The sequence below is a fragment of the Columba livia genome, chromosome 4 (assembly GCF_036013475.1).
Source record: "Columba livia isolate bColLiv1 breed racing homer chromosome 4, bColLiv1.pat.W.v2, whole genome shotgun sequence".
NCBI lineage: Eukaryota > Metazoa > Chordata > Aves > Columbiformes > Columbidae > Columba > Columba livia.
In genome coordinates, this window is record NC_088605.1 from 53,809,128 (window position 1) to 54,052,920 (window position 243,793).

The following is a 243,793-nucleotide window of genomic DNA, read 5'->3' on the forward strand; positions in this document are numbered from 1 at the left end:
TTTAAAGTTGGATGTGGAGTTTTGAAGCCACTGGTGGCAGAGGGAAGGAACTCCCGACCTTTTTTCGGTGCCTCTCCCCTTGGGCCTGATCTCTTTGCTGCCTTGTAGGCACTGCAGTTACTTACCCATGTTCTGGCTGAAGATGAAGTGCTCAATTTTATTTCCTAGTGCAGCTGGAAACAGTGACACAGTGATAGCAGTCGAAAGTTGAGACTGAAAGTTCTGTATTCCAGTAGTGTAAGCCATGTGACAGCCAGGTGAGAGAAACTGAACACAAAGCAAAAGTTGTCTGGTAACAAAACAAAGTTCTTATAATTTAAATGGTGCTATCTGAAAATTGTTTTAAACCAATGCAGTGTAAGCTGCCTTTAAATGGATTTAAGCATGCTGATTTCAAGTGAAGGTCAAAATGCTCTATGTCACACTGTGGTGAAGTTGGAGCAATTTACCTAGGTGCTTGTTTGTTTTGTCAGTGTGGTATTTGCAGCTGTTCTTCCTTTGCTTTATTTTACAAGAGAACTTGTATCCAGGCAATGGCAAGCTGTGATTGCTTCAGGGTGGTTGCTGTCTTTCACCTTGTCTTCTATTAGCCCCAGTCTCATGATTGCTTCAGAAGCCTGGGTTAACTGGGCCTGTTTTGAAGGAAGGTGCTGTGAGTTGCCAAGCCTGCACAGGTAGGAGGAGCCTCTAAGAAGCAGGGGAAAACCAAAAGTTGACTTTTTTGAATTTAAAAAGCTCCTGGGAGGTGAAAGTTTGGGTTGAGCCAGCATGAAGCTCCGATCTGGGTTAGGATCACATCACAAGAGTTGTGGAGACATTCAAAACAACTTATTTCAGAGAGAAAAAGGAAGTTTTGTTAAGTCTTTGTACTAACAAAGTGCAGTGCTTTCGGAGATATACACTGGAGACAGCAGCTACTGTGTATTAAAGATTTAAAACAAAAAAAACCCAAGACAACTTAAAGGTACCTTTAGAATAAAAGCAATGAAACTAAACCAAACTCATTCTCTTTTAAGTGAAGTTTTCTGAGCCCTAGGTATGGTATGGCTTAGTGTCATCCATGGGAATAAATAGGAAGTATACCTGTTTACATCTTCGAGGAAGTAGATACTAAAATCTCTGATTTTTCAGATTTATTACTCATCAAACACTGAGGCAGGAGCCAGGATGAAAATCTAATTTACTGGTTAAAGCAGCAATAAACCTCCCCATAGCTGTAATAACAAAGTTCTTCTCTGATTTAAAAGAACAGCGTGTTGAAACATTAAAGCATATGGAAGGCTTCCAGATGAAGAAAATAAAGGAAACAAACTTAGAAGCTTCTGATTTATAGTACCAGTGGATACAAAGCTTTACAAGATTGTCTCATTCAGAAGCTTATAATTAGAGTATCAGTTTTCTTGTGGGAAACTGTTGCTTTGTATAACTGAAAGGACAAATTCCTTGCTAGTTCTATCATCAATTTTCATTTTTCATGTTATGATTCAGACAAAAGTATTTTTCAAAGGTTAAAAAGTCAACAATTCTTATTTGACAATCTGTAACTCAAATCTATTAAAAGAATCACATTACATAAGTAGCACTCTAGACTGTCTTTATTACATAGAGCTCTTATTTTTTTATGTAGAAGACTTTAACCCTTAAATTAAGTTGTTTGAATATGTCTTAAACTGCTCTAAGTAGTCTAGTGAGGAAGACGAGAGACTGTCAAATAGTTATTTGCCTAATAATATGGTGCTATTTAGTACCTGGATAGGAACCTCTGGCTTCTCCTTTACCTTCTTTGGCATAATGAATGGGAATAATAACCTAATTAAGAATTACAGGCTCTACAACAATGAATATGTCCACACTCCTTGCTTGAACCTTTTTTAGGTACATCAAGAACAAGTGATTCTTTCTTCACAGCTGAGAGATTACATATCTCCTGTAGCCTTCAGTCATCTCCAGTTTTTAAATGTCTGATTTTCTTTTGCTATTTGTTGAAGGTTTCTTCTTCCTGTGGTCAAAGAAGTTTCCAGCGTGGAAGCTTTCCAAAAAGTAACTGATACTATTAAATACTGCCATACCTCCAAAAATCTAGAGAACCGTTCGATAGCCAGAATGAGAAAATGCCAGATAAAGTAGGTAGGTGTTAATAACTTTAACTTAATGAAAAATAGTTTTATAGGGTGGGTGCCCTCCCTCCTTGAACTGCAGGATAATGGAAAAGAGCTTTACATATATAGAGTTGATAGTGTTTTGTTGGTGAGTAGGTCATCATTTCCAATATCAATCCTGTTTTCCCTGTCCCTTTATTCATGTGGGTTTGTTACCATAAAAAAAGAGGGCGTGGAGGTTATTTTTGTAATTGGAAAACTTGATGCTTGGCAATACAAATTGTAAATGTAATTGGTGATATCTGAAGTGTCTTTTAGCAGGACTTCTAACAGGATGTTTGAACATTTGGAGTTGCACTAGGTTACTGTAACTCTATTCAGCATTATTTGTATTGTCACTTAGATTTTAGGTCACTTTGAGCGGTAATCAAGTTGACATACTATATTTAGTAATAGTGGTCTGTATCTAGAATTAAATGTAAAGGTATTTGGTATGCTGGATTCACTGGAATGCAAACTTCTGTCTAATGAAAATATGGTTAAGTATTTTCTTCAGTAAAGGACAACTGCGTAGTTGCATGTGTTTTACAAACAAATCTGTTCAATTCCATTGGCACAGAGATTACACAACTGTGACATAATTGATTTTCCTGTGTTGAACATTGCTGGAGTTCAGAGGTTTAAGTGGGATTTCAGATAGGTTGCGTAACCTTATCAGCATTGTGTTCACACTGGAAAGTGCAATTTTGTTTACTTCGAAATAACATGCAATTGTAAGATCTAAAAATGGTAGTTCAGGTGTGAAATACCACTTTCTGATTTTAAAATGAGTTGCATGTCTGAGCTGTTTTGGTCAGGTCTTATGTACATTTTCTTCAGTTCTATTTGAACACATAAAATTACTGTATTAAAGGTCTAAGGAAAAAAAATGATGTTTTTTTTTGTAAAAGTCAAGTGTCAATTGGAAAAACAGAATATAAATATTCTACCTAGTTTGTGATGATTCAGAATGTACAACTGAAAACAAATATATAGAAGTCAGCATTTTTTGATGACAGTGATGTATACTTGCAAAGTCTGCATACCTATGTGAAATAATGGAGTGTAGAACTCTTCTTGTCCTTTTCAACTTGTTTTAGAAACTGAGAAAGCTCTGGGATCACAGTGTAACTCAGGGTACAAGTTATTATCTAATTAAGTTACAGTTCAGATATTTCCCTGGATTAAGTAGACCGCAAATGTTGTTCCACCTTGGCATACCCAGAGGATGTTCCTGGGAGTTGGGTGCTTCAGTACTTGAGGGTGGATTGGTGAGGAGGTGCAGGAAAAGTTTTTCAGAACTAGAAATGCCAACTTCGTGCCTCTTGCCAGCTTGACTTGTAACCTTTGTCTTCTGCACTCTCCTCTTTCTCTTCTTACACCTGGAGAGTGCTCTGTTGGTGGTTACCTAGATGTCTGTTTTGGTGCAGGTGCTTCATGCCTGAAAGTCAGTTTGGTAGAAGAGTTTAACTGAGAAGGAGGTGAAGGAGAAGCTGCTTGCGTTTGTGCCTGAGTTAGGTCAGCTGTCACACATTTGGGGAGTACAAGCACTAGTGAAGGGCAGCCTGCTCTGCATGTAATCAAATTTTTTGCAGCCTTCCAACTCTGATTTAACTGAAGTAGCTCCACTGATCTTAAGTTAACTCTTGTGTCTTGCTTGTATGCCCCCATGAGTTCAGCTAAATCAAGGCTGCTCTTTCTATCACGGCTCATGATCTAAGCTCCTCATACTGCAGTAAAAACAAAAACAACTGAACAAGTGAATGATGGACCCTGAGATGAGATCATTGTGCAAAATAATGAACAGCTCCGTTCAGAGATGAAATACTACTGTAATTCCAGTGATGTTGTGCTTATCATAATTGAGTTACTGTGGCCATGGAGGTTTCGTAATCAGCCAACTGGAGTGCAGTATCATGTCTGCTAAAACACTCCAGTTAAGTAACCAGACTGATTCAGTTAAACTCATTTATTACATTCTTAGATTGACTGTAGGTGGAGAGATAAGAGTTGGGGCAATCTTCTGTGCAAGGGATAATCACAACAAGACAGGGAAGTTGATACTCATAGAGGAGACCAATAAATAAGGAAGGGCCAAAAAAAACTCTTACCAGAGTCTGGCCGAGCAGCTGTGCCGGAGGTGAGGTGGAGCTTGCTGATGAGGCCTCTGTTTTCTGTGTGCAAAGGCTGTGCCTTCTTATGGTTCTGCACAAACCGAACTCTTTGTATACCAGACTCTCAAAGCATGCTGTGGTTATTTTGTTTTAATTACTTTTTCTTCTGTGATGACTCATACTTATTACCTGCTGTCAAACAGGAGACCACTTTCTGCATTTTGGAAGGAAGAGGAAACAAAGGGCAGAGCTGTTGCAACAGTGAAGTTGAAGAGGGTATCATTTGTACACTTGTGCATGTAGCACAAAGTCTGATTTGTGGGACTGAAGCAACAGCAGCACACCAAGGTGGGTGTAGTTGGCACTGCTCCACGCACCTGTGGGATTATCAGAGCAGCATCTTGAGAAAAGGAAAAGGTCCTCTGAGGGTAGTGGGTGAATGAAACAGATTGCAGGGCTGAAATTGACACTGGGACCCCAGTACCATCCCTGATTGCAAAGCTGAGTGGTCTGGCAGATTTGCTCTCGCATGCAGCAGCCAAGGGAATTGTGTTGGTGGGAGCGTGGATGGTGATGTGTCCCCCTTGGCCTTGCCGGATGGAGTCCCTGCCACAATCCCTCTTACTTGCCTAACAGCTGGTCTTATGATAGTTCACTTGGAGAGGGGCTGTTTCCTAAATACAGCTGTAATTCACACAGATGTCTATGTTTGGATGCTCACTTTGTGACTGTTTTTCAAGAAATACTGGACACCTCTCTATTCTGGTGACATCTGATATCACCTTCATACATGTGCCAGCAGCTCAGCTGATGTACCAGGCATCAGTGGCAGCTCTTAATAGCAGAGCTGTGGAGGTGCTGTGTGATGGTAGTGATGGAGGGAGGCTTTCTTGTTGTAGAAGTAGTGGATCATAATAAAATCACATGTGACAAATAGTATGTAGCTGTCAGCTACTGCAGAGGCCTTGTGCAAGGCTGAGTAATACCAGATAACATCGGTGAAATATTGCTACTGATAAAAGCAAGAGGCCTGGAGGCTGATCTTGTAGGTACTTGTCTGTATATTCTTTCTAATACAAGAAACCATTTATCAACAGGAGTAGCTACAAACATAGCTAGAAGAGCTCTGCAGGAAATTACCCAGAATCTCTGTACTGGTGTGAATGTATATGTGTAGTATAATTCAGTTAGCAAATAGATGATGCATGTCCATGCAGTTATTGCATGTAAAGGAAACCATACCCATTTAAGTTGTTTTTTCACTGGCTGGAAGGTGAGGTCATATCTCAAGGTTTTCTTTGCTAATACCCATGAAAGCTGAGACAAAAAATATCAGAATCAAAAAAAGGCTTTGTGGGAATCTTCTCAATGATCTCTGGTTTTGGAAAAGGGGAAAGGAGGTGTATATTTACTTTTCGCTAATGGACTTTGGCTGGGAGGAAAATCAGCTGTAATTTTCCATCAAAAATGGCTTGAAATGAAAGAGCAAAGAAAATTGAGAGTACTCACATCAAGGAATACTCAGCTCGTGCCATGCGGACAGTAAAGCCAGAGATGCTTGTACTCTGCATCACCTAGCAATGTTTTGTTCTCATGCAGCATTTGTTGATGAACTGAAGATGTATCACTCACTTTCACTAAGCTGCTGTATTTCTAATGATTTCTGACAAGTGTCAGCATACCTGGTCAGTTCATCAGAAAACGTTTTGCTTGACGAAAGCATCTGAGGAGGAAAAGAAACTTTAGGTATTAATTCTCTTCAGAAGTTTGGAGAGTTATTATAATTACATAAAAATATGTTCTAGGTAAACTCCATGCATCAGCTGTTGGAACAGGCTAATGCTGTTCCCACTGATAGGGTGATTTCCACTTGTAGGCATCCCTATTAATTAAAGCTGAAAGGAGCTCTAACATACTTTGGAGGGGAGCTTAAATGGGATAGATTAGAGATCACTTACAAGAACTCCAAGTAAGATGATACTGATGGATCTGGAAACATGCTGATGAAGAACAAGTGGAAACAAATTTGCAGGGAGTTATTTAATGGATGTCTGAAACCTTAGGTTGTAGTTGTACAAAAAATGTACATGTTCAAGAAACCTTTTATGCATCTAACAAAAATTTGTTTGTCAGCGTGTACAGAATGTGTAGTGTTAGCTTTTCATCCTAGCTGTAAGTTAGATGAAAGGCTCTATGTTGCTGTCACAGCTATCAGAACTGTGAATTTTTGGCCCATCAGTAGAAGAGTGTATTGAGTGTTCCTGCTGACTAGCACAGAAACACTACGGTGCATGGCAGAGTTCACGTTTTGCCCCAGTTGCACGTAGCCCTGAGCTCTGGAGAAGCACTAAGATCCAGTTCACATTTTCTTGAAGCAGCATTGCCTGTTCACAGTGAACAAGAGTGATGAACACTTTGTCGTTGAGTAAATGGACAACAAAATTATGTCCAAAAATAATCACATTGTTATAAAATATGCTTTTATTTGACAAGTGGTGTTTTACATGTGCTTTTCTTGCCATGATACAAACAGTAGAGAACCTTATCTGAGAAGTCCAGAAAGTCTGCCTGATGCACTGAATTGTTCAATCCATTTTAGAGTAAGGGCAGAGTTGTTGTGTAGAGTGGTATTTTAGTGTGTTGCACAGAGTTATATGTATTGTCTTCACAATTTCTGTTGTAAGCATTTTGCTTGTTTGTACATTGTTGTGGGGTGCCATGTGGATAAGAGGGCAATATGTGTGTCTAGGCAATAACTGTTTCCTATTTCCATAAATCCAAAAAGCAGAAAACTGAAGTAGGCTCTACTGAAAAATCATGGTCACATTTGTATTGGGTTTTAAAGCTGACTTTTTTCCATGTCTCCAGCAAAAAATACATTGCCTGTGTTGATGCAGGTGGCTATAGCATTCAGGAGGAATGCTGAGCCACTGTCTTGGGTAAGTGAGTAATGTCTTGTAACAGTTGGCCTTGACAGTCTTACACTTTCTTAAGCAGATTTATAATCATCTTAGTATTTGCACACCTCCTCTCTACACTTGAAGCGTCAGCTTCTGTTTTGTTGCAAATTAGCCTATGGCTGCTCTTTTAGGAAACATTCTGTATCCAGTATGAGGACAATTTTCGCCCAAATAGTGTCAGTCACCTTGTGAATTCGAAGTGAGATGGTTGTAACTTTAATGAGAGGGACAATCTTTAGTTCATTGCTGACTCTGTCATATAAGATCACATTTGCACTCTTGTTGGCCAACAAGAGGCTCATTATAACAATTTCCAAATAGAAAAGAGCTGAATTTTGCAGCTGAGCTTTAATTAAGAGTGTTATATCTAGCTTAGCTTCTTAAAAAGATTTAAATGATTGAAATATCAAATAATTAAAGGGATAAGGTAGACTAATGACTAGGAGCTCTAACAAAGAATCAAGTTGGGTTTCTTTTAATCATGAAGTATTTTTTGTGGCCTTGAACATCTCAGTGGTTCTGGCTCAGTTCACCCAGCTGAAGAAATAAATGGTTTTAACGCTTCTGAGCAAGTTGTTACTGAAAAATAGTAGGCAGGCACTTTTAATTTTTTTAGATACTGCCACAGAGGAAAACATGGCAGTCTGATGGGTGTGGATAAACTTGCTGGAGAATTAACACTTTGGTTGCTGCAAAAACAATTACAGATGCTATGGGTTTGGTCAGACATAGTAGCTTTGCTTGGTGAGGATGTACTAGTGCTTTTTAAAACAAGCAAAAAACCCCACTAGTACAATACCTCCGACAGGTTAGCTGAGTAACCACTGAAGCTTATCTCTTAGGTTGCTACATTGAGGTTATTACTGTGAGCAAAGCATTGCCAGATTTAGAAAATGAGCCTTGATGTTCTGGATGTGTTGTGATGTTATATAAATTTCCTTAGTGATATTTTTGCTCAATTGTGACAAGATTTGAAGGGTATTTTGCCAATATTGCCAATATATTTTGGAACAGTTACGTTAAGAAGAGTATTCATGATAATTTAAATCCGGAAATTTGTGAAGGTTCTGAGAAAACGCAGAGTTTGGTAATTTGCTATCAGAAGGTGCAGTTAAAATTTAGACATTATAATCTAGAGAGAACTTCTGGAAATGTTTTTCATACTGCAGAGTTGGCTCCAATTGAAAGAAACCATCCTATTTGTTATGCTTCATCCAGTACCGCATTAGTTGCAGTCACTTTTGTCCTTGTTCGTTAACACATATTTGCTCTTCTCTGTATAGTCAGGTCCTTAGGTACAGAGTGTAATCACTGTTCTCACTTCCCATATTTTTCTCATTTCCAATATACATCTTCCAAACCTAATCAGCTGACAAAAAATATAGCTGTGCATCTTTGAGCAAAAGTTTGAATTTTAAGCAGACCAAGGAGGTGCAAGGGGTAAAAACATTATGATGTGTGTTTTATAATACTAAAATGTGCTCTTTGTGCACACAGATAGCGTTCTATTTGCAGAAAAAGTCAACATGTAAAGTAATAAGATTTTAGAGATGTAGCAGATATAATCAGTGGCTTAGGATTACTTTGAGGAGTTATCAGATCAAATTATCAGGTAGGTGGGTAGGGTTGGAAGAACAGATATTTAATGAAAGGAAGATATTTTAAATAATTTATCTTGTATGATCTCACTGCCATTTCAACATCAGTACGAATGTGACTTAACAGTACTGAATGGTAATGTTCTTATTCTGTCCGATGATGTTCATTGCAGAATAACTCAGTGATTAAGGGTCATTGTTTTACAGAAAAGTCTTGAGTTAAACATTAGGGGTGATGAGCTTCAAATTGATAGTATTTGGAAGCAAGAATTAGGAAATAATTTGATTGGAATCCAACTTGATGTTCGTGTTGTCAAAGGTCATAGCATAGTAGTTTCCCTTTGTGAGACAATTTCTCCTTTTTTTTTTTTTTTTGATTGTGTGGAAGTTTTTCTTCTAACTGGTTGCTAGAAAAACCTCTGAAGGGTGGAAAGAAAGACACCTTGCTGATTCTAGAACAGTTTCACAGATGGGTGTTCCTCATCTCCCACAACCACAGCAGATATAATATTCTCCACAAAGATCTTTATGCCTATATTGACTGTGTTTTTTCACCAACGAAGAAGCTAAAGTCTGTGTTAAGGAAAATGCTGAATGGAAGGTATGGACAGTCCACAGTGGGAAATCTTTCCAGTGTCAGAGCAGGGATGGCTTTTTGGTAGCCTTTTCCTTTTGTGTCTGAATAGTGAAGTTCCAGGAGGCTTTCAGAAGGCAGGGCAGCACCTAAATTTCTATAAAGGGGGACTTGAGCTTTTTGAAGCCAGCCAAAGCATGCTCAAGACTTGTTGAAGAGAGCAAGCCTGGAAAATAAAGCCAAATTTTATTTTGAATGTATATAAAATATGCAGTAAAAATTGTTGTAGCTTGGATGTAACAAGTCCCATAGCTGTAGCATGGAAGATGCTCTAGTACTTTTTTCTGTCAAATTCAGTTCTTAAAGGGAACACATCTTCATATTAGTGCTCAGATTGTTACTGTATTCTTAGAAAAAGGTTCCCAAAGGCAAACCACACTTTGAAGAAGCCAGGTGAGGGAAGTGAAATACAGATGCTGTCATTCGACAGGAGTTCATTGGAAAAAGGTGCATGAGCATCAGTAGACGTTCGGTAGTCTGGATTCATCCTTTCTTGCAGTTTTCTGTTCTGGTAGTGAGATAATTGTAGCTATTTAAATCTGTATTTCCCTTGTGCTGAGGAAACTAGAGAGAGGTAGTCCAGAGGAAAATGAACAACAGGATAGGACAGGAGGAAGTCACTGTCTCCTTTATTTCACCCTGCTACAAACTGTTGAAGGCTTTATATTTTGACAGTAATGCCAGAGTTGTCATGAGTCCCCACTGTCAAACTTCAGACTTGTGCTTTAATTATTTCACCTCCGGCAACATGAAGTGAAGGTCGTGCTTGGGTAATGTGTTAAGTCTTGTGGTGAAGCTGAAGTACGCCGATCAGCACTGAAAGAGTGTATGTCTTTCAGAAGAGAGAACAATTCATAATATGTTACAGGCAGAGAATGCTTTGCAAATGTACAAAAAAACCCCTTAAAATATAAAGAAAAGGAACCCAGGTGAAAATGAGGCTGTATGTTTTTATTTGCTTAGAAGCTAATGGCAATCTTGAGTTTTGCATGTGGCTCAATTTAAGTGCCCTTAAACATCAATAATTTTCTCACTTTATGGATCTGGGAAGTTTACCTGTGTGTGGAGTTTGTCACAACCTATTCAGGTTAGGAATAGAAAGGGAAACTCCTGTCTGAGATTCTTCAGTACCTCAGGCTGTGGCTGTCACCAGTATGTATTCTCAGTTAATGAGGCCTTCAGTACTTTATCACAGAAATGGAAAGCTCATGGTTTGCGCAATTTAAATAATTGCCTAACATGTTTGTGCTTGACAGCTGAATGTTAACTAGTGGTGAGCTGTCCTGATGAAGTAAACAGCTGGCTTTGCTTGCTGGAATAGAATTTGCCTTTTAACAGATTCAGAAATAAGCGTTAGAAATGTGCTTGAAGCAATGAAATGGTCAGTTTGATTCAGGATTGTTCGGTGTCTGGGCTTGTTCAAATCTTGGAGTTTGGTTTGGCCACTTGTGGGGATACCTCAAGTAGAAAGTAACTGTATTTTAGACAATAATTACTTTTTTCTGCAGTGTATCTGATCATCGAAACATAAGGTTTTGCGTAGGTCCATTTTAATGCTTGTCCTTTTTGCTTGGTCACTGAATTTCTTTCTGAAGGCAGAAATGGTAAAATACTTCTGGAAAGTGATGTTACAAGAAGTTTTGGCAGAAGTGGAAGCATGATTTGCGTGGTAAAAATGCAGGTCTGGTTACCGTGAATATTCCAGGTTGGCCTGCGAATGTTTGGCTTGGCAGAGGGAGGGTGATAAGAGTTGGGTAGTCTCAAACCTTGGAAGAAACAGTGTGTGTGTCATTAAGATTTCTGCAGATGGGGGCAAAACTGCATTTTTTTTTCCCTTGTATTTGAAGAATAACATAACCCTACTCTTTGGCTTTTCTTTCTGACTGAAAATACAGGCACAGGCATAGATTGGTAGTGATGCCCCAGCAGGCACTCTTGTCATCCATTACCACAGGCAGAAATGTTAGTCATGCTTTAATATGTTTATTTTTCAGGGTAGGAACAACACTGTTTCTTTGTTTCTCTAAAAGCACCTATAGCATATGCTGTTCATTCACATGTGGAGTGTGAGTGCGTTCAGTGCCAAAGGAGTTGGCCCCTTTACATCTAAAGTTAAGGTTTGCTTAAGTTTGCTTAAGGTTTGCTGAAGTTAAGTTTGCGCCTGAAGGACTTTCATGCAATTAGAGAGATGGTAGGTACAGGAGTTCTATCAATAAATTGAATGGTTTTCTGGAATTGCCCCTTCTTTGATGTGGCAAACTTGTAATTTCAGGAGACAATAATGGTATCTAGAGAGAATGATGAACAGGATCGCAGAGAGCTGTGAAGGAAAACAAACAACCAAAACCACCACAACAAAACTAAATAATAAAAAAAAAAAACAACAAACCCAAAACTAAAATGGTTCTGCTGACACTGTAAACCCCAAGAATATGGCATAAGTGCTTTATCATGTCACTAAAGACTCCTGCTTTCTGGGTTACTGTTTATATGCTTAATGGAAACAGTGAATTTGTCTTTGAAATATTTTTGGAAATCTCTCAAATATTTGTCAAATACGTAAGTAATGTTATTTTTCCTGGGCTTGACAAACACCTCCAAAAAACCCCCAAGACACCAACCCCCAAACCACTGGAGTCTTTCCATCTTGTTCTTGTCTGTGAAATAAAATCCATTTATTTGATGGAAAAGCTGCTAAGTAAAAGCACCCAAGACATATCAATTATTCCTAAAAATTCTTGAAAAAAAATGGGATTGGATATAAAGGCATTGCTTATTATTGAATTGTGGCCATCCTACATGTATTAGAAAATCAAGTACAGCTTTTCAGAAACCATTCTATTTAAAAGTGAGTTAAATTGTATACTTTTCTATCCAGGGGATCTCTTTCCTGTCCATTGCATTCCATTGAAGTTATGACTAGTTGTACCTCATTCACGCTGTGCTCATCCCAAAATGTGTTCCATACTTCATCTCATACACAAAATGTTGTTTGGATTTTTGGGTAAAACTGAATAGCCTCTGTGAACTACAGTAAACACTTGCCTTCAGTCTGTAAAGGATATAAACACTTAACTATTTAACAATAATTTTCACAAAAGCAGCCAGGCAAAATTACTGACTTGTCAGCCTGCATCATCAAGGGGCACCTGCAAAATACCTATGAAATGAGACTGTGAACAAAAATTCTGTAAAGGTAAAGAGCCTGTAAGCTTATTTTATGGTCTGTTACAGTTTTCCTGTTGAGTGGTCTTGGTAACATGAATGCTAATGGCTATTTTTTCACAAAAAAACTTCTTCCCTTCATTATGCTAATGTGACTTTTCTACTCTGTGATGATACTGTGTGGGTGCGTGTTTTGCATGCTTTGTTTTGTGTTGGTGTTTTGTGGTTGGTGTGTGTTCCCCTCCCTCTGCCCCCTTTTTTTCCCCTCCCCAGGAAATGTCCAATTGATCAATGTAATTACATTTTACTATAACTGACCGTGATGCACTTGTATTAGATTTTGTTTTACTACTTCATCATATGAAGCCAATGCTTGTCATTCGCCTCCCGAGTTATTCTCTTCGCCAGTCCTGTATTTCTTAGTCCTGGTGATGACACATGTTAACGGTGCAATTCATAGGAACATTTCCTGGTACAGAGGAAGTTCTTCATCTGGTGTACAAGAGCATTTAAACTTTGGACTTCATTGAAATTGCATTGATAGATAAAATGATTTAAAATACTTGTAAAACCAGTATTAAAGCAGCAACAGTGAAGTGCAGTTTGGCAGGAGATGCACAACTCCTATGGATTTGTTTATAGTACTGTTCCGCGGTAATGGAGTACAGAAATAACGGGCATAATGAGAATAAAGCCCAAGGTGATTAGTGTGTGTACTACAGATGGATGAGACTTGAGTGAAATGCCGGAAGAAATCCTCCCCAGTTTCTCATTGACACTCATAGGGAATGTGTAAAAACCCTCCAAGATCTGTCGTAGAGCAGATGTGGTCATCAAGTGTAGCAATGGAGAGGTGAACAGGTAGAAAAGGCGGTATGTGAGGAGGGTGTGTCTGAGCTTTGGGAACAGAAAAGGCACTTCAGTCTGTGTTCTCATTCTCTGTCTTGAAAAATTACCTAAACACCTCAAAGGTACAGATACCAGACAGCAGTCTGTATAATTAGGCCCATGATCTTCAAAGCTGAGATCCTCTGCTGTGTAAAATAGTGGTGTGCATTTCTGCTGTTTTACATGCTAATGTACTTTCATCTCTTCCTTAGGTTATCTTAAAGCTGCTTTTGCCCAACAGATTTATCTTGGGCCCATCCATTTGTGCGTGATGAACAACTTGGTACACAGTTAACTTGCATCCTTAACTGCCCCATGTTCTTACTAATTTTATTTATTCTCTTCTTGAGGATGCTTTGGCCACATACAGTGAGTCAGTAGCTGTATGGAAGTCAGCTTACTGAAATGGAAGGTATTCTAGAATTTGTTATGTAGCTAACAATTTCTGGATGTTGCTTGGATTGAGTGACACATGTGTTATACATGTGTTTTTCCTCTTTGTCTCTCCCAGTGGGGTGTAGTGGGTGGTCAGCTGACCAGAAGAGGTGATGGTTTCGTCAGTGCAGTTTGTAAGTACAACACAGATGGCTTAGGGGAAGAATTGAGCAGAAGTATTGGAACTTCATCAAATCATCTGTGAAATTGCATGTTCCTGCCTCTAGCTAAAAGTCTGAAAGGCAGTTAATGCATGTGACTGAGCAGTGGTAAAAAAAGGTCCTGTTATCTCCTCTAAACTGTGATCTGTGTTGTCCATACCTGTTTCTCCTTTTGGAGCCCCCTTCTATGTCAGTGGTCAGTATCATTGTAATAATCAGGATATTGCTGCAAGTAGGTGCCCAGAACAGGTCAGTGAGACAGTGGTGTGTCTGCTTTGCATTTCCTGCCCTGCTTCAGTCTATAGCTGGCCCTGTGTGTGTGAGCTTTGGAGGTGCTGTTACTGAGTCCTATTATTCATATTATTGCGTTACCTCAAAATGAGAGACGTGTTGGAAGGTGGTTTATTTTACTGAAGCAATTTCTAGTCCAGGTTTCATAAGACCAAAATGATGTCCATTTCTTAGTTGCTCTTGTGAGGCTCTACTCCACATAGTGGGACCAATATTGGGCTACTTTTTCCTCCCCTCTTCCAGGACATCTACATACTACCTAATATGGAAAAAATGATGAGGGCCTGCCCAGAATTTTCTGATGCTGCAAAAAGTCCTCAAATCAGTGCGTTTTCTCTGGTTTTTACGGTCTGTGTAAAAATCGGCAAGGCATTATTTACTTACGATTTATACAGTTTCTTGAAGTGATATTAGATGTGTTTCCTGATCTGTGGAGATGGAATTCACAGCCCAAATTCCTCTATACTTTGCTTCCAGTACTGTTAGTGGGTGACTTCATCCTGTTCCTCTGCAGCAGAAAATACAGAAAAGAAAATCCTGTGCCAGAATCTTTGAGAACTGAGCCTGGTTTTCCAGCAGTTGCCTTAGACATACAAGGTTTTTGTTGCTTCCTAATGGAAGCACAACATGTTGGGCATTGTAGCAACAGAGAGTCATTGTTCTGGAGAGCTTAAGTTGAAACAGATGTGTTAGAGGTTGGAAGGGAAGAAGAAAGACACAGTATAGCAGCCCAGATTCGCTTGGCTGGCAGAAACTTGGACTACAACTCAGTTCTCATGGCTTCTAGCTCATGGCTTTTTTTGGGCTGGATCCTGTTCTCTGTTTATATCACTCGTGACATCTGTCTTATTTCTGAGACTTGCCAGGTAGGTGCAAGAGAAGAAGTTAATGGGACAACAGCCCTGCAGTATGGATATCCAGTAGTTCCCAATACCATAATTACATTTTTTGGAAGGGGGAAGAAACAGTGATTTTATGGGTTTTTTTTGTTTGTTTTGGTTTGTTTTATTAACATCCAGTTTTGCCGAAATATTCCAGTCACAGGAATGACTTGTAGATGACTTCTATGCAAGGATCAGTAGGAATGGCTTTACAGTCTGGGATGCGTTTCCCTACTCTGAATTTGTCAGCTTCATTGTCATGTTGGCAGTATAGCAACTTGCTGCTCTCTGAGGAAGCGCGATGGCTGTGCCAAGCCTTCATGCCGTTGTACTTCTGTAGATGGGCCAGGAATGATTGTGGCTTTTTTATTGGGGTTGGGGGGTGAGGGGGAAGGGGGGGCAGTGGTGGGGAAGCTAATCACAAGAGAATTGCATTTTCTTTTGCATCTGATCCCCAAGGTCTGGCAAGCAGGAAGGCTCGAGTTGCTATAAGGCCCAGGTCTGTGTCTGACAGCTAGGTTCTGGCTGAGAACTCTTGAGGTTTCTGACAGCCTCCCTGAAAGGGATTTGAGTCCCACTATTGCCTTAATAGTAGATGCAGTGAAGTACGGTTCTACAGAAAGTTTATTTTCCTCATGTAGCTGCTTAAGTTATCTTCCTGCTACTGGTCACTTTTGAATGGGTGAGGGTGTCTGGGATGGAGAAGGGGGGCTTGAGTGAAATAGACTTCAGTAAGTATTATCATGAGACAGATCCTCTGGTGGTTACAGGAAGAAGGTTGTGTTTTTGTCTGATAGTAAACGCTTTACCTCAAAGGTGTTGATAAAATAAATGAATTGGACCATCAAGTTGAGACTCTCTGTATTGCAGTATCAGTTCAAAACCTCTATTTTTCCAGTGTGCTGATGGTGTAAGACTTTCCTTAATTGATGCCTTAGATACCTGTTCAATAGTACATGGATTTGAATAATCTCTTTAATAAGCATATGTTTGGGCACTCTTTTCCAGATAACCTGCTTGGTATTTTAGCTATCCTGGACTAATGAGCTTGGAGGACACACAGGCAAGGGGGAAGGTCCTCTCTAACCTGCGGTTGGACCAGGAGAGTCGCTTACCAAGAAAAGGAGTTAGAAACACGAGAAGCTTTTAACCTGTTAGGGCTCGGATCTTGCTGTGAGAGGCTTGATAGAGATGAGGCAGATGACACTGTTCCTCTGTAGGCTGTTCGCATGGCGAAGCTCCTTGCTGGTTGTCTTATAAGTGAAGAATTTCTGGTTATTTGGTGTTCCCTTGAAGTCTTTCAGGACTACTTCTCCTTAAATGGAGATAAGCGGTTCTCTAGCAGCAAAGATAGAAGATCAGAAAGGACATGTCAGATTGTGGAGATGGTCAAGTGCAGAAGAGACCGTGAGGGAAACCTGGTATTAAATTCTGGGAAGCCTGTTGAAACTTTGAAGAGTTCCGATAATGGTGAGTCAAGCACAACTGTTGGAAAGTTATTCTATTGATAGTTACCTGTAAAGGTAAACATGGTTCCTAATTTCAAGTTTGTAGTTTAGTCTCACTTGCTAGCTGTTGAGATTTAGCATATATTTTTATTCACTAGTTTGTTTCCTGGTAGCTGACAGAGGAATGCAGAGTTTGAGGCAGATGTGAATCACTGGTAGCTTTTGTCAGATCACTCCCTTGTTTTTCAGCATTTGTTGTAGAATCTGAATGCTGGAATTGTGTGGTGACTTAGAAATGCTCCTGCCTACAGAGAATGAGAGGTGACCTCTTCCCTCATGATGAGGAAAACTGCATGACTGAGGCTTTCCTGGGAGTATCTAGTGAGGTACTTCATTCCGGGAATAGCAGGTCCAGTCTGAGTTTTTCCTTTTTTGCGTCTGGATGTCTGTCACAGGAGGCTTCTTCCACGGCCCTGAAGAGGCTGGGGAGCAGAGACTGTTGATTCCTGTGCCTCGCTTGCCTATGAGGAGGAGCAGATAATCTCTCTAAAAATGAGATTAAATTAAAAACCAAGCAAACACCACCACAACCAGTATGCCAAGTCCTTTATACATGCACTTAATACAAATGTCACTAGCTCTAGTTAAACTGCTTGGTTAAATACTGGAGTCAAAGAGTGACAGGTCTCTGTCATCTAGCCTGGACTACGCTGCATGAAGTAGGTAATCCTCACTGTTTTGCCTTGGTGATTTGAAAGCATTGCTCTGAGTACTTGAGGAAGGGAAGATATTTTTTTCTTGAAATAATAGCCTTAATTATCTCATTGTTGCACGAGTGACCCTTTTCATTTCTGTGGCTGCCTATCTGGAGGAGGAGGTCATTTGCCATGACACGTTGAAAAAAATAGACGGAATTAAAACTTTCTGAGTACACAGGTCACTAGTCATAAATTAGGTTCTGAAATGTAAAACTAAATGAGGCATGTGGAAATGAGTGCAGCAGCCTTTATTTCCATTATTAGATATCCAATTATGTTGCTTCATTTGAATATCTGATCCCATGCAGCCTCTGCTCACAGCATCTCCTCCCCTCACTGCATCTGTTTTGTGTAATGCTGGGGAAACTGCCACAGGGACTTAAGGTAGACCTCTGTGCCAAGCATAATACAGATGCTTTAAAAAATTCAGATGTAAAAATTCTCTTCTTACGGCAAGGGTTCTTCTTGGGTAAAGGGTCTTGATGGAGTGGTATCCATAGAGACCTCTAGAGGGAGGAAGAACAGATGACAGTGGTGTTTCAAGAGAGAAAACTGAGAGCTAGTTGATGTTTTTTCTGTTGAAAGACTTCTATTAAGCACCTGGAAGGCATAAAATACACAGTGGAAGGACTCTGATTTAACTGAATGGCCTTGCAAACAGCCTGTATGTGGGAGAAGAATGGACAGATGCTGGAGTGGCATTCATTTGTGGGATAGCAGGAAGAGGTCCTTATTTATGTTTGATCCAAGGGAAGTAGGCAGATTGGCAAGTGGGGCATTTGGACTATGAAGATAAAAGCCTGATTTTGCCATATGGTTAAAATTAAATGGTTCAAGAGCTCTCTGTAGTATTTTGGACTAAGTGTCACTGTTTGAGATGGAGGATTGTCAGTCATGCCTCAGGATGCACCCAAAAGAATGGAAGAGAAAGAACCTTGGACTGCTGTGTTTTCTTTTAATATTGAATCTGCTGTTAGAGCTATCTGTCACTTGAATCCCCTATTGGAATTTGAAGAGCTTAATTGGGAGATCCTGAAAGCTTCCAAAGCAAACAGTGGAGCAGAGTAAATGTTAAGCAGCTGTCAGTTAGTGCTTAAAAACTCAACTGGCTCTCCAGCCAAAGCAGGGAGCTGTAGCTGTATTTGTTGTAGCTCTCAGCTCTGTGCTATTGTACAGGAAATAGTTCGTGCTCATTTCCAAAATCTCTGGTGATGCTTTGAGAGCTCATAGCTGACTTGCTGCAGAGTGACAGTGAGGGCTGTGTGCTGTCATCTTTACATCCACGTGATTTCACTAGTTGTTCTTGATGCCTTTCTGAATGCTCTTTTCAGAGAAAACGGCGACAAACATAGGGAACATAACTGTAGAAAGTCTTGTGGAAAAATGCCATACTAATGAGTTTGGGAAGTGATGGATAAACATATTAACTGGCTGCTTTTTAGTGTCCAAAGGCAAGAATGTTTTCTCTCAGAGTTAGGCATAGCTTTACAGTGAGACATCAACAGCTGGACTGTGCCACTGTTGGGCTGAAATACAACTCAGGTTTTCCTTATCTTCAGTTGATAAGAAATGTGTAATGGAGAATGGCAAACACTGCTGCAGCTTTGAGTGCTCAGCTTCTTGGTGCTAAAGGTGTAACCAAGAAATATGTGATCAAAGTGGCTGGGACAAGCAATCTGTAAATTTGTGTGGTATTATTTCATCTTTCTTGATTTATTTTTTAGGTTCACTTTGCTAGTTTAAATCTGCATCATATAATGATGGCAGTAAGACTTGATTTACAGTAATGAGAAATAACATGTCATGCGGTAAAGCTGAAGTGCAGCAAGAACTGTTAGTGAGACCTGACAGAAAGCGAACGGTCCACTAGCAAAAGCTGTCTGAGCTTTAAGGGTTTGAACTTTTTATTTCAATTTCATCTAGCCAGGACCAGAGGTGAAGCGAAGCAGGAGATAACCAAGTCCAAGTGAGCCGTAATGTTGGTGAGGCACTGAATGTTGCTTAATGATTTTGACTTGGGTGTCTAAGTAGACTAACTGTGCAGATATATGCCTAAATAAGTTTTTTAAAGAAGCTGAGGCATTTGGTGATACCACCACTAAAATAAAAAGCAAGTGAAATGAAAGAAAGCAACAGCAGCCTTAATAAAAGCATTTTCAGTGCTAGGGTAATAGGAATGCATTCATGACATAAATAAAAATTAGATGAGTCTCCTAGAAGGATTTTGAGGAAATAAACAAATACCGTCTTCTGTGATATAAATCAGTAGTATTAATACACCTTGATATATTGGTCAATGGCACACCGACAGGGTAAGCTTTTCAGAGCAGTAGAAAATTGAAATGTAGCTGGAAAGATGTTTAAGTAGTAATATGGTGGATGTTATCAGCCCCTGATAATAGCCTGTGGGCATCTCTCCTTGAAAGCAGTAGTGATGAATGTTTTAGGAACACAAATTATTGCGGTATAAATTTAACTGGCAACAGCCTGCAAGCAGATCTTCTGTGGCTTTACTACAGCTCTTTGAAAATGACCAAGGTTCCACCGGCATGCAATGTGTTGGTGATGGTAGGTCCAGATACCTATTTCATGCAAGCGTTACATACTCACAGAACCTAATGTGTGACAATTACTATAATGAAGATGTAATGAGAAGGACTAGAAAGGATACTTGCACCTGGAAGAATGTCTGTGAAAAGATGAAATATGCACAACCTGGGAAATAATATGCTCAGTTTGTAAGGCGCTGTGCAAGTCTTGATAGTAGTGGTCTTGGCACAGTAACTTGATGGCGTGAATTGAAGGCATTTTAGCCGTCCTCTTTGGTGGTGCATTCTTTAAAATAGTCCTGCAGTAGCATGGAACGGAGTTGTTTGTTTCCATAACCCTTGCTTAATTTGATTACTAATCACACTTGTTCACTAATGACAGCTGACCAAGAAACACTATATGTGGAGTTTTTTACTGCCTTACACAAGTCTTCAAAACTGAAATGTCAGAATTCTTTCCTGTTGACTGAGCCTGTTGCTTTGTGCAGGAGACAATTTTGGTAATTTAATTGCTGAGGGTTTTCTCTGTTTTATCTGTGTTAAATACATAATGTCTGATGTATTTATTCCTGTGTTCAGGTTCACTGTGGGGTGCTGGTTTTTTCCCCTTGTAAGTGTACTACTGCTTTACAGGGTGGATGTTTCTGGTTTTCCATGCACCCTGTTGAAAGGCAGTGTAAACTGGAGCTCCTGTTTACTTTTGAATGAATAACATTCGCTTCCAAGTGACTTGAGAGGATGCAAGATTGGCTATTGGTGAGATACTCTGAGCTCTTGTGACTTGTTTTTTTTCTGCTGCTTAAGCTGGTACGTTGCTTGTGGAAGTGGATTTGTTGAGAGTCCGCATCTATAACAAGAAGGTGAGACTATGCATTTAAACACCAGTTAGCAGAAACATAACTATACTATTAAGTTTTGCTTGCATTCTTGTGTATGTATGTTTCGGGTATATCACAAAAGTAAATCCTGACCTAATATTTTGGGGTTTTACTAGGGGTTATTTTCTGTCTTGCATTCCTGTAGTGCATTTTTTTTCATATCAGAGTATAGTAACATAATATTTTTGGTGCAACAGACGTAGTCTGTATTTATGTCTTCCCGCAGCAGTTTTGTACAGCAATCTTAATATTTGCAGTGATTCTGCGGGAAGGTTGTTATCCTTTTTTGTAGAGACTCTTCAAAGTTAGAGGCAACATTAAGTCCTCATCTAAAAGGAAAAAATTAACCCTGAGCTTGGACTAAACAGAAATGGTAATTAAAATGTTAAAACAATTTTAATTAATCTTCTGATTTGGTGACGTATAATTTAAATTTCTATTTTTTTTTTTCAGATTCTAGGTACTCTGTGTGTGTGTATTTTACTGAAGGGCATAACTCATGGTACATGTATCTCAGGACTCCAAATGACCAGTTATTTTTAGATCTGTAATGGAATTGTTGATATTGACAATACGGCTTTTCTGATAAACAAGCTAAATTAACTAAGGAAACTAGATGCAGTGTTGTTAAAACTTTTTTCACAATTTCTTGATAAGAACCAACACTAGGTCTAAATTTTAAGCTGTTTGACTAATTTTAACTGTTTCTATTCAAGGCATATAGTGTCTGGACTTTTATAAGGCTGAGAGAAAAGATAATACGGGCTGGAGACTTCTGTAATAAACTTGAGCAAAGTGAAAAGTTCAAAGTCAAGTTTATTCGCTGCGCAAACCACCACATTCTTTTAGAACTGGTATCTGGAAGTAATTCTTGCTAATTTGGCCATTTGCAGAAAAAGTGACTGTCTTTGTTAACGAACCCTTTTCAAGGGTTCACAAAAAAGGCAAAACATGGTAACAGCACTGAGGAAGTAAGCTGAGCTTGGAAAGGCTGAAGCTTTGCTGGTTGAGTTTGAAGTGGAGTGTGGTTTATGGCTTGAAACGTGGATCAGTCACAGGGCAGCTGCTCCTGCCTCCTGACATCTTGGGCCTGCTTGACATGGGGTTTATTTAAACCAAAGCACTTCTTTGGTTTAACTTGCGTGATACCAGTCCCTATAAAAAGAACTGTACAGAGATGATGTACCAAGCGTTTATTGTAGCAGAGGCCATTTTAATACTAATTTCAGCTAGGCTGCTGCAGCTGCTAAATGGACAAATAAGAGCTTTTTGTAATATATGGCAGAACGTAAGTGCTATGGTGTCAGTGTTCGTTTTTAAGGGGAAGAAATTTTTTTTTCTTTTTCTTTTTTAATTTTTTTTTTGCGACATCACGGTTCCCAAGAGGAACAGGCTAGAAAAATACAGGCTTTTTACCAGGTGAATTTCAGCTGCTAGGAAGATTCGTTTCTTTGTTGTGTGGTGGTGTTCTTATTGTTTCTTAATGTATTTAAAAAACTCCACGTTATTTTTGCATGGCACCGAGGACTCTGCTGAATGTCTGTTGTCAAATTGGGAAGAAAACCCACGCTATCCTTAAATTTGAAGGTTTTACTGTCTATAGGAAGGAACAGAAGTAACCGTTTGTAAGTGTCCTGTGGAAACAGGATCCAGATTTTGCTGGTATGAGCTTTGACTTGGCTACATTATAAAGGGGATTTCTGTTTTTATTCCTTCCTGCCTGCTGCTGTCCCTTGTAGGGATGCAAACGCTTGTATTCTGTGTTTTTGGCCAAAGACACAAGGTCAGTTACCTTCTGCCTGTCCTGCGTGTCCAAATGAAATTTGCTTTATTGCCTGGAAAGAATATTGTGTTTATGCTACTAAGGACTAATTCCAAAGTGATCTTGGAGAAATATTGGAAGATGTTTAGGAAATCAGAGCCAAATGGTGTAAAATCAGATCTAATCCAAGATCCTGGCAACAGCCTTGTGAGAGAGTCAAATGTTGTTACCGAGTGCTTAAACAAAAACATTAGTTTTAAAACTTTCTGTTGGTGTACCTGATCTTGGTCATCTTGTTTCTACGTTTCTGTATTGATTTGTCACCGTAAATCATCACCATACATATTGAAGCTCTCTTCTGTGTCTTCTAACACATTTTTAGTTCTAAGGAATGCAGTAGTATAATTAGAAATACATATTACATGGGTGACCATCTTTTTCTCAGTCAGAACTTAGTTGAGTCAGCTTCCAGGATAACCCATTTTGTTATTCATAATGTTTTTAGTACAAGTCTAGACTCAACAATTAGACTTGAAGGAACTAGACCAGATAAGATTGTTTGGGCTTTTATAAGAGGAGAAATTCTCTGCTGAATACCGACATCCACCCTAAACACTCAGTTATTCTGAGCACTTGCACAGAAACGAAGAGGGAAGTGAGATAATTCACAGAATCACAGAATGTTGGGGATTGAAAGCAACCTCAGAAGATCATCTAGTCCAATCCCACTGCCGGAGCAGGAACACGTAGATGAGGCTACATAGGAATGTGTCCAGGTGGGTTTTGAATGTCTTCAGAGAAGGAGATTCCACAGCCACCCTGGGCAGCCTGTTCCAGTGCTCTGTCACCCTCACTGAGAAGTTGTTTCTTCTCAAATTTAAGTGGAACCTCCTGTGTTCCAGTTTGTATCCATTGCCCCTTGTCTTATCATTGTTTGTCACTGAGAAGAGCCTGGCTCCATCCTCATGACACTCACCATTTACATATTTATAAACCTTATGAGGTCCCCCCTCAGTGTCCTCTTCTCCAAGCTAAAGAGACCCAGCTCCCTCAGCCTTTCCTCATAAGGGAGATGCTCCACTCTCTTAATCATCTTTGTTGCCCTGCGCTGGACTCTCTCCAGCAGTTCCCTGTCCTTCTGGAACTGAGGGGTCCAGAACTGGACACAATATTCCAGATGTGGTCTCACCAGAGCAGAGTACAGGGGGAGGAATTGAAGGTCAAAATTCTCCCATGTGACTTGATGCACATCTTCTGAGTCCTACATTAGACCTAGTTATCTGCACTGGAAAACAGAATGTGTAGTTAGGAATTAGTGTGCTGCATAGTGCAACTAAAAATTGCATGTGAGGTTCAGTTGCCAACTGCAGGGCTGGAAGAAGTTGTAAGGCAGAGAAAGCAGAAGATCTACAAACTGGTGAGAGATATCTTATTGCTGTTGAGGGAGGCAGATGCGAAAGTGGCTGTGTGCCTGTGGGTTCTTGGGATAAAATAATTCCCAGGTATGCAGCTAGAATTTTGATAGATTTGAAGATACACAAGTTACCCAAACATTCCTCATGACTATAAGTTCCCTGCATGTGTAAGGAAGGTCTTAGCAATTTCCAGTCTGTTTTCAGATATTTTGAGTTTCGGCCCTGTCTCTTGTGCACTTGCATGTCTGTGCTGTAGGTCTGTTAGTATAAGTAGCTTTACTCATTTGTGAAACATCTTGCAGAATCTGCCCCTGTGGAAACAGTAAACATATAAGCCTCTCTTCAGTGTGGTGTTGATTAATACTGAGTGTGACTTGTCCTTTTATTGTTGGGGACTAATGATTTCTACAGAAGAATATTTATTCAGTGATGTGTCTTTTTTTTTTTTTTTACCCTGGTAGCTTTACATTTCTTTTTTTCCATAATGTGTTGTATTAAATTCCAGTTCTTACTGGCGGCTGTGATATTGGATAAATAAAATAGTGATGATCCAGCACTCAAAAGGATCCAACAAAAGTTAAAACAGTGGTGTTTAAAAATTCTACATCTTCCAAAATATTCTGGGCACTGGGAAGATAAGACAGAGTGCATCTGTGAGTTAAGGATAAGATGAACTGATTTCTCTGAAACTGAAAATGGGAAATGACTGCCCAGGCTTTACTATTGTGCAACATAACCAGTGAGAATAGGATGATAAAGTATTTCCTGAAATGTGTAGTGAATTTAGTACCACCTTCTATGTTGGTAGTAGCCAACAGAAACTGTGGGGGCAGCAGGTGCCTTCTAGGTTTAGTTACACAGGATAAAAGTGGTGGGTTTTCCTCCTTGCTTATACACTTCCCCACTTTGTTCCCCAGGCTGCAGTGGTACCTGCAGAGAGCCCTGTTGGAATGACCATGTGTGTGTATATATGAACACAGAGAAAGAGCGAGTCTCCTATGTGTAATCCATGAAGTTAACAAGCTGTGCAAACCCACTTTTGATAGATCAGCAAGCGCCTGCAAAGTTTAACTTAATGAATTAAATTATTTTTTTTTTGCTCTTTGCTTTCCTGTGGGTGAGAGCTCTTAAGTGTTTATCTCTGGGTGTCACCAGTTGTGAAGTGACTTTTAGCAGTAGGTTTAAAACAAATAACTTGTTATGCCTTCTGCAGTGATCAAGTGAGGTGAGGCTCTGCACAGAGCAACAACGTGAATTTGTTGCTTCCAGTGGTATAAAAGGCTTTAAGGGCAAGAAGCTTAGTAGTGCATTGTAAGCAGTTTGGTGGTGGTAGTAATTACAGATCCATTTTTACATAAGATGAGCATGTAAAAGGGGAGTGGAGTAAGGTATGCTGCCCCCCAACTAAGTGACCTCACTTGCTAAAGGAGCCCATTTGTTTAGAGGGGCAGAATTACCTTTTGAGCTGCCTGTGCTTGGCTATCAGTGTGCCATGGGCTGACCAAACCCCAGCTGTCCTGTGCAAATGTAGATTTCATCCTTCCCATTTGTTTGATGGCTTTGTAAAGTGCTTCTGGTTTGTCCCATTAGACATTTTGGAAAAAAAAAAAAAATCAAAGCATTTTTCTTCCTTAGAGAAAGACTCAAAATCTTAGTTCCCTGCCATGCAAAGGTCAAGTCTTTGAAGCATCTCAGTCTGCTCAGGCTTGGTATCCAGGGAGTTGGTTGGATAGGAGCAGTCTTGGCATGGAAAACTGCCTGGGTTCCTCCCGGCAGCGAAACAGGCTTCTCTTACCCTTCGTTGTATACTGCTTGGAGTGGGATAACATGCTTCCAGTGACAGACCTGTTCCTGCTGGCCTCCTATAGTTAATGACTGGTTATTGATGATGTACACAGAAAAGATACATCTTAGGCTGAAGGATTTCAGTACATATTAAAAATGAGCCCATAAGGCTGAAAATTTGAATTGTTTTATGGTCTGAAACTCAACTTCAGAAGAGTATCAGCTAGCAAACCATAATTGCTGCAGAAAGAACAGTAGAAAAAGCCACCAGTAAGTGGAGCAAGGAATGAAATCTGACTACAAAAGGCCTTCTCATTGTTTTTGTTGTAATAATGTATTAATAGCCAGACTTCAAGCATGCAGTTCTTCAAGGATGAGCAGCTTTGCACTTCAGAATTTGGCAGCACATGTGTCGTGGGCACAGGGCTGTGTGTGAGCTTTCTGCTGTGTGCGAGCTGGTCTGGCACGGGAGCAGGGTCTCTGCGGGTCCTCGCTGCCACAGCCTGTGGTTCCAGTCTGCCCCGCAGCTTCTTTCCTCTCTGTCTCTGGAAGCACGTTGTGCCTCTCTCCTTTCTCTCTGGTAGCTGGAAATTCCCCTGGGGTTACTTCTCTTTTAAGAGAACAGTACAGTAAGAGAACAGTAATTTCCTATAATTTAAACAAGAGGTCTTGTATGTTAATATAGCTGTTGTTCAAATACAGGAGAGGCACAGAGTGGCAGAGAAGAATCTTACAGAAGTGCCTGAGTTAAGTTTCTATATAATGTCAATTACTGTGATGCATAAAGTGAGGCTCCCATGTGGACAGGCACCTCATCAGAGCAGGCATGGTCCTTGGTAGTGGAAGGCTTCCCAGCCCGTTAAAAAATGTTTTTTCTAGTATGTCATTCTGGCTCTTCTCGCTGTGAGCCTGCATTTGGCAGCAAACCAAACCAAAGGCCAGCACAGGTATCCTGCTGTGTGTGTGTTGAACTCTGTCCTCCTCCTTGCCATCTAAAGTTTGGCATGTTTACTTTCTCTTCCTGAGCAGCCCTGTATCTGTACACCCTGTTTGCTCTTTGAAAAAAAATTATACCGGCTTAATGTCAGCAAGATTCAGTGGTTTCTTCCAACCGGTGTGGTTGTTGGGACAAGCTGTATTTTGGGGTGCAGCATGCAGTCTCTGATGCTGAGCACTTCTGCTGGCTTCATCTCTGCATTTGGCAGAGAGTTGGTGGGAGTGGCTTTGCTCTGTCTCCTTGTTGATTTATCTGTGTGGGCTTCTTTCCCAGGGACAGGAGCAGGGGCCAACCCTTTGTGCTGAGCAGCTTATGTAATTACCTCTTCTGGCTGGCTACCTCATGGCAAGGTGGGAAGGTGAGGAAAGCGTTTTGATTATTCCCTTTCATTCACACACTGGTGTCTGTGCTGGCTGCTGTGAGGTGTGGTCTCAGCCTTTCCTGCTGCGGTAGTGAGACACAGAATTAAGAGATTTGATTCAGTATGGATAACCAGGCATCCTATTGATTTTATTTGTTGACAAGTAGAAGCTGCTCCAGTGCAGCAATATCCTATTACCACTGCTGTAAGCTATAGTATATTAAATGTTAAAAAAAATGCAAATGCTCTTCAGACCTCATTTATTGAAAACTTCATAATGTGAGGAATTGGCTGGAAAACTGGTTGCCTTCAAAAGGCTGTAACTGATTCTTGCAGTACACAGGATTTTTTTAGTGCTGTCACATTGTGTGGAGCCAGAATCAGCAAATATAGAATTGTGAGAAATGGGCTATGGGAGGGAGATCAGGGGGAGTGTGTCTCTGCAGGCTGCACACTCATCAAATGCTGAGCTTCTGGGTCATGCAAAATACTTTTTCAGTTTCTCGTACAGATACTCCAGCTCCATGATAGGACAAGGGGTAATGGGTTTAAACTGGAATGCAAAAGGTTCCACTTAAATTTGAGAAGAAACTTCTAACAGAGCACTGGAACAGGCTGCCAGGCAAGGTTGTGGAGTCTCCTACTCTGGAGACATTCAAAACCTGCCTGGACACCTTCCTGTGTAACCTCATCTGGGTGTTCCTGCTCTGGCAGGGGGATTGGACTAGATGATCTTTGGAGGTCCCTTCCAGTCCCTAACATTCTGTGATTCTGTGATTCCCATCAGCAGAGGAACGCCACATGCCCCGTATGTGTAGCTGAAAATGGGCAGGGTTTTGTCTTTAGTGTGTACAGTACAAAGAACCCTGCTTGGAGTTGCAGGTATAATGTTGTGCTCTTTTCAGGTGGTAGTAATTTTTTCTCAGTTTCTTATTGTGGTATAATATTAGAAACTGCTTTTTGTCTTCTGATGGGGATCTGAAAGGAGGGTCTTGTTTAACTTAGGCCAGTAACAGAGAGAAATCAGGATTTTCCAAGAGAGGTTGTGTTTCCACCTAAAACTAGTACTGTGGGGACTGGTGTGCTGTTGTGAGATGATGTGAGGGAGGACAGAGGTTAATTGCCCTCTCTGATGATGGGGAAGAGTGTGGCTTCACGGTGACTGAGTCACTGGGGAGCCGAGGGCAGAGTCGTGCCGTTCCGAGGGGGAACAGCAGCTCCTGGAACCCGGTTACAGTTGCTGTTTCCATCATAATTCCCATTATGACTTCTGCTGTGTGACTGAGTCAGCGCCTGGCCTGTGGGCAAGGCACGCAGCCCGCCTGGCACAGACCCCATGGAGACCTCCCTCAGGTACACAGTGGGTAAAGTCCTTTGTCCTTCTTAAAGAGACAGTTGTACTAAATTGCCGACATGCAGGCAAGTGAAAGCAAGTCAAGGTGTGTTTCATTGACTAAAGAGATATCACAGCCAAAATCAGAGGCGGAGGAGGGAAGGATTTTGCCTAGGGACACAGGGTGTCTCTGTGTCAGCTGGTGGCCGTCTACAAGTGCAACAGGAGAGGAGCCCCTCGTCCTGAGGGCACGATGCTGTTGCTGCTGTGTGTGTGTGGGGCAAGGTGTCGGGCAGAGGCACAAGGCAGGGCTGTGAGAAATCCCAGTGTGTACAGCCCGTTATGTCGTACCCCTGAGAGAGTGCAGAGTCCGCTCCCCAGCACCGACAGTGGCAAGCGTGGTGAAGTGGTTGACAGAGGGTCTCCCGGTGGGTGCCGTGTTGCTGGGATTTCCAGAGATGTCTGAGAAGGGAGCGGATTCCTCCCCGTCGCAGCAGCAGCGCCGCTGGCGTGCTCCAGAGCTGCCAATGAAATCTGAAACCCAAGGCTGGCCCTGGGAGGCCGTTCCAGCCTCTCGTACTGTATATTTACACATTCATACACACAGAGCCACTCTTTCTAACTTCTTGGGCTGCTCCTCGTGTGGCAGCTGGGATTTCTCGAGGACGTATGGTGGGAGCGTGGGGCTCCTGCGTGGTGGTGGTCACCCTGTTTGTGCACAGATCATCTGAGCAGTTGAGAGAGGGGGAAGGAAGGAAAAGAAACTTCCAAGTGCAGTCAAGCTGAAACAAGCTGTCACTGTTTCTGAATTTGTCTTGAGAAGCCACTGCGTTTATGGGTGAGAGTATCGACCCTGCTTGTGAAAGGTAGGAGTCTTGATCCGGAGCAGTTTTGGAGCTCTCGCTGGACTGAGACAGCACTGCAGCTAACACCAGGGTATGTTGTGTTGATGTGATTTTTATCTTGGTGACAAAACCGTGTGGTGTTTGCAGGACAAGTAATCGCTGCAGACCAGGAAGCAGTGGCAGCAGCTGTCTGTTGTTACGGCTGTTCTTGTTTGCTGGGGGGGGGGGGAGGGCGGAGGCATCTTCAAGTGTTGTTGTATGCTATTATTTCTTAACAATGTTCAATACTTCATAACAGGATTCCTTTTTGTTGGTTTCAGGGGTACAAACAATGTGTGTCTTCTGGCTACTTGTTGGCTGAAATAAAAGTAAAAGCCCTTTGTGCTTTCTGCAGTCCCCATGTTAGTATTCTTTGGATTTGTGATGGTTCTATTAGTATTTCCTCATTTTGCACGAATGTCTGTAGCAGGCTTTTAGAGATAACACCCTCACTGGGAAAGATTTTGCAATAAGCACTTTGATTGTAGTCACAGAAGAGTTGGGGAGTCTTCAGTGGATTTTAGAGCTACTGAGTGCATTTCTTTTTAAGATAAAGAATTAATTGTCTTCTCTTTTTATTTGGTTGACTTGTACAGAATACTTATCTTTCATCTTTCTTAGCAGTAACATGCGTCTGTGTTGTCAGTTTGGGGATTTTCTTCTTTCAGCAGATTGGAGAGTAGTAAATAATTCATGTTTGATGATGATAGAAACATTTGTACAACAGATGTCTGGAAATAAACAGCAGGGGTTTATTTTAGATAAGTCCTGTCTAGGTAGAAACCAATTCAATTCTCTGTGTGGTGTAGTGACTTCATTACACTACATTTGTCTAATATTAATCTGAACTCTGTTAAGTAGCATGGTTGCTGGAAGAGGGCAATAACTCTTGGTAGATTAGCAGGTATTAAGATGCTGTTAGGTTAAGTTTTTCTGTTGTGGAGTAGTAAGATGACAGTATCTTCTGTGCACTCACGGGAAGAGGATTCCCTGTGAGGTGAGAATTAAGGGAGGAGGATTTATCAATACAAGGGGCAAAGCATAATATCCTAGCTAAAAGTTATTTAGGTGCCATCTCATAGTCACAGAAGACATGCAGAGGTAGACAGAAATGAAATTCTTGTGGGCAGTTTTGTTGTTGCAAAAGGCTTCTTCTAGTACATGATACAGTGATTTGTGTTAAATGTGCTTTGGACTCACATTTCTTTGTGCACGGTGTCTAAGTTATTTGCCACTTCGATTGCTGTGTTGTCTCTTGGCTGCTTTTTTCTTCTCTTTTTCTTTACTTGGCATTCATTCTTCAATAAAATTGGATAGGGTTAGTCTGGAGTAAATAGTGTGCCCACTCAAAAAAAAAAAAAAAAGCCCTGCAGTAAGTAACAAATGTTAAGTCATGTAGAAAGTTCAGCTAACAATATAATTCTGTATGGAAGGCACAACTTCGCTGCCCTGTATGGCAACGTGCTTCTGGGCGCAAGTGTGCGGGAGGCTGTCAGTTATTCCTTTGACATTATTCTCCTGTTGTTTGCAGGCTGGGGTATGAAGATTGCTTTTATTAGTGATCCTAAAGCTAGCTTCAGTTTTCTGAAGATGGAATTTAGAAGCGAGAGATGAAGGTCCCTTAGAGGAAACTGACTCACAAGTATTAGGTTGAACTCTTGATCAAGTTGTGTCTTCAGAAGTAACTAGACCAGAAAACCCCCGTGAGCTCCATGTGCTGCTATAGCACACAGGCATCTCTCAGGACACTTTAATCTTTTGCTGCTTGATTCAATATCTTATTTTCCCCCCCTTTTTTAGAACACACCAGGTGGAGTTGTAATTCACTGTAGGTAGCTTGAAGTGATTTGCATCCTGTTACTCTAAGCTGTCTTCTCTGCAGGCTGTTTGGTGCTTATTGTGACCTGATGGCTTTTGGAAATATGATTTATTTCTGGAGCTGTTACTTACTGGCTTTATATATATTGGGCAGAGGGAATGCTTGACATGATTAAAAAAAACCCCAACAACCTCCTGGAGCTAACTGTGGCACTTGAACTATAGTATTGGGGTGGCATTTGTGCTGTGAAGTCTCTTGTTGGTGAATGGCCAGTATGTTAGCTTTCAGCAAGGAAGAAAGATTGTCTTCTCTTGATATTCTAAAACAAGAAAAATACTGAAAGGGGAGACTCTCTGGTATAGTTTTCTTGGTTCCTTGTCTGGAGTTTGGCTTTCTATAATCTTAAGGACTCAAGGTAAGGCAAGTGGCTGTTGTTGGACAATAATGAAATGCATCTTTTTATGAAACTTGCTACTCCATTGCCAGTCTTGAGAGGAATAGAAACTCCAAAAGGAGATGATAGAGGCTAAATTTCTAGCTTAGATTCTCTTCCTACGTGTAAGACTGTACAAAGTTCTAGTGGTAAGATTTGGTCTATGTTAGTTTAAATTATGCTGAAAACAAGGATTTCACGTTGCCTTTTTTTTTTTTTTATAGTTGTTGTCTGCTTTCATTTAGAAAACCTTGATTATGTTGCCCCCCCTTTTTTTTTTTTTAATTGGGAAAAAAGGTGACTCAGTTCTTTAGCACTCAAAAGGGTATGAAAACACTAGGCATCTCAAAGATTGATATATTTAGCGTCAGTGGCATAGCAGACATCAACAAACCCCGTGCTGAGACAGATTAAGACTCTTAATCTGCAGAAATGTAATCAAAGGATGCTGAAATGCCAGCCTCAGGGCAATGGGGCAGGCACACAGCCCTTGGTGGCAGCGGTGCTGTGGGGGCCAGGAGAGGACCTTGTCTGGACACTGGGCCTGAGCTCCCAGGAGCAGCCTGATGGTGTGAGGCAGCAGCTCGCTTTGGTCCCTGTGCTGTCCTGACCCTCAGCAGGACAGCCAGCAGCTGCTGCCTCCCCAAACCTCATGGTTTTGTCATTTTCGCCTTCAGTAGTTACCCCCCAGGACGTGCCCTCAAGCCACCTGGGGCACCCAGGCTGTAGGTGAGGAGCTGCAAACTGAAAAACTTGTTCCTGTTCTGAAGCTTCTTGTACCTCTTCTGACTACTTTGCCATTTTGTCAGTTATATTTGGGTGATCCAAGTGTGGCTGGTAAGGATGGGAGTGAAGCTGTAAATTTATTTTGTATTGAATTGATTATGAATCCAAGCTGAACCATAAGGGTCCTTAATTAACTCCCATTATGAGCTAAATAATTTATTTTTGAAAAATACCCTGTGTTGCTAACACAAAGTCACGTGGCAGACTCTCAATGCTCTGCAATATATTCATTTGGTGTAATTTTCATTAGTCTAAAATTATGTGCTATACTACTCAATTTCATAGAATCATAATAAGGTTTGGTTTGGAAGGGACCTCAAAGACCATCTAGTTCCAGCCCCCATGCCATGGGGGGCAAGACACCTTCCACCGGACCAGGTTGCTCAAAGCCCTGTCCAACCTGTCCTTGAACACTCCCAGGGACGGGGCATCCACAGCTGCTCTGGGCAGCCTGTTCACCACCCTCATGGAGAAGAATTTCTTCCTTATGTCTAATCTTAATCAACCCTCTTTCAGATTAAAGCCACTCCTCCTTGTCCTATCACTACATGCGCTTGTAAAAAGCCCATGTTTTTGACTATTCCCTGTCCTTTGACTGTCTTTAACTATCAGCTTTGATAGCTCTGGTTCTTAGTAGCTCTTTATGTGTTTAGTAGTCATCTCTATCTAAATTTCTGCTTGCTCTAGAGTTACTGTCTTCCTTTTTATCATCTATTTCTAAAAGGGGAAATAAGAGTTCCTTCATTATGTTTTCTGGTTCTTTAATTGTGCTAACCTTTCTTTAAATGGTTTCCTGTTTCCCAAAATGCTGCTAGATGTTTGAATATAAGTGCTGGAGGTAACGCTTCAAGTACAGTCCTGTGAAATCCAGATACACAGTGATCTTTATACTGTAATTTTCTTTTTTCTTGTTAAATAATCTTGTGATGCCACTAGAGATGGGACTGTTGTGTTGAACAGGGACTTTGTTTTTTCCTTGAGGAGGATGCTCTCTTGGTTCTTCAACTTACATGTGTGCTGAGCAAGAACACAGAGGCTGCTGCACGGATGTCTGTCATTCACCTTCCCTTTTTGTAATTAACAGCTTCCTTGCTACTCATCACCTGCACAGTTCTTCAGTCATTATCTTTTGGTGTTTTTCTTCCAGCTCATTGGCTAAACTACAAAATAAGATGTTCCCCTGGGACTAGAAACCACCTGCAGTATGATGCTTTTTTGTTTATAGTCATGGTTTGTGACTTATTTATTAACTGTTTAATTTACTTTTGTCTGCCTGGCTCAGGTCTTGTTTCATTGGGCTTTCCCAAGGAAAATATCATGCTCTACCAAGCCAGAGGGCTTGAAAGAGCATGTGAGCTCAGTGCTTTTAACTTGAACAAACTTGACTTGTTTACTGTAGCACTGGTTAGTTTGGAAGAGTTTTCATGCTCTGTGGCTCAATGAGACAAACTACAGCAACATGTGTTGAATTCCTTTGCAATGTTTATATAGTGTCTGTCATGAAATACTTTTCATTTTCCTACAATTATTTCTGTGCAATTTTGTATAATAGTAATTATGATTAGTAGCTCTGTAGCAAAGAAATGTTTTATGTCTGTTACTTTCAAGAACCAACTGGCCTGTTCCTGTCATCCTTTTCCCACAAATGCCTTGGCTTTTAGAGCCGCTTAAACTTTAACTGGACTGGAGTTCTTGGCCTGCCAAATTGAACAATCATGAAGTGTTATAAAAGGTAAAATGCAAAACCCCATCAGTTTTCCTGTATCCAGGAGGCAGTAACATCCCTCTAAATGTCACTGTTTGGGAGAACCAAAGATGCTTTTTTCCTGAGGTAGTGTGGTCTGAGCCAGAATGCTGTGGGCTATTTCCATATTTTGGGCTATTTCTCTGTTTTGCAAGGAGGTGAAGTGCTCCTTCAGTAGGCATTGAAAGCAGCTTTTCAGTTAATCCTTACCCAAATGACCCAGTCTCAGCTCCAGTGGCAGCATCCTGGGTTTTCTGTAAGCTGCCTTTCAAGCTGTTTCCTTAACCTCCCCCAGCTACCACATCCTCTGCTGGGAGAAGACTAATGTGAAGAAGGGTGGTAGTGACACCAGGGGTGTCCTTTGCTGCCTGGAAGTGCTAGCAGCTTGTAGCTTAATCAAACTGTACAAGGTTCTAAAAACGGTGACAAGGATGGTCAAGGACACAGCACAGCTTCTGTCCAAGAAACAGCAAAACAGGAAAGGGCTATTCAGCCTGGAGATGAGATGGCTGAGAAATCTGCATTAATGAGTGCCAGGGCAAGAGTGAGCAGAGGCCAGTTCTCCCCTCATTTTCCAGTACAGGAATCTTGGGGTGTATCCAAGAGTGATGGTGGCAGGCTCAGAACAAATGAAAGGAGATAGTGTGCAAAAGATGCAAATGAAGTGTGATTAAGATGCACAAGTATTTGCCAGAAAATATTGTGGTTGATAAAGGGAAAATGCAGTTTAAGGTGTAGCTAGTGGAAAGTATCGTTGCATACTTGTCTTAGTTATCCTGCCTGTCTCTGCGTTGGAGATGGATGCTGGGCTGGATGGATTCTTTCAGTCTCATTGTAGTCATCCATTTGTTCAGTTTTGACCCCATTCTGTTTGGATGTTACTTATGTAGGGGAAAAAACACCACCTGATACCTTGTGGCTAGATGGAAAGGAGCTGAAGGATCCCAGCAGACTGTTGCTCTACACGTGAAGGTTTGCATTTCTTCGGCTGGAAATATGTGGGCATAAGGAAGAATATGAGCTTGTGGTGTAAAGCAAGTTGCGATGAATTTTTGTGCTTCTGATTTTTAAAGATCAAAACCTTGTTTCCAGGTATTGCTGTGGGGATGTGTGGGCACAGCCTTACAGGGTGAGTATTTAGGCAGTGAATCAAATGAGCGGGTCACATGAATTCAAGTGGAGCAGACTCCCTCAAGCATGTTGGAGCTGCCTCGAGTAGGGAGTCTTGCTCTACACACCCTGCTTGACAGCTGGCACTGCAGAGATGGAAAAAGATGAAGCTGAAATGCTGCTGTGCTCTGACAATCCCAGCATGCTGAACGACTGCTTAAAAAATGGGAGAGCACTACAGTCAAGGGTGACTTAAAGTGTGCTTAGGAGCCCTCTTGAGTTGCTTGAGAAAGAAAAATGATTCAGAGGCTACAGACAATTAGCTTTGTTCCTCATTCTTCACATCCTACTCTGTGGATCAGCTGGATGTGGTGACTGCTCCCCATGGCCAAAATGGTTGATAATTCTTCAGTGTTTTGGAGGAGTGGAAAAAAAAAAAAGTTTAAATCCCTGAACCTCAAGGAACTTCGCATTCTACAATAACTCTAAGATCTTGTTGCTATCATGGCTATATGTGTTTATAAGTAGTTACTTTAATTTACTTGATTATTACTGTATTGGAGTGTTAATCATATTCAACTTAACTACTTGGGCTTGGACTGGGAAATAAGAATTGCATCTATGAATATATAATATAGAGCATGATAGAACTAATTCTTAATGTGTCCTGTTGCAGCATAACAGATTGCTGCAACTGGAAAACAAGTATGTGAACGCAGATGTAAATCAAAGAGATAAAGACAGGCTTGTGGAAGTCTTATTTTTTTTAATGGTATAATTGCCTTATTATCCAAGTGTATTGTCTTAGAAAGTGTGCTGAGTAGTTTGGGGTGTTAGTATTGTTAAGTGTGAGATAATGGTGACGGAAAAAGCTGTGCTGTACATCTGTTCATAATTGTAAACTACTCTGGTATTTTGGTTGTCTACAAGAAATCAGAGCAAGCAGTGTATTTGCTGTATAAGCTTTTTATGGTGCAACCTATGGATACTTCTTGAAGGGTCTGGGTTTCTGGTTGTTTTTTTTTTTGTGTGTGTGTGTGTGTGTGATTGTGTGTGTTTCTATGGTGGGCTTGTGTTTAGCTTTTACCTCTTATCTGTGATGGAGATCCAAATTGCGTGTCAGATGCTTGGATAGTCACTGTGGTTATCCACTACTAAGTGGTTTTGCAAAATACAAAACAAGAAATCCTGGATGCTCGAAAGAAATCGTCTCTGTGGCAGTCACAATATTTGTGCAGCTGTTCCCACAGATGTTTCTTTTTTCCCTTTTTTTTTTTTTCTCATTTTAAAAAAATTTTTCCTAAGAAGCAAGCAAACTGAGGGAGAAATGTTAAAGGGCCTGCCTGGAGAAAAAGAAAACTTGCAATGCCTTTTAGTTCAGAGATAGTGATGCACCTTGTTTTAAAAGGATGGTGAATTCCTATGTTTGCAAGTACAAAGGCTGCTTAGGCTCTGTTTTCAGTAGAGGTAAGTGGAAGTGTCCTAAAATGTGAGCTTTGCAAATGGGCTTAGCACACCTTCAGCCCCACCCCCGGTGAATAACTGGTGTCAAAATGGGGGACTAGTTTTGTTAATATGTATTGCAAAATATCATTAGGCATCCACTGTAAGACAGGTTTATTTGTAGTGGTATTCACCATTTTAACAAAGCAAATAACAAGTCCCTTGTATGGCAGTTGGAAGTCTTGAAGGTTCCGTTTAAAAACAGTTCAAGTAAAAATTCTTAAAAGTCAATAAATTAATTGGAATGTAAAGCATTATTAACATTGGATGCATGATGCCAAAACTACTCCTCTCAGGAGAGAATAACACTCAAACTGGAGTTGGTTAACTTCATCCTCCAGAAATGCATAAGAAATTACATTTAGAAAAATATACACATGTATAAATACAGATCTATGTCTCGATGTCAGCAGGCTTTCTTAGGTTGGGTTTTTATCTCATGGGACATAGGTAAGTGTCAAGAAGCTGTAAGAAGGCATGTTGTAAGTAGTGTTTTTGAGTAATGAAAGCTTCTGAAAACCAATATATATCTGTAAGCAAAAGAGACCTGGTTCTTTTTGGTTGTTTAGTTTTCCATGTAACTTGGTACCTGTGGGATGTCTGCTGCCTAGACTTAAGCACATGTGCTTCAGACCACTTTCTTGAGAGATCAGACGTGGCTTTGTATATTCTAGTCAAAATGAGGGAGCAGCCTTCATTTGTGTACATAAATGTATCAGGTGGGTAAACACCAGGGAGGGAGCAGAAAAGAACTATACTAGGTGATGATGCAGGAGTAAATTGGTATAGCATGTCTACAAGTGTGCTGGGATGAAAAAAAGCTTTTAACAGAGCAATGGCTTCCTGGGTAACCTTGGGACTACTGGGCTGGGGGTGAGGGGAAATATTAAAATAGTTGTTTTGATGGTGCTTTTTCACTCTTCAAAAGTAACTGCATGCTGGCTCCTGTGGGGCTTCAGAAGCTGGTCTTAATGAATCGGAGGTCCTTTTCTGTCCTGCCTATCACCTATAGACAGATGTAGGAGAGGAGCCTAGTACCAAAGTGTAGGAATACTTTGCACGTATAATATGATGTGCCAGGGCAAAAATAACAATAGACAGCAAATCAGTGTGCTCACGGTAGGACCCTTATTATTTTCACTGTGATGATTCTGTTCTGGGCAAACTCTTAACATGTTTCTGGTAACTTTACTGATATTGAAGAATTTACCAGGTTTGAGTGTTGATGTTAGAAACAATTTTGGTCGCTTGCCGTAACGATTTTTCTCCTGATTTAGTCAGCTGTTACTGGTAGGCTTTACCACATTGAGGGACAGTTATTGAGTCTGCTCTTTGTGGTGGTCTGTGGGTCTTTGAATGGGAGTAGCCACAGAAGTGCCTTCAAACACTGCCTTGTGCTGGGTGTGAGGGGAGTGGGAGGCTTCAGGGAAGGAGCAGGGGAGCAGCTGTGCTGATGACTGTAAATAGGGAAGCTTGACACAGCTTCCAATGCGGTTGCCTGTCTAGTCCTCCCATTTAATACATGCTGAGTTTCTATGTGTACCTCTAGTACTGCTGTCAGCCTGGGCTTGCAAAGGGCTCTCGGCTGACACCAGGAGAGGACTAAAGCAGCCGGCTGAGTGTGCGCCACATGGCACGTTCAGTGTCAAGACTGTTTATCATGTAACAAGATTAAGCCATTGTGCAGCACTGCTATACAGTGCAGGCTCACGCAGCTCCTGGTACTTTCCCCTGGCAACTGGAAAAGTGCAGAACAGAGTTTGGCATGGAGGTGATTGTCTGCTAGCATTAGAAATAAAATCCTAAATGCCGAGACTCCCAATGGATATTTGCGTGTTATTTGATGGTATCACTCCTGGGACACTGCTTCGGAGATCTTCCTCTCCCAGCATGAACAGGAAGGCTATGAAACGTGAGTTGTACCATTTCTTACTTCTGTAGGGACTATTAGGAAATCGTATCTTAGCGAGAAGGACGTATTAGTTATTGTTACTCTCTCTATATGACTCTGCAGTAAGTATTTTGTACCTTGCTTAGGTGACCAATAAGTAAGGATAAATTGCTGTACAATACCTAGTGAAAATACCCAGTAAAGGAAATCATTTATAGTCTGTGCTGTTATTTGGAATGCTGGATGAACCCAGGATGATGAAACAATAAAGAAAACGTCATGCTACCACACTGGTGGCGGAACACCTGGAATAATGGGATACAAGCACTGCTACTGACAGATTTCGGAGGACACGCCTTTGTGGTATTTCAGTTCCTTTTCTGGATGTGAAAAACAGGCAGTTATCACTGAGGTATTGCTGTGGACAGGTGTTTATGGCAGGGAATAGATGTGATTTCACCCGCAGACTGTTTGTTTGATAGCACTGCTGGACTGCTAAATTGTAAACAGCGCAATTGGGATGTGTTGATTGATGTGGAAAGGTGGCATGAGGAGCTAATTATTCCTCAAATTACTAGTCAGAAAATATTGGTGGTTTTTGCCTCAGAGTTCATAAAAGCTTTCCCCTGCTGTCTAGCTCTTCCTTGGAAGTATGATTACCTTAAGACAAGGATAACAGAATCACAGAATGTTAGTGATTGGAAGGGACCTCAAAAGATCATCTAGTCCAATCCCACTGCTGGAGCAGGAACACCTAGATGAGGTTACACAGGAAGGTGTCCAGGCAGGTTTTGAATGTCTCCAGAGGAGGAGACTCCACAACTTCCCTGGGCAGCCTGTTCCAGTGCTCTGTTACCCTCACTGTGAAGAAGTTTCTTCTCAAATTTAAGTGGAACCTCTTATGTTCCAGTTTGAACCCATTACCCCTTGTCCCATCATTGGTTGTCACTGAGAAGAGCCTGGCTTCATCCTCCTGACACTCACCCTTTATAAACATAAATGAGGTCACCCCTCAGTGTCCTCCAAACTAAAGAGACCCAGCTCCCTCAGCCTTTCCTCATAAGGCAAATGTTCCACTCCCTTAATCATCTTTGTTGCCCTGCGCTGGACTCTCTCCAGCAGTTCCTTGTCCTTCTTGAACTGAGGGGCCCAGAACTGGATGCAGTATTCCAGACATGGTCTCAGCAGGGCAGAGTAGAGGGAAAGGAGAACCTCTCTTGACCTACTAACCACCTCCCTTTTAATACACCCCAGGATTCCATTGGCCTTCTTGGCCACAAGGGAACAGTGCTGGCTCATGGTCATCCTGTTGTCCACCAGGACCCCCAGGTCCCTTTCCCCTGTGCTGCTCTCTAATAAGTCATTCCCCAACCTATACTGGAACCTGTGGTTTCTCCTGTCCAGATGCAAGAGTCTACACTTGCCCTTGCTATATTTCATTACATTTTTCCCTGCCCAACTCTCCAGCCTGTCTGGGTCTCTGGATGGCACCACAGCCTTCTAGCGTGTCTGCCACTCCTCCCAGCTTGGTGTCATCAGCAAACTTGCTGACAGTGCACTCTGTTCCCTCATCCAAGTCATTGATGGATATATTGAATATATATGAATATATATGAATATATTGTACTGACCCTTGAGGCACTCTACTAGATATAGGCCTCCAACTAGACACTGTCCCATTGACCATGACTCTCTGGCTTCTTTCCTTGAGCCAGTTTGCAGTCCACCTCCCTACCTGATCATCCAGACCACACTTCCTCAGTTTCTGTGAGGATGGGAGACTGTGTCAAATGCTTTACTGAAGTCAAGGTAGACCACATCAAACTGCTCTGCCATCATCTATCCACCTGGTTATGTCCTCATAAAAGGTGATGAGGTTGGTCAAGGACGACTTCCCCTTGGTGAAGCCATGTTGACTGCCCCTAACGACCCTTTTATACTTGAGATGGCACTAAGAATAAGTTGTTCCATCACTTTCCCAGGGATGGAGGTGAGGCTGACCACTCTATAGTTACCCGGGTCCTCTTTCTTGCCCTTTTTGAAGACTGGAGCAACATTTGCTTTCCTCCAGTCCTCAGGCACCTCTCTCGTTTCCCAAGACTTGACAAAGATGATGGAGAACAGTCCAGCAATCACCTCAGCCAACTCCCTCAACACCCACAGCTGTATCCCATCCAGACCCATGGATTTATGGATGTCCAGATTGCTTAACTAGTCCCTAATCCAGTCCCCATCAACCAAGGCAGACTCTTCCATTGTCCTGACTTTCTCTGGGGTCTCAGCGGTACAGGGCTCCTCAGGACAGCCTCCAGCGGTATAGACAGAGACAAAGAAGGCATTCAGTGACTCTGCCTTCTCTATATCTTCTGTCACCAGGGCACCTACCTCATTCATCAGTGGGCCTATGTTGCCTCTGGTGTTAGTTTTATCTGCCATGTATTTGAAGAAGCTCTTTCTGTTGTCCTTGACCCCTCTCGCCAGGTTTAATTCTAAGGAAGCCTTAGCTTTCCTAGTTGCCTGCCTACACCCTCTGACAACTGCCTTATATTCTCCCCAAGTGGCCAGCCCCGCCTTCCATGATCTGTAAACACTCCTCTTCCACTTGAGTTTGCCCAGCAGTTCCCGGTTTAACCAAGCAGGTCTCCTGGCTCCCTTCCTTGACTTCCTACGTGTCGGGATGCTCTGATCTTGAGCCTGATATAAGCAGTCCCTGAACACTAACCAACTGTCTTGGGACCCTTTTACCTTCAAGTACCCTTGCCCATGGGATTTCCCCCAGCAATTGTTTGAAAAGGCCAAAGTTTGCCCTGCTGATGTGCAGGGTTGCAATTCTGCGTGCTAATTCTGTTCCTGAGGGATCCTTCCTTGGGTTTCTGCTTGGAAAATACATAGCTGGTTATGCCTCCTGTGGCCAGGGCAGGTCTGTGTTGTGGGGCTGTGCACAGAGGGGAAAGGATGTTTTGTAGGAGGTGATTCTGCTCAAAATGCACAGCTGGGCTGCAAGCCTGTCACGCCCCATGTGCTTAGACTTCTGAGGAAAAGTTACCTCTGGTAAAACTTTGCTCACTATTGTCATACTGTGAGATCCATCGTCAAGGAGCTGAATACCCTCTTTGGCTTTCTAGCTCCAGTGTCTTAGGCTGGTGGGATTGTCTGGCTTTAGACAAAACCAAAATGGAGTGTCTGGGGCCTCTGATACCACTCAGTTATGAAGATCTGTTAAGTTAGGTCATGCTTACTTTCTCATAATTCCATACAGCATGGCTCTTAGGGAAACAGTGTCGTAGCTGTAACAATTTTTTTTCACTCAAGATTTTTGATCTGCAGGAACATTCCTCTCGTTGTACCTCTTTCTTCAATAAAAGGTTTAGCACTTTCTTGTGAGCCTTGGGGGTGACACATGATGGACTACTCTATGAGACAAGTCGGTGGGCTATTCTGTTTCCGCTGTCATGTTCCCTTAAATAGAGAGCCTTAATGTGAGCACAGTGTCACGTACCTTACTGATCCATAGCCTCATTGCTCCTTTCATCTCTAGCTGGGGATCAGAGGTCTGTTTTGTGAGAAGTGGTTTGTACACATCTTACTCAAAGTAGTCTTGAAGTAATAAAAAGCACTTGATAGTTCCTGTTAATTCGGCACCTTTTTCTCATGGAAGACTTCCCTTTGCATTGCTACTGAGCTTTTTGAAGTCCTGTGCTTTAATATGTGTGGTGTACGACTCCTCTACATCTTTATGTATTGAAAGACAATGTTTTCCAGTTTCAGTTATCTAATGTAAGTCTGGGGTGGAAAAGCAGATGAGAGAAAAATGAAACCCATTTTACTTGAAGAATGGGCAGTCTGCCCATTTTAATTGTTACATTATGCTCACATAAAGGTGGACCATTAGTCAAGTCTTCCACTGAAGGAATATTTAGGCTAGTCAGATGATCAGAAAGGTAAGGCAGTCTGAGATTTCCAGGAAGAACTGCTCTTCTGCCCTTCTCTTCTACCTGTGTAGAATTTCTGCCATTTAAAAATTGTGACTTGCAGCGGCTACAGCTGAAAGTCTTGCATTTACCTAGCCCCATGCTTTTGAGTATAGATAAATAAGTAAGACAGAGTAGATTTTCATATATATCCCCATTTAATGTTCTTGCCTTTGATCCACCCTTTCATGATTGCAAGTAGTAGAGAGGTAATGTTGCCCTCGAGAATAACCAAAGGTATTAGTGAATTGCCTGGAAGGATGGAAACCAAATAGCAAGCACGTCTAAAACCTTTCTGTCTAGATTACTCAGAGTTTCAGCCAGTATCTACTGAATGTTGGCTGTGGTATGACAGTACAGCTGAAAGGATGTATGCAGACTTACGGATGCAAACTTGGGAAATATTAAGTTGGAAGTTCTTGGAAGCAAGGTCCTTTTTAGATTAGCATGAAGTTAAAGTCTCTACTTAAAAAACAGCATGAAAGTTTGAGCTCAGAAATGAGCTGAGTGTGCTGCTGGAGGTCTGGAAAAAGTAGATTTTTATTTTTTTTTTTTTTTTTAAATGTGTGTTTTTAGAAGCGTGCAGAAGCACAGCTTTTTGGCATCTGCTGTAGATCATTACTGCTGAAAGGGTTGAAGTCTTATTGCAAAAACAAAAAGATGATTTATTGCAAACGTCAAGAAATAAATCATGAAGCTTAATAGACCTGTTAAACAAGCTTTTTGGTTTGGGTATGTTTAAGAGCAAGGAAACTTGAATGATTCTTCTGGTTTATGAACTTGGATGCCTAGACACATTGCTTAGAAACTGATATGAGCAAATAGTTTGTTCAGAGACTCATTGAAAGTGGAACAAAAGGAAACTCTTTTTTTTGGCTAGTTTGTCGTTTGCAGAATTTTTGAGGCTAAGAAGGTAGGAAAAGTAAAGTAGTGTGGAAATCGTGACATGATCCTGCAATTTCTCTGACTTTAACAGGCCTATTAAAATTTTACAGAGCTCTTTAGAGCGTGTCTTTAAGCTGTAACTTGTGATGGTTTTGGTTCTGCTGAAACGCCTCTGCAGAAGGAGTGGGTGTTTTAGCTCAAAGTTTATGTGGAAATATATTAGTTTTGACCAAGTTGTCATCAGAAGGTCACTGAATTCCAAGACAGTGTTGGTGACACAGAAGATACTGATTTGCCGTCCTGGCACAAAAAGTGCACAGGGTAAAACTGCTGTTTGGTTGGAGTGACCTGATTTTTTTTATTACGGTATTTTTACCGACCCTGTTTAATGTATCTATGCTACATCATACAGTATAATAAAATGATCAGTTCCATTTTTAAAAGTTATGTTTGAAAGACAAATAATGCTTTACTGTTAAGTAGCATCTCTCATTAAGGCCTTGGTGCTCCATTGTAACGTGAGAATGGCTGATTGTTTTGGTCATGAATTCTGTGAAGCAGCAAAGGAAGGTGCAGATGTTCAAAAGATTTCACATGGCAGGTGTTTCAGAGATGGGCACAAAATATTCAAGTCTCTGAAGCTGGGACATAGGGAAGAAAGCCTTAGCCTTAACACTTGTGCACTTAGGACAAGATTAAATTGACTTGATAAACTGGTGGTGTTCAGACAAGGAGGCAGTGATTTTCTTGCATGTTTTGCTTTTTTGTGGATATATCAGAGCTACTTTGCCTGGAAAACACAGTCCTAGATCCATTGCTGCCGGTTTCTGCTAGTGGCATCTAGGCTTAACTTTGGCCTTGTGAGTGAATTCTAACTTTTTTTTTGACTTGGCAACATTTCAGCAGCTAACAAATGAAGCTCAGATGTATGTGATTGAGTCAGGATGCCGCATCACTGTACTTTTTAGCATTAGGTATTATAGACTGTCTGAAAGTGGATAATCTTCTGGTTTTAATGTTTTTCTGTCAGTTTTTATTTTTGTCACTCATTGTTCTGTCATATGTTATACTAGTTTACTTTGAGAAAATCTTGTAGAATTACCCAGATTTGCAGGGAGAAAAGTGAAGGCAGTTCTATGCAAAATGATGTATAAAGTGGGGTTCTACAAAATTCTCTGCTGAAAATGGGCTGTGGAATCTGGAAAGCATATCACAGGAAAAATAAGGCACTTCAGCCTACCCCCTTGAGAAGTGCTGTTGAATTACTTTAAATGTTAAGTTATTCTCATTGTCCATACAGATGAGATATTTAAATGCCATTATGTAATTTGCAGAGCTGGGGAAAAAATAGCTGTGGTAGATAGAAAATCAGTAAGTACCATGGCTCTCCTGCTTCTGCACCCCTTCACTTTACCAAAGCTGACACACGCTCAGTGTATCTGCTTCCTCTTAATAATCATGCTTTGTGTCATTTAGTAGCACAAATGTGCCTTTGCACAGCTCTTAAACTTTCTAAGGCAGTTGTGAAGAGAAAGAGTTAAATGTGAACAGTTTGCAACAAAACATTTGCAAGAAAATAAATTCTTCCTATCAGTCCAAAACCAGATACTATGTTGTGTTATTGATCACAAGCATCAAGCACAACCAAGCAAATTTCTGCATTTTATCTGGCTGTACATTTCAAGGAAACTTTGAATGAAAAGGGCAGAAAAGGTGTTGTCGAGTAAAATGTTACATATACCAATAAAAGAAGAACCAGGTCAACATAGTATGAGAAACAAATATAAAGCCAGTAGTGAGTTGTAAAATGTGGAACATAGTTTTATGGTTATTCCAGTTGTTTATGTTAATCTAGAAAGGGAAAGAGGAAAGCTTCCTGCAAACTAAGCCATGTAATTCATGGAACAAAAGGTACCTTAATGTGAAGTAAAAATGTTTCATCATTGGTTTTGACATATATAGGGTAGATGCAGTCTTAGTACGAAACACTAAAAATTATTTTGACTCTGGGATGATTTCTTCACATACAGTGGAAATAATTAGCAGTGAGGTGTGTTTTCTTGAACGTCTATATTTTCATAAATTCAGAACCACATTTAAAATTTTGAGCTTGATGTGAAATCATGCCAAGCTCAAAACCTGGGAACTGGCTGCAGCAAAACTGTGAAATCTTTGGGCTGGACAGTAAAATAAACATCTTTTCAGGATATACATTTTGTGTTTAGGTAAGTGCTCCTCGTGAACAGCTTTGGGTTTCTGGAATTGTAGACATCAGGATGATGATGATGTATGAATACTCTTCAGGGCATCTTTTAAATAGATATTTGGATGAAGGTGTAGAGCATGGAAAAATTGAACTTGTGCCAAATGCCTTCCATGCATTTCTTGCTCCAAAGAAACAGTTTGATACAGGAATAGTCCTCACTGAACACTTCAGGGCTTCTGCCAAGCAGTGGAAAAGGTGGTGCTCACTTCTGTTTTCTAAACAAGGGATTATTTAGTCACTGAAGCATGCTATGGGAAAGTACTCTAACTGTGGTTTATATCCAACCAGTGGATATTGCTGACGTCTTTCCTGAGACGCTGATTTGCTTGCCTTAGTGAACAGATGTTTATCCTCTTCCGCTTTAAGTTGTTTTCTCCTTGGTGTTTGCACCCTTCAAACGTTTATGGAATGTTTTGTGTTCTTTTCTTGGCTGTCACAGTGTCAGTCCGACAAAATGCTCATCCTCATTCCTCTGCCCTGAATGCCTTCCAAGTTGTCTTTGTTGTTTCCACTTGAGAAAAATCAAGCTCTGTGAACAAGCTGATATGTTGACATGATGTATTTTCACATTGAATTGGAAAACAAGTTGGCAAATAATGTTTTATATATTACCACTGTTAAGGAACCGTAATGAAGAAAGAGATCTATGTTTACTCTGTATTCCTTTCAGGCTATTTTTATCAGAGAAGGCAAGTTCTACTTTTCAAACGTAATTTTTGCAAGAAATAGGCCAGAGTTACAGTGTCTTCTCTGTTTGTTCTTTGTCCATCAAATGTAATTCTTACAGTTCTCATGAGTATCATATAACCTTATCTTAAAGGCAAGTTTCTATCCAAGAGAACCACTTCACCACTTTAGGATAGAAAGGAAAAATCCAGAATAGCTTTAACAAGGCCCGAGTTTTGTAAATTGTTACTTCACTTCCAGATGACCACTGTCCAAGCTTTTTTGGGGGGGGATGTTAGGAAAGCTTGCTGAGGTTTTGCTTTGCAGATTAAAGTTTTTAATACTTCCTTGGGAAAAAGTTTGTTGCAGGGCTGCTAGAATAATTGGTTCCTCTGAAAATCTGGACCATGAGGTGAGTTATACCAGGATGCTCTCCAGGTTCCAGAAGTGAGGTATCTTTTGGGTTACCCCAGATTCCTCAGCAGTGTCTCAGGAGCTGTCATGCTGCTGCCAGAACTGCTTATGTCTTTACTTCCTTAGAGCAAACACGAAGTAAAATTCACCAGCGAACCATGATAAAGCAGCTTTGTTCTGGAACAATGTATTGGAATCTGTTCCTCTTAGAACTGGTTTTGATTTTTTCATTGCATTGCGTGCTATGCTGCTTATCAGAGGCATTTTGGTTTTGCCAGCAGACATCTGCCTGTTCTGTATTTTTTTGTATTTCTAAACTGCAATAGAAATAACCTGGGCTTAGAGTTTAGCACATCTAATGCATATTTGCCAGAGAGAAGAAACTGAAGTCATACTTAAAATATTTTGTTTTCAAAATGTCCATTTCAAAATGTTTTCAAATGTGCCTAGACTTCATTTTGTCTGTCAACTGTGGTGACGACATTTCAGTTTTCTTCTTTACTTCCACTTTGTGTTCTTCACAATTGAGTAATTCAAAGGATAAACTGTGGCTTATTCCTGCATGTAGGGTGTGACACCAGGACATGACCAGGTTCCCTTCAACATCTGTTCCTAATTGAAGTCATGTTCTATCCGCACAGAAGAGCCATTGGTAAATGTGTGTGTGTGTGTGTGTGTGTGTGTGTGTGTGTCACCTTTTCACGATGTTGGATTCCCATTTCTAGGAATTGTGCAACACTCCAGTTGGGTAGTACATTGAAGAGGGCTGGGCAACACCTTGCCAAAATGCTTTCCAACCAGAAAGCACTCATGTAATTGTAACCATTGGTGGGAGCATATCACTTGCATATTTTTTTTTAAATTGAAATACTGCATTGCTTAACTTGAAGAGAGTATTGTAAACTAGTGTCTAATATAGGAAATAATACTGTGTGTTGAATTTAAGGTATTTGGATGTTTCTGAGATTATGAGTTTAAATGAAAAGTAGGACTGGAATTAAAGTTTGAGATGAAAAAATATTTGGAAGGGTGTTGGGGGGTTCTTGAGAACGTGAAGTCTAAGCTTCAGTACTGTCTGGTAGGAATGTGGTAATAATTGCACGTTTAACAATCTTAAAATGATGCTATTCATAATCTCAGGAGGTGCTATGTGTACTTGTGTGTGCATAGATCTGGCAGTAAATTACATACAAAGATTGATTAGTAAGTATCAAAGTGATCATCATGAGAAGTGTATTTTCCTTTGCTTATATTGTAGCTCATTTAAAATTGTATATATATCTTGCCTCTGTAATACCTGTGGAAGAGCCGTCAGCTGACAACTGTTTCCCCTACCAGTATCTCTTTACCTTCTAGATGCAAAGAGCTGCTTCCAGTGTTTTCTTCAGACTTTAACTTGTCTCTTGTAATTTGTGTGTATTGCTACAATAGCTGTGGACCCTGGAAATAGAAGGTCAGTGATATATTGGTTGCTAGGTTAATTTGTCCCCCTGACAAAAATAGATTTATCCTTGGTTTATTATGGCTTTGGAATAGAAAAGATCATAATCAGGCCCTAAAGTTACCACTCGTGTTGTGGTTCCCAGTTCTTCCCTCTGTCTTCATACTTTGGTTCTGTATTGCAGAATTATTAATCCAGTGCAAATATTGCTAGGAGGTTTAAGTGCTTCTCTTGAATGCCTTATTCAGACTCCCACAAAATAGGTGGTAAATATTTCAGGGTCAGAAAACCGAATAACATGGAGAGACTGTGGCTGTAGTATTTTGTGTGATCTCTTCTCCTCCTTCTGTGCATTGTTTTTCAGTGAAAAGAGTAGTTTTCTCTTCTCAGCTTCCATTTGGGAGGCAAGTGGAGTTGTCCCAGCCTTCTTTTTCTCAACTGTTGAACCAGGTGTAGAGCTGTTAAATGCTCCATGCTGCTGCACGGCTGTGCTGGTGTTGTGCTTGAATCACCTGTATGGGTGTTTGTGCAGGAAAAGCTCTGACTGGGCTGGATCAAAGGAGTAGTAACTAAATAATTTCCTAGTAAATTCCTTGGAAAGTATTTTGCTTGTCCCAAAAATTTACAAAGGGAATGTTCTCTTGCCAATTTTGAGCAGAAGAAAATAAACGGAGGTAAATTTACGAAAGTCATGTTGGGTGAAGGGGTGGGGAGGGCAGCGTAGGACAGGGGGAAAGGAGGTGCTTGTAAAATGCACACTCCTCTTCCATCTGCAGTTCTTTGGATCCAGAAGATGAATCCAGGTCTCTTTCATGTTCATACTCGTTATTCAAAATGAGAAGCTTTATAGGTTGTTCCACAGGTTTTAAAGAACAATGTGAATTGTTACAAGTGATATTTTTCAGGGATATGCTCAGTGGGGAACAATAAAAGACATGTCAGATTTTTTTTGTTCTTTTAAAATAAAACTGCTTACTTGATCTTGTCCCATTCTGCCAAAAGAAAACATGGGTTGGTGTCACCCTTATGGAGAACTTTGGTGCAATCTACAGTGATCCGATAGTAGTGGTGAACATTAAGTAGTAGTTCACTTGGAGACGTAGTTTGACATGTCTTGCACTTAGCTTTAAAACTGGCTGTATTCTCCATCCAGTCACAGTAATTAATAATTTTGAAAAATATGGGCTCAACAGAATTTTGGATACTCAGATGCTGAAAAGAATCTTATCTGCTCAGTTCTGGTGAAATATTACCAAGATGCTTCTTAACTTATTACTGGGAAGGGGGGGATTTCAAAATCAAAGAGGTGGTATGTCTCAAGAACTGGCTTGTCTTGAAGATTTTGCCAGGAATGGGTCTCAGTATTTCCCTGTCTTGCCTATTGGTAAAGCAGATTGTACAGTTGGGAGCTAGGTTAACTACAAATACCTCTCTGTAATTCATCGTCTGACCTATGAATTTGGGAGGGTGGTAAACCTGAGAAAGTGAAATGATTGACCTTGTTTTGCTTAATACTAATTCCTGTAGGTTAACTGAGATGTATTTCCTGCATAAACAGTAACATTAACATTATACTGGACCAGTAAAGGAACAGACTGACTTGCTGAATACATCCTGATGTGCTTAACTTGAAGATGGTACTTGAAAAAAATGCCATATTTAAGGACAGTTTCTGATACCATCTGACACTACCATCATCCCTGATGAGAGTCTTATTGTTCCTTTTTTATTTTATTTATTGCAAAGTACGTAGGGTTGAGCATTTCTTTATAATGCACCTGTGAGTTGTAGTTTGCACCTTCTTTGTAGGCCAAGGAGTGTTATAAAGTTGTGTCTTTTTAAAACCAGGGTATCCCAGAAACATAGCTGGAAAGCATTAACTTTCTGCCCATAAGGGAAAATTTCACCTGTAGTACAACTCATGCTAGTATGGAGCACACTTGTGAAACCCTTCTGTAAAAAAACTCAGAGCAACTTTCTCTCTCAAGCCCAAAAGGCTGAAGCTTACCTGGGTTTAAATTGAATTTAACTTTTCGTAGTACCTTGCATCTTCTGAGAGTTTGTATTTTTGCTGGTACATGCACAAGCTTGAGCACGTGTGAGTTTTCATCGCAGCACTTGTACTGTCATTTGGAGCAGTGACTACTGACATACATACAACCCAAACAGATTCATACTGACTTTTTCTGAAGCCAGCCAATGCTGGTTATACTTGCCTTCAGAGCAAATTTATTTCACAACATGTTCTTAATATAAAAGAGCCTGTATTACCTGCATAGGCAAAATCTCAAAAAAAAATCCAGTGGAAATGCTGAGTTCTCATGAAGGTTCCAGCTGAATTTATTCATATCTGTCTTGCAATTGGAATTGCATGAAAAGGAGGAAGAGCTGAGAATGCGTAGGTAAGTTTTCAACAGTATTAGAATTGAAGGATTTTGGAAATAATGCAACTTCTTTAGTAGCTGTACAGAATTTCTGTCAATATGAAGAGGATATTTGTACGGCTAGATCAGTAACACAAGCCATATGATGTGTTCTACTCATGTGAAGAATCCTAGTGAATCACATAGATCTCAGATAAGAAATATTGGACAGTACTTGAACACCAAAGTGTGTGTGTGCACTTGGAAATGCAGTGGTAATGGTTGAACTTGCAGGCTATTAACAAAACTTGTGTGGCAATTAAGCCAGAAATAGCTGCTCTTTCAAAGAAGTTTCGAACATATTCTATGTAAGGACTAAAGCATCAACTTGCAGCATAGATAGACAATTTTCTGAATAATTTGCAAGTGCTAGGGAAAGATATCACATGAAAAATCCTTCTCCCAAGTATCAGAACTACTTGCTGCTGAGCTTACAGGTCAAACTAATTCCTATCAAACTGGACCAAAGAATGGAGCTTTGGGAGGTGAATTTTTCACCATTCAGTAACTTCTAGTGTAAAGGAGTATTGTCAGAATGGAAAAAAACAACTTGGGAAGCTGGGATTTAAGTGTATGCTTTTAATGTTTTGGATTCATTCAATGTCATGTTAATATCTGAGAACAAACTAAACATTCAGGGAACTAAACATGTACCCTGGTTAAACCTGGGTTTGCTGTCTGCAACACCAATTAAAGGAACCAAGCCACCTACACATGGTGGAGGGAATGGCTTCTTTTCACAGTGATAAGCAGAAGGTCTCTTAGCAATGGGTGTGCAGAAATGGTCTTTCTACACTGTGACTATTCAAATAATGAGCAAGGTTTGTATACTGGTGGTTGAGAACGAGGACTGCAAGTGCTTGTGCTTTCAGTTTCTGTCTTGGTTAAATATGTTGTAGGCTTTGGTCTGTCTTGAGGGTGTTGGGAAAGTGATGGATTTAGTCCTTTGGCCTTGGGTTTCCTGGGGCTGCCAGTACTCAGAGGTGTACATTCCTTCCCCTTTGGTCTAATTTCCTCTCTTTGAAGTGGAGATCAGGCTTCCATTGAAAGCAGAGGTTGTTCAGACACACGAACATCTGACTTTATTTGAGCATACATGAAAGGCTTTTATTACTTTCTTTTAACATTTCTGTCTAATAATACCATCCTAAATCACACTATGGAATGGTATCACAGTAGTTGCTGCCTGGAGTCCTTGTGTGTTGTAGAAAGCTTAATGCTGCATGTACAGGATCTTTCAAGGCCTAGCTGAGATTTCACTTGCGTTGTCTTCCATATGTTTGGAAAAAAACCCTTCATCATCTGCATCTAATTTAGCAGAGAGCTGGAATGCCGGAAACATATTTTCATTCCCGATGAAGCATAATTGCAAGTACATTGTGAGTGAAAGTATCAAATGGGAGTTGCTCCTCTCTTTGTTTAAAATTGAGAGGATTTCCAAGTTCTGGCTGCATTTATCTTTTTATAGGTTGCGGCCCATCTCTCTTTGGTCTGACCTGGGCCTGCAGGGGTGTGTAATGAGGCAACACCAAAGTCATTAGGTCACATGTGCTTCACCTGAGCTCTTGGGGGTAGGGTAGAGAAGCCCTGCTGCTGCTAAGCTCTTGCTGCATGTATTTTGTTTGTATGATGATCTAAAGCCTTTAATGAGCTGTCTGACGCATAAATATTTTCCACGTCCTAACAAAAGACACTTAGGGATGTTCAGTATCTTGATTTCTTGTGCTTTAGACTCTTTGGCTGGCCTTGGTGCAAAACATCAGTAGACGATACTGCTCTATTACAATACCTAGTCACAAATAGCGACTGAGTTAACAGTTTTTTGTTTCATGAAGCACGTGGCAAATTTTGTCGTGCTAAGAGGCAGACTTCTCGAAGTACTTTTTAAGATTAAGAAGTGAGTTGGCACCTGTAAGCATTGGTGTTTTGTGTGTGTTTGGTCCAGATTCCTTTACCATCTTATTGCCAGGGAATCTGAATGCCTTCTACAAACAAATTTGACATATGTTAGCTGTGCTTGTTTTCTCTGTCAATTCTAAAAATTTTATGTATAAAACTATTTTATATTTCTTTGGAACTTCCAGGGAATTTGACTGTTTTGTTAGGAAATGCAAGGTCAAAGGATAATTTTTGATGAGTCTTGCTGTTCACTTTTAATAGTTTTGAAGCAGTACTAGCAGTCTTATGAAAGATAAAGGCCATAGGAATAATTGAAAACATGTAAGTGAAGAATTAGAAAAGCTTTTCCAGAGCTAATGTGGAAAGAGAACTCAAGTCACAAGACAATAATCAGGGCATCTGTTCTGCAAACTCCCTAAGTATGAACTTCTTTGTGTTTTCTTGAAAACCCAATTGTTGCTGCAATGTCATCCATTACTTACACTGGCTAATCCCGTTTTTTAAAAGGTTAATTATATATTTCCATTCCTAAAGGTCGAGATAATTGTCTTGAGAACCATTGTGTCTATTGGAAGATAAGTTGAAAAATCTTAGTCTACATCTGTTCTAATTAAACTTGGTTCTGACATTTAATTAAATGATGAACCAAGCTCAAATAAAAGAGGTAACTTTGAGTAAAAATTACTTTCCTATGAGGTTGATATTTAGAAATTTTACCTTCCAACTTGAAAGAATAGCTGTATGAAAAACTAATATTCAAATATTCACAGGAACTAAATGATATCTAACAATCTGATATCAGTGTGACTTCTGATCTGTAAAATAGATTTTTTTAATAGGTTTTTTGTTTGGGTGTGTGTGTTTTTTTTTTTTTTTTTTTTTTTTTTTTTTTGTTAATGCAGGTTTCTTAATGCAGCACAGAAACATGCAGACCTGGCATTGATTATTTAAATAAAACCACTGCTAGTCTGGAGAGGTTAGAGGACATCCATCCCCCTCAGTGACTTCAATCCTGTTTTTTTATGTGTCCACATGTGTGTAATCAAAACGTGTCTTAGTAACTTCCTTCTCTGGAGTTAACTCTCAGATCATTATCAAGAGTACATGAAAGAGTGTAAGAGGTAGGGTTGTAAATGCAGAGAAAAGTGAAGTCAAGTATGAAGATACTAGAAGAGTAGATTAATTTAATTGCGTTACACTGGCTTGTCTACACTATCTGTTCTAGAGGTTGGCTGTAAGTATAACTTCTTGGGAAAAATAGTCTATAAGTGATAGTTTTAAAATAATAACAGTTGCGGTTTTAGCTTTTACCCAGCTGTACTGCACCGGCTTGCATACAGAATAAACTGTGGTGCTGATTACTGTATTTCTCTTAGCAGTCATCTCACATAATTCATACTTTGCAGAATAACCTTATTCTCCTAAAAATAAATCCTCAAACAATCTGTGCTTAGGCAAGTAAGGGAGCTGATTGAATTTGTGAGACACTGGCTTGGTTTCTTGCACTGATAAGGCGCGTTGCTTTTGAAATGCAGGGTGATGCTGGTACAGGTTAATAGATGACCTGAAGGTTATAAGTGGGGGAAGAAAAATTTGTCTTTCTTTCTGAAAATAAATATTTTTGAAATGGCTATTTTGACACTTGCTGTAGATGACAGAGGCAAAGAAAGTAATTATTCTATGAAAGGAATTTGATTTTGTCCTGTTTTTCTTAACCTGTAGCTGCAAAAAGAAGGGAAAGATAGGAAGACTACATATGGATTACTCAGGGCTACTGAAAATCCTAGAAGAACAGAACTGCAGGAGCATGGGGATGAACTGGTTCTCGCAGAAAGCTGGAAACGGGATAAGGTGGCTACTGTGTGCAAGTTGCATGAAATGCAAGAAAAGAAATAAGCAGTTCAACTAATAATAAGAGAGTAATAATATGGGTAGGAATTCTTGTAAAAATAGCACTTGAGAATCCTGACATCTCTCTTCAAGAGGACAGTAGTGTATGGAAGATATGCTTGATATTTATCAAGTGCAAGAAGCTAAAGTGCATTGTATTTTTGTTACTGTTCTCCCTCCCTTTGTCTATTCAAGTCCTGCATTAGAGTATGAATTAAGTCACTGCAGTTCTACTTTCTGGTCTTTTAGAATGTGAACCTTGGTTCATACTGTTTGAATTGAGACCAAGCTTTCTTGATTTTTATTGTGTTACGGGCATTGCATTGCAAGTATGTGCCTCCCAGCTTTACAGCGAGTTTATTAGGCAGGGAAAACCTCATTCATTCTGATGTGGAAGTGATGTTCTACATGGAGCAAGGCCTTGCTGTTTTATTTCCTCCTCTATTACTCAGTGCTGTTTACTGACTGAACATTGGCTGGCTGTACGTATCACAGAGCTGTTGTGGTTTCTCATTTAATTATGACAATTTTTCAAGGACTAGTGTCAGCCAAGGGCAGGGGTGTGAATCTTAGCCAGAAGAAGAGTCATTGGGAGAGGAATGCCTGTTTGTTGTGTTACATGAAACTGCTTTTCCACTCGAGATGCAAACAGAAGAGCCATCTGCAGCGAGACCAAGGGTGTATTTTCCTGCAAGTCGAGAAGAAGCGTGGCTTGTGCTACCACAGAGGCAAAGACTTGAGCCAGCAGCATTACTGGAGCCTTTAGCACAGAAAAATGAGCATATCAGCCTGGGGAGTCTAGTCCTCAGACCATGCTTGCTCACAGGTCAATGACTGGTGTCTGCCTTTAACTTGTATCTGTAATACCCCTTTGAGTGTGGTTACTGTCTCCTACCCTGGAATTTATTACTTCTGATAGTATGCTGCAAATGGGAATGAATTTTAAGCATTAATGATAGAGGATATAATTTAGAGGGAGTCAGGGAGTGGGGACAGGGGTGACATTAGGTAGCTGAGCAAACTGGTAGGTAATTTACAGAGACTGTCTTGACATTAGTGGCACAATATTGTGGAACTCTGTCTCCACACATCTTGATGTGTTAGCATGGAAACTAGTGCCTTGGCAACTCCTGAAGAAAACTAATATCCTTCAGGAGTGTGTACATAATCCTAAGGTGTTTGTTTCCCTGTTGATTTATTACTGTGAGCAAATGTTTGAAACATGAAAAAAAGAGCTGAAATGTGATGAGTAACTTACATTATCACAAAAATGCAAGTGTATCTTGGAGGTAAGTTGGCTTTATTTTCAGAGCTAGTGCTAAAAATGTTTCAGAATTCAGCACCAAGTGTTACGAGTATAGGCATGAAGAAAAGGAGGCCTTTTCTTCATGTGAGGAAGAAATAGTCTCTGTGTAATTTAGTGCTTTATTTTCCTGGTAGTGCTACAGCCATGACCCAGATCCAGGTCCATGCACACTCCTTGTGACTTTATGCTGTAGGGGATGAGCTTAGTAATATGAGTAACACTAAAATAAATTCTGCATGTTCAGGTTTGTGCAAAGAGAAGCCCCAACAACGGCCTTTTTTCCCCTTTCACACACAAACTTAGATCTGTTCATGGGGTTTGTGTTGCAAGGTGTATTTGTCCTAGGCAGTAGTTGCAGGCTTGTGAAGTCACAGCCATTTAAATGTAGAAAGAAAATCCAAGAAAAGCAACAGTGCAGAGCAATGGTGTCCAGATAGAGATATGAGCTGTTTCTGGGGGGAGGGCAGGGAGGCTTCCTTGTTGCTTTGACTATAGTAATGTGAAATATAGTAAGTCCCTCTGAATGTAGGTGATAACCTCCTTTACCTTGGGCACACTGCTTTTCTGCTCTGCAGATAGTGCTTTAAAAAAACACAGACTCTTCTTACTGCAAAGGGAGTTGATAAGAAAAGGTAGGTCTTTCTGGTTTATTGTTACCATTACTTTATGCTATTTGTGAGCTCTTTTATTTGTAGCAGGAGGAATTTATATTCTCAGGATACCTTGCCTCTCTTGGCTTCTTGGATGCTGAATAATATGAACTACATGAACTTGAACATGCTTAGCCCACTTTCAAAGTGGCTGCAGATTCAGGACCTGCCATCTTCAAATGGTTTCTCTTCTGCTTTTGTGGCAGTTTCTATGAAGTGTTCGTCCTAGTTACTGCAGCGGTCTCTCTTTTTGTAGCCTACTTAAAACTTGGAGAGTGCCTGATGTTATTTTGCTGCTAACTGGTGTTTTTAAGTGAACAAACCAAAAAGTGTTTACTTTAAGTTTTATGTAGGTAAGTAACATGCGCCTGTCTCCTCTTTCTGAATCTTTTACTAGGTGAATAACTTAAATAGATTTTACTTCTCTTTCTGTTGGTTGGTTTTTGTTTTTTTGGGTTTTTTGGGTTTTTTTTTGGTGGAGCAATGCCAGAAAAAGATATTTACATGGTTTTAACTAGCTTTCAACTGAAGATTACCAGTTACTTGCTGAAGTGCTCTTGACTTTAATTCCGCTTCTCTCTAAATCTGCACACAGGACGTGTGTGAGGGGGAAGCTGCCCTGTACGGCAGCATGCTGCTATGCTCTTAGGCTGTGCAGTTTTCAAGCGCATTTCATGTAATGACCAGAACAGTGGTGAACACAGAACACTTTTAAAGAAGGTGTGATCATCTTTTAACTGTGGGTTATAGTAACAGAACCTGAAGACTGTGGTTTCAATAGAGTAGGGAGTGCATCTTTGGCTTTAATGGTTCCTTCAGTATGAGCTGGAAATGTAGGTGTGAACATCCATGCATAGGTTGACCACATTAATTTATACAGTTCCTAGGTATTAATTTCAGAGTTAAGTGTCTTCATGCTGGCTTAGGAGTTTGGGGAAACTATTAACATACAGCTTTACTGGAAAAAGCAGTGTTACAATGGCTTTATAGTGTAGTACAGTGTAATTTTTCATTTACTTAAACAATTTGGATGGCATAACATTCTACCTACTGCTTTCTAAAATATATAGGAAAGGATTGCAGACTCTTTATGATGCGAACTTGTTTTTAAAAATGTGAAATGTTCATTCCTTAAGTATGAATTAATGCTTTTCCTAGGCAGAAGATGGAAATGTCAACTACGAAGTAACAGTGCTTATTTTGAGTTGGCTCTCTCTGTGGAAAGACACACATCTGCTTTCAAAAATGTTGACTATATTGTCTCCAATATTCCAACATAGAAATTTATGTCAGTATGGTTAATGTTTTTAAGTGACAGAGCAGTTAACACTTACATTAAACATTTCTGAACAGCATTGAAACTGCACTGATTTCTGTTCAAAGTAGGTCTGTTTTAAGTTTAAGTCCTGCTGTGGCTGGCAGGCAGAGAGGACTCAAACCTTGGCTCTGGTGCTTAGTTTACTAGGAATGGAAATGGATACACGCTTGATTGTGCCACATTTGAGCCTTCGGTTCTGACTTGTCCGTGTTTATTTGAAATGGTGTCAAGATACTCCCTGCAGCTGGGTGTGTGCTCTCTACCTGTGTAGAGTGGTCACTATCCATAATCTGGCTTGGATGTGTACAGTATGTGTGTAACATTTACACACGTGCTGTTGCAGTTGCCCCCAGGTGCTGCACTGTCTGTGCACCTCCAGAGCGAGTGACAAATGGTGATTCTGAATTTCAGTGCAGGCAGGTGCAGGTGATTCCATCAGTCCCTCTGAGACGCTGGAGCAGGATGCTCCCAAGCGTACATTTCAGAAATGCTGTGGCGCTTCTGGGGAAGCACATTTTGAAGCGTGAGGTGTCCGCTTCAGAGGAACTCTCAGCAGAATACCAAATACTGCTGTTACTTGAACTTCTTTGAACTGAAAAGGAAACACATTACATTTTATTTAACAAAGCAGAATAAAGTAATTTTGCATTAAATGTTAGTGGTAAATATGTCAAAAATAAGTCCAAAATGTTCTGTTTACCAAATGTGACTTAATGTAAGATTTCAAAGGTCATTTTGGGGTGGATTGAGGTGGGCTGAAGCTCCACTGTGGTGACTCTGGAGGTCCCCAGAAATACGGTTCTGCCTGCTTTCAACCTCTGTGTATCAGGAGTGATGTTGCTGTGCTGGTGGCCAGAGTTGGGACTTCGCTGGGGCTGTTTGCTCTGAGCAAGAGATGAATTTTGAAGTTCAGTGCAGGCAGCAGATGTTCCTCTTCCTTCCTCCCAGTCTCCAGCAACCACAAACCCTTTCTGCAGAACTTATGTGCTCCTTCAATTTAGAAGAATTGTTTCCTCTGCCCCATCTTCCCTCGTGGGTTGTTACTCCCACTTTGCATTCCATATTTATTTAATCTCTGGCTGTTTGTGGAGGAGCCCTTGGAGTTAACGGCGTTGAGGGAGCGCTGAATTGCATCAGGTGTGGGAGGAGGCTTTTGCTGCTGTTGACAAACTAGAAGGTATTTTCCCCCCTGTCAGCATACTTTGTGAATGTAACTTGTAACATCTTAGTTCCCTTGGTCAATTTTACAAGGAATGTGGAAGGCCTAAACTGCTGTGAGTACAACATGGAAAGTCTAGTTGCGCTGGATTTCCTAAAAGAACAGGCAGCTGAGCTCCATTCTTAGTGATTCACTGTCAGAGGGCTGCTGACAGCTGTACTCAGATGCCTTTTGCCATCAGTCTTTGAGAACAAAGAGCTGTGCCAGAGATTATTTTTATACTTTGAAAGATCATCTGTTGAGATCATGCTTGGACACAAATCTTAATCAATTCTTTTGTAAGTGGAGTCAGTAAGTGCTGAAGAATTCACCACTCACATGTGAATTAAGTTGTTTTTAAGCTGTCCTTACCATCACTTTCTCTATGTGAAGTATGAAACTGTAAACAGTGTTTGAGGTTTTTCAGTGTCAGATATTCAGAGGCAGTGTAATCCATTGGTTGGAGAGAGACATCTGGGAATTGGACTTTTTTTTTGCTGTTCCAGATGCTGCTTTTTGACTTGCTCCTTGACCTTTTAACTGCTCAGTATTTCAGCTTGTGGGACTTGCCAAGTGTTCTGCATTTCTTTGTCCATCTCACATCACTTGACCCTTCAGCTACCAGAGGCTGTTTTCTGTCTTGTCTGTAGTTTTGTATGCTTCTCCAGGTAGTTATAGCTGATTTTCTGCTGTGTGCGGTTTCTCTCTAACATTGCCAGTTTTATGGAATAAGACACCTGAAGTAGCAGCCTGGGCAGAAACCTGGGAGATGAGAGACCGCTCTAGTTTAATCACAGCTTCAATTTTCCAGTTACATTGGCAGCAGCAACCATGTCTTGCAAGTGTGTGCTACCATGTGAGGAAAAAGCTGAGGACATACATGAGTCACAAGTAACATGCAAAAGCATAACAGAGATGGTGTTATTTATCATTGTAGGGTGCTCCTTAAGCCTTCAAAACCTTTCTTTGTTAGTGGTGTGACATTTCATAATCACTGCTAAATCAGACACCGTATATCTGCACTTCAGAAAAGACAGCCGGACAGATGGTATGTAAATGTGTGTCAGTTAAACAAGTATTCTAAAGGTAGAGTCTGTCTCGACTCAGAAATGGCAGCGAGATCAGGAAGCGATGGAGAGAACAGAAAGTGTCATTTCGAGGTGTCAGAAGAGTCTGTAATGGGCAAAGTGCTTTTAACTGTGCCATTTCATGATGCCTCTTGCTGCTACAACGGTAGTGGAAGGACAGGAAGGGGTTTGTCTGAATGTTGCTGCTTGGATATATATGGCAGCAAAAGTTAACCTGTGACAATCGCCCAAAATACTGACTTGACAGCATGATGCTGTAGTCACAGAACTGCAGCACTTGCTTTGCTTTACCTAGCAGCAGCTGACAGAGTTGGAGGATTCTTTGAATACTGTTACCCAGTGATCTCTACCGAGGAAGCCATTATGATATTGTTGCTTTATGGGAAAGAAATAAGTTCTAGCCCGTAGAGAAATAATGTGTTTAGCACTAACCCTGAGCTCTGTTTATTCCTGAGTGCAGAAAGGACAAAGGAGAGGCAAGAGGTTCTGACTCTGTTCCCCCCATCTGACAGTGTTTTTTATACCAAAGGCCATGCTAAATACAAAGGTGCTGCTATTGATCATTGCTACTGCAAGAGCAGTTACAGAGCATCTGGCACACTTCGGCTTCCTATCTACAGCCTTGAGCTGACTGCAGCAGGGCAGAAAGTGACGGGAAGTGAACGGGTGTCCAGACCTCTTCTATAAGTTTCAGACTGTGCATGTGTGCTAATACTTGTCACAACTGCAGAAGTCAAATATTCACACACTCTGTGACATTTTTCAATGGTACCTAACAGAATTTAACTTGCTTTCATTGTAATTCGCAAGAAGTTGAATACCTTGTAATGTTCTTCATAAATTCCCTAGTGCCGTTTCATTTGGGCTATTTATAGGTGTGCTTGAATTCCTGTAAGCAAACAGTAGGCTTTTAGAAGTCTGACTAGCGTAGGAATATCTATAGGATGGTTCTGGCATGGAAATGCAAATCATGTACTGAAGCGTTGTCTTTGACCAACACCTCAATGTCTTGGCAAAATTGTTCGGTCTTGGATTTGGGAACTGGTCCCAAAATGAATTTAAAATTAAGAGAAGCCTTTCCGTTAGCTTCACTGGGCTGCGGATCAGACCTTCTAACATCTGACTGCTGATAACACTTTTCACTTTTTTTTTTTTTTTTCTTGCCTACGTAGTAATTATTTAGGTCTTAAAATTGTAATTCTGTCAAGCAAAATCATTTCAGGCTGTTCCTGATAGGACGAAAAAGGGCATGGGGAATGCAGAACCGCCAGATGTATTTGTGATTAGGAACATTAGTGCCAGTGGTACAAAAGGCTTTCAGATGTCTCAGAAAACCTTCTGGATAAAAGTATAATAGCATCTGTTCTAGAGGCTGGTGGAGGAAGGCTCCTGGCAAGTGCACTGCTGCAGCCTTTGAGAAAGAACAAGACAGGAATCCTTTGAAATAGCTCCTTCCAGTGACATAACTTGAGAGAAACTCCTTGCAATGTACGTCTTGAAAAAATGGTTGCTAAGCACTAGTGGAAAGTTAACTTTCTTCTTAAGTATTTTTTCACCTCTTTGACATGGTCTTTCCTTCCACGTGCAATACACTGGCACAACAGTTGAGGAGCAACAGATTTGAAGCACTCTGGTGAAAAATAGTCCAGTCTTGACTTCCTGCAATAGTTGCTCACAAATGCATTTCTGCATTGTAGCAGAGATTCAGGTGTTGTGAAACATATTATGAGTAAGATGAAGGCAGACAATGTTTTCAGGTACTAAATGCTTTTATGCAGTTGTTACTTAGCCAGACTAAAGAAAGAAAAAAAAAAAAGGAAGCTCACTAGTCAGAGGCAGCACTCCCTACCTGAAAGGTAGTGATAACCTTAAACTTATGCACATAAGTCTATAGTTCATGGGAAATAAGTAGAAAGGAACCCAAAAGTAGACATTACTTGAAAAATGAGTTATATCTCTTCATGTAAGCATTGCAGTATTGAAGTAATCTAATTTTATATAGAACTGTTGAGTCACAGATGTTTATGCATTTTGCACTCAAGCACTTACACACATACTTGTGTGTGTATATATAATATACATGACAGACAGGTTCATCAATGTGCAAATCATTTGTTGCTGCAAAATTGCAGCCTTTTACTGGATCTGTTAATGTGTCTGTTGTGGAAAAGTCATCTCAATACAGTGCTGCCTTGTCTGCTTTTTTTGGGATGCTGCGTTGTTTGTTCTTTTGTGAGAACAAGGGGATTAGACGTTGGGACAGGCTGGAGGAGTGCGGGTCTGGGTAGGTGCTTTTGGGGAATTCTCATCTTTATCCTTTCTGTGCCAGGCTGATGTTGGGCTGTAGAAGACCTGATACAGCGTCTGAGTGACAGCAAGGATGAGGAAGGGTTGCTGGAAATAAAAGCTGGTGATGGTTTGCATGCTTGAAATGTGCTATCTTGGCCATGGGAAATTCAGTGAGGATAAAAACATACTGCATACCCTCAGGCTGTCTTGCCAAATGGGTCATCTTGGTGCAGTCCTGTGACTATTCATTGTATCTAGAATTGCTGTGCTGTAATGATTTTTTCTGACTGTTTCCTGGCAAAGCCCTGGGATCTGAGGGAGCTGCCCAGTTGAAGAGAAACACTTCCCTGCTTTCTGTGCACAGCACCGGTGCGGCCCTTCCCTGTTGGCGGGGATAATGTTAAATGTAGTTATTTGCCTTTTAGAGAGACCAGTGAGAGAGGCAGATTCCCTTATGGGAGCAGAAGGAGTTTGGATCTGGGCCAGCGGTGGTAGGTGGTGGTGGGCTCTGTGGACCAGGAGATGTTGGTGCAGAGCTAGTGTGTCAGGGAACGTTTCTCATTCTGTTTACTTTGCACTTCTGATGACCAAACAAGCCCAGGAGAGTTTGCCCACTGCCAGCCCCAAACACACAGTCCATGTGTTCAGTTCTGCTCATTACCTAAACTGGAGGTTGGCCAAGTCAGTAGAGTTGACTCTGGCAGCAAGTACAAGTTGCATTTCCCGTTCAGAAGATGGGTTTGAGTAATATGCTCATTTAGTGCTTGCAAATGTGTGGCTTTCTGCCTTGACTCATGAGGGTGAGAGGACTTGGAGTATGTTGATATAATTCCACACTTTGTTGTGTGTTATTTACATACTGTTTACACCTCGCTGTTTTCTGCATAAGTGCCAGCACCCTGATATTTCTGCAATTTATTTTTATGACCTTGGTCTTGAAACAGCTGTAAAAATAACTAGTGAAAGTGAACCAGCTGCTGGAATTTGTGATTCCAAGTCTGGTTTGTAATACGCAGATTCTGAAAGGGAAGGAGAGATGGAAAACAACAAATAAACAGTCTCGTGGCTAAATACAATTCTTCTTAACAAAAACAAGTCAGGTTGCTAAAATTTTAACTGCTGAAAATAATGAAATCACTGATGAATAAGACAACCTTTTTGTATAGAAAGTGTCCAAGGGTATAATACTGTTTTAATTCAAAGGTCTTCTACTTGCCTGCGGGAACTTGTGAGCAGTATAATGTCATATCTCCTATACATCCTTTATTTAATATTGCAGAAGTAGTTTAAGATAGAAATTTTATCGAAGAGATGTAGATCAATTAACATTTTGCATGACTAGCTAAAATCAGAATACTTAGGCTTTACACTGGTGTCAGCACTAGTGAAATGCAACTTTGTGGAACAAAATTTGATATAGCCTTTCACCCAAGTAGTTAATTGCTTTTGACTTGGGTATTTAGATTCTTGTTTGTGGTCTGAGTGTAACAGGAGTAATACACATAATTACTGTATTTAAACTCCTCCTTTGTTCCTAGCTTGAGGCTGACCCAAGCAGCAGAGATAAGCTGGACAGGTTAGCTGGGGAGTTGTTGTGCAGCAAGGAGCCGGGAGTATCCAATGGGCAGTAACTTGGTTCTTTTTTTTCTCAGCTGTAATAACTTACCTGTTGTTTACAATGCTTTCCTTAAAATACTTGCTAAGTCACTTTTTAAGGTTGTGAGTTGGGAGCTGCTTCTTGGCATCTACTTGGCCCAGCCTAAAACCAGCAGCATCCAAGGGATTTCTGCTCGGATTCAAAAAATGCCAGTTATGAGTTGGTTGTATTTCCTTTTGGCGAGAATAATCTCATATAGCACAGATAAGTCTGTCCTTATTCTTGTCATGTTTTACCAGACAGGGTGTTAAGCAGAGGTAGGGTACAAGTTTAATAAAGCCTGCTGTGTATGGCTGAAGTTGGTTCTTGGGAGATGATCCTATCGTTTCTTATTGCAAATAATTTCACTTAACGTGTTTTCATCCTCCTAAAGAGCTAAACTAATAAGTAAGAGAGGTTGGGCATCCAGGGATAAAGCTATAGGTGTTTCAGAGGCTGCTTGGCTACTGCTTTTTTTTTTTTTTTGCATTTGTAGTTAGTTATTACAGTGCATAGTGAATGAAAAATTTATTACAAGAGCCCAGACGACCTTGAAGTGTGAGCAGAGATTTATGAACAAGAAACTGAGAAAGCAAACTATTAATTTTTCTAGTGGTACCTGAATCCCCCTTTGCAGCACCAGATTGGAAGGAGGCAAGGGCCAGTTCAGGAAGTTGCTGCAAATTCTAATAACCCTCTGCAGCCCCAGAGCTGCTGTTTTCATAGCGTGCACTCTGATGGTGCATGACCCTCACAGAAACTCACTGTCGTGTGGTCTGAGGCTTTGTCGTCTGGTTGGTTCTTGCTCAGATGTGATTGTAACTCCAGGCCCAAGTTTGCGGTGCTGAGAGCCGGACAGAATCGACTGGGTTGGAAAAGACCTCAGAGATCTTCGAGTCCAACCCTTGGTCCAACTCCAGTCCATTTACTAGATCATGGCACTAAGTGCCATGTCCAATCTCAGTTTAAAAACCCCCAGGGATGGCGAGTCCACCACCTCCCTGGGCAGGCCATTCCAATGCCTGACCACTCTCTCTGTAAAGAATTTCTTTCTAATATCGAGCCTAAATTTCCCCTGGCAGAGTTTAAGCCCATGCCCCCTTGTCCTATTGCTAACTGCCTGGGAGAAGAGACCGATCCCCACCTGGCTATAACTTCCCTTCAGGTAGTTATAGAGAGTGATGAGGTCACCTCTAAGCCTCCTCTTCTCTAGACTAAACAACCCCAGCTCCCTCAGCCTCTCCTCATAGGTCTTGTGTTCAAGTCCCTTCACCAGTCATGTTGCTCTTCTCTGGACCCGCTCTGGACATCTTTGTGTATTTTGCAGGGACACGTTGCTCAAGTAAATGTAACAGTACAAGTGTTCTGGATGAATCTAGGTGAACCCTAAAGGGGCAGGATAAATATTTTCTTTTCCTTTTTCTGAAAAGAATATCAAGTGATTTAAGTTCTGATCTTGCAATTGGCACTTTGCAATAAAACCTCTGTGCTGGTGTTGAGGCCCATTAACCTCAGTGGCACAGGGCAGCTAGGAGTTTTAGTCACGGAGATCGGATTCCAGGCTACGGCCCAAAGCAGCAATGTGACAACAGGCTGTATGTACGTGTTAAGAGCAGAAGGTGTAAGCGCACAGCAGAGGTGGCAGCTGGAGAAGTTGTTCCAAAGAAGGGTAAGTGTGAATGGTAAGAAGAAAGGAGCTGAAGGAAAAACGGGCTGAAAAACATTCCTACCTGGAATCTATCGATCTGTTTATTTATTCTTGCTTGATTCTGTTGCAACTTACTTTACAAAAATGTAACGTTATCCAGATAAAGTACTTGGGTTAATTGTCAGAGGGATTGCCTTGTCTATGAAATGAATGTGTATCCATCTTTCTAATCTGCTTTAAAAGCCGAGGATATACCTTTGAAATGCCAATGTCTGTTACTCTGTTCAGGGGCAGCGTTGTTGCTGTGTAGGAGGCTGGAGCAGGAGTGCCAGACTGGACTCACCAGTCCACTTTGCCAAAGTCAGAACAGGAAGCTTTGGTCTAGATATTCTCAGTCACAGATGTCTCCTGCCTGCAGTGTCTAGAATATTTTATTCTTTTCCCACCTTGATGTTTCGAAACAATAAATACCCACGAAACAGGGTTTCCCAGGCCCTGACAGCTGGGCAAGTTCCTGACTGGGCAGGAAAGGCTGCCAGTGGTAGTTCAGAAAGAAAAGGAGCATGTCCTTCAAGCGCTTACAGACAGTGAAATTTCATTCACCATTAATTTTGCACAAAGCTGTGTTTGTGGATGTAGTCACATTTTATTCTGCTTAGGTATAAAGGATTTGGCACACATAGGTCTTGATTTGTTTTGTGTTGTAACTGAAAATATCAGAACTTCCAACTCAGAAAATCCTACATTTGAGCTGTAGACTTGACAGGGGATCAGGAAGAGGTTTTTGACCATGAAGATTAAGCATGTGCCTGCAGGACTGTATATACAAAATCCATCGGGAAGATTCATGACTGTCCAGAGATGGTGAGAAAGTACAGCGTTAACAAAGCTGGAAAAGCCATATGAAGCTGTGACAGTTTAATTGCACACTTCAGCTCTACCTTTGACACACTTCTTGTGCGTTGAGCTGATGTACCAGAGTTATGCATGATTTGCAAAATGTCTGTAATAAGTGTAGGACACACACCCACTTCAGTCAAGGGATTGCTTGTATGAGGGGATATGCAGCTATTCTTGTATTTAATGTCAGCATTCCATTAAATTGACTTTATTGAAAAAAAAAAAAAAAAAAAAAAAAACAGAACAAATAAGAGGCCTGCTTGTCTGGTGGGGTGTATTAAGCCCCAGGGATTCAAGGGCTTCTTTAATATTGTGTGACAGCACCAAGCCTGTCAGGAAATATGAAATGCAGAGATCTGTTAGTGAGAAGCATCCCGCCTCCCTTAGTCCGAAGACGTATTATCAGTATATTCCTCATTACTGTCTGTAATCCGGCAGAACTCACCTCAAGAAACAGCCGGTGTCTTCCTCAGTGCTGGACAGAATATCCCACACTGTACTTGAACAAATCGTTTGCCTCTTGTTTATATTTTAGCAACTCAGCTCATGATTATTATTATTGTCTTTTATAGGTGAGTAATAGTCCCTCAGCGAATGGGAGTGCTACTATGAGAATAAGCAGTCAGATGAAAAATGCTTTTATAGCACACTTTCGTAGTTGGAGCATGTTTTTTTTTTTCCAGCTGTACTGAAAGGAGCAGTTTACTGCCTGGATAATAATCTGATTATTTTACCTTTTCCTCTTGTTTTCTCAACAGGAGAGTTGCCTGGTCCCAGTATGGAAGAACACAATGGCTCTGCAGAGGCTCCCCTGCCGAGCCACGGGCGGCACAGTGCTGTCAAGTGTGGGTGGCTGCGAAAACAAGGAGGCTTCGTCAAGACCTGGCACACACGCTGGTTTGTTCTCAAGGGTGATCAGCTTTACTATTTCAAAGATGAAGATGAAACCAAGCCTTTGGTAAGTGAAAGGAGGAAATAGGATGGGAGGTGAGGGGGAGAAAGTAAGTAAATACAAGTAGAGTTGTCTGGTGTTGAAAGAACTAAACCTCTCCATCTCTGTCACTGACTTGGTACAGCTTGGGGTCAGGCCTTGGTAAATAATGTGGTTCCCCGTCAGGCTTGTTTCTAAAACTTCTTTTTCCAGGTCAGGTTTTCTCATTTTCGCATTTTAAAGGGTGTGAAGTGTACATGAAGTTCAAGTAGCAAAAGTCAGTCAGATGGACATGATTGATGCAGATGAATAAGCTGTACTTGAAAAATTACTGCATATTTTTCTGCTCTTCAAAATGCTGAGTGTCCTCACTTTGTGTTTTCCCAAATAGGAAATCCCTTAAGCCTGTAGCTTGAATGCATTGCCATCTGTAGTGTGGAACAAACTCCTGTCTGCTGCCTACTTCTCTTGTGGTGATTTACTGCTCCTTAATGCTCATCTGTTTTTCGATCTATTTAGCTTTTTCACCAGCATGTTTTAGGGCTGTCAATCTCCAGAGTGCTGTAAGAGTAGAGTAAATAATGCTGACTCTCAGGTGAGGGCAGGCCTGAATCTCTGTGATAATGAGTTAAGAAGAGAGATCTGGTGCTAACACCTACAGGAGTATGGTAGTCCTATGTGTTAATAATTTCCTAGATGCTTGTGACTTCAGAAGTAGTTCTGACATCTATGAATTAGCCTTTGCAGATATTAAAATATGACTGCACTCGTACTTTTTATGCCTACTAAATTTTTGATGGTGTACCTTTATGTGGAATTTGACAGGGCATTCTCAGAAATATGAAGCCCATCTAGTCCAGCTTCCTGGGTGCAACGGCTCATGACACTTTGCCAGTCTTTACAGCTTACATTATGGTGCGTGAATTAAGAAAACTGTTCAGTCTTGAGGTAAACGTTCACAAAGAAGGTTCATGTGTGAGTTAACTTCTAAGTACCAATTTCACAGCCTTGGTAGCTGTTTGCCCATAAAATTTTCCCATATAGTTACAGGTTAAATAAATAACACACTGCATATTTACAAATTACATGTTAGTGCGAGTACTTTGAATACGAAATAGCTAATAATTTCTGGGAAATCAAAGGTCTTTCACTATATCTATTCTGATATTCAAGAGCAGCCGTAAGAATAAAAATGTGTATGAGCCAGAGCCTGGGTTTTGAGAAGTACAACTCTGCTTCCTAGCACTTGACATTTGCTACTATGTTTGCATGGAAGGACTTAATTGGTTTTTGAGAGGTGACACGAAGTTTTATTGCTTGGAGGTTTGTGCAGCACTATAGAGCTCAAATTGTCGTCTTGTCTGTCTTCCACTGACCTGTGGGATGACTTCAGAAGAGACTATTTGCTGTTTCCCTTTTGTGGAGGTAGCGATTCTGATCTTCTGATACCTTTGGTAAGTTAGGTAACAGTTGACGAAATAACTAAAAGTTTGAGTTTTCCACTTGAGCCTCAAGTAACTTCATAAAGACACCTGGAGATATGAGGTGAGGGAGGCAAGTGCCAACAGAAATGTATTTGCCAATGGGTTTGGAAAATGAATGGGCCTGTCCAAATTAGGATCAGTCAATATCTCATCTTGGTGTAGCTTTGGAATGTTTCCGAAGTAAACTGCACAAGTGTCCGTTCCTGAAATGTGTCCCAGGTTCAAAGCCACATGCAGAAATGGGTGTTCCCCATTCAACTACACTGAAGGGTTTGCTGCATTAACTTTGACAAGAAAATCACTGTGACCTTCTGGGAACCCTGGTATTCTTGCTTTGGAGAGCTAAAGCAAAGAATTACATTGATACCATGGATTTTCAGTGCATGGGGATGTCATTAGGAGATGGAGAGCTGTGTTTTGCTACATTAGCGATGTAGTATTGGATCTGTATGTGGGAATAAAAACTTGTTTATTCACGACTGGATTGTACAGTCTGTACGACATACAGTTGTACAGTGATTTGTCTAGACAACAACATAATAGAGTTAATGATACTTTTTATAGATTGGATTGCAGTTTTATTTTTCTAGTTGGTTGTGTTTGGAAGGAAGCAGAGACCTGTGATTACTCATCCTGAGGAATGCTCTAGTTACATACCTTGTGTATATATATTTGTAGGAGGTAGAAGTATTACAACAGGAGAGGACAAGACAAACCAGTGAGTTGATGTTCATAGCCTTAACGTGAATTAGAGAAAAGCAGAGTCCAGTTTCTGGTGTAAATTCAGCAGGTCTCCTGAGCAGCTATTTTCTTCACATTTTAGGCTTGGGTTCTGTCCAGGCTATACTAGATAGTACACACCGAAGTTTGCGTTTTTGAAAGTGATGGAGATGTGACTGGAACTGAACTTCAAAAGCATATTATCTGTTGGACTTTATTCTACAAATGACTGTGTATAATGGGATTAAAGAAAAAAAAAAAATGACATATTGTGTCTAGACCATCAGTAAATGCTTAGGAGTTTCTGAAGCATGCTCATTTCCTGCTAGTTGTATAGGTAGATACCACAAAATGCTTTAGCCAATGTGCGTACATCTCCTTGGTGTCAGGCTATTAAATTTTAAAGTCATTAACTATCAGTGTGAGAGTGGGGAAATGTCCCTGCCAACCTGTGTCAGCTGCCTACTGGTACAGTGAGCAAGTGAAGAACAGCAGAGGGAAAAGCAGTGCACATCTGTTTGTCTTAAGCCAAGGTCAGTGAATTGCCATTGATTCTTTATCATCATCAAACACAAGTATATTTCCCTTGTAGTGTTTTATTGGTAAGAATAGCAGCTAGATTTTGTTCTGATATCCTTGAAATGTCTCTGGGGATCTGGCAAAGATGGTGTTGCTGTTTACTGAAGATGCAGGTACAGAAAGCAGTAATATCTGGAAGGTGACCTAGCAAGTAAGTGAGCAAGCCCATATCATGTGAAGAAATAAAATAAGATTTCTGATAATTCTGTGTAATTTTTACCTTGGAAGTGATAGAGCATTCTGCCTTGTTAATTCTTTTTACCTTCTTGGTCAATCACCTTATTCCTGCCAGCCTGTTGTTCTTTAGAAAGCCGCTATTACGCTGTATCTGAAGGTCAGTTATCCAAGCTTGAAACGTGGGCAGCTGAAAAATATCAGCATTAACATTCCTTGTTTCACTGTACAGCTCTTGTTTAGACGCAGCCAGTGAAAATCTGTGTCTTGCTTGTTTCTCTGCCAATGGCTAACTTTTCCAGCTCTGTCTGGGTTGGTATGGCATTAATTGAAGGTAGGAGAAGGAAGTCAGTGCACTCTTGGTGATGAGACAGCTTGCTGCTTCGGTGCTTTTGAGAGCAGCAGGAGGGACCTTCCAAGCGTCATCTCCTTGTTGCGGCTTTACTGTCGCATTCTCCTGGTGTTAGTGAGGAAGTGAGTTCTTGGGAGCAAAGCTAGGGAGCCTGTCCTGATGAATCATCATTGGTATGAGACTCGAACAAGAATGGCAGAAGAGTCTTTTAGTATTTATTTGCCACTCAGCTTGGTTTGTGGACTTGAATTCAAGGTATGGATAGTAGAGAGATCTTAAAGAACTGTGAACTAGCCTTCAATAAATACATGTTGGTGTATACCTGAAATCAGACAATGATATGCTGTTTCAGTTAGTATCCCATTTTGAACCTTTTGGTGTGTTCAGTTTCTGTCCTCTACATCTTGTTAAGCTCATGCATGTTTGATGTAAATAATGCTACACAGTATTTGATGGCTCACAGGATCTTAGAAAAGACTTGGGAAGAGACAGCAGATTTCAGTGCTAAGGTGTGAATCTTAAACGTTAAATTTGAATGGGTCTTTGACTGAAGCTGAGTAAGTGGCACCTGGAATGTTAAGTGCAGATTACCATTTTTCTGTAAGGGAAAGACTGTCTCTGTACAAACAGAATATTTTATCTACTGCTTTCCAGCAAAATATGTGCTTCCCATCTAATTCAATTTGTGTAAAAATTTCATTGGTAGAAAAATCCACTTAATAGCATTAATAGGAAACAGATGACAAATTTCACTTGCATTTTTAAATGAAAATAAAGCTTCTAATGAATGTGTTAAATAGAAATTAATATGATAATTACATGATTTGAAACTTAGCCTTTCAGTATTAGTATTGAATATGATTAAAGACTGAGCATTGAGCCTTTTTACAAGTTAAAAGGGAATGGAGGTCAAGGGAGAAAACCCAAATTGTACATGACATGCACTTCAGAACTGTCTCACAAGAAATGGGACTTGATGTGAAAACAGCAAGCAATGTCCAGACTGCTGACAGAGTGTGCGTTGGGTTGTGTGGGTTTGTGGTTTGTGTTTGGTTTTTGGTGGGATTTTTTGTTTGTTTGTTTGGTGGTTTGTAGTTTTGTTTTTTATTTTTGTGTTTGTTGTTTTGTATGTGTGTGTGGTGTGGTTTGTTTGTTTGTTTGTTTTTTTCCATTTTTAGGCAAAACACTTACTATTAATCTAGGAAGCAGAAGCAGTCTTGGGATGGACATGTGATGCTGGGTAAAACCCTTACCTGTGTAGGAGCAGTACTCTGAAATACCGAGTTACCTGAGTTACCTACTGCAAACTGTAGGGGAGCAATTAATCAAATACCATTGTGTAGATGTCACAAGAAATGTAGGGGGTTGATAGAGAAAGTGTGCTTCTTGGGAATTTCCCTGAAAACTCAGTATGCTGGATGAAATTATGTAGGATTTTCTCCATTAGTAGTGATGTTTGCCAGTAATGAAAGGACTTGTTAGGAAGGATTTCTATTATTGGCTATTGAATACATTTTTTGAGGGTGTGGAATACAGAACTTAGGCACCAAACAAAACAAACTCTCCTACCCTTGAAAATTCCCCCAGAAAACACAGCTTAAACAGTTCACGTGAATGCAGTGGAATGGAAGGATGTCCAAAATGTCCTAAATGAAGATTTTAAAGCAGTCACATGACACGGTGTTCTGCGAAGGCATTCAGCCAGCTGAAACACCAACGTGCTCTGGAGCAGTCCTGAGAAAAGGCTTCCAGTTGGTCTTGCTGAACTTCACCTAAAAAAGTACCAAACTGAGAAGAAATAGCAGCTCTGTATTTTGGGTGTCTGAATAGAGCTTGACGCAGTCGTGGCCTGGGTCTTCTTGCTGTCCTGTCAATCCTTTGGCAGTCCCGAGTGTGATGTCGCTCCTGTGTCCTTCCCCTTCATGGCTTTTGACTTTGCACAAGCTCACTGAAGTGAAGTACTGCTTGTTGCAGTTTTGCATACGTTGTGTAAACTAGAAACAGATTTTGGGTTACACGTGTGCTCCTGGAATAACAACATCTCGTGTTTCTTGAAACGCTTAGTTGAAGGAAGAGAAGCCTCTGTGTGACATACCTTTCTATTTATGACAAGTGCATTTTTTTCCTTTCTGCTCATTCTTGATCTCCTTCACTGAGCATAAAGTCAAGTTTTAAAATGAAAATGAACTTCTTAACTCTTACAGTTGAGTTTCAGATGAGATGGGAAGAGTTGTATGCTCTGTGACATAACTAGCAGAATCTCACGCTTGTTTTCTATGTGAGAAAGAAACAGATATGACCTGGCATTGCAACAGGCAAAGCCATCCAAAGCCTGATCCCTCTCACAGTGAACTACCCCAATGGTATTACATCTGTTTAGTGCAGAAAGTGAGGTGAAATCCCCAAAACTACTTCAGGTGTTTCTTATGGGTTTTCAGGGAATGACCCCTCAAATACAGGACTATAAGCAGGCTTTTGCAACTCAAGTGGTGAAATTTCTGGAATACAGAGATGGTTATTGAAGGATAGGTCTTAGCTTCTACAGTTTAGTTCTGCAATTTTTAATACCTGCCTGTCTTTGGTTTTAAGTTGCTTGTTGCTGCAAGTTTTAGCAACTTATTCATAGCAATATTTTTTTTTAACTGCAATTACTTAAGTGAGTGCTATTAAAGGTATAATATACTTAGGTCAGTAGATACCCATGGGAATTTTGTGCAAAAGAGGTGAGTGTGATAAGGGTAAGTTTACTTGAAACCAGGGTGTTTCTGATGCCATTATTCTGTTGCTTTGAAAGGATTTCTCAAATTTGCAGGATTGAATTTGCCCTCAGTTTGAGACAAATAGCCATAAGGTCAGTCATTGAGGCGCTCAACTTGGGAGTGGATCAAATTCCAACTTTAATCTCCTTTTCTGCTTATTTCAGACCAAACAATGTACTCATTTTTTTTTCAGTAATTGTTGTTTTATTTTATTCCTTTGAAAAACTTTGGAGGCCTTGGACTTGGCCCAGTAGGAGTCTTAAAAATTTCCCCAGGAAGCAAAAAAGTTTCTCCTTCAGCATTACCTGCCACATTAGTTACAGGAGTGTCACTAAGCACTGTGCAAGATTACAGATTCTGCACCAAAACTAGGCAGTTTTGTTCAGTGCATTGCACCAGCTGATGCTGTTGGAAATTCAGTTCCCCCATGAAGATAGTTTTTAGGTTTCGGTGCAGTGCAGGGAGTGTTCAGTGTCTCTTTTTGTTGGCTTTGTATGTAGCAGTTGTGTCATTGTCTGTGACTCGACTGGTAACTGTGGGACAGGATTTGGGCGGCAGGTAACATCTACAAATCGCTATCCTGCTGTTGTACAATTTCCTTTAAATCTGTGCGTATTTCATTCCTGAGGGCTCGTAGCTTTTCAGTCACCCTGAACTTGAGTGAATTTTCAAAACAGCTCTCAGGTGCAGTCTTTGTCTTTCTTGCATTGCTGCTGTTTTCTGTCTTCAGATCCCGCTCTGAGCCCAACCACTCCCAGGTTTTCCTTTGCCTCTGAATACTTTGGCTGGTGAATTAACTGTCCCCTCCTCTCCCAGTATCTATAGCATTCATAAAGGGCCAGTTGTACAGTTGTTGCTCTCTGACATGGTTCAGTGTCTCCATCCTATTTGATGACTTCAAAAATAGCAGATTAAATGGTTACCTTCCTACCCCTCTGTGCCTCCAGCAGTTCCCCTATCTGCCTTTCAGTTTAAGCTAAAGGTTTGTAAATATTTTCAACAATCAGCTTTTTTGATGCATGTTGACATTCACCTGCCCCCAAACAAAAAAGCGAACAGTGGTCCTGGATGCTGTGCAGATCTGAGAGCGTGTCTGTATCCTTTTAGGCTTCATCAAATGAGTCCAGTGACTGAAGTTCAAAATTCCCTGGGTTGAGATGGTTTTGTAGGTAGAAATGTGAACCTTTCATGGTGTTTGGACTTGTGTATTCCTGGGTGACTTACTGCTGTTATAACTGAATTGGGAAAGTCAGGATGGTAAAGAAGAGATGCCCTGTGAGTCTCTCTGTGTAATGTGGCAGGCAATACAGACCCACCTCCACTTCCAAAGCCATTTGGGAAAAATAGATGCATGCTTCCAGACTTCCATATATTTAATCAATCCAAACACGGAAGTTAGCTTTAGTAAATATTTTTGTAATAGAAGAAAGCAAAAGCTCTTATGGCATTGATAGAAAATGCTAACACCGTTGACCCATGTGTTCATTCAGAGCTAAAGCTCTCAAGCGTGCTACCATGTGTTGTGTAAACTGTGTGTATAATTGGACTCAGCCAACAGCTGCTGTTAGGTTGGAGAAGATAGGAGATCTAATAAGATGTAAAGCAGCCAACAGCTTAATTTTGGTTCTTGGTGGCCACCGCATCTGCTTAGTCCAAATGTTCAGAGAACTGCCCCCACCTTTTGATATGTGGGACCAGGGAAGTAGCTTGTTGGAGCAGCCTGCTAACTCTGAAGTTAAACCCTTAGTGTGCTTCAAAGCATTTTGTGAGAGTGATACTTCCACATGTAGAAAGCCACCACATGGTACAAAACTGCTTTTCCATGGGGAATGGCGGCGGGGGGGCTGTCTTCAGTCTTGCATTTGTTCTTATGCTTTTACCATCTTTCCCTCCTGCCTTCCCTCTCCATTTCTGCCAACTGACGGGAGATTTTAATTTTCTGCCTTGCTTTGTTGCCTGCCAGGTGAAAACTGTGTTTTTGGTGGATGCTGGTGAATGAATATTTTAATAGGTTACTGAGTTTGTGTGGAGAGGACAAAGGAGGTCATCGGTCTGCTGCTGGTTAAAAAAATATACCTAATATTGTGTTGTGATGGTTATCATTGATTATCTTCTTATACCACCTTCTTGCCTGAAAGACTGTTGAACTAAATTATTAATTGTGCCAATGGTTTTGTATTGTCCGCTCCTCTGTGCTGCCTTTTGTCATACTCACTAGAACAGCAATGGTCTGCTCGAGATGTTTCTCTCCAGTTTCCCTTGCTGAATTGCTGTTAATACCAGCAGAGTAAAGCAGTTAACATGGATACTGCTACACATTACATGTGAGGGTAAAAGGTGCAATTCTGTGGAAATGCATCTTCAAATTCGTCTTTAAGCAAATCTAATGGTTTTTCCTTTCAAGCATATGTGGAGCCTTAACCATTACAAAATTTGTTTATGTTTTTTGCACTCCATTAATTTGGACAGGAGAGGGTATGTGCTAGTTTTGTCTTGCCTGAGGTCAAACACTGGAGGTAATGAATAGAGAAGGGTGTTGTGTTTTGGAGTCTGACTGATAAAATTCAGTGACATTTGATAACTGGAAGCCGCTGCAGGTAGCTTTTAGCTTAGTGTGTGCTATTCAGGAAATGTTTGACATGTGCGAAAGATCAATTAGAGCTGCATTACCTTGCATAGGCCATAGGTGAGTGCCTTGGGTATTGCTAAGGGAGTTCTTTAATGTTGCTGTAGTAACTGAGGACAGATTCTAACAATTTTTAACAGTGTTTATACAAGTCCACTAGTTTTAACTTCATTCAGCTGGGCTGCCTAAACACTCTTCTGTGTGACCTTAGGCTCAGCACATGATAAATGACATGGATTCTATGCAAGTTCAGATACAGCAAAATGGTGAAAATGTGCTACATAACATAAACACTGCGGGGGGGGCGGGAAGGGGTGCGGGAAAACCCGAAACTTGCTCGGTGTCTGGGTTATTAGAGCCTTTGGGTTGCCACGTGTTCCTTAACAAGCTGAGCCAGACGTTGCAAATCCCTTCGTACAGAACAAGTTTATGAGAACGGCCATCACAGATGGTATTTGTGTTGGCAGCTTCAGAACAGGGGCCAAGGGTTGAATGGTAACAGAAGCAGCTAAATTAACTTCTAATGCTGGAAGGACATCCTTTTCAGTAGACTTGCAGCACAAAAGTTGAGCTAACAAAAGCTTTCTCTGTTACTGCCTGGTCTGTGAAATAAAACCCATTAAAAGTCTCCATTGCCTGTGCAGCTGCCCACAAAGAACTCCTGCTCTGAGTGAGTTATTGCAATATCTCCAAGAAAAAGCAGACGCTTTTAACTCTTGAATAATGACCACAAGCAATTAAAGAGTACTAAGGACTTTCATAGACACAGGCATAGGTTTTGGAAGCCTGTTGACATGAACCAAGCATTAATGCAGGTGGCTGTGATTTAAGTAATGGCCTGATGCTTTAGTAAGCTACTGTACGTGCATTTCCTTGAATATGGTGTGGAGCTCACAATAATCTTCTTGTATGATGGCTCAGCAGCATAGACTTTTTTCACCTAATCCCCAGGTTTCAGCTGTATTTTAGGACAACTTGCCTGTGTTTTTTCACTCCCTGTTCCCATAATGTCTGTTGCTTCAGACTTAATATTTCGTTTCTTCCCATAAGAACAGGTGAAGTGGCAGGTCTCCTTTGCTTTGGATAGATGGCTGCTTTAGCCTTGAAATAGTGCTAGACACATGAAGGATGGGGAGTGATGAAAAGCCTTCATGCCTTGGGGCCACCCTCAGGCTGCCCACTTGGTTGTTGGTGAGAACCAACTCCTTTTTTGCCTGTTTAATCAGAGCTTTAGTATCTTAAAAATGTCTTTTATAACATACAAACACTCTAGCAAGGTGCAAGAAAAGTAAACATATTGAAAAAAACCTGGGAGTATTTATATGTATTGAAGCCCAGTGAGAATGAGACACACATGCAGCTTTTTTCTTTTATATTTTTTTCCCTTTTCCTCATTTGAAGAGCCATAGATAATAAGAAATAGATGATATCTAATAATATATATAATGCATAATAATAAATACTGCACCACATTTGAAGAAAAGGTTTAGTATTTGTGGAGAGAAAGGATATTATTAAAAATGTTGGTCTGTCATTCTTAGAGTTACTATTTGCCACGTACTGCTTAGTGTTAAGGTGCTGGATTTCTGCCCTTGGATAAAAATGGATACCTTTCCTATTGTGTACCACCAATTACTGACACTGTTTAGCTTTTGTGAGCTGAAAATATATTTAGAAAATTATTTATATGTTGTGTTTCTCCTGGTATTTTTTCCACAAGTGAGTTGTGCTTAGTGCACTTTATAATAAAACCCTTCGTTTCTAATACGGAATCAGTAACTGTGGAGAATTTGGGTGTGAACTTCATGGCTTCGCATGGTATCTTTTCTTAGATGCAGTATTATAGTACCTCTTCACCTACATGCTCTTAAATCCAGTGTGACAATCTAGTTTCATGAAAGTGAGACAGATGCTGTGATATAAACCAACTTTTATGTGTTACAAAAATAATGCCTTTCAAGAGGGGAAAGATTGCATGGAGGAACTTTTTGGAAAAAAACGTTATTAGTTACAACTCCTGTGAGCACTTGGCTGAAAAGGATAAAGAAAAAAGGCAGAGATGGATCTGTTTTCACAATTCCTTACAGAAATATTTAAGAGCAGAGAGATTGCCTGTGGGCAGAGCTTGGATGAGACATCCAGTGGAAAGCAGAGATGTAGCAATGTGAAGTTTACTGTGCTGTAGCCTTCTGTGTGCCTCTCTTATGAATGCCAGATCCGTCTCAAGAGCATCAAACCTGCTTCGTTTCCTTTAAATGAAGGTGTGTTACATTTCATGCAGTACCAAAACTCTTCTGTCCCCAAGTATCTTGCCAAGAGTGAAGAGCTCATGGGGGTTAGGCTTTGCAAGTTAAGTGTAATAGTGGACTCCTGAAGGTATGTTCCTTGGTATGAGAATTCGCAGATTAGTCTGGAAGAAGTCCAGTGTTAGATTTCATTCACAGTCTAGCTGGCAAAACACTTATGTTGCATTTAACTAGCTTCTGATCAACCACAGATCTTTTTCCTTTGGCTTCCTGGGTTCGATTGTTATTCCAGGTGTTTCTTAATTTTCTTTCTGTGTTTATATAATGTCATTTATATAAGCAATACTATCTGGGAAAAAAAGTATGAGTCACAGCTGAAGAACAGAGTACGAAGTCTCTGTGTCAGCCTTTTCGATGTACTGAAGTGTTTTGGCTTTCAGTCTTCTGGTGTTTGCCTCATTTCTCAATAGGTTAACCTGAGCCGAGGTGGAGGGTACAGAGAAAAAGAAATCTTCAGAATTTTATAATGTTACAGTAAGAACAAATGCATAAAATAAGTTTCTACCCTCTGGCTTGTACCAAGGTAAAGGTAAAAATCTACCATTTTATGCGTAATGAAGCTGTTCTCAGCCAGTTGCAGTCGAGGATTCACATATCTTGTGTCAAAGAGATGCTAGAGAGGAAATAGTGAGGTGTTTTCCTTAAAATAGTCCCCAACTTCTAATAAAGCCCTTTTTTTCAGTAGAAGGAGTAAATTTAGTAGACATCCATGCTATCACTGGCTCTCACTGGTTGTAGAGCAGTATTCACAGGAAAGAAAAGGCTGGTCCTTTTCCCTTCTCTTCTGCAAGCAGGAGCTTTGCCTTTACCAAGGCACTTGTGACTCCAGAGTGTGAAAACCCAGCCTTTGTTCAAGTGTAAAAGGAGGATTTTAGGGCCAGTGCATGATGACCTTTGGGTTTAAGTGATGTTTCTCACAAGGCATGTGGATGAGTATCTGATTGCAAGAAACAGATTACATCCATTTTCAAAAACAAGCAAGTGTGTGTGATGGCATTTGTTTTAACCTCTTTAGTGTAACAGCTAGTCCAGTAAATAAAGTGATTATTTTGGGCTCCCTTTGCTACACTGGAAAGAATTAACTGTGTGAAGAAAGCATACCTAGTGCTCTGAATGCACAAAAGGCTTATTTAATGCATTAGGAAGAGTGTGACCAGCAGTTTGAGTGAGGTTGTCTTTCTCCTCTGCGTCCAGTTCAGGGCTCCCCAATTTAAGAAGGAAAAGGAATTGCTGGAGGGAGTCCAGTGGAAAGCTACAAAGATGATGAAGGGCCTGGAGCATCTTTCTGATGAGGAGAGACTTGGAAAGCTGGGTCTGTTCAGCCTGGAGAAGGCTGAGAGGAGATCTTATCAATGCTTATAAATATCTCAAGGATGGTTGTCAAGAGGATGGACCAGACTCCTTCGGTGGTGCCCAGCAAGAGGATGAGGGGCAGTGGGCACAGATTGAAGCATTGGAGGATCCATCTAAACATAAGGAGAAAGTTTTTTCCTTTGAGGGTGCCAGAGCACTGGAACAGGCTGCCCAGAGAGGTTGTGGAGTCTCCTTCTCTGGAGACATTTTAAACTCACCTGGACACATTCCTGTGCCATCTGCTCTGGGTGACCCTGCTTTAGCGGGTGGGTTGGACTAGATGATCTCCAGAGGTCCCTTGCAACCTCAGCCACACTCTGATTCTGTGATTAATGTCTAAATGTGAAAACATTTAATGTTGCAAGTAAAACTAATTAAGCTATTAAGCTGAAATGAAGAAAACACAGAGTAAAACCAAGATAGCCACTCTTGGCTTGCATTTGCAACACAGCTGTATTCTTGCACTTCTTTGATATCATGAGTCATACTAAGTAGAGTAGTCTAGTATTTCTAAGGAAATGTTTAAACAAAAGGAAGGTCTGCAAGATTAAATTGTTGCTGCTTTTCTTGGTATCCCAGAAGATGACAGCATTGGGACTTCCCATGTTGTGTCCTGCTGAAAATACCAATAGACTGTTCAGAATAGCTGTAGATGTGAGCTGCTGTTCTTTGAATCCAATTGGAATGATTTTGTCCCAACTGGAGTGGTGTTGCGTGTGGAGTCTGTACTACATACATGTTTCTGAATGTGATTTCCATTGCTGGGAGCCCTGCTCCATTTGCTGCGTCTCCTTTTTTCTGGGTAACATGGGGTCTCTGTCACAAAACCAGCAGTACTAGTACTGCTATGAAGACACCAGGTTTCAGAAGTTAGAAGGGTTTCATTAGTGGAATAATGCATATTCACTCTATTTAAAAAAGAATAATCCCAAATATTTCTCAAACACTTTCCTTCGTTTAAGTATTAGATGTTTAGTACAGCTTTTAAAAGCAGTGCATGGTAATTCAGTACTGTGATGTTCTTCATAATAGCAGCCATATGACTTTCATGTAGTGCAGTGATCAACAGTTGTATGTCTCCAGATTGCTGCAGGACCCCAGAAATGAAGGATGCTTTCCAGATCCTCTTTTCTTTGAAAGGCTTGAGTTTAATTGTGTACCTAAGCAGGCATTCCTTCACAAGCTTTCGGGTTACCTTATTTGCCAAAAGAAAATATTACCATTAAAGAACAAGCTTGTGTACTTGACTCGGATGGAGTCTGCCAGAAAGTGTCCATTGTTTGCTTTTAAATTATATTGCTTTCTTCACAGTAAATGTCCAGAGTGTGCTCCTGCACCTCTCCCTCCCTGTCCCATTGCACTGTGCTTTGGGAGAGGAGTAGAGCTGGGGAAGGACAAGATGACATGCAGGGGTGAATGGCCCTCAAGCACCCTTCACAAGTACCCTTCTGGCAACATCTGTGTGCAAGGGCTGAGACCGTCTGCAGGGCACGGATGGTAGATTTCCATCACCCCTGTCCTGCCATCCCTTCCCTGCTGGCATGGGAGTACTGGCAGAAAGAGGGGATGGATGCCGTCCAGTACTGGGATCCCAGTGAGAAACTACTTTGTGGATTTAGTAGCTCAAACATGAACTAGTCCCATCGATGTTGGCAGCTTTCAGAGTGTGATTTGAGCTGGCAGCATTGAGAGGGTGCAAGGAGGGTGCATTTTGGGGAGAGGTGAAATGTGTGCATGCAGAACTGTGCAGTCTTTTCCTCTGTGGGAGTTTGAAGGCGTATTTAAGTATTTGACCTTGGGAGGGAGGGTAAAGTGGTCAGAGAGGTCTGGATGAGAAATTTTAGCTGTGTTGTGTAGGCTCAAGGAATGTAACCTGAGATGGAAGGAAGAGCGTGTTAAATGAGTCAGTAGAGAACAGGATCAGCTTTTCAGAGCAGGTGTGGGAAGGAAGAGCTGGACGTCCAGGACGTAAGAGCTGGTAAGACTTAAATTAATCTGTTAACCACCGTTCTTCACATTCTCTGTTTTCTTCAGAGGATAATTACTTGCTTGTGTTATTCTGCCTGGCTCAGCTTGTGAGACGCAGTGTGCATCTGCAAATCGCATTAGCTCCAGTATTTGGCTTGTAGTGCATTGTCATAAAACACTTGACCCACTATTGTTTTTCAAACCTTGGGCAGCTCACAGTAGTGTTCTGGAAGTTATGCTCTGTAGATGATACAGGGACAAGGGTTTTTTTTTTTACAGAATGCTCTCGGAGTATTTGTGTAGACACTTTCCAATTAATGTCTGACAATAGAATAACAATGTTAAATAAAGAAGAACATAAAAGGCCAGGGCATTTCTGAGATGTTAGAACAATAAATATGCTTCTCTGAAATTGGTGGTAATGCCAGGAATGGGACAAATGGCTGCTGAAGAAAGAAACCAGCTAAAGGAGAAAAAAAAATGCCTTTTATCCTGTGAATTGTGTCCAGCAGGTCCCCAGTGTGTTGGAAACATTGAGAAAGAGCATAAAGTATTTTTATATAGGGTGGCTGTGATTAATAGTATTTAGAAAAGAATTGCTGAACATGGTGGATTTCATTAATGTGTGTGTAATCAGTGAGAATGTTGAAGGACAGATTTTTCTATTAACTGCTTACGTGGGTGAGAATTTGGCCGCTGAGTGCCCAGCAGGAGTGAGGCAGTAGAGTCCCTCCCAAGAGGAAGGCTGTCATCATCTCCTTCGAGAGATGGGATGGACGTCAGGTTTGGGTTTTTGGTTTAAGGATGTTTAATTTTGAACAGTGAAGGTAGTGTTATTGAGAAACGCCTTAAGTCCTTTTATAAAAGTGGATCCTGGCTGTCTACTTTTTCTTTTTTTAATAAGAAACCCACTAAGGCTGGTAATAGGCTGGTACACTAAAATGATTACTCTGGATTCCTGACTAGCAGAGTATCAATTATAATTATGGCTGCTGTTCTTTGGATTTCTGCAAATGCCTTTCTGAAAAACACAGTCAAAGAAGGGGCATGAGTTCGGTATAAGCGATGTGGAGATGCAAATCAGGATGTTGGGAATGTCAAAATAGATCACTGCAGCTTCTTTTGTATAGCAGCAGAGGGGCAGGGAGACAATTTGCTGACAACCAGCAGAAGCAGCTTTGGGTGCAGGTGCCAACAATTGTTTGTGGATCAGGAATGTCAGGTGTAAGTTGTTATTTGCCTTGCCAGGGATAATTATTTAGACAGCTAATTTTCTTCAGCTTTATGCTGGCAATCTCCTTGCCCCGATGTGGGTGAGTGGTGCAATGCAGCTGCTGTACTATTAAATATTGGGTTTTCTGGTGGCATATGTGTCACCTAGGACAGCTGAAATGCATGCTGTGGGTTACACTTCACCCAGCTGCTGGTGGGGCAGGTTTTGCCACAACCTTGATGTGCTCCTGAAGTCTCCAGTGACCAGCGTTCAGGCCTGGACATTTCTTCTTCCTCTCTTCAGAGCAGTTAGGTGTTGCACAAGTGTATGGACATCCTTCTGAACTAGCTGGCTGATCAAGATGGAATAACCACTGGAAAAAGGCTGCTTAGAGTCATTTAGATTGGAAAAGACCTTGAAGATCAAGTCCAAGAGGTGAGTGTGAGGAGAACTGCGCTCTGGGGCTGCCTGAGCGGCAGCAACTTGAACACTGTTGTCAGTCAGCCGTGGTGGCCAGTCACCTTCTGCATCTTCCACCCTGATGTGAAGTGTGCTCGGGATAGTGTTACTACAGGTAACACTGTCCTTTCACATTCTCCTCAACCTTGTGGTGGTTAAGTGGACTGGAGGGACAAAGTGCTAAAAAAATACTTGGGGAGGGGTGTTAGGAACATTTGGAAAGAACAAAAGCAGGACTGCCGCCTAGGCAGCAGGCCTAAGGGCATAGATCTAGCCATATGTTGATTCCCTTAAATGATTTTCTGCCCTACCTAGTATGGCAGGTGTCTGAATGAACAGAGAGAATTTCTGAACTGTATTTTCAGAAAGTGTTACATGTTATGTGGCTTGTTAAATAAATGAAGGTGTGTGCGATTTTCGGTGGGAAGAACTTCAGTATCCCAAAAGGAAAAGCCTAGGTTTGTTGTGTTTTTTTTTTTTTTTTTTTTTTTTTTTTTTTTTTTTACAATTACTCTTAGTTAGTGTATGGGTAATTTAATAAACACTTTTTAACTTCAAAATGTTGCAAAATTTGGGTGAAAGCAGGTAAAGATAACAGTTCTAATAGGATTTGAAAACAAGATTCAATTGTAGTTAATATTCTGAAAATACACAGACCTCATTTTATAGGAGGCTTGTAGTACATTGAAAAAGAATTGGATGGAATTGATCCATTGTTTTGGTTTCGTCTGTGGATTAAGTCCACAATAGGATTCACATTTTTGTGCACTGACCGTAACATGGATTTTTCTCTAAGACAAAGCCATGGTCTTTTTCAGGGCCGTGAAGTGGTGTACTAGCACTATTTTGCTTAAGGTAGGACCTCTTCAAAACCTCTAACTGCATACATAGAAAAAAATTAGATAAATTAACAGTCACCAGTGTTACAATAGTTGGGACACTGATTTTTAACCTATGTTGAGATTCTCAGTACAGAAGTAATTGCAAATACTACACACTGCCATCAGCAAGATGGACAAATACGTATCCTGCTTTTTTCTGCAACATTTTATAAAGAGTTTCAGAAATTAAATTTTTTGTTGTTGTTTGCCCAAGGCATGCTTGTTAGTGGAACATGGAGAAAACATTCCTTCAGAAGGAGAAATGAAAATTTTGTATTCAGGTCTTGCATGCCCAAGCAACCCAACTGATCTTGTGAAAATCAGCAGAGAAATAAGATTTTTCTGCTCACTTGAAAGAACCTGGTGAAACTACGGAGTTGGGTTCCTAGACGGAAAATACCATTTTAAACCGCTGGAGCGTATCTTGTGAGGGACAAAGAGAGCTGAGCTCCCTGTGGCTGCAGAGAAGGGGAGCAGTGTGTCGTGTAAAGACTCCATGAGAACGGCAACTGTTCATTGCAGCCTAGCTCTTATTATGTGGGATCACAGTAGTGGAAAGGGCCTTTTAAAAAACTTGCTTAGGAACACACAGCTCTGAATGTGTTTAGATCTTGGATCCACTTTGCTGAATTGCACGGAAGTCCCGATGTTGCCTTCAGCGTGTTCGAAATGGGTTGGTGGGAGCTGCCTGAGTTGGGGAACAGGGATGGGCTGGGGTGGTGCTTTGGGATGGTGCTCTTCTCCAGCATGGCCTCTGAAGGCTGTGTTGTGGCTGCTGGTGGTGACATTTGTGTGCCTGTCACCTTTGAGAACAGTTGTAACCATTTTAAGGACAAGTAAAATGCCCTTTGTAGTTCTTCAGTAGGAAAATTTTATTATTGTCGTTTCTTTGGCCCATGTTCCTTATTTCACTTTCCTGTGGGTGGGAACCATGAGCTTTGTGTGGGATAAACTGACAAGACTCTTAACTGCACTGTTGTTATTTCTAATTTCTTACAAAAGGCAGTAACTACCAGGTCATGAGTAAAGTCTCTCTGCCTTCAGCTGCAGGGAAGTAAACTTTTTCTAATTTCCTGTGGGACTGGAAGTGCATTATTGCTACAGGGTGTAATGATAAAATACACTGAACCTTACACACCCTTTGTGTGTACAGAGTTGGTGACACAATGCAATAGTATGTGTATCAAGCATTTGCATATGGGCAGTTATGTTAAGTGTTTTCCTAAGAGATCACATCTGTGGGAACTGCATAATAAAACTGGGATTAATGCAGTCACTGAGCATCAGGTGAGGCCTGGGCATCTCTTCTCCATCTGCTCTGGTTTTGCCTGCTCAGTTTATTGGTGGGTGAGGGACTGACTTGTCTGTATCCATCCTCTTCCAGTGTCTCATAAGCTGAATGGGCAGGGAAAAATCACATATATGTGGTGGAGTGTTGCCAAATCCCTTCCTTTGCCAAATATATCCAGTCATCTCTGGAAATATGCATTCTTCTAGTTTAGGTCATAAATTAAAAATGGGCCTCTTGTCACGTACGTGCTTTTATAGATATTAGCACTGTGATATTAGAGGCTGGTGGGAATTTAGTTTGTGTAGATATTCACATCTAGGCAAGTACAGAGAAAAATTAGCCCCGTGCAAAGATTTCTTTAGTGTGATCCAAAAGTAAAAGAGCTGTGGCTTTGGGATGTTGAGATGTTTACTGCAGGAGTCCGCTCACTTCTTGTTTTCTTGAGTCTTGTACTGAAATACAAATCCTGTGAAAATACCTCGTATCTTAACTGTGTCATTTTGCTGCTTTCTGCTGATGAGTCTTATTACTTGTTAATTACTTAGTGTAAACACCAGATGTAAAGAAGGACCACTATGCTTTCTTGCTTGATTTGACACCATTTAAAAACAGATCACATGGAAATGCTGGTTTGTACTCTCTTACAGGATGCTAATATCTACCACTTTTTCAAGGAACAGTATTAGTTAGACACTGTCAAGAGGTTAATTTTATTCTCTGACTGCTGGATTTTGATAGGTTTGTAAGATAACTACAAGGAAGTTTTTAAGCAATACTGTGTTGCACTTAATACTTATAGTCACAGGACTGTTCACTCCTTCTTTGTAGGCAAATATTGCTACTGTGCTGTTCTATCAGATTATGAAACTGATGGCTGGTTTCTGCTTAGAGGAGTGAACAAAAGGTTAATATTCAAATTTATTAATTGTTTATTCCAACCTTAAAATTCTTCATAACTTCTATGGAAACGTTGTGTATCACTTAAAATGAAAAGGGTGGAACAGGTTGTTTTGTTTTGTACAGGAGGGTTCTGTGAAATACTGGAATGTTTCATGTCCTCCAACCATTTCTGTAAGGAATTCAACCCCGTTGAATTCTACAGAATCCTTTTGTTAAACTATAGACCATAATTTTCTAGCTAACTCCTGCATGAGTTTTCCAGAAGTGTCTTTCCTGTCCCATATAATTAAAACACAGGATGTAAGTGAGCAGGGGGGAAGCTCCCAACAGTTTTGGGTTGGGAGAATAACAACCCTAATAAATCAGAGACAACTGTCACCATTCATCATCTGAAGTATCAAGTAGAGCTTGCTGGAGCAGAAGGGATGTCCTTCCATGGGAGTGACGAGGCTGGTGGCAGGACGCCTAAGATCACATAGCAGCGATGGGAAGAAGGTCTGTTAAAATCGAGGGGAGGGTTCTTCTGCACAGATCCAGGGTGGACAGTTCTGCAAGGAGGTCGGACAACTCCTTCGGTGAGGTGGCCTGAGACCCGACTGTAGTTTTCAGCTATTGGTCACAGTCTGCAGACCGAGGGGTGACAGCCAGTGTTGTCTTCAGTTGTACGTTTCAGTAGGTAACTGCCACGTTTTGTAAGGCAATCTTGATTTTTGTTTCTATTTCTATTGCACACCAGAAGCTGATGTTCTTTGACCAGCTGTTCTTCATTTCTTACTAGGTTTACAATGACTTGTGAAATCCTTTCTCTCCATAGCTTATGTATTTATAGTGGGAGCTAGATTATCTTTTGCTTACTTAAAATTATGTACCAGAATGTGCAAATCAAACTTGAGATAAAACCAAGGTGTGGAGGGGTGATTGATAGGTTTTCAGTGCTCAGTTGGTTACACTGACTATATGAAAAATGAGGCTCCTTTTGGGGACAAGTTAAATGCTTAAAACTACAGTTCACTGTTTTATTATCTTAGCCCTGGCACTGCAGTGGATAATTAAACTACATAAATGGAGCATTAATGATGAAAAAAAATGAAGAATGCATTCTTCATTTGAAGAGAGCACTTGACCATATGGAAATTACTCTGTATTTTAGCAAAGTTCTGAGAAACTGAACTAGCAAATTTTCAGTGTCTGTTGAGCTGCCTGCCATGTTGGCTAGCAGATAGCAAAGCTTGAAGTTTCCACGATGGCTTGCATTTGGAGGAGAGCCTTGAATTTGCTGTGTTCCTTTTTCCCAATAAAATACATGTTTCTGAAAATGGTGAAGGTGTTTTAATAGCTTTCAAGTTTGAGGCCTAAGGGCAGGCAATGAATAGAACTTGGCCTCCTTTTCACTCTTCAGTTGCTGTATGGGCAATGGCCTCTTGCAGCATTTCCTGGGGATTTCACTTGTCTTTACTTCCGGCTGTCAACTCCTTCAGCTGGTTGTTAATACGGCATGAGCCTTATGTATTTAAATACAGGGTTCATTTTGTGGTTAGCTTTTTGTGCTTAAGGTGTTGCTCTTGGATGCTGTGTTTCTTAGTGAAGCTTCTTTGAGGGTGGTTATTGTGAGTTACACTTGGTTCATAAGGAGTTCACATTTTCTGTTGGATACCTAGCTAAAATATTATAATAGAGTCCTTTATTTTGAATATGTGTTGCTCTACATATACAATACCTATTTAATGAGTTGTGGGTATGTAGTGAGAAGCTTGAGTGTGGATATGACTAAAGAGAAGGAATGACACAAAGTCTGTCCCATGTCTGATGTTTGTCGTTTATTAGCATGTTGCAGATTTTAAATAGCAAAGGGGAAATTAATGGAAAATAGTAGCCATTTCAAACAAAAACGTTGTGTTACAGGTAGCACTAGGAAGTGAACTTTGGATGTTCTCATCTTGGAAAAATTAAACAGCTTTTGAGAAAGATTTTATTAACGTTTGCTTTGCTGGAAAATTAATGGGAGTGGGAATCAAATGAAGCAAAACGGGTGGAATAAGGTCTTCAGGAACCTGTAAAGGACTTGAGGTGACATGGAATGGTGGTACATTGCGACCTCTGGCCATCACCTCTTTCCTCATGTCTGTGCAGATGTCCTTATTGGGTATATATGTTGGATGTCAACAGCCATAGGGGAAAACAAAATAGCTGAAGGATTTCAGGTGTTGTGACAGAGATAGCAGGAGACTAAATGAGGAGTAGATAGCCATTTTGCCATGGCAGCAAAGAGGAGGGGGGACCTAAAGAGACACTTTGTGTGGTGTGCTTGGGTAGTGCTGCATGTGAAACAGCCACACGGAACTAGAAGGGCCTAAATCAAATACCAGAGATTGGGGAGATTGTATTTTTGAGGGCAACAGCATGAAGTGAGGCTCTCAATAACAGTGTTTTAGTTTTCTTTTAAATTTTTTACTGTATTTTTGTTTCATGCTTTCAGTAAAGTATTAAGAAACTTTAGCAGGAGCAGAGGCCATATCATCACTACCTAACCTAGCCGAGAAGCATGATATATATTGTTAGGTAGAAGAAATAATAAAAATATAGAAGGTGCACAGATGTTGACAAAATAATACGTTTCTTTTCCCCACACAGTATACAGGCTGTCTTCCACCTTGCTTTCAAACACTCAAAGTAACTTCTTGTCCTTCAGGGGTTAGCAGCCCCCTTACGTGTTTTAAGCATTCATAGGTGTGATGAGAGGCTTGTGGCAGTCAGTCTGGGGTGGCCACAGAGGAAGATAGAGTGGATAGTCCACAAGGACTCCTTCCTCTAAGTGACAAGCAGATAACAGTGGTCTGGTTCCTTGTAATCTCAGCTAATCTCTTGATCTTGTCAGGAGGGAGCTCTTGTGCATTAGACTAATCATGATATCAGGTCATCGCTTAGAGATGATAAGCAGTTATGTGATAATTGTTTCAGTCTACAGTTTGACCCTTGCATGCTGCTCTGTGTACTGTGGTGGGCTTTTGAATGATCTTTCTCTTTTCCTGTTAAAGGGAATTTCAGCACTGTAGGAGGTCCTTGTCCATTAAAAGGGCCCATCATTATGACTTTTTTTTCTGCTCTTCCTTTTATTTACTTGAATCTGGTACAAGTTCAGCATGGCTCCTGAACTAACAAAATGAATAGCTCACAAGAGAGCCTCGTTAGTCTTTAAATGAAAATAATTGAGTTCTTTTAGCCTATTAGTGCTTAAGAATAGCCTTCTCTAAGTCCATTACCTCTGGGATAAAAGCCGTATTTGCAGCTGAATAAGCAGCATGTACAACATGACTTGTTGCTAGGGAAAGAGGCTTTCCTAGTCCTTGCCAAGCCAAGTGTCTTGTGTAGTAGATAAAATCTGAGTGACCTCAAACTGTGTTCTTGAAATCCTCTTTACTCTTCAGTTGGCAGCCTGAGAATATTTCCATAAGTGACTTTGGCTTTCTGGAGCTGCTCTCATTCCCTTTCCAACTCGGACAGTCACTGATGTGGGGAAAGAAACTTCTACCTATCGACACTGAATCTGCGAGGGCAACGCTTGCTACTGGCGCTCGTCTCATCCAAGTGAAATGCCCGGGCCCTGGCAGAATGGTCTGTTAAACTGTCAGCCTTGTCCTTTTCCATCACTGCAGCAAAGGGCCAACTTCTTTACTGTCCAAGTGTGTGGTTAGTCATCAAGAAGTGGCTCTGTGACCAACTGCAGGAGTTGGCAGTGGTGGAGGTGACTGCCAAAAATGCAATGTATGTCTTAGGAAGGCAGAATTTAGGTAGCAAGACAAATAATAACAGGCTACAGGGAGTGAAGTAATGTGGAGCACCTTCCTGGGTATTCTAACGTGGGCTTATGTCAGACCTGCAGATGTGGCCCAGTGCTTTCCAGTAAACTGGTGTTTTTTGGAATCCTGAGCTACAACTGGGAAGTGTGACCATAATTCTGCTCCTGGATTTGTCACCAGTGTGGTGGACTAACCCAGGGTCTTGGGTTGTGGTGACATGCTTTTCTTGATTTTAATGGCTGAACCCCAGTTTTGTTGAAGCCATTGTTACTGGTTTCCATCAAGAATCATTCCAGGGTTGTTAAAATAGACTGTGGGGTGTAAAAATGTGCTAAGAGAGTAGTTTTGTCAGAGTACATTTAAACAAGGTATGTAACTCTTCATCAGGAATGAGGCATGTCAGAATGCTTTTTTTCTCTTTAACAACTGAAGTTTGTAATAACTGCACGGAACACAGGGCAGTGGAGGAGGATATGAGAGGATGCTGTACTGATTAGCATAAGAAACTTGAATGCTGCAGATCCGTGGCAGTGCCTTTATTCAGCTCAGGTTAATCAGACAGGTCCTTCTACCCTGCAGAAATGAGGACTGTTTGATTTTAGAACTCCTTCCTTTTCCTTTAGTGACAGCAAGTTCAAGAGTTGATATTGAGTGGGTGAAAAAGAGTAGTTCTTGGTTTTAAAAAGTTTAAATGCCAAAAAGACTTTGTGGTTATTGCTCTGACATCTGCTGTCATATTTGTCACCATCTGTTGGAAAGACATTGCAGAGGACAGCATGGACCAGGACAAACTGCAGCTTGCTTGGTGCTGGCATAATGTTAATAGTAACAAGTGACCAAAGCCCAAAAATCCTGATGGTGTCTATAATGTGAGGCTGAGTCCTTCTCACCCTTTGGACAGACAGATGCTGTAGTCATCTTAGTTTAATAACAGAGACAAGAATCTGACAAGGCTGCTGATGGTTGTCACTTGTTTGACTGGAACTCGTATTTGAAAGGCCTCTTGGCCAGAGATATCTTAAGTTTGGAATATATATTACGAAACAGCTGTGTATCAGTTAAAATGCTTTTGAAACTCAGTGATGATGACTGTGTACGGAATATCAAACAGAAGTGTTTGCAGGCTTTGGCACTTGCATTAGTTTTTGTATGTGATAAAGCCATTTGTGTTAGAAAATAATTTTCTTTATCTGAAATTCCTCTCAGCACGCAAAGCTTTTTTAAATCTTTACGTAAATGGGAACACGAGCCTTTATCTTATTCTTGGGAGGGAGGTCATTAAATTGTAGTACAAATTTGGATTTCAAAATGAAAATCTATCCAGTCCCCTAGAGTGGAGTAATATCTCATTAGCTAATCTTCTCTCTTTCAAGGCGGGGGGAGGGAAGAGCAGGTTTCCTTGGAGGGATCTATACAATGAGAGGGAAAGGGGGTGCTTTAGAGGTGGGGTTTCTAACCCAGAGCTGTGGAAAATAGCTTTTTGTTCCCTAACACAAACCCTGCTAAAAATAGATACTGTTGCTTCAAATGAACTCATTGCTGTTTGTGACGATACTGTTTATTATCTTGCAATTCAAGGGAGATCTTGGGCTGGAGAGCTTTTTTGTTCTGTTTGTGCTGAGTGTATTCCAGGGGATCCCACTTCTTGACTGGGACTCCCAACAATGGACCATAGCAGTAGAAAAGATGGTAACTGGTTTCGTCCTGTGTAGCTCCAAGCCGCTCTTCAGATATCTTTATGATGCAGGCAGAAAAGGAATTTGAACCAGAGTCTTCTGATTTAGTGGCTCTCAGTTGGGCTAGTTTTTCATGATATACATACTTAAATGTTTGTCAGGCTAAAGAGCAAGCATGTGTGAATGGCTTTAGCCAAATGGATGGGACCTGGGTTGTGAGACCCTGGTGTTCTTCCTCTGCAGTGTGAATGTTTAACCCTTTTGTTCCTAGGGATGTGGTGCACCCAGCCTGCCCTGTCCCACAGGAGGGAACTTTCCTTTGGGTGCTCATTGGGAAAGGTGGGAATTGCTGCTGGCTTTTTTGTATCCAGGCATGTACACAAGTAACCGAGTTCCTGAATAAAAATGGGAAATCATAGCAGTATAATCCCTTTTCCTTTGGGTAGATGTTTCCCAGGACGGCTGTTCAGTGAAAAGCCTTGGAATGGCTGAAGTCTTTCTTTGCTTTAAAAGCAGCATTTGGTATCAACTCCTCCATCCAACTCCAAAATACGCCCGTGAGTACAGGTGTCTCGTCTTGAATTGTCACGAGGCGCGTTCAGAAGTGGCTCACTTGCAAGTGTCTGCTTCGCAAAGGTTACCCGTCTAGCTACATTGAATGAGCTAGCTGGCTTGTTTTCAATATTTCCTTGACAATTGTTGATGAAAATGTAAAAATTATTAGAGTTGGAGTAGGAATCTAATGAAGAGAGCTCCAAACCTATAAATTTTGTATGATGATTGTCAAAACTATATGCTAATGTTTTTACAACATCATTTGATTGATGTAACAGTTAAAACAGCAGCCTTGAACAGGATCCTTTTGTGAACAAGATAAATTATCTCAGCTAATGCGTTCACATAAATGTTTGAAAATGAAAGGCATGATAAATCTGTCTGGAGCCTACACACAGTAGAACTGCCAAACCTTCCACCTGTTAAAGATTTTAATGAACAGTTCTTTATTTAACAGAAGAAATAAAATTAATGCTGCCACTTGGCTTTGCTGAGACTTCCCTTATCTCAGGCACTCTGAGATACCATTTAGCAAATGCTTCAAAGTGGAGCAACTCTGGTGTTTTAATTAGAATTGCAGCAAACTGGCAAAGAAGGCTATTCAATTTTAAATGTGGCTTTTTTGCAGCTCAGCCATAAAGATAGGATTTTTGTTCAAGCCCACAAGGACAGGGTGTTTTGTCAGGAGCCAAAGGATGCCCAAGCTTATGTTGTGCTATGAGTTTAATGGAAAATTATTTCCTCAGATTTTCTAAATGGAAGATAACGTTTCTCAGAATAAAAATAAAAATACTAGGATGTTTTACTTCTGTATGCGAGAGAAAGTCGCTGAGTACATTAAGCCTCGTATGACAGGGCTTAGTGGAGTTTTTTGCAGCAGCGCAGGAAGGGTTTACTGAAGTCTCCTTTCTGCAGCCTGTTTTCAGAGGGGAATTAGTAGACGTGGAATATGGCAGGCTTGAAACATGTGCGTAAGGACAAATGCCATCCTCTGAGAGTCTACAGAAGACTTACCTGCTGGGTTTTACTGCTTGCTTAAGGACCTGAGATTGGCAAGGGTTTGGAAGGTTACAGCTTGCTAAAACATGTTTTCCTGTGCTCTGGAGTGAGTCATTGCTCTTCTTTTCCATCCAGGAGCGTGGTGGATGCTCGTTACCTGGTCTCTTGATTCACTTACTGTGGACTGGAAAACATTTCTGACTGAGTGAATGAATACTCAACTTGTGGTTAAGCTATGCCGTGACCAGACGGAAGCTCTCTGATGTTGTAGAAGGGATGTAGATGGCAGAAAGGTGCTGGAAAAAGTAGAAGCAGTAGGTAAGGAGGCAGAGCAGCAAGGGAGAAAGCTATTAAGAGATTTCTGAGATATGTAGGCAAAATATTTTTGGAATATACTTAAAGCTTTTTTAAAAATGAAGAGGTGAGCATTAGTTGAGAAGAGGTACTCTTGGAAAGAGGTGGAGCTGTGGGTAGCTGGTGACAATACACATATTTAAAGTTGTAAAGGTTTTTGACTGACAGAAGAGAATTGTTCTCTGCTCAGATCAGTGATAGTAGCTAATATAATGGCACTTCAGTGTTGGAACCTGCTTACTTTTCACCTCTCTAACTTAACTTTTCTGTGTGTTTATTTCGTAGGACTCGCTTTGCTCAGTGTATGACAATCAGAAGTAGAGCTAACACAGTGAACTTGCTGTTTGTGTGCAATGCCACCAATATGCTACTGCCATTTGTGCTGGTAATGGGCATGATCAATAATAGCCCTTGGTGGCATCACAGGGGTTGTAAAATCAAACCCTTAAAAAAAAAAAAAAAAAAAAAGAAACCTCATTAATTATCTTCATTGTCTATTCTGACTTGAACAGGCTTTGAAGCAGCACTTTCCAATGGCTTAGGTGTAAGATGGGAATTCAGGAGTGTTCCTGTTTTTCTTTGGCTGAGCTACATTTTGTCTCATCAGACAAAATAATGTGACAGTTTTCATGAGCAGCTCTAAATGTGAGACACCCCCTTCCCTTTTCTTGTTGTGTCCTAAGCAATACCTCAGTTACCCATGACCATCCCAGCCTCCAGCTGGAGTCAGGATGCTCAGTAGCTGGTGAGCATGCTGAAAATGGGGTCAGTTAGGCTCCAAAGTAAACATTTTTACTTCCAGATTTGGTGCACTAAAATATCTGACATCTGTGCCCTGTGATATCACTCTGAAGAAAATAAATGTGCAAGAGAAATAAATGCGCATCTAAGAATGCCTTGAACTTCAGGAGCTGTCTCACTTTCAGAAGAGCAGATCTCAGAGTGCTGGCAGCAGATGACTGCTATGAATTATTTTCTTTTCTTGTTAGTTGGAGGTAAGGCCCCTTTTCAGCAAGAACTCCAGGGAACAGTCCGGTGGCCAGAGCACCAGTGTGTTTGCCGGAAAACCTGGAGTTCTGTTTTTGCTTACCTACTGTGTGAACTTTGTCTTGGTTTCTTCTCTCACATAAATTGCAGTTCATCTTCTGTTATTGTAAGGGACACTGTGGTCTTTCCAGCAGACCGTGAAGCCCTTCATGGGCATTTATATTTTGGTAACTTATTAGAATAGCAACATGGAATCTAAACTATTTATATTAATACATAATATGGTGTGGTACAGAGCAGCTGCTACAGTGCAGTTAATAATGTTGGCCTCCAGTCACCCTGAATCCTTTTTTACCCCATACTGTCTGGCACTCTGCAGGATGTGCCCCCTGGGGAGGTCGGCACAAAACTTGTCACAATGTCTCCTGGAAAAGCATGTGAATGATGGTTTGGTGCCTAAGTGTGAAAACCCATTACTAGCTGTAACTAGCCCAGGTATATTCAGTTATTCTGGCTTTACCTTTACAGATGATTGCAAGATACCATCAGTGTTATTAGGAGAAATGAGTGAAAGTCCAAATTACGATTGTCTTATTTATTTCTCACAGAAGTAAATGCCATCTTTAAAAACGGCGCTTATTTTTAAAAGACATATTTAATTCAAAAGGTCATCCCCCCTGCAGTCCCTGGGAAGGCCCAGGAGTGAGTCCTTCTGGGGCCTTTTGGACATGGGAGGAAGGAGCTGTGTAGTTCAGCTTCATCAAGGCTTTGGATATGGCCTCCTATAGTGGCCTTATAACCTTACTACTGAGATAAGGGCTGGAAAAATGGACTTTTTTCCATGGTTACTTTTTGAATGTAGCCCCTTCCAGCCTGTGTTAGTTTATGGCTACCTGATTTTCATCGTATGCCTTGTGAAGTCCTTCTGGAGTAGCCCTCCTGTCCTGGCTGTCCAAGGAGTTAAATAGAAAAGGGATATCCAAGGGGGAAACAGTAGGTCAATTAAACTAGTGTGTGACGGTCCTTGAATGGTTTTTGCATTATCCTAGGTTAATTTTGTGATCCAGATCAGTTGAAGGACTTGCTGCAACTTGAAAGAACTCTGAATGCAGGATGCAAGTTGAGGATTGTTAAGAAACTGTGTGTACATAAAAACCCCTTGGCCAAACCTGTGCAAACCAAAGCTGCAGAACTGTGTGTGTGTGTATGTTCTGCAGAACTGAACTGCTCTGAGGTTTGAGGCTGTTGCGATCCATTAGTACTTAACTTGATATAAACCAGCTCCCATTTAACCCTGCCTTGATTTTGAAATTGAATAAATTCGGGGTTTTCTGGCCTTTTTTCTTTCACAGCTAGTAATTTAAGCATTGTCCTTGAAAAACACATCAAATGATTGTATTCTGAACAGACTAACATATTTGTAATGGAAAACTTTTTTTTGTTTGTGCAGTGAAACCTGCAAGACCTACATATTCTGCAAAGCTCTTCCTTTCTTCCCTGCAAATAGGAATGAGCTAAGGCAAATTCAGCTATAGCACTGTGCAGCAACTTCTGGGTGAAAATGAATTTGATTTATGTTGTCTCTTCAAAATTCCACCTGAAGTTGTAAAAGTGTGTTTTAATTCATAGATATATCTATGTAGGTATCTCTTTGGCCCAGGAGTCTAGTTTTTAGAACAATTTGTTGTCTTGCCAAAAGCATCACTTTCCACGGCAAACTCAGTGTCTTTATAAACCCTGTCAGTGTTTTGTATATTTGCATCCATCAAATATCAAACAGTTCAGCTCCTAAGGCAGATTTTAATCTGCCAAAGTTCTCTGCTCAATATTTAGGCTCCCTAATAAAAATATTTAAGGAAACTTTTCAACACTTTACTAATACTTTCAAAAAGAAAGTGTGATTGAGGTGAGTTATAAAGACGAGAAACTAGAGAAGTCCGGCTTTAAATTTGAAGCAGAATAATATGCTGAACTGAAAGTAAAACCTGGAAAAAATACACTGTACGTAAGTTGTACTGCTGAGGAGTAATTCATAATCGCTGAATCAGAGTTTGCCAGTTGTGTTAATTGTTCAGATAGTGCAGAAGACACGACCCTAGTCTCCCTGAGGTAGGATCACTGCAAATTAATGTCATCCCTTAGACAAGGACCAACAATTTGTCTTGCACTGGATGCCAGAAAGCTAAATGAGATATATAATTTGTGTCAATGTGGTATTTGTAGTCCAGTAGCACTTATAAGCCATGCTCATAAAACATTTACTACACAGACAAAATATAAACAATGTGTAGATGTTAAAACAACAAGCAGTATATGCATTAAAAAAAAACTTGGCAAAGATAACTTTTCCCATGAAACTCTAATATTCTTCCATGTGAAATTACATTTGTTTTTCTTTAATGAAAAACTGCAGGATGATAACTTACATAGGACAGGCAAACTCCACTGGAATATCCTTGCTAGCCAAAAGCCAACAAGCAAATTCGTGCAGGAAAAGAAGAAACAAGTGGAATCTTATTCGTTTTTTGTGTCTTTGCCACCTTTCTTATGGTGTAAAAGTTGCATTTTATGTGTAATTTCTAGGGAATCTGCTGCAACTTCAACCTTTACTACATACTGACCTGTAAATGAAATGTTTGCAGGTGGGATGCTTGGCCATATATAGCTTTCCTGGAAAAAAGCTGTGTGTGTTTGGGTTGGAAAGGATTTTACTTCTTAAATTCAACATGAAAGTCATAAAACAAACAAAAAACCACATTGGTGAACAAACTGATTTGAATAATCTGTTTTCTCAAGGCAAGAGCAGTTTTATGTTAATAATTCCTGATAAATACTTGTCTTTATCTGTATTTGAAGCACTTTAGGAGCTGAAGATTTCAGCCTCTCAAGCTCTGCAGCTCTTTACTATTTCTTCTCCTGTTCACATTGGACCTAGAGAACCAAGGTAGTTTTTGTATATTTAAAAATAATTTCTCTCATTTGAGAGTAGTATAAGTTGTCACAAGCTAAGCCAAAAAGAAACACTGAAGAAAAGAGTGGGATGGGAGGGAGGGATAGTGATCCTAGATGAGAAACTTTGACAGTGGTAAATTCTATCTCGTGGGCAGAAGCCGTCTGACCTCACTTGGGATTTACCTGGTGGAGGTTTTGGTTACTACTGTGTTAGTGTAACTGTATTTCAGGAATAGTAAAAGGAGGTTTCTGGCAGTGGCGTGGCTGCTGGGCTTCTGATGGCAGGTGGAGCAGGGTCCCCTGTCAACCTGCTTGGGACACCCAAGTAAGCTCCCTCCCCTGCAGAGGTGCCTCTGGCAGGATTTCCTTGGATGCAGAAATGGTGAAATCTTAATTATTGATTTCATTTGCTTATTATTTGTATGGCATGATTTTTTTTTTCTTTTAATCCTTGTTTATGATCTTCAGAAAATTAAGCTACTGCACTGAAGCACATAGTTATTTTGGAGCATATTGCTTCAGCTCCCATTGGCCTGTCAACCAGCTTTGAGAGAAAGGTTGTGGGTTTTACTGCTCTGATTGCTTCTGCGCGTTATCTCCACCTTCTATACCCTGGGACTGCACCTACCTTCTAATGCAGGGCCACAGACTGGGCCCAGTGTTCAGGCTGAGGCTGTTCCAGTTTGGAGGCGAACAGTCAAGTTATTTGTTGCTCTATCATCTGTGCTCCATGGTTACATTTGTTCCTTTAAGTGTTGTGATATCAGTCACTTATATTCATCTGTTAACTGTTGCAGTGGGTCAGGTCTTGATGACGAGCTCTGAAAGCAATCACTAATTATCCAACTGTATTTTTTCCAATATGGCTGTAATGTTGTTAGTGTTTCTAGAGCCTGTTAAACTGTTTTTCTCCTCAATTAGTCCTCCCGCAATGTGAAAGCAGAATTCAGAATGAGACCCAGCAAAGCACTCGATTATCATTAGCATTTCTGGTAACTGAGTGTTTTCTTTCCACCATGGACTAGACCCTGGTCTTTCCTGTCAACTGTGGAAGTTAAGCCAAATAGTGTAAATCTGTCCACTTGCCCCTTGGAGGCAGGGTAACTATCTGCAGTGACACTGGTTGCCCACCTCTTCAAAATTTGAAAAGAAGCTGGGATGGAATAGCAAATTCAATTTTAAGGCCTTCCCCCCCACCCTGAATCTTTTATTGAAAGATGTTTAGTTCAGTATTTCATGATTGACTTGATTTAACGTGCTCGATCATGTATGTTACATTCTCTCACAGTGCTGTTTCTGTCAAGACTGTCTCTGGAGAGCTCTGTATGTAAATGAGAGACTATACTTGAAATTTTCTCCTGTCAAATATTGTCCTTTTGAGGAATAATTGTGTTGGTTTGGCCTAGATATTCTCAGGACTAGAAGTAAGTAAATTCCTTTGCAAAAGAGATCTGTAAAGCAAGACCTTCTGTGTTTTGATGCTTTGTGCTTTATTGGCCTTTTTCCTTTGGAAAATAGTTTTATCTAATAATAAGCTGAATCTCTGACCAAAGCTACTGGAAGTAAGATTTGCCATAGCTGCCTTTTTCTTCCGACGTAATTCAGTAATGCCTGACTATTGATCAAAATATAATTATCATTATGAAGCAGAATTTTATCAAAACCTACACGTGTGCATCTACTAATGAGCTTAGCTTGTACTCATGAATCCTTAATGCAGTATCTGAATTTATTTGTACATCGCCTTTTTCTTTGCCTTCAGGAAATCTCAGGGAGTCCTTTCTGTAGGTGACACAGCGATTGCAGAGCAGGTTCCCCAGGAATGCACCTTGTATTTTAGAGCTCCCACAACACTCCTGACTGCTGGACCCTGTTACCTGTCCTGTTGACTGGGCTCAGTCCCTTCACACCTCTCTCCCAACTCGCAGTCCTGATTACTCGTGGTAGTGCCTGTGTGGTGCACACCGTGTCTTGGGTACCTCCCTCAAGAGTTACTGATGACTTGGCTCGCCCCTGGACTCCCTCTGTGACAATCTTGGGAAGGAGAAGCAAACTTGTGGCAGGAGGAGCAGTGTTTCTCACAGAAGCTGGTGAGCTGGTGACACATAATTGAATAAGCTCATTCATTAGCGAGACACCAGGGGAGGGTGGGTAAACCAGAGGTGTTAAAGCTTTTCTAGATACCACAGAAAATCTGCTTTAGGAAAGCTGTTTTGTACTAATCCAAGATCTGTCTGAAACTCTTGAAAATAGCAGGCAGAATTTAGAGGTGGGAAGAAAGCATGTAAAGTTTCACTTTCATCAGGAAGGTAGAGGCTGGTGCTGGGCAAGAGATTTAGAAAAAGCTTTTGAACATTTCAGGCGTTGTCTCGGATGTGGTCAGGAAATGGTCACTCTTCTGTCTTGCCCTTACTAAAGAAATGAAAACTGTAGGCATGCAGTATGCTTGTATCTAGCCTTTGGTTTTAGGCAAACTTAATTTTCTGTGGTGGTGCAGCTGAGCTTGGTATGAGCTTGCTTTCTTTGGTAGAACAAAAAAGGAGTTTTTTCTTGTGGCTGCTCAAGCCAAGATTGCTTCATTCTTGAGGAAGGAAGTTTCTCTCAAGCAGAAAGAGGCACTCAACCACTTAGTAAAATGTGTGGCAGGAGAGGAAGATGGAAAAATCTTTAAAGCTACTGTAATCACATCCTAGTAAAATTGCAAGCTCCATGTCAGAGTAAGTATTTTGATGCTCATTGCCCAGTAAACAGTCTATGTGATATTCATCACCATGAGATGAATTTACTTTTTGTTTAGAAAACTAAGCTAATGAGATAAGTTTGAACCTTTCCTTAGGTAAAGGAAAAGACTCCTTTACACTTCTGTTAGCAGAATTTCTGGGAACTAAACGATAATCCTCCTCCTTCAACAGAAACAGACTGGAGTAGTGTGTTAACACAGTGGGAGGACTAAATGTCAAATGCAATGCATTTCTGCCAGAAAAATGTATGCTGTGTATTGACTGAATTTTACCCAGCCCAACCCTGTTTCTTTTGCAATTTCTTTGTCCTCCTCTGTCTTAATTCCTGGGATGTTGCATACCCTCCAGAACCTGAATAGCCCTCTGGATGCATCAAGTATGACAGTGCTGCTTGTTCTCTCCCTGTGAATACTGCAGAACTGTAAATGGCTGCAATAACTGCAAGACAAATAATTCATCGTCTCCTGGGGTTATGGTACTATTTCCAGAGCTTTGATGCTTAAGTTCTATAAAAATCCGGCCTCAGAAGTAAAATCTTACTCTCTTATAAAGAGCATCATATGTTTTCTTCATTCTCTTACAGTAATTGTACCTTGTATTAACTTTTAAAATTGTTGTCCCACTATTGTCATGTGTGCTAGAAAACCCAACGTTACTTGCATATAACAGTGGCAAGTCAGTAAGATTTGTATTTAGTAAAACTGGTTTTCATTATGTAGTGTTTACCAATGAGATTTAAAACCCTTAATGTCTACATGGGGGATAAGGGCTGTCTGGACAAAAATACTAGCTGCTTGTGGCTTTTGTTGTGGTGGGCTTTTTTTGTTTGTTTGTGGGTGGGGTTTTGTTTGTTTTCCAGACTAGGGCTTTAAGCTTGGTTTATAATGCTAGGGGCAGCCGGGCAGTTCTCTGCCTCTGCCACAGCACTGATTGGGGTTTGCAGCCAGCTGGTGAAGTCTCCCAGGTCCCTGTTTGACATACAGACATCTCTGCATGGGTAATTAAATGAAAGGGCTGGCTTTCAGAGCTGCTGTGCCCTTTTGCAGCAAGGAATTTCCGGTTCTTGGAAATACATTGTAATGGTGGAAATCAAGTCAGACTTCTAAGAGGTTACTGTAGTCAAAACCAGGCTTTTAGTGGGGATGGTACAGGTTTTATTACTGAGCTCAGTATAAGTGGAGTTCTGCCTTTGCTATGAATTTTCCCACTCACCTCATGTGTTGGTTCCTGATAGCGGAAAGGGTTCTCTTAGACTTGAGGTAATCCATTTTTGTGATGGTTTGAAGGCAAAAAAACCAGTAGCTATGTGAGGAATGAGGGTTTATAGTTAACTGGTATCAGCTTATGCATTTACTTTAACCTTCTTTGCCATGCATTACCTGTTTATAAATGCACAATACATATGTGCATGTGTGTCTTTACATGTATAAATATACATATGTATATGTATATGTATATATACATGTGCATACATACCAGGTATATTAAGTCTGGGTTTATGAACAGGCATTACTGTGAAATACAGTGGATGGCTTTCAGGCTGCTGCCTTGTGAACACTAGTGATGTTGAGATTGTTGTCCAATAAATGCAGTATTTTTCAGTGTCAGGTGCTATCCAAGTTGAAGTGCACAGTTGTTCTTATGTGTGACACTCAGGATTTTCTGGAAGCAGCAATGCTGACAAACAACACAACAGTGCTGCATTGTACACAGCTTTGAGTCGTGTGACAGACACACGTAGCCAAAGATCCTTTCTGCCTCTTAATCCTGCCTGTCACCTGCCTGCTTCCCAGCTGATAACCCTTCCTGCCTCCATGAAAGCTGATGTTGTTTTCTTTACCTCTTGTTTGCTCTCTGAGAAAACCTTGTCCAACCAACCTGTGGAGATGTTTAGTCTGGCACCACCTAGGGAGAGAGCGAGCTTGGCACCTGATTGTGGGCTGCAGACCTTCTTAGCTGGTCTGACGGACACAGTCCAGCTGGAGTAGCAGCCTTCTTGCAGAGAGGCATGAGGAGCTGGGCTGCGTTCGTTCAGGAGCTGCACTCTGGCAGTCATAAAACCCTGGAAACCGTTGCCAAACCAAGGCAGCCGCTTCTGTGCCATTGTGGTTAACCAACCTCAGGCAACAGACAAAAAGTGAGAAACTACGCGAAGATTGTCTGAGTTAACCGAAACTACGTAAAGGTGCCAGAAAAAAATTCCTGGGAAGAGTTTCCTGTGAAATAGCAAAAAGAGATACATAAACGTAACACTTACACTGAAAGCAGAAGTAGGATTCGATGATTTTTGATCTGTTACGAAAGTTGGAAGGGCAGGAGGAGCATTTGATAGGAATGCTGATGGAGTCAGCTTCACAAGTAGCATTTTTAAGGGGTGTCAGGACAAATTAGAGCAAGCAAATAGACCAGTTAAGCTTTGTGAAACTGCATTAGAATGAATACTGAAGACATTATTTTGGCAAGAAAGCAGTTAATTTCCACATGTCTACATGCTTTTGAGCATTTTTTAAATGCATCCAGAGGTACCAAAAAAAGTTGCATTTGTTCATAGTTGCCGGTCTGCATCCTAAAGGCATCAGAATTCCTTGTACCATAAGCTTTCCTGGGGAGAATGTGGTATCTCTTGAACACTGGTGATAACTCTGCTTCAGGAAATAAAGCTCAGACAGGGCTGGGGAATCCATGCCTAGGGAAGGAGTAGTGGAGAAAAAAAAAAGAAGGCGGCAGAGGGTTGCTTTGCTGTTACAAAGTGTTACACAGAGTGTGCAAAACAGAGGCATGGTTGTCTTGAAGCCCTTGTGTGGTGAATGTCCTGTTTCCTCTTCCACGCTTCCTTATGTCTTCTATCTGCTCAGTGGTGCTCAAAGTGTTGCAGAGATCCAGGGTGGGATAAAACATCTCTTGACTATGGCTATAATACTATGACTCTAATCCAAAGCTGATTTACGACATTCTTGCTGCACTGCAGTGTTTCATCAGGTACTTTAACTGAGTAGTAATTTTTGTTTAGTTAAAAGCTTTGTATATTCAGATTTTTAACAAAAATGTTGTGCTGCTATTAAGGTGATCTTTGTTTTGAAGCAACAGTGTGGTGTAGGAATATACCATGTGAGTGAGAAGCTCCTTTGAAAGTGTGCTAGGTACTTGGGGAAAAGGCCAGTTGGGCAACCCAAACTTCTCCTGCATCCTGTGAGTCACCCTCGGTGCTCAGCTAGAGAAGCACAACTGTCCTGGTAAGGACAGACGTGCTGGATATTGAAAAAAAGGCCCAGTTTTACTGCAACAGGAGCTCGGCAAAATGCTGCTGACCTGATGGAGGCACAGCCCATGCAGAGAACAGCAGTGTGAGTGAGAGATTTAGGTTGGGGCCATATTTTTCTCCCACTCCCTTTTTTTTTTTTTTGTTTTACTTACTAGAAACTGTATGTCTTGTTCCCCTGTTGGCACCATGTTTCCTTCTTTATTTTTGGGAGCAGAACATAAACCTGATGAAATCTGTAGTCTTAGGTTGAGATTTCTTTTTTTTTTTTTTAACAGTTTAGAATGATTTGTAGAGTTTGATACAAAGCGATGTGAAGTGTTCTAATTATGGAACATTTACATGCACTGATACCCAAGTCAAAAACATGTATTTCCTCTGGAAATCACCTTTATCTTTTATGTGCAAATTACTGTCTTGTTAGGTGTCTAAGACTATATAGTTCCTTCTCTCTTCTTTCCCCTTGGAATTAGAGGCTCAGTGGGAAAAACAGAGCTTTTTGAAATGTTGCAACTCTGATAGCCTCTGAATTCACCCAGCTGGAAGGATGGGCCAGATCTCACACCTTAAGGGCTCAGAAGGACAACCGAGCAAGGGGACAGTGGCACGGGGACTGCAGCTGTGCCACGTGAGGGGACACAGGGGTTTCCTTAGGGTGGAGAGGTGTTCCCTGGTTGTCCCTGTGTTCTTGTGAAAGACCCTGCCAGCTGCCGTGAAACGGAGCACAGGGACACCCCGGGTTGCCTGGGTGCAATTCTCTAGGTGGCTGTAGCACTTACTGAAGGGGAAGTGCTGCTGAATGGTGAATGCCCAGCTGGGTGTGAAACCAGACAGAATGGGAAGTGAAAGAGCTGCAATCAGTCTCTTAGGCTTTTCCTGCTAGTCTGGGCCATCCAGGTGCATGTTGCACAAACAAGGCTATTTTCTCATTAAAAAAAGAATCACACATATATATTTTTAAGTATTTTATGTGTACTCATGTTTCCAATAATACTTCTGAAAGTAGACAGTAAAATAAAATTAGCATTTGTGGACATGTTTTCTTTTTAAACCACAGCAATATTCTGTATGGTTTTCATATCTGGGTTCCCTTCATATTAACTTGGCTGGCTTGTGTGGCTTTAGGCTTCATATTTGAGTGGATGAAATAGGTTTCATCTATGAAATGAAGGTGCTAATGTTATAAATACCGTGACAATATTTTTCTTATGTTCTCAGAAACATATCATTAAGACAACTATCTCTAAGGTAAATAATAAAAGGATTTTACGTCAAAGAATCAGTAAGCATCACATTGTAATGAGACTGCAGTGTATGCACTGCTAATGAGTTGACAGCAAAGTTGAATGCAGTTTTCATTTACTGTCTCTTAAATTGATTTTACTTTACAGTGCTGTAGGCTAGGTTTCCTTAATGTTATATTTTTGTCTAATTGAATAGCAAGACACATAATTAGCTTCAATACACTGCACACATTCACTGATACAAGCTCCTGAGCCAGTTAAATTTATTCCAAAGTGAAAAACTCTAAGACTTTGCTCTGTTTATCCTGTGTGCTGGGTGAAGCTTTTTTTAGGTATTCCTTATATTTGCTGTTTTTTCCCTCCAGCTGTTATATGAGGAGTTGAGCTATTTTGTGAACTATCTTTTCCCCCTTTTTTTTTTTTTTTTTTTTTTTTGTAATTGCTGCTTATATCAGGAACAAAGCAAAATAGCTTCTGGTAAGGCTGTTGGACCAGGGCACTTGATGCATGTGCAGTGAGCAGGAAAGCTGCCCCCAACTGCTAATGCCCCCTAGCAGAATCTGTTTCATCTGTTTTCAGTAGAAGGTATCATAGTGTTTCATGGAGGTGATTTTGTCTGATCTGATAAAACACCTGTGCACATTTTCTTTGGCTTCCTGGGGCACGCTGCACCCGCAGGCAGACAACAATACACAAACGTGTCAGTGTAGAGCTCAGTCTTCACCTCAGCTGGTACAAATACTGGTTTTGTGAAACATCTGTTACTTGTTTCTTCAGATGACTTTTTCCTGTTGGTTTCTAAGGTCATCTTTGTGAAAATACTACAGCATTCTGCATGTCTTGCCATCCCAATGATTGTAAATACTTCTTCTTGTAGTGAAGGTTAAAGGCCGTAGAGATAAATGCTGGATTATCAGAATTGACATTTTTCCTGCAAAGGGATATCTTTATTACTGTTTAGATTAGGGGTCTGGCAAATATTTAGAAGCAGAGTTTGGTGAAACTGATGTGGAAAATGGTGCTTATGTGGCTTAAACAGCCAGATAAGTTCTATAGGTTGTTTACTGTGGCGAGAGGGGCACTGTTATGCATTAATTAGGAAATATTGGTAAGTAGGCATTAACTCCCATTAACAGTGACAGAGACCTTGTACCTAACACAATTCCTAGGATGCTTCTCTGAAAACTTGCCCCTGGATAGCCATTCCAAAATAATTAAGGGCTGTCTGCTAACGAAGGAGGAAACAGGAGGAGCTGTAATACTTGAAAATGGAAAAGAGCTCCTGGAGGAAAGGGGTGGTTTAGCCATCCCATGTGGCAGCAGGGCAAAGAGGGAGAAAAAATAAGTAGCTATGTCTTCACTCCACTGCAGCCTCAGAAATGTATTGAGTGTTGCAGTGCCACATCAGGCATTGTTTTCGGTAACCAGTGTTAACAAATACGCACAGCTACAATTCCCCATCTGCCTTCTTCAGGTAGTGAAGTTGCAGTAAAGGTGTTCAGTGCCTGTCACAGAGGTTACCTGACATCTGGCTGCCTGGGGCAAGTGCAGCTTTGACCAGGGCTTGCTGTGCCCGCTGTGGCTTTGCAGCGTGCCGGGGAGTGCTGTGGGATGTTTCCTCTGTCCTGCTGCTCGGGAAAGGGCACAGAGCAGGAATGGGGTGTGTGCCCTGCAGATTGAGGCTACTCTGCTGTCCATGTATCCTTCGGCTTTAGCTAAGTAGTCTAGGTGGTAAGTTCATCTGCTTCACGCATGCGACTTCATAGCTTTTTACTGACAGGTTCAAACTGACCGTTTTAGTCTTCAATTTCTCCTGCAGCACAGCAGAATTAGTACATGTACATTAGTACAAAAATCTGCATGGTATCAAAAACCTGACAGATGAAAAAAAGCTAAAGCCATTACTGAATACCTTGGTTAAAGAAGGGGATCTATGATGTTGGCTTTTGGGATAATTCTTCCTCAGTCTCGCTTTGGAAGTCAGCTGCCCAGGCACAACACTACAAATTGATTTATGCCTCAGTCCAAAAAGGAGAAGGGTTAATCTTTCGAAAGCACGTTAGCAGTTTTGATTCTATGTTTGTTTGTTTTTTTTTTTTTTTTCTTTAGGGTACCATCTTTCTGCCTGGCAACAGAGTAATTGAGCATCCCTGCAATGAAGAAAGTCCAGGAAAGTTCCTTTTTGAAGTTGTTCCAGGTAGGATATCTTACTCCACAAAATAAGTCTTTGCAGCTTTGTTCTCAGTGGCAAATGGCCACGTCTGTTCTACCAGAGCAGAAGCTGACGGTGATTAATGATTCAATTTAAGAAAAAAAAAAAAAATTGGTTAATTTGTTAATACTTTGATTCATAATTGTTTGTTTGCATTCAGGCAGTGTGGGAAAAGGACATTTTTTATTTGTCAATGTAAAGTATCATTGTTCCACAGCAAGGGGCTGCACCACTGAGTGGCATAGTGACAGTGCAAGTGTATTTGATAATTATTTTGGGTTATATTGGATGTTATTGCGTAGTGTGACTGGTGGTAATAAAGTAATCTATAATTCAGCAGCAACAGCTTATCAGTATAGCACATGGACTTGTTGGTATCACGACCATAAGAATTCTCCCTGTTTGCTGTGGGTGGTTAAACCGCTTGTAACAACAGCAATTGTCAGCTGAGTGGTACTCGTGACTGTGTTGCCTCAGTCATTTGCTAGACCTGCCAGCATCCAGTTAGCCACTAGGTTTATTGAGTATATTCTGTTAATCCCCATATTACTTTTCAATTTACTTTTGCATTATGGCCATTTAAAAGGGTAAATATAAGATAATGTTTATTGAAACTCATCTCCATGTTCTTGCTCTTAAACCATAATCAGTCTCAAGGCAAAAATGTAGGAGTCTTGAGTGATGCACAGAGATTTTGATATGTTGTAGAAGTATAAGAAATATGAAGGAGACTACAGAGCGAAGGAGGCCAATCACTCAGCAGGTAAGGATGAACACAGCGAAGTGGAATTTGCAGACACAGCTCAGCACAGGGAGGCTTTATTTTTCCTTTTATACGTAGCATGGAATTTGATTATGAAAGCTATGTACAATCAGAGGTTAGTATGCAAAGAAAGCAAGCATGTTATCTGTTTGGGAGGTTCACTTAACATTCACCTCAGGTTGAATCAGCCACAGTTTAAAAAGTTTCTTACTGAGGTCTGTATCTTTCATGTGTTCAAAATTGGAAGAAACCGATTATTAACATTGCAAGCCTGGGGTTTACTAAAATCTTGTTTCAACTGAAAATTAATGGAGTTTTAAGTTATAAAAAATGCTTGCTTTTTTAAAATTTTCTTTTTCCATACCAGAGCACACAGAATACTTTCTGACCTGAAATTTCTAGGCAAAGCTGGTATTTATTCTGGATGTTGTAGATGGGAAAGAGAGAAGCCAGCTCCTGCACTTGTAGCTGTTATTGCAGCAGGGTCTGTGTGCTGTGGAGGGGATGTGCTGTGCTGAGCAGACAGGAGTAGACTGGCACTGATTTTGGTGATGATGCTTCCTCTCCTGATAAACATGACCCTGGAAGAAGCATCTTTAGTTCCTGCCACAGGTTAAACTGTGGTCTGTGTGAATTTGGAGTGGAGAATAATTATCTATGGCCTGAGATGTGTGTGGTACGGGCAGGAAAACCTCCCTGTGTAGCCGTGCAGGCAGCTCTGTGGCACCATGGATCCCTGCCTGGGGGGAATCTGCCACCACTGAGGTGCAGAAAGGTTCCTCAGATACAGCTTGTGATTCTCCGTAACAGGAAGGAATCTGGCTGATAACAGGGTGGTAGGAAATGGTAATGGAATAAGGCTCAAACAGTGAAATGTTTGTTTTGAAGACAGGTCCTTTTGTCCATGTTGAAGCACCTTCCTCAGAGATCACTCATTTTCTATGTATGATGCTGTCCCAAAGGCCACTGGTACCTGTGGGAGCTGTACAGCACATCTGGATGTCAGACTGTACTTGATGTGCTGCCAAGTTTCAATGTTTATACCACAGTACCTGTCTGTTGCCTAAACTGTAGAGAAACTCCAGCAAATGCCATGTTTCACCCAGTTTTTAAGTAACCTGTATGCTGTTAAGTCATAACCACAATCTGTTTTGTTTCTGCTCCCATAATACAATCTACTCTAGGTGACCCTGCTTTAGTAGGTGGGTTGAACTAGATGATCTCCAGAGGTCCCTTCCAACCCCAACCTCTCTGTGATTCTGTGATAATTTGGCTGTTTATTGCTGGTTTTCAAGGTGTCAGCTCCCCTCACTTGATTTCCTTCCAGCCTGAGCACTTCTGTGCCCAACCTCACCATCCTTCTTGCCCACGTTAAACCTGGGGCCGCATAGCTGACGATGGGAGTACTGGCTGCTGCACTGATGGGCAGCGCTCTCACGATTTTCTCAAAATATTTCTTACTATATTTCTATGCAGTCAAGTCAAAAAGTAATTTGCAGGGACTTCCTACTAGAGCAATTTTCCTGATGAGATACTATGCCAAGAATTTATGACAAAAGTTTTTGGGAGATCAGATGGGTCATTTCATGCTGTGGCACTGGTCTCTGGGGGATCAAACTAAAATGGAGACTCAGAATGATTGTGGAGGCATCACAGTGCCTGTAGAAGTATGGTCAGCTGTATTTTAAGCAAAGATGAAGTGAGCTTTGCCATCATTGTGTTACTGCTGCTTTTCAAGGCGAGTATTGTCAGCCTTCTGTAATGGAGCTGATGGTCGTCTGTTTCCCCTTAGTGACCCAATATAAAACTCAGCTTTATAGGCTGACAGCTACAAAACTGAGCTCATTGCTTGTAATAGAGAATAACATCTTGTAGCCAAAGTTCTGTGTCGCCTTTGTTAGCTTTCACGTGAGAAAAGAGCTACAGAGGAACAGAATCTATTTGCAGGGAGTTTTGTTTTTCTTTTTAAAATTTTGTCAGCCTAAGTGAACATTATGTTAAATGTATGGTGCTGAAGCTCACGCTGCTTTTGGCATTTTGCTTTCTCCATAGTAAAAATGGAAGTAATTTCAGCTATGGTCCCAAAGGCAATGGTGACAAGTTCTCTTTTTGTCTGTCATGTCTGTGGGCGGCCTGGAAACTTGTGTGTGTGTTTGTTTGTTGGTAATACATGCAAATTATTTTGGGAATGTATGTGGGAGTTGGTTTTTACTGTGAAACTAATTCTCTGTGCACACTCATCTCTGAAGATGAATGAAAGAAATGTGTGTGGAGACAAGCATCTTGGAGTTTTCAAACTGTAATTAAAATACAGATGCATTTAATTTGCATTTTCAAAACATTCTGTTCATTCCTTAAGTCATTACATTGTTTAGTAATTTTTTTTCTCCTTCTATACTGATGAAGTTACTTTACAGGAGTAAAACTGTCTCCTGTATAGCATGAGGCCCACACTGCACTTCTTTGCTGGAGTTTCCTATACCAGAGTCAGGGTGACCACGAGGCGATTTCTGGTTATTAACAGCCTCTCTTGCACCTGGAGGAATGTTTCATATCACTTTTGGTGATGGTTCTTGAATAGCAATTAAATAGCAAATGACTGGATGGGACTAAAATGATAAGTGCCTCTTTTTTTAAATTTGACAGGGGGGAAAGATGTATTTTGTAAGAACCTAAGTCCATCCTGACTCTCAAGTCATAAGAAACCAGAAGAGAGTTTAAATAAATAACTTCTTAAGGGGGAGTTTGCATACATAAGGAAGCTGTGTGATTTGGTTTATCCAAATGATTCTGCTTTATTTGCTGGTTGTTATTAGTTGTGTTTAGAACTTAAAGCCTCATTCTGTGTATTTGCTTCCTTCAAAAGGAGCCTTGAGGGTTTTAACTCTGTTACGCAGCTGTAGTGGGGGAAGGCATTTGTGTTTGTACAGAAGTGAACCAAGTGACCGGGTGAACTAGATGCTGCCTGTTGGTAGGTGGGTGCAGAGTGTCACTGTGACTTCCATAAAGACACGTGAAGGCACGCGTGTTTGCATGTGCAGTGGTTTGCAGGTGAGGGACTCGATTACTTAGTGGGTCGGGGTTGCTGCACCCTGTTTGTTCCAGGAGGAGTTGAATGCAGAGAAGTTGGAACCTGAGTCTCATCCATTGTTTTTCACGCAAGGCTTGAGCCTGAGCGTCTCTTTTAGAGTTCCCTGGACTTTCCAAGGATTGATGCCTGAAGGCATTTTGAGCAAGGGCAGTATGGAAAGCCTTGCTATAAGAGCCTGCGGCTTTCCTGAGGATGTGGCATCCTGGTCTCCTTGTGCACTTCAGAAGAGTACCACCTTCTCAAAATAATCTGGGACTGGGTAACCACCAAGTAGAGATGATGGATATTTAATAGGTAGAGGAATGTGCTTTATGATGGGACTGTGGTCCTGGAAGCGAAACTGCTCATTCTGCTACATCCCAGTTGCTGTTATCTAAGATCCTTATGCTGTGGCTAATGTCCTGCTCTGTGAGTGTGATAGATCATTTTGTAGCTTGGCCTCAAGTTTAAGAAGCCAGATCACCATTTCATTGGTATTTCACCATTTGAATGTTATCATATCATGTCTTTTTTTGTCCCTGACCTGTATTGTGTTCACATTTCACAAAGAAACAGCACTGAAGATGAGCTTACTTGTAGGGCCATGTTTGCTAGTGTGTGATCTGTTTGCCTGCCGTGTTCTAAGGCATGAATTTCCCTACGGATACAAATATCCCAGTGATATCTCTGAGTTGTTCAGTGCAGGAGTATTAATATTTTCTTAGAACTGTTTAAACTGAAACATAAAATTCCAAATGTTGGTTTTGTATATTCCTTGTGGAATGTGTTGCTTTTAAACTTGACATACTTGAGCTGTATCATTCACCATTGCCGAGGTATCATAATCCAGCATTTGTGTCTATGCGAATGAATTGGTACTTCGGCATTACTGAGTTACCGAAGTCTGTTCACCCTTCAGAACTATTCTCAGTACAGCCCCAGTTAGGTGTCTCCAGTTCAAAGCATGGTATCATTCTAAGGGGTTATTCAGGCTGTTAGGAAATAGCTGTAATACTTAAGAGAAGTTATTTGTAGTCTTTGCTGTGGCTTTTTTGTGCACTTGTGTGTCTGCTGGTTTCTGGGGTGCCTGGTTCCTGGTCCATCTCCCTTCTCATCAGGGAACACGGGGCCTTTCTTGACGTGCAGATGGTGAAGACTGCCGAAAGCAGGAGTTACCTTCAGCCCTGCACGCTTTCGTTTGCTTAGGGTCAGTTTGTCAGGCCTGAGAGCTGTAGTCAAGAGAACAAGCCCAAACACAGTGCTGAGGAAAATCACACCACTTTGATTCTGGTTTAGATGAGCTCTCTCTGTGCACAGTTTTTCTGTACATACTTCTTTCAGAGAGCAGTTAGTTTCTCGGTGATGTTATGCAGCAGAAGTGTTGGTTCCCTTTTACGGTATGAATTGAAAACAGGCCAAGGGGATTGCTGCAATGAGACAACTCACTATTGTTTTTCACGTAGAAAGTAGTACTGGATATAAATCAAAATATGGCGTACTTAAAATACTGAAGCTACCTACCCAAATGCCTCAGCTGGACAGTGTGTGAAAGAAAATCAGTTTCCCTGGACTGCTGTGTACTTGTTTCTGACACTCAGGCCGTCTGTTCCTCCGTGATACTGTTAAAACATTTGGCTGCTTTTGCATCACAGCTTCTCTCCTAAGAATTATTTTCAGGTAACTTAGGAGCCTGCAGTAAGTTTTACAAATCGATGTAAGGGAAGTGCTACCAAATGCTGTTGTGGGGAGTGCCCTACAGAGTATTCCTGTATTATTTTGGAGAACTTGAGTTCACAGCATGTTTCAATTTCTTTTTTTTCTGGCATGAAATTCTTATGCTGTGCTTTTCAGAACAGTGGGCAGCATTTCATTGGGTTGCTAGACTGACTTTATGGACTTGTGAAGCCTTTGAATACAGAGCAATTCCCAAAAGCCTGTGGCTTTATTAGAGAATCTCTGTGAGGGAGTGAAATATTAATTCCCAGAACTCTGAAAATATTAACATGATTTTTTCATCAGTCATGTAAAAAAAGGTGTCCATGGGCCTTTTCCTTTATTCCTTTATGTCTGTAATTGCATACCGTATGGCAAATTAAATTTCCTGCAGACTATCTCTTTTGGTAGGGAGCATGAAGTAGGTTTGAGTTTTGGTCTTTTTTTTCTTTTTTTCTTTCCTTCCTCCTTCCATCTTCCTCCTTCCTTCTTCCCCACTTCTTCTGCTTCTTCTTCCCCACTTCTTCTGCTTCTTCTTCCCCACTTCTTCTGCTTCTTCTTCCCCACTTCTTCTGCTTCTTCTTCCCCACTTCTTCTGCTTCTTCTTCCCCACTTCTTCTGCTTCTTCTTCCCCACTTCTTCTGCTTCTTCTTCCCCACTTCTTCTGCTTCTTCTTCCCCACTTCTTCTGCTTCTTCTTCCCCACTTCTTCTGCTTCTTTCCCCTTCCATCTTCCTTTCTTGCTTCTTTCCCCTTCCATCTTCCTTTCTTGCTTCTTTCCCCTTCCATCTTCCTTTCTTGCTTCTTTCCCCTTCCATCTTCCTTTCTTGCTTCTTTCCCCTTCCATCTTCCTTTCTTGCTTATTGCTTCTTCTTTCTTGCTTCCTTCCTTCCTTTCTGTCTTTCTCCTTTCTGTCTTTCTCCTTTCTGTCTTTCTCCTTTCTGTCTTTCTCCTTTCTGTCTTTCTCCTTTCTGTCTTTCTCCTTTCTGTCTTTCTCCTTTCTGTCTTTCTCCTTTCTGTCTTTCTCCTTTCTGTCTTTCTCCTTTCTGTCTTTCTCCTTTCTGTCTTTCTCCTTTCTGTCTTTCTCCTTTCTGTCTTTCTCCTTTCTGTCTTTCTCCTTTCTGTCTTTCTCCTTTCTGTCTTTCTCCTTTCTGTCTTTCTCCTTTCTGTCTTTCTCCTTTCTGTCTTTCTCCTTTCTGTCTTTCTCCCCTCCTTCGTCTTTCTCCTTTCTGTCTTTCTCCCCTCCTTCGTCTTTCTCCCCTCCTTCGTCTTTCTCCCCTCCTTCGTCTTTCTCCCATCTTCTTTTTTCATTTTTTTCCCTCTTTTTCCCTCTTTTTTCTTTTTTTTCTGTTTTTTTTTTTTTTTTTTTTTTCTTTCTCTTTTTTTTTTTAGTTTTTGAGGGAAAATGGCCTCAAGTTGTGCCAGGGGAATTTCACTTTGGATATTAGGAAAAACTTCACGGAAAGGGTTGTGAAGCGCTGGAACAGGCTGCCCAGGGAAATGCTTGAGTCACCATTGCCGGAGGTGTTTAAAAGACGTGTACTTGTGGCACTTATGGACATGGTTTAGTGGTGGACTTGGCTGTGTTAGATTAACAGTTAAACTTAATGGTCTTAGAGGTCTTTTCCAACCTAAATGATTGTATTATTCAGATCACCCTATATTGCTTAGGTCTGTGTACTCATGACTGAGTCAGGAGTAATCTGTGTTTTTTGTGTGTGTGTGTCACCCTGGTTTTACTGTCAGTAAACAGGCCCTTTAGCCTCCACAAGTGTGTTGTGAGGTTTAAGATAAATAGCTGCCAGTGTGTTGTAATGTTATTGAAAACTCTCCAGTTCCCTGTTGATATACAGTGCTTAGCAGATGAAGCCGTTCGAGACTTTAGCTGTGAGTTGTTAAACATCTGCAATGGAAAGGCCACAGTAGGTGATAATTCATGCCAGATACTGATGGGCAGAATTTTTAATTAAGGATCCATGAAAGCCTTGAAAATGTGGATTTGATAGGTTGAGCTGCATTTTTTCCTTAAGGGACACAAGTAACACAAAACAGGAATTACAGATAAATGGGGTTTTTTGCCTAAACGAGCAGTTTTATTTGTAGTACTCCCATGTACTTTAACAGGTTGGATACCAGATAATTACTGTAGCCTCTATTTCAATATTATTGTCTTCTGTTATCAATACTTTGCAGTCCAAGGAGGCATATGACGGCAGGACTTATGTGGGATGGGGAAGGTTTGACTCTACAGCAAGGCACCAAACAGAGCAGATGATTAGCTGACATGTTTGAGCATGACTGGTATAATTCAATGTGATGTCTCAGGATGGAGATGTTTTAGAAGGTTTTGAACCCTGTTGTTTTGAAGTAGAAGTATTTGTTTTCCATAAGGATGTAGCCTTTTGAGAAATAAAGAGCAAGAGTTCCCTGCTTAATCTTCTCAATGGAAATGGACACATCAGAGGTGAGGATATTCCCACATGTATTGCAAGTAGCTTTCCTGAATGCTTAGCAGAGTGCTTGGAACACAGTGCACTAAGCAAATTTCTTTCTCTTGACTTTAGGAGAGAGTTGTTTGTGGTTTCAGAGATTTCCCATCCTGCTGCAAGAAAAGCCTTTCCGCAGTGTGCAGACTCCAGCACTGATGTACTCTCTCTGCCTTTGCTGTTGTGCAGATGCTCTGTATTCCGTTCACCATCAGCATGGCTAGAACAGAATTGATTCCCTTTTCTGCATGATATAAAACCCAAAGACAAACCATTAAACCAGTCGGCTGCTTTGACTTGTTCCCTGCGCTGAATTCTGATCTCCTCCTGGTGTGACCTCGGTGGATTTAATTGGTGCTGCCACAAAGATGAATGTGTGCCCCTGCCCACGCTGACAGCCAGCAGTGCCTCTTCATTAGCTGTCAGGAGCATGGGACCTCAAGGGCATTGCTGATACTGCTGGCTTGAACTAATTATGCCTCCAATATCTTCTGGAGGGAGCAGGCAGGCTGTTTAATCAAACAGGCACCAGCCTTTCTGCATGTAGATATCTCTGTGTAATGGCATCTCGTGCTAAAGCAGCTTTGAGCGCTGCCCATTTCCTAGTGAAGATCCCCTGAACACATTGCTGCGCTTATTAACAGGGTGATTTCTCAAATATGTATTTGTTAGGGAACCACTTATTTGCATGTGGACGCATTGGCACGTTCTGTCTTGTTCTTGTCCTTCAAATAAAGTTGTAACAACTCTGTTTTTTTTTTAAGCAACCCCTGGAACTGCAGGAGTCAGTGAGCCAGAGAAATGAAGCCAGCTGAAGCTTTGCTTGTTTCTCACAAGGTTAATGGTGAGGGCTCAGTGGGAATGAACTCTTTCCATCCCGAGCAGCAGTTCTCGTGATGTGCAAATATTTGATGTGCCCATAATAGGGTTGCCTACTTCATTGTGTTTAGGAAAGTGAGACCCAAACCATCCCCAGTCTTATATCCCTGGGAAATGAGATGGTGGGTCATGCCTCCAAGCTGTTTTGCTGGCACGATAAAATCTGCTAATTTCAAATTCTGATCCCTTCAGATCAATTCATATAACATCCCTCTTAGCCATGCTTTTTGTGCCCTTGTTGTCACAGCTGCGTGGAACACAGAGTTCCACGTACCTGGAACTTTGTGTTCCAGTTCCAGCAGTGACTCCTTCCATAACATTGGACCAAGTACTATCTCTGTGTGTCCGTGTGTCTGTGCACATTTAATGGAGATGATTCCTGCATCCTTGTGAAAATACAAGCCTTGCACATTGATGATGTTAAGGAAATGTGAATCTGAACTAGTGATAGCCAGCAATAAGTTTTTATAACCTTTATACCGGGGGTCTGGGGAAGACCAGGATTGTGACACATAGTTGTGGAGTGATATGAGTAGTTATGCCTCTGCTTCTTCATGCAAAAGATCCCCTTGTGATATCACATCTGTTTAAAGACCAAGACTGGTGGAACTCGGTGTTTGGGCTACTGAAGGACTACCAGAAAAGGTCCTGTTTGTCCTACAAGGGGAGATGGGGCCCCTTTTCCCCATAAGAAGATGTGGTCCATTTTCTGGTAGAAATCCGGCACTTGTATCTAGCATAGAACAGCCTGCAATAGCTGATTTAAAACAGCATTTATTTAAATATAGTAATATTAATTAATATTTTTTAGTCAGACAAAACCTAATCTGATAGAAACTATAGCAGTTTAGGCCATCTGCTTTTAAAGCCAAAGGAGTTAAATGTGTTTGCAAGAACAGTTTAAAGAAAAAAATTAGAGAGTCCTTTCATCTGCTGCATACGAGAGTCTGGAATATAATGGGGATGGTGTCTTTAAAAACTTACGTGGCATAAGTGCGACCTTAGAGGTCAAGTTTGTGGTGAATGTTTACCATGTGTCTGTGTACACCAGATTTGCTTCTAAAGAGGATGTAACTCATGTTGTCATGAAAATTACTTTTTGGGGACATGGTTTATTCCCAGCCTATTTAAATGCCACCGGTTGTAATCACAGCTGTGACGAGTTTTGCCAGTTTTTTCTTCACCTCAGCACTGCAGCTGGCATTTAAGCTTGATTGGCAATACTGAAGTTGACAGATGGCTCAGGTGGTACCAGATAGGCAGAGGTGGTTTCCATGAAACCTGGTGGCCCATGGAAAGTGAGAAAGGTAACTGGAATGAGAGCTTGTTGCTCTGACAATTTCCGAGAGTGACTTGTTGACCAAATAGGGAAAAAAAAAAGCGATATTGTAGTTTTCCATTGTTCTGTTTAGGTGTGTGGAATTTCTTGAACTTCTACCAGTAGTGCAGACTCTGTCGGGCTGAAGATAAATGATGACCCAGCTCTATGTCTTGAATGAGTTTGAAGCTTCAGCAGGTCTTCAGCAGTGTCTGTGTTATGTCCATTAACTACATGCTACAGAACATTTTGTTTGCCAATACGGAATCATGTATGTTGATACTTCTGGGATATTCTGGTGTGTAAATATTATACAAGCCTGTGTCTCAAGCCCCAAATGCCTTTTATCTTTCTGGCTATGGTGGCAGTCTGAATGACATATTTGGCAGCTACTAGCTTCATTCTTTTTTGTAGCTTCACTTATGTCCCTCTAGTGGTGACATCAAAAAAAGTCTAGTGAAGTAATAGATGTACTGCTGTGTTGGATAACCTGTTCAGGGCTTCAGTTTCTAACTCATTTCATGACAGCAGTATCCTTGACATATCATGAAGCACAGCTCAAAACTTAGATCACCAAACAAATTCTGTGAAGTGGGAAGACAGTACTGGGAAAAACAAAAAAGGGGTGGTAAATTGGGCATTTTGAGAAAATATTTTTGTAAAGATCTATATTTTTGTTACTTTGAGGAACTGCTGTGATGGTGATTACTTCGCTGTCTATATCTGACCGTAGAATTGAGGATCCATCAGCTTAAGTGAACAGGCAGAGTTTTAAACCTGTTACAATGGTAATGTTTTCATTGCATTTTCCCTGTGTGCACTTGCTGTATTTCAGCTGTTGAAAGAGGATCTGTACTTGATTACCCTAAGTAATGAAAATAGTGGTGTAGGAAGTAGTGAGTAGTGCTTTGGAGGGATGCTCCAAAGTATAGACGTTCAAGATGTGGTTGTCTTGTGGGGTGTACTGCTAGTCTTTTGCAATAATAATAATAATAATAGTGACTTTTCTGTGCTTGATGCTGTGTTTAGCAAGAAATTGTGCAGATGCAAAAAGTAAACCAAGAAAATGCGTATACCTCCTCTGGTGGTGTCCCACTTAAAACAGCAGGAAGGGAAGAGCATAGGTGGCTTGCCTGAAGCTGTCCATGAAGCTGGTGATTGGGTCTGAAGGCAGATCTCAGCTCCTTGGGGCACCAAGAGCTGGTGTCCCTGATGTAGGAGGCAAAAGTACTCAGGCAGCGAGCTTGGGAAACCCCTCATCTCTGAAAGTAGTGGGAAATGCAGACTCCTTTTGAATTAAAGGATGGTTTAGTCAAACATCCTCAAAATCCAGTACTTCCTAGTGCCTAGGTCACCCCAATAGGAATTAATTATTTTCCTAAAGTTTACAGATCTTAAGGCAAATGTGCTTTGCGTTTTCTTCTGTGCTCGGGTGTTCCTGCCTGATCTAATCGTCTGTTCCATGGCTGTGGCAGTGAGAAGCTCACAAATCCTTTTGTCTTCATCTAGTCCTTCTGCAGGCTCTTCTATCTTCCCCCTTTCCCATTACTGGTGCTAGGGGAACACTGATCCACATTGAAAATAACGCATCATCTTTCAGCCTTGTATTAGAGGACTGGTATAAATCTTTTTAAGCCCATGGTGAGTGTGAGGCCCTTGCTTGTCCTTTTTTTTTCAGCACAGGTGTCAAATTTAAGGCTGAAAAGCAGAATTTCTACATTGTATGTGCCAGTTTCACAGTTACATACTAGTATGTCGCATTGATTTGTTATTCAGTGTGGTGAAAGCCAGGTTAGCCTGACCCCTCTGACAGCAAAGGAAAAGCTTTCTGTGGGATGTGAATGTCTTTCTACAGGATGACTTGTATCATCTCTACTCGTGGAGTCGTAGCTTGTACTGCTACAGCTGGACATAGAAGTCTCTGCTAATTAAATTGTATGTCTTTTATAAAGCTAATGGGTGTAGCTGCTTGTGAAATCTTTATCCTCTGTGCTGTATTTCAGATTCCTGCTATATTCATAGCTTCAGTGAATGGTTAGCTTTTATTTTCTGGAAGAAGTAACAAGGAGGAACATGATGTACTTTTGTGAAGATAGCTTAAAACTACAAGCATGAGGTTGACTCGGATCTTAATGAAGCTAGTCTACAACGTAGGTGATGATTAATGAAGGGATAATGTCAAGGAGCAGAATTTGATGGTGTTATGGTCACTTCTGCTGCAGACCAAAGTCTCTCCTGTGGGAGGGGGAGAGGGGCTGCTGCTTCGGGTTGAAACAAGCTGTACCTGGCAGGCGACGTCGGGGCTGCGTGGTGTGTCTGGGGGCAGCCTGCCCTTTCCTCTGTGTGCCACCAAGGCCGGCAGGAGGATCTGCTCTGCAAAGGGCTTCTTTCAGGGGTGACATGGAAAATGTGACAGCCTTGTCAGCTGGTCTGCTGCATGTCTGTGTGGAGGAGGGAGAAGGAAAACACCCAGGGAAGGGTGATCTTTGCAGCTTGCCAAGTGCAGCGATGGCGTCTGGGGGGGAAGACGCCATCTGCTACCATTTGGCACTGCTCGGCAGCCAGAGCACAGAGCGAGTTATTGTCCTTGACCTTGGCTGGAGGAGCTGGCAGTGTGCCCGCCTGGCTGCTGTCTCCAAAAAGAGATAGGATGGGGAGGGTTGTGGTGGTATAACATCAACTGCGTTGATGCCTTGGGTGCTGCAGTGGTGAGAGGGACAGGGGTGCCTCGGACACTGCAAAAGCAAGTGGGTGTTGCTTGCCTGTGGGGCCAGAAAGGGGCTCCCAAACCATGGTGGAATAATGTGTCTGTCAAGAACAGTAACACTGCTAAAGCTCTTACTAATGTTAGAGGGTAATAACAGGAGGTTTACACAGGCTGATGAGAGAATGAGCTGGCTCAGAGGAGACCTTGCTGAACTTGGATAAACATCCCCAAACAAGATTAGTTACACTAGGGTCTAGTTTCCTTCAGAAGAGCAGGGCGCCTGCCGCCTTGTGCCTCCCAGTTTGTGTTGTGGATTGCTGTCACCTTTAAGGGTGGACCGCGTTTTTTGGGGATGGAGAAGAACAGAGTGTGGGCTTAAGGAAAAACCTCTGATAAACTGCCTAAACCAGGTGTGTCAAACTAATTTTCGCCGGGGGCCACATCAGCCTCGTGGTTGCCTTCAGAGGGCTGATTGTAATTTTATAAATACATTTATACAGTCCTAAAATTATACTTGTGAAAATGAGTTTGACACCCCTTGCCTAAACTGTCACGTATATCTTTGCTCAAAGAACAAAATATTAGCACCCCAGCTATGGGAATAAAATGGCACAGAGATAGGAGAGCAGACTTTTAGCAGCAGGCAATCCAAACAGTAAAGCAAGGTATGAGAAGAAACAATGATGGTTGGAGATAAGGAGAATGAATCATAGAATTAAACAGTGGAGTACCAAAAAGGTATATAAAGGGAGTGTTCATATTGGGGCAACATAAGGTAATTTGGGCCTTGTTATTTTACCAATGGAAGGTCAATTTAAGCTAAAGCACAAAAATTATTAAAATATAAAACTTGTTCATGCAAGGCATGTGTGCCTGTGTGTGTTGTCTTCATGTTTGCAGTCTTGCAGAGGAGCAGTTTGGTAATGGTGAAGGAAAATCCAGGCAGGGAGAGCAGCCTGCAGGCTGTTACAGGCCCGTGATGGATAAAAGCACGTTTACCTTCCATCTGTTCCATTTCGGACAATGCCGATAGAAGAGTCATAGCTTTGACAGTGAGGGATATTTGAAACCATTGCCATTTTTAGCTGTTCCAAATTTTTCCTGATTTGTGTATTGGATGTCTATTTCTCTGTTTGGGATATATTGACAGATACGCTGCAGGTGGTGGTTAGCTGCAAGTGTTGGATAAAGTGATGGTCTCCTTGCTGTCTCTCTCTCTTCCACTGATTCACTTTGTACAGAAATGATGGGGAATATACATAATTAGGGGATATTTCTTTGGGGTATTCCAGATAACTCCAATTTTGTTTTTCTGGAACTACAGGGCATAATTTTCTTAGAGTTGATATTTATTAAGCACGTGAGTGTAGCTTGAAAAGAATAACCTAGAAGTTCAAGAGTAGTGCAATATGAGAAATATTGCCAATACTCACCAAATACAGTATTTTCCATGATTATAAAAATGTAACTATCTCATTTTTTTTGTACATCTGTGCTGCCTTGTGATTAAAAAAAGACATTGAAGTATGTCATACGTAATTCTACTTTAAATTAAAAAAAAATATATTGCAAATGTGTAAAATGGTGTACGACATAAGAATATAGTACTCAGTAGCTCTTCCTGGAAAGTGGCAAGAGATCAGCAGCACAGGCATGTAGGAGGACCTGAGATGCTACTTCAGAAAATTGTAATTGCTGGTGCTTAGTGGCGTGCGTGACGTGTGTGACACCCCCTCAAACTGTTTTAGCCCTTGCTTGAGTCACTTGACTCCACCAAGTCCTTGCATCTGACAGAGAGGCAGTAGTGCCACATGTTTTTCCTAAGGTGTTTTGTGTTCTTAGTCTGTAAGTGAAATCGAGTCTGTAAGTGAAATCCTTAATGGTTTTTGATTATTGTCTGTTTTCGTGTCAATGTCATGTTTATTTTCTGAAGCAGGTAATCCACAGTCCAGAGCTGATTAAAATCTCTCCCAAAAGCTTTTGGACTATTTCAGCCTTGATATAGACAGAGTTCATCCTTGGAGGTCTGCTGGATTTAACCTGTTTCTGAAGAGAACAAGCAAAGATTAAATACTGCACTTAGCTCTTCATCTTGCCCTTTCCTCTTTCAGTGACATAACTTGCTACAAAGAAAAATAGCAAGGTTTTGCACAGCCCTACTGCTCAGTAGAGTTCATGTTCCCTTTATCACTAATTTGAAAATCGCTTTTGTGAATTGATGGCAAGATCTGTGCTATGTGGTGTCTGGCAGTTCTTCTAGCAGTCTCTTTGTTGATTTATATACTGAAGTGACTAATCTTGGCCAGCTCTTCAACAAAATTAAGTTTAAATCTAAGATGGATTTTTGAGCGTGTGAGACACCAATGCCTGACCTCTGTCAGGCAATATTTTGATCTCTAGCATGACAGAGAACCCATCTCGATTTTTGCTGCTAAACTAGCCTATCTAGTAGTTATGTCTATGCTTAAATTTAATCTAGACACTCAGAGACCAGCTTCTCCAAATGCATTTTATTCTTCTGCTGAGGTGGGTGACAAAGTAGTGTATAAAGACAGATGTAAAGAGCTTGTAAACAGGCTGAACTCTGCCCTGATACAGTGCCAGGCAATTAGCTGAGAGCACCCACTTGTTTGTTGCTGCTTCCAGTTCACTTCAGATTTTGTACCCTGTGGCAGCAAGCACTGGTATAATAGCCAGGCCTTTGGCTGTTCCTGTACTCAGTGTCTTTTTCCAGCTTTCTCTTTGTCCTGCTCAAGGAAAGAATTGCAATCCCCTTTTCATCCCTGACGAGCCTCTGCTTCCCCTCTGCTGCTCTTCCTCCCTCAGAGCTGGCTGTGTTTCTGTCCCCGAGAGCTGGCAGCACCAGCCCTGCCCTCGCCACTTCACATCCCAGTTACCCTTTGCAAACCATCCTGCTCTTATTGACCAAACCTTTCACACAGCCTCACAAAAATCTTGCTCCTGAAAGTCTTGTGCTGGCACCACATGGTCAGGACTGAAAAGGACGTTGTTGTCCTAGCTTTCATTGTCAAGGGTCAGATAGGGTGATGGCATGTAAAAAGTTTGATATCGTGTAAGAGTCCACTGGTTTTCTGGGAGACCTTGAAATCAAGGGAATTTTATGATCCGTGCAACCAGGAGGTTAATAAAGTTAATGTTTCATTTTAATTGCTGTGATGTCCTTTGCTGGGTAACATAAGCAGAGTGCTTGGCAGTGCTGCCCTCTGCAGCCTTCCGTTATGGTGGCCACCATGGTCACTGGGAGTTGGTTTTTAGGGCTGCCCCAGCCACATAAGGCTGGAAAGCTGCTCACCCTCAGCAAAGCCCTCTTAATGCTTGCTCCTCCTGTCATCTCCCTGCTCATGTGCTTTCCGATGGCAGATGCTCTGAGCCCATGTTAATGATGCTCCCAATGTCAGTGTAGACACGTGGCAGAGCTAGTGGGGTGACGTGCCACGCAGTCAGAATGGTGAGGAGGTAGGTACCTCATACACAGTCACAGACATGTTTTCCTCCATATTCATCTCTGTAACTTTGCGCTTTTGTGCACCTTGTACCAGTTCTGGCATCCCATGGCAAGGCAGACTTACAGATGGTGTTTTTCGTGGAGCACAGTTCTTTGCTCGGGGTGGGGGGGGGAAGTTTTGGGAAAATGGGTATGATGTCCTTAGTGCATTTGGTTTGTTTATCTGGAATATTCATCAGGGTGATGTTTTGAAGTAGAAGGTTGGATTAGTATGTATTTTTCATGGCAGTAGTTTTGAATGGACTGGATAATTAAAGTGGTTTGATCTGTTGAAATAACTTTGAGGAGGAAAAAAAGGGAGAAGAACATAAAGCAAACAAACAAAATCCTGCTCTATTTCTGTTTCTGTACTGCATAGTCAAATTTGTTTAATTCATTCAATGTCTCATGTGAGCAAAGAATATGATGTTCTGTTGCCTCACCTTTGCCTCACCTGTATTTACTGGTGTATATGGTTACAGTGCAGATTTGTCATATTTAATCTGCCTTGTTCAATTACAGAGGGTTGTCTTCAAAGTTGGAAGTTTTGTGTTTAGACTTATTTATGGTGTCTAAGCAAACTGAAGTAATCCTGGATTTTCTTCATTGTGAGGAGAGAGTTTGGCCTCAGTCTAATTCAGTTTAAACCCCAGCAATGTAGTTACCTTCCTAACAAATTACATCAAGTCCTGTAGTTTTGTGTATGATAACTTGGAAGAATTGAGCCAGACCTTGACTTTCAATCTGGGAAATTCAGTTTAAATCTATCCAGCAGTTCCTCACTGCATGTTTCTCAGCAGAGACCGATTTTTGACTTTATTTTAGTCATTTTTTTCCTGTGTGACTATTTTATATTCAGAAGTTAAACATGAGCGATTATAATCTTTACAGGAAGCCGGCAGGTAAACTCCAGAGAGATGTTAAATTTAGCAAGTTGAAATGATCCACTTCTGAAGCTTGCAGAACCAGCACAGGATGCTGACTACGATTTTGATATTGACTTTGTTGTTCTGCAGTCTGAGTTCACAGGATCACAGAATGTTAGGGATTGGAAGGGACCTCGAAATATCATCTAGTCCAATCCCCCTGCTGGAGCAGGAACACCTAGATGAGGCTACACAGGAATGTGTCCAGGCAGGTTTTGAATGTCTCCAGAGAAGGAGACTCCCCAACCTCCCTGGGCAGCCTGTTCCAGTTTCTGTCACCCTCACTGAGAAGAAGTTACTTCTCAAATTTAAGTGGAATCTCTTGTGTTCCAGTTTGAACCCATTACCCCTTGTCCTGTCATTGGTTGTCACCGAGAAGAGCCTGGCTCCATCCTCGTGACACTCACCTTTCATATATTTGTAAACATTAATGAGGTCACCCCTCAGTCTCCTCTTCTCCAAGCTAAAGAGACCCAGATCCCTCAGTCTTTCCTCATAAGGCAGATGCCCTTGATCATCTTTGTTGCCCTGTGCTGGACTCTCTCCAGCAGTTCCCTGTCCTTCTTGAACTGAGGGGCCCAGAACTGGACACAATATTCCAGATGTGGTCTCACCAGGACAGAGTAGAGGGGAAGGAGAACCTCTCTTGACCTACTAACCACCCCTCATCTGATACACCCCAGGATGCCATTGGCCTTCCTGGCCACAAGGGCACAGTGCTGGCTCATGGTCATCCTGTTGTCCACCAGGACCCCCAGGTCCCTTTCCCCTACACTGCTCTCTAATATGTAGTTTCCCTACCTATACTGGAACCTGGGGTTGTTCCTATCCAGATGCAAGACTCTACACTTGCCCTTGTTATATTTCATTAAAGTTTTCCCTGCCCAGCTCTCCAGCCTGTCCAGGTCTTTGGATGGCAGCACAGCCTTCTGGCGTGTCAGCCACTCCTCCCAGCTTGGTGTCATCAGCAAACTTGCTGATAGTGCACTCTGTTCCCTCAGCCAAGTCATTGATGACTATATTATGATTATGATATTATGATTATATGCAGATTATGATCTGGTGGCAATTACAGAAACGTGGTGGGACAGTTCACATGACTGGAATGTGGTCATGGATGGCTATGCCCTTTTCAGGAAAGACAGGCCAGCCAGGCGTGGTGGTGGAGTTGCTCTCTATGTGAAAGAGCAACTACAATGTACTAAATTCTGCCCAGGAGTGGATGATGAGCAAGTTGAGAGTGTATGGGTCAGGATCATGGGGCAGGCTGGCAGGGGTGACACTGTTGTGGGCGTCTGTTACAGGCCACCGGATCAGGCTGAGGAAGCTGATGAGGCCTTCTATGGGCAGCTGAGAGTGGCCTCACAGTCACAGGCCCTGGTTGTTGTGGGTGATTTTAACTTCCCTGATGTTTGCTGGAAGGACCATTCAGCCAGCCACAGTCCAGGAGATTCCTCTGGTGCATTGATGATAACTTCCTCGTGCAGATGGTGGAGGAGCCGACTAGGAGAAGTGCACTGCTGGATCTCATCCTCACTAACAAGGAGGGTCTGGTCGAAGCAGTAAAGGTTGAGGGCTGCCTGGGTTGCAGTGACCACGAGATGGTGGAGTTCAGCATCTTGTGTGGCAGGAACAGAATAGCAAGCAGAATTGCAACCCTGGACTTTAGCAAGGCTAACTTTGGCCTTTTCAAGCAATTGCTGGGGGAAATCCCATGGGCAAGACTGCTTGAAGGAAAAGGGGCCCAAGATAGCTGGATTGCATTCAGAGATTGTTTCTTCCACGCTCAGGATCAGAGCATCCCCACACGTAGGAAGTCAAGGAAGGGAGCCAGGAGGCCTGCGTGGTTGAATGGGGATCTGTTGGGTATGCTCAAGCAGAAGAGGAGAGTTTACAGGTCATGGAAGCAGGGGCTGGCCACTTGGAAGGAATATAAGGCTGCTGTTAGAGGATGTAGGAAGGCAGCTAGGATAGCCAAGGCCTCCTTAGAATTACAGCTGGTGAGAGGGGTCAAGGACAGCAAAAAGAACTTTTTCAAATACATAGCAGATAAAACTAACACCAGAGGCAATGTAGGCCCACTGATGAATGGGGTGGGTGCCCTGGTGGCAGAAGATACAGAGAAGGCAGAATTACTGAATGCCTTCTTTGTCTATGTCTACTCTGCTGGAGGCTGTCCTGAGGAGCCCTGTACCCCTGAGACCCTGGATGAAGCCAGGTCAGCGGAGGAGTTCGCTTTAGTCTATGAGGACTGGGTTAGGGAGCAATTAAATAGTCTGGACATCCATAAATCCATGGGTCCAGATGGGATGCATCCGCAGGTGCTGAGGGAGCTGGCTGAAGTCATTGCTGGACCGCTCTCCATCATCTTTGCCAAGTCTTGGGAAGCGGGAGAGGCACCCGAGGATTGGAGGAAAGCAAATGTCACTCCAGTCTTCAAAAAGGGCAAGAAGGAGGACCCGGGTAATTATAGACCGGTCAGCCTCACCTCTGTCCCTGGGAAGGTAATGGAACGGCTTGTCCTTGGTGCCATCTCAAGACATATCAAGGATAAGATGGTTATTAGGGGCAGTCAGCATGGCTTTACCAAGGGTAAGTCATGCTTGACCAACCTCATAGCCTTTTATGAGAATGTAACGAGGTGGATGGACGATGGCAGAGCGGTGGATGTGGTCTACCTTGACTTCAGTAAAGCCTTTGACACAGTCTCCCTCAGCATCCTCACAGCTAAGTTGAGGAGGTGTGGTCTAGACAATAGAGTAGTGAGGTGGGTTGCAAACTGGCTTAAGGAGAAAAGCCAGAGAGTGGTAGTCAATGGTGCGGAGTCTAGTTGGAGGCCAGTATCTATCTAGTGGAGTGCCTCAGGGGTCAGTACTGGGGCCAATATTATTCGATATATTCATTAACGATTTAGACGAGGGAATAGAGTGTACTATCAGCAAGTTTGCTGATGGCACTAAGCTGGGAGGAGTGGCTGACACACCAGAAGGCTGTGCTGCCATCCAGCGGGACCTGGAAACGCTGGAGAGTTGGGCGGGGAATAACCTGATGAAATTTAACAAGGGAAAGTGTAGAGTCCTGCATCTGGGCAGGAACAACCCCAGGTTCCAGTATAGGTTGGGAAACTACATATTAGAGAGCAGTGTAGGAGAAAGGGACCTGGGGGTCCTGGTGGACAACAGGATGACCATGAGCCAGCACTGTGCCCTTGTGGCCAGGAAGGCCAATGGCATCCTGCAGTGTATTAGAAGGGGGGTGGTTAGTAGATCGAGAGAGGTCCTCCTTCCCCTCTACTCTGTCCTGGTGAGACCACATCTGGAATAGTGTCCAGTTCTGGGCCCCTCAGTTCAAGAAGGACAGGGAACTGCTAGAGAGGGTCCAGCATAGGGCAACAAAGATGATTAAGGGAGTGGAGCACCTCCCTTATGAAGAAAGGCTGAGGGAGCTGGGTCTCTTTAGTTTGGAGAAGAGGAGACTAAGGGGTGACCTTATTAATGTTTATAAATATATAAAGGGTGAGTGCCATGAGGATGGAGCCAGGCTCTTCTCGGTGGCAAACAATGACAGGACAAGGGGTAATGGGATCAACCTGGAACACAAGAGGTTCCGCTTAAACTTGAGAAAAAACTTCTTCCCAGTAAGGGTGACAGAGCACTGGAACAGGCTGCCCAGGGAGGTTGTGGAGTCTCCTTCTCTGGAGACATTCAAAACCCACCTGGACAAGTTCCTGTGCAACCTCACTTAGGTGTTCCTGCTCCAGCAGGGGGATTGGACTAGATGATCTTTTGAGGTCCCAAACATACTGTGTGATACTGTGATATTGAATAATACCAGCCCCAGTACTGACCCTTGAGGCGCTCGACTAGATACAGGCCTCCAAGTAGGTTCCGTCCCATTGACCACGACTCTCTGGCTTCTTCCATCAGCCAGGTCGCAGTCCACCTCACTGCCCGATCATCCAGACCACGCTCCCTCGGTTTAGCTGTGAGGATGCTGTGGGAGACTGTGTCAGATGCTTTACTGAAGTGAAGGCAGACCACATCCACCGCTCTGCCATCATCCGTCCACCTCATTATGTCCTCATAAAAGTCAATGAGGTTGGTCAAGCACGACTTCCCCTTGGCGAAGCCATGTTGACTGCCCCTAATGACCCTCTTATCCCTGATACGTGCCTTGAGATGGCACCAAGGATAAGTCGTTCCATGAGTTTCCCAGGGATGGAGGTGAGGCTGACTGGTCTGTAGTTACCCAGCTACTCCTTCTTGCCCTTTTTGAAGACTGGAGTGACATTTGCTTTCCTCCAGTCCTCAGGCACTTCTCCCATTTCCCAAGACTTGGCAAAGATGATGGAGAGTGGTGCAGCAATGACTTCAGCCAGCTCTCTCAGCACCTGTGGGTGCATCCCATCTGGACCCATGGATTTATGGAGTTTTCAGTAATGCCCAGCTGACAGAGGCAGAAAAAAAATCTCTTGGTAGCCAAAATAAAACCATTATACTGTGTGCCTGAAAGAAATAAGGGATTTGATTCTTTGTGTTACCAGCTTTTTAATACTTTGTGTCTCAGCTCTTCCAGCAGTTTACATACAAATAATGGCATTACAAAGTCTCCATTGAGTATGAAGTAGCCTGAAGAGATGGAGGGTTTTTCAGGGGCTTCCTTAGATATTGCGTCAGGTCCTTGAGGGAAAACTGGCAAGAAAGTAAATAAAGGCAATGAATGCTTGACAGAATTTCCCACTGGTATAATCTCAAAGCTGACAAGTTACGACACGCAGCAGGTGAATGTATAATTGAGGCCAGATCATTTTGCCTTTCGTGACAGTCATCTAAATAATTCTTATATATATATATATATATATATATATATATATAAATATTTATATGATTATAAATGATTTTGAAATTAAAAAAAAACCTCACTGATTTGTGCAAGCAAAAAGTTTTCACATATTAATGTGATATTAAAGTTGTTGCAGGGGACTTCTTACTCTCTGCTCACTTGACTTATATGAAATGCTTTCCAGTTGCTTTCTTGGTAGGCAGTTGTACTCCAGAATGCTCTCTCTGCTATCTTTTAACTAAAAAAACTAGCTTAGTGATACCATGCTAATGGCATTGTAGGCCTCTTGTCATCCAGGGCTGCGTTAGAACTGGAGAGCATCTGAGGTGGCGTAGGAGCTGCTGTTACCATTTTGTGTGATGAACAGCTAGGATTTTAAAAATAGCTCAGTTCTGGCTACTAGACAGACTTTTCAAGATGTGTTGGCAGACAACAGATATAAAGACCAATTAATCCCTATGTATAATAAAAAAATCAAGGTATTCAGAAAAAGCCTACCTCTGGAAGGTGCCAGTAGTTCAGTCATATAGCAGATTGAAGTAGTTAACGGAATATAAATATAAGAGTTTAAAAAGTACTAAGAAAATGTTATAGAATCATGTGGTATTAAAGTGGATTCTTAAAAAAACATACATATAAATGTATTAAAGCCTCTAAATTAATTCCTATTATTTTTCTGTATTTGTATACTTGTATTTATATGCTGAACTAGCCTGTTGAGAGTGTGAACAGTAATCAACTGGATAATTACACATGGTCTTCAAGTTGTGTCTTCAGAAATTGCTGTCATCCCTTGTATCCCCTTGGAAAGTAACTGTTGTTTCTAAAATTGAATAGGCTATTATCTCCTCTCTAGGGAACAGTCTTCTCCTGTCCTTGAAGGCTTCCAGAGATTAGAAAATGAGCTTTAAAGCTGTCGTATTAGAAGCACTCACCTGAGGTACGCTTCAGGTATTGCTTCTGTCTGCCATGTGTCCTGGCAAGTGGTCCTTTCTGAAGGGGCTTGTCTTCTGAAATTGCTCTCGGTCTCAACGGGCAGCTCTCCCAGCTTTTCCTCTGCTTTGAGGATGAGTATAGAAAAGTGTGGAGCCTTCCAAACTTTTAACTTAAGTACTACTTTGTAATTGCTATAGAGTTGAGGCTAATGACTAGCAGTGGGAATGAAACCAATGCTGGCTTATGGCACGCAAGCTGGTGTGCCAAAAGAGAATGCCAAAACTGACTTTTTCCATTACTTTCTACATCTGTGTCTTGTACTTTCTACATCTAGGTCTCTCTAGGAGATCTTGGAGATGCCATTTCTTAGCTCCCAGCCACGTTAGAGCAGCAAGTCTGCTAAGTATCTCTAGAAGCGGTGTCTCTGACAAATGCCAGATGCTGGAGGCTCCTGAGCCCCTGCTCAGCACCAACACATCTTTGTTCTGGAGGTGGCCGTGGCCAGTTGCTCCAGCGAGTCCTGGTGTGCTGCAGGCCAGGAAGCCAAGCTGCAGCCCTGTCTGCAAGCATCACAGTAATCATTCCCAGGCTTTTAAAAAGGTGAAGGGTGAATATGAAATGGTATTTTTGACTGGACTAGCAATACCCATTCTCAGGCCTGAAACACTGCTTATAACCCATTGCCATACTTTCTGTTGGCGCTGGGGGAAAAGCTGGGCTTAATGTTTTGTGCAAGTACAAAGAGATGCTGCAAACTGTGGTGACGGGATTTCTGTGACAGATTGCTCTATGTGAATACACGTTTTTTTTTTATCTAGGACATGTTTTGACACAGGTGGCTATTCCAGAAAAGCTTTTTTTGCATACTTGGGTGTCGCGTTTTTAATTCTGAATAAGAATGAAATGTACCACCTTTGTTAATACATTTCAAAACTAGCTTATGTTGAAGAGGGATGATTCACTCTTGTTAAAGGGAAGTGCACCCACACGGTTACTGAAGATTGTTGAATGTTACATGTTTGTCATGACATTCGACCTTAATCTCTGTGTAACTCTGGGAATACTTGGAAATCTGGCCCCAAATGGCCTTTGCTCTCCTAGGAAGTTGTTTTGAATTCTTTTCCCATTCCACTATTAAATGTTTAAATATTCAGTAGTTAGGGTAAAATGTTCCAGATAGCATGCCAACTAGTATTTTACCTGTGTGATTTAAGGAAAAGAACCATAATTCTTAAAAAGAGGTTAAAATAATAATCTTTAGCAGATGTTTTACAGCGGACTACTTGTAGTTTTTGGTTTTGTTTTTTTCGTGGTTTAACATTCTGGATAATAAAGGTATATCAGGAAAATTGGTGAATGCTGTATTCAGGCCTGTTTCTCACTGACCATGGTGCATAGGCAAGCTCAATTTGTAAAAGCTCTGATGAGCAGTCTTGGATCTTGTGTTCAGCAGGGCAGATGGGACTGAGATCTACTGTGAACATATTGCTGAAGGAAAATTAAAAATAAGCAGAGTGAATGGTGTTGCTGGAGGAGGAATGCCAGTTGTCTGGGGCTACCAGACACTGGGGTCAGATTGCAGCCTGTGGTGCCAGGTCCTGCCCCAGCGTCAGCTGGAGCTCTTATCATTCTCTGATGGATTGGATTTGCAACGTAAATAACAGTAACTGTTGTTGTCTGTTTGTTTGTTTGTTTGTTTTTGTGTGTGTGTGGTGGTTTTTTTTTTTTTTTTTAAAAAAAAAGTGTGCCCTGTACAGCCTGTGGTAAAGAAATGTACATGCTCAGGATATAAGGTGAGCTTGACTTGAAATTTCCCAGTTGTCTTCAACTTCAGGCTGTAGAGGAATAGGAAGATGATGTGACTGAAGGAGAGGGGTGCACTGTGACACCTTCCTGGTCTTCAAACCACTTCTCTTGCCTGGAGTTCCATAATATATGGGCAGATTTATAGGGGCTTGTTTTGGAAAGTCAGTATTTCTGATCTGAGAAGCTGCAGCCATGTTGGTCTGTGCTGCTACTCCTTATACTTCAAATATATCAAAATGTTTGGCAAAAATGGCTTTTCAGTGGAGATGAATCTACAGTTTTATCAGCATTGCAAAGCTGCTGCATATTATTACTGAAATACATTTGCCCCAGAAAGAAACAGAAATTTGTAGCGAATCAGAATCCTGTCACAAAGTAGTTTAGTGCTTTAGCACCCTGTGAGCGTATGGCCTGCTTGTTCTTATTTTTAGCTGACGCTATTGTCATACTTATGTAAGAGGCAACATTATAACTAAAGCATACATTTCAGTAGTGCAGAAAGGAAAAGACTTGGTTGTTGATCCTGCTTGTGACTGGCTTATTGATTGCAGTGACCATTTGCAAGAAATGGGCTTCCAAATACTTGAAAAATCTTAGGTATTTTCTCTTGTTTTGGATCTGTCAGAAGCATTTAATGACCTCTGCCTTACAAACTATCACTTACTCAGAATTTTGCAGCATTACATCTGACTCCTGATCCCAGTGGCAAAATTCCCAGCAACTTCAGTGTAAACAAGAATGAAGCACTATTGTGACAGGATATTATGGAAAATACCGTAATACATTGAAATTGCAAAAAGGATTTTATGTTGAAAACTGGTAAGTTTGGGATCTGAATTTAGCCGCAATAGCTATGTTTAAACATCCTATCTCCCCCGTTCCCTCATGTGGAAGTTCTGGAGGGGGTAAAGTCATCACAAGGACCTAAATAACAGCACGTGGTTAGGAAGTCTGTTCCAAATTGCATCTTTATATATCCACATTGCATCCTTATATGTAATAAGATATACTGCAGCTTTGAGAGGATGTTCTCAAATGGGAAATCAAGCAACAACATTAGAAGTTAGTAGTTTGTGGATATTATTGCATTATAGAACTACATTAAAAGATAAGAAGAAACCCACACAGTCATGCCCTGTCTAAGCTGTTTCTTGCCCATAATTTATTCTAGTAAAAAAAAAAAAGAACTGAGGTTGACTTACCTCTGAAATGCATTGATCTTTAACTAAGAACAGTATCTAAAATTTCACTTTTGCTGGCTAGAAACTGATTGTCTTAAATTGACTTAGAACAATGTTTGCAAAGATCAGGTCCTATTTCAGTGATAAGGAATGCAATTTAATAATTAAAATGTCTACAGGGTATGTTTACCCTCAGCAGAGGAATGTGTGTGTATAAATATAAGTATGTATGTATGCTTGGTATTGTTTATTTATATATGTGAGGATATATTTAAAAAACAACTTTATCCTCTGTGAGGTCAGAATTCATGCCTAGTGTTGATAAAATCCTCCTGCATGTTGACAGTTTTCAGAAACTGGGAAGCTCCTTTTCCTGTAAGGTATCCATACTGACAATGCACAGTTCTGTGCATAGAATAAGATTTTTATCTATACAAGGGAATTTATTTCCCTAAAAGATGAATTTTTACATACTTAGAAGAGCATGATATTTTACAATGAGGAAGCAAGTGTAGTTTCATCTTTATAAACCATTTGTCAGTTACAGAAATGCCACTGAAAAGATAACAGAAATATATTCCTTGCCTTGCTCATTTGTACCCAGAAATTTGACAACATTCTGACTTTGGGTGTATTTGGATTTTTGGGGGTGCTGGGGAGTGGGGAGATTGCGGGTTTTCCCTTCATGTCTGAGCTGATGAGATTTTTCAAAGAGGGGTTAATACAGAAATGCCGAGATTCTCATCCTCTGTCTAACCAGCTGGTGTGTTTGACAGCGTTCTGCGCATTGCGAAATCGTATCATTAAGTCCCATGAGGCTCAGCCAAAGATGAGCTTAATGGTCCTTTAATGACAGGAAGCAGAAGAAAAAGGAGAACATCCGTGTACAAACACTTCCACTCTGAGCTGACTACTTATTTTTTTCTTTTTAAATGTGATTATTTTATTAATTTCATTTTATTTTTTTCCAGATGGTTTAGTGATGTAGCTACTTAATGACTTCAAATAGCACTAAAATAAACAGCTGCTCCCAGTATTTCCTAGCTAATATATGCCATCAGCTCAACAACTCAGGGTAGAGTAATTAGATTCACTTCATTACTGATGGAGTAACTAGGAGACAATAGGCCAAGATGTTTCCAAGAATAGCAGACAGATAACATCCGCCTGATGTCTCTGAAATCCTTGACACTTTAAAGCTGATTTGTTTCTGGAGTCGGAGGGAAGAAAACTTAGGAATATTTGTAGGTTCTGAGAAGCACTTGCAATAAATGGTGCGATGCTGCTCTGAGTTTTTACAGTAGTCTTTAAATCTTGGTCTTCAGAAGCTTCTTTTCTGGAGGGACCAAGTGAAGAGAATGCTGTTCCAACTGGGGAGGTGCCCTGGTGAATAAGGGATATCAGCTAAAGGAAAGGAATCAAAATATTTCCTCTCCTGATCTGCGCTGCCTGGGGAAACAAGATTGCCCAAGGTTTGGGAGAAAAATTGTCAAGGAATCTTTAGTAGAGGCATGTGCTGCTGTCCTCAGCACTTGCGAATGATGGAGCTGATGCTTAGCTGGTGAAGTATGGATCCTGGAAGCACACATTTTGGCCTTCAAATAATTGCTATCACATACTAAATGAATGAAACATGCAGGTCAATAAACTGTTTGCTCCCTGCAGATGCAAAAGCAGGGAGGCCTTGTTCTGGCTGAGCTTTGGCAGGAGCTGGGGATGCTGATCCTCATGGTGCTGCCTTTTGCCTCTTTGTGTCCCCTGCTGCTTGGGATGGTGGCCATGGCCCAGCTGCTCTTGGACTGTCCTTCCCTTGCTCTTAGTTCTTTGCTGGGAAACACCGATGTGGCTGAACCATCACCACTGGTGGTGGTGAGGAGTTCAGCTCTTCTGTGGTGTGTGCCATTGCCATGAATCTCATTTCACCTTCGTGCAGTTGCTGAATCTACTGTCAAGCGTCTACTGACTTGGCAGCCCTTGTGGATCTATTAATACCTGCATTTTTCAGGCTTTCTGTGCTAAAGCACCTTTTAGGTGCCAAGTAGGGAAAGGGGCAGGTGCCCACAGAGGATGGTTCACCCTGCTGGTGGAGCACTGCTGGAGGCAGCATTAACAACTTCTTACCTTGTGGTGAGGTAACCCTTGCTGATAGCATTAACCAGTTAAAGCCATGGTTTCAGCCACTCAGTGTTTCACTGCTGTGGCGTTAAACAGGAGTAAAAACTGGAGTTACTGTAGGTGCCTAAGTGCTGATTGCTGTTGACATGGCTTGCAACGCCAGTGCTCCAGCAGCATCAGGCAAGGAGGCTTGGGGGCTGCCCAGCTCCTCAGAGCCAACTTGTGTTGGCCAAACCCTGCTGTCTTCTGATGCAGAGTGGTCTTCCTGCAGCTCTGCTAGGAGCGCATGTCCTGTATCTGGTGACACATGCTCATAGGAAACCATTTTTGTCCTTCAGGAGCTGATGTTTGCTGGAGTGAAGTAGTGCTGTCTAGATAAATGTGTGAAAATTCTGTTTCTGCTTCCAGTTTCTGCTTCCAGGTTGCTACTGCTAAATGCACTCTCCTATCATCCCCCCCCCCCCCTTTTTTTTTTTTACACTCCTCCATGTTGGAATAGTCTTCCAAGTGCTTGGACAATGTCATTGCTTTCTTGATGCTGGTGTTAAGTGTGTGATGGTTGTGGTGAATTTATGGCTTATAAGGGTTATGGTTTGAGTGACACCATTATCTTGGGGTTAGAAAATGCTTGAGGGCTTCAGGAACTTTGTGTTTTAATGTTAAGACTGTAAAATGAAGGAAGAAAATGGTGGATTGAAAGGGAATTCTAAACCAGCAAGTAAATGTTATTCTAACTCCAGTTATGGTTGTTAGGAAGCCCTTAGCTTTTCTAAACAGAGGGAAAGTGCTGCTTCTGCTTCATATCTATTTTCTGGTATGTTTTGTCACCTGAAATTGGATGTAATTCTGCTCAACTTTGGCACTGTAAAGCAGAACGTGTAACCAAACCATGCTGGAGTCCCTGTGCACTGTGAATGCTTTAAGCATTCCCAGTGTAGCTCGGAGCTATGGGACTCCCAGAAATGTTGCTTCAAACCATCTGCTGGTCGTTTCACTTTGTGGAACTGTTGTGGTCTTAAAATCTGGTGGAAGAGGGTAGGCAGAAAGAAACACTATGTGTGCTTTGTTGACTTGTGACATCTAGGTAGCGCTGCTTGTTTCAGAAATGACACGCAAGCAAAGCTCTGTCTCCTGTTTTCCTTATGGCCACCAAGAACCAATTTGAATGTGGAGCCCCCACTGACAAGCCATGTGAAAGGGGGGTCTCCAGTCTGCATCTGACCTGGGTGGTTATTCTCTTACTGCAGTGTTGGAAATGGCTTGACCTTCGAAGTAATTGTCAGTCCAGTTATTCAGACCTGCAAAAAAATGTATGACAGCAGCTGAAAAACCTCCACCTCCAATAAATTCTTCATATCATATTTGTTCTGGTCCTTATCTGATGTTTAGATCAGTTCAACTGTGTCTGCTTGTTATTTCTGTCGAGGAGACAGATATGAAAGGGTAATTTGTTTCTAGGGGTAAGAATGTAGCCTAAAGATCTAGCAGAGGAGAATTTATTTGTTTTCAGTGCCACGTGAAGGGTCTTGATCCCTCCTAAGACAAGTGTTTTTTTGACAAATGAAAGTAGCTATGCTCTAATAGAGGAGATTTTCCTAAGGAAGTTTAGATTTATGAAAAGATACTTCAGTGTCTAGGAGACAAAGTCCGTATCTGCAAACGGTGGTGCTAGACGGACACTTGTATTTCCCCAAAGCTGAAATTTTTGGCAGTCTTTTGAAGGTTTTACATTAACCCAGTAAGTAAATAAAAGAGGAATTCAACTAGCATTGCTAGCTGGAAAGTTAATTACTTTGAAGTTTTATTGTCTGATGACTGAGTCCAGCTGCATTCATGGCATATTTGCACTCATAACTGTGATACCTGTTTGATATACCTACAGATAGTAGCTTCATGATACAGTCAGGAACTCGGAGATTTGAATGACTCTTAACTGCAGGCACACGAGCAAAACAAGTGTCCTGTGTCTTTGTCCTCCAATTTTTCATGGGTAAAGTAAAAGCACAGTAGTGGAAAGCTTTTATACAGCATAGGTAATCCCAGGTTACGCTGCCTTGTTAAGACAAATGAGAACGGGTTTTTATCAGTTAATTTATTAATACTTTTAAGAACTAAAAATTCTGAGGGATTTTGGCGTACCATGTTTATTAATTCTATTCAACAAAAGATTCACATTTGTATTACAAGGAAAACAAGGCATACGGCTCACAGCTGCCTTTCTGTAATGCTTTGGAATTGTTCCTTTGAGGTCACTGAGGTTTGTCTGTGAAGATGCATCCAGTTTTAGAGATTATTTCATAGAGTATTATGCATAGTGTGAGTTTTCTTATCAAAAACACTGAAATACCTGTTAGAGTCATGTGGTATTCATCACACATGAAAAAATAGGTGGACGCAGTGTCTGTGTAATCATGTGTTCCTGATGTAGCCTTGGCAGGGAGGTTGCTACATGCCCACCTCTGCAGAAATGAGCTGTGCCTTCTCCAGTAGCGCTTAAAAACTCGGGTATATTAATCACAAAGGTCGTCAGGCCTCGCCAGGCTGAGGCAGGGCTAAAGTGGTAAATAAAAGCACTTTTTTCTGGCTGAGAGTCATACCTGTAGCTATCTCACAGCAGCAATATATGCAGTGGCCAGCCACTGGTAGCAGGTATGCAACAAGCCCTGCCTTTCTGGCACAATGCTTTTCCTTCAGCATAGCTGCAAGCCTGAACTACGCTGTGAGGCACTAGTACATGAGCAGTATATGGAAGTCCTTAAGATTTGTGTGTGCCGGTGAGGGCATTAGGTACCCGAACAATAAAGGATTTGCCATAAGGTGTGGAAGAGAGGAAATCACCATATAAGCTGGGATTTTCCAGTCTGCTGAGCCTTGTACTTCCAGACTTACTCATTAAGAGATTTATTATGAAAGAGCTAAAAAGATTTATTGAAGGTTTATTAAATGAGAGAGAAATACCCTTCAGAGACACATACTTTCGTGGCCTCTTTTCCCTTCCCTGCGCTGACTTCAGGGCACTGCTGTAAATAGCCAAGTGCATGATTGAGCAGTGGTTTGGAGAAACCCTGTACTGGGCCCAAAACTGTCTAGGTGGGCAACTTTAAGGCTTGGATTATGAAACGTAGGAGGTTTCTGCAAGGAACAAGAAGGTTTGGACTCTGAGTGTGACATTTCCACCCCAGATGGGCCTTGCCCAGCAAAGTATGTGATTGAACCTAATGTGCATGGCTGGTGGTTGGGCAGGGTTATTTACTTCCTATGCCTTGGGAGAGAGGCATTCTGAATCAGTCATACTCCTCCTGGAAAATAACTTGGATATGCTCACTTTTTTCTTTGGATTGGTGCCAGCATGCAGAGAGAGATTGTTTGTTGAGAAAAATGAATGGTTTTATGTATAAAATACGGGAACCCTCCAAAACATGTTTGCACTGGGAAACTATATAGTTGTGAATCCTAATGTGGTGTTCTAAAGGCAGTTCTTCATGGTATAAACTGTTATGCTTCTCCTTCTTAAATCGCAAGTCTGTGTTGCAGACACTATATACATACTCTTTTTTTTTTTTTTTTTTTTTTTTCCATTTGGATAAATTGTAGATGTGGTCTATCTGGACTTCAGCAAAGCCTTTGACACTGTCTCCCATAATATACTCCTGCAAAAGCTGGTAGCCCATGGCTTGGACAAGTGCACTCTCTGCTGGGTCAAGAACTGGCTGGAGGGCCGGGCCCAGAGAGTGCTGGTGAATGGGGCTGCATCCAGCTGGTGGCCAGTCACTAGTGGTGTTCCCCAGGGGTCAGTGTTGGGTCCAGTCCTGTTTAACATCTTTATTGATGATTTAGATGAGGGGATTGAGACCATCATCAGCAAATTTGCTGATGACACCAAGTTGGGAGGGAGTGTCGACCTGCTGGAAGGCAGGAGGGCTCTGCAGAGGGATCTGGATAGACTGGAAAAATGGGTTGATTCCAATGGGATGAAGTTCAATAAGGCCAAATGCCGGGTGCTGCACTTTGGTCACAACAACCCCTGCAGCGCTACAGGCTGGGCACAGAGTGGCTGGAGAACAGTCAGACAGAAAGGGACCTGGGGGTACTAATTGACAGGAAGCTCAACATGAGCCAACAGTGTGCCCAGGTGGCCAAGAAGGCCAATGGTATCCTGTCCTGTATCAAAAATAGAGTGGTCAGCAGGACAAGGGAAGTGATCCTTCCCCTGTACTCTGCATTGGTGAGGCCACACCTGGAGTATTGTGTTCAGTTCTGGGCCCCTCAGTTCAGGAAAGACATTGAAGTGCTGGAGCGGGTCCAGAAAAGAGCAACACGACTGGTGAAGGGACTTGAACACAAGACCTATGGGGAGAGGCTGAGGGAGCTGGGGTTGTTTAGTCTAGAGAAGAGGAGGCTTAGAGGTGACCTCATCACTCTCTATAACTACCTGAAGGGAAGTTATAGCCAGGTGGGGATTGGTCTCTTCTCCCAGGCAGTTAGCAATAGGACAAGGGGGCATGGGCTTAAACTCTGCCAGGGGAAATTTAGGCTGGATATTACAAAGAAATTCTTTACAGAGAGAGTGGACAGGCATTGGAATGGCCTGCCCAGGGAGGTGGTGGACTCACCATCCCTGGAGGTTTTTAAACTGAGACTGGACATGGCACTTAGTGCCATGATCTAGTAAATGGACTAGAGTTGGACCAAGGGTTGGACTCGATGATCTCTGAGGTCTTTTCCAACCCAGTCGATTCTGTGATTCTGTGACTATTTACAGCACAGGAGGCTGAAATTGTTATCCTGACAGCGTGTCACAGGGCTGTGTTACAGGATACGTGGATGTCGCGGTTGTGCACCTACGTCTTTGATGCATTAGAAGCATGCATGCTCTGAAACCAAGTTGCATGCTGGTTACTCCTGCAGAAACCCTGAAATACATGTGCCTGAGTAGAGACACAGTCCAGGCACCAGAAGGAGACTGAAAGACAACTAAAATAGAGTTAATAAATCTGATGGAAAAATCTGTATGAGGAGGGTCAGCACAAAACAGGCACTTGTTCCCAGAAGAAGCTAGGAAATTGTGAAAGCCAGAAGAAAGCCCACTGGAGTAACTGGAGTCCTGGGACCAAAAACCTGGGAGGTAATGTAATTTTTAGCTTGCTGGAGAACTCAAGAGTCAACACAGAGCAAGCCAAGGTGGGAGACTGGATTATCTATAAAGCTGCCTCTGCAAAATTATTTGCTTTCTCCTTCCAAAAATGTCATAAACACATGTTAAAAAATACAATTCTTCTCTTATTCTTGAAGCATCAGTGACTGAAACAAATCACTTAAAAATCCTCAGTAATGAGGAAGACAGTGTTGCCGTGGGTCTGCTATTTCAATTGGTTGAACATGTTCTAGTAAAGAAAACAGTGAAGCCAGCAAGCTTGGGAAAGAAATGCTAAGCCAGAATCCTTTCAGTTCCTGTTTAGAGAAGTGATTGCTCTTTTATGCTATTAAAAAGGGTCCAGAGCATCAAATGTGTATTTATTGTCTGAGGAGATTGGCAGTTAATAACTTGGGAGATGGAACTTAGAAGAGGTGAAGAGATAAAATTGTCCATCTGTGTTGATAGTGCTATTTCTTCTGATTTCTGTTCACAGTTTATATTTCCAGTAGTGTATGAGGACAGAAGTAGTTCACATGCATTTCTGAAGACATCAAAATAGCGTGCAATGGAATGCAAAAGATTATTAAAATATTACAGTTTACTACTTACTAAAATTGATCAGTCCTGTCCACTGCATCCTCACTGATATTTATGGATTCCTTCTAAATAAAGATTTTAGTGAAAATGCTGAAGTTGAGAGTAAACATTAAATATTTCAGTAATGCACTTGTTTTAAGCAGAAAAAGAATTAAATACTGCATTTCTTTGAAAGATTGGCAGAGCTTTTTGTTTTTTTAAATACTTCTGTAGTGCCTGATACCCTTGTTCTACTAGTGCTCTCTGTGGAGCAGGACAAGCAGTTAAAGCTGTTCTTTATATATCTGTCCTCTGTTACTTTGCCCACTGAAACCCAAGAAGTGCTGTTGGTCTGCATTTCCTGGGTGAATAATTAAGAAAAATACCATCCATCTGTTGTTTATGAAAAATCCTTGTCGTAGTCATCAGAAGCTGGGTACTCTTTCTGTCTTACATAGTTTTAATTTTCTATCTCCTACTTAAAACATTGGTTTTGCCTCCTTGCATTTCTGGAGTGGTGGTAGCAAGCTTGTCTGTACTGATGGTGTGTTTTCTTCCCTTCCATTCAATAAAGCGCAGTTATTATTTCTGTTATTTTTAATACTTCCTGTGCTCAGTCCAAGAGTGTGCTACCAAGGACTTTCAAACTCTTACCGTGAAGCTGGAGCTTCATGCCATGACTTGGACAGCAAAAGGTGATTCCCAGTGCCTGTGCTGAGATATTATGAAGTTATAGGGGAAAGTACTTTGTGTTTTTTAAATTAGAGCCCGCTTTTAGTTGTCATTTGTCATTAACTTCTGGAATTTTCTTCCAGTTTTCTGACCACTCTCTCCTTTGCTATTCAGGATGGCCAAATACTAGAAAACTGGGTCTTCCCAGCAGCTGGAAGATGCCAGTGTTCTGAGACTTTATAGTCTCCTCTGTATTTGGAATGTTTGTGAAGGCTATGGAGAAGGCTTGGAAGCAGCGCTGATAGTCCAGTTCATGGGCACTAATTTTGAAAACTTAAAATTATTCTGCGCACACAGGCTATTTGTTACGCCTGGCTTGTGCCTGGTGGCATGAGGATGTGGAATTCAATGAGCCCGTTCTGCGAAAAGGTCACAAAATCGGTATGTACCTCCACTGCACACCGAAGAACCAGGAAAACCTGAAGTGCTGCCGAGCTGTTGCCTGCCTGCACCCTCAGTATGTGGTGCTGTTCGTGTTTCCCGTGTTCATTAGATATGGTTCCTGCTGGCATTTCTCCAGGTGCTTTATCTTAATACATCTGCCCAGGGTTACAGTTGCTCCAGGGCTTCAAGCAAATTTTCTCTGAGCAACTAGAGAACTGAGGTAGCATGGACTTGGCAATCCTTTTGCTCAAGCTGTTTACTTTGAAGGCTCTACCAGTTGTCTCCTTATTTTGTGAGGATTGCATTTATGCTTAAAGAAAAAAGGATTTGGATCTATTTGTAGCTTGTTTTGAAGTATTTCAAATGAAATACAGTATCCCCTGTTTTTACATGTATTTGAAGGTGAAAAGCTGAAGTACTCTTCTCAAGAGACAATAGTAATAAATTACAAAAATATATAGCATTTTTAGGTATCAGGAAATAACAGGGCATTATACAGCAAGAAGCAGTGTGATCTGGTTTGTTTTCTGGTTATGTGTGCTATCTGGTTTGTCATAACATTGCCCACCTCAGACAAACACTTTGAAATCTTTTACCTTAACTCCTCAATGAGCAGTGCAAATGAGTGTTTTCCCATTGCTTTCTGAAAGTGGATTGGTATCACTTCAGGCAGTGCTGTTGTCTACTCAACTGAATTTACAGCAAATTTTAGATGGAAATTCTTGCCTTTCCTCTGATGCCAGGGGATTTCAACTGGTCATTTTAGCTTTTAAAATTGTTATTCAATATTACACAACACAAAATCTCCGAAAGACTGGTGCTTCTTTGTGCAACTGTGCAGCCAGCACCTCTTGCTCTGCTGGGCTGCAGCCGGGCTGCTGGGCGAGAGACCCTCTGGAAACCATTTCTGGCTCAGACTTGCTGTGGAGCTTTGCATTTCTGATCTGAATTGGTGACTGTTGACTGCATAGACAAATCTATGTCTTTTCCCAGACCCCATCCCCCTGGCATCCTGACAACTGAAAGTGAACAAAGCAAAATATTATACAGACTACCTGCTTTTCTCCCTGCTCCGAGACTTAGGGATGTGTTGCTCTTTATTTTACACAAACTCCCACGCTTATTTCCTGAATTATTATTATTATTGCAGTAGAGAAACTTCGGGCTAGGTTTATGTTGGGGAATCCTCACCCCCTGGAAGGTGACCTGGGGGACAGGGTGCGCAAGGAGCTGAGGAGGTGTCAGCCAGAAACTGGGGCTGAGGGAGGCCAACTGCAGCCCGGCTGCATTAGCAGCAGGGTGAGAGAAGGGTGCCTGCTCCAGTTTGGAATTCGCAGTGCAAGGGAGACCTTGAGGTACTAAGTTGTCAGGGAAAAAAAGGCTGGAGTAGTGACAGAAGAGGAGAAGCTGAGGGAGGTGGCTCTTTTCAGCCTAGCAAAGGTGAAGGGGAGTAAGTGTTGCTGTTGTCCACATCTACATGAGGGAGGAGGGTCAAGAGAAGGGAAGAGATACAGCATTTTTTTTTTTTTTTTTTTTTTCCCCCCTAAGTGACCATTAGTGTATTGCTGACTGGTTTCACAGGGATAAGACTAAGGAGATGCACACACTCTTTTTTGCACCAGTATAATTGCTAGAGGTTTCTTTTGTTGTCTTCAAAGCAAGGTAGCCTAAATCCTGCAGGATCACAGCAGCTCAGGACCTTCCTTCTTCTAGTCTGACTCCCCTTGTTGTGTAAAAGAGAAAATTCCCATTTGCATTTGGGGGGACAGCCCCCTTGGCTTCAGTGCTTCCAGGGATCCTTCTGCATATGTGTTGTGTCTGGGCTGGCTAGCAACAGGCATCCATATGGGAGGAATTTATATTGCCTGAACACTGAAGTACTGTAAATGGTGTTTTCACGCACTGCAGCTAATTCCCACAGTTTCCATTGCTTTAGGCTGTTGCTTCTGATGAAAAACAAACGGAACGGTCTGGGAGCTGTGGAATGTCGTCTGAAGCGTAGTCAGTATCCAGCCGCTACTGGAGTGTATGGTGGGGTCAGAAAGGGAGATGTGTCCTGCCTGTCCGAAAGAGGGGTGTCCAGGCACAATGCTCAGTGCTCCTCTGTGCCAAGGCTGCACTTTTCAGAAGCTTTTGGAGCTTTAAGGACCCGGTGGGGAAATCCACTTGAGTGGCTGGATGGTTTATCCTGTCACCAAATTGAAGTGATTCCTTAAAGACACACTCTGAGCAAGTTCTAGGACAATCTGTAGATTCAGTAAAGCAGTTTTTCAGTCATGAGTGTGTAAATAGGAATATTCACTACTGGGGAGTGTTTCCCAAACTTGTTTCTGAAGAAGAAGAAAACAGTGGCTTTTTGGAAGTATTTTGAGCAAGTGCAATGAGTGTATCATGTGGCCATGTGTTCTATTAGTATGAGCATGTACACAAAAATGCTCCAGCTTCTTTATATGGCTGCCTGCCTTTTGCTCAGGCCATTGTGATCCTCTCTACCCCAAGTCTTTTCCTCTAGTCTGTTGCTTGACTCCCCCTTGTGATTTGCATGCTGTATTTTCTCGTGAAGTGAAATGTATGCAAAAAACCAAGATTCTGGTTTGGACACTACTTAGTAATTCTTCTAGTGTGCATGATGTGTTTTCCAAATGCTGATATTGATGATTAGCACATGTTTATCACACCCAGTTGTAATTCTCTGATTTTCCCACTGGGCAAACTCAGCCCTTCTTGAGGCCGCTCTTGCACAGCAAAATAACTTGCCATGTGTATAGGAATTTTTCCTTGGCTAATTGTGCCAAACCTGCACAACAAGTGCCTTAGGAATTCTGTATTCTGTCAACCTGACTTAGCATGGTTTAGCACAAAAACTGGTTGAATGTTGTTTCCATGAGTTGCTGGAGAACAATGACCAAGTCACTCTTTGTGGTATCTGGTCACCTATTGTGAACAAGTAAGTGGAGTTCTTTGTGGTAATCCTTTCATATTTCAAATTAGATGCAAAAATATTGTAGTATACCAATAGCTTATTCACAGTGCTAGAAGGACGTTTCCATTCTTCCCTGCTTAAAAATGAAAACAATCAAATGGAACTTTAAAAGAGCAAATTCTAGTGTTGGTGGAAGTTTAAACCATGCACATCTGCCTTTGGTTGCATGCTGGGAAATACAGGTGAACCTGCCTTGTTACTTAAAATACCACACAAGGACCAGATTTTGTTGGGAACCTTGTCATCAAATTTCAGCAGTGTTTCCATGATCAAGGTTGAGCAGTACCTGATCATCAGTGGCAACAGCTTTTTGAGTCCCACAGGTGCCCAAAGACCTGCAGAACCTTTACAGTACGCATTATTGATGTCCCTACAGAGTCTTGCAGAAGGTTGCTTGTAGGCGAATCTTACAGACTTGTGTGGCTCATGCAGCTCGAGTGGAGGTGCACGAGTCAGTGCTGGCCCTGAGAAGAAAACCAGATTCTGGGTAATAATGCGATGTGTGTTTCTGAGCTCTGGGAATGGCACAGCTGGCGCTCTCCCTTTGCTCCGTCTGGGAAATGCTGTAGCTGTGTGCATTTTTGTCTGCCATAAAACCATTTTGAATTATTTTCCGTCCTCTTGACTGCATTTTGGGAAAATTGAATGATATTTTGGCCTTATTATGCAGATGAGACGTCAACAGCTTAGTGTTACCACCAGTGCATAGGCTCTGGACTTTGTGAATGCGACATGAGCTCCCAGCAGTACTCCAGGTGTTTATATGACAATGAATCCTTAGGGGCAGAGTATTCTGTGCTCAATATGTTTAGGAGCATTTCCCTTATGACTTGTAGCACTTCTCATTTTGGTCATGGTATTTGGAAACTTCATTTGAGGTCTCAGAGGTTCCCAAATGTTTTCTGCTTGGGATGGTTGGATTGTTCTGGACCACAGCTGCTACAGCAGTCTCTGTCCTTCTGTAGTGAAAAACAGCAGAACCGAAAACACTCTTAGATGAGGAGAGTTTTGCTTCCTGTTACACTGTGTCTGTATATGCATCTGTTAAATCCTATTTTAATTGGGATGCGAGTGTAAAAGAGAATTCTGAAGAGGAAGAATGCTTTGATAATAATTATACTAACAAAATTAATTATTTTTTCAGTTGGTAAGTTCCTGAGCTTCCAAGTGTTTGGTCAGTGCTTTCCTTGGCCCTGGCAGCGGCAGCTGCTGAGCACCCTGCACATACCTGGCTGCAAGCTTGGGGTTGATACAGGGAAATTGGGGGGGGCGTCCACTTTGGAACTCTCTGCTTAGAAGGTAATTGGCTGCCCCAATGCAGCTGCAAACCGCATAAACCTGTGTTTGTGATGGCATCACAAAGTATGAGACTGAAAGTCAGTCACCAAAAACCTGAGTATGTCTTCTTGTACGTGCAAAAAATAAACTCTGTAGGTTTCCAAAATTAATGAAGACATCGAACAGATCGGGGATGCTGGCATGGCTGGTCCCAGAACTGCTTCAGCTCAGGAATTGTTGCGATGCTGCCATGGCAGGACATGCTAAACTGGGCCAAAAAAACCCCCCCAAAAACAGGGAAGCTACCCACTCGGAGACACATTTTTCCCATAAGTCCTAGACCTTTAATCCTAATGACTGTAAACAAACCCTGACCTGGAAAAAATCTTTTTCTTTTTTTTTTTTCCCCTCAAGTGTGGGAATAGAAGTCCTACTCCTTAACCTTTGTGCAACCACACATTAATTTCCTACTCATTGTGACCTAGTGATTTAGAAATTGCAACTGCGCTTAATTTGATTTTTCCTCCTATGTTTTTATATTGGTTTTTGTTGTTTCCCCGATTAGTTTTGGTTCAGTGATGGTTCATTAAACTTCAGTCACAAACACCAGCTGGAGGGCACACAGCTTGTTGTCATTTCAGCTAATCAGGCATTTGTAGATCACAAGGGCTTATTGCATTTGCACATGAAATCTAGGATGCTCTGCTGTTGATTCCCTTTCTGGAGAAACTTTGGTCCATCACTGTTTTCTTATTATGCTGCCCCACCAGAATACGTACTCCTGAGAGAGCTTAGTGTAATGATATTCTCTTTCCTAGCTGATTCAAAATGCCGTACCGTCCTTTGTTCCCCACTGCTGCTATTGTCCTTGCATGGTATTTTGGAAGTTAGCACAGGCATATGAGGATGTTAGAGGCACCTTATGTTTTGTTGTGATTTCAGACAGCAGGTAAAATCCAACCACTGCATCCAAGATGTGGGAGAGCTGGTAGAGCTGTGCTTAGTCATATATTTGGATTTGTCTTTCCTCACTTAATTGGAAAAAAATAAGATGGAGTTAAAGTGGCGTGAGAAGAAAATAGTGTTTTCTCTTTCTGTAAGAAATGCCATAAGTTGCAGTTAAGCTGTCAGGCGAAATGGCGGTAGTTGGAGCGATCAGCAGCTGCTGCTAGCTTTGCTTTAAACCATTGAGAGGAAGCGTTCAGATCTCAAGACATGTTTTAACCTTCCCTTAGCAGAAATGTTCTGGGAAAATCAGAAACTCATGTTACTTTCAAATTAAAAAATAATAATGAAGAAATTGAGTTATGGGTTATGATGAGCAGTTGACACAAATGTTTTTTTAGAAACAAAACCCCCGTTGGTGCACACCTCTCCAAAGTGGGGAGGAAGAGGTGACTTTTTTCCTCATGTGTCTTTCAGTTGCTAGAGGCTCGATAAAAAAAAAAAAGGTCATTTTAAGCATAATCCTTGCAAGACTTTGATTAGCACAATAGCTTGAACTCCCTGTCACCACATAGCATAACATCTTTTCCCATGCCTGTGTTTAATTGCTGCAAATCCAGCAGTTCCCACGGCTTGTTACAAATTCTTTCCACTAAAATTGCTGAATCTGGGAATTCAAGCTATCAAAAATTGCATCTGTGAAAGTAATGAATGTCACATCATAATAAATCCTGAGTGATTTGAGATTACCTCCTTAACTCTTTTTCATTTTCTACCTTCCCTTGCAAGTTTTCTGGTTTTATATTTTTTACACACACCACACACCCCGCCACCCCCCCTTTTTTTTTAAAGTAGTAATGTGCTGTCCCATCTGCAAGCAATATTCTTTTTCTGAAGACTTTATCACTTAGTTTGGAAGGACAGTGTCATCACAGACACAGTTGTTGGTTTTTTACTTGGTTTTCAATAGAAGGGTTACACCTTCTTCCAAACTTTGTGTAAGTATTTCTGTAGACCTTTCAAAAGCCACAGTGGAGAAATTCACAGTTAGGAAATTCTCATGACCAGCATTTGCAAGCTGAGTGTGCTGACCCCGGCTGTAAGGGGGCAGAGCTGCCTGCACTAAGCTGCCGTGCTTAAGTTTGAAGAAAAGCAAGTGTAAGTGACAATAGAAATTGCGAACAGCTAAATGGATATTTCAGTGTTTTTTGATCATAGTAGACATTATTTTTAATAAAAAAGGTACCTCTGACAGGAGGCTATTTCAATAATGTGATAGAAGGTGATTTGGATTCTTTCTTCATGTTGACATTGTTGCATATAGATGCATATACTGAAAATTCAGTAGCCTAGTGGCTGCCAAAGGATTTGACTGCATAATTGGATCACTCCACAGCTGAGCAGTCTTTAAAACCCCAAGTTCAATAGATGTATTGCTCTTCCAGAGCACCTGTACGAAAAAGGGAAAAATTTAGGAAAATTGGCCTGCCATCTTTCAGAGAAACGCCATGGTGTGGGGATATGCCTGTTCTTTCTGTGAAGTAAAACAAAACATCCCTGAGAGATTACTGAGTCTTCTATAGTTTTTTTTTTTTTTTCCTTCTGCCTTAAAGTAAACAAGATCAACTTGAGCCTTTCTAAAACTGTTATTGGAAATCTTTTTCCCAGAGGTGAAGAAACTGTTTGGATGAGTTTCCAATTAACAAAAAAACCTCTCACTAATATCAATTAGCTACCCATTAAGTAATGAAAAAAACAAATGAGTATCAAGCCTGTGAAGGTATTATATGTCATTCCCTTGCCCAGCATGAAGCAGCTGGTGATTTAGATGTCTGGATAACCCCAGTGCTGGGTGGGATCTCCAGCAGTGGGTCAGTAACTGTGTCACAGAGGAGAACTGGCTCCGTGGGTCACCCCACGAGTCACAAGGCGCACGAGGTGACAGTGGAGAAGCAGCGTGTGTATTTTGGCTGAGCAGGGACAACACAATGATGATCCAAGTTCACTTCACTTGCAGCTACATGTGAGGAGTATGCACTGTGATATGCTTCCCTATGCTCACATCCTCCTTTATTACTTTCTGTTGTGTGCTCTATACATTATCCAAATAAATTACTGCTCAGCTATTGCCCAGCAAGCATAGTTCCACTGTTAAGGGATTAATTCTGCTGGTTATCCGTACATCAAAGCTAGGACAACTGGACACACATCTATTGAGAAGAATTATCTTTAACCCCATTATTAAATTAGCAAGCAAATAATAGCTTTAGAATGCTTTTGAAAGGACAGACTATACAGGGAACAAAACTGGGTACCATGCCACTTACTGTAGATGCCTAATGTTTCAAGTTATCCATCTGCCCTTAGTGCAAATAGAAATCACATTAAAATGGAGGAAGATTACATTTGTAATTGTTCGACATTTATCTATTTCTTGGAACATTTATGGTTCATGAGACATTTATACCCATTTATGCTAAGAAGCAAGTAGAAAATAAGTAATTGCATAGGGTTATAATTTTCTGAGACAGAAGTATACAGTTGTGTTCAGTAAAGCTGAAAATGGAAGAGTAATTTGTCAGCAGTCTTAGATGTGGGTATCTCAGCATTACTTCTATTTTTCTGCAAAAAGGTACTCTGCCTAAGAACTAAGTACAGTTGGATTTTGTCATAAAGTAGCTAAGTATTTAATAAGAAAAGAATTACTGCTGGTGGAATTATGCACAGACAGTAACGCGTCCATAATTCATCAGAGGACTTCGTTCATGTTAATTTCCTGCATACTGGCCTGTAATACATTAGATTTGAGCAGAAAAAAAACACTGTGCATTTAGGGCACCATGAGGGGATCTACGATGGCAGAGTCACTGGTGGGCTGTGAGTCCCCAGGCCTACGTCTGGAGCTGTGACTTGCTCCCTCACAGCGATGCAGCAGGGTTAGGCTGGCCTGTTAGTCCTGCCCTTTTCCATTTTAATCCACCTGCCTGCAAACTGCTCATCTCCAGGTTCACTCAAGATTAAACCCTTACCTGGGCTGAAAATAAACCTTTCCCAGCTCCTAAAGGCATCCGTTATGTGTTTCCTTGTATGAACTGATAGTTCCTTCCCTCTTCTGTTGTGTTGTGGGCATGGCAAACCGTACCTGCTGAAGTTGAAGGGAGGCTGGGGCCAAGCCGAGGCAGCTCTGATGATAAATAATATCTTAAAACCCAAGTGTGAGAGGACCTTCAGGTGGAAGCTGTTTATTTGGCAGTTCTAAGTGCATGCTTAATGTCCAGTGACTTGGTATTTGCTGGTCTCCAGCTAAGCCTGAGCAATGGGATGCTCCACAGTGGGCATAAAGGAAAAAAAAGGGAAGTTGTACAGTGATTTTACAAATGGGTTTTGCACAATCACTGATGTTAAGTGGTGCTGATGATCCTTGATGTCTTTTAAGGTGTCGTTCCTCTTCCTTGTGCACCTTCTGTAGTGCTGTAAAGCATAACTTTACATCTACGGCTTGTGAATCACTTTAGCATGGACCCAGGTTGTTTTTCAGCCTCTTCTTATAATCTAATGTTCACGTGAAATCAAGTGAGCCACTTACTGCCTAATTGCTTTAATTTACATACTGATAAACTGAAGTGGTGGTAACTGAGTTTGAAAAGCTTTCTGAGCAGTTCATATAGGAGACAGGTAGTATCTCCATTAACACTGATTCCACAAAATGGATTTGTTCTCATTGTCTTGGAGCATCTCTGATTCAAACAGCTTTTGCACAGAATCACAAAAATGAGAAAACTTGCCTACTCAGACTGGAATGGTCTTTGTTCAAAGAGGCAAGTCCCCTAGTAAGGGAGGATTGCGCTTCTATCTGGTGCCTCCTTTGCAATGCGGCACCTCCAACTGTTCCTTTTGAAAGCCTCTTGGCCTTCTTCATCGTGCGACTGAACCTACAGCGTTCCTCACGCCTCTGGCTCTTAGAACAGTATTTTGAGATAAAACCATTCACTGTGATGCCTTGCATATTTTAGTCTTTGGAAGTGTAACTTCCCTAGCTAGAAAAGAAAATGTTACCCCATCAAAATGTGTAATAGTATTTTCTTACACCAATTCAGATGGCCTGGTCCATAAACAGAGTGTAGGGTCACATTTGCTTTGAACAGGTGTGTCTTCCCTTTGACATTGCTGGCAATTATTTTGCCCTCATTGGTCACTTTTTGAAATGCAGTTGTTTCAAAAGCATTTCATTCATGTGGTTTAGTCCACGGGGCAGAAACTTAGTGTCAACCTCTGCCTTCCTTTGCCTAATCTGCTCTGCAAAGAAGAGGCTGATTGTATATGGGGTTCCTCTCTGGTTTGGATGCCAAGGTGCATGGTGAGACTCCTCTGTGTTTCTGCAAATTTCACTTTGCCATGAGCACTTTTGTTGCCACTAAATTACAATTAATGAATTATGATACAGACCTTCCCTTGTCTTAGCCAAGTCAATCTCCAACTTTTTTCCTCTTGTAACTTATGACTGCCATTTTTTACAGGAATCCTGAACAGACAGGATGAAAGAAAATGTCGAGAAAGGCCTGTTTAAATTAAGACATGCTTTTCATCATTAAATGTTTTTCTCCTGAACTCTTAAGGCCGCCTATAATCATATGGTGTTTTTTCAAAGCAAACAACTTCTAGCAAGAAACTTGGCTTATTCTCTCCTGTAGAGCGGCCAAAGGAGAGGTAATATTTACCAGGTCTGACATGAGAGATCAGTAGGAATGTAAATAGAGCAGTCCTTCAAAAGACACTGTAGTCAGAGCAATCATCTTGCAGCTTTGACGAATTTACTAACATCTGTTCTGGTCCCATTTTTGCTGCACAGATCTGCCATTAATTAACTGTGCAGATTGACATGTGGAACTTTGATAAGATTGTGCCATCTGGGTGGGTTATATTTGCAAGTCTCTGCACAGCTTCTTAGATTTAGACTATACTTAGCGGTGCCCCGGTTAATCTCGGGAAGATACACGGACACTACAGCACTGAGGTTACTAAACCGAAGTGTCAGGCTCTAAGTATTTGTAACAAGATGTTTGTTGTATCATCCCATTTCTGAACTTCATGATTTTTCTTCTGTGATTCTGGTTTTGCTATTAGGTCTGGGTTTACTAATGCATCGCTACCTAGTGCTAGTCACAACTGCTGTTGGAGCTTGCAGGTAGTACAAGGTATATGAAAATTATTTATTTACCGTAAGCAAACTCTAGTCGATAGACAGTCGGTACGGGCCTCAGATTAAGGAATGTTTAAGATGTGCCTTAACCAAGGCTGCGTTGCTGATGTTCCTCAGGGCAGAAGAGTGACTGCTGCATTTTAACTGGTGGTGTCACGGGGGGCTGTGCAGGAGCTGCCTCTGCTGCTGTTGGGGCGCGGGCGGGAGACCACTGTCTGCTCATTCAGCCACTATTGGTGAGGGTTTCAGATAGGCAAGAATAATGATGAAATGGTGATAATAAAAACCCACAAATGTCATCTATTTATTCCTTGCTACAATGTGCCACTGGGTTTGTACTAAATGAGCTGCTCAGGAGAAGATTACTCTTAATTCAGATGGAAATTGAGAAGTAAAATTTTGCAGTGCTATAAATGCATAGTGTGCTGAGTGTATTCAGCTTATGCTTTAGTATTTGTCATCTCTTCAATTTGTAATAGATAAGAGCAGGGTGTTTAATATGGTGAGATGTGCCTATAAATAAAAGACTTTTATAGGTTCAGAGAAAATCTTTATGCAGTTTAATTGTGTAGACAGCTTCAATTTTCAGGAAGGCCAAGAGGGAAATCAATTGATAATTTTAATCCAGAATCAATTTGATTTAAGTTTTCAAAACGTGCTGATCCACCTTTTCATGCAACAATCTGTTTTTTTGCTGAAGTAGCAAGAGCATCATGGCTGGTGTGAATTGGGCTCCCTCTTACACAGAGCTGAAGTAGCTGCCGAAGAGATGAAACCTTTGGGGAGCTAGTACTGCTATAGTGGTATTGACCTCTTTAAGCTCAGGTAATCAGTCTGCCAACACTTTCATCTCTGACATCTTCTTTCTGCTGCAACATATGAGCAAATACCAAAAAGTGCTGTTGAAAAATGCTGTCTGCAGAATGGCATCTCAAATGTGTCAGGATCATGAAAGAAAGTCTTGAGGAGATTTCGGTGTCTGAATGGCTGCGTGGGAGGCTGTGGACAAAATACAGTAGTCTGAATAGAGTGCAGGCAACTGTGTTCGGGCTCTCTCTCTCTTCCCTGATAAAGGCACTTGGTAAAAAAAGGTAACTTTTGTTTTTACGTGTCTGGTTTCTTCAAAATAGAAACACTAGGAACTAGGTTGTCTTTAACCAGCTGGGTAGCAAGTCCCTTGTCACAGGCTCTCTTGGCAAATGCCCATGACTCGCACTATTTTTTCTCTCTGTTTTTGTGTAATCACTGCAGTGGCAGAGTTTGTTGAGCTGTTTGGGTTTGTTTAAAGAAGGATGTCAACTAAGGTATGTTTGTAAATCCTGATGATGCTGGACGTAGCTCACCTAGTGTATGGAAGGACACTGTGGTTTCCTAAGTGTTGTTGGTCTGGCTGTAACACCATGCCCATATGCACATTTTTTCTAGATAGGCTTTAAAGAGAAAGCAATATGAGAATCAAATGAAGAAGTCACGTGCTATGTGGTGGTGTAGGTATAAAGCGAAGGAAGGGGGTAGAGAAAGATACACAAACCAACAGAAGTATATGCTTCTGATAGTGAATGGACACTTCCACTATGGAGCATGCTGCATTTGTAATATTAATGAGAAATGAATGTCTGCTTTTGAAGTACTCTTATTCCCTTGGAAGTTACTGAAGTATTTTTACAGGACACAACATAGCCTGTACATCGTACTGTGTCTGAAGGTTGTCTCTCACTGTACAATGGCACCAGTTGGTTATGTTTTCATTATTTACCCTTCAGTAAATAGTAATGGCTGTTGCCAAATGTTACTAAACAACTACATCTCCTGGGTGATAGTGTGTAGGGTATAGATACGTATAGAGTACCTGAGCCAAGGCTTTGCGGGTACTTGCACTTGTGGATACTGTGCATGTGTTTATGTGTGTCAGGTGGGGAGAATGAGCCTCCTTAACACAGAGTTGGGTTTGGTTTTGATTATTTTTCAAAGTTGCCAACATGCTTGTAATAAACGCAGATGCACATGGGATATAGCAGACTTCAGGGTGTGCGTCAGGTTTTGGTCGCTTCAGACCAGGGCTGTGTTTGAACAGATGACCCAAAATGGAACAGCTTGAAGAGTTGTAGCTGTGGTACTGCAGATTAACTGTGCCATCCCAGGGACACATGTCAATGACCCGATGGAAGAATTGCTGGGAAACAAGTGCTGTGACTTGCAGGATATGCTCTCTGTGTTTCCCAAAGGCAGGGAGTTGGAGAAGTTTTGCTTCCATGTAAGAGAGCAAGTAATTTACTTTACTGACTCACCTAAATGGTTATTTTTTCATGGTCAGACCTCATAACCATGTTTGTCTTCAGAACGTCTGCTTATTTTCTGCTCTCCTCTCTGGATTTGAAACAAAGACTGTCCTGTTGCCAGCATTTCACTGTGATGCAGAGGTAGACACAGGCTGAACAAGCGTATGGCTGCTTCTCAGCATATATGTGACTTGATTTTGCTTAATCATATGAAATACCAAAGTCCATACTTGGTTATATCAAACAATAAGTTAATGGAGCATGTAAAGTGCCAAGCTACTTGGAGTATCCACGTATACTGAAGTATCTGTCTTATTTCATGTGCTCTCTTTGACTCCAAGTTGCTGTGATTGTGTAATTTTAAAATCCACATCTAAGCTTTCTAAATTCCCCATTTCATTAATGAATTTTTGTTTACTTAATTATTTTAAACCAAACAAATAACAGCTGGTGTTTGCTTATGTCAAGAAGGCAGATGCATCACACAAACACCATACTTTCCCAGCATCAAAACTGAAATTGAGTTAGTATTCAAAGAGCCATTTGCGTATGAATTTGTGTTTATGAGCCTCTGTGTTTCAAATGTGACAAACAGATACAAGAGGAAGAATGAAAAGATGTTGTCCTTGTGGATTACAACAGCACTATAATATTTTTTCTGATGTTTTCTTCCAGACCTGCTATAATATTTCTCATGTCTTCTGTTCCCCTTAGGAGTAAGTTCTTTGAAAAGCAGGATAATTTGGCAATTTTTTCTTGTGACCTAGCTCCTGGAGAGTTTTTTTTTTCCTAAGCTGTGAGGCAGAACGGCAGCCAAAAACGTAATTGAGCAAGTTAAATCGTTGTGCAGCTGAGAGCCCTTCACATGGTGCAGCTGAAGGAAGCTTCCATGAGAAGATACTAGTATGTCAAATTCAGAAGTATTTGGGCATCCCTGTGGGCTGCATGAATATAACCCACTCAAAAACCCAAATGCACAAACATGTGGAGAAAGACTCATTTCTTACACATGGGCTGAATTGGATTTGGACTGCAGCGAAGTTGGAAGGAAATGGAGGAAAGCACTCGGGAAGATTTATTCTTGTGTTAGAATATGCAAAACCAGATGCTGCATCTGTATCTCACAGGAAATAATTTTTGTGCCCGGTTCCCATTTTCTATGATTGCAATCTCGTCTTGTTCTTGGGATGGCCTTTAGTTTGCAGTCACAGCTGTGCGTGTGACTGACTTTTCACCTGCCTGTGGAACCCTGTAGCACAGTTGTGTCCAGTAGAAGATCAGGTCAGCTTCTCATAGGAACATCTAGTGATGCCTGTCATCGTAATGCTGCTTGTAGTAATTTGAGTGCCAAGCTGACAGCTTTGCTTTTAATAGAGATTATTTCATTGACAATGCTGATAATGTAGCAGGTGGACACAATTCTGGACATCTCTGTGTTTTCTAGGAGCTTTTAACAAAGAACCCAAGGTGTTCTTGCCACACTAAATTCCATAAGCATTTGAGGACTGATGGGTATTTACAGATTCTCCTCAGTATTCTTCTAGGAGTACCTAGACTGCTTAGCTGTGTTCATACCTCATTCTTTAATATATATGTGATCATATTATTAAACATATGTCATAAAACACAAGGGATATGTTGGACAGCTAAATTTACGTTAGTGTATGATCCTTCCAGTTCGCATTTTTGGGTGTTGCTGTCTTTTCGCATGGGTGTAGCCCAGCTGGCACCTCTGAAAACATTCCTGCCTTAAACTACTTAAACTGAAGGGAAGAAAAGGCTTGAGTAACTTTTAAGCACACAGTATGAAAAAAAATGCTTTCTGAAGTCATATGAAGTATTAAAAATAATCCCAATGTGCTCAGTTATAGTCTCACCAGTAATGACAAAGGATCTTTTCATTGGGATGTTGGAAATGAGAAGCTAATACTTTAAGTAGCAGACTCTGGACCTTAGAGGCAGAGCAGAAATTACTAAGCAGTTTGTTTCATCAGGTGAGAAATGTAATTTATTGCTGGTGATGGTACTGGGGAAGAAAACAGAATGTCTGGCAAAACAGTCCCCCCCATCTCGGCCAGCTGGTGGACAGGAAAACCCGTTGGCCAGTCTGGACGCAGGGAGCTGCAGTTGGGATTGTGACATTTGCAGGCAGCAAAGTTGTGAAGTTTCTCATCTCCCTGTCCCTCCCCTTGTTCCCTGCCCACCTACACAAACAGCTGCTCCCTGCCTGGGCGGCCCTGGTGGCAACCAGCGTCCAAAAACGTCAGGAACGCAGCCCTGTGGTGCTGGGGCAGACACAGAAACATGCTATTTACAAGAGATTGCTCTAAATATTCTCTGGTGCAACAAAGAGCAGAGGTGTGGAACGACAAAGGGAACAGAGAGAGATCTCTTGCCTTTTCCATTAACTGCAGGAGAGGTGGACGGCTATTTACAGCGTCATCTTTATTGAGGAGATTCAGAAGTTGAGAGCCTAATCTTCAGTGTGTGCATCTTGTGAGGCTTTTGACTCACTTAGGTGAAATCAATAATTCACCTTTCATACACAGGTATGGTGTTTATCTTCTTGAATTGCTGTGCTTGATCAGGAGCTTTATTTCCTGTGCTTTAGAAACTATGTTTAAAAAAAAAAAAAAAAAAAACAAACAAAAAAAGCCCTACCCTCTAAAAAAGCTAAAGTAGCCTACGTGTAGCTCACTCTTTTCTTTTTACACAGTGTGAAGACTGAAGGTTGTGATTTGGACGCTGAATAGGTTTTCAGCATTAATTGTACACTTTTTGTTTTGTTTTGTTTTGTTTTCTGAGTTACCAGGCCAGTCCTTCACAATACAGAATTATGTTCTGTATCACACTTCACACTTTTCACCAGTGATTAATCTTCAATTTTTGGTGGTGTTATCATCTGTAAGTCATGCTCCCACAATAACTACCCTGTTCTCTAAGGTATAAAGACACACACCCAATTAGAAAACTGTTGTGGGACAAAACCTGCATTGCTGAGCTAGCCCCAGCAAATTTCAGACTCCACTTACCTAAGGATTTGAGTAAGATTTTTGCAATGTTAATGACCCATTCTGTTGCTTTTCATGGTTTTACAGGTGGGCAAATCAAGGCGTCATAGCAAACAGAAGTAATAGCTTCTAATTTTGTCCTGGGAGCAGTGTTTTATCAAAGGGGTGATCAGTTGGATTCAGAGTCTTCACCTTTGAGCCCTGGGCAGAGCCAGTGCCTGGGGAGCTCTGCGGGCTCATGCACAGCTTTCCTCTGGGATTCTTCCATGTTCTCCCAGACCCAGCTAATTTGCTTTGGTGGGGTAACAGAGAGGATTTCAGGCTAACCCTGACTTGTAATGAGAAATCCTACAGCACGATGCTTTAGAGGTTTTATCTTAAAAGGTATCATCTCATTTGAAAAATGACTCCTGTTTTCCACGGTATTCTTGGGTCCAGGAGATGACAGTCATTCTTGCCTGTATGCTGTTCACCAAACTACGTAGTAGACTTATGGGATGGGTCCCAACCAGATTTATCTCATAGTCTGTCCCATCGCACTGTGAGACCACTGGACACTGAGGGATTTAGGTGGATGTCCAGAAGGAATTGTCTCAGGGAGACAAGGAGATGCAGCCTTAGCATTTTCAATGACAGATCCCACATAGGTTCTGTGATGTGGTTCAGCTGGCTGCAGGGCAGTGACAGTAGTGATCTCATTGTGAGGTGGGTAGTGAACTTTTCTGAATCTTGGCACACGGGGTCCTGTATTTCCACCCTTTCTTCCCTGTGTGGCGTCAGGCGAGGTCAGACCCCTCGGGCAGTGGCTGCCTGTTGAACACTCGCATCACTCCACAGGTGAACGTACTGCAGGAGAAGCAGCTGCAGAAACCTGAGAGACAGATAGTGTTTGTAGCTCTCTCATTGCCCTTCTGACTGGGCAGAGAGCTGTGAATTATTAAGAAAAACTACATAGAATGGGATACTTGCTGAAAAGGAGTGCAAGAGGCTGTGACCCAGAGCTGTGTTGGTATTAATGGCAGCGTTCCCTTTGATTTTGGTAGGGGAAGGAGCTGGTGTTGAGCATCAGGGTATGACGTATAGTGAGGGGAATATTTATCTCCTCTGGTGACTGCACTGGGTGCAGCTGGTCCTGAAATGTGTTTTGAAGTAGTTTCTCATTAGGATCAACTGATGGGAAGTAACAGATGGTCAAGTGAGGCTAAACTGGTGAGAACTTTGTGCTCTGTCAATGTTCTTTCTCTCTATAAATAATAGCTGGGGAGTGCAGCAGAAATGAAGATGCTGTTGTGTTTGTGGCTACCTCTGCTGCTATGTAGATGTTACACACTGCCTTGCAGCATGTTTTGTCAGCAGCATAAAGGAGTAGGAGGAATTTGCCAACCCCTTCACAAGACCAAAAACACTGCAGTTCTGCTGGAAAACAAAACAATGCTCAAAGATGTGTGAGGTGAAACAAACATACAGGAGACAATTTTTACATGAGCAACATAGCCACCTTTGTCTTTCTGCTTCAACTTCATATGACAATCAGTGAAACAAAATACAGCGTTTCCTCTTATATTCTCAGTAACTCTTCAACTTTTTAGTCTTTATTTCCATCCTAAAATTTACCTTTAAAATCTGTGTATCTATAGATTTCTCTTTCTGTGTCACATGGATCTACATACCTACGTAAATACACATGTACAGTACTCCTCTAACCTTGAGAGCTACTTCTGGAAAGCTTCTCTGGCAGTGGCACTTTATTTGTTGAGGTGAAGAAATAATTTTCTTGCAAATTGATCCAGACTTACGAAGTCACTAAGCATAGTCATAGGAACTCGGTGTAGCACAGACTGAAGTTGCCACCTTCTCACTGGTGTATATTAGGTGATAGGGTCTAGATTCCCAGATGCTTTTATGGAGTAATATCCACCAGGTAGTAGTAGAACCTAACTCGGCGTGGTTCAGTTGTCCTGGCTTGCTGTCAGATGCACTGCAGTGCCCACTTTGCACCTGAAGCATCTACCAGAAGAATGATTGTGGCTTTACCAGCCTTTTACAATCGCACAAGCAGTTGTTGCCAGCCATCACCTGCACCTTCTTGTTTCTTGTCCTATATGCTACATGTATGTGCTATGGTGTGAACGCTTATGAGTCTGGTGTGCGCTGACTGAAATTTCTGCATCTGAATAGGCATTTGGGATCCCAGCTTGGATATTGGCAGCTGTGTTTTGAATGGCATTTTTTGCAATCCTTGTCGCCAGTGATTGTTGTCAGGCAACAGTAATGAAAAGCTTTGTAAAAATAATTCCCTCTGAGATTTTTTTTTGGTTTGTTTTTCCCTTCCCCTGCACTTGTCAACCTGTGCTGTAAACCATCACATGCAGCATCCTTGTGGGCTACTTTGTTCTCTTTTCCACAGAATTCACTACCAGCCCTGGGGGACAGATACTTGTGTTAATTGTTCTGTTGAGGTGTTAGCCAGTGTGCAGTCCTGCTGTGTTTCCCATGCCAGCACGAACTCTGCAGTGGAAGCAGGCTTTCAAACTGTTGAAAACAAACAACACAAAACTGAAGGATCCAACAGTGTGAAAGTTTGTTTTTCAGAGAGGCACACAGATCTCTGGGCAGCTCGGAGACTACTAAGGAGATACACTTCCTCGAGGGATCTTTTATCATAAAAGCAGCTTAAGTGACTCACTCTTTCCCTGGGGATATTAGTAAAACAACTCCACTCATTTTGTCTTTCAGTGGTCAGAAATAGGATTTGTTTTGTGCTGTCTTTAAAAAAATGAAAAAAATTGTCCTTTTTAAAAAAGTACCTTATTTCCAGGAGGTTCTGGGCTATATTTAACATCAAAGGTCTGTACAGCTCACTAAAACGCATGGGCTGACTGGCACTATGTTCACTCAAGCAAGTGCTTCAGTGAAAAATTGAGCACTATTTTTAGTTCTCTTACAACAAACGACTTGATTGTAAGGCCTGGGGAGCTGTGACATTGTGATTGCAAGGGTTCCGCTGGAAAAGGCAGGAGGACGAGTCGCGGCAGCCTGCTGGCTATGGCAAGGATTCCCAGCTGATGCGGAGGAGCACCCCTGGACAGCAGGTATTTCACAGAAATTATGTTGTAACCCTTCGACTGCTGACGAAATGAATCAGCTGGTCAGAGACAGGGCATGAAAGTGTTAGCTTGCTGGCTCTATCTGCTCCTGCCGTTAAAGATTTCATTCCATGAATTCCTGTCCTGACCGTCAGCTTTTAAATTGTCTCTTCTCATTTCCTAGCCTTTTCTGGGATTTTACAGGATCTCGGTCAAGTTAGCAAATGACATAGCACAACAGAAATAAGTTTCCCAAAGTGAAGGCAATCTGCTTTTAAAGACATACAGCCTTCGCAGTGCCTGGGTGAGTAGCCTGTAACAAGTACTATGATCCATTCCTCTCTGCTAACTTGTAAAAGAAAACAGCCTGCCTTAGATGGGCCAGCTGGCTGAGGAGAATTTGATCGGGGCAGACTGGGGGGTGGAGGGTTTGCTGGCAGCTCTGCATGTATGTAATTGTGTATGTACATACACGCAGTGCCTGGTGCAGTCAGCTCTGCCCCGGTGCTGTGGTCTCCCCACCGGCAGCTCTCCTGACCCCCCTTGTGTCCCCACCAGGCTTCCTGCAGCTTGGACCCAGGCAAAGGACGCTGCTCCCCAGGAGGTTTTGGATCAGCTCCTGGCGTGTCCCCACGTTCCTGGGCCCCCCCAGCAGCACCCGTGCCCTGAGGGGCGAGGTGGTGGTTCCATTCCTGGGCGATGGAGTCACGGGTGATACTGCAGCCAGCCAGCAGATAGTGGAGCGTGGGCAGGGCTGCTGTGGCTCCTGGCAGTCCCGGCGGCACGGGCTGTTGTGACGGAGGTGCCTGCACTGACATTGCTGCCAGCCTGTCCTCGTGCCAGGTGAGAGCTCGAAGCTCCAGGTTTATTTCTGAGCTGGTCACTAGTACGTGTCGTGTCACAGCCTGTCGTGATACTGCCAGGGAGATGAGTTGTCAGCTTTCGGCAGCATTCTGCCCACCTCCTTGTCGATTCACAGGAGTTGATGCTGTGTAACAGGTTCTTAAAGTGTGCTTTGTTTTGAGAGAGAGGATTTCAGGCTGCTGGTCATGCAGGAGCTCCTGGCTTTCACAGGGCACTGGAGCAGCAGCTGGACCTTAGGGAAGGAAATTTTTGTACATGCAGTATGCCCGGGGCAGCTGGGCAGTGCTTTATTGTCTTGTGTTTTCACCCTTTTTATTTTAACTTGGTTGTACAATGTTTGTAAATTCCTTGCTTTAGAGTCAGACCTAGACTTCAGGGTGAGCTTTGATGGAGTTTAGCTGTGTTGCTGTGTTTTAAAATAGCTACTTGCATTTTACCCTTAATGATAGCATTATCTTAAAATAGCATGATGTGCTGCCTCTCTTGAGTTGTTTGGTAGAGCACTCAGGAAGGGGAACTGTTGAGTTCCCATGAACTCTGTGTTTCGAGATCCTGCTTGGCTCTCAGCACACTGAGCCACTGCAGCCTCTCTGTGTACTAGAAACGTGTGTTACCGAAATGCACTGTTCTTGTACCACTCTGCGCTGCTGTGGTCATGTCCTCTGCCTCAGCTGCACTTTAGGTGCATTTGAAAATACAGGTGAAATGGCAGTTTCATAATTTTCAGTGTGTTCTTGCTAGATGTGTCTATTTGTACATAAACAGTGCAGATGGCACAAGCAGAGTACAACTGCCTTACGCCTGTATGAACTGAGTTTAGATAATTAGCTAATAATCAGTAAGGTTCATGTCAGATTAGATAATTAATGTTTTTGTGCTTGTTTAAAAAAAAATACTCAGATACTAAAATTTATATACCCTGTTTTGTTCTCGTTCATTCTGGCTAGTCCAGATTTTTATCCTCCAGAAATAGTCATCAATACTGATTTCTGAGTTGCCAGTCTCAACACTGATTACCAAAATGAAGGCAAGCGGAATGCAGTGTTGGTTACTCCATAACCTGTATGCAGTAAACTGAGTCCATGTGGTCTGGAGCTCCTTATACTTCCTGAATAATTGAGATAAATTAGTTGTGTTTTCTTCTGGAAAAAGTAGAAGTGGAAGAGATTTTATTAAAACTTCAATGACATATGTTTTAGTGCTATGGCAAATAGCATTCCTCTGGGAGATGCTGTACATGTCTGTGTAGATGAAAACTTTGTCTTCTTACGATGATCAAAGACACAAACTTTACCAAACTGCTAGAAAGGCTGACTGAACGTTTCCTAAACAGCGCTGTATTTTCCCCTTTACCTGTTCTTGTTGTCCTGAGTGTTTTGTGAGCAGGTACCAAACAAACCACTTCTGGAAGTACTCACCAGTTTATCTTTGTACCGTATTTGTGTTTGCACAAGGGATACTTGTGCACAGTACTGTCCTGATGCTTTTTAGGTAAGTGATACGGGTCATGATGTGTGTGTGCTGGAATCAGCCTGGCACAGGAGACAGGCTTTGTGACTAACTGCGTCATCTAATCTTGATATTCTTGTGCCTTCCATAGTGCAAAGACATGTGGCCCTCAAAGCAAAAGACAAACTCCATTGCCTCAGAGAAACTAGAGTTATTCTCTGATACCTACACAGTTACTCTTAACTACCCTGCTTGAAGACAGTACAGCAGCAGTTGAGTTGGTGTTTGGTTGTGCAATATGAGAGGTAAGAGGAAGGGAGTCATAACGCTCCTGAGAGTTGTTGCAGAGTGAGCATGTGTTTACACAGTCCTTGGATATAAAATCCTTTTTCTCTTACCCTAGACCCTAAAGCCTTTTCATTAGATTGGTGTGTGAGACACTGTGCCTGCTGGTCACTGGTCGTGCCCTGAGCATACCTGAAGAAGATGCTACAAGATGTGTGTTGGAGCATCTGTGTTCTGGACCTGCTTATGGGTATCACAGAGCTCCCCTCCCCTGCTCTGCAGCTAGTCTGTCTCCTGCCCTCTCTTTCCAAAATGGGGTTATGCCTGTATTTCAACATCTGTGCAGGTTCAGAGATGGGGCCAGAAATTGTAGTTCCAAGGAGATGCAGTTTCTTTCTGGCTTTATTGTTCTGGTTGGGATGGAAAAGTGATGGATTGCACCTAAGCTCTGCACCTAGTATCCAAGTGATGCAACTCAAAAGCAAACTGTGAAGTCCAGACTGAGTTTGTCGTTTAAATGTCAGTTCAAAGAAATAATGGTTTCTTAGCTACGGGTGATGAGCAGTTGTCAAATATATTACCTTTTCATGTCCCATAAATGCAGAGCTCTAAATCACAGTTGTAGTCTGGTTTAAAAACTGTTGGGTTTGTTTTTTTTCCTCTGAATTTCATTATCTAATTTTAACTAGAAGTAGCTTATTAATTAAACTTAATTTTTGAATTAATCCAGCTCATCCTTCTTAAGCCAAGTCTGATACAAACCCAAACTCATTCTAATCCTTAAATCATTAAATGAAGTCATTGACTTTTCTGTCTGTGAGTGTCAGATGGTAGCAAATTATTGAAGTACTTCACCTGATCATTATCCACAGACCACGTCTCCTTCTTATTTGAAGACGTAGTTGCGAAGTGCTCTAGTGTAGTGCATGTATGTACAAAGTTGTGGGTTCCCAGTGTTCGTTCTTGTTGGCAGAGAGGCAGTTATAACCTGGTCTTGGGAACAGATCTTGTGAAAAATAAATTTTTGATTTAAGGGTGGAAGTAAGGGGCAGACTTTCAAAACGACCATGTACATATGGGGTCACTCACGCTGTGACAAGAGCCGCTCTTGTCTCTGATGCTTCTAAGAACCTTCTCCAGGTATGCAGATGGATGCTTAACTCCTGGGGAAAGTGTGAGGGTATGGGGGTGTCTGACTGGGAGAGATTGCTTGGGGAGTTTGTGTGGCAGTTCTGAGAATGTAGGTTGGAGAAGACTGCAGGTTGAGGTTATTGGTAGCTTGTAAAGGGAACAGGCCACACTTGAAGATGTTCATGTTGTCATTTTCTGTTTCCTGCTGCTGCTCTTGGATGACACCATCTTTGCATGGAGCTCATTTCACTAGTGCATTTGTCAGCCCATTTGGCAGCAGGGTAAAGAGGTGGCTTCACTTGTACACAAAAATAAAAAGCACAGCTTTTGTGAATGGGAAAGATGTCAGTGAATACCTGAATTTATGTTTTATACTTAACAATGAAGCAAAGTGAGGCAGCTAGAAGCAGCAAAGAATTATTGTTAAAAGCAAGTATACATATGTTTGGGGATAGGATAGAATAGAATATTTCATTTTAATTGGAAGGGACATACAATGATTATCTTCCTCCAACCACCCGCCCACTTCAGGGCTGACCAAAAGTTAAAGCCTGTTATTAAGGGCATTGTCCAAATGCCTCTTAGACACTGACAGACTTGGGGCATTGACCACCTCTCCAGGAAGCCTGTTCCAGTGTTTGACCACCCTCTTGGGAAAGAAATGGTTCCTGATGCCCAGTCTAAACCTCTCCTGACACAGCTTCGAGCCATTCCTACGTGGGACAATAAAGATAATAGTTATCTATCTATCCATCTACTTTAGAGTGTCTCCTGAAAATGTGTGGAAGAACTAACAACAGTTGTTTCAGCTTCCTTCTGTACATTCTGCTTCAGGCGTCACTTGGTTGGCTTTGTTCTCCCTGTGGGATATCTCCATTGCAAGTGAGCTGGATCTGTAATGATCAAGTATTAAGTTCCCAGTATAAGTGGACAAACCCCCCAAGTGTTCCCTCTAACAGTAAAAACCCACTGTGCTTGTGTGTGGATTTTGAACATCTGCCGCTTGGGGAGTTGTTTGGTGCTGTGTTACCAGAGGAGAGAGGGAGTCTGTTTTGACACTGTTCATGTCCTCCCGTTGTCTGCCATTGAGTTTTTTGTTTCAGTATGGAAGAAAAGGAGGGTTAGTGGCTTTGGAGATCTGTGACTTCACACTCCTAACAGGAAAACTTATGAAATGATAGGGCGAAGGTGTAAAACATAGGTCCAGGGTCACTTAAGATGTGGAAGAGATGGCCATGTAGTCAGAGCCTGCAAAAAATAGTTGAAGATAAAATGGAAAAAGTCAATCCGTATTAAAAGTGGTGTGTGTGGTAGATTTATTTAGGCATTCAAAATCAGAAGAGCTGTATGGGAAATGTCTCTCCAGAAAATAATTTTTTCATTTAAACTTAATTTGAGGAGGTTTGAAAATAGAATTCATTCTTGTGGAACTGGATTATGCCTTGATATTTATATTTTCCTTCTGTACATCATCTTTTCTTTCTCAGATCCACAAATAGCTTTTTCATCCTGGTTGCTACTGGCAAAAGCTTGTAAATCGGATTTTTTGACACATACAAGTGAATCAGAAATGCCACAGTTTAGAGTTTTGCAGTCATTAGAAGGAGGCACTGAGCAATGCAAGGTCAATCGGCTAGATTTAAGCAAACTAATTTTTTTTCAGAAACAGCATGGTGGTAAGTTAGTGCCAGGAGCCTCGCTGCTGAATCACAGTCTTTGGGACAGAGATGGTGACAGATTACATAAACCTTAGGTAGGTTTAAGGACACCCAAATGAAATGTCAAGAAGGTTTGCTGGGCCAGCTTTCCAGCAGGAGCAGGTGCTCGCTGGGGTGGCTGTTCACCAAAGGCAGCAGAACGTTCCCTGGCTCTCCTGAGCAAAAGGGTCCTGAGGCAGCAGCGAGTTCTCGTGGAATGGTGCAGTCACTGCTATGTAATTATTACATCAACGACTGTGAAGTATTTGCCCTGATCCGTGACTTGACTCGCTGGTCAGGCTGGCAGCTGGCAAGTTTTTATGCGGGTGTGTGGTATCTGGCTTTATTTATAAAGGTATGTATGAAATGCCCTGGGGGCAAAAGCTACCTTGCAGGTTGTTGATGCAGTAGAAGCAGCAGCCTGTCCCCTGCACTTGCACACACCTCCTCCTGTCCCTGTCTGCATGTTCTTCGCTCCCCTTACAGCTCAGGAGATCCCATCCTTCAGCCCTGGAAGAGCCCGGTCACTGGTGGCATTCAGATTCTGAAGTGTTGAAAGGAGTTGATTTCCTCTTTTAACACCAAAACTTAGAGGCTTCTACTTAAAGCTAGTGATAAGTAGTAGTGAGACAGTTTTGCCTGTGTTTGTGTGGGCCCTTTCTCTGCCTTTTCCTAGCTGACAGAAGAGAATACACCAGCAGTTGTAGTTCATCATTTCTGCTGGATATTTCTCATTGCAAATCACCTTTAAATACATTCTTTCCAGTTCAACAAGGAGCATTTAAAATTATTATCTCTCTGATTACTGTGTTGTAAAACCTCAGTTAAGGTACAGTGGCAAAACACATAGTAATTTAAATTACAACTTTTTTCTTTAAATCTAAACAGGGTATTTATTTAGCACACATCACTTCAGATCTGACCTTTGTGTCTTTGCTGGGTCATTTTCTTGGTTTATTATATACTTCACATTCCTATAAAGCCCTTCATTGGGTGATCTGAAAGTCATACAAGTGTTAATTAACTGAAGAACTGTGTCTGTCCTGTGAGGTCATTAAATATTCTTAATTGCTTTTTGTGGAATGAGGAAGATGTGACAGATGAATTTTAAAGGAATTCACTAATGCAGGGTGAAAAGCTACTGAGGAGGCAGGAGCAGAGGCAGCAGTTCCTGCACCCCTTTGATGTGCACCGTTTCTCTTTATTACATCAGCGTGCACAGGGAAGATGTAACTTCACATAGCGAGGCAAGATGTGGGTCAGGCCTTCTTTGTCCGTATGTCTGCTTTCTGACCTGTAATTGCTGAAAGCAACAAAAGCCTATGGATGAGGGAATCTTTTCAAAACTGTCTAAAAAAGAAACAAACAAACCCTGAAAGCCTCATTGCCCTGGAAAGGGCTATTTTTAGGAAGCTAAAGCAAAGAAGAAAACCCTGGGGGGTATCTGTATGCAAAGTTTCTGTCTGGCTGCCTTTGGATAGCTGGAGTTTTAGTGCACTGGTCAGGCTGTCGCTGTCTGTGCGTGGTGAAAAGCTGGGACCAGAGAGCGCGGACCCTGCTGATGGCACAAAGTACCTGCTGTGTGGCAGGTGTGGGACAGTTCCTTCTTCAGGGCTTCTGGTGCAAAGCCCGTTAGAATAATAGGAGGTTTTGTGAAGAGATGGCACACAGTGTTAAGACAGCTCTCATTCCTGTTTTGATCACAGGATATTGTTGACTCTGTCCTGAGCAAAGGGGGGAAAATATTTCAGCTGTGTTGTTGCTAACTACTTTATTGGAAAAACAGCAGCATGTAGAGCATGAGCAGAAGGTACCGTATTTATCAATAACAATACGTGATACCCAGTCTTAAGGACCACCAAGGAAGGAGGCCTAACAGGGCATCATTGTTGTCTGTCCACAGCTGTGAAAATTGGTTGTGTCTGTCATTTCAACCATGCTCCATGCCATGTGGAAATCCTTTTTTACCCATAGCTACCTGGTTGTTTACTTTTGCTGAAGGTGGAACGATTCTCATGACAATGTTGTAGGGACTTCAAGGATTTATTCTGTGTATGAATGCCCTAAAAGCAGGATGTGGTCCCCTGATTCCAGGAACAAGAGACAACACAAGCTGCTCTGTTGTTTGGGAAAAAAGGGAAAGAAGTGCTCACGCCGGTGCAGGAGCCGGAGCACAGCAGAAGTGCTGTGGGAAGGCAGTTCCTCGCTGCTGCTGCTCTGAAACACTGCGCCGGGAGCTGAGCACCAGCTTTGTACAAACCACGCTCTTGACTGCGAAAACTGCAAAGAAGCAGAGAGCAGCCTGAGCAAAGAATGCAAAACCTTAATTTACTGAAGTCCTTGGTGGTGGTTGTACTATTTTATTTTACCAAGCACATGACAGGTGGATACAATAGTAAGTGTGGTTGTGCAACAACAAAATTGGATGACCCGGTGTAGGAGAAAAGAGGATCGATGAGTTAAGATTATTATTTCTTTGATGTCTGCAGCTCACATCTTTCCTTCCTTTCTTGTTCTTCAAAAATAAACCCCTTTTCTTTCCTAGAGGGAGACTAGAATGAAAGCTTGGGCACAACTGATTTTTATTTCAGCTCCGACAGATCAGTAGTAAAAGCACGTCCCTCTCATGAGAGTGAAGCTGCTCAACTCCAGTGAGCTGTGTGTTACCGTTCCCCCAAGAAAGCTTTGTTAAAGTGGGGAAGGCTGGAGACATTACAGCAACAGATTCCTGTAGCTTTGAACTCTGCTGCCACAGGATGGTTGTTCAGATTTGAAACAGCGATTATAATTTTAAAATTGCTTTGAATTTTTGCCCTGAGGCTTTAATCAAGGAGTTGTTAGAGAATTGGGTGACAGAGAGCAACCGTGATAGATCATAGGGTGAGTTAAGACAATATAAACTAAACCCAAGGGCAGGTGATGGGCAATACTCATTTAAAACCAGACAAAGATCGTATCAAAATGAAGAGGGGCAGACCTACAATCTGGTGTGTAAACACTGGGAACTGCTTTATTAGCAAACAGACCGGCCCAGTCAGTCATCCAAAGTGTAGGGAAGCTTGAATGGGGGAGTGTATTACCTAAGTTTGGAAAGATCTTGCCTGATGAAGCTTCCTTTCCGCCTCCCAACTTGCAGACACCATCACAGGCCATAGGTTTGGCAGGTAATTGTTCTGTATAGCAAACTGGAGGTGTGATTTTGCATTATGGACTATTTGCCTTATCTACTGTGGTTATTACTGTTAAATTTGGAATAGGAGAGTGATTTACTTGCTTAAATGAAACTTAATCCAACACAGCTGAAGTGACTCTCTGTCTGCTGTAAGACTGTGTGTCCTCATTTAACTGATCATAATGTCCATCTAAAAGATGGATTCACAACATGTTTTAGGGACACATTCACATGTGTGTTGGATACTCAGTACTTCTAGCTAAAGTCACAGCTGTGGTTGGGTGATCAAACTTCTTAGCAGATTCCGAGTGGGTAGAGCACCTATACAGGGAGGAGAAGTCTTCCACTCGTACATTTTGCTCTGAGAGGACTAAAGTCACATAGCAGCCACAGTCTGGACCAGAAGTGCTTCTTTGACATAAGCAGACAAAATGCAGTACTGCATAGCTGATTAATTACTGCATCTGGAAAAGGAGACGTGAGATGTCGCTGCTGAGAATTTTCTTCAGTACCCTGTTAGCCTCCAGTTTGGGGAGAACTGACGGGCTTGCGGATAAAAATGTAGCTTTAATCTAGAATATGTAATGCACCAAACACCATCCTGTTGGTGGTAGGTACCTGAGCATTTTCAGTACTGAGATCCAAACACTGCAAAAACAGATGACAGGCATGTGCTTTTTCTGTAATCTGTGGGATCAATGTCACTTGTCATCATTGCAAAATCACTGCTGTGCTGTCCATCCCTCTTGTTACTTGCTCCTTTGGGTTTCATAGCTATTTTATCTGCTTCAGCACCTCCCAGCTCATTGACATATTGGATCAGTATTTTGGCTATTTCTGAGTAAAATGTATACATTCAGAGCATCCAACATATTCTCCTAGTGCAGCTGAAATTGTGCTTTGATCTGACTTGCATGACTAAACTGAAAGAATCCCTTTAGATTCATTTTGTACACTATCCAATGAGCAAGGTTGTTGTGTTGTACTCATATAGTAGAAAATAAATTAATATATCTGAACCTGTGTAACACTGCGTGTTTACGTAGCCCACTCTCTTCCCCTTCACTACCTCCTCTCCCCTGCGCCCCCCCCCCACCCCCCCGCAGGCCATTTCTACATGGGGCAAATCATAACTGTGTTTTCTGAAGTGAGTTTTTAAAAAGCCTTGAACAGCAGCTTGTTCCCTGGTGCTTGGCAGCAGCTGAGGTTAAGGCAGCCCCATCTCGCTCCCCCTGCTGACTTCAGGTCAGGGGGTTGTGCGGAGCAGCTTCTCACCGCTCCAGGCATGACAAGCATTAACCAGAAATGGCTCTTCCATGTAGAAACCGCTGTGGCAGCGTAATCTTTGTCTGGGGCTGCTTAGGCTGAGCTGCCCTGATGGGAACAGCACATTGGAGCAGTGGCGGAGAGCTGCAGCCCGTGAACAGCTGAAGGTAGGACTCTGCTGGGACGAGCTGGAGTGTCTCACCGTCCTGAAAAACTGGGAAAGAGGTTGGGAGTTGAAAGGAACAGCAGCAGTATGATCAGAGGTACTCTGTGTGCTCTTTGGGTTTGCACTGCATGAGTAAAAGGAGGTTAGAGGGACACGGTGTGTGTGTGTTAGAGTGGAAAAGTCCCTTTTTCAGAACACTGTACTGGAAGCTGAAGGTTGGTCGTGGGTAAATATCATCAGATGAAGTCTGTGGCATTTCTGGTTGAATGTGTTTGCACTGCTGTCTGTAGTCTTGTAGTGACTTCTACATCAATTCAGGATATGCTGGAACCTGTTTGCAAAAGCCTGCATCGGATGAAACTTTCCATAATGTAGAAATTTCACCTTCTTTCAGTTCCTCAGAGTGAGGGTGTAGGAGCTGTGGCTGTAATGCACCTCCAGCCGGAGGGCAGAGCAGTGCTTCCTCATGAGCATTTCCATTGTGTCCGTACTGGAAAAGCCTGGGTAGATGTACGTGTGCAAAGACTAGTTCCCAGTGCTCCTTACAGAAGAGAAGTCTCACTTAGGAGTTTCACAATTTTTAGGTAGTAGAAATACAAATTTTTCTTTCTTGGAGAGAATAATTTCAGTAAGTTGTACAACAAGGCAGGATTATTTGTGAGTGTATTTTTTTTCCATCAAAAATGAATCATGAGACTGAGGGGAGAAAAACCCTGTTCTTCTCAAAATAAGATCAGAATTAGAACAAATCCAGGATGTGTCAAATCTGTGCTGCAGCCATGCCAGCTGTATACTCACAGCTGTTACATGCTGCAGCGGCACAGAATTCTGGTAGTGTGGAAAGTTGTCAGCAAACAGCGACATTAATGTAAGTCTCTCACTGCATTCCCCTGTCACTTCAGCAGCGATTTCCAGTATGAGCAAAGAAATAAGTTCGTCCTGTTGCCTGTGACACAGGTCAGCTTTGCAGTATTAATACAGGTCTAGGTGGCACTTGCTTTTCCCTTCAGCAGCTCAGACTTATTCTTGGAGGCTTTTGGTTTGACTTAGGAAGGAAGATGGGTTTATTGGTAGGAGGTAGTACGTAATTGGCCCTGGGGGACGGAGAGGATGAAGTCTGTTTCATTGAGAATGAAGTCCAACAGCAAACTCCAATTTCTGATGCTACCATCCAAACTGAGATTAGGGTTGAAGTGAAGGCAGAAGAAATATTGCAGAAATACTGAGCTTCTTGTGTCAGAGACTTCATAAAAATCACTACTTCTTTTAATGTAAGCCTGTTATAAGAGATAATGCAGCAGAAATAGAGATGCTCAGATTTAAAATTAATGAAGTGAAAAATAATTATAGGGTAAAGTGTTGTTATTGTAAACATACAGGGGAAATTATGTACTACAATACATAAGTGCTCAAGGGTATTCTGAAATACAGCTCTGAGGAAAATGCTAGCCATATAATTAAAGAATGAAATTTGGATATATCGTGCTTGTCTCTCAGAGCTTGACCTGTGAAGTATTGGAAGGTTTATTTGTGGCACCTCTTCCTTACCGTGGTGTACCTTAGCTGTGAGCCCTTTTATCTGAGTAGAGCAGTTGACGAGCTGGGAGCTCTTAGAGAGGAAGCATGGGAGAAGAACCTGGAAGGAATGGCTGCATCTTTGTCACCTCTTTGCACGGGCTGGACCGTTGGCCAGGAGAGCTCGGTTGCGTTGGATGGAGGAGCTGCCCCAAAGCAGAGCTCTTGAGGGGAGCCTGGGCTGAGCTGCATCAGGTGACTTTGCAGGGATTACAGATGTGGTATTTTGTATCATTTTAGCAAAATTTGCAAGCTGTGGGCAGGATGATATTAAAGGTAATATGCATTCAGTGATTGGTGGTAACCATTTAGATCTGGATAGAAAAAGCCTCTCTACTCTGTATTTAAGTTCCTTCTTCCCCTCCTGATTTTTAGTCTTCCTTCTGCTGGCTTTGGTATTGAACTGCATGTAAGCTTTTTTTTCTGTCCTCTTTGCTACTACCAAGCTGGAAGGAACCAGCTTCCCTTGTCTGTTCAGCCATCTGGGCTCATAAAGGACTTTGCTTCTAACCCAGATGCTGAGGAAAGCAGTTTTGCTCATGGGTCAGCCCCCTCAACACGCTGGGCTCCTGGGGCTTGCTGGGGTAACTCCTTTGCTATCTTATGCTTGAGCTGTCTTGTTTTCAGGGGCTGGGCTCGTACCAGTGCATTCGAAGGCAGCAGCATCTTGCACCTGCCCTCTCATCAGTGCTGTTGCTGTATCTGCATCGAGGTCACACCAAGTATGAGCTCTGCAAGGGGACCTGGATGGGCTGAGGCCAGTCCCTCTGAAGAAAGCAGGATTGAACAGCTGTAAAACAAAACCAGAAAAACCCACAAAAACACCAACTGTGCGAGCACAGCTGACCCAAATGTCTGCCTTGCTGCCAGCGCAGCTTTCTGCTATGTGTTGTTAGTGTAGCGTAATGCAGTTGCAAGGTTTAGCTCACCGGTTCTGTTGGGATCTCCCCAAGGTAATTCTGTCTTAGGCTACCTAAAGATGTGGCCTAATTAATTTTGTAACTATTGTGAGGTTCAGCTTAAATGTGTGTGGTATGAGGGGCAATGAATGTACTGCTTTGCGCAAGCGTTGCTCACTAAATGTGCTTTCTTTTGCCTTTATTAGGCCTTTAAAGCCTTACCATTATACAAACATGTCCACCAAATCCATTTGTTAATGGCTTAGAAATGTTAATGGCTCATTTTTGTCATAGCTTGATAGCACAATACAGCGGAAACAGAGTCAGGATCAGAGGATCAGAGTCAGGTTGGAAAAGACCCTTAGGGGATGCCTGGGACTAGGAAGGTCCTTCATAGCACCTGCATATTGTATTTTTCTGCTCCTTCTCCAACACCTGGAGATTTATATTCCTTAGTTCATGTTTGTTTCACTTTGAGCAGAGGTTTGTACTGATGAACTTGCTGTTCATTGTGGCTCTCCAGGAGAAACGTGAACTTGATGAGCATCCCTGACCTTTCTGTCCTTAGCCATAAAAGTCCTTGCATTGTATGCAGCTGCATGCACGGCAGCTTGGTGTTTGCCTCTTTGAAACATGTCAGGGATTAACCTTTTGCAAAAGCAAACTGCAGAAAGTGAAGCCTGCCTGCTGGTGCGGGCTGCCTGCAGCCACCTCTCCTTACGGGGGTGGATGTTTGCGTCAGGCCTGGGACTCCATTTGGTTTTCTGCAAATGAAAACATCTGCTTTGCCCCAGTGAAAGAGGCATTTTAACGAGGTTCTTGGAGACCTTCTGCACTTTCCTTTGAAATCTAAATTTACTTGGGGACAGAGATTATTTTGGAAGAGCAGGAGCAAGAAAATGGTGCCTTTGTTCTGAAGATTGAGAAAACAGCCTGATGGTTGTGTTACAATGCCTGTGCCTTTAATTAATATTGACTGAGAGTGCTCAGAAGAGAATGGTTATATTATGTGCTGTGGCTTGAGGGGATGTTGAAATATAGGCAGGAGGTACCAGGTAGGTCTCAGTCAGGGCTGTCATCGCTGTTGTGTTTCTCGTTGGCTTTTAAATCCTTTCCCTGTTTGTTAGAAGGGCAATTCACAGCACAGCTTTCCTTGTGGAAGCTTGTTTTATTGTCCTAGGATCTGGCTTTCCACTTCTAGCTGTAGAACTTAGGGGAAATACGAGAGATGGAAGACTGCAAGAATAACAAAGTGTAAACGAGCTGGAAATAAACATTTTGCAGTATGTTAAATACTGTTTGTGGGCTAGGACACAGGTTCCCTGTGGTGGAGAGTGACAGACCCACTCTTCAGAAAATTAGGGAGCGGATGAGCAAGAGAGAGGAGAAACAAGGCGAGGAGAAGCTGTTACTGCCCAAAGGTGCCTTGGGCAGGCAAGGGTGGATGATGAGGAAGAGAACCAAAAAAGGTCTTTGCGCTGGGATATTGCTCAGTGGCAGAAGCCAGGTGAAGGACTGGCCCTGCTGACTGGCAATGTGCACGGGAGCAAATGCGGTACAGTATGGGTAACGTTTCAGACCATATGTTGCTTGTTTTCTGAATGTTTTTCCTGAATGCAGTGATGGAATGTCATGGTTGAAAGGTACATGCAATGGGAGAAGCAGTACCTCAGAAGTATCCTAGTAGAAGATTTCCAAGTAAAAGTCATCAGTTTGGAATATTAAGCAGTAGTTTGCACTTACTCATTTTCTACCTCTGTAATTCTGCATTTCTCTTCAGTTTGGCTGTTGAGTATACACTGAGATCAAAGTTGTGAGGGCAGAAATGTTTGTTTGCATTACGAACGAAAGATTTCAAATAATTGTGTGAGAACATTGAGAATTCAGATCAACTTTCATGCTGACAGTTGGCTCCTTGCCCCAAGTCAAGAAACTGGGCTGTACTTTAGGGGTCTCAGCCCAGGCAGGAGCTACTGGCCCAGGGAACCAGCTGCCATCCCCCTTCTTGCTGCTGGGATTTTGTTAAATCCAACAACACCAACACATCTGCCTGGATCTGTGCAGTGACAGACCAAAGAAATTGGTCTTTCTCTATATACCTTATATTTAATTCCACGTATTGTATATTTAATTGTCTATCTTAATGGCTTGTTACTCAGAATTACAAAATGCCAGCTTGCTTGCAAAATAAGCAAAATACCGCAGCTGGCAGCCAGATCCCAGGTGACATGTTGCTATGGTGTCAAACCGAACTGATGATGATCAGTGTTGCCCACGGACAAGTTATTGGTGCGATAATGAATGTTTGGTGTTGACGCTCAGTTACTCCGGTTGGTGAGACGGGTGTATGTGGAGGGGGGCAGTGAGGAGCCGAGCAGATGGCGGCTGGAGATGTTGTTTGGTGCTGTAGGCCATTGCTTGCAACCCCACAAAAGCTGCACGCGGGGTTTTGTTTTTCCAGATTAAATTTCTGAGACTAGAAAGGGAGAAAAGCAGTTACCTGTTAACAAGTGCTTGAGTGCTGTGGTAAAAGAGGGATGGAAAACTTACTTGATATTTTTGGTTGACAGAAGCTACGCGTGAAGTTGACTTGAATCCACCAAACGGGTCAGGTAAAAAATACAAAAAGATTTTGTTTGATGTTTCCAACAAATAATAGGTTTAGACGTTTTGAGGTCCCTTCCAATCGCTAACATTCTGTGATGCTGTGATTCTGTGTTTTTCTTTTTGAAAGAACCTTATTTTTTGCTTTTAAATTTAGCCAAATGGTGATTAAAATAGGGCATTAAATGAACAAAATACTTTCATACCGGATTACCGTATTTTTATATTGATCTGAAATGAACTTTTTCAGTTTTATTTTACCAAGGAAGCCAAAAAGCTTGTCATTTTTAGTCAGTGAAATGACTTTTTGGTTTTCTTTGGCCAGCACTCCACAAACTCACTTATTCACATAGCTATAAATAAGGATATCTTAATATTTACATATCTACACATTTTGATTTATAGCAGCAGCAGCTAAAGAAAATAAATGCTTTCCCGGGCTATGGCAGACTATGAAAAATGTGCTCACATATGTGTCTTTTCCTTTCTTAATTGAGTTAAACCCATGACATAAAAATCCTAATCATATGAATATGTGTATTGCCTTTGGGCCACAGCCTGAGACAGATATTTAAAAAAAAAAACAAAACAAAACAAAACAACAAAAAAACCCAAAAAGATGTGGGGGTCAAAGGTGTTTGTTGAGAAAGATTTTCATAAGTAACAATAACAAAAGCAGAGGTCTCTCAGACTCCCTGGTGAGACAGAGCAAACTGACTCCCGAGTCATGGGGTGAGTTAAGGAAATATTGACTTGCCAGTCCTCAGTCTCTTCCTCACGTTCAATTAGAAGCAGACTTGCTTGCTACAGCTGTAGATTTTCCCTGTCTGAACCACTGTTTTCTCGGCCATTCCCTCCTTGCCAGGCAAGTGTGTGTGTGAGACACAGCCTGAGGGACCAGAGACCGCGTCTTCTCCTGAAGGCTTCCTTTTCTGGGAGCTTTCTCCTGTTGCTTTTCTGGGCAGGGTGTTGCAGCAGTCTCTGGCTGTGTTTACCCTTCTGCCTCACAGCCTTGTTGAAGGAACCTGTTGCTTTTTGCTGGCTGGCTGGACTGGAGGGTCATTTTATAAAAATGAAATTGTAATATTCTTGTGCTTCACAGGTCACATCTTTCCTGTGGAGAATTAATTCACAGAGCTTGGGGCAGGAGAGAGGTTGGGGGGGAGCCACGCTTGTGCTGCTAAATGTCAGCAATAGAGCAGGGGGCTTTGCTTGGGATGAAGCCATTTGTTTTCTCTCTGATTCTTTTAGGGAAGCAGAGGTTTGTTTTTGACGGTCTTTCTGAAGCAGCAGCTGATATGATTTGATGAAAATGAAGTGGCAGTGTTTTGAGTACGGCACAGATATTATGTGTTCTTTTAATCTTCGCAGCCCTAGGGGGAACGAAGAGCAACACGGGTGGGTATAAGTCTGCCTGGGCAGCATCAGGGCCAGGCAAAGGTTTCTGTCGTTCAGAAATGGCTGTAGCTGCTGCTTCCATCCCCTCCTGTTGCTCCAAGAGAGCCAGTGCTGATGGCATCTGCTCTGGTTTCGTCTTTGTGGGGCCATTAGCCACTTGGCATCTGTCAGCAGCTGCAGTCCTCACCTTCTCATAACCGGCTTTTACTGTCCTCCTATAGTTATAATGGCCTTTTGTGAAGGGGAGCACCACGTGGACATTACAAAAAGTTGTAGCTGTGAGCCAGAGCTGTGCTGAGGTACAAGTTATCACCTTGAGTGCTGAGAGTTGAGTCTCGTGTTCCCTTCTCCTCCACGGTACTTGCAACACCAGCCTCACAGCAAGCATTACATGAAAAATAGCCTGGGCTCAAGGCACAAAGTCCCGATTCAGATCTTGGTGCCACCAAAGCATTTCTAGGGGAAAACGGGCTCAGCTGCCATGTTCTGGTCCAAAGCAATCACTAATGAAAACGCTTCACTTAGGTAGTTACTGCATTTCTGTTGCTGTGGTTTTTGTCTGCCTTGATGCTCGCTTGTTGTCAGGGTTGCTACAGCTGTGCCGGTGTGAGGCCAGCTCCCCGGCAGCAATCATGAAAAGAAGCGGCTGCTTGTCCGCTCTCTTGTTAAAATATGCTGGGGGTGCTCAGCAACCTGGAAGGCTGGTGTTTTGTAAAAAATCCATAGCTGTAGTAGCCAGTTATTTGGCACCTCTCCATGCCTTTTCACTATAGTAATTGCGGTTGTCAATGTCTTGCAGGTGGCAAGAATAGAGCTGCTGTTGTTTAGCAGCTTGTCAGAAGTAATCCCTGCATAAGGCATCCTTGGCTATTGAACCTGCTTTAGGGGTCCTTCTTCAGGAGGGTGGTCTCCAGGGAAGGCCCATCAGGCTGCAGGAAAAGGGCACTGCTGGTGGCAGCAGCACTTTGCCTGCTCCCCTTGTGACTGGAGGTGTTGCCTTGGGGTGCCATCAAGAATACAAGGTGCCATTACAGCTGCTGGTTTTATGGAGAGATGGGAACAGCTGGTTCCTACAAAAGCTGTTGCCATAGCCGCTCTGTGTTTTAAGAACGGATTCTTAACAAAATCTAGGTATTTAATGTGTGCCATAAGGGTTAAATGCAGTATAAAACAATCGATTTAAGAGCCAGCATAGCTTGGCCTGACACTAAACCACCAGCATAACTAGAATCAAGCCTTTGGGGCCAACTCTTCTTATCCACGCATCTCCACACACATCAGCAATATGTAGGTGTGTTGTGTTCAGAATTGCTTGTTGTAAGCTGACTTATCTACTTGTGCTAAAACAATGCCACAGGTTACTTTTCCCGCAGCCTAAGAGAGTGTGCGAGTCTGCACAGGTTTTCCATGACGAGGCAGATTTTAGCCATAACAAGAATGACGCAACTAGACCAAGTTTGAGAATGGGCTGCCCGAGTCTGTGGAAATGATGGTACCAGAACTAGGGCTGAGAAAACCAAGGCAGAGGCTGGTTTGCAAGTTTTTGCTTTGCAGATGTATGAAAGCACATACACACAAAGGAAGGAGGCTCAAGCTGCAAATGTCAGGCTGCAGCATGGTTAACTTCTTGACTATTTTTTCTAATGATATGTCAAGTCTAATATCTAATATCTGCCTAGAGGGAGAAGGAATTTCAGTGTAAACTGTGTTTTCATTCTCTTCTTGCCGTATTATCGTAGAAAACAGTAAAATGTCATTTGCTTGTATAAATATTTTACATTCTCATTCTCCATGCATACTGTCTAAACAAATAAAATTCCTTAGGATTGTAATAGCCTAATTTTGCAGAGGTCCTTCTGTGAATGTGTAATGAGAGGTTAAATAAGCAGAGAAGAGGGGAAACAAGTTTTGTGACACGCTCACAGCTCTTGACATGAAGCACGAAATACACTCTCAGGACTATAAATCGTGCTGGGACCTGCGTTGCATTTGGAGTCCAGGGGCTGGCTACAGTGCAGGGTTACATTTTAACAGTCCTAAATTACGTTCAGCTCTTTGAAGGCAACTGTGAGGCTGATGTGGCCCCCGGTGATAATGAGTTTGACACCCCTGTCTTTTGAACTGTGTTCTTTCTACCAGAACCTAGTATGGCAGTCATATAAATTACAACTAAGGTAAAATGTCTATTAATATAAAGCCTGGAAGACAACTGCACCCAATTTGTGTTGCCATCTCGGTGTGTTTTAACATGTGCTTTAAGTGGACTGAAGAACTGGGACTGGGTCCAAAGGAGTGAGCTCTGAATGAGTGTAAGAGGCAAGCTCCTTTTTAATAAATGATAGCCTGAATTCCGCTTTCTTCCCGTCAGAGCTGTGGATGTTAGTGCTGTCTTCATAGCTGGTTCCCTGCTGCCCTCTAGGAATTTTTATAATGAAATATTGTCAACAATACCTCTATACCTATACCCCAAGCTGTGGATTTCTTTATTAATGTTCAGTCATAACATTATTGAAAATACTTTGGATTTCTACAGGGACTGCTGAATTATCGTATCCTATTTTTGTAAGACCTCCAGGAGCTCTGCAAAGCCTGTCTGCTACTGCTGAGTTCTTTAAGGTACTGGCAAAGAAAGCAGAAAGTTACTTGTAATTTAAATAAAGATAATTAAATCAGCCTTTCATTTGGGCTTACACTTACCTGTCAGCAAAAGAGAGGTTGTAGCATTGAACAACACTCAGTTTCAGATTTCCAGTAGAGAAATGGTATGCAGTGAATCTACTAGAAATGTAATTTCTATCATTAGAAAGGTTTTCCACACTAAATAGCCCTTAGCAGGATATTTAGCATACCTGCGCCACATGTTACAATGGGAGGTAGGTTCAAAGCAAATCCCAAACTGTGAAGAAAGTTTTACTGCAAACTGGCAATTTGTAACCCTGACAATTGGGATCAATAGTGATGCCTCATTATCATTTCTTTTACATCTCTCCTCATAGCAAAGGATAATACAACATAGTGTGGGATCTGGCCCCTGTTATGAAAATAGTGGATTAAGTGATTGTCTGTGGTTAATGAATGCAGCTTGGTTAGCTAGGCTTAGTTCATAGATAAAGGCAATGAAAATGTCCTACCCTGGACAGTGGACTATCCTGAAAGGTCCTTTTGAAAGGCTTAAAAATTTTTGTTTAAATGAATAAATGTTTGAGTGTGTGTCAGGATAGATATTCAATTGGTTATTTAAAAGAAAAAAAATTCATTAACATTTAGCAACTGGGAGAAATGCCCCCATACGCACTTCTGTTGGGTTGACGTGTCATTTAAAAGTGCAGAGCATCCCAGGTAAGAACGACTGCCCTGGAGGATTGAGACTTTGCAGTGCAGAGCTGAGAGATGGGTCAGTTGCCTGGTTTCCAGTGCACGTTTTCTGGGCTCTTGCACTGGAATAAGCTCAGTGATGGGCAGGTGCTTCATGGGGGTGAGGGTTTTCAGGAGCACCTCCTGGGGCGCTGGGTGCCTGCAGGGTCACTGCGTGCACTGGCTGCCGGCTCGCTGTGGCTGCCGGATTTGTCAGTTCTGCAGAGAAATTAAAACAGGATTCTCTGATGGCTGTGGTGAAATGGTGTAACGGAAGAATAGTATCTGTCCTTCTGCACCATCCTTAGCTGTGTCACAGTGTTCAGTGGGCTGTTTTGTTTTTGTTTTTTTTTTTCTGAATAGTTTCTCTGATAAAGTTTATTTGAAGGCCTAAGTGATTATATAGTAAAATTCATTTTTACAGTTGTGATTTAAAAAATCAGTTAATCTTTTATGAAGGCCATATCAGAAAGACTGCAGCGTTTTCTGTAAAACTGAAAGGTTTCTGGAGTAATGTTTCTGCCTCAAATATATTCAGTTGTGCATTCTTTCATGATGTCATTACCACTGGAATCAACAGATGTCTGAGAAAAAAAAGCAGGAGGGAGATTTACATTTTTATTGTTAGTTAAAAGATTAGCTTCCAGAAGCCTGCTGCTAATCTGTTTGGACTAGTTTAACCCTATTGTTCTCAGTGGAAATATTCCCAACTTGCACCTTGTGTTGGGGTTAGAATTGGCTGTTTGCTTTTTGTGTAGTACCATAATACAGCTGTCACAGTATGTGATGCAGAAAAATTGTTGATATAGACTCATGTTCTTCGATTTATATGTTATAATCAATGAAACAGTGACGTCTAGGGTGAAAAAGGCAGCTTAAAATCAAGGTTGGTGGAAGCTACTAGAAATCCCTGTGGTGAAATTAGGGATTCAATTTGCTATAGACTGATTTAAATGATGGAAAATATTATCACCTACCCAGAGCTGGTAAAACACATGATGGATATATATTTATTGCTGTTAACGGATGTCCCTGGAAGCTGTTGTCTTGTATTGGAGTTCTGTCAGCTGCTGCAGTCTGGCACAGAGGTTGTTAGGAGGTTTGTTTGTTTGTTTGTTGAGGAGCAGATCAATCCCCAGCACCTTTCTGAGCAGCTGGGCCAAGTTCTGTGCAGGTCTGGGACAGAAGGAGGAGCAGCCTGGGCAGAGCACAGCATGGGGAACTGCTCGGGGCGGGGGGTCTCTACAGCCACCGACCCCACTGTGTTGCTAAGGTTGGTGCCCCACTGGTTATGGGGATCCTTTCTATAGAATACTTCGGGATTTTCTTCCCAGACTCCCCCCTACTGCAGTCTCTGGTTCCTGCGGCAGTGCTGTAACTGCAGTTCTGTTTGTCTCTTTATTTCTTGAAATAACACCAGCACACAGCATTTCACACAGCTCAGCGGTTCTCAACACAGAGAGGTTCTCTGGGCCCAGCTTTCTGTTCCACAGGCTCCCTGTGCTAACATAGATTGGCACCCACCCTTTGTGTTTGAGGTGTGTGGATGGTCCTACATGTCTCATGCGTGATCGAGGATTTTGCAAACCTCAGGTGCCTGCCCTCTGTGCCCTACCACTGCCGTGTTTGTCATGTTTGTGCTTTCAGGGGGAAGCAAGGACTGTTTTCTAGGTCTGGTTAAGAGCAAAGCAGCAAATCTCTGCTCATTGCTGCTAGGCAGGACAGCTTGCCAGAGTCCTCAGGTGTGTCCTTCAGAAGGCACTGGGGTCTAAATGCCATTTATTGCTGGTGCAGAGGGAGGCAAATGCTTATCTTTTTGTGGCTGATACCTGAGGCTTTTGTTCTCACAGAAGCTAATTCTGCTTCCAGTTGTTCTCCTCTTGTGGTGTAGCTGGTGCCAGGGAGGAGATGAGGCAGGAGGCACAAAGGGCTTGGGCCCTGGTGATGTGAGAGCATCAGCCCTCCCGGTGAGGCTTGATCCTGAAGCTGAAAGTTAGACAGAAGATCTCAGTGGGTCACTGAGCTTGAAATGCCTCCACTGGAAACAGTGAGTGAGTGTTCAGCAGGCTCAGGGAAACACAGAGAACTGCTAAGTCAGTTCTTGGGGTGATTTGCTGTGATTTTTTTTATGACTCTATCATTGCATTTCTTTCTATGGTAGAGAAGTTATGCTTTGAGTTTACTTGGGGTTTCTGTTGTTGGTTGGGATTTTTTTCCAATTTTTATGAATCAAATGCTTGATTTTAATTTCAAGTACTGACTGTGTACTATGTATTTCCAGTATTTCAAGCAGAGGATTTAGGTTGAGAACGGCTCCATGACTGCATGCAATACACGTCCATTCAGTGAGCAGATTTTCCAGATCAATAACCATCATATGTGCCTTGCAAACCAGCGTGTCAGTAAATCTCTGTTGTGGTAGGCCAGTGGGAAGTCTGTGCTTACTCAATAGAGCTGAATTCTGCTTGTCTCTGTAACCTCACAGGCAACTGATGGAGCTTACCTTGATCCAGCACTGAGGTAGCCTTTTACTTTCTAAGTCATCGCAAGTGCCAAAAAAGTCACAGAAGCCTTTTAATTAAATAGTTCTGATTATCTTTGACCATTTGCAGACCCCATGATAGAAAAAGCTATTGACATTGGGTGCAACAATAGATAAAGGTCTCGCCATCAGCCTGTATTGCAGATCTCCATGGCAGACTCATTGTTTTTCTAAAACAGTGAATTTTTAGTGATGCCAGTGGGGGGAAAGTTGCAGGGTATGCAGCAGTGTGTTTAGCATGCAGGGTGCAGAAAGGAGAGCATGTTTCTTGGGTAAATGTACCCAGATGTCATAACCTGGTGTACAGGATGGTGGTATACTTGCTATTCGTTAATTATGGTTTCCAAATAATCTGAAATTTTATTAATATAATTTTCCGTGTTTTGATGAGTCTCATAAATTTCTTATGAAGTGTAGCTTCCAGGTCCTGGCCTTCACTGATGAACAAATACATTACTGGTTCCCAGAACCTGGCCATGAGACTGAGCAATTTCTCCTGTACCTCTGCCAAAACCAGATTTCTGAATGTTATTTGCTTTGTGGAATCCATGGTTGGGATCAGCAACTCCTTTACCCTTAAATTAACAGCTCAAGGAGTGGATATCAGAGGAAGTGGGCTGGGGTATAGGGAACATGTTTGGCTCATTCGGTTGTTTGTTTATTAAAGAAAGCCTCTCTACATTTGCCCAGGCTAGGAAATGCAAGGTTTTCTTTCAGAACTTGAGCTAGTACACGCATTCTTCCTTTCTTCCTTAAATGCAGCCTGGGAACGGTTTCAGTGTGGTTTGTTCTCAAAGATTTGCTTTTTTAAAATGTTTGGCTACTGCAAATCCCATGGTCTCCCTCAATATGCTCCTTTTTACAATCGGGTTTTCGGCTTCAGAGGAAGTTTGTTACATACCTGATACTGCACACGTTGGGATAACTTACATGGGTAGCATTTCATTCCTTTAAAAAAAGCAAATGTACACACAAACAGAATACCCAGCAAAGGTATTTTAGATGACAGCTGTGTTTCAATTCCCAGACCTGCATCTTAACCCTAAAATGAAGTACCCCATTTCACTCAGCAGAACTACTTCACCTCACCCTCTTAGCACAAAGGAACTGGATTTGACCTGAACAGTTTGTTATGCAAAATGACCCTGTATATTAGATAGGATTAGCAGTTTAACACAAGCATAATCTAGCAGTGTATCTCTTTTCTAATGGAGTTACATATTGGTAGCCCAGCACTGGAATTGGTCTCCCCATTTTACCTTCCATTGTGGATCCTGCACCTCCATGCACACAGGAGAAACCTCATTTCACCCTTGAGAATACTTTCAACCACTCCATCCTTCCTCAGCCTTGTCCAAGTAATAATTAGGTTTTCAGGGTTAATTATAACTTTAGAAATAATCTACACACAAGGACACTGAATTTTAAGGCTGGAATGGCAGGTGACCTAGACCCTAGTGACAGGACGGTGTCCAGGCAGCTGACTCTGAGGACCCAGCCACCTCCTTTCATAAAGACTGTTCTGAATTTAATCTTGTGAATTTACTCCTGGGTTGCTTATTTGTATGCAGGCAGGATTTTCCTCTGCTTAGTGAGGGTACTTCTTTCTCGCCATGTTAAGTGTCCTTTCGGCTAATCAGATACCCGTGCTGGGAATGAGATAAGACGTAATTTTGCTTTGACTGCTTCCAAGGTCAGAGCTGTTGTTTGCACAGCTTTGAGCAGATTTGGTAGGCTGCTGATATCCTTGGCTGTCTTCTTTTGATGGTGAGCCTCCTTCACCCCTTGCAGGGAGGAGAGGTGGACTATGGAGAAGTACATATTTTGCAAGAAACTCCAGGTGAATTCTGTGGATATCAGAGCAAAAAGCTATAGAGCTGACTGGAAGGTTGCTGGTGGCCTGAGCTACAGGCAGCACAGAGTATTAATGCATTTTGAGTGGCATTTCACTGTTGCCACTGCTGAAACAGTCTTGGTCTCTGTGAGGACAACACAAGTGGATTTGACAAGAGCAAGAGGCAAGGTGTGTACAAAGCTTCTTAAATACTGATAGAGAGCTGTTGCCATCTCTGGGAGAGAATGGACATGCTGTCTGGGAGGCTCAGTTTTGTTTGTTAGTGTCCCAGAGAAATTTAGTTTGTTTTGCAAGCAAACTCTTGTTCTGTAGGTCTTAGTGAGGCAGCTTGAAGCCTTATTTCAAAGCTTAGCAGAAGAAAATAAATGGATGTGCTCGTCAAACACATCAGTGTCGCAGCTGTCTCACACTAGCAGACACTGAAATGGAAGTTTTCGTGCACTATGCGTACGAGTCCAGCCTTTGGATAACTGTTTAGGTACTTGGGGCCCATGCAAGATGGGTAAGGAGTAATGAAACACTGGGACGCTCCGGTTAAAAGGGACTGGAGTTGATGCTGTTTGTCCAAAATACAGAGAAAAGAGCAGCTGGAGCAGGGTGTCTTAGATGATGATTATACCCACTGTTTGCTTTCCATCTGTGCCTCATTAGAGTATAACCATTTTCTGCTGCCCTATTTACCAAATTCATCCAACATCTCATTACTTCAGAAAGGGATTACTGTAAAGAGCTCTGCATGGTGCTCCATCTTAGGACCACTCATAAATGGCATTTTACCTTTTACAGTTGGGGCAGCAGTTACCTGGTGAGTGGATCTCCTCCTGTGCCGGTGTGTTTTATGGAGCTGTACAGGAGGTCTCTGTGCTGCTGCTGAGGAGTGGATTGCCTGGAGGAGACGCTCCTCTCCAGATGCAGCACAGCTGGGCTGTGTGGATCTGTTGTGCAAGGTGTGTGTTTTTTATCATGTGGTGGGAGGGTGAGTGAAGCTATTCCACGTGTGCTGCAGTTGCTTGTTAGGTTTCAACATGCCTATTGCAAAAGGTTGGGTTTACAGGGTACATGAATTACAGCAAGTGTTGGGGCAAAGCCAGTTGTTCAGTGTTGGCTGGCTGTTCACGTGAGCACATACATGTAAGCAGAGTGCCGATCAGAGTCATCCTGTGGGCCAGGTTTGCGAAATGGGGAATCCCAGGTGCTTTAGATGTCTGGAGCCTGAGAAAGAGCCCAGGCACCACTGTCACCCTCCCCTCCCTTGGCTTTTTTGGCATGTGTGTGTCCTTGTCCAGTGGCGACTCCTCAGAGCTGAAACTTCCACCCATTATCCCATCTCCAGAGGTCATTCGTGAGATCCTATCTGAGCACAAACACAGCCCTTTGTGGGCTCTGTCCACAGGTGATAGCCTTGTTGTTTATGGGTTCCTTCTTCAGACTTGTGAGGTCAGGAGCAGTAAACACATTAAAACCAAAAAAGAAGAGTGGCTAGACATTGTGTGAAGTTACTAAGCACACAGTTGTGTTTACTTAGGGATAAAGCACAAGAGATTAGAAATCCCCTGAAATCAGTAGCATTCCTAAATGTATTGGTTTTGTGTTTGGTCTGTCCTTCCCCTACAAATTCTCTGCACATCAGAGCCTGGGATGACAAGTGGGCAGAAGCTCCGGGGGCACCTCTGGCAGAGGTGAGAGCTGCTCGTTGCTGTCTGAGGCCACGTGCCTGCAGGCACAGCTTTCCCTCTGGCCTGAAAGTTTGTTCCTACATCTCTGTCTGACCACTCCTGAAACCTTCCTTTGTCGCTTCTTTTTGTCATAAGGATGTAGCTTTTCATTCCTCTTTATTTTTGCACGTTCCCTCTTCACAAGGGCGCAAAATACTTTCTTGCTCGAGCAAACATGTAGTCCAAGGAAGTTCCCAAAGAAGCAGCATCTGCTGAATGTAATGACTCATATAATGAATGTAATGGTTCATGATCATTTCTGGTCTGATATGGATGGGTTCCAGTCCTGGCAGTCTCAGGTAGATACACAAATAGAGGCATTTGATGAGAAAACAGCTTTCAAACTAGCTATTTCAGAAAGTCCACCAACAGATTTCACAGGTCATCACTGTGAGTATATATGGTGTGGGACCTACTCCTGAGTGGTATAACAAGGCAGGATGATGGATAAAAGAACAGGAGTGAAGGATCAGGGCAATATGGCTTCAGACACTGAAGCACACAGAAAAAGTAGGGATTAAATAAAGAGTTAAAAGGGAGGTGAAATGAGAGCTTGATTACATTTGTCTGGCACTAGATTAACAGTGTTTGATCAGTCGTAGCTGTTTTCTTGGTTCTTTATTGAAGAGTTAATTGGTCAGCCTTTTTTTAAACTTCAATTTGCAAACGGAACTGTAGCAAGTTAGTTGGTATTTCATGAATATTTTGTCATCTTCTCTCTCACTGTGTATGTAAATGCTGAATTAAAACAAATTTGAACACCTGTGCTTTATTTTCTCATGATCCAGCATTCCTTGGCAGTGGCTTAGGACTGATTTTGTGCTGTAAACTGAGTCAGCCCTTTGCTTGCAGCAGAGAATTGCAAACAAAGACAGAGCCATGTGCCAGCCAGTATTAAAACTGAGACTACTGAACTGTGCTGGGGTAGAGGCTTGACAGTTCCAGGGGAGAGCCCCATACTTACTGGTTTTTTGAGCTCTGCATCAGCCTGGCTTGTGTAGCCAGATCACCAAAGGAACCTTCTAATGACTGGTCACTTGATGTCTATGGAAGAAAAAAGTGCCCTTGGTAATATGTATTTTCCAACAGGTTGTTCAGATTCAGAAATAACTATTTTGTGTTTTAGCTGAAAAGCTCTTCTAAACATGGCAATATTGTCCTGCATTTTAGCTAAGAGTTCAGTTTTTCATGCAGACTTGGGCTTCAAGACCACCATGCAGTAGGAGACGTTTGCTTATCATCTTTGCTTTGGAAGCCTCAAGTTTTGGTGCAGTAGCAGCCTAGATGGGTCTGTTGGAACATCACCCCACAAACAGGGCTCCATTCCTGTCCACCCATTCCTGTGTAAATAATACACCTGTTTTATCACTGCCCGGTGGAGCAGAGATCTTGGACCTCATGCCTGAGTCTCCATGAGAAGTGGTTAATAAAAGAATTAACCTTTTTCAGTGGCCCCACCTCTGTGGCAACAAACCTGTCTCCCAGCTCTAGGGGTTTGATGTATATCTTATTATAGTACAGTCATGGGAGTTGCCCTAGAAGGCTGAGAGCAGAGATCTGTAAGCTTCATTACATGGCTAAGGAAAACGTATTTTTAGGGAGAAAAGCTAAATCTTTTTAGCAGTTCTGAATGGTAGACTTTGCTGTTAGCTTTTTAAATTGCAATCTTGGTGTGTTTGTGTCCACAAGAGTTATTTAAGGGAATCTTGTGAGAATTGTGCTTACATGGTAAGAATGCATAGTGACATTTAGCTTAATAAGTGATTCATTACCTCTAGATTTGTTTACTATTCTAATTGTATCATTATATTTCCACCATTGTTTTGAATTAACCTGTACTCTCCCCTCAGATCCTGCTGCCTTTTTCATTTTCTCTTCCACGGCATGTTTTCTAATTTATAATTATTTTATCAGCATTTAAACAATGTTTCATATCACAGTAATGAGCAGAGTAAGGCATAAGGCATTTGAGTAACTGAAGCTCAGGAAAATGGCACGACTTCTCTGGGATTCCAGGGTAAGTCAGTGGCAAAGAACAGCTCCCGGCTGGCACATGAGCTACGTGGCTTTGGAAAACAAGAGGTCATTCTCCCTCTTCTCCTGTGCCCGACTGTCGGAAAACTTATGTGGAGATTCTGGGACATGCAGTATAATTACTGCAGTAACTGGTTAGTAAAGGTTCAGCCTAGTGGATGTGTGGGCCTTCAGGACTGTGATTATCCGTTTATTGATCTGTTAGCATACTCTCAGCTGGAACAGAAGTTATTTCTGTAGTAGTCCAGTCCCTTAAGAAGGAAGGCTTGCACGTTACTGCTTCCAGTTGCCTTTCAAAGCACTAATAGTTAATCCTTCATTAGAGGAAAAATAATCAAGTTCTTTTGTGTAAATGAAGTTCATTGCTGGCTTTGGGTTGGGGAGTACTCTTACAGTTTAGTACTGTGTGAGCACATCAAACACTGCCAAAGTGAATGTTTCTTTTCGGAGAGAAAACTGCAAGGGCAGAAATTATTTCAAACTGGGGGCTCTTTGGGTTGCATCTCATAGACTGACCACAGTATACACTGAAGTCTGAGGCACGTGAGAAGCGACTCAGCTTTCATCATGGAGCTTTTCCTTGTCTGGCAGCTGCTGGCTATACCATGGAAGACTGGGAGAAATAATTTTAAAGTGCATTGTTAGCCTTACCTGGTATATCTGCTTAGGTCGCCTTGGGGGTGCAGCTGTGCTCCTAAATTGTTTGTGTCACTTAAAACCAGCCTGCTCTTGAAGGCAGCTTCCCCGTCCCCATGGTGAGTGCTTTGGCACACCGCAGAAGGGCTCAGCACTTCCGTTGGGTGAACATCAGATGCTTGGTGTCCCTGTGAGAAAACTTAATTTCTAGAAATTATGTGGGAAATCTTACAAGAGCCTGCTCACTCACAGGCTTTCTGATAGTGACAATTCAAGCTGTGCCAATGATGCTGAGAGTCTTTCTGAGATAACCAGAGTCACCTTTCCAAAAGTATTCCTCAGGTTTTGGCAACTGTAGTGCACAGCACGGTATGAGATCTTGCAGTTTCCACTATATTTGGATTAAGAGGTTTTGGCGATGAATTCAGTCATCTTACTGGCAAATATTTTTTTTTTTACTGACTTTTACCTTATCATAGAATGTTTATTCCTGTTCTTACAGAAATACCTTCTTCCCTATATGCTGCATGGTTTAGGGACAGTTGCTTGCTGTGTCTGTCTAGAGCACACATCACAAATATTCCATTTCCTCCATATGGAAATAAAATAGTTTGTGAATAGTAACCCTTTTATTGAATTTACAAACTTGGTCTGAGCATATGACAGAATTTTTAAGACTCCATCAAAATAACTCATTATTCAATAATTTTGTAGCTTTCAACTTAACTGGAAAATCTTGTAAAACTTCATGGAAATCGTTTTGGCTAACTTCCAACTAACATCAGCGCACCCTTCTGTTAGTCTTTGAGGGCATCAGAAAGTTGTACCAACTCCTACAGAGAGGATCACAGTGCACGTGATGTTTATGAAGAGTAAATTTTTCAAAGGAATTAATGGCAGTTAAATTCCTGTCACCTGTTTTATCAGCAGCAGATATTTGCATGTCATCTTTAGGTCCTTATCTCATGCTTATGACTTTTTTGTGGTTCAGGCTTTGTTATTCTTGAGCGGGTCAGTGACTATCTGAAGAACAGATGCTGTCTCTTTAGTATTAGCCAGTGTCTGCTGAGGGGGGTGGCTTTGTTGGTCAATACATTGCTGGTTTGCAGGTTGTCACTGATAGATTTTTGTCACTTTTCCCACTACCAGAGCTTGAATCCTTCCACCAATGTAGAGAAATTTGCCCCAAATCATGTGCTAGAATCAGAAATGCCTACTGGTTGCCTCAAATGGAAGGACCGTTCAGCCAGCCAGCCACAGTCCAGGAGGTTCCTCCAGTGCACTGACGGTAACATTCTCATGCAGATGGTGGAGGAGCCGACCAGGAGAGGAGCGCTGCTGGATCTCATCCTCACTAACAACGAGGGTCTGGTCGAAGCAGTAAAGGTTGAGGGCTGCCTGGGTTGCAGTGACCACGAGATGGTGGAGTTCAGCATCTTGTGTGGTAGGACAAGGCCAATAAGTAGAATTGCAACCCTGGACTTCAGCAGGGCTAACTTTGGCCTTTTCAAGCAATTGCTGGGGGAAATCCCATGGGCAAGACTGCTTGAAGGTAAAGGGGCCCAAGATGTCTGGGTGGCATTCATGGATTGCTTCTTCCAAGCTCAGGATCAGAGCATCCCCACATGCAGAGAGTCAAGGAAGGGAGTCAGGAGACCTGTGTGGTTGAGTAGGGATCTGTTGGGTATGCACAAGTTTACAGGTCATGGAAGCAGGGGCTGGCCACTTGGGAGGAACATAAGGCTGCTGTTAGAGGATGCAGGAAGGCAGCTAGGATAGCCAAGGCCTCCTTAGAATTAAACCTGGTGAAAGGGGTCAAGGACAGCAAAAAGAGCTTTTTCAAATACATAGTAGATAAAACTGACACCAGAGGCAGTGTAGGCCTACTGATGAATGAGGTGGGTGCCCTGGTGGCAGAATATACAGAGAAGGCAGAATTACTGAATGCCTTCTTTGTCTCTGTCTACTCTGCTGAAGGCTGTCCTGAGGAGCCCTGTACCCCTGAGACCCCAGATGAAGCCAGGTCAGTGGAGGAGTTTGCTTTAGTTGATGAGGACTGGGTTAGGGAGCAATTAAGTAGTCTGGACATCCATAAATCCGTGGGTCCAGATGGGATGCACCAACGGGTGCTGAGGGAGCTGGCTGAAGTCATTGCTGGACCGCTCTCCATCATCTTCGCCAAGTCTTGGGAAACGGGAGAGGTGCCTGAGGATTGGAGGAAAACAAATGTCACTCCAGTCTTCAAAAACAGCAAGAAGGAGGACCCGGGTAATTATAGACCGGTCAGCCTCACCTCCGTCCCTGGGAAGGTAATGGAATGGCTTGTCCTTGGTGCCATATCAAGGATAAGAGGATTATTAATAATAGGGGCAGTCAGCATGGCTTTACCAAGGGTAAGTCATGCTCGACCAACCTCATAGCCTTTTATGAGAATGTAACAAGGTGGATGGATGATGGCAGAGCAGTTTGATGTGGTCTACCTTGACTTCAGTAAAGCCTTTGACACAGTCTCTCACAGCATCCTAGTGGCTAAGTTGAGGAGGTGTGGTCTGGACAATAGAGTGGTGAGGTGGATTGCAAACTGGCTGAAGGAGAGAAGTGGTAGTCAATGGTGTGGAGTCTAGTTGGAGGCCAATATCTAGTGAAGTGCCTCAGGGGTCAGTACTGAGACCAATGTTATTCAATATATTAATTAACAATTTAGACAAGGGAACTGAGTGTACTGTCAGCAAGTCTGCTGCTGGGAGGAGTGGCTGACACGCCAGAAGGCTGTGCTGCCATCCAGCGGGACCTGGACAGGCTGGAGAGTTGGGCGGGGAATAGCCTAATGAAATTTAACAAGGGAAAGTGTAGAGTCCTGCATCTGGGCAGGAACAACCCCAGGTTCCAGTATAGGTTGGGAAATTACGTATTAGAGAACAGTGTAGGGGAAAGGGACCTGGGGGTCCTGGTGGACAACAGGATGACCATGAGCCAGCACTGTGCCCTTGTGGCCAGGAAGGCCAATGGCATCCTGGGGTGTATTAGAAGGGGGGTGGTTAGTAGATCGAGAGAGGTTCTCCTTCCCCTCTACTCCGCCCTGGTGAGACCTCATCTGGAATATTGTGTCCAGTTCTGGGCCCCTCAGTTCCAGAAGGACAGGGAACTGCTGGAGAGAGTCCAGCGTAGGGCAACAAAGATGATTAAGGGAGTGGAGCATCTCCCTTATGAAGAAAGGCTGATGGAGCTGGGTCTCTTTAGTTTGGAGAAGAGGAGGCTAAGGGGGGAACCTTATTAATGTCTGTAAGTATATAAAAGGTGAGTGCCATGAGGATGGAGCCAGGCTCTTCTTGGTCGCAAACAATGATAGGACAAGGGGTAATGGGATCAAGCTGGAACACAAGAGGTTCCACTTAAATTTGAGAAGAAACTTCTTCTCAGTAAGGGTATCAGAACACTGGAACAGGCTGCCCAGGGGGGTTGTGGAGACTCCTTCCCTGGAGACATTCAAAACCCACCTGGACATCTTCCTGTGTGACCTCATCTAGGGGTTCCTGCTCCTGCAGGGGGATTGGTCTAGATGATCTTCTGAGGTCCCTTCCAATCCCAAACATACTGTGATACTGTGAATGTTTGTCATGCAGTGTCATGACTTCATATTATAAAGTCTTTCTTTCTTTCCTAGTAGGAAAAGCAAGTGTCCTAAATAGCCTTTTCTGCTTAATTACAGGTTATTTCCTTTGTACAGTTACTGGTATTTCTTAATAAGTAAATGGCTTGTAGATACTTCAAGGATATGTTTTCAACCACCATCCATTTAAGAAATGCTGATACTTCTGAGTCCTCACAGTCGTATACCTGTGCACATCTAGAAGTTGGTATGCAGTTCAGAACAGCCTAGGGACAGAGGTGCTGACATTGGTGTGTATAAATGGACCCTTAAAGCATGTGAGCACACACACCAGCATGTCTGTGAACTTGCAAAGAAAGCAATGCAAGCATGTGTGCATGAGCAGCTCAGAAGTGGTACAGACTGATTTGTCTCCCCCTAGAAAAGGCTCCAAAGATAGCTCATATGAATCACTCCCTGGCAGTTCTTCCTTGCCTTAAAAAGCGCGTACGGTGACTAGTTCAGATTTAATGATCTGGCTGCTTTCTTCAAGTGTATCAGAGGAGCACATCTGTGAGTTTTTCTCAGATGGAAGGAGGATTGGGGGACAAAACCACTGGTACTAGGAGCTGAAGCTCCATTGTCTTTTTATGGCCCTGAAAGTACTTAAACCTGTGAGTAGCCAAGCCTAAAATCTTTAAGCTTTCTCTGACTGGCCCAGTGAGGTACTCGTGAGAAGATCTAAGAAACAATAAATTAATCTCTTTTAAGTTAACATTATGTGTAACTGCAAAAATACCTGTTTACAATCCCCTGCCTTCTTGCCATGTCTGCCTGATAGAGGGCATTGATGTCTGCTCTTCCTTCATTCATAACAGCTGGCATCAGTCCTCAAGTGTTGTTTAATTTCTTGGGACAGAAGAATTCCTGGTACTTCTCCTAAGAAGGAGTAGACCTGTGAATAGCATTTCCCGTGTTGTGCATGTTGCTGCCAGTGTTTGAGTTTGTTATATGTGTCAGGGTTTCTGTGGATTTCCTCTTGTGTGGGAAGTTGAGCAAGTGTTAAGTGTAAAGGGGAGGATGTATATTAACCATCTCACATTTTTTCTGTAGTAGGAACCAAGTTAGCATTTAGTGCCACATAAATATCCTTTTAAAAGCAGTACTTCAGAACATACTGGGCTTCTCTGTACTTTGTTAGCCTACACTGCTAGAAAGGCCAAGTGATCTTAATCTGAAAAAGATGTCGTGTGGTATATAGGCTCCAGCTGTCACAGCAACAGTACAGAGCTACTCAAATTAGAAGTAAATTCACTCTAGGATTGTTCAGTGCTTACAAGTAAGAGGTGGAAATGTGGACCATATTATCAACATGTGGCTGTCTGTGGCATGTGCATAACAGGACAAAGCTGAAATGAGGTTTCTGCTTATTCTTAGCCTAGTGTGCTCTATTGCAAGGTGTGGAGGTTTCCAGAACAGTGAGCACTGTTTGTGCTCTGCAGATAACTGGTGTTTGGTGGCTCTTTTTTTCAAGGAAGCTGCACTTGAATGAGAAATTTCAGAGACATTTAAAGGAGTGGAGAGTTGAGCTGATAATTCATTAAGTGACATGCTTCTGTCTGACTTAATATTGAACTGATATCCCAAAATGGTGCTAAGAGGCACAATGTTCCTGGAGGTGGTTGATTCCAGAAGAGTTTTGTGTAACAAATTCCCAGCACTGATGACTAAAATCCCCTGCTGCTTTACATAAGCAAAATAATCTTATGCTGAGACATAACCATATGAGGTAATTGCCTTCTGCATATGTCAGTTAGCCCACATGTTTTATTGAATAACTTTTTTCATTTATTTTAGAAACTTTTTAAACAAGCGATCTAATCGTGTGTATGCATAATATATACTGGCACAGTTAGGTTATTCGCATGCTTTCAGTTTTATATCCATGCCACAAGGAGCTATTATCTGCGATCAAATCTGAAATCGGATATGAGTGGAAATAACTGGTTGCTCTGGAGAAATGAAGTATTTCTATGTTTGGGTGTAATTCAGTGCAGAGTGGAAAGCACCATGCTCTGAAGTTGTGAGAGGGTGATCAGTTCCTGCTAGAAAAGAGAAACTGCTTTTCTTGGAAGCTCTTGGAAACACAGTATCTTTTCTGCCTGTTATTTACAAAATATTTGTCTTTAAAATTAGAAGAAATACAACATATTCTGTGTTCTTTTGTTACCTGAGAATTAATAACAACAACATTGTCTGCTTGTCTGTGTCCAGCAGTGGCTGTTCATCATTGTATGAGACAGGATTTCAAAAACTGGCTCAAGTTATGGCTTAGCAACAGTTTCACTGTCACGGGATACTGGCTGGTTATCTCTTGATCAAAACTCTTCGTTTTGGCTGACCTCTTTATAAAAAATTGCACAACAATTTAGCTGTTTGACTTCAGCTTTGTACTGAGTTAAACAAGGTTAGACTGATAAAAGAGTGTCTGGATTTGTACCTGCTGAAGGCTCAGGATATTCCATATTCATGAGGAACAGAAAGCTTAATAAGTAGAAGCTGAGAGCTGAAGTGAGAATGTGCTTTGAATGTTGTTAGATTCTGAGGATGACACAGGTCTTGCATCTTGGTGTTCTGGTTTTATAGCTTAAAGTTCCCATGCCAACATATATAGGTAAGTCCTCCCAGTCCCTGGGTGAATTTACACTTGAGAACTTCCATTTGGGTATTGATCCTTCCATCCTTAAAATCATCAGAAGTTTTAATTTCCTTCTAGGTCAAGTGTCAGACAAATATGTGCTGAGTACCTTTCAAAATAATCCATTTCAAGTTGGGTCTTTGCAGTTCTGTGCGTTTCGTGATGTGAGGCTGAAAAGCAAAGAAGGCATTTGCTGGCACAGGGCAGCCATCTCTCCAGGAGCAACAGCTCCAGGATCTTGCTTTTTTGCTAAAACAGAGTCCTTGCAGTCAACTTAGAAAGCATCTTTCTACATTGCTGACTATGTCTAGACCAGCAAATGCAGGGATTTTTTTCCTCTCTCTCTTAGAAGAGATAAATATGTGTGTGCAGAGGCTTTCTCTGAAATAAAATTAGACATCAGCCAAATTTCCAGTAACATGGTGGTCATTTTGTGTGTCTAACTTGAGACACTTCAAAGAAGGTTCTTATTGTCAAATGACAGGAGTGCAGTAATTTATATGTAAGGTGTGTCATGTAGGACAGAAAAAATAAGTTTGGTATAATTATTTGTATTTCTTTTCTCTTAGAATAAATCCATTATGACAGGTAACTGTGAAATCATCCACTAAGTCTTGCACCACCGCTGATATTTGACATTGTGATCCTTACACCCCTTCCCAAATACACAAATATATTGATGCCCTCTTGGCAAGTCATATGAAAAGCCATATTTTGCCACAAATTGTCACTGTAAAGTAAAATAGTAAACAGGTTTTTAATAGTAAAACTGCAAGTAAACTAGTAATTTAATGGTGTGAGAACTATTAAATTTGAGAAGTAATCCGTAGACACTGCAGCAATATTCCAACAAATGGCAACCAGTGGGCAGATGAAGCAGTTAAATGTGGAGCCCCTTCTGTAATTCTGCCCTTCCCCATTTCTAACAAATACACATAAGTGTTTGAAAAAGGTTTCATTTTCATAGTGAAGCCTTTGTATTAAATACAACAGGTCTTCTTGGGGAACCGTGCAGTGCTGAGGATATTTGATATCTGATTGATGAATGCCTGTTTGCCTGGAGGTGGTCTGCATTCCTCCTTAAAATCACGTACCCTGTGGGTATGGCAGCCAGTGGCTGGGTAAAATGCTGTGCCTCAGAGCTGAGAACTGGCTGCAGCAATCTGCTTCTCTTCGTTATTGCAATTCAGATTTAGAAATGGCATAGCCTGCTATGAAAGTAGTAGAAATAAAGCAGTGAAATATTTGAGCATCAAAGGTCATTGAAAAAAATCACTTTCTTCTCTCTATGTTGTTTATTTCTGGGGGTCACAAGTGAGTTCTGCTGTCTCTAAGCATCCAAGCTATAGTTCAGAAAGTAAATCTCTCTTGTTTCTATCCTGAGGAAGCTATCAACCGATGTCAGAAAAATGGGAAGAAAACTCAGAAAGATGGACTCAGTCTACTTTCTTTGTCCAAAAAAAATAAGGCCTTGACAGCTGGATGTCCAAGTTTTAACTACAAAAGCCACAGTATGTTTTTAACAGTTTATGTAAGACTGTCTGCTTTATTTTTACTTTATTGAACTTATAATTTCAGAGGAAAGCTCTTTGTGCTTGAAGTTTTGGAAGCAGGGTATTGTGATGGCACTGTACCTCTAATGCAGACAAGTATGAGCTGCAATGATTTTTCTGTAACTGGAGCAGTATTGTGTATGTCTCCAATTCTAGTAGTAACGAAGGACATGGAGGGAGTAGATTTGTTAAAACCAATCTCTATTTTTTTGTTTATATTTTCTACATTTTGCTACCAAAAAGAAAGACCGTGGGCGATTCCTTGCAAGAGGCAAAGAGTGAGAAGCCTTTTTGAGAAGTGATGCTGAGTGTGTCTTTTGTGGATCCACTAAATTGTCTGCTAAGTGTAATAGTTTGTCAAGACCACGTAACATTATAATACGTGCTTTCTCAAAGTGTTTGCTAAGTTTCATGTTAGTGCCAAAGTGTGCGTTTGGGATATTTGCAATCAACTGCACTGACGCAATTTCTTTTCCATAAAGGTAAGAATTGCGTAGTGTAAATCTGACCTTTTTTTCCCCTGATCCATCTGCTTCTGTGAGGTCCTCACCAGCCTTCACTACACAGGCAGAAGTGATTTCATCCCAGTTAGCATGGCTGACAAAATCAAGTTAGAAAAATACTTTTTTACTATTGTGTGGTTTCACAGAACTTCAACATAAATGAGAAAGTAGAATCCTTAATAGATGCAGAAAATGTTACCAACTCTGAAAACAAATGAAAGTCACAACAATAGAACAGCCTACGTGACAGTTCAGACCGCAAGGATGCTGACAACATAGAGAAATTCTGGAAAGCTGAAAACTATCAAAAGCAGTGCAAAACAAGCCTCTCCCTTGCACATGGCTCTGATAAACTGGGAAGGCAGCAAGGTATGCTGCTGCTCAGGAGCTAGTGAAATGTAGAGCTGGCATGGGGTCCACTGGGCGTGATGGCCTTTTAATGCAACCTGGAGACAAAGTGTTCTGGGCAGCATCCCTCGAGCAGGGAGAGAGATGAGATATTTTGAGTGGGAATGGCTCTGGGGAAGGGGAAGATACAAAAATTAACTGTGCTGACACCAGCATCTTAGTGACTGGAAAGGGTTGGAGGAGGAACAAACTGTATGAATTAGGTACCACTTGGGATCTGTGTCTGAGCATGAGGAGGGTAACTGTGAAATCTGTTGGAAGTGTAGTGGAAGTTCAAGCTAAGAATAAAGGGCAGCAGAAGTAGGGAAGAGAGGAAGAGTGAGACATGCCTGAAAAGATTAAGTGCTCTGAAAAGATCTGGGCTTTTACATTGTACAGCAGAGGAACTGAATTCACTTCTCTCTCTTCCTCTTTAATGACATCATTGTAACATAATTATAACTGCTGATGAGCAAGCATCAGAGTCTTTTGCTCAGGCATTTAAGCAATAATCACTATGTTAGGAGAAAGACTTGTTAGCTGTGCAATACACAAAATGCTTAAATACAGCATGGATTTTACGCTTTCATTGTGCAAGACACTAAACTCTTCCAGGCAAATACGCTGCAGTTGTAGCCCTGCAGCACAGCAGTATGCTACCTGTACAGAGTATTCAGAGTGTTACACATGATGAATAAATTTCCTGAGCCTGATTTCAGGTATCCAACAGCATCTGGTTCTGAGCTTCATGCAAACATCTCTTGCTATTGAAAAAGCCCTGCTGTCTTCCAGGCTTACTGGCAGGTGGGAAAATTGTGATTGAGCACAGTTTACACAGGGAATGTACTTGTGCTAGCAATCTTTTGCCATTTAACACGTAAATTATGCTGCAGCCCTTTAGTTGAAAAACTAATATGCCTAAAAAGCAATTCACCTTTAGTGTAAAAATCTGCTGTTCAATGCAAAAGATCAGTTTGGATACTAGCAGCAGAAAATGGTATTTGTACTAAGTATTTTAAAAGCTGTATCTTCATTATTGACTTGTTTGCAGTTACTTTATTCTCCTTTTCAGGAAAACGTGTTAGTTGTTTGTGGAGAGAGAAATTAAAATGTGCACCTGCTGTGATTTGGTAGTAGAACAATGATGAGTTTGCTAACTCTGTATTTCAAAGCCAATGTTCTTGGTGATGGTGTTAGTCACTTAAAACGCATACGGGATGTATCTTCCAGCTGCCTCCGTCCTCTTCTCAGAAGACAGAGCAGCATTGAGCCAACAAGAATAGAGGAAATAAAAGGACAGCCTTGGGTAAAAGAATTGAAATTGTAATTTGTGTATCTTCTTCAACCCAGTGTTTACCTGTTATCCAAGGCTTTAGAGGTAATGCAACTGTATACTGGAACTCCAAATAACAAACTGGATCTCCTGCTTGCTCTGGTTTTAACAGAACAGCAGAGGGTATTTGCCAAGTTTTATGTAACACCTTTTGAAAATGTGTAGGAGTTAAATTCTGGTGGTAGCCACTTGTGTTGTAACATCCAGCCATAGAGATGGATTTATCTTTCTAAAGATCGGCAGAAAACCAGCCAACGTATTATTTCACCTAATATTGTTAAAACTTGTAAAATACATAAGAGTTTTCTCCTAATAGCTTTTTGATCTTTGAAATGTGGTTTGCCATATATTGCATAATAGGGCCAGTGAGAAGTTCCTTGTTTCAATTTTTGGTATGTCTCAATTGGATTTTATTTTCATGTGGAAGTGGAATGTTTCTGCTTTTTTTTCACCATCTCTTCTGGTGGGATACCAAGAAATGCTATAGTAATGACAATATGTTGATTTATTGCCTTAAGCTTTTTGTCTAGTAACAAGTTCCTGTGCTCAGTTTTATCACAGTCTTAAAAATATGAATCTTAAAATATCTGGAATCTTCAAATAACACGCTAGGATATATGATTGCCCACACCTCCTTGGTTTTAAGTGGTGGGTGTTTTTTTGTGGATCTGAATGAAATGCTAAGAGTCAATAGGTAGTATGTTCAATTGACTATTTGGGGAGCTCAGTGCAAGATGAAACAGTTGGGGCATTTTAGGATTTGATTGTTGGGTAGTCAGGGAGCCTGTAACTTCCCCAGTGTGGCCTTGCTTAGTGCTGGTTTTCTGTTTCCTTTGGTTCTTGTGATTTCCAATACTGATGACTCTGATAATGTCTCTTAAATAGAGACCTTTTCAGGGTGCTCTCTTTTTGTACTTCAAGTTCTTCTCCCCGTCTCCACCTTGATCTTAGCTTCCCTGGTTGGTTTTCAGCTTCACCAAGTCCAACAATCACATCTTCACTCCAAAGACATCTTTCCTCCTTCATGATATAGATAAGTTTTAGACAAACCGTGCCACGAAAGATAGACATTTTGTCAGAAAATACAACACTCTTGTGTATTTTCCATGGAGCAGGTCTCTGTTGATGAAAGCATACAGCATATATTCTGTAATGCCACTTAAGAAGTAATGCTAAAGCTTCTTTAAATAGAGTATTTGTCTCTGATAATTGTACAGTGTAGGTTGTTCTTTTTTACGTGAGCATTTGCGTGATCATGAAGAACTTTGTCCTCCAGACTACTTCAGTTTTGTGGTGAAGGAAAAAGGTGGCAGTGACTTGAACTTCAGCTGTATATTCCTATTTTCATCCTTGTACTAACAGCATGCTCTAAATTCTTGGTAGAGCTTTACATAGTCAGGAGAAGCAAGAGCCATACCTGGCATATGCAGAATAAAGCTTTTAAGAATTATTAAAAAAAAAAAACCAACCAAAAAAAGAAGACAACAACAACCACACTACATTTCCATGGCTCTTGTCTGTTGTTTGTTAATTCTGTGTTACGCCTGCATCATCAGAACTAGGTCCCCAGCTGATATGCAGAAATTCGTTGCCTCTTCTCTCCACCAGCACATCTGTAAGAACATACGCTTGGCTGCTTAGCAAGCAGAACACACAGTTCAAAAATGTTGCAAGTTTCAGGTAGCCTCGTCTCTTTCTGTTTTTTAAATCCATCACCTGAGATGCAGCAGTTGCTAAGCCTTCAACACAGATCCTTACCTGCTGTGAGGAAATGTTTCTCAGCAAATCCCAGAGCCAATAAGACAATAAAATCATGTTAAAATACAATGGCATCCTAGAGCTTTGCTCCTTCACTTTGCTTGTAAAATTTCAGCCTGTGTCCTGACCATGCTTTTTTCAGTTAGGTGTTTCCACTAGCCCAGGTGGCATGAAGATAAAATGTTTTAGCGCTCAAACCAGTCTAACAGTTTCAGGGCAGTTTGAAGTGCAAATTGTCCCGTATCAGCTCAATGCAGGAACCTGAATCCTTCTTAAAAGACAACTACGTGTGATTTCCATCAGCCTTGGGATGCACAGAGTTCATGAGCACAGGCACTGGCCAGTAGAAAAGTTCCTACGTTACATTAAAGTCTGTTGTGACTATAAAATTTAAGAGAAGTTAGATTTTTTTACTCACTTCAGGATAGGTAGATCCTGTATTTGCCAGTGTCAGTATATGGAAGGCAAAAATGCATAGATTTGATCTTTCAGTAGTTCATCAGTCAGACTTCTTGGCGGCAGCAATTAGTGTCGAGTTAATATCAAGGCTGGGTAATCATAATTTCTGTTTTGTCCTTAGGAAAACAAGGAGAATAAGATTGTTCATCTTGGTCTCTGATACTCTACTATCCTCTACAACTTGCAGACATAATTAGGATTAAAATTCTCAATACAAATACTGTAAAATGAAAGTTGTTAAAGGAAATGCAGATGGGTTTTTCCAGAGAAATAAGATTTCACTTAAAGTGCAGCCATTTGCAACATATGGGGAGATGTAAGAACACAAAGTGTGGTGGAAGAGAGTCACAAATTCTATTGTAATTATTGGTGTTTTGCTTGTGAGGAAATACTTACTGGAGTCCTGATAAGGAACTACAAATCACGTAGTCTTACCATGCATCTGAAGGGAGAAAAGCATCCTGTTTCATTGCACGCAGCTATGACACTTACTTCTACGTGGGGCTACGTTTGGAAGTTTTATACAAAACACAGATACGCACGTTTCTGAGTTGCAGCCTGGTCATCTGGAATATCAGTTGGATGAGATCAGCTCTTCTGCTGTAGAGGCTGGTACAGCCATGAGGCTTCGGCTGCTCCAGGGCTGTGTGGGAGGGTGGCCTTGGTCAGGGCATACGTGCACAAGTGGTGATGGACAGGAGTGGCTGGAAGAGGATTCCAGCCCATAGCTGTGCCAGTGAGAACTATTTAAAAAAACAAGCTACAAAAATGAAGAAAATGAAAGTGAAAGCAGAGTGAAATGGGAAAAAAACCAAAGGACTCCTCAGGCAAGTTTTTCAGAAATTGTCTGAATATTGGCTCTTAAATATTTTTGTAAGTTACGTGGCTTGATTTTATTTTTTTTTTTTTCCTGAGATGATGAGTAGCCAAAAATTCCTATTTGAATAGGATATGGAGGTGCATTCAGTGTATTCATCCAAAACACCAGAAGGCTAAAATTCTACAATTTAGCATTTTCCCAAGAAACTAGAAATTTAGAAGACAAGTATGTTGCATTCAACCAGGATGGTGTTTCTGAAGAAAACACGGGTTCTGTTACAATGCCTATCTGCCTTTGACCATCTTTTAGTTCCCAAGCTGAGAGCGAAGGGTTCAGAAATTGTGGCAAAGAGAAATGCACAAGGAAGCAGGGAACTATTTCACTTCAAAATTGGCCCCTACATTTCTTTTTTGTTAGAACGTGAATATCATTCTGAGGTTGGCCATGACATTCTCAGCTCAGAAAAATCAGATTAATCCCTACTTTTTGATGTTCCTCCTGGGAGAAAATTCTCTTTTAAGCAGATGGTATGAATTTAATCCCTTTGCATTCTCAAGAATGCTGGAACTACTGTTTGCAAGAAATTCAAGATGCTTTTAAAAGGACAAGCGAATCTTTCATTCAGAGTTCAGCCTGGGTACGTTCAGGTCAGAGAAAGGTTTTGGGTTAGACAGGATGAGACTACAAAGGAAAAAAAACCAACTTGCCCAACATGCCTCCCACTTTTGCCCACCCCCCCCACGCCTGCCCCCCATTTAATGCAAAATGTCTGTGTGTTCACATTTAATTGACAGATGATTAAAAGGAGAAGAGCTATAGAGTCTGGTGTTTCAGGAAACAGTCACCCTGAAGAATTCAGTCACTGCCTCTTTATGCTTTTCTGAGCGTGTGGTGCTGCAAGAGCAAGTGCAGGCTGTTCCCTTCTTTTCCCCTGCAGAGCAGATTCCTGCAGGAATTGGCCTTTCCATATTTTAATTGATTTTTTTTTTTTTTCTAGTTGCTGGCAGGAGTTCTTAAAATACCTTGCTTGTACCCAAGCGGCACTGGCGGGGTGCTCAGAACTGCACCCAGCATGGGGCTGAGCGCTCACCGGCTGTGCCCATCAGCCAGCCCAGCAGAATCTGTACGTACTGGTTACTGAGCGCCTGATGGAGGCGGGACGGGGCCTTGGGGAGCCTGTGCGTCATTCTGGGGGGACAGGAGGAGAAATCTGACCTGTTCACAGTGGAAGATCCATTGTGGCATTGTGCTGTTTCACTGCTTCTGCTCCAAATGGATATTATGAATAGATTTCTTTAATAAATAATGATTCATTTCTGATGCTGCCACAAAACAGATTAGAATCATATAATCATAGAATGTCTTGAGTTGAAAAGAACCCATATGGATTACTGAGTCCAGTTAGAGATCGGTTAAGGATGCAGGAAGAAAAATCTGTGATATTACATTGTAGTTTTGAGAATCAGAATACATGCAATTTCTTTTGGCGCAGTTATCAGAGGAAGGAAGAAATAGGATTACACATTAGTTGTGTCAGCAGCAACTTTTCATCTAGAATATAAAATAGTAGAAGAGTTTAGGTTGGAAGGGACCTTCAAAGCTCATCTAGTCCAACTCCCTGCTATCAGCAGGGACATCTTCAACCAGATCAGGTCTCTCAGAGCCCTGTCCAGCTTGGCCTGGGATGTCCCCAGGGATGGGGCATCCACCACCAATCTGGGCAACCTGGGCCAGTGTCCCACCACCCTCATTGTAAAAAATTTCTTCCTCGTGTCTAGCCTGAGTCTCCTATCCTTTGGTTTAAAACTATTGCCCCTTGTCCTATGTGCCAGAGTCAGCTTCTTTTTTCAGCTAGACTGGGTTCTGTTCCTTCCAGATCCTGTGACACCTGCAAAATAAGGAGAGGAAAAAATGGGGAAAAAAAGTTGAGTTTATATTCTAGCCCTTCAAGTTGGCCAGTCACGAGCCTCAGTCCACATGATGAGGCGTTATTCATACTTGGACTGCAAATGCAGGAAAGGCATAGTCTGCAGCTACACAACAGTACAGGTAAATCCATTGATTTGCACACCCACAGGAAAGGAATAAGGATGCATTCACATCTGTAATGGACTTCATGCTGAGCACCATTTTCATGTTGAGGTACTTAATGCCAGTATCTGTGGTATGAATAGATGTCTGATTTTTGGAGACTGCGATCTACTCATGGCTCATGATTATCATAACAAGAATATTATAAGTGGGGGTATGGAAGTAGACTGGAGATTGTAAACAGTGTCTTTTAGATGTGTCCTATGGACTTCCTGGAGATTCAGAAAAGTCCTTCTAAATCTGTTTTTGTTTATCTGATGCTGCTTATCTGAGATGGCTCCTTCCTGAATCCTGGTAATTTCTTCTTATCTGTTTCCCGGTCTTGTTAATTTTCTATTCCAAATATAGTCCAATTAAAAATTAACATTTGCGGTAAAACACAAATCCAACATGAGCTATTGTATCCTCAAAAATCTTTTAGTGAGGCTTCAGTCCTTGAATAGTAACTACATCAATACACAAGTAAAAGAACCCTGCAAAATCTGGTATTGTGGTGTGAAAGCAAGGAGTTGCATTACAAAGTAGACAGATATAGAATTGCTATAAAATTGTGAAGCTCCTTCTGTTAAGAAAGCTTTGTTTTCTTATCCCAAAAGAAAATGCAACCAATCTTTGTTTTCCTTCTCTGCAAAGTTAAACAGATTGTGTATTAGCTGAGTGGGTGTTTACCTAAATTAGTTGTTTAGAGTACTGTTCTGGAACCCCCTCTGTAAATTAACTAATTAGACATAAGGGATGAATCCAGTTTATCTGAAGAACACACTTCCATTTGGTACAACATGATGACTGAGTAAATTTAAATATGCAGGCTATGAAAAGAATATGGAGTGATCTGACAAAGACCTGAGAGGAGGGCCATCACTTGGCTATGGTTGCCATCTTTTTTGTTGTCTCTTTATTAAGAAAATCAGGTAAACTCTTGTTTTATTCCTGGATCTGATGTGTATTTTGTGTGAATGCATCTTTTTGTTCTTTGTGTACAGCACCTTGCAGGATTGTGGTCCATTAAAACAAAAAGCTACAGTACAATATGGTAGGGTTTTTTCAACTGCAAAAAGGGCACAACTATGTTGCGTGCTTTTTCTCTATACTTACAACTATTATATTTAGTAGCTGTGACAGTATATTGAGGCTTTCTGTTTATATCTTTATTTTTGAGTGTTTTCAGGGTGAGAACTCTAGATGATATGTAAAATATGGCATTTTCTATAGACTGTAGACATTGTCATGTCTCTTTGTGCCTGAGATCTGTCCTCATCTTGATCAAGATGGCTATGGAAAAGGTAGCAACAGGGAGCAAATTTGCAGCACCTGACTGTGTGCTTTCTGCTGGGCAGGGTTGATGTGAAGGGGTATTTGGGATGCCAGTGCTTCCCCCTCCCCATACCCTTATTCTCCATTTCTTGAAAGGTAAAAATGGCAGAACATAGCATAGAAGCAGGACTTACATTTTGTACCAGTTCTTAGGCTAGTCACTGAACATACTAAAAAAAAAAAAGTTATTTAGCTCCTGCTGATGCTTCTCTAGTGTTGGTGCTTAAAATATGTTCACCCTGCCTTGAACTGTGTCTTAGAAAAAGAAGTGGTATTCTTCATGCTTTTGAACTGTGTTATAGTCTGAAATGTGTTCTTCAGGTTGTTGGATTACTTCTTTGGAAGCCTTTTTGGGGAACACATGATACATGGATGGCTGTATTTTGACTGTAGAAAATGAGAGTCTCTCTACCTCAAAGTTCAAACTTTAGTTTGGAATAATGATGTAAAACTTGTTCTGAAATCTTCAGTAGAATCTGCCTATGTATGGAAAAATATGGCTTTTGTGTTCACCAAGTTTTAATTAAGTCTCTTTTACAGTTGTGTGTCCTAATTCGTGAAGTGTGGACTATACAAGTAGGTTCGTTCATAACGGTTGTGCCAGGAAGTCATGGTTGGATATTCTAGCCCTGGTGAGATTTCTGTTTAGAAATGTAGCTGTTCCAGTGCCCAGCACTAAGCATGGCACGCTTCAGAAGACCTCCCAGGGGCAGAGTTCTTGCTGTAATGAACAGAGAGATTTACTTCAAATACGACTAGAATCAAAAAAAGTGATGGAGGAAGCTGGAAAGAGATGAACACAGAACTCGGGGGATTTCTAGGTGCATGGGATTTGTGCGTGAAGCGTTCTTGTGTGCCCTTGGCTCAGGGAATGGGCTTCACAGCATCTGGTGCTGTTGTTCTGGAGGGTTTGCTCTTTCTGCGGTGGTGGAAGGGTGGTTTGAATCCCCCCACCTGCTCTTGCATTAACATCATACCTGTTAGGATGAAGGTGAAGCAGTACAAGAAGTGTGAAAACTGTGGAGCTGTGGCAAGCCGAGTTCTGATTTTGACAGTCCTGATATCAGCCCATTCTTAATAAATGGTAATAAGACAGTGTGTTCCTTCTTAATCTAATGCTCATCAGACCTATCCAAGGCAGCGAGTTGTACAGTGTCAGCTGCCTTCTCCTTAGAGATTCACAGCAACACTTGAGTGTATCAAATGTCATTGCTGCAAATCTGACACATTGTGTTCCGGAAAATAAAAAGAGAGTCGTCCCCGCTTGTTCAAAGCACACTTATCTCTCTGTGTTCATCCTCTCTGTTGTGGTACAGTAACTGCTGCACAACTTCCAGTGCGTATATCAAGTTACAGATTAGTGAGGGCCCTGTGGTTCTTGGAACAGCATAGGGCTGTTTTTGTTTACCGATGACATTTATCCTCTCATTTCCTTTTGGAAGCATGACAGCTCCTGGCTGTCTGATGAGGACTGTACTTACAGGACCTTCTTTTCATGCCACGTCTGACGGTAAACACTTCAGTGCATGGTATCTGTTTCTGCTTGTTATAGGGCTGCTATTTCTGCTTTCAGCAGTCGGTCTGGCAGGAAAGCAAAAGAGTTTCTAAGTGTGATTATGTTCTCTTGCAGGAGGAGACCGAGAGCGGATGACAGCTAATCATGAGACGTACCTTCTCATGGCGAGCACGCAGAATGACATGGAGGATTGGGTGAAATCCATTCGCAGGGTTATATGGGCACCATTTGGAGGAGGTGAGTCAGTGAGGGAACATGCAAGGCTCCCGGATATAGCAAGGCACATAAGGGTTCTTCTGCCATCTCCGTCACGGCCAGAGTTTTGGAGTGAAGAGAAAGAGAGAAGAATGGTCTAGATCTTTCCAAAAAAGTGGAGTAAGCCCTTTGTTTTCACTTGCAGCACGGGTATCAGGCATGTTCCCATGCAGGGGTCACAATTAAAAGGCTTTAAACTCTCTGGAGCCACTTCCCTTGATGAAGGTAGCATATGATAGCACATTACCAAGGTTAGGGGAGCTTTCGCAGAAAGTTGGCCTATGAAATAATCTTTCCTGCAGGGAGAAGTGTGGCAGTTCCTTTAGTCACCAGCTAAAGGACTGTCCATGTGTTTCATAAATGCCTGTTACAATAAGCTGTCAGTGATTTTTCTGCAAGTGATGGCTAAGACCAGCAATAGTATTACGTAAAGCTGTGCACTCCAATGTGAGCCTCAGAATAATAGCACTAGCATTACAGCATAGATTCTTTTCCTTTTGATTGGCATATCCAATAATTTCAGTAGTACTGGACCAAAATGTATTGTTGAATGTCTAGTCTTTTTAAAAAGCTCTCTTATGTTGAGTAGGTTGCAATTACTATCATTATTTTCATCATTGTTATTCTGGTGATAATTATCTATATTATTGTAATACAAATATGATTCAGATACTTGCATAAAATATTGGAACATTAATCAGGCTGCTCTTTGGACCTCTTAGATCTCTCAAGTTCAGTGACAGAAATATTTTTCCACTATGAAAGAACACCTGTAATACGTGAGCTGCGTTTTGGTCTAGTCTGCAAGTAGGCTGGAAAAGTAAGCCAGTTGGGATTGTGTGTGCTGTTTCGTGACTGAGGAGAGCAGTTGTCACTGGAAACCATGATTACCGACTGCAAATATCTTTTTTTCAACTGTCAGGTAGACCACAGGAGAGAGGATGGGAGGGACTGAAGGAAGCTGCTGTTTTGAACACACTTTTCTTGTCAGCCACAGGTTATGCTGTTCTTAGGAGCGTGTTTTGGCCTCGCTGCTGGGCTGCTCTGACGGGCTTGGGTCAGCTGGGGCTTGCCTGGCACCTCTGCAAACAACTGTCTTCTCTGTGGCTGCTCCTGGGGACATGTGCCCTGGAAAGATGGTGCTAAGCAGGCATCTCGCTGGGATCCACCCTATATGTTAAGGAGCTGGCAAAGTCCTGGATCTGGGCATGCAGGTCTTATAGGAGGATGCTTAAAAAAAGAAAAAAAAAAAAACACAACCAAACAAAACCACAACAAGAACAACAAAAAAACCCCAACACCACAAAGTGAAAGATTTCTCCTAAAAGATGCAATCTTCTGCAGGCATATTGAGTGTGTCTGGGAGAAGGGGAGGTAGGAGGAGCACAATCTTCTGCAGTTAGGCTAGGTAAGAAATCTGCTTGTTTATATAGCACAAAGATTGCCCATCCCCAGCTTTCTCTTTGTAAAGTAGGCCTCGTGTTGAGCTCCTTAGTGTTCTGTTCCTCCAGTCCCAGCATAAACTTCTGTGGAAATAATCAACTTGGGAGCATAACAGAAGTGGATTTTTCAAAGAGTATCTTTGTGGTTTTTTGCACTTGGCTTCCACCACCTCCATATCCTTCTGTGGCAAATAATGAAGAAAGGTAACTCTACAGTTCTGCAAGCGAAGTGTCTCTGTTTTACAGGCAGGGAGCTGAGATGAGGTGAAACTGCATTTCTATCCGAAGTCCATGCACAGAGCTATGAATAGAAATCAAATCTCCCAGGTACTGACCCTGTGCTTTCTTCACCAGCCCCTCATTTGCTTTTATAGGGCAAGAACTATTTCTGGTTTACAGCTGGGAATCCTTCCAGCCACCATGAAAATTCTCAGGACACCGTCATTGTTGTAGGAGTGTTTAATGCCCATTATTGAGGGAAGCACCTCGTTGAGGACTTTGCATGCTGATTTGAATAGAACAAGAGATGGGTGCAATCCTTGAATTACTATTTAAATTCATTTGTAGTTAAAACATTTATAAATATTTTTTCCCTATTGTATTTCTTCAGAAAATACACTGACTTCAGGGTTATTTGTATTGGGAAGCAAACAGTTAACTTCCTGGAAAATATGAGAATAGATGGAACATGATTTTGGGTTTAATGTTCACAGAGAAGATCTGACTGTGATAACCAGGCAAAAACAGTATCATGGGATGTGCCACCATTAAGAACTGTGTCTCTAGCATATCCCCTATTTTCTTAGCTACTTGTTACTTAAGTTGATATTCTGAGCTATCTTAACCAGTCTTAATGAGCCCTATTAACTGTTCTGTAATTATGTATGGCTGGACACACTCATATTTTTATTATCCTTTACTACAATGGATGTTGCTACAGCTGTTGCAACAGTCTGACCCTTCTAAAGAAGGGCACTTCTGGCTTAAGCTGTGTCAGAGCCTGCCTTTATGAGCTGTAGCCACTGGAGTTAAAAATCCTTTTCTCTATTACATCAGCTATAAACAAGACACAGAAAAGTTGCGGTCAGATGATGATACCTAACCAGTAACAAGTAATTACTTGAAACACAAAATTATTTCAGACAGGAAATTAATCAAAACACCAGTTTTATATTGGCTTCCTAAATTTCAGCAATAGATGGTAAACCACAATAGTCTGGTGTCATAGAAATCAAGGGCCACTTTGCGTAACTTATTTGAATTTTCTGGTTCCTTTAAGCATTGTAAGCAAGCTCTGTGTGTGTGTAAGCACACGTGTGCAATGGATGTACCTGACCCTTGGTGAGCCACTAATATTTAAAGTTTGTCTGGCAGTGGGAAAGGACTCCTGGTACCAGAGCAAGCAGCCCTGTAAATTATTAACCACATCATTAAACTGTTATTTGTTAACCTGTGCTAGAAAGAGAAGGCAGGAGGGGGGCAGATGAGAATCTGCTAAGGCGATCAGAAACAGCTTGTTTTTTGCACCAGAAGGTGACTGTGGAAAAAATTCTGAAAGGGAAAAGAAATGTAAATTAGCCAGGGCATGTAATGCCTGTTTGCACATGAAATTCCTTTCCTGATTAGATTAAAAAGGCACTGTTTTTACAGAGGGGAAAGGCCTGAGTTTTAATTGCAGAACTTGCAACTAGAGGGGATGGAGGAGGCGAGAAGAAGGAGGGTGAGCATTTTAGCAGGGGCAGGAGTGTAAGGTTTGGCACCTCTGGCGGAGCCACGCACAGCCTGTCTGCTGTTGGAGCTGCCACACACGACAGCCGCCTGAAGTCACCTCAAAGTCACCCGCAGGAGCAGACAAATCTGCGTCTCGGCGGCTCCCTCCTCTGCATTGCTTCTCTGCACCTGCTGCACGCAAGGGGCCAGCAGAGGCGGCAGCAGCAGCCGTGGTTGCCATTGCCAGGCGTGGGACTGGGAGGCAGCGAGCAAGCAGAGCATCCCCGCGTGGAGGCACGTACGTATTCCTCAGCAGCTCCCCGGGATCCTGCCGGCACGGACACGACGCTGCCGCATCTGACGCGCCTCTCCCACGAGAGCTGCTGGTAGTTTGAAGGCAATAAAGCAAGCGAGAAACCCAGGAGAACATCAGACAGGCGGCTGGGCTTATAAAAGGCCTTTTGAAAGGAATCCGTTATGGACAGAGAACCTTTTGGGTGAAGGGGCTGGTGTTTGTGCTCCTTGATCGCAGACACAAGGGGAGCCAGCAAGGAGTATCGATCGTATCCCGGAGGATTCTTTGGTGTCCTTTTCGGTATTGTTCTCCTCTTTCCCCTTGCACACCGCAAAGTGCTGACCTTTTCCTGTGGAACTGGAGTCTCTGCCGCTCCACCCCCATTCCAGCTGGAAGAGGTCTTTCTCCCCCTCTGTCTGTGCAAGCACTACTGTTTGAATGGAAGATATATCTCTTTGCTGAAACTCCTTTGTTGTGACATTGCATAATAGACAGTTGTCTTGCCGCAGGAAATAAAAGGAACGAAAGGAAATAGAGAGACGGAAGGAAATTGTTCCCCAAAGCAAAATTGAAGCAGGGAAGAGAACATTAAAATCACTTCAAGCCCTACCCAAGATCTAGAAGATCACAAATCTCCTACCTCCAGAGGATAATACACTGTTATAAGAACTCCTCAGCAGTCAGTAATGATGAGCAGTCGTGGTGTTTCATCTGGATGCAGCTGGTAAAGGAAAGCTTTGGAGGGACGTGGGGGCTCTGGCCTGTATGATGCCTGAAGACAGAAATGCTGGAGTCCGCAGCCCAGGTGCCTTAGCAGCAGCTCCTTTCATTCCTAAAACTACTTACAGGAGAATTAAGCGGTGTTTTAGTTTCCGTAAAGGTAGGTCTGTTCTGTTGCTGTGTTCTGCTTTGCTAGTGAAGCCATAGTTTCTGAGAAGTCCAGGGGGCTGTGTGTGCAGGGGCAGAGGAGAGTATAAAAAAAAAAAAAAAAAAAAAGCATGAAACAATGCAGATGCCAACATTCCACAAATTATTTATTTACCTCTTTGTTCATTTGTTTATAGTTGGCCAGCTGATACTGTCTCTTCTACATAATAGCCCGTGAATGGGTTGCCTGAATGAGGTGGCTTGAGACAAGATTACTGCAGAGCCTCCGAGAAAAAAATCAGTGAGGGGAGTTGGGGAATAGAAGCTGTGATGCTCTGAGTCGCCTATTTGGCTGGCACAACATTAGGGAAGAGTTTGGACTTGCATTTTTTTCTGTGTCAGAGGAGGGAGGAGAAGAGAGGGAGCAAAGCAACATGATAAATGTGCATCTGTGCAGAAGACTAAGTCCTTGGATTCAGAGATTCCTGTAGATTGAAGTGCAACCTTGACAACGCACTGTCCTGCTGTAAGCACTGCATTGCCACTTCATCCTGCTGCCCTGCAGCCTGTGTTTGCCTTTCCACCTGCTGCAGAGATGTGTTAAAAGCCAATTTTCTTCTGCGTTGCACATACTCCTGTGGAAGCAGAGCATGGCAGCGCTGAGGGGAGGGGGGCATAGCAGGCTGGCTTTCAAAATATGTCAGCTGGAAGGAAAACACATGTCTGAGAAAGACATGAGACAAATGATAATAAGGTGCCACAGTGCTTGGGGTGGGGGGGAAGAACCTACCCCTGTGATAAGGATGAAAACTTTGTGTGGCGCAAGAGGATGGTGCTGCCTTTAAAGCTATGCTGGACAGGGAAACCCAAGTGAAAGGGCTAAATTTGTCACATTGTTCTGGAATGTGAGAAATGATCTTACATGGGGTTTATGTGAATAGAATCATCTTCATCTCCTGCTCCTCCCTAAACTGTTCCTCCATGCTGGTATTTGTCCTTTTGCAAGACCATGCAGCTCTCTGCTCACAAGACTCAGGGATATGGTGTCGTCATTGCTTTTGAGGGCTGTGTGTGCAGGCAGAGGCAGTGCCCTGGTACGAGGGATGGCAGCGGTGAGATGCTCCCTGCTGAACCACAGCAGAGATCAGCTCTTGCCTGTGGACGAGATGGCACTGAAAATTGTGTGCACCTGCAGCCCCTCATCCCCAAGGCTAGTGTTTCCCTGGGTTGTGGAGTTCAGTCCTTCTGGAGCCTGGCCAGGAAGATGGGGCTGTGTCTGTATGAAGTGTGTAAAGTGCAATTCAAGGTGTCAATGTGAATTAGAAATGTCTGTGCCCCGTTTATATGCTTAACTATTTGAGAAATGTTGGGAAGTTGAATGAAGGATTAACTGATAATTTTGCTGACAGCTGCCTCTGTGCCTTGAGTGCAGCCTTAGTCTCTCCAAGAAGAGTTTCAGCTGTTGATTCTTGTCCTGTATGGTCTCAGACAGAAAGGCTTCATGTCTAAAACCCCAAGTGAAGCTGCAGAACTTGTGGCAAAGACTGAATAATCAAGGCCATGCTACTAATTTGCTTTCCTCTGCATATCATTTGTTTTAGTTACTTTCTTATACACGTCAAGAACGTGGTCACGAGGCCCCTAGATCAGAGCTACAAAATGCTGCATGTGCATGTTTGACTAGGTCCCTGTCCCACTGAAGTCAACAGAAAGATGGATATTAACCAGATGTTTAGTCAAGCCTTTACTATGGTTGCACAGACAGATTAGGCTGACTACTTACTAATTGGCGTACTTCTCTGTATGTAAAAACTCTGGCGTAAAACTTCGTTTCCAGAATGTATGACTAAGTATGAAAAAAGACAAAACTAGCCTTCTGCAAGCCTAGCTTAGACTTGTGTAAAGCAGAGCAATTAGTTCTAAGCTGTGCAGCACAATACAGAAAGGAAAATTAGCAGGTTAAACCATTGTTTGGTCATTGGATGAACTGCACAACATTGTATTTTTAGGCAGAGATACATCATCATCTTCACCAGTTACACAAGGTGCAGGACCCTTCCTGGAAATGCAGATCAAAGCTGCATTGTGATAAGCACTGAAAAATGAAATGTCAGACCTGGTTTGAAGTCATGTCATAGGGGAAGTCAGGGCTCAGAGGACAGTATTTGAACAGAGACAGAGCCAAGAGTTTTGAAAATCCAATTTAGAGGAGGTGTGCTCTGTTTAAGTGCCACCACGGGAAACTCCTCAGAGTATGTGCAAGTTAAGTGGAGAAGGCAATAACTGAGAGTAACTTTGCTGGGGTGAGAACATGCAATAGCATGGTGTGGGTGAGCAGAGTTTCGGAGCAAGAGGTGGTATGGGCATTGGCCAGGGGAATGGTGCAGGCTCTGATGTGATTGACTGTGCTGAGTTCTCAGTGATGATTTTAAAATTGCCTCCATTCCTTTTCAGCCTGTAGCTAGGTCTGCTCTTGTTTCCTAGGGTTTTATTTTCTAAGCAGTAACCTCTGGTCTGCAGCTGTGCTAAACTCCAGGGCAGGCATTAATCTTACTGTATCTACTGCTGGCATGGCACTGACTCTGGGGTAGGAGAAGGCTTGACAGAAGGAAAATGAGTCAGGCACGAACATAATTATGCCACTGCTATTTTTGGTGAGTTTTTTTCCTCTCCTGTACACTATAAAATTCTGTAGAGAAGAAGAAAATACTCCCTGCCTTTGATCCACTCAAAATAGCAGGGAGTGCTGGGGAACACCGGAGCAGAAAGCTGATAGGAAATAATAATTTAGAACTCCATATTAAGTGCTATGTGGCCGTGACAGCCACTTCTTTGTGTTATTCTAGGACCTTTGTTCCCAGCCCTGCTATTGAAAGCTGTTCACCTGATCTGTTATTTTCACTGTCAATGAATTACTCATTTAGAATCGAGAGCTGCTTAAAATTGTGATCCTAAGCCGAGATCAATTCTTTTGACCTTAACTCACCCTTTATGACTAGTATAGCCCATAAATTCAGAATTTGTTATAGAAGGACAGAGATCCTCTCTGCTGCACGTTGAGAGAACACATGTACAGGTGTGGGTCTTTTTAAAAGCATCAGCCCTCTGTGCTTTCTGCTGTCTGAAAATAACATCATTTGAATTGCTGAGGGGTGGCTTGGGAAAGGCAGAAATGCTCTGCATGTGCTGTGGCAGAGCTGGAGCGGCAGGTGGGCTTTTTCAAGCTGTTCCTCATGGAGCAAGGATTCAGAACTGCCACCTGCATCTTTCTCTTCTTTCTTACTGAATCAGAAGCTTGGACTCAGTAGACTTCAGATGTGGCGCCTGCCTGCGTTCAGTAGCTAAGGAAATAATTGACTAATAGCATTGTTAGATTTTAAAAACATTAGCATTGAATATGTACCACAGTGAAAATACCACAGTGCTTTCACAACTCCTGAGTAGACATACACAGGATTTGGATATAGCACTGTAGTGTCTTTCATAAGCTTTATGGGTACCTGTTAAGCTTGGAAAGACAGTTTCTCAAAATGTTTACAAAACTTCTGCCACGGGAATGTTCTAGTTAATGAATAACAGCTCAGCATGCCCTTTACTATCATGTGATTTTCCTTTTTGATGTTACGCATGATCTTGGCTTAATTGGATATAACTTTAAAGACCTACAAAAGTCTCTCGGAAAAAGCAGTTTTACTGATTAAATCTAATGACTGGTCAGAACTGGAATCCTGTACATTTCCCTGCCTTTCTCTTGCTGTGGGGAAGCCAAGCTGCTGTCGTTCTGAATCTCAAGGTTTCTTGTTGGTTTTGTTTGTCTGCCTTCCCTCTGGCACCCTACCCCAAGGATAAACCAAAGTGCAGGTCAGCATCTGTGCATGTCTGGGTTTTGGAGACATTGAGGTTTAGGAGGGGAACGTGGGTTTGGATTACATGAGTCATGAGGGCTCGCTTTGATTCCCTTCTCCACAGAGGTGTTCTTGTTTAGTTACTGCAGTGGAAATTTACTTTTAAAAAACAGCATGTGAAATTATCTCTCTGGTTTTGGTCACACTATATTCTCCATAACTTGGGCTGTCTTTTCCTCGCTCTTCTGTAAAAGAGATGCTGGTAGTTACTAGGTATACTTGATAGTGTTCATCATGGTCTGCCTCTGCAAACCACTAAGGTAACTGTGTTTGCAACTGCAATTCTTTTACAGCATTGCCTTTGCATCATAATAGTTGACATCTTAGCCTTCATAACCTATTAATCTGCAGTGTCTCTGTGGTAGTTATTTGCAGCAGAAGAGGGGTTAAAAGCGTTGGAAAGGGACGGTGGAAGAAGGCACACCTTGCAGGGCAATGGTGATAGCTTTGATTCCAAAACAGTGAAAAAACTCAACAGACACCAGGAAGATAATGAACAAGGTAAAAGTCACAACAACATGATGTGGAAGCAGAGCTGTCATGTTTCTGCCACTTCTGCCCCTGGCAAAAGAATACTTTTTCCACAAGGCATCACCATGTCTGCAACATCAAGGCAGTATTTATGCAGGCTTATCATGACTGATTCCTTCCATGGCCAAGTGCTGCCTTCTGCAGTGTTCTCCATTTGTTAGGTGGGGGAAATGCATTAGATGAGGTATCAGGCATGTGTTTAGTTATTTTTACGATTTTCTTCATTCAGTACCTGTGATTTGCTGCTACAATGCAAACCAAGCTTTCATATCCATTTAATAGTCACCTTTTGTATGTGAATTGCTTGTTGCTTTCTATTTGTCTTCAAAAATACTGTTTGACACTAGTTACAGACACCTTAACAGTTTATGGTTGCCACCTGTTTTTGATACAATTTGTGTTGTGATGCATGAGCAATTTATAATACTATAGGAATGGTTTTTGCTCCCACTGCATAGAAACCCCTTATTCTGATTTTATTTATTATCTAGTCAACATGGTTTGAAAGCTAATTCTAAAACGGGGTGGGGAGAGGGAAGGCAGCATCCCTCAAAAATGGGTTAGTAGAAAGTGATGTGTTCTGATTACACTCTCATTACTAACAGGAGTTTCAAAGCACTCTGGTAGGTTTGAGAACTTACTCTTTCCTCTAAAAATGTAAGGTAGTCTGCAGTATGCACATTATGATTAAAGAATGTTAGCATGGAGAGAAGAAAGCGTAGCCTATAGGAAAAAGCTTATTAATACTAATTGTACTGTTAGTGGGCATGAATTGTAGTTGTACATCATATAATTGGAATATCTGTACCTTACACTGATTAATTTTGTTTGAAAAGAGGTAAAAACTCTTGTGTTTAAAACCAAGAGATCTCCTGGGTCTTGAAAGGAAGCTCTGACTCTGTATTGGTAGGATAAACTGGAGTCAAGTCCCACACCTGAGAAGGAATAACCTCAGGGGAACAGCTCTGGGGAGGAGGACCTGGGTGCCCTGGAGGACAGTGACCTGGGCTGGCGCCAGCAGCAACACTTAACTTAGACAAAAACTAGGAAGTAATTGATTTAATTCTCCTGCCATCCCCATAACCAGTTTGCAGGAGGTTAGGAAGGTATGTAAGAAATAAAATTTAGTTTACCTCCTCTGCCAGCGTGAAGAGACTGAGCTTTGTGAACGCCAAATATTCCACATCAGTCAGTATTCTTCTAAGCTTGACTCACTCTGAAATTTCAATAATTCCTTCTTTAATTGCTAATTGTTGTGGTTTGGGCTTTGTACAACATGAAAAAAGTGAGCTGATAAAGAGTGACTGTGGGATGTTCAGTCCCCTTACCTACTGCTGGTTTTGGCATCCTCAAGTATGGGTACCATGGAAATCACAAAATATGCTGCTTTGTATCTCAGAAGGCTTTCTGGATATCTTAGCTGGTCATCAGTTACTCTCACCAGTCATTTCCTGTGCTACATTAAATATAATTGCACTTAAATACAAATCCCAGACCTTCAGTATGCGCAACTAACATCTTGCTTCGCGCTGGCCATAACATTCTAGAGCATATGCAAAGCAACTCTCCACTTCTATTGTTGAAGGAAAAATGTGCACATGGAAGGTTACCCTGAAGGATGCTTCAGTTGGAATCCTATCTTAGCTTGTGGTTACTTGTTCGTGTATTTGTAATTTTTGATGTTTTCGGGCCAAAAGCAAAAGCTGACTAGCTCTACTTTGGTCTTTCTTTAGAAAAAGCAAACCAAAACACTTCTGTTCTGCTTGTTGAATATTTTTAAACCAGTAGGAACTGTGTGCTCAGTGAAGGACACAATTTGACTTACTGCTTTTTTCCCCGCACTTTATAGTGGGGAGCCTTCCAAGTACAGGTAGTTATTTGGTCTTTAGTTTCTCATCACGGCTGCCTTAGAACTACTCATTATCTTGCTATACAGAGATGGAATTGCCTTGCTTCAGCTCCAGTTCTGTTCAACAACCGGTGGTCTCAGGAGAGAGCTTCCATCACACATGACATGTCTGAGCGTTATTGTGATGCTGTCTGTGGTGGCTGTCTCCGCAGCTTCAAAGGGAGAGGCAAAATAAGTTATGAAGTACAGCTGTGTTGCCAGTGCCAGCAGTATCCTCAGGTCAGGGTTGAAGTTAATTCTGTCAGTAAAATTCCATGTTCTTCTGAGATTAAGTATAAATACTGATTTGCTGCGGTTCATCTGACATATTTAACCTTTTATGTCAGGATCATTTTCGTACAATAAAATCTATTGCTGCTAAAGCAGACAGTGATAATGCAATTGGTAGTACATTATAGGAGTGGTCGTTATGGGAAAACGTAATAATTTTTTAATAAAACAAATCAATAATTTGGTTTGGTAGGAACAACATCCCAAATTATTATTATAAATCTTCTGCTTTCCACATGTAATGTTTATATGCCATTGAAACTGATACAGGAACTACTTTCATTTATATGTAATTAGGCATGAACCAAAGAAGTTGGAGACGTGTATCACTTTTGCATCAGAAGTTTTGTGATGGAAAAGCCTATTTGCATTATTTCTGTATTTTCTGTGCTTTTAGTCTGAAAAATCATTTACTATAGTTTATTTTAAATAACGTTTTTGAGTATTGCTGTAGAATATGTCAGCATCATATTTCCAAGAGGGTATCAAAGGTGAAATTGAGCATTTTTATCCTTAAGAAAGGAGTAGGTTAATTGTCCATGTATTTAACTGACCTGTAAATTGTGTGAGTTGTAACAGAAGACATGAGCTCCTCAGATGTTTTTATGAATCTCAACCAAGACACATCTCTCTTTTTCATGCAGGTATTTTTGGCCAGAAGCTGGAAGATACTGTCAGATACGAAAAGCGATATGGGAACCGGCTGGCTCCGATGTTGGTGGAGCAGTGTGTGGACTTCATCCGACAGCGGGGGCTAAAGGAAGAAGGCCTTTTTCGACTGCCTGGGCAGGCTAATCTTGTCAAGGAGCTGCAAGATGCATTTGACTGCGGAGAGAAGCCTTCTTTTGACAGGTAAAATCCTCCAGCCTGGTCTTCATACCTGAAGGACATGATCTGCTGTACTGGCTGACCCACGGTGCTGCAAAGCCTGTGGCAGCAACAGATATTAATACCATTATGTGGTTTTGTAGATTTTTCTGTATGTTTCCTATTATCACTCCAAAATGTCTTTTTTTTTTCTGACTTTGATGTCTGGTTTCAAAGCATTTCTGGAGAATTTCCATTTGTGAAAAGCTGGTAAGGGGAAGTATTGCTAATGGTTTGGCTTAATCAAAAATATCTGGATTATCTTAATCTTAGTATCATTTGAAATGGCTGATGGCTGGCATTTCATGAGTTCCACAAAGATAGGATTTCTCTTTTCACCAATTTCAATATCTTTTGTTAGCTATAAAACTGCCTGGAAGGGAAGTCTGCTTTTCTGTATTTCTTTGGGCCTTTGGTGTTAAAATAAAAGTCACTGTGACCATAGTAACAAACCTACATGGTTTTGAGGCTCCAGGTCCAATTCGTATTCCAATATTTATAGGGTTTTGCAAACCTAACGAGTTTACTGAGCCAAGGAAGAACCCAGTCCTGTTCATTCAGCTGTATATGACTTCAGTCCTCTGTAAGATTAATTTTTTGTGTAAGTTTAGCTGTCCTGTAAGCTCTGATAGAAGTAGTCCGTATATTCGGAGTGTGCAATCAGAGAAACAGAACCAGTGGATTATGAGTGCCACCAAGCCTATTTTAATCTGGTCAGAAATAATATGATGGTAATGAAGTTCTGGTTTAGGAGACTTCTGAACAGTGGTTGCCCCCAGTGTGTGCCCTAAGGTGACACCCATAACACACGTCCAAAATGGAATCGGGATCCTTCACTCCCATTGAAGGTCTTATGTGAATTAGGAAGAAGTGGCAGGTTACATTTATTTTGTGGGACCTTTAACTGACAGTAATGCAAGTTAACAGGAAGGAAAGTATAGCTTCACCTTTTAGTGCAAAAATATGCCATGACACGAACTTGATTGCTGTAAATAATTTACTTCCCTCCTTTTCTATGAAATGAGAAATTTTTATACGCATAGAGCTATGTGTATCACAGATGCACAAAAGACAAATATCTGTAATACTCATTTAACTCCAGCAGTTTCCTCAGTCCTGACCCTCACTTGAAGTCAAGAATTCATAATGCCCAGGAAAAGAAAAGTGAATTGTCTTCTGATGAGATTTATTTGTTTCTTATTGGAAGGCAAAAGAGACAATGATTGACTGGAAAGTTTTAAGGACCGCAAGGCCTGTGGGAAGTGACAGCTAGTGAATGTTTGTGGCATACTTGCTGACTGTTAAAATGCTGTGCAACTTATTTAAAAACAGAAAATGATGGTAAAGAAGCATCCATTTGGGTATGTTTTCCTTACTTGGGAACATTAAACTAAATATTACTGGTCATGTCTCTGGCACAGTGTCTACCAAAGAGACATGCAGGTGAATGGCAGAAACCAAAGGTTATTTTTCTGTGTCTGTAAGCCAAATGACAGTGGTGGAAATGCTTGGTCAGCTGCCCCCAAACTCCAGGAAGATGATGTGCTGAACAGCCACTGATAGGTACAGCTTGAAAGAGGTACACAAGTCCTGTCTACTCAAAACAAACGAGATCAGGGCTGAGCTGCGTCATTTTGGTGTTTTGCAAGATTATATAGCAACATCTGTAGCGTACACTAATGAGCCCCAGGAATAGGCATGCTAGCTGAGCTTTAGCAGATGAAATAGAGAAGAGATTTTACATGCTGCTGCCGTGAAGAAGGTTCGTAATCTCCACTACAGCAATTAGAAACATCATCAGGAGTTACCTATAAATCTCGGCTACTGCAGTTCTGATTCTGAAGCTGAGAATTTATACAACACTGACTTCGTATGTCCATGTGTATGGCTGTGAAGTGTACTTCTTTTGTTTGCTTTTTCACATTTGTGTTTGGAGATGTGTGATTTAGCTGTGTCAACGGTTCACAAGTCGGGCAGACTTAAATTCTCTCCCGATCTCTGCCATTGTTTCTGTTGGGCATGTACTTCCTCCAAAGTTTTGTTTCATCTGTAAACTCAGAAGTGAAGTTCATTTTGCAATGTTTATAGAGTGTCTATATGATTACCTTGTTTTGAGGCAACTTTTCATTGTGCTTAACAGTAGCATAGTCTTCAGGTTTGATGCAACCTGTATGGCAAGTTGAGCTCTTGGGAAGTGGCCACAATATGAAAAGTTGCTGTAGGGAAAAGGAAAAAATATATACAAGGAGCCCATGCTTACTTTGTCTCATAAACTTCAGATCCACTGTGTTTAATGTGTAATTATGTGTTGTTATTATTAGTCAAAATCCCAGTACTGGAAAATCTACCTAGCTTCTGTTTATTAATTTACGTTTTGTCCCTTCTCATACATCAATAATCAGATTTTTGCAGTTCGAGCTGAGCTGGTGATTTTGTTGATGGGGCACGAAACACAATGGAATCCAGGTCACACTGCTGCAGCGATGCTGGGTCACCAGCTCTAGCTGGACAAAGACTCGCTGCTGTCACCGGTGTTGGAACAAGCACAAAGAGCTGATGTTTGAGGAGTCTGCCGTTTTTCATGCTGCCATTTTTTTTATGCGTGTAAGCACATGTGAGTGAAAGAACACAGAATAGGTGAAGGTGCTTTGTAATATGTGTGTAGGCTTCTGGATACGTTTGTGTGAGAAATTATCATTAATCATTCTTCTCTTTATGCTTTCTTAGCAAATTCAGTAAAACGTATAACTTTTGAAACATAAAACATGTTTGACAAATGGCAGCTCTCATGAGTTAGCAGCTGGATGTTCTGATACCGAAGTCAGTTATAAACATGCAGAGTGAATTCAGGACAAGTTGGAGAGTGGCAAAAACGTCAACGTATTAATTTGATCCTGATCTTCTAGTTGGATAAGATGTTGCTGAGGAATTGTGAGCTATGTGTATGAGAATGGAGCAAGTGTTTGAAATGTCTCAAACTCACTGAATGAGAAAATGCCATATCTGATCTGAAACATCCAACATCCCAGCCCTCGTAACATGAAAACTGGAACATCAGCATTACTTGCAGTCTTGGAAAGGAGAGGTACAACTGATAAATGCTGAGCCCTTTTGTGTGAATTAAAAAAAAATACTGAAAATTGTATGTCAGTTGAAAACCAAAAATCAATAAATACTTCATTCCCTCTGCACTTATCTGCACATACTGTGAAATCCGCTTTAAGGAGCTAACAGTGCAATTAGGCAATCACTCACGCTTGGTACTATTTGAAATATCCTTGTTATTTCCAGCACAGCTTCACCTCTGTAAAATTGTCCCCTCTGGGGAATCCATTTTGCTTGCCTTAGGGTAGTTGCTTCTCTTTGCTTGTGTGGCTTATATTTTAAATCTAAAGTTCCCTCAGTGGCTTTACACATCATACATTTGTAATGATACTAAGTGGATTGTGACTATTTGTTCGGTAAAATTAGCACAGTGAATGTGGTACCACAGAAGGAAAATAACAAAAAGGTTTGTTTTACCATTTTTATGTAGAAAGGTTACAAAATTGGATTTATCTTTTTAGATTGTCTCTTTCCATTTAGTGTCCATTGCAGTAATTACCAGATGACATGAGAGTTAAGGTTGCTGAGTGAGAAAAAATATCTGACATATCACTGAAACAGATATTAATACTTATGTGATTGATGTACCTATGTGGTTTGGACTTTCATAACTGCCATCATTGATGTATACTCCAGTAGTTCAGGAGAGTTTAAAATTATCTAGCTCACCTACCTGCATTTGTGTGCATGCACAAGGGAGAAGGAAAGCACATAAATGCATATTTAGTAAAACAAAACTCCTGTTGCAGTCTCTCATGGGTCTGAATTCCTCTAAAGAAGTATGCAGTACCTTATAGCGCAAAATGTTACCTACTGCTTTAGTCACCATTGCAATCAGCTGAGAAAAGCATATTTAAGTGGCAGTATGTGATAGCCAGCAAATGTGAAATATTATATACTAGAGCCAAATAACCCAGAATATAGAACTGGGTGTGTTAATTTAATCACTGGGACTGTCAAAGCAAATAGGACAATGATGAAGATGGTACTAATGTAATATCCTCAAGGTGAGAAGGACCATATGCACAACTCTCATTCTCCTCTAGAGATAAAGAATGTTTTTAAATGTTGGTGAATGCAAGAAAACAGAGCTGTGTGGCTATAGTCCGCACTGGCACTGTGCAGGCCATAACTAGACATTGGCTTGGAATTCACTGGTTATGAAAATCGTTGTTTTATTTCCAAATACAAGCCTGTATATAATATTTTGTTTGTTTAGAAGCAGATAGTTCCCCAAAAGGAAGCATTTTTCTTCCCTCCCTAGCGGGAGAGTGTAATAATCCCTAAACAAAACATTTGTATGCAAAATTAAGTTTTTACTAGAAAGCTGGTTTTTGCTGAGCACAAATGGCCTTAGGCCTGAGAAAATTCCGGTTCATTTCTGCATGTTCCAGGCTTCCTTCCCTGATCCTTACAATCTGCTTCTCAGTTACCCCTCTGGAGCCACTTCCCTGTTATTTCTAATTCCAGCCCTCTTTCTAAACAGCTAGCAGAAATAAACCTACATATGGCACAACTTAAAACATCTAGTTGAACAATTAAATCCATGGTAAGAGACGCATTTCTAGCATGATGCAAGGTTCATTAAATCAGTTTAATTGGTGTCCTGCTGTAGAAGAACGTGGTTTTAGCTACTGGCGGTGAATGAACATTTGTAGAAGCTTTGCATGAATTTCAGTTTCAGAAATGGAGTTGGTGTGTCAGCTGTGTTTGTTATTTGTGGTTTTTGGTTTGTTTTGGTTGGTTCGTTTGTTTTTTTTGTTGTTTCGTTTTGTTTTTAAGCAGCCATGTATTTCACTTGCCAGTGACAAATGACTTCTTAGATGGCCATGATCACCTTAAGAAAGGATGACATTTTATTAGTATGTGGAAGGTCTGAGAGCATGTTTGTAAAGCATCCTTACACAGGACTTGCAGGATTTGAGGCTTCCTCTTCCAGTAAACAAGAACAGGTAGTTTATTTGTGGTGGTTTTAATGTTTTATATGTACTTGCAATCCTTGCAAAACTTCTGCAGAAACTTGACAGCCTTTCTGTACAACCTATCAAATGACAAAATAGTTCAGCAACATATTCACTGGAGCTGGTTGATTTGTTTCCTGAGGGGAACCCATCTCTCTCTTAGGCCTATGCCCACTTTACCTGAAAGCACTTGGGTCTCTTTTTGATGACCTATATTGCTTAAGTAATTTTTAACGTCTTTCTGTAGAGTTTGTCTTTTCATTTGTCTGTCCTGAATTGCTGTCTTCATTGCTGCTTTTAATGTACCAATCTCTAACCTGAATTCATTGGCTGCTGTTATAATCACTGAAGTGGATGTCTGACTTGGAAACAGAATCTGTCAATCTTCAGCATTCCTTGTGGTGCTTCCCCCATGAATGGGTTCTTGGAAGGTACCATGGATTCTAAAAACCATGAGCACAGGCATAAAGGAGCAGAATATGTGTTTGGGTATTTTCTCTGCCTAAACAGAAAAATGAAATTCGAGATCGGTGTTAACTCAAAGTAGAGCCAGGCTCTTACAGCAGCACAGGGCGGAAGACAGACAGCTCAGGGCTTAAATTGGTAAAGGCTTTCATACATGTTTCACGTGTAGGCAAAATACCAGCTGGTACTCAGATTATGCACAGTACTGCTTGTACTAGATATACGGTATATAGGAACATTATGTAGAGAGTAATGATTTGAAGATACATGCACAGGACAACAAAAATCACATAGGACATAGAACCAGTTATTTTATGCATTTGACATGACCTTTGAATTTCTGGACCTAAGCCTCACTCCCAAAATCAGTCGAACCAGTCTTGATTCACTGTAGTGTTAGTGAACGCAAGCTTTGCCCTCCCAGCCTCTGTGTGCTGGCTTCCCAGCAGTATGAATACTTTGATTCTCTCTATACTTAGTTAGCACATTTGGAATATTCCCTCGATGGTGGTTGCTCAGTGTTTCACCACTGGTTTCTCACTGGCTCTAGCATCTCACTTAAGCTCTCTGCAGGCTGGCAGCAAAGGTATGTGCTGGGCGGCCAGTTCAGAACTCATTCTCCTGTGTCAGGAAAACAGCTTTACTGGTCTGAGTGCACTGCTCTGGAAGAGGACACAGTCACCAAACGTTGTGGTGGGTACAGGATAAATTGGTGAGGGAGGCTTTGTGTTTCTAGGATTGAGTTGAGGGAGCTGTAATTCTAGTAATTCTGCAAGGTACTGATACACAAACTGTTTGAACTGCATTGTTCTCTTTATTACCAGAACTCCTAAATTGAATTATAGCCGCACAGCTTGTTGTTCCCTACTGTTTGTTCTTTATACAAACTGTTTATGTGTCATCGTGGTCTAGAGCTATTTTTGGCACAGCATTAATCTTTTTGTAATGTGACCTTGCCCTGTTGTATTTCCTCTCTGAGAGCTGATGAGGAGCTGGTTGGCTTTGTGCTCTGAAGCTCTGACTCTCTGAACACACCGTCTGCTTGTCCGAGTGCGAGGGTTATGGTGAGGGTTATGTGTGGATTTCTGGCGACCTGCCAGACTTGCTGGGCATAGTTGTTTTATGGTAGAGAGGGTGAAAAACTCCAGGCGGTGTAATCGGTCTGACAGCCACTTCCACAGTGGCTGTGGGATCACAAAGGAAAGTGCTGTCAAAACAGCAATGCTGTGAGGGATATTAATGACAAGGCTCAGATGAATGGGGCTTTGAATACTTGTAGTCTGATGACTGAGGAGAGGCTGTGGTGCATTTGCATTTGTAATGCCTTTGTGTGGGGGATGCTCCTTTGGAAACCAAAAGCAGTATTAATGTTTAAGTGAGGTAAGTAGTCTTTCTCAGATTTCCCAGCACAACATACCGAAATAGACTGTTTCTCAGCTTGATGATGCTTCATGTTGTGTTCAGTTTTCTGTTTCGTGCTTTGTCATTCCTATTTCAACCTTGTAATTATTCCTTGTGCATTTGGAGAAAGTCCGCCTCAATTAATGAGGGCTGTTCCAATTTAGATAAGAGGATTTTCTCCTGAAATTGAAATACTCTTTTTTTAATGCCTGTTAATGAATACTTTTAATCATGTTAATTATGAATGTGTAATCATGCAACACTTTGATATTACACTGTCAGACAGCAAAAGAAATATCAAGATAGGTCTAATAATTAAGCTTCTGTAGCTGTAATGGTCCTAGAATATAAGGCCAGGTGTGAACAGCAAAATAATAGTTTATTTATTTTCTTAAACTGGTAAGTTGTATCTGGAAAAAGTCCAGGAGAAGATCCTCGATGTGCCCTGAAAAGATTACAAATTACACAAATGCCCTCAAGGCAGATATATAAATGCTGCTGGTTGACTTAAAATGTGGGTACAGCACTACAGACCACAAAGGGAAATAAATGTTCCTGATCCTCAAGAGCACTTGCAGTTCAGCACGCCTTTGAAATGCACGGCTTAATGGTGTCTGTGGATTGAAACCCCTGAAATTCAGATGGGTTAAAACTGGAATCTGCCATTGTTAAGTTTCCCTCTGTAATTTAAAACAAAAGGTGGAAACAAAAATAGTAGACTGCAGAATCTAAACAGGTGTCGGATTACATGAAACTATTCTAGTTAGATTATTATAAAAATATTGTTGTATTTTTATACCCATATTGACACTGAAAGAAGAAAGTTTCTAGCCTTTGTCTAACAGCTAATAATAGAATAAAAAATTCCAATTGTTCTAAAGAGCTTTGCACGCAGTATGTGTATGTATGTATGTTTATGCTGCCAAATCACCGTGTGTGGTGATTTCTATATAGATAAAGTCCCAAGCAGTGTTCTGGTACAGTTGAGGGGGAAAAAAAGGCATCAACCCAAAATTTCCAAAATCTTCTTTTGCAATCACACCATCTTGTGGCAGTCTGCAGTATTTGGCCAGCATAAAAAAAAAAAAAAAAAAGGAAATTTTAAAAAGTATAAATCTTAGGAATTGCAAATGTGTCCCCATGTACTAATGGTGAGCTCGGTTTCTAACCCCAGCTCAGAAAGCACCTTTCTGTAGACCCATGTGCAGCACGTACTTCAGGGGGTTAGTCTGAGAATACAAGACTTTTTATTGTTTCCTTGTCCCTCAGCATCCTGCTTTCCTATTTCTCTCTGAGTTCCTCTTTGTCAGAGCCACAGTTTTAGCACGCAAGCCTTCACAGTGCTACTCATGTGAGTACTTCACATGGAAAGGCTAAAGCTTACAAGTTTGCAACAGTTTTCAGGGCTTTTTGTCTTCTTCAGCCTTTTTATCCTCCATCTGCTGTGCCCTCAAGGAGCAAGTATTCCACCTCACCCCAGGTGACCAGTGTGAAATTACTCTTACCTACTGCAGAAAACATGATCCTGGCAGTAGAAAGAAAGGGAGGTGATATTGCTTAATCCCTTCACTGGGAGAGCTGTGCACAAGCTTTTAATTGTTCTTCAGTGATTCCTCTCATTCAGCATGTCTGAATCTTGTATTTTGGAAAGGCATCTCTAGTTTTATGCCAGTAGTCTCTGGAATGATGTGGTTCAGTTCTTCAGCAGTGCCTGGGGAGTTTCTGTGTTTAAATAATAATAATAAGTAATTCACACATTTGAATTTTGGCTGGGCATTATTTATTATGAAAATAGAAATGTTTTCTGGGAATTTATTTTGACAAGCGTGGTGGTGGTTAATCTTTCAATATTATATAAAAAATGCTTTATAATTTCTCTTGGTTTGACTTAGATTGCTCATACCAGACCGCATTAAGCTAAGATTGTTCCCATCATTCTTGTTAAGATTTAACTTAGTAAAAGCCATTATTGTTTTAAAAGATCATTCCGAAATAATGATTAACATACCCCTAGCAAAGCTGAAATGTATCAAATACCAGTGGTTCCCTTTGAGAGACTGTGCGTTTAAAAACTGTTTTACGTGTGAAGACTTAAAAAGAAAATACACAGTAATGAACATTGTAGGGATGTCTGTGCATTTTCTGTTTCCTGTGAATGAAATCAGCATAATTTAGTATCTGGTTTTTGGATTTTTCAGAAGTCAGAGGGACAGACGTCAGCTTGCAGTGCAGCTCTGTCAGAACCAGGGAAAGCATGCAAAACGTTGCAGTAAGGGAGGATTTGAAGAAATGTCTAATTAGCTAAACCCAGAGATGGTCTCAGAAGTTAACACGAGACAGATTGCTTCATGCTAACTTCCAGTTTTTATCTATTTCTATTCCTTTCTTTTCACAGAAGTACTCCTCAGTTACCGCAGTGTAACTTCACAAACCTCAGAAATATTTAAGCAAGTTTTATTGCATACTTGGAACTTGTGATTTTGTTCTTTCTCCCCATCTTCTTACATGCCTGATAAACAACCTAGGCGTCTACTAGCTGTATAAAAAAAAAGAATCTTAAGTTTCTGCAAATGTAATTATGCAAAAGCATATGTCATACGAGGTCTTTGACTGGCAGCCCTGTGATGCTGCCTGTTGCGCTAGCACTCAGACATTTTGTGAGTTGGGTGACTTGCAGTGCCTTGGCTTACTTCGTACCGGACAGATCTAAATCTCATTTCTCATGGATTTACGGTTCTGCATGTAAAGTTACCTCCAGGTTTTTGGTGTAATGCTCTAACTAATCGGCACAGTAGTAATTTTGTGCGAGTCTACAGGAAAAAGATGCATGCCAGGGAAAACTAATCCAGTTGGGGAAGTTTCAACTAAATGTGTGGCATATATGGTCTCTGTTAAGACCTGCTTACTTAATACTGATACCAGAGGAGATAGTGATACAGTGGAATTGAGACATGCTGGGATGTTTTGGCAGCTGAGACCATCTGGTAGGAGAATAATCCCACTATGTAATTATGATTGCTGGTTTCTGGGTTAGGTGAAAATGAAAAGCATCAGTTAAGGTGGATGTTGTGTGCCTGATGTGAGATGCCTGTCAGTCAGAGCCAGGATCTTCTCAATACCTGCGCATGCAAATAGGGGCTCTCTGTGTATTTATTTATAGTAATAAATCAGCAGAGTTGACAGACCCTTGCTTGCAGGTATCCCAAGCTCTTTGTCAGAAAAACAACACATACTAGATATGATTAAATTGATTGAATGTATATACTGCTGAAGAGTAAAATCTGGGGTGACAATGAAAAAGTGGCAGTTTTTAGCCTGTCGCACAGTATTACCCTGATTCACAGTAATGACTTTTTGTTTTCCAACCCAACAGCAATACAGATGTGCACACGGTGGCATCACTGCTTAAGCTGTACCTAAGGGAGCTCCCAGAACCAGTCATACCGTATGCAAAATACGACGATTTTCTTTCCTGTGCCAAAATGCTCAGCAAGGAGGAAGAAATGGTGAGTTGGCAACTTGAGTAAGACAAAATAAAAGGCTGTTCTGATTTTGAGGAGAAGAGAAGCTGGTAATTAACTATGCTAATTTAAGATGTGCATCTATTAATTGAGGCTGGTTTTACATGAATATTTTTTCCCCCTAGGTCATTTGGAAACCTAAATAAAGGCATAGCTGCATTTATTGCACATCACTGAATCTAGTTCAAATAAACATTATTGTAGTCAATAGCTTCCATTTTGCATGGAAGAGACTTGCATTTTCATGGATTATCATTCTGCACTGTGAAAGGAAGGGTCTTATTAGTGCTGCCCAGCTCTTGCCATTGTATCAGGGATCATTTTCTTCTAAGTGTCACAGCATGCCAGCTTTTTCTGTTTGAAGGCCAAAGGACTCTCTGTTCATTGCCTATCATTAAATGAGGTCTCAGAAAGATCTCTGGAAGCAGACCACCTTCCAGACTCAATCTTAAGTCTGCATAATATAGATCAGCAAAATAAGGGTTTTGACTGGCAGTGTGTGCCCTACAGTGAGCATGACCCTACTGTGTATTAGTCAGAAGACACAAGTAACTGAGTGCTTGTTTTTACATTGTTCTGTGTGCTTATGGGTAAGGAGGTCAACCCTCATATTTTTCAAAGTAAACACAAATAGGCTCATTCTGTTGATTTCAGTCTACTCTAACTTTCTCATGTGGTTATTTCTGTTTAATTCCTTTTTGACATTTCAAATCCTGCTAGAACTGGAACCTTTCTTACCTATCTTCTATTGAATTGAGTAGGAAGTGCTCTTTTCTAACAGACTGTCTCTCCTTTCTGAGCCTTCAGTTGATGACTGCCAACCCCAGTGGTGCAAGTTGTTCCCATCTGATGGAATTGCGCGGCAGGGGGAATGGGGGGAGATCTGTGGCAAACTGTCTTTCATAGTCATGATCTCTTGATCTATCATCTCAGTCTCATCACTGAGATGAGACTGGTTTCTTTACCAGCTTCGCAAGTCTGTGTCAGCTGCTTGCAAAAGTGGGATTTGGCTGTTCAACTGGTTTAATTTTAGCTGCTCTTTGCACAAGTTATGGCAGGGGATCCTCAGAGCTGAAGCTGCAGGTGTTTGCTTGTGCATGTTGAATATATCCCTAATCATTGCCAGCTCCAACATAAAGCCACTTGAGAGCTCTGCAGTTAGTCATCATGCAACTATACTTGCAGTGATATTTTCAGGTTAATTTTTTTGTCATTTTATATTGGTGTAGTCCAGAGCGTGTTAATGTAGTTCTTCTGCAACTGTGCCACAAAGCACTTTATTAAACTCATTTTGAAAGCAAGATTGAAATTTCAGTGGCTTTCTGGTGCTGGAATGAGTGCTGGCAGTTTGTGAAAAATTAGTACTATCGATGATGAGCGACTTTAATCCACTTTATGGTGGTTTAGCAGTCCTGCTATAAGGCTCTCTGCCTAGACTTTCAGTTGATCTTTGCCCATGCAGAAATGAAAAGTGCAGTCACTGTTAAGGCAGAGAGCTGTGCATCTTGTTTCCTTTCTGAGCCCACAGCCAGCAAACTTGTGCACTATTTTGATCCACCCAACCAAATTTTCGTTTGTTTTCATAACATACTGTAATGAAAACGCCACTGATGGCTGGCGAAGTACGCAAACCTCATACTGGAAAATAATTTGAAGTTGTTCATTGGTAAGGTGTGTAGCCTGGGGCTGTTTCCACAGGGTACAGAAGATAGTGTGTAGTATCCTGCTTGTCCCATTCCCAGGGTGGGCACAAACTGAAATAACTTTTTATTGATGTGCATCTAGCATGCAGGAGAGCTAAGTAAAATACCCAAGGAGTGTCTCATATGAAAATTCCAATTAGTTGAAAGCAGAAATGTTCCTGGAAGCCTCAGCCTTATCAGCAGGAGGAACAGAGCTGCTGGTCAAAAAGAGGGAAAGACGGGATGAAACCGAGTTATTTGTTTTTTATCCAGAGCTAATCCATGTTAGCTGAATACAACTTTCCCCATCCAAATAGGTTCTACAGGTTGTTCCTGATGGTAACTTATACAGAGCATTTAATGCTGCAATTTCAGTGATGTGTTTATTGTCTTGTAATTGGAATTGCTGACAATTTTTGAATCTCTGGTGAAATACTAAGAAATGGTACCATTCCACTCATTAATTTTTTCTTCTTAAACCACTCAAAGGGCCTGAACGAACTGGTGAAACAAGTGAAGAGCCTGCCAGCTGTCAATTATAATCTACTGAAATATATCTGTAGGTAAGTGCTCTTGCAAGGACATCACAATGGTATTTATAATAGAGAGCTGACAAACAAACCTGTGTGTGTATGTGCCTTAAAGGAAAAGCATTATTCAAAAAGTCAGAGGATTGGTGAACTTCAGTAAATACACTAAAAATACCGGTTTACTGCATGACTAAAGACTAATTTGCTCTATCATGATGCATATTTTGGACTAGATGATCTTTTGAAGTCCCTTCCAATCCCAAACATACTGTGATACTGTCATATTTATGTGTTTCCTTTTAGAAGCAGGCTGCACTCAGCAAGAAATGCAAGAAGGTAGAAGTCAATATATTCTGTCCTCTTTATAGGGCTCTGGTTTTCCCATTTCGAACTATAGTTATTTGCCTTGGCTGCGTACTCCTGACGTGTGATATCCTTGAAAACTGTGTATGTCCTGCAGTATACAGAATAAGTTTTGTGGACAAATCTAAGATGTTAATAATATGTCATACACAGTTGCAACTTGTGACTTTCTAGGAAGTTCCCAGCATCAAAACCAAACCAAAACAACAACAAAAAACCCAAAACAAAACACACACACATATACATACACATAAAACAAACAAAACTAACCTGTTTTTAATTGAAAGTTTGCATTTTGAGGATATTTTATGAGCCAAGTAGTTGATTAGTTATGCTGATTAATACTACCATCTTTACAGAGTTATCTTGTCATTCCAGATTGAGATTTAAATGGTGTTATCAATGTATTAGGTTGGTGCAAAAGTAACTGCAGTTTTGGACTGTAAATTTTGAACAATTATAACTAGGCTCAAACACATCATTATTAATCAAAACAGGAACCATTACAAGCAACACATTTTTACCAATGAGAAGTAAGTTTGTTTACTCCTGTAGTGTAAAAATCTGTGCTTCAGATTCAAAGAACTCTGGGAAGACATTTTCTGTAACCTGCTGGTTGTGGAAGCGTTTTCCCCATGCAAAGTTGTCAAGATGCTTGAAGAAGTGGTTGTTGGTTGGTGAGAGGTCAGGTGAATATGGCAGATGAGGCAAAACTTCATAGCCCAATTAGTTCAACTTCTGAAGTGTCAGTTGTGCGATGTGTGGTAGGATGTTGTCATGGAGAAGAATCGCATCCTTTCTGTTGACTAATGCAGTCTGCAGGCATTGCAGTTTTTGGTGCATCTCATCAGTTTGCTGAGCAGACTTCTCAGTTGTGATGGTTTCTCTGGGATTTGGGCAACTGTAGTGGATAAGGGTGGCTGCAGACAACCAAACAGTGACCGTGAACCTTTTTGGTGCAAGTTTGGCTTTGGGAAGTGCTTTGGAGGTTCTTCTTGGTCCAGCCACTGAGCTGGTTGTTACCAGTTGTTGTATAAAATCCACTTTTTGTTGCACATCACAATCTGATCAAGAAATGGTTCATTGATGTTTTGTAGAATAAGAGAAGACGACACTTCAGAATGATGGTTTTTCTTTTTATTTTTGGTCAGTTTTTTCACCTTTCTGATTTGTTTCAAATGCTGAATGACCATAGAATAGTCGATATTGAGTTCTTCGGCAACTTCTCGTGTAGTTGTAATAGAATGGGCTTCGATGATTGCCCTCCTTGGTCGTTGTCACTTTCCGATGGCCGGCCACGGCGCTCCTCACCTTCAAGGCTCCCATCTCCTTTGTGAAACTTCTTGAACCATTAGCAGTTCCTGGGCCAAATGTGGTGTTGATGTTGTGACTTGTCTCTGCTGCTTTGCGACCCATTTTGAACTTGAATAAAAAAAATGCTCAATTTGCTTTTTGTCTAACACTATTTCCATAGCCTAAAGTAAATATAAAATAAATAGCAAGTAGTAAGTCAGTAAAAAAAACCCGTAAAGCGAGAAAAGTACATTAAAAGTATGTATAACATAACCAAATTTATTTAAGAATGTATTCCAGTACCAAATGGCAAATTTAAACGATACAAAAATCACAGTTGCTTTTGCACCAGCGTAATATAATTTCGAAGACAATCTGAAGAATAATAGAATGTCCTGAGTTGGAAGGGCCCTACAAGGATCGAGTTCAACTCCTGTCCCTGCATATGACAGACGCACAGTTCACACTGTGTGTCTGAGGGCATTGTACGGTCTCTTCTTGAACACTGTCAGGCTTGGGGCTGTGACACCTCCCTGGGGAGCCTGTTCCAGTGCTCCACCACCCTCTGGGTGAAGAACCTTTTCCTAATGTCCAACCTAAACCTCCCTTGGCACATCTTCCTGCCATTCCCTCAGGTTCTGTCACTGGTCACCAAAGAGAAGAGTTCAGTGCCCGCCCTTCCTCCTCCCGTTGTGAGGAAGCTAGAACATAATGAGGTCTCTCATCAGTCTCCTCTTCTCCAGGCTGAACAAACCAAGTGACTTTAGCCGCTCCTTATACCACTTCCTCTCCAAACCCTCCACCAAGTTCTTAGCCCTCTTCTGGACACTCTCTGGTAGCTTAGTATCTGTTTTATCCTGTAGTGCCCAGAGCTGCACACAGTGCTCCAGGTGAGGCCGCACCAGTGCAGAGCAGAGCGGGACAGTCGCCTCCCTCGCACGGCTGGCAGTGCTGTGCTTGATGCACCTTGGGACACGGTTGGCCCTCTTGGGGTCAAGAAGTTCAGAATAGCACTGAGCTTTCAGTATGTTCCATGAGGATTTGGAATTACATACTTCAAGTATATTAAGAAACATGCTTTAGATTTTTTATTTTCTTCCCTTTTATGTGTTCCTTAAAGGCATTTTTCTTCCCCACAGATTCCTTGATGAAGTCCAGTCTTACTCAGGCGTAAACAAAATGAGCGTGCAAAATCTGGCTACCGTTTTTGGCCCAAACATCCTTCGCCCCAAAGTGGAAGATCCTTTGACTATCATGGAGGGTGAGCTTACTGTATATCACTTGAATAGAAATAAGGAATGTCTTTATGTTTATTAACAGCACATACAGGTCCATGTAGTATGTGCAGTAAGTTCCATATATCTGTTTGATAGACCCAGAATTCTATAACCTGAGTGACCTGTTGGGTTAAACCGTGCAGGTTACTACATAAGTGACTGGAATGTGCAGCGTTGCCAAAAGACTTTGCATGAGATTGTGCAGCTTCGGTGAAAATGTACTTTTCTTCTCAATACTTGCTGCAAATATAACATGTTCTGATGCAGCACATGTGGTCGGAGTGCAGTTAATATGTGACCTGTGGTTGTGATTAAGACAAAAATATGGCCATGACAGTTTCCTCCTATATTTCCTTCCTCAGCTTAAGCTTTTTGACTTTAGTTCTCCTTAAAGTATGATGCCCTTTCTCCCTCCAAGCACTTTTAATATGCAGGATTTACTTAACTTTCTTGGAAATTGGAGCTGTACATAGACCCTGCACTGAAATTATATCACACCTCAAAAACGCAGTGCTCATATTTTGAGAATATACGGATTTACTATTTTTCTGTGAGTTGGATGCTTTTTCTCTTCCCTAGATACTACAATTCGCTGTGTACTTTGTTCACTTACTTGTTTTTCTGAAATCACGTTTCTTTCTCCTTCTTTTAACTCTCAACACAGTTATTATGGTGTTGTGGACGTGGTGTTTCCCGATCATATATGAAAGCAGTAAATACCCAGGGTTAGCTGTCTGAACAGTAGCTCAGACAAGCCAGAAAACCTTCTGAAGCGGAGAGGGTTTTTAATCATCTTCTCCACTTCAGTGTCTGGATTCTCATTGTCACAGAGAGTCGTTCAGTCATGCAGGTGACTCAGAAGGGTTTGCAAAGGCAGATGTCCAATTTATGTGCATGTTTTCTGTGACTCTGCATGAGTATCATCAAACCTGTGGAGCTTCACATACCCATAAATCTGCATGTGTGGCTTCCTCCTGGTTTCTGTACATCTTTGTCTCAAGTGCACCATGATTATCTGATATGGGGGTGCTCAGACAAGCTTTACTGTGTCAGTGAAGTCCTCGTTTACACACTTTACACAACCTCCCCGTGGTATTTTGAGAAACACACACAAGAGTTGTTCTTGTCTTGTTTCCTTCCTCCTCAACTGTTTTGTCCTGTCTCTCATGGGAGTTAAATTTTTGTGTGTGTGTGTGTGTTCATGTTGCCTATCACTTCGCTTTACACCTATCTGTTTGTACCTACAAACCCTTACCCTGGCACTGCTGTCAGGCTTAGTTGCCTGGTGGATAACTGCTGTAAATGTTTCTTTTGCTCAGGCAGCAAACTGGCCCTTTTTTTGCCCCCAACGCTGTTGCATTAAATAGTACAAGAAGTACTTTGCATTGTTCAGCAGAATGGAGTTGGAGGGAGGTGTCACAGAGGTGATTTATACCACTGAACCCAAAGAGAATGATACCTCACAGGATGATGGTTACTGATGGGATCCCATGTATCTTCAGCTCACCTGGTGTGGGAGAGACGAATGGAGATTTGAGATGGGGAGAGGGGAGTTAGCCATTCCTAAATAAAATACTATCTTAAGGGTTTAGTTAAAAAAAAAAAACAACAACTAGATGGAAAGGGGAAAATAATGTTTTTGCAGTTATTGAAAGCAGTCATCTGTCATCTTCTTGGGGTGCAGTTACTGTCACAGAAATAGCTTCTTTGCAAACAAGTTCCTGTTCTTAGGGATTCTGTGAGTCCTGCTGGCTTGGTTTGATGGAAAGAAGAGGTGATGTTGATCCAGCCCAGTAGCCAGAGGTGCTTCAGGCATGTTAAACGTTCAGGGTGTTATCCAGATGGATGTATTGCATAGATGTTTGTGTAAGCTGAATGTTTACTAACATGAGGCATAAAGTATATTTATGCCCTGAACAAAACATACTGTTAATGCCCACATGTTTGGTGTCTTGTTTCAGGTACAGTAGTGGTCCAGCAGCTCATGTCAGTGATGATTAGCAAACATGAAGAGCTGTTTCCCAGGGATGCAGACCCTCAGATGGGACCCGAGTTATGCAACAACAACAATGAAATGCCAAAGAAAGTGGTTGTGGGGCAGCTACAGAACAAAGAAAACAACAACACCAAGGAGACACCAGTGAGGCGCTGCTCTTGGGACAAACCCGAGTCTCCCCAAAGGGGGAGCTTGGACAACGAATCTCCGACTGCTCAGCCAGGCAGCAAGACAAATAGCCCCAGGAACAGCGTCCAGAAACCAGATGTCACCAGAAGCCCACCGCTCATGGTGAAAAAAAATCCTGCTTTTAATAAAGGCAGTGGCATAGTCACCAACGGGTCCTTCAGCAGCTCTGTGGAGGGCGCTGAGAAGAGCCAGACCTTACCAAACTGTGCCCTGCAAACCAGGAGAACGTCATCCCTGAAAGGACCAGTGACTAAGATGGGCACGCACAGCGTGCAGAATGGAGCGGTGCGGATGGGTGTTTCCAGCACAGACGGACACAGCAACACCCTCAACAGCCGCACCCCGGGCTGGGTGCCCAATGGCTACGTCACAATGAGGGACAACAAGCAGAAGGAGCTGGTGAGTGACTCAGGCCAGCACAACAGGCTTTCTACCTATGACAATGTCCACCAACAGTTCTCTATGGTGAACTCTGATGATAAACAGAGCGTGGACAGTGCCACCTGGTCAACGTCCTCCTGTGAAATATCACTCCCTGAGAACTCCAACTCCTGTCGTTCATCCACCACCACCTGCCCCGAGCAGGACTTTTATGCGGGTAACTTTGAAGACTCTGTGTTGGATGGACCACCGCAGGAAGACCTCTCTAACACGGGTGACTATGAGAACAAAAGTGACAGAAGGAGCATGGGGGGCCACAGCAGCCGAGCCACCAGCAGCAGTGATAACAGTGAAACGTTTGTGGCCAACAGTACTAACAATCACAGCGCTCTGCACAGCCTTGTGTCCAGCTTGAAGCAAGAGATGGCCAAGCAAAAACTAGAGTATGAGACAAGGATTAAAAGGTAAGATGGTTTAGTTCTGCTATTTGCCTGCCTTTTGCTGACTAAATCCAGTAATTTTTCCCTCTTGTGACTTGCAATCTGCACTAACTTCAGTCATTGGGTGCTCGTGACTGAGTTTCCAGTCTGCTGGAATTGACATACTCCAACATCTATCTCACAAAGGTATAATGATCCAAAGGGCTTTGTGTTAGAACAATTGCTTGCCATGTTGGTGACACACTATCCCATTGGTGGCAAAACCAAAGCTACAAAGCCAGAACCTTGGAGACGTAACAAATTGAGGAGGCTCTCACTGTGTTTTCATTAATGGATGCCTTTTCTCCAGAGACCGAGAAGGGCAACTGGGCATCACCTTTAAGTGAAAGCAGTGCCATGGTTTATTCTACCTATAATTTCTGAGATCAGGAGACTGCTGGAACTCCTTTCCAGAGTCCTCGTTCCACTTGAGGAAGTGCTGCATCTGGAAGTTACCTGTGCTTACAGTCCTGTCTCTGCACTGCGGCTTTGAGCCTTGCCTTCACAGCTCAGACCTGTTAAAGGCGGCAAGGGAGAGCTCTGTCGTCTATGGATAGTGCAGAGTCTTGCACACAACAAGGTTGCTAGGGTGGGTGGCCAGCGGGAGCTGGGTGTCAACACTTCCAGAAGTAAAAGGCTTACTTAGGTTATTCCTGGAGAAATAGGTGGAGCTGTTTGCTACCGTGCATCTTTCCAGTGGCTGTTATTGGGCATTTTCTAAATGAGCTATGGAGAGTGTTGCCCTGTGCAAACAGTTCATTGGTGAATTTTTGAGAGGTGTGTCTGCAAACCATAGCTTCTGTCTAAGCTTTGTAAATGAAAAGACACATGTCTGAGTGAGTCTGTGGTGTGCATTTCTGCTCGAGTGAGTGAGGAGTGCTGCTCAGGAGCTGTCTGCTTTTATTTCTTCTTTTTGCAGCTTGGAGCAGAGAAATCTCACCCTGGAGACAGAAATGATGGCCCTACATGAAGAGCTGGACCAAGAGCGGAAGAAATTCACGATGGTAGAAATCAAAATGCGTAATGCAGAACGGGCCAAGGAAGATGCAGAGAAGAGGAATGACATGTTGCAGAAGGAAATGGAGCAGTTTTTCTCCACTTTTGGAGAACTGACAGTGGAGTCTCGCAGACCAGAAAGAGGCAACACCATCTGGATCCAGTGAGCACTGGAGGCGTAGACTGTGGGACTTTGGGAGGGTTTGGGGGTCTTATACTGTATCAGGTGGCTGGTCACCTGTCTGAGGCTAGTACTCAACATAATGTTATAAACCCTTGCAGGAAAAATCCTACAGACATTAACCACGCATATATACAGTGTGTACTTATCAAGCTATAGTCTTTGAACGCTTCATGAGACTACTGTCAAGTGTTACAACTGGATACATGTATATAAATTCAAAAAAAATCACCTTAGCAAGAGATGTATCTCAAGAAATATTTTAATGCGAGTCTTGTATTTAAATTGGTAAATTGAAATGTTGTTGCAATCAAGCTTTATATCAAGGCTTTTCTCCCTTGCACTTAACATAATAAGCTATTTTTGGCATTGTGTTACCATCAGCTTATTTTGTATATCAAATGTTTGTTTTGTTTTGTTTTGTTACTCCTCTTGCTGGGGAGTGAAGATAAACAGATATATTAAGGTATGTGTGCCGATGGTTAACCCTGATTTGCGTCGCTCCAAAAAGACAGCAGGATAAGAAACCAGCAGCACACTATGAGGTGGTAAGGGAGGAAGGTACTAGTTAACAGAATTGATAGCCAGGATAGAAAGTACCAGGGCACCCATATGGTCAACACCAAATGAGGATAATGAAGTCCATGGCAAAAGGGGTAAACAGCCACTTGTTTGGCAGCAAATGTGGACGGCAGTATAAGAAGTTGGGAGAGGGGAAGAAGGACGTTTAAGAGGCAGTCAATCACATGACCAGAGCTTTTTGGGTACCCTCAAGAAGTCCCATGCCTGATAGCTGCAGCTCAGAGCAGGGATATAAACCAGCTTTTCTGACCATATTTACATCTGACTTACCTCTCTACTCTGGGTGAAAGTGAGTCATTGCAACACTGGTGAAGGGACACACAGAGGGATGAACCAGACATCCCAAGAGCCTCATTAGTGTGATGGGTGCTTAAAAAATAACAGAAAAAAATTATGCCCGGAGTGACCAGAAATTACCAGAGCAATTGTGTAACAAACAGCAAATAAGGAAGAAAACATGTTCATCGCCTATATTTACAGTGTATATTTCCAAGTTATCATACTCTCTGAATGCTTCATGAGATTACTGTCAAATGTTAAAACTCTGAAAGCTCCCAGGCTCTCAGCATTGCAAAGGGAACACCCAGAGGGAACAGCCTGGAGCTTAACAGCGTGCAGAGTGCCAGTGAAAAAGAAACAGCAAAGCTGTTCTGTAAACTAAGAACTTGTTTGGCATTTTGGCATCTTTACATACAGTAAGTATTACTGGTATTTTCTGTGCCACGTGAAGGATTTTTCTTTTTTTTTTTAAATCTTCGTGTTGAGGACTGCAAGCTGGATTATTAGAGAGGGTTCTTGAGATATCTTGGCTTCCCTCTAGTGTCTCATAAAGATATTGCAATTAACTTCTAATTCCAATTGAGAACTATGAAGGTAGCCTCAAAGAACCTTCTTGGTTATAGCATGTATATTAAACAAGTACTAATTAGATGTGGGAATTTACCGGGAAGCAAACATGAGGTTTACATATTTACAGGTTTACATTTCAGAGAAATACTAACTTACAATGCAGCATTACACTTGGTGCTTCTGGTTGCATTATTTGTGTCTGGTGAGGTTCAGAGTCCCCAGTCAGGGCACCTGTTGCACTAATTACTGTGAACGTGTCCAACGCACGTCCAGTCTGAATGTAAGTCGGAAGAAGTCTGAGAGGGAGAGATTAAGGTAATAGGAAGGAGCATTTTTTATATCAGTCAGCAGTAATTACGAGATGTCACCACAATGGTGAGAGAAGGAAAAAGATTTCTGTATTCTGCTTTTTAAATTTAATGAGAAAGACCTTGATATCTGATGCAGTATGCCTCAAAGTGGACTCAATCTGACATCTTTTGACATGACAGAAATGTCTCTGGGATACATATTTTCCTAACTGGAATTCATATTTTCACACTAGATGTATACAGCACTCTCTGCAGCAGTATCGTGAGGTGGAGAAAGTCCTGCTTTCTCACTTAGAGTAAGCCAGTTTTCTCATTTTCTTTTACCACTCCCTATGTTGTTCAAACTCTGTTGCTCCCTTAAAATTTAAAGGAATACACAATTCCTAAGACTAGTTGAAGGTGTAAATGAGGACCTGAAGTTCAGTCACACAGGCATGGCAGAAGGTGGCCAGTGGGGCAGAAGAGAAAGGTGCTGCTTCAAGGTTATCAGCTGATACAGCAGCCAAAATGACAGTTCCTTGATAAAACATTATTTCTGATACTTCCTCAAAATTGACAAGGAACAGGAATTTGATTTCACACCCACATCTGCCTCCAATGCCCTTGGCTATACAATACGCATGGAAGAAGGGAAGGTATTTATAGTACGTATACTAAGCATTCTCTGTTATAGTCCTCACTGGATCACACTGGAAGCTTCCAGTGATTTATATGTGCTGTTTTCCTTAGTTGTTTGAACAGACTTCTTTGTACATGTCTGTTTCTGAACCCAGATTATTTGGTCAGTGATTGCTTTCTGAGGGCTGGTTCTTGGTCTACCTGCAAGCCTACCCACAAAGTACAAGAATGCAGTTCAGAGTGGTTTCTTGGATCTTCAGGTCTTTGCATTCATGATGTCCAAGATGGTTGTTCATAGATCATCTTCATTTTTATGTTGTTCTTTTTGAGGGTTGCCATTAAACACTCTTGACTCAGACTGAATGATGCTACCACAGTGATTTCTTTAGGGCATGATCCTTGAAAATTTTTGTTGTTGTTTTTGCAGGGACTCTGGGAAGGTGGTTCTCCAAGTGACTTTTGTGTAGGGCTCAGGCTGAAGTGGACCTGGCTCCTTCTGACTGATGCCAGCCTAAGAAATCAGAATTTCTGTTTTGCATTATGGCTGCATAAGAGGGATCTTAATCTGCTTTGAAATTAAGACTTAGTCTTGGAAGAAAATATGAACCATCAGTAGCCATAACAGCCACACAACTGTAGTTGTTAAAACTAGGTAGGACTTTGTAATCTCCTGGACACAGAAGCAAAATTCCATAGAACATCTCTAGTAAAAGTCTGGAGCAGAGCAGCAGCTCAGGTTTTGGTCTGCTTGGCTCTGCTTATTTTGGTGGTGATTTCTTGATGGGTTTAAAACTGCTCTTGGTGCTGCTGTCACCTTGCAGCCGTCTGTTCCTGTACCCGGCTTTGTAGCATTGTCACTCAGCTCAAGCCATGGGTGTCCATTTCCTGGGGCCAAACCTGCAGAAAGCTGTTCTTTGGGTTAGTCTTCTGGCCCTTGAGGTCTCTGTGCTGGCTCAATGAAGTATCAGACAAGTTCACTGTAGCTATGCCATTTGGAATCAGCTTAAACAGTCTAAGTACCTTTGAAGGCTTTTTTGGAAGCTTGTGTTAGGCAGGATTTGTCTGTTTGTCTAGGATTTGTTTAAGTTTAAAGCTTGTCTTTGCATTTTAAAAGGTATTCCAGTACTTTTCAGTCAGTTCCTCACTAAACATTTAACTTCCAGTTATATGGTAAGTACTGGTAACACAGTAGACTGGAATAGTGGCAGACACTCACTATACCTTTTAGTTGTTAGATTCTGATGTTTGGCTCAGAAAAGCTTCAGTTTTCCTTTCTGTTAATGAGAATCCTGCCACACATTTGGAGTGTTCTCTGGTGCAGCAGAATAATTACACTTACTGCACTTCTTTGCTACTTGTTTTTCTTACAGCATCTCATAGAGCAAGTTTCCCAAATATAAAAATATATAAATGAAATATGTTAAATGATAAGCAAAACTGGTATTTTAGGTTTTCATTAAGATTGAGGAGGAAAGGAGCTTGGTAACATTTCCACTATGAGATCTGTAAGCAGTACTTGATTCAGCAGTGAGAGTGAAATTTCAAAAATTGCTGAAAAAGATCAAGTTTGCTAAAAATAATGAATATTTAACAAGTATATGTTGTATAGCATCCCCAGGGAGAGGGAAGAGAGGTGTGGGTTAAGAAAACACTGAATGAGC

At 41.7% G+C, this 243,793-nt stretch overlaps 1 protein-coding gene across 13 annotated transcripts; it reads left to right on the forward strand.

The window, feature by feature from the left end:
- The first annotated feature begins 27,084 nt into the window (after positions 1–27,084).
- On the forward strand, positions 27,085–240,241 carry ARHGAP24 (Rho GTPase activating protein 24). 13 transcript variants are annotated; one of them, XM_065061793.1, is made up of 10 exons: positions 27,085–27,215; positions 67,368–67,567; positions 107,279–107,366; positions 208,016–208,138; positions 219,730–219,937; positions 230,258–230,390; positions 232,577–232,650; positions 235,413–235,534; positions 237,512–238,580; positions 239,515–240,241. In XM_065061793.1, the coding sequence occupies exons 1-10, from the start codon at positions 27,200–27,202 to the stop codon at positions 239,756–239,758; spliced, it is 2,277 nt and encodes a 758-aa protein (XP_064917865.1). In that variant the 5' UTR covers positions 27,085–27,199; the 3' UTR covers positions 239,759–240,241. The 13 variants fall into 13 exon arrangements, with proteins under 13 accessions (XP_064917865.1, XP_021144945.2, XP_064917866.1 ...); XM_021289270.2 differs by lacking the exon at positions 27,085–27,215 and adding an exon at positions 28,623–29,487; XM_065061794.1 differs by lacking the exon at positions 27,085–27,215 and adding an exon at positions 55,421–56,885.
- Positions 240,242–243,793: the final 3,552 nt, after the last annotated feature.

Excerpts from the sequence above, each read along its gene's own strand:
- ARHGAP24 (XM_065061793.1), top strand. Across the intron at positions 107,367-208,015 it reads CCTTTTTGAAGTTGTTCCAG|GAGGAGACCGAGAGCGGATG; the intron begins GTAGGATATCTT and ends GTTCTCTTGCAG. Across the intron at positions 235,535-237,511 it reads TCCTTTGACTATCATGGAGG|GTACAGTAGTGGTCCAGCAG; the intron begins GTGAGCTTACTG and ends GTCTTGTTTCAG.